The 210,670-nt window shown below is 41.7% G+C and overlaps 1 protein-coding gene and 3 pseudogenes across 3 annotated transcripts; 2 read left to right on the top strand and 2 right to left on the bottom strand.

Moving 5' to 3' along the window:
* The first annotated feature begins 1,353 nt into the window (after positions 1-1,353).
* On the top strand, positions 1,354-167,940 carry BMPR2 (bone morphogenetic protein receptor type 2). 2 transcript variants are annotated; one of them, XM_008258990.5, is made up of 13 exons: positions 1,354-1,518; positions 80,323-80,493; positions 81,536-81,706; positions 116,773-116,883; positions 119,360-119,451; positions 121,825-122,055; positions 123,406-123,520; positions 125,809-125,969; positions 129,208-129,355; positions 146,139-146,275; positions 154,815-154,987; positions 157,237-158,513; positions 160,102-167,940. In XM_008258990.5, exons 1-13 carry the CDS (start codon positions 1,443-1,445, stop codon positions 160,347-160,349), a joined length of 3,111 nt encoding a protein of 1,036 aa, XP_008257212.3. In that variant the 5' UTR covers positions 1,354-1,442; the 3' UTR covers positions 160,350-167,940. The 2 variants fall into 2 exon arrangements, with proteins under 2 accessions (XP_008257212.3, XP_008257211.3); XM_008258989.5 differs by having other exon boundaries at positions 160,099-167,940.
* Positions 86,200-87,737, bottom strand: LOC138848945 (heterogeneous nuclear ribonucleoprotein A1-like; annotated as a pseudogene).
* On the top strand, positions 107,599-108,386 carry LOC149127312 (N-alpha-acetyltransferase 20 pseudogene; annotated as a pseudogene). Its single transcript, XR_016231945.1, has one exon. The product of XR_016231945.1 is annotated as an N-alpha-acetyltransferase 20 pseudogene (transcript).
* Positions 113,849-114,560, bottom strand: LOC100351744 (small ribosomal subunit protein eS8 pseudogene; annotated as a pseudogene).
* Positions 167,941-210,670: the final 42,730 nt, after the last annotated feature.

Here is a 210,670-nt window from a genome sequence, read left to right as displayed (position 1 = left end):
TGCCAGCCCCACCCTGCGCTCGGCGGCGGACGGCAGAGACGCGCCGCGCGAGGGCCTCCGAGTCCTCCGCCAGCCCCGGGCGCGGGGCGGGGCCGGGCGGGGCGGCGAGCGCGCACGCGCAGTGTGGGCTTCGTCGCGCCGCCGCCCGCGCTGCACCACAGGCCAGAGACAGACAGGGCCGGGAAGAGACGGAGACGGAGGCGGAGGCGGAGGCGAAGGCGGCGACGGCGGCGGCGGCGGCGGCGGCGGCGGAGGCGGGGCGACTCCGGTGACCGGGAGCGCCGCAGACTGGCAGCTGCGGCGACTCCCCCCTTTGTGTCTGGTCTGCGCGGAGCCGCTGGAAGTGCTTCCCGGGAGGGGTGCAACGGGTGTCTCGCCGGCCTCGCTGCTCACCCCCCACCCCGGCCACCTACATCCGCCCTCCCGCCGCCCCCCGCCCTCGGCCCGCGACGCCCGAGCGCCTCCCGGAGCCCAGAGCTGCGGGAGAACGAGGCGGCGGCGGCGGCGGCGGCGGTGGTGGCGGCGGCGGCGGCTTCCTCGGGGGGTTGTGATTCGCTCGCAGGAGCCATTGACGGGCGAAGACGAGGCTTTCATGGTGGAATTTACCTCAGGCAAGACCGAGCGGCCGGAATAAAAGAGCGAGAAGGAGAGGCGCGCACGCAGGAGGGCTGGAAGGGGCAGCCTCCCGCACCCTCCCCTCCGCCAGCCGTCTCGGGGCGCCCGGGCCCAGCCTGCCCACCCCTGCCCTGCCCTTCCCTCCCCCGCTCCCCGCCGCCCCTCGGCCGGGCCTGCCCGACCCTCGCACGATTGTTCCGTGAAGCCTGTGGGCTTGTCCATGGAGGCAGGCACCTTTTCCCATCCAGTGGAGGAAGAGGATTTGTTGTGGAGATCGGAGTGAAGGAGGCAGCGAAGCGAAACTTTACCGGGAACCCTGCCCTCCCGGAGCCGCGGGCGATGCGACTTGGGCCGCCGGGCGCCGCCGCCCGCCGCGCTTCGCCCTTCGCGGCCGTCGGGAACGCGTTCTGATCCGCGGCGCCCCCCTCGACTCCCCGCGCTGCACCCCGCGGCACCCTGGATATGTTTTCTCCCAGACCCGGCTATTTTTTTGATATCGTGAAACTACGAGGGAAATAACTGCGGGGGTTTCTTCTCGGCTCCCTGCGTCTGCCCCCCACCCCCACGGACATGCCTTCGGTTTGGGGAGCGCACGCACCCAGTCCTCGGCAAGTGAACCCCCCCAGCCGCCAGGGAGCGAAATGAAGGGAATTTCTGCCGCGGAATGAAAGCTCTGCCACTCCGTCCTCTCCCCTGCCATTTGTCCTTTCAGACTGCCTTGTAATAGGGGCAGGATAAGTCCGACGCGAGACCAGACGAGCCCCCCGGCCGTCTACACTTTCCCCGATTGTCTTCCTTTGCCCTCCTGCTGCTCGCCTGGCCCCGGGATGACTTCCTCGGTGCGGCGGCCCCGGCGGGTGCCCTGGCTGCTGGGGGCCGTCCTCCTGGTCAGCACCGCGGCCGGTGAGTAGCCCCCCTGGCGCGTCCCGGCCACTTCCCGTGCGGGCGGCGAGGGAGGGAGCCCGCAGAGGCCGAGGCCTGCGCTCGCCCTTCGCGGCGCGTCCCCTCGGGTCGCTGCGGGCGGGTGCTGCCCCCGGCTACCTGCGCGCCTTCCTCGCTCCTGCGGGGGAAATCGCCTTGGGGGTTTCGGTGTGGTTTACACCCCACTCCCATACTGCACTCCCCCCCCCACCCCGCCCTCCGTGGGGAAAAAAAAGGACATATTGGGTGTGGTATCTTGACATTTTTAGCTGTGAGGTAATGCAAGAATTAAAAATAATGTTTTAATCAGCAGTGAACGGTGTCTGTTATGAGATCTTTGGAAACAGAGCTTGTAGTTTTTTTTTTTTTTTCTTTTAACACAAAGGAGCGGATTTGGCTTACAGTAAAAGGAACATCAACTCAGATAACCCACTCTTGACCCTTAGTTTTGGAGGTAGATCACTTTTTGGGAATCCGTGTTACTTTCATTTTTCAAAAATGTTACCGAATGCATGGAGCCAATGTTAAGGACGCCAGAACTGAGGCTCTTGATAGATTGTATAACGCTGTTTATTATTATCACTAATATTATTTTGTTGCCAAGTATTTTAATAATCACATCCGTCTGGACACTCGTATTTTATATGCTTTTGGAATTATCGTTGGGCATAGAAGTATTTTGGTAACTTTTCTGTTAGTCATCTGGCAACTGTTGGCTTTCCTGTCATTGAGACAACTTTGACCTGACGCCGGACTTCTAGGAGATTTGACACTTAAAAGTTCTTTGACATTGTGCTTAATCGTGAAGGGAAGTGGTAGTCATCCTTTCCTCTGGATGTTATCTCACTAGTTCCCCAGGCACTTTAGACAAAACCTCATAATCCATTTGCAATTATTCTTTAAGGAGTCTTTGGTGATTTGTTTTTAGAAATTTTTGGGGCTGAATTGTCCATATAATTCTTAAATGTGGTTTAGAGTGGCCAAATGGATTATACATTTAAAAACAAGGAAAGGGCAAAATGATGGCTTCTCAATGCTTTTTTCTTTTTGTAAGTGTGTAATTTTCAGATTCAGTGAGTTTCTCATTGCTGTGTTAAACACAGAATTTACTTATTTAAATTTGAAAGTCTGAACTGGGAAAATACTAAAAAAAAAAAATCAGAGGTTTTCCTTTTGAGCTTTTGGTATTATTGTCTTGTTGATTAATACCTAGTATTTTAAGGATAAATATTTAATTGTGTTAAAGTAATTTGAACTTTTGAATTGAAATGTATTTTGAAACAGGTATTTTAGCATTAGTCATTGCAATTCCTTTTGGAACAAAAACATGTTTTTTCCTGGAAGTTTGTATTATATTAACTCTTAAAATTTTCTAGCCATAGCCATGTAGTTCCTGTAAAATATAACAAATAAAAAAAGGCCTTCCTTACGCTTAAGCAGTCATTTCTTAGCAGAAATCTCAGAATGTTTTTGTTCTTTGTTTTAGAATGTATACCTTTTTAGAATGTATATTTCCAATTATAATAAAATGACATGCTCATCATTTTGTGATCAGAACTGGTAAGAGGAAAAAAAACTAATGATTTTTGAATAAATGATTTTTGCTTGATAAGTAAAATATCCTTAGAATAATGTCTCTTAAAAGGGATAGATGAAAAAAATCATTGCTTAACAATGATTTTAATCTTGTTTATTTAGTATTATTTAGCACCAGATGACAAAATTTGTGAAGTTGTATTTCAGAGTTATAACAATAATAATAGCTGGTATTTATTTGGTGTAAGCTGTGCACCACCAATAGAATATTTGGATAGCTTTCCATATATTTTCTCACTTCATCATATGACAATTCTGGACTGTAGGTTCTTATTTAACGAAGAGGGAGGGTTAAGTATGGAGAACTTAAATAACCACAGGGTAAATTTTGGAGATAGGATTTTAGTCTGTACCCTTATCTACCACATTAATGGTGACAACAGCAGTAGAGGCAGCAGCAACTTCACTTGAACTGGGAACATGAGTTAGCAGATCAGCCTTTGAAAGAAGCAGGGATACTTAGTGGATAGTGGTACAGCACTTGTTATGCAAATATCATGGTTCTGAATGTGTAAAACTTTGCTTAATGTTGGAGTGGCTAGTGCAGTTTCGTTAGGTGCTAGGTGACTAGAGAGGACTTGTGTAGAATTACGATTCATAGATGGAGTGATATGACCAGACAGGTGCAAATTGTGCAACTGAACAAGAAAAACAGTACTGGAAGACTGACTGATTGCACATCCATCTTTGGAGTCAGGGATAAATCATGTCTTTTGAATCCCTCTTTCCAATTAACTCTATCTAGCCCTTGGACTCCTCCATTCTAAGGACAGTTGATATGCAAAATGAGATGTGCTTGCTTGATTTATACATGAACTCTTAATTTTAATAAAAGAGTACAACACAAATGTTATTTAAACTTCAGCTTCTGTAATGCATTTGAAATAATTCACTTGATGGGATTTCAGTTTTACATATATCTTTAGGAGCACATTCATTATCTATAAAGTGAGATTCATCTATTAGTGTTGTTGAGCAGTTAGTGAATGTTGTTGAATAACTAGAAGTTTAGTCATCTTCACTTTAGTATTAAAGTGTGGGCATTGCAACACAATTATCTGAGGTTCTTGATAAAATGCTTATGTTTGACTACGGTTGAGATGTACTGAATGGATCTTTCCTATATATGTATTTTTAATTTAAAACTTAGTTTCGGGGTGGCTTTACCCACTCTGCTTCCTGCAGTGCCAGCGTCCCATATCGGCACCAGTTCAAGACCCAGCTGCTCTATTTCCAATCCAGCTCTCTGCTATGGCCTGGGAAAGCAGTGAAAGATGGCCCAAGTCCTTGGGCCCCTGCACCCGCTGTGGGAGACCTGGAAGAAGCTCCTGGCTCCTGGCTTCAGATCAGCGCAGTTCTGGCCGTCTGGGGAGTGAACCAGTAGATGGAAGACCTCTCTCTCTGCATCTGCCCCTGCCTCTGCTTCTCTGTAACTCTGCCTTTCAAATAAATAAATCTTAAAAACAAAACAAAACAAAAAAACCTTGAGTCTCAGCAAGATTGAAAACCACTACTTTTTTAAAAAAGATTTATTTATTTATTCGAAAGGCAGACCACAGATAGAGGGAGAGACAGAGAGAGGCGTCTTCTATCCTCTGGTTCATCCCCAAATGGCTGCAGTGGCAGAGCTGGGCCATTCTGAAGCCAGGAGCCAGGAGCTTCTTTTGGGAGACCACATGGGTTCAGGGGCCCAACACTTGAGCCATCCCTCCATTGCTTTCGCAGGCCATCAGCAGGTAGCTGGATTGGGAGTAGAGCAACAGCTAGGACTCAAATTGGCCTCCATATGGGATGCTGGAGCCACAGGAAGAGGCTTAACCTACTATGCCACAGTAATGGCCCCGAAAACCATTACTGTGTATCATCAGTCCTAATTGGGTTCCTCGAATGTGGTGATTCAGTCACCTTTTGCTGCATTAGAAGTTGGCATCTGAGGACTGGTATTGTGGCATAGTAGGTAAAACCGCTGCCTTCTATGCCGGCGTCCCATATGGGTGCCTGTTCATGTCCCAGCTGCTCTATTTCTGATCCAGCTCTCTGCTGATGGTCTGGGAAAGGCAGTGGAAGGTGGCCCAAGTGTTTGGGCCCCTGTTATCCATGTGTGAGACAACCGATGAAGCTCCTGGTTCCTGGTTTTGGCCTGGCCCAGCTCTCTGGCCATTGTGGCCATCTGGGGAGTAAACCAGTGGTTGGAAGATCTTTGTCTCTCCCCCTCTCTCTGTAACTCTGACTTTCAGAATAAATAAACCTTAAAGGTTGGCAACCATAAAATTCTAGTAGCATGCAACAATAGCATTTGTTCAGCTCCATGTGTCTCCTTCGGAGCCCAGGCTGGAGGGAGGGTTAACATGTCTGGTAGAAGCTATGTCATGGCAGTGACAAAAGTACAAGAGAGCAAACCCAACCCACCAGCACATTTCTGTGCTCTGCACTTTCAATGTCCTATTAGCTGACCAAGTCATGTGGCCAAGCCCAAAGACCAGAGGTATGGTAGCATACTTTGCCATAATGAGGCTAATATAATATGTGGACATGTAATTCAATTGCACAGGAATGAAGACTTGAAATCCTCATTCTCCCTCCTAGGGTCAGGAAGATGGTCCAAGAGTGAGGTTCTGTTACCATTTGAATGGAGACCAAGCTCTTACTTAGGCCTTTGCGTCTGGTGTCTGTAAAAGCTATTCTGGCATGTGGGATGTGGCATTGGTGTGTGTATAAAACATGGAGAGAGAGAGAGAGAGGGAGAGAGAGAGAAAGAGAGAGAGAGAGATGCCTATTCCATACAGAACACCTTTCTTTCATTAAAGATAAGCTTTCAAGCAATTTTTATTCATTTATTTATTTGAAAGGCAGAGTTGTAGAGAGGGAGAGACAGAGAGATCTTCTATCTGCTGGTTCACTCCTTAAATGGCTGCAACAATCAGGGCTGGGCCAGGCTGAAGCCAGGAGCCAGGAGCCCCAAGCCCCTTCTGGTTTCCCAGGTGGATGCAGGGACCCAACCACTTGCTGCATCCTCTACTGCTTTCCCAAGCTTTTACCAGGGAGTTGTATCAGAAGCAGAACAGCTGGGACTCGGGCACATAGGATGCCAACATTGCAGGTGGCAGCTGAACCTGCTATGCTACAACGGTGGCCCCAAACAATTTTTTAATTATGCATTTTATTTCATTATTATTTGAAAGGGAAAGATTGAAAGCAATCTCCCAACTGCTGATTTACTCCCCAAATACCCACAATGTCCAAAGGTGGACCTGGAAACTTAATATGTGCCTCTCATGAGGGTGGCAGGGACCCAACTACTTGAGTCATTGCCTCTTGCCTCCCAGGGTGCATGTTAGCAGGAAGCTGGAGCCAGGACTTGAACCCACTCTGATAATTGGATATAGGTGTCCCAAATTGTGTCTTAACCTCAAGCCCAAAGCACATGTCTAAAGACCAACATTTTAACAGTGAAAAAGAAAAAAGTTGAGTGTTGATCTCTGATGGATAAAATCTAACTTTGAAAGGCACTGAGTGAAGTCAGTTAATAATTGACCATTCCACTGATTTGGCCCCTACTCATATATAGTCTTACTATTGAATGTATTTATGTATTTGCCTACGCCTCTCAACTGATAATTTCTAGAGGATAGGGTTCATATCTTAAATTGTTTTGTAATGTATTATATTCCAATGGACATAGGTGTTTAAAAAATACTTACTAAATGAATGATAAAAAGGAGTTGGAGCCTGGAAATATTCTAGGATTACTTACTGCCTTAAATGACATACTAGTAACTTAATCTTTCCCTGTAAGTTGTATAATGAGAAGACTACTGTCCTAAGTAGTAGGACACAGGATTCTATGTGATTCTGGACAAAGAGGTTACTTAACAGTTTTCTCAGTTCTGAACTACGGGGTTGGACTAGATCATGTTTGAAATGTACATTTTTTAAATTTTTATTTATTCAAAAGGCTGAGTTACCAGAGAGGGAGAGACAGAGAGAGGGAGATTTTGCATCTGCTGGTTCACTCTCCAGATAATTGCAATGGCTGGGACTGGGTCAGGGCAAAGCCAGAGCCTGGAGCTCCATCCAAGTCTCCCATGTGGATGGCAGGGACTCCAGCACTTGGGCTATTTTCCATTACTTTCCCAGGCTCATTAGCAGAGTGTTGGATCGGAAGCACAGCAGCCAGGACTTGAACCAGTACTCTTATGTGATACCAATGTCAAGGGTTGTGGCTCAACCTGCTGTGCCACCATGCCAGCCCGGAATTGTACATGTACATTCTTGAGCACCATTCTAGATCAATTGAATCCAAATATGTGGACATTTAGCCTAGAACTATTAGTCAATAATATTTGTTGTATGCTCTTTATTTTGCACTTAATATAGTAAGTGTTTGACAAGAGTATTTTAGATTTTAAACAATTTCTACTCAAATATACATGCATGAAAGCAACTGGAAAAGCAGTGGGGACATTAAGAAGATATATAACATGCGGAAGGAGAACTGAAGTGTCCAGTTATAAACATTTATTAGTCTTTTTTTTTTTTAAGACTTATTTATCTATTTGAAAGTTAGAGTGATTGAGAGACAAGGGAGAGACAGACAGAGGACGATCTTCTATCCACTGACTGACTCCCCAAGTAGCTACAGTGGCCAGGGCTGAAGTAGGCTGAAGCCAGGAGCCAGGAACTTCATCTGGGTCTTCCACGTGGGTGGCAGAGGCACAAGCACTTGGGTAATCTGCTGCTGCTTTTCCCAGGCCATTAGCAGGGAGTTGGATATGCAGTGGAGCAGCCAGGACATGAACCAGCACCCACATGGGATGCCGGCATTGCAAGTGGTGGCTTTACCTGCTGTGCCACACTGCTGGCCCCCATTAGTACTTCTTTTGTGTTAGATTCCTTTTTAAGTGTTTGTAGGGTGATACATATAATAAATAGAATGGTTGTCCTCCCTCTACACCCCTACCCCCACTGAAGCTAGGTCTCATAATATTTGAAGCAAGGGTGAGAATTTTGCAGGCTTTTAGCATTGTTTTGTTTCTTTCTTTTGTCTACCTCAGGACAAAAAATTCTTGTAGGTATTCTGCCACGAAGGAAAATGACTATGTTCCTATGTGTCTTCTTGCTCCACCCTCCCTTCAAATGTTTCTTCCTCTTAGCTTTCTTGAAAGAATAGTAAATACTTCTTAACTTCCTTTTTTTTTTTTTTTAAGATTCTCTATTTATTTGAAAGTCAGAGTTGGGGGCGGGGAGAGAGAGAGAGATCGATCGATCTTCTATCTGCTGATTCATTCATTCCCCAGATGGCTACAGTGGCCAAGACTGAACCAGGCTGCAGGTAGGAGCCGGGAGCTTCCTCCAGGTCTCCCATGTGGGTGGCAGGGCCCCAAACACTTGGGCCATCTTCTGCTGCTTTTCCCAGGCCATTAACAGGGAGATGAATTGAAAGTGAGCAGGCAGGACACGAACCTGCACCCATATGGGAGGCTGGCATCACAGGCAGCAGCGGCTTTATCTGCTTATGACACAACCCTGGCCCCCAGACTTCCATATCTTGATTTCCTTGGTTGCTCCCCTCACACCAAAGTGTTTAGTAGGTCAGCAGTGACTTCCTTTAACTGCTAATCCAGTCGCTTTTTAATCTTTTTTCCTTTGACTTTTCTACTGAATGTGACAGTTGTAGTTGCTCTTTCTTTGAAGCTTTCCTTTTCTGACTTTAGTGACTTCAGATTTCCCTGGTTTTGAATTCCTCCATTCCTCTTCTCCCTAAATATTTTAGCTTTCGCTTTAGATCATCTTGAATACACTTTTGTTATTGTTATTATTCTCATTTGTTGATTTTCTTTTATTGCTACTCCTTTCCAGGAAATTATCCCTGAAGGTAGATACTAAATCAGATAGGCAACCAGGATTGGAAGCTAGATAATCTGAATTCCTGTTCAGTGTTACTGTTAGCTGTTTACTTTGGTCAGATCATCTGTTTTGGTCTCAGTATCCTTATTTGTAAAGTGAGGGGATTGGCCTGGATGATATTTAAGTACTTGTACTCAAATAGTATTTCTGCTTGTGATATGAGAAAAGCCAATGATATGCTTAGGTGCTAGTAAATATATATAGCTCTTTGAATGCTATACTCGGTTAGTACTTTGAAATTAGCTGAGGTTGTGAAAACTATTTGGCATTCTGAAATTGTAAAAGTGCTATTTTGAAAGAAGTGTAATTTTTTTCCAAGTATGTTTTTATCTTGATTATATTGAATTGCCAGAACAAAAATATAAAGAAAGGCTCTTTAGGTTTATGCTTTAATGAAAATATAGTAATAATGTCAACCAAATATAAATGGTGTTTTTAAAATAGTTGAAACCCTAGAATTTTAGAGTTGGCAACTTAAAAGTGGACTTTTTTTAAAATTTATTTATTTTATTTGAAAGGCAGAGTTACAGAGAGGCAGAGGGAGAGAGAGAGGGAGGGAGAGACAGGTCTTCTATCCACTGGTTTACTCCCCAGATGGCCATGACTGGGCTGTAGCTGCGCCGATCTGGAGCCAGGAGCCTCTTCTGGATTTCCTACAGGGGGCCTAGGCCTTGGGCCATCTTCCTCTGGTTTCCCAGGCCATAGCAGAGAGCTGGATTGGAAGTGGAGCAGCTGGGTCTAGAACTGGCACCCGCCCATATGAGATGCTGGCACTGCAGGCGGCAGCTTTACCCCACTATGTCACAGTGCTGGCTCCAAAAATGGACTTATTATAATTAGAGGTCTAGTTAAGGTTGGACTTCTCTACAATATTATCACTCATTCTGATTTTTTAAATTTTATCTTTAATTTTTTAAAGAATTATTTTATTTATTTGAAAGAGTTACAGAGAGGGATAGACCAGAGAGAGAGAGAGTTCAGACCAGAGAGTGAGTGAGTTCCTCCATTCCGCTGATTCACTCCCCAAATGACCACAATAGCCAGAGCTGAGCTGATCTGAAGCCAGGAGCCAGGAGTTTCTTCCAGGTCTCCCACGGCAGGTGCAGGGGCCCAGGGAGTTGGGCTATCTTGCACTGCTTTCTCAGGCCACAACAGAGAGCTGGATGGGAAGAGGAGCAAGTGGAACTTGAACTGGTGCCCATATCGGATGCTCATGGTACAGGCTGGGGCTGTAACCCACTGTGCCACAGCGCCAGCCCCTCTCATTCCAATTTTAAGATTAATAATGCCAAGATCAATTTCAGTTCAGTCTTTGACCAATTATCATACTTTTTAAATCAGTGGAATTTAATTAATGACTTTTTTTTTTTTTTTGACAGGCTGAGTGGACAGTGAGAGAGAGAGACAGAGAGAAAGGTCTTCCTTTGCCGTTGGTTCACCCTCCAATGGCCGCCGCGGCCGGTGCGCTGCGGCTGGCGCACTGCAGCCGGCGCACCGCGCTGATCTGATGGCAGGAGCCAGGTACTTATCCTGGTCTCCCATGGGGTGCAGGGTCCAAGCACTTGGGCCATCTTCCACTGCATTCCCTGGCCACAGCAGAGAGCTGGCCTGGAAGAGGGGCAACCGGGACAGAATCCGGCGCCCCGACCGGGACTAGAACCCGGGGTGCCGACGCCGCTAGGTGGAGGATTAGCCTAGTGAGCCGCGGCGCCAGCCTAATTAATGACATTTTAACTTCAGTAAAGTTTTTTTTAAAAAAACAACTTTAAGGCCGGCGCCGCGGCTCACTAGCCTAATCCTCTGCCTAGCGGCGCCGGCACACCGGGTTCTAGTCCCGGTCGGGGCGCCGGATTCTGTCCCGGTTGCCCCTCTTCCAGGCCAGCCCTCTGCTGTGGCCAGGGAGTGCAGTGGAGGATGGCCCAAGTGCTTGGGCCCTGCACCCCATGGGAGACCAGGAAAAGCACCTGGCTCCTGGCTCCTGCCATCGGATCAGCGTGGTGCGCCGGCGCTGCTGCCGGCCGCGGCAGCCATTGGAGGGTGAACCAACGGCAAAAGGAAGACCTTTCTCTCTGTCTCTCTCTCTCACTGTCCACTCTGCCTGTCAAAAAAAAAAAAAAAAAAACTTTATTGAAATAATTCATATATCATACAGTTCACTCATTCAAAGTGTACAATTCAGTGTTTTGGGTATATTATTATCTTTCATAAATTGAGATAAAATATCTATATGAAGCTTTGCCATTTTAAATATTTTGAAGTGTTCAATTCAGTGGCACTAGTTCCATTCACAGTGTGGTGCACCCATCACTGAAACCTTTCTGTCACCCCCATAGGGAAACGGTGTGACCATTAAGCAGTGACTCCCCATTCCCTCTTTCTCCTGGACATTGGTGACCTATGATCTGCTCTCTGACTTCATGCTTGCCTCCACTGAATATCTCCTGAAGTAGAATTATATGTGTCTTTGTGGTTGACTGTCATTTTGCTTAGCATAATGTTTTCAGGGTTCATCCATGTTGTAGCATATATCAGAACTTAAGTACTTTTTAAGGCTAAATACTATTCCATTATGTCTATATAGCATATTTTGTTTATCTGTTCATCTGTTGATGGACCCTTGAATTGTTAACACTTTCTGACTATTGTGAATGGTGTTGTAGTGAACACTTACATACAAGTATCTATCTGAATTACTGCTTTCTATTCCTTTGGTTATATATTAGGAATATAATTATTAGAACATATGATAATTAAATGTTTATCATGTTGAGGAACTGCCAAAATGTTGTATATAGTAACTGCACCATTTCATATTCTTATATGGGGGTTCAAATTTCTTTTTTTTTTTTTTTTTTTTTAGATTTAATTAGTTTATTTAAAGGCTGTGCTGATTCATTCCTCAAATGGATGCAACAGCCAAGACGGGGCTAGGCCACAGCCCAGGAGCCAGGAGCCAGGAACTCTATATTGGTCTCCCACATGGTGGCAGGGGGCCAAATACTTGGGCCATCTTTCGGCTGTCTTCCCAGGCACGTTAGCAGGATGCTGGATTAGAAGTAGCGTAGTGGTACAAAAGTTGCACTTTGTAAATTCACATTTATTAAATAAAAAAAAATAACTATATAACAAACAAAAAAAAGGAAAAAGAAAAAAAAGATTAATACTTTACCCTTTTAGTATTTTTTTATGTTCTACTTAAATCTATTGGTTGAACTCTGTAATTATTACACAATTACTCTTTTTTTTTTTTTTTTTTTTTTGACAGGCAGAGTGGATAGTAAGAGAGAGAGACAGAGAGAAAGGTCTTCCTTTTGCCGTTGGTTCACCCTCCAGTGGCCGCCACGGCTGGCCTGGCGCACTGCGGCCGGCGCACCACGCTGATCCTAAGGCAGGAGCCAGGTGCTTTTCCTGGTCTCCCATGGGGTGCAGGGCCCAAGCACTTGGGCCATCCTCCACTGCACTCCCGGGCCATAGCAGAGAGCTGGCCTGGAAGAGGGGCAACCGGGACAGAATCCGGCGCCCCGACCGGGACTAGAACCCGGTGTGCCGACGCCGCTAGGTGGAGGATTAGCCTAGTGAGCCGCGGTGCCGGCCTAATACACAATTACTCTTAGGTGTTTAATTAATGCTATAACTAGTACTCACTTTGTGTTTCTGTGTGGGTGCAAACTGTTGAAATCTTTACTTAATATATGTTAAATTGATCTTCTGTATATAAAGATAATTGAAAATTAATCTTGATGTGAATGGAAGGGGAGAGGGAGTGGGAGAGGGGAGTGTTGTGGGTGGGAGGGAAGTTATGGGGGGGGAGCTATTGTAATCCATAAGCTGTACTTTGGAAATTTATATTCATTAAATAAAAAAAAAAAAAAGAAGAAGTAGAGTAGTGGGAAATCAGTATGGGGTGCTTGTGTTGCAAGGAGCAGCATAATCTGCTGTACCACAGTGCTGGCACCTATCATTTTTTCGTATCATCACCAACACTTGTGATTTTTTTATTTTTGAATTTTAAAACAAGATTAATTAATTTATTTGAAAACAGAATGACAGAGGAATGGGGGGAAGAGCTAGAGAAAGAAAGAAATAGGGAAATATTTTTCATCTACTAATGTATTCCTCAGATGCTTGTAACAGCTAGGGCTAGACCAAGCCACAGTGCCGGCTTCTTCTTCTGTTTTTTTTTTTTTTTTTTTTTTTTTAAAGATTTATTTATTGGGCCTGGTGCTATGGCATAGTGGGTAAAACTGCTGCCTGCAGTGCTGGCATCCCATATGGGCACTGGTTCAAGACCTGACTGCTCCACTTCCAATCCTGCTCTCTGCTATGGCCTGGGAAAGCAGTGGAAGATGGCCCAAGTTCTTGGGCCCCTGCACCCTTGTAGGAAATCCAGAAGAGGCTCCTGGCTCGTGGCTTCGGATTGGCACAGCTCTGGCCGTTTCGGCCAATTGGGGCATGAACCAGTGGATGGAAGACTTCTCTCTGTCTGCCTCTCCTCCTCTCTCTGTGTAACTCTGACTTTCAAGTAAATAAATCTTTTAAATAAAAGACTATTTATTTGAAAGGCAGACTTAGAGAGAGAGAGGGAGAGAGAATTGATCTTCCATCATGTGGATATAGTATCCATTAAAAGCTGATATCAAATGGAAACTTAGAAACATTTTAAATACTTTGACTTTTCTTATTTCAAAACTATACATAGTGAAAAAAGTAAGTTTATAGTGCAGAAATCTGGCAGACACTGTCTTGGCCAAGTAATCAAATTAACTTTGATGATAAGTTCTGTTGCTAATACCTCACCTCCCTGAAATTCACAGTCCCAGTCTACCTGTGAGAAAAATAGCAGTCTCAAAATGGGTTGTCTACTAAAAAATACCTAATCAGTGCATTTCAAAGCAGCAAGGTGGTCAGAGATGGGAGGTCTGAGAAACTGTCAGTCCAAAGAAACTCATAAAGATTCATGATGACTAAATATTTTGTGGTATCCTAGGTGGGGTCCTGCATTATACAAAAGATAGAAGAGAACTAGTAAAATCTGAATAAAATGTGGAGTTAATAATAATGTGTCAACGTTGGTTTCTTAGTTCTAAGAAATGCCTCCTAGTACTGAAAGATGTCAGAAGGATGGGAAATCCTCTGAATTATTTTCACAACTTTTTTGTAAAAGAAAATTCTACAGTAACAATTTATGAAAAATATATATTCATTTCAGAAATACTAGAAAAATATAAGAAAGACAATTTTTAAATTCATAAAACTGGCTGTAAGGATCAATACCTTGATTTTCTTTAAAACTTCTTTCCATACCAACATTTTAAAATGATACTATATTACAATATATGTATCACTATACCATGTACAATAGATGTATCTATACTTAATGATGCATATATCTGTATGTATGTAATCTTGAAACCTGTTTTTATGTTGATATATTATAATCAGAACTACATCTTCAAATGTAAAAGATGATTTACAGCAAAATGTGACCTATACAAATGCTGTGTAAAGAAATACATAAATGTTTGATCATTAATTGAAACCCTCCAGTTCTTTGTTTCATTTAAAATTAAGACTTCTCTATCATTTTAAATCTATCTTCAGTCTTCACTTTTGTAGATAGGAGTAGTCTATGAATAAAGTTACATAATTATAATAGATGGCCCAAGCTGATTTTCTTTACAGAATGGTTCATTTTTTTAATTGAAAAGTAAAGAGAAAAATATTATTAATTCCATAGCCCCTATACTATAATTTGTTTTTGGTTTATTTCTTTCTAATTAAAAAATATATAGTATGATTGTGATCTTATATCTTTAATTATATCATTTTTGCATAGAATATCATGATCATGTTTATGCAATTTTAATAACATTTTAGTAGTTGTATAATATTCCATTGAGTGCATTTCTTACTATTTACTTAATTCTTATTGGGAGGTAGTTATATTGTTTCTGATTTTCATCACCAGTAAATAGTACTATATTGAATAATTCTGTGAATGTTTTTCGTATATTTTAGTTTGATTTCTCATCTGACCAATCAGTGGCATAAGCCCCTTTCCTTGAAATATTTTGACTTTCAAGATACTGTACTCTTTTGGGGCCCGATGCTGTGGCATTAGTGGGCTAAGCCTCTTCCTGCAGTGCTGGCATTCCATATGGGTGCCTGCTCAAGTCCCGGCTGCTCCTCTTCCAATCCAGCTCTCTGCTGTGGCCTGGGAAAGCAGTGGAAGATGGCCCAAGTGCTTGGGCCCCTGAATCCGTGTGGGAGACCTGGAGGAGGCTCGAGGCTCCTGGCTCCTGGCTTTGGATAACCTCAGCTCTGGCTGTTGCAGCCATCTGGGGAGTGAACCAGTGGCTGGAAGACCTTTCTTTCTCTCCCTCTCTCTCTGTAACTCTACCTCTCAAATAAATAAAAAATTTTTTATAAAGAGATATTGTACTCTCTTGATTGTCTCCTTACTTCTCCATCTTCTTTAGTAATTCCTGTTTATATTCCTGTCCTTCAATGTTACATTGTTTCAAGATTCAGTCCTTGGACCTTTTCTTTCTCTATACTCATTCCCTTGGTGATCTCTTAGTCTCATGGTTTAAAATAGCATCTAGAGGCTGATAACTTTAAAATTTATCTCTATCCCAGACCTCAAACCCCTCTTCTTGAAATCTAGTCTCATGCAATCAGCTGTTCTCTATTTGGATATTTCAAATTTAAGTGTTACAAACTGAACTCCTTAGTCTCCTCTGCAGTTCTGTTTCTCCCATAGGTTTAACCAATCGAGCAAATGGCCCTTCCGTTATTCTCTGTTTTTTCTTCCTATTTATGGTGGGGCAGGCTGAAATCCAGGAGCCAGGAGCTTCTTCTGGTCTCCCATGTGGGTGCCTGGGCCCAAGCATTTGGACCATCATCCACTACTTTCCTGGCATGTTAGTAGGGAGCTGGATCAGAGGTGGAGCAGCCAGGACATAGCTGGTACCTATATGGGATGCCCATGCTGCAGGCCACGGCTTAACCTGCTGTGCTGCACCCACAAAAACTCTTGGCACAAAATGTTGTATCGCGTCTGTTTCTGACCACCTGCATCACTTCTGCCTTATTCGAAAAGCCACCATCTTTTCTCACTTGTCAGGTTTCACTAGCCTCTGTTTTCTCTGTTAACATTTTTGCCTTATTACAGTCTCCTTTCACCACAGTAGCCTGCATAACCCTTTTCAAGCATAAGTTAGATGATGACATTTCTTTGCTTAAAACTCTCCAGTGCCTCCCCATCTTACTCAGAATAGTAGTCACAGTGATTTAAGATATCCCACACAATCTTGGCCGCTTATGTCCTATGTACTAATCTCTGTATGACTGTACTTATACCTTTATAAAGGAGTAAAATTCAGAAAATCAAGTAGGTTAGATTTAATATACCTTATTCTGTATTTGTCAGTAGCAACAGTTAGTAAATCTGTATATATGAGGGAAAAGGGAGGAGTCACATGACCATTTCTTGAGACTTTAGTATATCTACCAAGTATGTTATCTCATTGTTGTCTAGACATGATTACTGCTATTATTTTTCTTTGCAGATGAGTAAACTGAGTAATTGTCAGACAATTACTCAATTACAGATTTCTTTTTTTTTTTTTTTGACAGGCAGAGTGGACAGTGAGAGAGAGAGAGAGAGAGAAAGGTCTTCCTTTGCCGTTGGTTCACCCTCCAATGGCCGCCGCGGCTGGCGCGCTGCGGCCGGCGCACCGTGCTGATCCGATGGCTGGAGCCAGGAGCCAGGTGCTTTTCCTGGTCTCCCATGGGGTGCAGGGCCCAAGCACCTGGGCCATCCTTCACTGCACTCCCTGGCCACAGCAGAGAGCTGGCCTGGAAGAGGGGCAACCGGGACAGAATCCGGCGCCCCGACCGGGACTAGAACCCGGTGTGCCGGCGCCGCTAGGCGGAGGATTAGCCTAGTGAGCTGCGGCGCCGGCCTTCAATTACAGATTTCTATGACTTTAAAGAAGAGCATTTATATAACATATACAGTGTTACCTGAAGATATAGAATACTTGAAATATTTTAGATATCTGAAAATCTTACGGGTATTTTAGTCATTTAGCAATAATTGCCCAGACTGAACTGTGTCTTGGTTATAGTCTTATTTTGCTGTAAATGACAGCATATATGTTAAGTTTTGGTCTTAATGTGGTGTTTAATGTTGATGGGTAAGAACAAATTTCATTCATGATTCAAAGCTTCAGTTTTGGAAAAGAGCACAGGTTAGATTAGAAGAGTGTTGATTACATACTTAGTTGAGGATAGGTTTTTTTTTTTTAAAGATTTATTTTATTTATTTGAAAGAATTACAGAGAGAGGTAGAGACAGAGAGAGAGGTCTTCCATCCGCTGGTTCACTCCCCAATTGGCCACAATAGCTGGAGCTGTGCCGATCCGGAGCCAGGAGCCAGGAGCTTCTTCCGGGTCTCCCACACAGGTGAAGGGGCTCAAGGACTTGGGCCATCTTCTACTGTTTCCCAGGCCATAGCAGAGAGTTGGATCAGAAGAGGAGCAGCTTGGACTAGAACCGGTGCTCATATGGGATGCCGGCGCTTCAGGCCAGGGCTTTAACCCACTGCACCACAGTGCCAAGAATAGGTTTTAATGTTTCTATGTGTTGTTGATGATTAGAACCTTTAGGGGCCAATCTAGTGTGAAGAATAATTCCTTTTTTTTTTTTTAAGTTACTGTACAGTGAGCCTAATGTAGTGATAAGAAGAAAAGCCAGATTAAAAACAGATGATATCAGGAGATGAATTTATTCGTGTTACTTGTTGAAACATTTTATATGTGATATAAGTTTTTGGGATGTTTAATTATTTTTTCCTTTGGCTAAACCAGTATGTTAGCTTGATGAAATAGTATCAAGAATGTTATATATAAATTCAGTTTAGCTTTTAGCACTAATTCTCTTTTTTTTTTTCATTTATTCAGCTGTTCTCTAGGGATTATTGTTTTGTCTACTTACTTAGTTATGAGTAATTCAGTTTTACTGATTCTTTGCAGCTAAGTCTCTCTCTCTCTCTCTTTTTTTTTTTTTTTTTGTTAAAGATTCATTTATTTATTTGAAAGGCAGAGTCACAGAGAAGCAGAGGCAGAGAGAGAAAGAGAAGTCTTCTGTATGCTGGTTCACTTCCCAAATGGCTGCAGTGGCCGAATTTGTGCCAACCTGAAGCCATGAGCCAGCAACTTCTTCGAGGTCTCCCATGCGGGTGCAGGGCCCAAGGACTTGGGCCATCTTCTGCTGCTTTCCCAGGCCTTAGCAGAGAGCTGGGTCATGAGAGAAACAGCCGGTACTCAAACCGGCACTCATGTGGGGTGCCGGCACTGCAGGTGACAACTTACCTGCTACACCACAGTGCCTGCCCCTGTGTCTCTCTTCTAAAAGCAGGCATTGGGGCCTGGCATAGTGGTTACGGAGGGAGGAACTTTGTCTCTCTCACACTGTCTGTAACTCTGCCTGTCAAATAAATAAAAAAAATTTTTTTAAAAAGATGTGACTTAAAATGCTCACATGAGGGACAGACATTGTGGTACAGCAAGTTAACCTGCTATGTAGGAAACTCACATTCCATATCGGTTGTTGTGGGCATGTGGGGAGTGAATCAACAGATGGAAATCTCTCTCACTCTCACTCTGCCTTTCGAATAAATAAAAATAAAATATTCACATCTCCCATTGGAGTTGTTGGGTTCAAGTCCTGGTTCTACTGCTAATTCCAGTTTCCTGTTAATGTATACTCTGGGTAGCAGTAGATGATGGCTCAGGTAATTAGATTCCTGTCAACCACATAGAAGACCTGGATTGAGTTCTCATTCCAGTTCTCTATGGCTTCAGTCCCCTAGGAAGGGAGCCAGCACATGGGAGTATGCACACCCTCTCTCTGTTTCAAATAAACATAAAACAAAACACATTAGTCTTCAATTTGTGCTGAGATCTATCCTAAATATTCTAATAGGTTTCATATTTCTCTCTTTTTTTTTTTTTTTTTTGACAGGCAGAGTGGACAGTGAAAGAGAGAAAGGTCTTCCTTTGCCGTTGGTTCACCCTCTAATGGCTGCCGCGGCCAATGCGCTGCGGCCGGCGCACCGCGCTGATCTGATGGCAGGAGCCAGGTGCTTTTCCTGGTCTCCCATGGGGTGCAGGGCCCAAGCACTTGGGCCATCCTCCACTGCACTCCCTGGCCATAGCAGAGAGCTGGCCTGGAAGAGGGGCAACCGGGACAGAATCCAGGGCCCCAACCGGGACTAGAACCCGGTGTGCTGGCGCCGCAAGGCGGAGGATTAGCTTAGCGAGCCGCGGCGCCGTCCGGTTTCATATTTCATATCACCCTATTGAGGAAAGTAGATTGTATTCAGTAACTGAAAATAGGTTAAATTCTAATTATTTGCTGTTATAAACCAGTGTATTAAGGCCTAGTTTATGGAACTGTATCTGTTGGATACATTTCTGAAACAACAGTGGTTATTTCTTCCTCACACTATACTTATATAGCCATGACAGATTGGCAGGGGTTCTCTATTCATCATTCAAGGATCCAGGTTGATGGAAATAACACCATCTTGAAAGTTGTGGGTTCCTGTAGCAGTGGTAAAAGAGAGTATAAGTAGGCCCCCCCTTTTTTAAAGATTTATTTATTGATTTAAAGATTTATTTATTCAAAAGAGAGTTAGAGAGGCAGAGGCAGAGAGAGAGAGAGAAAGAGAGAGAGTCTCCCATCTGCTGGTACACTCCCCAGATGGCCACAACGACTAGAGCTGTGCAGATCCGAAGCCAGGAGCCAGGAGCTTCTTCTGGGTCCCCCATGCGGGTGCAGGGGCTCAAGGGGCTTGGGCCATCTTCTACTGCTTTCCCAGGCTACCGCAGAGAGCTGGATCAGAAGTGGAGCAGCTGGTACTCGAACTGGTGCCCATATGGGATGCTGGCACTGCAGGCGGTGGCTTTACCTGTTTTGCCACGGTGCCGGCCCCTTATTTATTTATTTGAAAGGCAAAGTTAGAGAGAGAGAAAAGAGATGTAGATCTTCCATCCATTGGTTCACTACTCAAACGGTGGCAACAGCTGGGACTGGGCCAGGCCAGAGCCAGGAACCAGGAGCCAGGAACTTCTTCCGGGTCTCCCACATGGGTGTCAGGGACCCAAGCACTTGGGCCATCTTCCACTGCTTTCCCAGGTGCATTAGCAGGGAGCTGGAATAGAACTGTAGCAGCTGGAACTTGAACGGATACTCAGCCTCTCATATTGGAATATCTAGGTTTTCATTCTCAGTTCCACTTCTTATTCTAGCTTCCTTTTAATGTGCACTCTCGGAGGCAGCAGATGATGGATCAAGTACTTGGGTCTTTGCCATTCACATAGAAGATTCAGTTTGAGTTTAGGGCTCCTGGTTTTTGCCTGGCCCAGGCCCTGCTGTTGTAGGTATTTGTGAACTGTCTGCCAGTTGGCCTGTGTGTCTCTGTCTGCCTTTTAAATAAAATAAAAATAAATTAATTTTTTAAAAGTAAAAAAGAATTCCTGAGCATTTAGAACCTGACATTTTGGTTCTTATGTGCCTTAATTTAATTTAAAAAATTCTGAGAATCTTGGTTGTTTGGGTTTCTAGCTTATGAAAGTTGGAAGTATAAAAAAGGTAAGTACATGACTACTATCAATGGCTTAACATTTTTGAGCATATGCATTCATTTAATGTATTCAGAACAATTTTCAGTTAGAAACTGTTCTGCGTAGTTAGTGTGTGAAAATACATAGCATAAACATCATTTTTGTCCTCCTAATACTTCACTTTATTGGTCATATTTCATCAAATGTGGTTCAGGTAAGACTAATAGTTACAATATATATAGGGACAGAATTGGGAGGAGTGTGTGAATAAGGAGGAAGAAAAAGTAATTTACTTACTAGTCTGTCGTGTTGTCCATTGATCCCTGCCTGTACTGTCCCTGTTTGGGTAGCCCTTGTTGCCTTTCTCTTTGATCTGTACTGATATAAGCTTCAAAGCAGCTTTCTATTCTTTGACTAAGTAGCTTGTTGCAGGTTTTTGGACTCAGACATTTTTAAATGGTAGTTGGGTATTAGAAAGCCTTGAGGTTATTACTTGAAAACAAAGAATTATATTTGCAAAGAGAATGCTGAATATGAAATAAGTGCAAGTATCAAAAGGAAGTTAACAGGTAGTCTAAATCTAAGTTAACAGGCGTGCTAGAATGACTAAGAGAATGTGTTCTGTGGGCTGTGTTTATCATTCTCTAACTTCTGTGAAATGATTCCTGAAATCTTTTCAGCTCATCTTACTCATTTAGGTCACTAATTATGGAACTTGTTGCTTAGAAGATGGCATCTAGTTAAGATGTTGGGGATGGGGAGAGAGATTCTTGTGAGATTCAACTGAGTCATGTCCTTAGTGATTGTCCTGAGAATTGTGTTGGTGAAGCAGCAAATTTCTGCAGCTAATGGATATTTCATTATTGGCTTAAAAGAACTTGTTATATAATATATTTACCAAAAATTACCTGATGTTAATGAAGTAATGCTTGTCTACAGAGTAGCAAATGAAATGCAATAAATACTATTTAACAATAGTAACTTCCCGCTTCCTGCCTGATTTGGGTCCAGTACACTACAGATTTTTTAAAAAATATTTTATTTATTTATTTGAGAGGTAGAGTTACAGACAATGAGAGGGAGAGACAGAGAGAAAGGCCTTCCTTCTATTGGTTCACTCCCCGGATAGCCACAACAGCCGGAGCTGCACCATTCAGAAGCCAGGAGACAGGTGCATCTTCCCTGTCTCCCATGTGGGTGCAGGAGCCCAAAGATTTGGGCCATCTTCTACTACTTTCCCAGGCCATAGCAGAGAGCTAGATTGGAAGAGGGGCAGCTGGATTAGAACTGGCGCCCATATGGAATGTTGGCCCCACAGGCAGGATTAACCTACTGCACCACAGCGCCGGCCCCAACACTGCAGAATTTTTTAAAAAAATTTTTTAAAGATTGATTTATATGTTTGAAAGTCAGAGTTACAGGGAGTGGGAGAGACAGGGAAAGATCTTCTATCTACTGGTTCACTCCTCAAATGGCAGCAATGGCTGGGACTTGGAACTTGTTGCTTAGAAGATAGCATCTAATTAAGATGTTGGGGGTGGGGAGAGAGAGATTCCTGTGAGATTCAACTGAGTCAGGCCAAGCCAGGAGTTTCATCTGGGTCTCCCACATGGGTGGCAAGTGCCTAAGATTTGGGCCATCTTCCACTGCTTTTCCCAGGCCATTAGCAGGGAGCTGGATTGGAAGTGCAGCAACTGGAACTGGAACCAGTGCTGATATGGGATGCTGGTGTGACAGGTGGTGGCTTTACTGGCTCTGCCACAATGCCAGCCCCTATTTTTTTTTTTAAAGATTTATTTATTTTGGAAGAGAGAGAGAGAGAGATCAATCGATCGATCTTCCATCTACTCCCCCAGTGGCCCAAGAGCCAGGGCAGACCCAGACTAAAACCAGGAGCCAAGAGCTTCATTAAGGTCTACCACGTGGGTGGCAGGGACCCAACCATTTGGACCATCTTCCACTATTTTCCCCAACCATTAGCAGGGGGCTGGATCAGAAGTGGAGCAGCCAGGACACAAACCTGCACCAATATGGGATCCCAGCCTTTCAGGTGGCAGCTTTACCTGCTATACTACAATGCCTGCCCCCTGCAGAATATATTTTACATATATTTTTCTCTAATCTTCAGAATACTTGAAAGGTAGGTGTTTTTCATATAGTAGAGCTAGGGAAATAGACTGATAGAGGGTAATACTTTCTTTAATGGTGAATATAAAAAACTTAAAAAAATATTTTAGGGACTAGGGAGTGGGTCAAGCCACTGCTTGTGCTGCTGGCATCCTATATTAGAGTGCCAATTTGAGTTCCAGCTGCTCCACTTCCAATCCATCTTTCTACCTTGGAAAGCAGAAGATGGCCCACATATTTGGGCCACTACCACACATGTGGAAGTCCTGCATGGAGTTGCAGGCTTCTGGTTTTGGCCTGGACCAACCCCAGCCATTGTGGCAATTTGGGGAGTTAACTAGTAGATGGAAGATCTTGCTCTCTTTGATTTTCCCCCTTTTTCTTTGTCATTCTACCTTTCAAATAAATAAGTAAATATTAAAAAAAAAATGAGTTGAAAGAGAGAGACAAAGGGAGATCTTTCATCTGCTGATCCATTTCCCAAATGCCTGCAATAGCCAGGGCTGGCCCAGGATGAAGTCAGGAACTTAAAACTCAGTCCTGGTCTCTCATGTGGTTGGCAGGGATCCAGGTGGTTAAGCCATCACCTGCCACCTCCAAAGGTGCACATTTGCAGGAAGCTGGAGTTGAAAGCAGAGCTGGGATTTGAACCCAGGCAGTGAGTGAAGTGTATGTGGTGTCTTAACTGCTCCACCAAATGCTTACTCAATTTAGCTTTGCTGAAACAAGTATTTTTTTTTCTTAGATATAGATACTAAAGCACAGAGAGGTTAAATAAATCACCCAAAGGCTGGAAAATGGCATTTAAGCCAGGATCTTCTTGTTTTCAGAAAGTCTCTTCCCTTAACCATATCTCTTCTTAAGATCTTTTCATGTTGTAAGAATTTATCACATTGAGATGCCTTTTGACTTTGAAGCTGTGAATTGTTCTCTCCCTAAATTAAGCAGTTTGGGATCAATTGTTATCTTCGTACCAATTGTGTAATAATATTAGATGCATTAGCAGGAAGTCTACTGATTGATTAGTTGTTACCAAAATAGTATACTGGTTAATTGTATTGAATATCTACATATACAGCTGTGTTAGGGCACAGAAATATGAATCATAGTCCCAATATTTGAGACACTTTCCCCATGATAAGGCAAGGATGTAAACATGATGGTTTACACTCAATTGCTAAATTGTAGGTTAAAATAATCCAAATTTGGAGTAAGATATATAGAATATATATAGCCAGTAACAACAACAACAACTAAAAGCTATTATTTGGGTATGGATAATTTACTGTGGCTGGACAGGCATGGAGAAGAACTTAAAATTCCTTGAAGCTGGATTTAGAGAATTGCCCTAATTATGGAGGTGTTCTTTGGAAGAACTGCCAGGTGGCCAAGGCACAGTGACCCAAAGTATGGCCCAACCTTAAGCAAAGATAAGGCTGAGTGACCCAGTCAAGAGGTAGACTGCTCAAGAGCAGAGAAAGGAAAAATTCATTAACTTGAGCAATCCTTTGTCATCCCTAAGGCCAGAGTTTTAGGTCTGGTTAACTGGTGTCCTATGGAAAGAGCTGGGGTTGGTGGTTAAGGTTAAGGCTGAGGTTATTTGATGTATATATTCTACCTCATTTATTATTTACTCAGCCACTGTACTCTACTTTAAAGACTTAAATACCAGAGATCTGGCTAATTGAGGATCATCTTATGTGGAATAAGGGTTATAAGGGGAATGTAGATGATTAAGGAGATAGCAATAGAAGTAGCAATACAGAAAAACACTGATGTGCATGTGAGAGTTCACTAATACTGTTTAGGGTTATTTTAACCAGTCACATCACCAGTCCTGTCACTACATTTAATCTCTCTCTCTCTCTTTTTTTTTTTTTTTTTTTTTTTGACAGGCAGAGTGGACAGTGAGAGAGAGACAGAGAGAAAGGTCTTCCTTTTGCCGTTGGTTCACCCTCCAATGGCCGCTGCGGCCGGCACGCTGTGGCTGGCGCACTGCACCGATCCGAAGGCAGGAGCCAGGTGCTTCTCCTGGTCTCCCATGGGGTGCAGGGCCCAAGCACTTGGGCCATCCTCCACTGCACTCCCTGGCCACAGCAGAGAGCTGGCCTGAAAGAGGGGCAACCGGGACAGAATCCAGTGCCCCGACCGGGACTAGAACCCAATGTGCTTGTGCCGCAAGGCAGAGGATTAGCCTAGTGAGCCGCGGCGCCGGCTACATTTAATCTTAATAGTTGGGGTTTGGGGAACATTTAGCTATATGTACTTTGGCAAAAAAAAAAGAGGGGGGGGAGGAAACACTTTAAATAAAAAGCAAAAAATAAAAGAAGGTAGAGAACATCATAAAGAGATATAGGAAAAGAAGTCTTAATTTTTTTATTAGATAGTATACAGTATATTATATATTAAGTGGTTCATCAGAGGTAATTATATGCCTGAATATTTTGTAACTTGCAGATGGAGCAATAATATGTTCCCTTAATGTAAATGTCATATAGTTTTTTGGAACAAGAAACTTTTTAGCGATATCTTAAATCTTTAATATAGTAAGGTTTGAGCAGGGTCAGTAGGTGCTCGCTTCGGCAGCACATATACTAAAATTGGAACGATACAGAGCAGGGTCAGTAGGTAAATTTTCCTCCAAAAGTTTCACCAAACTTGTACTGAAGTACATGTTTCACTGACCTAAGATACATTATGAATTTTAAGAGGCACCACTGAGAAAGAATACATAGCCAGTTAAATTATGAAACGAATGAGGCACTCCAGTGTGAATGCAAGCATCCTAAGCAGCGACACCACATGGACACCAGCATCCCACATTGCAGTGCCTGGTTTGAATCTCAGCTTCAGTGCCAGTTTAGCTTCCTGCTAATATGCACCTTGGGAATATAGCGGATGATGGCTAAAATACTTAGGTCCCCGCTACCCACGTGGGAGACCCTGATGGAGTTCTGGGCTCCTTCTGGCCTACTGCCTTCTTAGCTATTGTGGCATTTGGTTAGTGAACCAGCAAATGGAAGATCTCTGCCTTTCCAATAAAATTAACGTAAGTATTATTAAAAAACAGAAGGTTTGGGGCCGGTGCTATGGCTCACTTGGTTAATCCTCTGCCTGCGGTGGCGGCATCCTATATGGGCACTGGGTTCTAGTCCCAGTTGCTCCTCTTCCAGTCCAGCTCTCTGCTGTGGCCCGGGAGTGCAGTGGAGGATGGCCCAAGTGCTTGGGCCCTGCACCTGCATGGGAGACCAGGAGGAAGCACTTGGCTCCTGGCTTCAGGCCAGCGTAGCTCCAGCTACCAGCGGCCATTTGGTGGGGGAGTGAACCAACGGAAGGAAGACCTTTCTCTCTCTCTCCCTCTCACTGTCTAACTATCTGTCAAATAAATTAACAAACAAACAAACAAAAAAAAAAAACCAGAAGGTTTGAGTTTTATTTTGAGAAAAAGAAGCATGGTTTTGAAAGATTTAAGAAAGATAATTTCATGATCTAATTTTCATTTTCAAGGATCACTCTGGTTTGTATGTAGAGAAGGATTAGAGAGGAGTCATAGGAGAAGCAGGAGACTGGTTAAGCAGATGGATATGGGTATGGACAAGATAGACATGGGTGGTAGTAGGCAGGTATTTTCCCTCTAGTACTGTCAAATAGCATTCTGGTATCATATACCTATTTTTGTAATACAGTGTTTTGAATATAAGGACTCTTGGATTTGGAGTGTATAATTGAATTAATTTTTAAAAACCTTGTTTTAGAAGTCTGTATTATTCAGAGTTTTCAGGATGTATTACAAATATGTATGACTGTTGTCTGTACTTTTATTCATTGGAAAAATATAAACATAAGAAGTATTTTGCTTCAAGTAATAATTCAAAGAAAAGATACAGAGTCCATCTCCCTGTGTGACTGTCTATTTATTATGCAGAGATTACAGACTGCAGAATAATTCCTACTCATATGGCTCTTTGTAGATGAGGACTTTCCTGTTTGTCCTGTTCTTAAATAGCAATTATTGTAGTGTTTGAAGTCTAGAGCCATGTCTCATTGATATTCTCATTTAAGAGCATGTAATCTTTTTTTTTTTCCCTCTTAGGCATGTACTCAATGTATCACTTTGAGATTTTTTTTTGTTCTTTTTGTTGCTAGTCTTCCATTGTCTCCCCAGCCCCCATATCTCAAGTAAGTGCTTGTTCGTGCATCTATTTTAGTTCTTTGTCAGTTCAACTTTTTCTCATCGTTAGTTACTGTCAAATAATGTTGAAACTATTTGGAGATGCTATTTTCACACTTAGACTTTAGAATAAAATTATGATTGTCGAGTCTCTAATGTCTCAAAAAATTCTAACTACACCCTGAATTATGAACTGTAACAGTTTAAATCAATGAAGTTACCTTCTAGAAGAGCAAAAGCCTAAAAGGCAATAGAATAATTGGGGGGCAGAATTAAGGCAGAATATTAGAGAAATGAGGATTTTATGGCTAATTGCCAGAAGCCCCAGCTAACTGGCAGAGTCTGTTTTTCTGATACCTCCACAACAGATGTTTACACATAGTTTCCTATCTTAATTTGTAGATCTCTAAACGTTCATGAGAGCTGTAGCTTTAGATATTTTGCTTTCACCCATTATTTGAAACCACTGCATATGCAGGGCATATATTAAAGAATTTCTATCATTTTTATCTTTTAGCCTTTCAGAAGTTTTTCTAGTCTGCAGTACCACCAATATATTAAACTTTTTTCTATATTATTTTCTATGTTGCAAATTTCATATTCCTCTTTGCTTTAACTGTTATCTTGAGTTAAAAGAAATTATTTCTGAATTTGTATATATTTAACAGGGAAACATTTTCTCATTTCTTTCACCTTTAACTTATGAAAGTGCTGTTTTCCTTGTTAATGATTAAAAATTAATAAAGAAAAACAAGTAAGTCCAAAAAATGTAGGTTAGCTTTTAAGAACCAAATTTAATATGTATTTGACCTTTTAAAAATATTTATTCATTTTTAAACCTTTTTTTAAAGATTTATTTTATTATTTGAAAGAGTTACAGAGAGAGGTAGAAACAGAGAGAGAGGTCTTCCATCTGCTGGTTTACTCCCCAAATGGCCGCAACAGCCTGAGCTATGCCAATCTGAAGCCAGGAGCCAAGAGCTTCTTCTAGATCTCCCATGTGGGTGCAGGGGCCCAGGGATTTGGGCCATCTTATACTGCTCTCCCAGGCCACAGCAGAGAGCTGGATTGGAAGTGGAGCAGCCGGGACTCGAACTGGTGCCCATATGGGATGCCACTGCTGCAGGCGGCAGCTTTACCCACTATGTCACAGTGCCCGCCCCTATTCATTTTTGTTTATGTGAAAGTTCTGAGTAACAGACAGAGAGAGAGAGATCTTTGATCCACTGCTTCATTGCCTAAATGCCTTGCAATAATAGGGGCTGGGCCAGGCCAAAGCCAAGAGCAAAGAATTCCTTCAGATTTCCTGATGAGTGGTAGAGACTTAGTACTTGAGCCGTCATTTGCTATCTTTCAGGTGCATTATCAGGATAGTAGAGGTGGGGTTCGGTCCTAGGCATTCTGATAACAGATGTGAGTATTACAAGTGGTGGCTTAGCCCACTGTACCACTATGTCCATCTCCCACATTTGACTTTTTTTTTTTTTAAAGACATTTGTTTATTTATTTGAAAGAGCAGCAGGGTGAGGAGGGTGAGATTGGAAGTCGAGTAGCCAGGATTTGAACTGGTGCTCCTCCTCCTTCTCCTCCTTCTCCTCTTCCTCCTCCTTCTTTTTTTTTTTTTTTTTTTTTTTTTTTTTTTTTTTTTTTTTTTTTTTTGGCAGAGTGGACAGTGAGAGAGAGACAGAGAGAAAGATCTTCCTTTTCTGATGGTTCACCCCCTCCCCCAGTGGCCGCTGCGGCGGGTGCACCGCACTGGTCCGAAGCCAGGAGTCAGGTGCTTCTCCTGGTCTCCCATGGGGTGCAGGGCCCAAGCACTTGGGCCATCCTCCACTGCACTCCTGGGCCACAGCAGAGAGCTGGCCTGGAAGAGGGGCAACCGGGACAGAATCCGGCATCTCTGGCTTCTTTTATAAAGGCCCCTCTGTTTAATAGAGACATTGCTCTGTGACTTTGTCATCTTCCAAAGCCTCAATTCCTAATGCTATCACATTGGGAGTAAGGATTTCAGCATATGAATTTTGAGAGAGCATAAACATTGAGACTATGTCATTATGTCAAATAATTTGTTTCTAATTCATTTCCATGACAATGACTAAAAATTTTTTTAGTTCATGTATCATTTTTTGTTTGCTATAAAGAAGTGAATCTTGAATAATAGTTAACTATTTCAGAGAGAATAAGTAGGAAGTACAAAGAAAAAGATTGATGTGTTTGTTCACATTCATTTTCTTTATGCCTGTTAGTTGGTTAATGATTCCCACAAAATTGTGTGTCAGATCTCTATATTTAACATTTTTTTCTTTTTGACACTTTAACTTTCTAAAGGAAATAGTAATCTTTTTCTGCAGCTATGGCAATAGCATTACAGTAATTATCATGAAAGAAAGTCAGAAAAAATTCATTGTAGAAAAACACTTTCTTGATTTGCTTATTTCTGAAAGTGTGTACCCAAAAAGACTATTTCCATAGTTATCATTAGGTATCATTAAGTATTGTCAAGGTAGTTTGCTTGAATATAAGCTAAGTGGTCTCTGAGGCAATTTTACCCCCCTTTTTAAAAAGGTATATTTATTTATTTGTTTGTATGAAAGTCAGAGTTACACAGGAAGAGTAAGAGGGGGAGAGATATCTTCCATCCATTGGTTTATTCTGCAGATGGCAGCAACAGCCAGCACTGGACAAGGCTGAAGCCGGGAGCTCCAGGTCTTGTGTGGGAGGCACTTGGGCCTTCTTCCACTGCTTTGTCAGGCCATCAGCAGGGAGCTGGATCGGAAGCAGAGCAGCTAGGACTCAAAGTGGCATCCATATAGAATGCCTGTGTCCCAGGTGGCAGCTTTACCCATTATGCCGCCATGCCACAATGTCGGCCCCTCATTTTATTTATTTATTTAAAAATATTTATTGGCTGGCGCTGTGGCTCAATAGGCTAATCCTCCGCCTGCGGCACTGGCACACCGGGTTCTAGTCCCGGTCGGGGTGCCGGATTCTGTCCCGGTTGCCCCTCTTCCAGGCCAGCTCTCTGCTGTGGCCAGGGAGTGCAGTGGAGGATGGCCCAAGTGCTTGGGCCCTGCACCCCATGGGAGACCAGGAGAAGCACCTGGCTCCTGGCTTTGGATCAGCGCGGTGCGCCCGCTGCAGTGCACCAGCTACAGCGGCCACTGGAGGGTGAACCAACGGAAAAGGAAGACCTTTCTCTCTGTCTCTCTGTCTCTCTCTCTCACTGTCCACTCTGCCTGTCCAAAAATAAAAAAAAAATAAAAATAAAAATATTTATTTATTTATTTGAAGGGCAGAGTGACATAGAGGATGGCCGCAATGTCTGGAGCTGGGCCATTCCCAAGCCAGGAGCCAGGAACTTCTGGGTTTCCCACATGGGTGCAGGGGCCCAAATAGTTGGGCCATCCTCTGCTGCCTTCCCAGTAGCATTAGCAGGGAGCTGGATTGGAAGTGGAGCAGCCGGGTTAAGCCATAGCCTGCAATGCCAGCATCCAGTTCCCTGATTAATAAGCCTGGGAAAGAAGCTAACAATGGCCCAAGTACTTTGGCCCCTGCCACCCACGTGAAGACCCAGAATGGATTCCCAGGCTCCTGGCTTTGTCCTGACACAGCCCTGGCCATTGTGGATACTTGGGGAGTGAACCAGTAGATGAAAGCTCTCTCTCTCTCTAGCCCTACCTTTCAAATAAATAAGTAAATCTTTTTCAAAAGAGCTAGTTATTAATTTTCTTTTTATTATTATTATTTTTTTTATTTAATAAATGTGAATTTACAAAGTGCAACTTTTGTATTGTTGTGGCCCCCCCCAACCTCCCTCCCTCCCACGGCCCTCCCCTCTCACACTCCCTCTCCCATCCTGCCCTTCATCGAGTTTCATTTTCAATTACCTTCATATACAGAAGATCAACTTAGTATATACTAAGCAAGGATTTCAACAGACTGCACTCACACAATCGCACAAGGTATAGGGTATTGTTCGACTATATCCCTAATAGACAAAGCCCTGGGATCATATAACATAGAATCTAATGCCACTTGTGAAACTAAACAGTTCCATGATCTCAGGTAAGCCATTTAAATTAACTAGATCTAATTCTTTGTCAAAACAAAGGAACTGGGACCAGCATTGTGGAGTAGCGGGTAAAGCCTCTTCCTGTGATGCCAGAATCCCATATGGGTGCCAGTTCATGTTGCAGTTGCCCTACTTCCAATCCAGTTCCCTGCTAAATAGCTTGGTAAAAGTAGAAGATGGCCCCTGCCACCCACCTAGGAGACCAGATGAAGTTCCTGGCTTCAGCCTGGCCCAGCGTGGCTGGTACAGCCATCTGAGGAGTGAACCAACAGATGGAAGGTATCTCTCTCTCCCTCTCTCTCTGTAACTCTTCCTGAATAAATCAATCTAACACACACACAAAAATAAAGGAATTAAGCTAAATGATTTGTTAATTATCTTTGTTAGAATTCTTAGAAACGAATTTCACAGTTCAAGAAACAACATAAATTTCCTTTACTGTAGGAATGAAAATTTGTTTACCTTACTCTCTTTGATGTTAAGCCAAGGGATGACAGAGCTCTCCCTTTGCCTGCCTACATCCCACAAAATAAGTCACTTGATTTGGACTTTATAAAGACATCAATTTGAAATGCATTGGGAGGCCGGTGCCATGGCACAGTAGGTTAATCCTCTTCCTGCAGCCCTGGCATCCCATATGGGCACCGGTTCTAGTCCCAGCTACTCCTCTTCCAATCCAGCTCTCTGCTGTGGCCTGGGAAAGCAGTACAAGATGGCCCAAGTTGGCCCAAGTCCTTGGGCCCCTGCACCTGCATGGGAGATCAGGAAGAAGCACCTGCCTCCTGGCTTCATATCGGCGCAGCTGTAGCCATTGCAGCCATCTGGGGAGTAAACCATTGGAAGGAAGACCTTTCTCTCTGTTTCTCCCTCTCACTGTCTGTAACTCTACCTCTCAAATAAATAAATAAAATCTTAAAAAAAAATAAATCCATTAAAGAGGGAAGAGGGGGCGATATTTTTCTTTTTCCTGAGCAAGCATTTCAAATCTAAAGAGTAAAATGATGGGGAAGGGAGGGTGCCAACGGGTTGTTTGTGTGTCACAACACTGGCCTCAATAATAACTACATCTTGACTTTTAAATATTTAACAGTAAAAGCACAAATAAAAATCTTAATATTTCGCCGGCGCCGCGGCTCACTAGGCTAATCCTCCGCCTAGCGGCGCCGGCACACCGGCTTCTAGTCCCGGTCGGGGCGCCGGATTCTGTCCCGGTTGCCCCTCTTCCAGGCCAGCCCTCTGCTGTGGCCAGGGAGTGCAGTGGAGGATGGCCCAGGTGCTTGGGCCCTGCACCCCATGGGAGACCAGGAAAAGCACCTGGCTCCTGGCTCCTGCCATCGGATCAAGCGCGGTGCGCCGGCCGCAGCGCGCCGGCCGCGGCGGCCATTGGAGGGTGAACCAACGGCAAGGGAAGACCTTTCTCTCTGTCTCTCTCTCTCACTGTCCACTCTGCCTGTCAAAAAAAAAAAAAAAAAAATCTTAATATTTCAAGCGTGTCCTTAACAAATTAAATTACCTCTTCCATCCATTGATATCCAGTTGAAACAATACTTTAAAAAAATAAAAATAAAAAATAAAGGCTGGCGCCGCGGCTCGCTAGGCTAATCCTCTGCCTTGCAGCGCCAGCACCGGGTTCTAGTCCCGGCTGGGGCACCAGATTCTTTCCCGGTTGCCCCTCTTCCAGGCCAGCTCTCTGCTGTGGCCAGGGAGTGCAGTGGAGGATGGCCCAAGTGCTTGGGCCCTGCACCCCATGGGAGACCAGGATAAGTACCTGGCTCCTGCCATCGGATCAGCGTGGTGTGCCGGCTGCAGTGCGCCGGCCGCAGCGGCCATTGGAGGGTGAACCAACGGCAAAAGAAGACCTTTCTCTCTGTCTCTCTCTCTCACTGTCCACTCTGCCTGTCAAAAAAATTAAAAAAAAAAAAAAAAAGAAAGAAACAATACTTTCCCATTACTGCTGGTCCTAAATGTCCAGTGATGAGTTACCATGAACAAGTGCTGACTGATGTTGACTGGAGAGAGAATTCAGTAATGGTAGTAACTATGTTGGACCCATTTAATAATTAAAACTTGTTATAAGTTGTCGCTCCCCCTCTTCGTGGAGGAGCAACACAGAACCCTGCCTAGGCTTCATATCCGAGTCACGGCACCATTATGTCGCTCCCCCTCTTCGTGGAGGAGCAACACAGGACCCTGCGCTGTTCTTTCTGTCTGCTCGGCCCTCCCCGGGTTTGCTGCTGGTTCTTCCCGGGTTGGCTACTATCCCTTCCACCTCCGTGGAAGGGCAGTTCCCCCTGGCCGCATTCCCCACTTCCGCAGGGGAGCGGCACACCGCCGGCCGGCTCTCTCGGGGGCTGCACGGGTTCCCTTAGATGTTCCCCATAGATGTTCCTGGTGCATGCCGTCTCTCTCCTCCTTTATAGTCCTCCTCCGCCAATCCCAACTCGGCTGCCCACACGCCGAGTACGCTGCTCTCCTCCAATCAGGAGCAAGTCCTACAGTTTATTAGTTGAACTGGAGGCAGCTGTGCGGAAGCTGTTTACTTCTCTCCCAGCGCCATATTGTGGGAGAGCAGATGCATAGAATAAGTCTTAATTCGAGTAACTTAGTCTAGTCCGGATTGCTCCCCACAATAAGTAAACTTTTTATTAAGTGTACTCTTCTGAAGTATAGCATAAATATCAAAGACTATATAAATCCTAAGTTTGCAGCTCAATTTATTTTTACCAAGTGAACAAACATATCAATTAGTCATGGTTTTTACAGTAATTCTAAGAAAGTTACTAAATACTTTTTGAAATAGTCTTTGTTGACCATGAAAATAAACACATAATACTGGAATTTCTTAGTCTGATTGCCTTCTGCTTGCCACATATTCTGTAAGAGTTGGAGTTTATCAGGAGAGCACGATAGCTCCATTTAGGAACTTTGGCCTGATGACATTAACGTTTCTTCATTTGATTCAGTAACCGCTAGTGCTCAGGTGCTCCCAGACAGTTGACAAGTTTGGCTTAACTTCAGGTTTGGAGATGACATCATTGTCAGTGCATAGGTGGAGATAGCTGCAGAAACCAATATAAGATGCCCGATTCTTTCCAGGTTTTAAACAGGTTTTCATATATAATCATTGGTTGTATTCTTGTATCTTAGTCTGTTTAAGCTGCTGTAACAGACATAAACAGCAGACATTTATTTCTCACAATCCTGGAAGTTAGGAAGGCCAAGATCAAGGTAGCTACAGATTTGATGTCTGATGAGATCAACTTTCTGGTTCATACATGACTGTATTTTCACCATGTACTTATATTTCTGCCCAAAGAAAGAGCAATTCATGAAGGCTGCATACATTAATAATCTCCCAAAAGCTCCATCTTCTAATGCCTTCATGTAGAGGGCAAGGATTTTCAGCAAATGAATTTTGGTAGAACATAAACATTCAATCTATTTTACTATTTTGAATTCTGTTTTTGGCTTACTGTTTGTCCAGTTAACTTCTTTGTTTAGCAAAATATATTACATTTCCAGGCCAGCGCCGTGGCTCACTTGGCTAATCCTCCGCTTGCAGCACTGGCACCCCGGGTTCTAGTCCCAGTTAGGGTGCCGGGTACTAGTCCCAGTTGCTCCTCTTGCAGTCCAGCTCTCTGCTGTGGCCCGGGAAGGCAGTGGAGGATGGCCCAAGTGATTGGGCGCCTGCACCTGCATGGGAAACCAGGAGGAAGCACCTGGCTCCTGGCTTTGGATTGGCGTAGCGCTGGCCCTAGCAGCCATTAAGGGAGTGAACCAATGGAAGGAAGATCTTTCTGTCTCTCACTGTGTATAATTCTCTCTCTCTTTTACTGTCTAACTCTGCCTGGCAAAAAAATAAAAATAAAAATAAAAAATAAAAATACGTTTCCGATTGCCACACCTAGTCTTTTTAATTTTGTTCATAGATCTTATAATTCATGCTCTAGGGTTTGAATTTTTTGCATGAAAAAATATATATATATATATATATATATATATCTTGTGCCCACAATCCTTAACTCTTTAAGCTCCCTTATGATAACATTTTTCTTAAGTCTGTAGTGAAATATAACCCCTTAGACACTGCTGACATAGGTGTAGTCTGTCTGGTTTACTGCCTGTTAGTGTATACTGTTGCAAGGAGTTAAGCGTCTAGTTGTTAGTGATATTATTGATGATAACATTATTTTATTTTTATTTTGAAATTATTTCAGACTTATAAAAAGTTGTAATAATAGTACAAAGAATTCCTGTATGTTTTTTACCTAGTTTCCCCAAATGTCAACATTTTTACTACATTTACTTTATCATTTTATCTTTAGGTACATATTGTCATTTTTCTGAACCACTTGAGATTAAGTTACAGACCTGGTGTCCTTTCGTCCCTAAATTCTTTTTTTTTTTTTAAGAATTATTTTATTGGCTGGCGGTGTGGCTCACTTGGCTGATCCTCCGCCTACGGCACTGGCACTCCCGTTCTAGTCCCAGTTCGGGCGCCGGATTCTGTCCTGGTTGCCCCTCTTCCAGTCCAGCTCTCTGCTGTGGCCTGGGAAGGCAGTGGAGGATGGCCCAAGTGCTTGGGCCCTGCACCCGCATGGGAGACCAGGAAGAAACAGCTGGCTCCTGGCTTCGGATCAGCACAGCGCACCAGCCGTAGTGGCCATTTGGAGGGTGAACCGAAGGAAACAGGAAGACCTTTCTCTCTGTCTCTCTCTCTCACTGTCTAACTCTGCCTGTCCAAAAAAAAAAAAAAAAAAAAAAAAAAAAAAGATTTTATTTATTTGAAAGGCAGAGTTACAGAGAGAGGTCTTCCATTCCGCTGGTTCACTCCCCAAATGACTGCAATGGCAGAACAGAGCTGATCTGAAGCCAGGAGCCAGCAGCTTCTTCCAGGTCTCCCATACGGGTGCAGGAGTCCAAGGACTTGGGCCATCTTCTGCTGCTTTCCCAGGCCATAGCAGAGAGCTGGATCAGAAGAAAAACAGCCAGGACTTGAACTGGCGCTCATATGGGATGCCAGCACTGCAGACTGGGGCTTTAACCCACTGTGCCACAGTGCCGGCCCCCACCCCTAAATTCTTAAATATATTTCCTAGAAAGTGAAAGAGATTTCCATTTATTTATTTATTTATTTTGAAAGGCGGATAGAGAAAGAGACAGACACAAAGAGAGACCTCTATCTGCAGGTTTACTTCCTAAATGCCAACAGCAGCTGCAGCAGGACCAAGCTGAGGCCAGGAACTAGGAACTCAATCTGAGCCATCACCTGCTGCTTTCTGGTATGTGTATTAGTTGGAAGCTGGAGTGAGAAATGAAGCCAGGATTGAAAACCAGGCATGCACTCCAATAAATGATGTGGACATCCCAAGTGGTGTCTTAACTGCTTCACCAAATGCCCACCATTTTTTTCTATAACCACAATGCAATGATGGAAATCAAGAGATTAGCATTGATCAAAAAATTTTTCTGGGGCCAGCTTTGTGGAGTAGTATAGTATGTATAGCCTCCATATGTGATGCCAGCATCATGTATGGGCATTGGTTCATGTCCTGGCTGCTCCACTTCTGATCCAGCTTCCTGCTGATGGCCTAGGAAAAGTGGAGGAGGATCACACACTCATGTGGGAGACCCAGATAAATCTCCTGGCTCCTGGCTTCAGCCTGGCCCAATCCTGGCCACTGCGGCCATCTGGGGAGTGAACCAGGGATGGAAGATTTTCTGTCTGTCTCTCCCTCTCTCTCTGTAATTCTGACTTTCTTCTTCTTCTTTTTTTAATATTTATTTGTTTATTCATTTGAGAGTCAGAGTTACACGGAGAGAGGAGAGGCAGAGAGAGAGAGATAGAGGTCTTTCATCTGATGGTTCACTCTCCAATTGGCCGCAATAGCGATCCAAAGCCAGAAGCCAGGAGCTTCTTCTTCTGGGTCTCCCACGTGGGTGCAGGGGCCCAAGGACCTGGGCCATCCTCTGTTGCCATCCCAGGCCACAGCAGATAGCTGGAGCAGCCGGGTCTCGAACCGGCGCCCATATGGGATGCAGGTGCTTCAGGCAAGGGTGTTATCCCACTGCGCCACAGCGCCGGCCACTCTGACTTAATAAATAAATAAATCTAAAAAACCAAATACAATTTTCTTATCTAAAGGCCTTTAAATATTGTTCCTTGTTCTTATAGTGTCCTTTAAAGTAAAACACGTAAATTTTCCTGGTGCATGAGACCAGTCAGGATCTTGAATTGCGTTTAATTGTGTTCCTTTATTTTCTTTTAATGAGTGACCGTTCATCTGTCTTGTCTTTCACATCCTTGACATTTTGGAAGAGTACACATCAGTTATTTTGTAGAATGTCCCTCAATTTGAGTTTGTCTGATGTTTCCTCATGATTAGACTCAGGTTAAAGTATTTTTAACAGGAGTACAACAGAAGTGATGTTGGGTTCTCAGTGTATCACTATCAGGAATAAATGATGTCATTAAGGTGTTATCTGCTAGGTAAAGTTACTATTTTTCAAAAGTAGCTTGTAAAGAGATGTTTGAGACTATGTGGGTATTTTTTCTCACCAGTCTAGCTTCAGTGTTTATAAGTGATTTTTGCTAATGGTGGTTTTTCCAAGTCAACTATTTCATTTATATTTATTAATTGTCATTCTACTATAAGGAAAAACTTCCCCTTCTCTGCATTCATTTTATTCATTTGCTTATATCATTGTAGGCTTTTATTCAGTGGGTTTAGTTTTACCTTTAAAAATATTTATTTTTTTGAGAGGCAGAGAAGCAGAATCAGAGAGCTCCTATCAGCTGGTCCATCCTCAAATGCTCTGGGGGCTAAGCAAGGAGTTCAGTCCTGGTCTTCCATATGGGTGGTAGGAACCCAACTACTGAACCATTACCCCCGCCTCCTAGGATATGCATCAACAAGAAGTGGGAATCAGGACCCAGAGCTGGTACTTGAACCCAGGTACTCCAGTTTGGGTCAGGGTATCCCAACTGGTATTTTAACCACTCAACCTAGTTATGATTTCCTTCCCTTCCTCAACTCCCCTTCCTCCTCCTCCTCCCTATCCCCCTCCTTTTTTGTCAATATTAATTTATTTACTTGAAAAAGAGTTACAGAGAGACAGACAGGGATCTTCCACCCACTGTTTCATTCCCCAGATAGCTGCCGTGGCCATGACTGGAGCACGTTGCAGCCAGGAGCCTGGAAACTCCATTTAGGTCTCCACAAGGGTGTAGGAAACCAAGGAATTGTGCCATCTTCCACTGCTTTCTCAGATACATTAGCTGGGAGCTGGATCAGAAGCAAAGCAGCCTGGGCTTGAACTTGCAACCGTACAAGTTGCCAGGTTGAAGACAGAGGCTTAACGTGCAACACAACATCGCCACCCCCACCCCCACCCATTATACTTTCTCAAGTGAGAGAGGAGATCTGCTTTATTCATGTAACTGTTAATCCCCCAGATTTCAAAGTGTAATAATTCAATTACATATGTCAAGATGCTGGTTAAAAGCTAGTTAATATGTTTATAAATTTTTCTGAAATTTTGAAATTCAGAACTGAGTATCAAATGTTTTGTTAGCTTGCAGTATACTCTTTTTAAAAAAAGTTTTTATTTAATGAATACAAATGTCATCAGTACAACTTTAGGAATATAGTGGTTCTTTTCCTAATAGCTTCCCACCCACCACCCTTCCCATCCCACTGCCTACTCCCTCTCCCATCCCATTCTTCATTAAGGTTCATTTTTAGTTTATATACAGAAGGCCAACTCTATACTAAGGAAAGATTTCAACAGTTTGCACACACACACACACACACATACACACAACATATAAAATACAGTTTGAGAACAAGTTTTGCAGTTAGTTCTCAAAGTAAAACTCATTAAAGACAGAGGTCCTACATGGGGAGTAAGTGCACAGTGACTCCTGTTGTTAATTTAACAATTAACATTCTTATTTATGACATCAGTGATCACCTGAGGCTCTTGCCATAAGCTGCCAAGGCTATGGAAGCCTTTTGTGACCACAAACTCCATCAGTATTTGGACAGGGTCATAAGCAAAGTGGAAGTTCTCTCTGACCTTCAGAGAAAAGTATATCCTTTGATGGCCCCTTCTTTCCACTGGAGTATCACTCACAGAAATCCTTCATGTAGGATATTTTTTTGCCACAGTGACTTGGCTTTCCATGCCTGAAATGCTCTCACAGGCCTTTCAGCCAGATCAGGAAGCCTTAAGGGCTGATTCTGAGGTCAGAGTGTTGCTTAAAGTGATTGTCATTCTATGAGTCGGCTAAGTGGACTGCTTCCCACGTTGGACATTCCCTTCGTCGTCGTCTTCTTTTTTTGTTTTAAGATTTATTTATTATTTGAAAGTCAGAGTTACAAAGAGAGAGAAGGAGAGGCAGAGAGAGAGAGAGAAGTCTTCTATCCACTGATTCACACTGCGCCCCCATGCTGGCCCCAAAATTCAGAATTTAAAACACATTTGGTTAAAAGGGTTTCATATAAAGGATTGAGGACGAGGCCGGCGCCGTGGCTCACTTGGTTAATCCTCCGCCTGCGGTGCCGGCATCCCATGTGGGCTCCGGGTTCTAGTCCTGGTTGCTCCTCTTCCAGTCCAGCTCTCTGCTGTGACCCGAGAGGGCAGTGGAGGATGGCCCGAGTGTTTGGGCTTTTGCACCCGCATGGGAGACCAGGAGGAGACACCTGGCTCCTGACTTCAGATTGGCGTAGTTCCGGCCATGGTAGCCATTTGGGGAGTGAACCAACGGAAGGAAGACCTTTCTCTCTCACTGTCTAACTCTGTCAAATAAATTTTTAAAAAATTATTAAAAAAATAAAGGATTGAGGACTTTTATATTATGTATTTATGTTTTAGTTTTTATTGAGGGTATTTATAATACATCCTATGTATTTGTAAATATATTTTATAAAGTATCTATGACTAGTTGGTAAAATTGATGCTGACTTTGTTGGTAAAATTTTGACTGCCGCACGATCAAAAATAGTTTTATGAGCGTTTTCTTAAAAAGCAAAGAAGAAAGAGAAACCCTAGCACTTTCTTTGCTACCATGTAGACTTTTCTTGTGCTATTTTAAATGCAGTTATGGAGATCAAATTCCCTGGACCTTTTTCACTCTGTTACTGCTGAGTCTACTGCCGTGTGGTGTGCCCTTCTGCTCTCTGCTCACGTAGACAGGTTCAAAGGATACTTGAGAGAAGCTCTAGAATATAGAATAGCCTGTCTTTCCTTAACTGCCCAGTGGAGTTAGCTCATGTACAATGTAGTATTCTTTGATTGTGGAATTTGATTCAAACTGAATGAAGCAATGATAGATTTTGACTATGCCTTGGCCAGTGCCGCAGCTCACTAGGCTAGTCCTCCACCTGTGGCACCAGTACTCCAGGTTCTAGTCCCGGTCGGGGCGCGGGAGTCTTTCCCAGTTGCTCCTCTTCCTGTCCAGCTCTCTGCTGTGGCCTGGGAGTGCAGTGGAGGATGGCCATTTTATAACATGTTTATTATCTAAAGCCAAGCAAAAGTTGGCAGCTTTCTTCCATTGAGATGTCACACAACCTGTTGAGTATGCAAATATCTTTTGTTTGTATGCTAACCAGTTCAGCAGTAGTTAGCCAAGTAGAATTGATGAAGATTACTAATAGTACCTCACATCTCATTTCCTCTTCTATGTAATTGTTTAGTTGAATGGCATGAGGTGATAATACCCGAGAAAGGAACATGTTCCTAAGAGTGAATTAAAGTCTTTTATCAGTTACATATATTTTTTACTCCAACGAATACAGATTTTTCTGGGAGCCGATACAGACAATTACATTGTACTAAGAACTGTGCTGAAGCATTTCAAGGAGTAGATATTCTGAAGGGAGAATACATATAAATGGTTTGTTTTGCTAATGAATTTTTAGATAATCTTAAGTAAGGCCACACTTAATGAGTTTTACATGCCAACTAAAATGGTTTCATCTATACAGGTTGCTAATTCTTAATACATACTACATATATTTGCTCAGTTTTTAAATTTGGTATGTCAATAAAATGATGTCTTCATAGCATCTTAAGTTGATATAATTGAGCAGTATATTTAGGGTTTTGTTTTTAAAGCAAAAGAAGGGTAAGCCAAAATGTTAATCTTTGACAAATATAGTGAACAAAAATTTATTGAGAAAGTTCTAGATGGAGAAATCATGTAGCATCAACCTAGCAATCTCAACATATCCATTTGTTGACCCAACTTCCCAATAAATAAAAGTAATTTTTGATGTTGAATGATTTCAAGATTGTCTACATTTTCTTTTGGGGATTGTTCTGTGATTGAGATGAATTAAAATGTTGGCAATTACAGTGGTTGCTTAAAACCAACATACAGCAAAAAGGATCCTTTTCCTAAAGAGCTCTATTGTTTTGCCCATGGGACCCCTTTCGTTCAGGGGAGGGGTGTAATTCCTAAAAGATGCCAGAACCTCGTTAAACTACTGCTGGATTGTAGCCAGACATTCAGTTGGTCAGGACCCCAGACTCCTTTGAGACCCTAGAAGGAACAGTTGTGCCTGGGACTGAGGTGTGGGGGAGGGTAGAATAGGATTTTTTACACAGTTAATTGTGTATTTGTTATATAAAATGGAGCTAGTAGACTTTTGGAATTATTTTAAGCCTTAAATACTAATACTAGCATTCCTAGTATTAGTCTTACCCCTTTTTCAGTTAACAAGAAACAATGCTTATAGTAAGATTAGCATTTTTTCTTGCATAATTCTGAAGAGTAATACTTACTTCCTTTCATTTAAATTAGAAATTTGACTAGAAGTGGTTACTTCAAAAGGTTACCATTTGATTCCTTTTAAGAATGCAAAAGTATTATAACAGTGTAATCCTTTTTGTACACACTGTTTACCTTTTATAGTTTCAAAAATGTTTTAAGCTTCCTATTCATTTTATTTATTTTATACTTATGTGGACATGCACACGGTTAAGAGTGAGATGTTGGGTTTTTGCTTCCTTTTTTCTTTTTTACACTTTTGTGGCACTTAGCATTTCATTTTGCTGAATTTGTCTTATAACTCTTATAATTAGAAGCACCATTTTAAAACCTAATAAAATGACCTAATTATAGTCATTTTGGAGCTACAATTTTTTAAAAAAGATTATTTATTTAAGAGGCAGAGTTACACAGAGAGAGAGGTCTTCCATCTACTGGTTCACTCCCCAAATGGGCATAATGGCCTGAACTGAGCCCATCTGAAGCCAGGAGCCAGGAGCTTTTTCTGGGTCTCCCACATGGGTATGAGGGCTCAAGGACTTGGGCCATCTTCTGCTGCATTCCTAGGCCATAGCAGAGAGCTGGATTGAAAGTGGAGCAGCTGGGGCTCAAACTGGTACCCATTTAGGATGCTGGTGCCTCAGCCTGAAGCTTAACCTACTATGCCAGAGCACTGGCCCCTATTTTACTTCTCGATACATCCCCATTCTGTGAATATTCTACCTTTGTCTTACTGATGAATAAGGAAGGATTGAAAGGAAAAGGAGTTATGAGTTGCCCTGTTTTTACCCTTTCTTCTAGTCATCATATTCCCCTTAAGTGATTGTCTAATGTTAAGTAAGAGGAGCAAGAAAGGACATGATAGATTTCCTTGGCTGTTCGTGTTTCCTGTAACACCATTGCCTTTCTGTGTTTCAAGCAACTTGTGGTCTTTAGGGCTGTGAACAACCTTTTTTTTTTTTTTTTTTTTTAAATGAGAATTAATATAATTTTCTTTGTAACCATGGCTGGAGAAGAGACTTAATTTTCTTGCTAGAACTTTTGTAGACCCTTGTCAGAAGGAGCTCAGGTTGTAACCTGGGTTTAAGGAAATTGATTATATGCTGTTAAGCATTTGCACAGTAATAAATTGTTTAATAGGAATTTAAGAACCAGATCAGAACAGAAGTCTCACTGTTCCGTTTTCTGGGAAGAGACTGTTATTTCGTGAGTGTGGAATATTTTTAGCAAATTAAAATTGCTCTCTAGGTACAGTTAATTTATCCGTTATGACTTTACCCTGTTTTAAGGTAAAACCATACAGAGTTGAGCGTCAACGAATAAATAAACCTCTGTGCCAGAGATTGGCAGACTTTTTGGGTCGTGGTATCGTTCCAAGTTGGGGTTAGGCACACGCTGGTGGTTGTAACTTGGTAATTCAGATGTCTCACTTTATCACTGCTGTGCCCTGGCTGCTATGCGGGGATAACATGAATGATTTAATAACTTAAAATTGTGGTGATATTTTAGTTGTCTGATATTAAAGTGATTGAGACCTGAGTTAGTATACCTGAGCAGTCCCTTTCCTGCACTATTTCTTCTCCTGATGTTTGTTCTATTTGGGTCACTTTGTTAGTTATTGTAAATGTTGATGTGATCCCTCTAGTTCAGGTACTTCTCCTTAATAATGCTGTATTCACATTCTGCATAAATTATTTATTCTCAGGATAAAAAAGACAGAGGAGTTATTGAGAAAAGTCAAATATATTATATAAAACTAATGTATAGCTTTGACTATAATTGTGGCTGAGATGATGAATAAAATGTTAAAAGATCTATACCTTCTGTGAAGTGCTTTTTACCCTTGCATTTTTAGATGGCAAATAATTTCATAGTCTCCTTAAGAAACCATATGTCCTTGTTTGTTTCTTAGCTCTCACTATCAAAGATTCACCTAACTGAAAAAGTAGTTTAAATTGCTTCTCATAAAAGGTTGGCCTTTACAAATTTTGCTGTTAGCTTTTCATTATCACCAGATGTTTACTGTCTAGGGACAATGGTGTATAAAATTAAGGGAGGAAACAAATCAGTATGAACCATAGCAGAGTTAATGTGTTTTCTCCCAGAGCACTCATTTATTTACTTAGATAAATGAACATAAAGCATTTAGCACTTGCCGGTACACAGGATGCATGCAGCAAATGTTTTCAAAATAAAGAAAAATTCAGGTTCTTGTAAGCATTAGTATTAATAATCTGAGGGATTTCCAGGCACTGTAATCAGTCTTCTATCTTTGAGATATGAAAGAAGCAGGAAGTAGGGCGTAGGACCTGCAAGGAAACCGGAAGATTACCCATGTTTTCATTTCACATTCCACTTGAACTATCTTGGAAATACAGGGGAAAACATCAAACAATGGTTGTATAAGTATTTTTTTCATTTGTGTTTGTCTCTTTATCTGCTTTGTATTATATTACCATTTTAGAACACCGGGGATGGAGTGTTCTATGTCTGGATATGTCTGGAATGTCTTTAATTGATTGATTATTTTTAAAGTGGAGTTTTTTTTTTTTTTTAAGATTATTTATTTGAAAGTCAGAGTTATACAGAGAGAAGAGAGAGAGGTCTTCCATCTGATGGTTCACTCCCCAGTTGGCCACAACGGCTGGAGCTGTGCCAATACAAAGCCAGGAGCCAGGAACTTCTTCCTGGTCTCCCACGTGGGTACAGGGGCCCAAGGGCTTGGGCCATCTTCTACTGCTTTCCCAGGCCATAGCAGAGAGCTGGATCAGAAGAGGAGCAGCCAGGTCTAGAACTGGCACCCATGTTGGATGCCAGCGCTTCAGGCCAGGGCATTAACCCTCTGTGCCACAGTGCCAGCCCCTAATTGATTTATTATTAATACAAGAAACAATGTGGTTTCTTTTTAAAGCTTATTTTCCTTTTTTATTATTTGAAAGGCAGAGTAAGAGAGAGAGAGAGCATGCTCCTGCATCTGCTGGTTCCCTCTTGAAATATCCAAAATAGGGCTGAGTGATGCTGAACTCAGGAGCCAGGAACTTCATCTGGGTCTCCCTAGTGAGTGGCAAGAACCCATGTATATGACCCATCCTCTATTAGCTTTCATGGTGTGAATTAGCAGGAAACTGGAGGTGGCACTTGATCTCAGGCACTCTGACACAGGATGCAGGCATCCTAAGCAGTGGCTTAACCTGCACCATAATACCTGCCCCACAGTGTGGCGTTTTTGGTCAAGGAGATAACTGAATTTTCTTCCAATTCTCACTATTAGAAAGAGATACAAAGTAATTCTCTTAAATATTCATTAAAATAAGTCTGTGATCCCCAAAATAAATAGATCATGCAGGTCAGTCAGGTTGTGGGGAGAACCAAAAAGACATATAAACAAGAACATTGAACCTAATTGTATTATAAATGAATAAATGAATAACATAATTACACTAAAGGGGCTGGGGAAGAAAAGACTAACCTAAATTACTTTGGTAAACTAAGTCTAAATTAAAAAAAATATACACATACATTGTACTCTGGTTAGTTTCTTTCTCATGGAGGTATGGGGTAGCAATTCTGCTTTTTTTTTTAAAGATTTATTTATTGTACTTGAAAGTCAGAGTTGCGCAGAGAGAGAAGGAGAGGCAGCGAGAGAAGTCTTCCATCTGCTGGTTCACTCCCTAATTGGCTGCAACAGCCAGAGCTGTGCCGATCTGAGGCTAGGAGCCAGAAGTTTCCTCCAGATTTCCCATGTGGGTGCTGGGGCCCAAGGGCATGGGCCATCTTCCACTGCTTTCCCAGGCCATAGCAGTGAGTTGGATCAGAAGTGGGACAGCCGGGACTCGAACCTGTGCCCATATGAGATCTTGGCACTGCAGACAGTGACTTTACCTGCTATGCCACAGCGCCAGCTCCACAATGCTGCTTAAAATGTATGCTTGTGTTGAACAAATAAGTGAAAATATTGAGAATAGTGAGACCTAGATTTCTAATTCTCCTTTGTGGAGACCTAGAAATAGTGACATTACAGTAGCATTGGCAATACTACTGCCCAGATCTCGATCTCTAAGTACCATTCGCTAATAAAAGAAACTCTGGAGAAATAGGTGATTCCAAAGAAGAGGAAATAAAAATGAAGCTGGACTATTTAATTGTGCTAGAAAGTAAGGAAATATTAAAATATGATAGGTATATGTGGAAGAATATAATGAGCTTTAGGAGGTACTTCGTTGGTTCAAACTGGGATAAAATAAGTAATGACAGTACTGCATCAGAATCGGTAGAATAAGTGCCTATGAGTTCATGTTAAATAAATAAGGAAAAAAGGATGACTTTTTTCAATTAATAAACTATTTTTAGAGCAATATTAAGGAATAGTTTTTTTAAAAGCAGAACTCTAGTTAATAAGAGTAGAAAGAATGATGGAAATAGAAAGTTGTTAGGTAAGCACTACAACAGATTCTTGTTGCAGTTAGGAACTAATCACAATGAATTAGTGTGCACTTAAATTAGTGGGTGAAAGTGTTGTAAGAAACAGGGTATTTGCATAATCTCAAACTGTCTTCCCCACAAGATACTTATTCATTACAAAGAGAAACCTAAATTACAATGGCAAAACCTTGGGACTACCCTAACCATGGGATACATTGAAGTCTCTCAGGAAACGAGATTTGAAGAAATGAACATTAAAAATCTTTTTGGCTTTTATTAATGATTCATGAATTGAGCAGCATCTCATCTAAATATTTACAGAAGTGCTTTGATGTACTGAACAGAGAGGAGGTAGATTTTATAGACAGAAGAAGATGAAAGAAATCAGGAAGAATGTGGATTGGTCATTACAAAGGTTACTTTCCCTTTAGGGTTAAAATAAAGGTGACTTGTTTATTATGTCAGCTCAAGTAAACTTGGACCCTTAAAAAAAACTGACCCCTTTAAAAAATTTTATTTGTTTATTTTATTGGGGTGGTGGGACATGGAGGGAGAGATATTCCATCCACTGGCTTCACTCCCCAGATAACTGAAACAGCTGTAACAGACCAGGTCAAAGCTAAGCTGGAGGGCCAGTGCTATGGCTCAGTGAGTTAAGCCACTGTCTGCAGTGCTGGCATCCCATATGGGCGTTGGTTTGAATCCTGACTGCTCCACTTTCGTTCCAGCTCCTTGCTACTGTGCATGGGAAAGCAGTGGAAGATGGTCCAAGAGCTTGGGCCCCTGTACCCATGTGGAGACCTAGAGGAAGCTCCTCGCTCCTGGCTTTGGCCTGGCCCAGCCCTGGCCATTGTGGCCATTTGGGAAGTCAACTAGCAAATGAAGATCTCTGTCTCTCTCTCTCTGTAATTCTGACTTTCAAATAAATAATCTTTTTTTTTTTTTTTTTTTTTTTTTAAAGCTAAGCTAGAAGCTAGGATCTCAGTTCCTATCTCCCAGGTGGTAGGCAGGGACCCAACTACTTGAGCCATCACCTGCTATCTACCAGGGTCTGCATTTTATTAGCAGGAAGCTGGAATCAAGATCAGAACTTAAGACTCAAATCCAGGCACTCTGATATAGGGTGGGGACATAATAAATGGCACCTTTTTCTTTTTGAAAAAATATTTTATTTATTTAAAAGACAGAGTTAGAGAGGGAAAGAGAGAGAGGTCTTCCATCCACTGGTTCACTTCCCAAATGGCCAAAACAACCAGGGTTGAGCTAGGCTGAAACCAGGAGCCAGGAGCTTCTTCCAGGTCTCCCATGTGGATGCAGGGGTCTAAGCTCTTGGGCCATTACTGTGCCAATTGCCCACTTCCTGGAGGTTAACAAATCTTGTAGGAAAGTTGATATAATCATTAGTCATACTAATGTTCTGTGCAAACTTATTTTTCTATGTTTATATGTATGGTAGGTCCTGTGTTTTCGGTATTTATTAGTCAATTATTAGTTCTAGGATTATGTAATTAAAGAAGGAAGTGGTGAAATATTTGAATTTGTGCTGTGTGTTATGCTCTATGTGTGTGTGTGCTGTTGATTTTCATTGTTCTTCAATTCCATATTTACAAATTCATCTTGCTTACAAAATTTATTTGTAATCCCAAAATTGATACTCAAGCTACTTTTGTGGTTATTCGAGGACATGTACAGAGCTGTGAAAAATTTAAGTCAGCTGATGCAGATATTCACAGCTGAGGTTGAACAAGACAACACCTTGGCTTCTTTGTTTCAACTCTTACAGGTGTTCTTTTCACAGCCTGGTAGTGCTTTATTTTTCTCATTTTTGTGCCTTTTGCTGGTGATTTTACTCTTCAGAATGGCCCACAAATACAGTGCTGAAGTGTTATCTGATGCTTCTAAGTGCAAGAAGACTTTTCTCCATATGGAGAAAATATTTTTATTTGCATTCAAGAATGAGTTATACCTTAATTGTAGTACTGTTGGCTGTGAGTTCAGTGTTACTGAATCAACAATATAATTAAATAAGGTGCTTTTAAACAGAAATATAAATAAAACAGTGTTATATCTTGATTGTTGACTAAAGTGCTATGACCAGAAGCTCACAGGGACCTAACCCTGTATTTCTCTTAGAAGCAAGGGTTCATTGTTCATTGATTCAGTGTTTGCATTATAAATGTAGACTTTAGCCGGCGCCGCGGCTCACTAGGCTAATCCTCCGCCTTGCGGCGCCGGCACACTGGGTTCTAGTCCCGGTCGGGGCGCCGGATTCTGTCCCGGTTGCCCCTCTTCCAGGCCAGCTCTCTGCTGTGGCCAGGGAGTGCAGTGGAGGATGGCCCAAGTGCTTGGGCCCTGCACCCCATGGGAGACCAGGATAAGTACCTGGCTCCTGCCATCGGATCAGCGCGGTGTGCCGGCTGCAGCGCCCCAGCCGCGGCGGCCATTGGAGGGTGAACCAACGGCAAAGGAAGACCTTTCTCTCTGTCTCTCTCTCACTGTCCACTCTGCCTGTCCAAAAAAAAAAAAAAAAAAAAAAAAGACTTTATATGCAGAACATGTGAGGATCAATTGTGTATATGTGTATGAGATTTATATGTAATATATATAACATTATTCTATATTAAATGTCATTAATTACATTCCATATATTAGTAATATATTGCTGTTATATATTAGTAATATATCAGATATATCTCTTATCCTTTGAAAGTATTCATATCCTTATAATAGGTAAGGAAAACGAGGGTAGAAACAGTTGAGTGATTTGACAATGTTACAGCAAAAATTCAAGATTTGGGGACAGATGGTTGGCCTAGGAGTTAAGATGCTTACAACTGATACTGGAGGGCCAGAGCTCAGTACCTGTCTCTGGCTCTGGACTCCAGCTTTCTGTTAATGCAACCTTAATGCAGAGAAGCTGATGACTCAAGTGACTGGATTCCTACCACCCATGTGCCAACGAGACCTAGGTTGAGTTCCCCTCTTCCACCTCTGGCTCCTCAGGTAAATGGGGGAGTGAACCAATGAATAGAGCTCAGTCTGTATGTTTTTCTGTTTCTCTGTCTCTCAAATAAGTAAATTAAAAAATTCAAAGCCTGGCTTCAATGTATATGCTTTGCTTAAAAAATATAATGTAAAAGCACATGAAAATATACCTTGGTATTAAATTAGATTGCAGGGATAGTAAGATTTCCCTCATATTTTTCTGTTTGAAAATTAATTTATCTTCCTTTTAAAGTCAAATTCAACATTATATATATATTACTTTTGTTTGTTTAACAGTTTCTTTTTTTTGTCAGTGAATGAAAATGACATGTACTAATTAGGGTAACCTTTTTCTAGATAGTTTTTGTGGATTCTGTTTTGGGATTTTATGTTTAACTAGTCTTGGGAAACGTGAAACAGCAAAGAGTTTCATTTTCCTTAAGTAAGGTCTTCTACTTTTAGAGTGTATAATGTCTGCAGAAGAGAAGAGTATCCCATTGATTCTTTACCTTTTCATTACTGCTTTTGATCCCCTAAACAGCAATGTGAGAAATTAAGAAAAAAATATTAAAAAAATAAGCGAATGCTGTGACATGCATTTGTTCTTTATAAAAGTAATCAGATTTTCATAGTGATAGTTAATTATCCCTCCATTTGTCTCCTAGAGAAAGAATTGAATAATTAGTTGCCTCTTGCTGCTTATTGTTTATAATTAGAGGAATTAGTATGTATTTAACAGAAATGAAAATAAAATAGACCAAGAAAAAAAATTAAAAAAAAACCACTTCACTATAATCAAAATAACTGATACTAAGGTCTATTCAAAATACTCATACATTTATTCTAAAGAATGTTGAGAAACTACAAAACTAAACTAGAAGGAAATGTCTTTACTAAAGGGTACAATTAATTAAAATATGCAGGAAAACTAATTGGATTGTATTGTTTTTACTCAGACTTCTTAACATTGCTTCCAGTTAAGGCTTCTGGGTTTTAGTTGGAAGATGGGTCATGCTGACATTCCTGAATGTGCATTCATAACTCACACATCCTGCCTAGAGTATGCAAACATCTGTGGAAAGCTGAGGAGTTTTTTAAGGCACTGTTTAGTACTTGTGTGCATATGTGTGTGTGTATGTGTGTATGAAGTCCAACTTAAGAGGAAAAATTTAGCAAGCTTCAGTTAATTATATTTCTCTTTAAATCAAGCAGAGATTCTAGGAAAATCCAGGAAGTTCTTGGAAAATGCACATTATCTTTTCTGAAAAATTTATTTGGAAAGCAGAGAGAGAGAGAGGGACAAACACTAAAGAGATCTTCTATCCATTAGTTTACTCTTTAAATACCTGTCATAGACAAGCATGGACCAGGCTGAAGCCCAGAACTCATTTTGGAGCTGCCATTTGGGTGGCAAGGACCCAAGTACTTAAGCTATCACCTGCTGCCTGCTAAGGTGTATATTAGCAGGAATCTGGAACCCAGACATTGTGCTATGGGGTGCAGGAGTCCCAAACAGTGCCTTAATTGCTGTGCCAAAGCCCACCCCTTACATTATCTATTTCTTTTTTAAGATTTATTTATTTATTTGAAAGGTAGAGTTACAGAGAAGCAGAGGGAAAGAGGTCTTCCATCCACTAGTTCACTCCCCAAATGGCCACAATGGCCAGAGCTGGGCTGATCTGAAGCCAGGAGCCAGGAGCTTCTTCCAGGTCTCCCATACAGGTGCAGGAGCCCAAGGACTTGGGCCATCTTCTGCTGCATTCCAGGACATAACAGAGAACTGGGTTGGAAGTGGAGCAGCCAGGACTCAAACCAATGCCCATAGGGGATGCCGGCACTGCAGGTCGTGGCTTTATTTGCTATGTCACGGTGCTTGCAAGTCAGAGTTACACAGAGAGAGAAGAGGCAGAGAGGGAGAAAGAGAGAGGTTTTCCATCCGATGGTTCACTCCCCAATCGGCCGCAACAGCCGGAGCTGTGCCGATCCGAAGCCAGGAGCCTCCTCTGGGTCTCCACGTGGGTGCAGGACCCAAGGACTTGGGCCATCTTCTACTGCTTTCCCAGGCCATTGAAGAGAGCTGGATTGGAAGTGGAGCAGCTGGGTCTCAAACCAGCGCCCATATGGGATGCTGGCGCTTCAGGCCAGGGCATTAACCCACTATGCCACAGCACCAGCCCCACATTATCTTTTAATTCAACTTTTCTGCAAACTGTTTTTGGCAGACAAAATTTATCATCACTAAAATTTTTTTTCCCTTAAAAATCTTGTCTATAGCACTGATAATCATAGTACTTTCTATACTATTTGGAAGTAAAGCTGTCCCTTTTTAACAGTCTTGTTTGACTTAAAACTGAATGGTACTTGGAGGAGAGAAATTTTAGAAATTTGGAGTTGGGAGGTAAGTGGAATCAGAAATGAGATGCAGACAAGAAAATTCCCTTCCTGTCACCCATCTCCCAAGACAGTTCCACTGAGAAATTCCTAGTTGGGAGAGCAGACAGGTTAAGGGAGAACTGTTGGGTTTTCCTTTGGATATGGGATGGAGTGAGGAAGAGAAATTGATAAGTTGGTGTGCAGTGAATAACATGTAATGTCTTTTTAAAGTTCATTAACTTTTTCTTAAGCTCTCTTCAGTAAGCACAAGTGTATGAATGGCAACTACCATTTCTTTGATCACAACAGCTCATTGAGCGTCCTCTTTTTGTAGTTCTTTAAGTTGGCTATTTCCAGTGTCTGACCTCTAATGAAATTTGCATACTGTTATAAAATAAAAGATAAGGAGCTAGATAGTAGTAAAAAAGTAGCAACAAAGATATGAATGAGGATCAGATGATAAAATAGGGAATGTTAGTGAGAGCATCTCTAAATTCATGCTTTTGATATATGATATTGATGAATGAAATATTAAAGGAAAAGATAGCTAGACTCAAAAGACATTTAGTATCTCCTGGAAATGAAAAAGCAAAGTGTTGCATATAACCAAGCTCCGGGGCCAGAAATTGGCAGTAGTGAACAGGAATTAGGTTTCTGCAGGGTTAAAAGGATCCAAAAGTGACCATTTGAAAAAATCAGTCAGAACCAGGATCCTTGCATGTAGCCAGGAACTCCCCTTGAAAGAACACCAAAAAAGAACAGCATCTTGCTTTTTAGGGTGAAAAGCTTTTCTCTGTAAACTGCAGACCTAAGGAATAGAGGTACTCACCGTGACCAGGAACTTAGCAAAGGTACTCACATGTTCTGCAGTATCCCCAAGTGTCTTCACAGAGTTGGAGTCTGAAAATCACATTTGAAAATCTAGTTAGGAGGCGGGCACTGTGTCATAGCGGGTAAAGCCACTGCCAGCAGTGCCAGCGCTCCACTTCTGATCCAGTTCTCTGCTATGGCCTGGGAAAATAGTAGAAGATGGCCCAAGTTCTTGAGCCCCTACACTCATGTGGGAGACCTGTAAGAAGCTTCTAACTCCTGGCTTCAGATATGCACAGCTCTGGCCATTGCAACCAACTGGGGAGTGAACCAGCGGATGGAAGACCTCTCTCTCTGCCTCTCCTCCTCTCGCTGTGTGACTCTGACTTTCAAATAAATAAATAAATCTTTTTTTTTTTTTTTTGACAGGCAGAGTGGACAGTAAGAGAGAGAGACAGAGAGAAAGGTCTTCCTTTTACCGTTGGTTCACCCTCCAATGGCTGCCACAGCCGGCGTGCTGCGGCTGGCGCACCGTGCTGATCCAAAGCCAGGAGCCAGGTGCTTCTCCTGGTCTCCCATGGGGTGCAGGGCCCAAGCACTTGGGCCATCTTCCACTGCCTTCCCGGGCCACAGCAGAGAGCTGGCCTGGAAGAGGAGCAACCGGGACAGAATCTGGCGCCCTGACTGGGACTAGAACCTGGTGTGCCGGCGCCGTAGGCAGAGGATTAGCCTATTGAGCCGCAGCGCTGGCCATAAATAAATCTTAAAAAAAAAAAAAAATCTAGTTAGTTCTGGACTGAGGTAGCCTGGAAATATGCTGATGAGGTGGTAGATGGGAGTTGGAAGAAAGAAAGAAGAAAAAATTTGAGCCTATAAACTCACATTTCAAAACATCCCAAAGAAAGAAGCACCTTAGAAATGATCCAGAAGTGACACACATATGTGAAAAAAAATTTTATGTGGGTTTTCCTTAAAAGGCACAAAAAATAATAAGAGAAAAATAAATTTAATCACATTTAGAAATCCATACCACAGGAGGCATCAATAAGTGAAAAAGAAGTTAAAGATTGAGAAAAATATTTATAGCATATTAAGTAAGAATTGTCCAAAATATGAAAAAATAATTTTATGAAAGCAATAATCCAAAGGGGAAGTGAAAAAGGATTTGAATAGCTAATTCACAAAATAGAAAAGCTGGATGACTGATGATTATCTGAAAAGGTACATCCTTAATCATAGAAATGTTCAAAAGGGGACTAAAGTAAGGGTCTCACATTAGCAATTAAATGTTATGGCTGGAGGTAACACCTACTTATTGACCAGTAGGACACGGAAATAATTTTTTTTTTGACAGGCAGAGTTAGACAGTGAGAGACAGAGAGAAAGGTCTTCCTTTGGTTCACCCCCAAAATGGCCGTTACAGCCAGTGCGTCGCGCTGATCCGAAGCCAGGAGCCAGGTGCTTCTCCTGGTCTCCCATGAGGGCTCAGGGCCCAAGCACTTGGGCCATCCTCCACTGCTTTCCTGGGCCACAGCAGAGAGCTGGACTGGAAGAGAAGCAACCAGGACAGAATCCGGCGCCCCAACCGGGACTAGAACCCGGGGTTCCAGTGATGCAGGCGGAGGATTAGCCATGTGAGCCATGGCGCTGGCCAGAAATAAATCTTAAAGCCACTGAAATTTTGGGATTGTTACAGCATATAATCTAGTTTATTTTGACTGATACAGAAATTACGTAAATGTCTTGAGAACCAGAATGAAGGGGGAAGCTCTGGAGTACATGTCTTGTAATAATGTTGAGTTTTCTTACTATTAATATGTATTACTTACTTCAAGTAAAATTGCTTTGTATAGAGATAAGATTAAGAGATGTGTAAAGACCAGTAAAGAGGCTTATTAAAGTTGTTCAGGCAGTTGATGATAGTCAAGAGTAATGTGATACCTTGGATAAAGAACAGTATATATAGATGAAGTCTAGAGATATACTGAAGATAAAATTAATTGGATTTAGTGATTTATTGGATGTGTTATATATTTCTGCAGTGGAATTTTTACCGTGAACATGCAGTACTTTTGTATGCCAAAAATAATGTTAAGTAAAAAATAAAGCAGGTCTCTAACCAGATTTCATTATCCTCGGAGCCTTAAAACTTTTACATTCTTCTAAAATTTCTCTGAGCTAGTTTGATTTCTTCACTTCATTTTGTGCCTTCTCATCGTTACAACACTTCTCTACTTAAGATATTACATTATGCCTCTGCCTTTACGAAAAATATCTCTTATTGTTTCACCTTCCTCATATCTATTCTTCCATATTTTGAGCAGTCTAATCTCTCTCAGGTGTAATTGCAGTACTACTTTTTCTATGCTCATAGAAGAGCTGTAAGTCCCTCTTATCTGCAGACCAGAGTGTATAGGACAGAGTATATGAATATACTTCAAAAAGTTCATGGAAAATCAATTAAAATAAACATTTATTTTGCTACAAAAAATGTTGAGGTCCATGAATACTCATAACATTCTTTCTTACTAATGTTACTCCTCCTCTCTCATTTATACATACATATTCACTTAATCTTTGTAATTAATCAGAATTTGATGAATTATAATTCCTATTTCTGAAGTTCCTACTGTTCTTGAATGCCTTGGTACCTCTTGATACCCTTCTTGGCTTTTTAAAAAAGATTTATTTTATTTATTTGAAAGGCAGAGTTACAGAGAGGGAGGGAGAGACAGAGAGATCTTCTGTCCACTGGTTTACTCCCCAAATGCCCGTAATGGCCGGAGCTGGTCCAATCCGAAGCCAGGCGTCAGGAGCTTCTTCCAAGTCTCCCATGTGGGTGCAGGGGGCCAAGTACTCGCGCCATCTTACGCTGCTTAACAGGGAGCTGGATTGGAAGTGGAGCAGCTGGTACTGCAACCAGTGCCGTATGGGATGTCAGCACCTACCCACTATTCCACAGTGCCCCCTGCCCCAAGCTTTGTGACTTTTCAGGATCCATCACAAACTTTCCGTCTTTCCACATGCCTCTAGCTAGAAATTTTTGCACGTGTCCATAGCATTTTACTTAATTTGGTCATGGCATTTTCACTTCTAAACGGTTCTTCCTTTATTGCCTAACTATGTTATTAGCACTATTCATCTTATTTCCTAGGTCACAAATCGAAAGGTGGTCTCTAATTCTTGATTATTCCCTAAGTCTTGCACCTATCTCCACCAGAGCATCCAATAAGACACCAAAATAATCCTATCCTATTCCTTCCTTCCTTCCTTCCTTCCTTCCTTCCGAAAGGAGAGTTTTTTTTTTTTTTTTTTTTTTTGACAGGTAGGGTTATAGACAGAGAGACAGAGAGAAAGGCCTTCTTTCTATTGGTTCACTCCCCAAATGGCTGCCACGGCTGGAGCTGCTCCTTTCTGAAGTCAGGACCCAGGTGCTTCTTCCTGGTCTCCCATGGGGGCATAGCGGCCCAAGCACTTGGGCCATCCTCCACTGCTCTCCTGGGCCACAGCAGAGAGCTGGACTTTAAGAGGGGCAACTGGGACTAGAACCTGGCACCCGCATGGGATATTGGCACTGCAGGTGGAGGATTAGCCAAGTGAGCCATGGCACAGGCCCCAATCCTGTCATTTCTAATGGAATTATCTAACATTATCTAGAAGTAACTGTAACGTAAGAAATTATTTTCTTACCCCTCAATATAATTTTGAGTTTTTTTTTTTTTTTTTTTTTTACAAATGAGATGTTCAGAGAAGCTAAGTAACTTGGAGAGAGTCAGATGTTAAATTTTTTTTATGTGATTTCATGGCTTGTGCTAGCTCAGTTTGACTCCATAAATATTTCTGTCATCCATTCCCTTCTTATTTCCCTCTTTCCTGCCTTTATCAGTTCTCTCCCTGTATTATTATAATAGCCTTCTAATGCTACAATGTTCTTCAGTTTTCATACTCTGCCAGGGTACTTTTCTGAAATAAATCGATTAATTTTATTTCGCTGTTTAAAATTCTGCAGTGGTTCCCTGTGTCCTACAAAATGAAGTTCAAACTTCTTATCATGACACATCCATCATCTGGTTCCTGCTTACATTTTCAGCATCATTTCCTCCTATTCCCCTTCCCCCACTCTGCATTCCAGCAACACTGAACTATTCCTGGTTTCTGGAACTTAACACATTCTCTCCAAACTTTCACTCATGATATTCCCCTTGCTTGGAATTTCCTTCTCTCTTGGACTTCCTTGTCAATCTTCACTTGTGTATCACAATTCAGTTCAAGCTGTGTTTATGTGATATTGAAATTTCTTAATATTCTTTAATGTTTCCTGGAGAGATGGAGAAGTGTTAGGCTTGTCACAGTTCTCTTTTCTTATTTCCATTAGAGCACTTACCACGTTGTAGGTGTTTTTTTTTTTTTTTTTTTTTTTTTTTTTACAGGCAGAGTGGACAGTGAGAGAGAGAGAGACAGAGAGAAAGGTCTTCCTTTTGCCATTGGTTCACCCTCCAATGGTCGCCGTGGCCCGCACACCGTGTTGATCCGATGGCAGGAGCCGGGAGTAGAACCTGGTGTGCTGGCGCTGCCAGGTGGAGGATTAGCCTAGTGAGCCGCAGTGCCAGCCAGTAATTAATATCTAACATCAGGTTTTGATTTGTTTCTTACTGGTTATTTGAAGTTATGCTGTACCATGCTGTTTCATTCTGTTATCACAGTGGTTTTAGCCAGAGACAGTTTTATACCTAAGGATATTTGGTAATATGTGGAGACATTTTTGGTTGTGACAAGTAGAAGATTCTATTAACAATTTTTGGATGGAATATAGGGTTCTGCTACAAAATTGTACAATGCAGGATGGGTGGTATATCGAGTTAAGCTGTGTTTACAATGCCTGCATCCCATATCAGAGTGCTGAATCAAGTCCTAGCTGCTCTACTTCCTATCCAGCCTCTTGCTTATCCATCCTGGGAGGTATGATGGCTGAAGTGCTTAGGCCCTGGCTGTTAAGGGTATTTGAAGTCTGAACCAGTGGGTCAAAGATCTATCCATCTGTCTCTTTTTCTCTTTTGTCATTCTGCCTTTCAAGTAGATGAAAATGAATAAACTTTTTTAAAAAAGATTTATTTATTTGAAAGGCAGAGTTATAGAGAGAGGAAGAGACAGAGATCTTCTATCCGCTGGCTGACTCCCCAGATGGCTGCAATGACAAGAGCTGAGCCAGGCGGAAGCCAGGAACTTCAGGTCTCCCACATGGGTGTCAGGGGCCCGAGCACTTGGGTCATCTTGCGCTACTTTCCCAGGTGCATTAGCAGGGGGCTGGATCAGAAGTGGAGCAGCCAGGACTCAAACCTGCACCCACAGAGGATGCTGGCAAGGCAGGCAGCACCTTAACCTGCTGCTGCATAAGGCCAGGTCCTAAATAAACATTTTTTTTTTTTTTTAAATCTTACAATGCACAGAACAGTGCACACCACAAAGAATTACTTAGCCCAAACTGGAAGTAGTGTTAAGGTTCAAAACCTGAGTTAGCATAAATAATAATAAATTGAGTATAACTCATGACTCATCTCATGCTTTCTTTAATTATATAGTCTGTGTTGGCTCTTCATTTTATGATTTTATATTTAAATCTAAAGTGATTGGAGAATGAGATGTTGCCTAATGTATAGTGCATGGATGCATCTGTTATTTCTCAGATTTCACTGTTAAAATATTTAAAGTCTTTGTTTGATATAGTACTGCCATTTGTTTCTCAAGTTTTCTCCTCAATTGGAAATTTAACAAAAGTGGCCAAAAAAAAAAAAAAAAAAGTGGCAGAGATAGATCTGTTTTTCTTAAACTAATGATAAACTAGTTCTCAACTGATTAATCTACTCCTTTGAAGTTTGACTTGGCCGTGTTCTGTAGTCCTTTGAGGCTGAAAATCCTAGTTCCATCTGCCAGTTAGTAAGGTAGCATCTGTGTAGAATTTTCAAAAGTATTGCTTTGTCACATCTAGAGGTTAGCAAGTCCTCTGTCTAAATTTCATCTTCATTAAATCTTTGGGGTTTCTGTTAGGATTATCCGAAGAAACGGAACCAACAGGATATGTGAGGGATTTCAAAAAGCCCATGGGAAATGTGTGTTTATGAAAAGCTTATATATGGATTTCAAAATTTTTGCACCAAAGAAAAATTTTTAAAAAGACTTATTTAATTTATTTGAAATGCAGATTCACATAGAGAAAGAGAGATATCCTCCATCTGCTTGTTCACTCCCCAAATGGCCACAATGGCCTGTGGTAGACCAGACTACAGGGTTGGGAAGTTAATTTATGCTCTTATTTCATATCATAGATACAGTTAAATGAAAGATGGGATATAATGATTAACAGTTAAAAAAATGAGACAGAGAGAAAATACAGTAAAATAGAAGTGAACTTACCCAATCTCTGGAAGCAAAAAGCCTTTCTATATTTAGTCTGATGGGAAAATAAACAAAAAAGGAAATCTTATTAGACTGGCAATATAAAAGTTGAACCTTTTGCATTTAATAAAACAGAATCTCTATATTCAATTATGTCATTTGGAAGAATTGTTCTTTTGATTCCTAGCACAGTGCTTCTCCATTGCACCATGTTTTATGGAATTAATAAATGCCTTCTTCCTAATTTAATTTGTTCTGTTTTTTTTCTGGAGTGGATCATATCATAATCCCTACAAATATGAATATTTTGGTAGGAATTTATATATAAGTAAATGGCTACATATGGTAAAAATTTAGGACTTTTAATATTAGATGTCTTGGAGTATGAATGAGCATACTCAGGGTGGATATATATGCATATATATTCATACAGTGGCATTTAACAAAATTCTTATAGCGTGTGTACTTGTTATTTTTAAAAATTTTTAAACTTTTATTTAATAAATATAAATTTCAAAAGTACAACTTTTGAATTATAGTGGCTTTTCCCCCCATAACCTCCCTCCCACCTGCAACCATTCCCATCTCCCACTCCCTCTCCCATCCCATTCTTCATCAAGATTCATTTTCAATTATCTTTCTATTCAGAAGATCAGCTTGGTATATACTAAGTAAAGATTATAACAGTTTGCACCCACACAGATACACAAAGTATAAAGTACTGTTTGGTAGTAGTTTTACCATTAATTTGCATAGTACAACATATTAAGGACAGAGATCTTACATGGGGAGCAAGTGTACAGTGACTCCCATTGTTGTTGATTTAACAATTGACACTCATTTATGACGTCAGTAATCACCCAAGGCTTTTGTCATGAGTTGCCAAGGCTATGGAAGCCTCTTTTTTTTTTTTTTTTTGGACAGGCAGAGTGGATAGTAAGAGAGAGAGACAGAGAGAAAGGTCTTCCTTTGCCGTTGGTTCACCCTCCAATGGCCGCCACGGCTGGTGCGCTGCGGCCGGCGCACCGCACTGATCCGATGGCAGGAGCCAGGTGCTTCTCCTGGTCTCCCATGGGGTGCAGGGCCCAAGCACTTGGGCCATCCTCCACTGCACTCCTGGGCCACAGCAGAGAGCTGGCCTGGAAGAGGGGCAACCAGGACAGAATCCGGTGCCCCGACCGGGACTAGAACCCGGTGTGCCGGCGCCGCTAGGTGGAGGATTAGCCTATTGAGCTGCAGCGCTGGCCTGGAAGCCTCTTGAGTTTACAAACTGCGACCTTATTTAGACAAGGCCATAATCAAAGTGGAAGTTCTCTCCTCGCGTCAGAGAAAGGTACCTCCTTCTTTGATGATCCATTCTTTCTGCTGGGATCACACTCACAGAGATCTTTCATTTAGGTCTTTTTTTTTTTTGGCCACAGTGTCTTGGCTTTCCATAGCATGTATACTTTATGTAGGACTTTGCAGATGTTTTTAACGGAGTTTGTTTTGTAGGACAGGACATGGCTGGATTGTCATTTATTTTGTGGGGAGACAGCATTATTTTAGTCAATTTACATAAAATAAAATTCACTGTTTGAAACATTCAGCTTGTTAAGTTTAGGTAAAAGTATACACTTGTGTAACCACCAGCACAATCAGTAAGACTGTCACCATCATTCTCGACAGTTTTTTCTCTTGCCTGTTTGCCATTGTTCCATATCTCACTCCTCACTTCAGACAACTATCCATATGTTTTCTCTCTAGTTTTACTTTTAGTATTTCATATATAGGAATGACCACCCACTACAATGTAAGTAGAAAAACTGAGTCACCCAATGCTTTCCTTTGAAATTCTGTTAATTTATTTATGGGTTTTTGACTTGTCTATTTCCATCCCTAGATTATGAGCACCTTGATGGTAGGGTCTTGCTCTCACCAAATCACCAGATTTAGAATACTGCCTGCCCCATAACAAGCACTTAATAAATACTTACTCTAATAAATGATTGTTATGTAGGTGTCTTAGAGGCTTAGGCTGGCTTATCTCTTTTTCTGTGGTTTAACCGTTGCTCTGAATCAGGGTACAATAATACTCATGTACCTTACTGCTGTTTGAGAGAGCTTGGGATACTTGTCCTATGAGAGTATGTCAGAAAGTTGGTGGAAATGCATATTATAAAAAACTATACATGGATTTCTTTTTTCGTTTTTTAAAGATTTATTTATTGTACTTGAAAGACAGAGTTAGACAGTGAGAGGAGGAGAAGCAGAGAGAGGTCTTCCATCCGCTGGTTCACTCCCCAATTGGCCGCAATGGCCGGAGCTCTGCCGATCCAAAGCCAGGAGCCAGGAGCTTCTTCCAGGTCTCTCACGTGGATGCAGGGGCCCAAGGACTTAGGCCATATTCTACTGCTTTCCCAGGCCATAACAGAGAGCTGGATCGGAAGTGGGTATCCGGGACTCAAACCTGCTTCAGGAGGTGGCTTTACCCGCTACACCACAGGGCTGACCCCAACGTGGATTTCAAAAAAAGTTTTTGCACCAAGACATCTTTTTGAAAAACAATTTTTACGTATTTGATCGTTTATTAATTTATTTATTTATATTTGAAAAGCAGAGCAACAGAGAGGGAGAAGGAGAGGGAGAGAAAGGTATCTTCCATGTGCTGGTGTACTCCCCAATGCCCACAATAGCCAGGAGTCTGCCCAGCCAAAGCCAGCAGCAAAAACTCCAACTGTGTCTTCTATATGGATGGCAGTATGGCAAGCACTTGAGCCATCATCCACTGTCCTGAGGATGCACGTAAGGAAGTCAGATAATAAGCAGAAACAGGACCCAAAACCAGGCATTGGTGATATGGAATGTAGGCACTCCAAAAGCAGCTTAACCACTGTACCACAAAGCCTGCTCTTGTTTTTAAATGTATTTGAAAGGTAGAGAGGGGCTGGCATTGTGGTATAGCGGGTTAAGCCATTGCCTGCAATGTCAGCATTCCATATGGGTGCCAGTTCAAGACCTGGCTGCTCCACTTCTAATCTAACTCTCTGCTAATGTGCTTGGGAAAGCAGTGGAGGATGCCGCAAATGCTTGGGTCCCTGTACCCACATGGGAGTCCCAGAAGAGGCTCTGGGCTCCTGGCTTCAGCCTCGGCCATTTGGAAGGTGAACCAGCAGATGGAAGATCTCTGTCTCTCTGTCTCTGTCTCTCTCTGTAACTCTGCCTTTCTAATAAAATAATAATAAAAAAGGCAAACAGAGACTGACACAGAGAGATCTTTCATCTGCTGGCTCACTCTCCAGATAGCTGTTGGTTTACTCTGAAATAGCTGAGGTTGGGCAAGGCTAAAGCCAGGAGTCTGAAAGTCAATGCAGGTCTGCCACATAGGTGACAGGTGCCCAAGTACTTGACTGTCACTGTTGCCAGGGTGCTCATTAGCAGGAATCTGGAACAAACTTAGCTTTTCATTTCATTTTTCCTCAGATGTTTTAAAGTAGTCTCATATTTTGGTTCATTATAAAAGAAAGTGCATATGTGTTTGTGTGTTTTAATTAGCTTTGGTTGTCTTTCTCTGTAGGCAGTTATGTGCAAAAAAAGAAAAATAGTGGGCTCAAGATCGTTATTCTTAGAAAGACCTGCTTGCAAGGCTGGCCTTAATGCTGGCATTTGATAATTTTTATTTTGAGTGTTCCTACTATTACCTAATTGACAACGGTGGTTTACTGAACCTAAACTGTACAAACAATATGATTTACGTTGAACATATTCTTTTCTTCTGGGAGTCTTGAATTTTGGATCATATCAGGCAAAGAGAGGATGCTGATGTTACCAGCAACCCAATAAAACTTCTGATACTGAGTCTCTACTGAGTTTCTTAGACAACATTTCACATGTGTTGTCACAGTTCATTTGCTAGATGAATTAAATGCATCCTGTGTGACTCCCTGGGGAGAAGATTTTCAGAAGCTTGCACTTGGTTTCATTCAGACTTTGTTGTAGCTTTTGCCTTTGTTGATTTTGGTTTGTATTATTTTCCTTTAGTAAATTACATTCTTGAGTATGAGAAGACTTCGTGAGAATTTTAATCTTTTTCCCACTGTGCTCTCTTTTGATGTCAAAGGAGGGCTCAACAGAGTGACAGTGTAATATGTTGTGATCTGGATACAGAGATATCAAGGGGTAATGATTTATTTTTTAAGAGATTATTTAGGACCCAGTGTTGTGGCATAGCGAGTAAAGCTGCTACCTGCAGTGTGGCATCCCATATGGGCGCCAGTTCAAATCCCGGCTGCTGCACTTCCAATCCAGCTCTGTTATGACCTGGGGAAGCGGTAGAAGATGGCCCAAGTCTTTGGGCCCCTGCTCCTGCATCGGAGACCTGCAAAGGAGCTCCTTGCTCCTGACTTCAGATTGACGCAGCTCTGGCCATTGCTGCCACTTGAGGCGTGAACCAGCGGATAGGAGACTTTCTCTCTCTCTCTCTCTCTCACTCTCTCTCTCTCTCTCTCTGCCTCTCTGCCTCTCTGCAAATCTGCCTTTCAAATAAATAAATAAATAAATCTTTTTTTTTTAAAAGAGATTATTTATGTAAAAGGATTCACCATACCATGGGAAAAAAGAAAGAATTTCCTTACTCCATTTATTATAATTGAATTGAGAAATCTGAATTTACACAAAATTAATAGGGACATTTCTGTTTGATTAAGATACTCTCTCCTTAGTGTATTTCATAACAAAATTGTAGTGATATTCTGAACTGGGGAGTTGTGTTTGTCCTGAGAAATTTGTGTTCTGGGAAAGGGATATTGTTGCTTCAGTTATTCAGTTATTTGCCCCATTACTGCAGGGTTCCTGTTTTGTTTATTTTAGATAGTTCATTTTGACACTTAGATAAACAGAAGCCAAACACACAAGTGTACCCAGAAATAGTCCCTGAACTTCATTCCAGGGTAAAGATAAGGCATTTAGACTTCTCCAGTACAGATAAAGATATTACAACTACTGAAAAATAAGTGTTATGTGACTGTTGGATTGTTTAGATATAGAATGATAGTGAAGGTTCCAGAAAAATTCTTGCTTTTAAGAGATAAATTAGGGTTGTGATCTTGTGACAATAAAATACTTCTATAATATGAATGAAAAGTATTTAAATTTCTCTGAATTGTGGTGTCTTTTAGCTTTTTACTGTGTCTGCCCTTTTAAAAGTGGACTGAGATATAAACTGCATGTGTTTAAACTGTACAGTTTATGAGTTTTTGTAATTTTACATGTTCATGGAACTCTTGCCACAGTAGATTTTCATCATTTTCCCAAGATTCCGTGTGCCCCTCTACAGTCTGTTTCCCATCAGCTCCTACCTGTCTCCCCTACCCCTAGCAGGAGGCCACACTGATCTGCTTTAGGTTACTTTGTATTTACTAGGATTTCATGGGAATGGAATCATATTATATGTACTCATATGTGTGCCATCTTTACTCAGAACAATGATCTTGTGGCTGATCCATATTGTTGTATGTATCAGTAATCTATTCCTTTTGCTGCTTAGTATTTACTTATATGGATATATGAGGTATACTTCAAAAAGTTCATGGACAATAAATAAAAGATAAGTTTATTTTGGTGCAAAAAAATCCTGAAATCTGGGGGATGGGTGGCATTGTGCTGCAATGGGTTAATCCACTGCTTGATACAACCACATCCCATATCTCAGTGCTGTATTCAAGTCCTAGATACTCTATTTCTTTCTTTATTTTATTTTTATTTATTTTTTTATTTTTTGACAGGCAGAGTGGAAAGTGAGAGAGAGAGACAGAGAGAAAGGTCTTCCTTTTGCCGTTGGTTCACCCTCCAATGGCAGCCGCGGCTGGCACGCTGTGGCCGGCGCACCGCGCTGATCCAATGGCAGGAGCCAGGTACTTATCCTGGTCTCCCATGGGGTGCAGGGCCCAGGTACTTGGGCCATCCTCCACTGCACTCCCTGGATACTCTATTTCTAATCTAGCTTCCTGCTAATGTGCACCCAGGGAAAGCAGTGGATATTGACCCAAGAACTTGTGTCTCTGCCACCCATATGGAAGACCCAGATGAGTTTCTGGGCTCCTGGTTTTGGCCTGGTCCAGCCCTGGTTGTTGTAGTCATTTTGGGGTGTGAACCAGCAGATGGAAGATTGATCTCTCTATCTCTGTCTCTATTTCTCCCTCTTCTCTATCACCCTGCTTTTCAAATAAATAAATATTTTTAAAAGAATTATTTATTTATTTGAAAGGCAAAGAGAGAGAGAGGGGGAGAGAGAGAGAGATCTGTTCTGTCCACTGATTCACTCCCCAAATGGCACAATGACCCTGTTGGGCCAGGCAGGCTGAAGCCAGGAGCCAGAGTGTCTTCTGGATCTCCCACACGGGTGCAGAGGCCCAAGGACTTGGGCCATTTTCTGCTGTTTTCCCAGGCCAATAGCAAGGAGCTGGATCAGAAATGCAGGAGCCAGGGCTCGAACCGGCAACCATATATATGGATGCTGGTGCTGCAGGCCAGGCCATGGTTTTAACCCGCTGTGTCACAGCACCAACCCCAACAAATATATTCTTTAAAAAATTAGAAATCTGTTCATGGTTTGTTTATAGTGCATATTTTCTGTGGACTTTTTAAAACCTTGCATGTCTATAGATTTCAAAACTTTTTGTGTCAAAATAAACTTATTGTTTAATTGAATACCCTGTATCCCATTTTGTTGATTCATTCACCAGCTATGGACAACTGCACTTTTGGGCTGTTTTGTTAGTTTTTGCATGGATGTATGCTCTCAGTCTACTGATGGACTCTACCTCTTTTCATCAAAAAATTTATTTATTTAATTATTTTCATTGTATTTGAAAGACGCACACACACACACACACTCATACACAGATTTTCGTCTATTGGTTCCCTCCTCAAATACTCACAAATGCCCTAGGCCAGACTGAAGTTGTGAGCCAGGAACTCAATCTGGGACTCCTCTCGGGGTGACGGGGGCCCAAGTACTTGAGCCATCATGGTTTCCTTCCAGGAAAGTGGAATTAGAAGCAGAGACAGGAGTGGAATCCAAGTACACTGCTGTGGGATGCAGGTGTCCCAAGTAGCATCTTAACTATGAGTGTGTACGTTGACCTGTATTCTGTATTCTTCCCTGCATATGTTACTTTCGTTTTTTAAAGTGCTAAATATCAATTTGGAATTTTTAGAGAAGGATATACCTTTTCAATTCTTGTATACTAGTATTTGCCAGGCTGTCTCTTTTTCAGAATAGATTATCTATATATCTAATATGTTTTTCATCTATCTGGAGACACTAGTATTAGCATTTGCTTCAAATATTGAATGAGATTAAACTTCACGTAGTAAGATTTTGAACTAGAACAATAGCCTTATATATGTTTGGGTTTTGTATATTGTAGCTGTTACCTCCTGTGCTCGTTATTCATTGGCTCAGGATTTTGTGATGAAGTTTTGTTCCCTGCTTTAATTTCTAGTATCTCACACAATTTTTGTCACATAAAAGGAACTCTATTATTATCCGTGGGATGAACTTTGAATTCATGTTAGTTATCTTATATATACTTTTAAATCTTGCACAGGATTTAGCGTGGTACTGCATACGTACTGGAAACGGAATCAGTACTTGTTTATTAATATATGCTCACTATTTTCACTATATTTCTACTATGATGTCCACTTCAAAATGTATCCTCTGGAGACATGATTTTAGAATAGCAGAAAGTTGGGGCCTGCGCTGTGGTGCAGCGGGTTAAGCTGTGTCCTTTAGTGCTGTCATCCCATAGGGGCACCAGTTCTGGCTGCTCCACTTCTGATCCAGTTCCCTGCTAATGTGCCACAGTGCTGGCCCCAGAATCTTTGCTGTTTAAACAAGGTGAACATCCTTGTTCTGATATGAAAGATTTAAAACCAACTGAAAATTCAATCATAAAAATAATATTATTAAAGGACACAAAGAATAGACATGGTAGTATAAAATTGAATAAGAAGGCTGAAGGCCACCTCAAGAACTTTTAATAGAAGCAGAGGAAAAAATGAAAATCATAAAAGAATAATGCTGATTTTGGAATGATGAATCAATAATATAATTGCCAAGTCAGGGATGAGAAAAGGGAATGAAAACAGCTATCAGAGCTTAAATGAGTGTTATTTTCCTCATCTGTAAAAAAGATCAAACTCTTTACATTGAAGAGATTCACAAAATTTTAAAAAATAAAAAGGGAATAATATTTAGACTCCAGCTACTGTGCTTTTTGAATTAAAAAGAAAGAGGGAAGAAAACTCCATCTATAAAGCATTTATAATTAGTCTTATTTGTCTTATATTCCCAAATTGGTGAAAAAGTATTAAAATTAAAACTTGCCTCTGAAAATCTAATGCTCATAATGAGTATAATTTTAATAGAAAATTATACTTACAAATGAAGAAGAAGCAAGAAAATAAAGTTTTGAGTCAGAAACAACAGTTCATTTGAGAATAAGAACTGAGCAGATTCAGTTGTCTACCTAAAGAAAAAGAGAAGAAAAACAAAATCACATCACTTAAACTTATTTGTTTAATTTTACATTATTTTTAAATCATCACATACTTTGCTAGAAATGCAGATTGATACCTAAAAGTATTTTTTAAGGTTTTATAAATTGTATTTTATTTAAAAGGCAGAGTAACAGAGAGGGAGATTTTCCATCCACTGGTTCACTCTCCAAATGCCTCAACTCTAGGAGCCTGAAACTCCATGTGGGTGTCCGTACGGATGGCATTGTCCCAAGTAATTGAATCATCAGCTGCTGCCTCCCAAGATGTGCATTAGTAGAAAGCTAGATCGGAAGTGAAGCCAGGACTCGAACCCAAACACTCTGATATGGAATACAGATGTCTCAAGCAGCAACTTAACCACTGCACCACAATGCCTGCCCCTATTTTTATTTCTTTTACCTGGTATACCCGCCTCCTTTCCAAGAATTCTTAAGGATGTTGCTAATGGAGCCAGTGTTGTGTTGCAATAGGCTAAGTCACTGCTTCCAGTACTAGCATTCCATATCAGAGTGCTGGTTTGAGTCCCAGCTGCTCTGTTTCTGATCCAGCATTCCTGCCAATGCACCTAGGAAGGCAGTGGAAACTGGCCCAGTTACTTGGGCGCTGACACCCATGTAGAAGACCAGGATAGAGCTCCTGGCTCCTGGATTTGGCCTGGCCCAGTCTTGGCTGTTCTGGCCATTTGGGGATTGAATCAGCAGATTGCAGATCTCTGTCTCTGTCTCTCCCTCTCTGTCTTCAAATAAATAAATATTTTTTTAAAAATTGCTGACATGTAGAATATGATAATTATAATTCAGGAAGGAAAAATGCCTTTTAAAATTTTCAGGTGCATGTAATTTTTTTTTATTATCAAATGAGATTTTAAGTTCTTTGAAGTCCAGTATGAGAGTAGATGTTTAGCCAGATCAGATGCCCATATCCCGTATCAGAGTACTTGAGCTCAAAGCTGACTCTGACTCCTGATTCCAGCTTATGGCTAATGCAAACCCTAGAAGGCAGCAGGTGATGGCTCAAGTTAATGCCTGCATCTCTTTGGGAGAGTTGGCTTTGCTGAATATTTGTGGTTATAAGAAAGAAATTGATAAAGACAGATAAAGGAGACACATAGAATGCGAGGATAAAGTAAATTGTTGGATATTTTTGTCTCTTATCTGTCACTGTTTATTATAAAATTAAAGATGTAAAGTGCTTATAAATCTGCATCTAATGAATGGAATAGGCATTGAATAATGATGGCATTTGTGCTTCTGCCTATTCATAAATTGTTGGTAAACACAAAATATAGAGTTTGAATTTTCATCGTAGGAATTACTAATGCTTTTTTTGAATGGTGTGCTACAAAATAATACATACTTTCCTTCAGTAGGTTAGACCATTCTGTCATCTTCTAGAAGTTATTTGAGTGATATTGCTGCAAGAACCCTTACCTTTCCACTGACATCCTTCAAAACCATCCCTACCGAGTTACTTAAAAAAAATTTTTTTTTTAATTTATGTGAAAGGCAAAGTGGCAGATGGAGAGTAAGAGACAGAAAGGTTTTTCACCACCTGGTTCATTCCCTAAGTAGTCACACAGCTGAGGCTGAGCCAGGCTGAGGCCAGGAATCAGGAATTTCATCTCCCAGGTGGACAGCAGGAACTCAAGTATTTCCGCTGCTTTCCATGTGCATTGTCAGGAAGCTGGATCAGAAGTGGAGTGCCAGGTCTTTGATCAGGCATTCTAATATGGTTTGTGGTGTCCCTAGCAGTGGCTTAGCCCACTGTACCACAGTGTCCTTTTCTTTACCAGATTACTTTATACCTGAATTTTCTTCATCAGAGATTTCTTAATCAGATAAAGCATTGTTCTCAGAAGTCCCGCAGTCTTTATTTTCTAGAGCAGTCTTAGGTTCACAGTAAAACTGAGTAGGACGTGTGGAGAGTTTCCATATTCCCATGTATCCTCACACACAGCTTTTTCCACTATCAGTGTCCCAGCATTCCACAATTCAGTGGTATATTTGTCACACATTGAAACATTACCTACATTGAAATATCACCATCACTCAAAGTTCATAGTTCACATTTGGGTTTACTCTTGATGTTGAATGTACTATAGATTTTGATGACGGATGTACTATAATGACATTGATCTGCTATTCTAGTATCTTACCAGAATAGTTTCACCACCCTAAAAAGCCTTAGTATTCTATTTGTCTTTATCTCTCCCAACCTTTGGCAATCATTGATCCTTTTACTGTCTCTATAGTTTTGCCTTTACCAGAATGTCATATAGTTGTAATCATGTAGTAAGTAGGCTTTTAGAATTGGCTTCTTTCACTTAGTAATATGCATTTTAGCTTTCTCTTGTGTCTTTTCGTGGCTTTACAGCTCATCTGTTTTTAGTGCCGAATAATAGTCTGTTGTCAGGATGTAGCATCTTTTATCCATTCATTTACTGAAGGACTTATTAGTTGCTTCCAAGCCTTTGCAACTATGAAGCAAACTGCCACAAACATTCTGTTGGGTTTTTGTGTAGATACCAGTTTTCAGTTTATTTGTGTAAATACCAAGAAGTGTTGTTGCTGGATCATATTGTAAAGGTATGTATAGTGTTGTAGTGAACTGCTGAACATTTTTCCAAACTGACTGTACAATTTTGCACTACAGCAGTAAATTACGGGTCCTACTGTTCCACAGTCTCACTAGCATTTGTTGTCAGTGTTTTGGATTTTGGCCATTCTAATGTGTTTATAGTATTATCTCCATGTTGAAGTAATTTACAAAACTCTAATGACGTGATGTTGAATATGTGTTCATATGCTTACTTATTGACTGTATCTCTTCTTCAGTGAGGTCTCTGTTCAGATTTTTTGTTCATTTTTTAATTAAGTGGTTCATTTTCTTATTGTTGAGTTTTAAGAGTTCTTTGTATATTTTGGAAAGCAATCCCTTATCAGATAAATCTTTTCAAAATATTTTCTTCTAGTCCATGCTTGTCTTCTCACTCTCTTGTCATTATCTTTTGCCAGAAGAAAATTTTAATTTTAATGTAAGCTGTTTACCAATTATTTTCTTCATGGATCGTGCCTTTGGTGTTTTATCACCATACCCAAGATTACCTAGATTTTATCATTTAGGATTTTTATGGTTTTGCATCATTTAAATCTGTGGTCCATTTTGAGTTAATATTTCTGAAAGGTGTAAGGTCAATGTCTAGGGTTGTTGTTGTTGTTGTTGTTGTTGTTTTTGCATGTGAGTTTGTAGTTATTTTAGTACCATGTGCTGAAAATATTATCTTTTGTCCATTATATTGCTTTTTTTTCCTGTGTCAAAGATCAGTTGACGGTATTATAGAAGTTTATTTCTGGGCTGTGTGTTCTGTTCCATTGAACTGTTTCTCTACTCTTTTCACCAGTGCTATACTGTCTTGATTACTGTAACTTATAGTAAGTCTTTTAAGTCAGTTGTACCTGACCTCCAGCATTATTCTTTTTCTTCAATATTGTGTTATTCTATATCTTTTATGTTTCCATGCAAATTTTATTTTTTAAAAAGATTTGTACTTATTTTATTTATTTGAAAGGAAGATAGAGACACAGAGAGACAGACAGATATCTCTCATCTGCTGACTTACTTTTCAAATACCCGTAACAGTGGAGACTGGGCCAGGCTTAAGCTAGAAACCAGGAACTCAATTTGGGGCTCCTATGTGGGTAGTAGGGACCTAAAAACTTGAACCACCACCTGCTGCCTCCCAGGGTGACATTAGAAGGAGGCTGGAGTCAGGAGTGGAGCCAGAAGTCAAATCCAGGCACTCAGTATAGAATGTAGGCATCCCAAGTGCATGTTAACCACTGCACCAAACACCTGCTCCCATTTAAATGTTAGAATCAGTTTATCAATGTCCATGAAATAACTTACTAGAATTTTGGTTGAGATTACATTAAATCTATAGTTCAAATTAGGAAGAACTGAAATAACTGACATCTTGACAATACCTCTCTGTTTCTGTCCTCAATACCTTTCTTTAGAGATTTGTAGTTTTTCTCATAAACATGTTAAAAATATTTTGATAGTTTTATACTTATTTCATATTTTCTGAGTGTTAATGTAAGTGGTAATATGTTTTACATTTCACATTTCTCTTGTTCATTGTTACATAGCAAGGCAATTGCTTTCACATTTTGTATCCTTCAAACTTGCTGTGATTGCTTATTAGTTTCTAGTGTTTTTTGGTTAATTCTTTTTGGGTTTCTATACGGATGATCATATCTTGTGAGAAAAACACAATTTAATTACTTTCATCTCAATCAGTATACCTTTATCCTTTTTCTTGTTTTATTGCATTATCTAGGCCTTCCAGTATGATGTTGAAAGGAGTGATAAGAGGAGATAATATCCTTGCCTGATACTGATATTAGCAGGAAATCTGTTTTCTTGTCATTAAGAATGATATTAACTATTGGATTTTTTTCAATCAAGTTCAGGAAGTTTCCCTCTAGTTTGTTGAGTTTCATCATGAATGAGTGCTGGACTTTGTTCTTCTGCATCAATTAATAGGGTTATGTGATTTTTTTTTTCATTTTTCCCTTTGTGTTTTTTTTTTTTTTTAAGATTTATTTATTTGAAAGGCAAAATTACAGAGAGAGAAAGAAGGAGAGATAGAAAAGTAAATTCATCCATCTTCTGGTTCACTCCCCAGGTGCCTGCAACAGCTGGAGCTGGGCCAATCAGAAACCAAGACTTTTCTTCTGGGTCTCCCGTGTGGTGCAGGAGCCCAAGTACTTGTACTATCTTCCACTGCTTTTCCCAAGCACATTAGCAGGGAGCTGGATAGGGAAGTAGACCAGCCAGGACTGGAACTGGCACCCATGCAGGATGTCGGCACTGCAGGTGGTAGCTTTACCCACTACACCTCAGTGCTGGCCCTGATTTTTTCTTTTTAGCCTGTTTATCTTAGCCTGGTTTATTTTTAATTTTTTGACATATTATAAACATAAATTTACAGGATATAGCATGATGTTTTGGTAACCTGTTTATGTTGTATAATGACCAAATTAAAATAGCATATCTGTCACCTCAGATATTAATAATTTCTTTGTGGTGAGAATACTAAAAATAATCTACCTTTTTAAAATATAGAATATGTTCTGTTTTTAGTGTCCACACATGAGTGAGATCATGTGATGTCTGTCTTGCTGTACCTGGCTTTTTCACCTAGCATAATGTCCTCTAGGTATAGCCATGCTATCTCAAATGACATATTTCAGCTTTTTAATAACTAAATAATATTTCACCCTGCCCCCACGTTACACTTTCTTTTCCATTCATCTATTGATGGACACTTAGGTTGGTTTCATATCTTGGCTATTATAGTTAATACTGCAGTAAACATGGGAGTGCAGATCTTTCTTCAGCAGACAATTTTCATTTCCTTTGGATAATATACCAGTAGTGGGATTGCTGCATTATAGAGTAGCTCTGTACTTTTTAAAAGATGAGTTCATGAATGTGCCCCCCATTAAGGTATTAATGGCTTAAATTTTTTTAAATTTATTTTCATTTATTTGAAAGGCAGAGAGACAGAGATATTCTATCCCTGTTTCACTTAGAAATGCATTTAACAGCTGGAGGCTGAGCCAGACGAAAACAAGGAGCCTGGAAGAATTCAGTTCAGGTCTCCAATAAGGGTGACATGGGCCTCAGTTATTTGAGCCATCATATGCTGCTTTCCATGGTGAACATTAGCAGGAAGCTGGAGTCGGGAGTGCAGCTGGTACTCAAACCCAGCCACTATTTAGTTGAGGGACATTGGGTTATTTCACGTTTTGAGTAATAAAAATAGAGCCACTTGGGGACATCTCAAATGACAAATTAACCGCTAAGCCTAATGCCTGCCCTGTGTAGCTCTATTTTTTTTTTTTTTTTTGAGAATGTTAAACAATTTTATGCCAACGGTTTTGGCAACTTATATGAAATACACATATCTTTTTCAAAAACAGAAACTCAGAAAACTTAGAAAGAAAGAAAAAAATTTTAAGTAGCCATGCATATTTATGAAATCAAACTCATTTTAAGTATCTCCTCCCAGAGATAACTGAAGCCCTAAATAATCATTTAAAGAAGAATTAAAAAGCACACTAACATATTCTTTCAGAAGATACAGAAGAGGGCTGGGATGGTACAGTGGGTTAAGCAGCCACTTGTGACACCAGCATCCTATATCCTAGTGCTGGTTGAAGTGTTGGCTGTTTACTTCCAATCCAGCTCTGGACTAATGCTCCTAGGATAGCAGCAGATGATGGCCCAAGTACTTGGACCTCTGTCTCCCACATGGGAGCCTCAGATGAATTCTAGGTTCCTGCTTTCAGTCTGGCTGAACCCAAGCCACTGTAGCCATTTGGGAAGTGAACCAGACAATAGACTCTCTGTCTCCCTTTCTCTTTGTCATTTTTTTTTTTTTTTTTCAAAATAAATAAGTAAGTCTTCAAAAAAAAAAAAAAAAAAAAGAAGCAAAAGCAAAAACCTAATGAATGGGGCTGGAGCTAATGGCACATTGTGTTTATTTGCTGCCTGTAATGCTGGTATGTTGGCGCTGGTTCCAGTCCTGGCTGCTTCACTTCCAGTATCCTTCCCTCCTAATGTGCCTGGGAAAGCAGCTAAAGATGGCCCAAGTATTTGGACCCCTGCCACTTGTGTGAAGAGTTTGAGGTTCGTGGCTTTTCACCCTGGTCCAGCTCTGGCCATTACAGCCATTTGGGGCATGAACCAGCAGGTGGAAGTTCTCATTTTCTGTCTCTCCCTCATTATCTATAACTCTTTCAAATAAATAAATCTTAAAAAAAAAAACCTAATGAGTAAAAGAAAAAAATTACAGAACTATATTTCTAATTGATACAGACCAAAAAAAAAAGCCCTTTCTATATAAAATCCAAAAAAAATCTAAATCATAAAATTTTTCTTCATTGATTTCTTCTTTGTGTGTGTATGTGTGTGTGAGAGAGAGAGAGAGAAAAGTCTTCCTTCCGTTGGTTCACTCCCCTAATGGTTGCCACGGCCAGCGCTGCGCCGATCCGAAGCCAGGAGCCTGGTGCTTCCTCCCCATCTCCCATGCAGGTGTAGGGACCCAAGCACTTGGGCCATCCTCCACTGCCCTCCCAGGCCACAGCAGAGAGCTGGACTGGAAGAGGAGCAACCGGGACTAGTACCCAGCGCCCCAGCCGGGACTAGAACCTGGGGTGCTGGCGCCGCAGGCGGAGGATTAGCCTAGTAAGCCATGGTGCCAGCCATCAATAATATATTATTATAATGTTTTAAGATTTCATTTATTTATTTGAGAGGTAGAATTACAGTGAGAGGGAGAGACAAAGAGAACGGTCTTCCATTTTCTGGTTTACTCCTCAAATGGCCACAATGGCCGGAGCTGAGCCAATCCAAAAGCAGAGAGCAATCAGGACTAGAATTGGTGCCCATAGGGAATGCCGGTGCCACAGATGGAGGATTAACCTACTGCATCACAGCGCTGGCCCCTATACCTTATTATTTTTAAATGTAGTTTAAAATTTATGTTTGTAAAACCCACTCCTTTGGGAAAGCAGTTCTGTGAGTTTTGACAAATTCATAGTTATGTAACAAACACCCCAATCAAAATAAAGAATAATTCCACTACCTACAGTTCCCTTTTGCTGAATTGTAATTGGCTTTTTTCTTTCATGCCCACCAAACCCCTTGCAACCACAAGGTAGATCTGTTTACTATCCTTGTACTTTTACTTTTCAAAAAATGTTGCATAACTTTGTGACTAGCTTCTTTAATTTCATGTAACATGTTTGAGATTCATCCATGTTGTTCTACATGTCAGTAGTTCATTATTTTTATTGCTGAGTCATATTTGGTTATCCATTCCTTAGTTGAGGGACAATTGGGTTATTTCAAGTTTGAGTGATTACAGAAAGAGCCACTGTAAATATTTTTGTAAAGGTTTAGGCATGAACATAGATTATCATTACACTTGAGTCAATACCTAGATTTGGATTACTGGGTTAAATGGTAAGTATAAGAAGGGGAGAGGGAGTGGGAAAGGGGTGGGTTGCGGGTGGGAGGGATGTTATGGGGGGGAAGCCATTGTAATCCATAAGCTGTACTTTGGAAATTTATATTCATTAAATAAAAGTTAAAAAAAATTTATGAGAAACTATCAAACTTTTTCATACTGGCTGGTTACATTTTTCACCAGCAATTTTGTGTGTGTGTGTGAGTGTGTGTTTGTGTGTGTGTGTGTCAATGTCAACATCTTTCTCAGTACTTGGTATTGTTAAGGTTTTAAGAAAATTCACAATATTCATGCACAAACTTGTTTTCCAAATGCTTGATTATTTTTATTTTAGGGAAAAGGAAGTAAGAAGGAAAGATGGAAGAATCCATCTGAAACTTGGCATGTTTCTAGCACAAGCTAGCCCACAGAAAGTTCTATATTAAAGGGGCCTTGGGTATCAAGGCATCATAGGAGAAAGAGGGTGCCCTTTGCCTTTTGACCTTGTTACAGTGGCTCTAGCCTTTGTTTAAACAACTACAACAGAAACATCCCTGAACTGAAATCTCATCTCAGATGTTTAATGCCATAATTATATAGTATTATTTTGTTACATTTAACTTTCTTTTAAAAACATGTTTTTTAAAGATTTATTTTATTTATTTGAAAGAGTGACATAGAAAGAGATCTTCCATCCAGCACTCTGGAATGCTGGCGTCACAGGCAGCAGCTTAAACTGCTATGCCACAATGCTGGCCCCATATTTAACCTTCTTTCTTTCTTCTTCTTTTTAAAAAGATTTACTTATTTATTTGAAAGGCAGAGTTATACAGAGACAAGAGGCAGAGGCAGAGGCAGAAAGAGGTCTTCCATCTGCTGGTTTACTCCCCAAATAGCTGCAATGGCCAGAGCTGGGCCCATCCAAAGCCAGGAGCTTCTTCTGGGACTCCCATGTGGTGCAGGGGCCAAGGACTCGGGCCATCTTCTGATGGCCATACCAGAGAGCTGGATTGAAGTGAAGCAGCCAGTTCTCAAACTGGCCTCCACTGCAGGTGGCAGCTTTATCTGGTATGCCACAGTGCCAGCCCCATTTAACTTTCTTTACATGTAAGGAATACTATATGAATGATTCTTTAAGCCATGATTCCACAGTGCAAGTCAACTTGACTGGAAGTAGTTAGAGATTTTGAATGCTTTGGACAAATTTATATGATAGAGCACAATGTATTCTTTTGGTAGAGTTATATCAGGTTCCATTTTGCAGATACCATAATTTATTATGTTACTGTTGTTTTGCTCTAAATTACTATTAAAATTATACTTATATACAAATGTTCATAGCAGTTTTTTTTAAATATAAGACGTGAAATATAGGACATTTGCATCTTTTTAAAAGATTTGTTTATTTGAAAGCCAGACCAACAGAAAGAGGGAGAGACACAAAGAGAGATCTTCTACCCACTGGTTCACTCCCCAGATAGCCACAGCAGCCAGATCTGGGTCATGCTGAACCCAGGAGCCAGGAACTCCCATTGTGGTCTCCCACATACATGGCAGGGACCAGGTTCTTGTGATGTCATCCACTGGCTTACCAGGCGCATTAGCAGGACACTAGATTGGAAGCAGAGAAGCTAGGACTGGAACTGATACTCTGATATCGGATACTGAAGTTGCAGGTGGCAGCTTAACTTGCTGTGCCACACTGCTGGCCTCCATAGCGGCTTTCTTTCTTTGTTTTAAAAATTTATGTATTTATTTAAAGGTAGAGTTATAGACAGAGAGAAAGGTCTATCATCCTCTGGTTTGCTCCCCAAATGGCCACAACAGCTAGAGCTGGGCCTGTCCAAAGCCAGGAGCCAGGAGCTTCTTCCAGGTCTCCCACGTGAGTACAGGAGCCCAAGGACTTGAGCCTTCCTCCGCTGCTTTCCTAGGACCATTAGTGGAGAGTGAATTTGGAAGAGGAGCAGCCAGGACATGAACCAGCACCTATGTGGGATGCTGGTACCAAAGGTGGAGGCTTAGCCCACTACACCACAGTGCCAGTCCCACAGCTTTATTTCTAATGGGCAAAAAGTAGAAGCTACTTAAATGACCTTCAAAGGATAAAAAGTTAAATAGAATGTCAATAGGTAAATAAACTGGTACATCCATACCATTACAAGAAACTTGGATAAACCTCAAAAAAATTCTGAATTAAAAAGCCAGTCTCAAAAGAATATATACTGTGTGATTCTATTTTATGAAATGATTGTGAAATAATGTAATTATAGAAATAAAGAACAGATTAGTGGTTTCACAGGTTAGGAATAAGGAGTAGGGAATGGTGTGATTGTCAAGGGTTAACATGAGGTAGTCAGGGTAATGGTGAAGCCTGAATGCATGTGTAACTGGTGAAATTGGAATAAATTCTGTGGGTTGTGCTAATGTCAGTTTTGTGGTTTTGATAGCAAATAGTGACTGGGAATTGACATTGATGAGGGGTGTATGGAATTTCCCTCTGTACTTCTTTTTGGCCTCCTATGAATCTATAATTATCAAAGCATTTTTAAAAAAGATTTTATTTATTTATTTGAGAGGTAGAGTCACAGAGAGAAGGAGAGACAGAAAGGTCTTCTATCTACTGGTTCACTCCCCAGATGGCTGCAGTGAGCAGAATTGGGCCAGGCCGAAGCCAGGAACTTCTTCCGGTCTCCCACATGGGTGTAGGGGCCCAAGCACTTGGGCCATCTTCCACTGCTTTCCTAGGCCACAAGCAAGGAGATGGAGTAGAAGTGGAGCAGCTGGGATATGAACCGATGCCCACATGGGATGCCGGAACCATAGGTGGAGGCTTAGCCTACTGCTCTGCAGTGCCAGCCCCCAAAGCATTTTTCTTAATGTTACAAAATTAATTCCATTGCACTTATTTTTAAATATATAAATAATACATGGCTTTATTTCATGACAATTCAAACAATATTAAGAAATCATGACAAAGAAAGGGCAAATAGTTAATATTTTTCATAGTTGCAGTTATTAAAAATTTGTTTTTTTGAGAGAGGGAGTCAGAGAGAGACAGAGAGAGCCCAGAATTCATTCAACCCAGCTACCTGAGCCATCACCTGCATTAGAGGATGCTGAAACTGGGAGGAGAGGTGAGACTAGAACCTAGGAATTCTGATATAGGATGTAGGGATCTTAACCTCTAGGCCAAATGCCCTCCTTCATAATAGCTATTTTTTCCCCTTCTTCCCTTCCTCATAAAAGCGAAAAAAGTAGTGATTTTCAGGAAATGGGTGATGCCGCTGCTGATTTATGTCTGTAATGACAGCTCACTGATGGGGCATGATAAAACTATGCCATACCATTTCTTCTGCTTTATTGGTGGTTTTATGTGATGGAATGGGAAATGCAAGACAGCTGAGTATTCCAGACATGCTGCATCTGTTCCTGGGAATAAAATAAAGTAAATGATTAACAAGTAATGATCCAGAAAGCATATGTAAAGAGAAAATTACTATTTTATTCTTGATAATTTGTATATATGGAGAGAAATAATAAAATATTGCCTCTACATTCATACTATTTTTATAGCTTCATTATGATTGAGAAGTAGAAGTACTAGATTTTTGTTGCTTAGATTTTATCATTTTTAAGTTGGAAATGGCATTGAATACAGTTTCTATAGATGTGAAAACTTCTGCCTGTAACACTGTTGGTGGAAGGTAAAATTGAATTAAATAAACATGATCTTTCTCTAAGAAACAGTGAAATAAGCCTGCAGCTTGGTAGGGGATACAGGTATGTAAGCAGATAAAATTCTGCAATATGAAACAATGCTAGAATAGATGTGAGTTAAGAGCCTTGGAATTGCATAGCGCATGATCTATCATATAAACTTCACTGAGGAGTTGATAATAGAGCTGGGTCTTGAAGATGAATCTGAGTTGCTCAGGAAAAATGGCGTGCTGGATATTGGGAACATTATGGAAAGTTTATTATGTGTAAAGGTCATGAAAGTTCTCAGCATCTGAGTGTGGTAGGAAATAAGAATGAAGGAGTTAAGTGTATAGCAGGAGAGATGGGCTGGGTTTCAGGGCTCTGCCATTAGGCACAGGTCCTTGAGCTCACAGTTCGTGTATTTCTGGAGACCTATGAAAATGTTAAATGTTTTGTTATTTTTTTTTTTCTTTGACAGGCAGAGTGGACAGTGAGAGAGAGAGACAGAGAGAAAGGTCTTCCTTTGCCGTTGGTTCACCCTCCAATGGCTGCCGCGGCCGGCGCGCTGCGGCCGGCGCACCGCGCTGATCCGATGGCAGGAGCCAGGAGCCAGGTGCTTTTCCTGGTCTCCCATGGGGTGCAGGGCCCAAGCACCTGGGCCATCCTCCACTGCACTCCCTGGCCACAGCAGAGAGCTGGCCTGGAAGAGGGGCAACCGGGACAGAATCCGGCGCCCCGACCGGGACTAGAACCTGGTGTGCCGGCGCCGCTAGGCGGAGGATTAGCCTAGTGAGCCGCGGCGCTGGCCTGAAAATGTTAAATGTTTTAATTTCTTTTCAGTCAGAAGGAAAAATGTGAACTTTTAGGTTGAATAAATATTTTTGTACCCAATACTAATCAATTATATATAAAATTCTATTTTTATTTTATTAAAAGGCAGTGTTCAGCATACACTGGCCTTGATATTTCTTTACTTGGACACCAAAATCATTTAAGAAGAGAAAAGTGGTAAGAATAATTTGAGTAAGAAAGGATTGCTTTTGGGAAGTGAGTTTTAAAATTTGCCTTTTGCTTGAAGATTACAAATTAATGAGCAGAAAAAAGTTATTGAATAAGTGTAAAATTGCAAACTTATTCAATGATTTGAATTGGGAGAATTTAGTAGGGAAATTTTTATTGTCATTCAAATAAAAGATATTACAATATGTTTTATAAAGATTATCATAAAATTAATTCACCATTGTCTTATTTTCTTTATTTTAGCTTCCCAGAATCAAGAACGGCTATGTGCATTTAAAGATCCATATCAACAGGACCTTGGGATAGGAGAGAGTCGTATCTCACATGAAAATGGGACAATACTATGTTCAAAAGGTAGCACCTGCTATGGCCTTTGGGAGAAATCAAAAGGGGACATAAATCTTGTAAAACAAGGTAAGTAATACTTTTCTTACCTTAAATGTCTTTGTGTTTCATACAATTGAGGTTTATCTGAAAAGGACATGGAGATATGTTAAAATTCTCTTCAGAAAAACAGTAAATTTAAAAGCCTATCTTTATACACATGCACATGCACAAATCCACACATACTTGCGCATATCCCAGCTTTGTAAAGGGAAATTTATTGCTGGCTTATTTTAATGACACTTTCTTATTATAATACTAATATGTACTCATTATTTTATGAAGTTTGAAAAATACAGAAAATTATAGTAAAGAAAAACAAAATTCTTACAATTACATACATCTAAAGAAGTTTTTATTTCCTGCATTGTTTATCCCCTGCAAGGTGTGTTTTCTATGTATTTCTATGTTAATATGTGTAGGTACTTTCTTTTTCCCCCACTTTAATTATAGCATGAGCATTTCGCCTCACTTTAAATACTCTCTGAAAACATTTTTAACCTCTGCACAATATTTCATTGTATACATGTATCATAGTTTGCACATTAATCAGTTGCATGCTGTTGTTTTAGATTTTCACTTGAACATGAATTTTTAAATTATCTGATTGCTTCCTTGACATAGGTTCCTTGATACAGAATTATTAGATTATAAAACATGAATAATTTGAAGATTCTGTATAAAAATAGCCATTTATTTCCAAAAAAATTCTCCATTTACATTTCTTCCAACAATGTATGAGCGTGTTTCTGTTACCAAATCCTTGTTATGATTGTATATTGTTATTTTTTAAACCTAGAACAATTTAATTAGCATGGGCAAAATGAAACCTTACTATTTCTTTAATAATTCTTAAATTAATGATGCAATTAAATGTTTTGTTGGTGGTTTTTTGCCTAATAAATACCTGTTGTATCCTTTGCCATTTTTTCTGTTTTTTTTAATTGGTTTGCAAGAGTGTTTTATATCTTAAATGTATTCATTGCCTCACATTTATTTCAATTAGCTCTTAGTTTATTGTTTTCTTTACTATATTGTCTCCTAACTTGTTTGTATTCATACTGATTTGTAGGATGCTGGTCTCACATTGGAGACCCCCAAGAGTGTCACTTTGAAGAATGTGTAGTAACCACCACCCCTCCCTCAATTCAGAATGGAACATACCGTTTCTGCTGCTGTAGCACAGATTTATGTAATGTCAACTTTACTGAGAATTTTCCACCTCCTGATACAACACCACTCAGTAAGTAACTTTTGTAATAATTTTCTCCAAAGACTTGCAGAATCTAAAACAAACATTCAGAGTTGGCAAGAGTGAGAGAAAGAATTTCAGCATCGAAAGATTATATATGTAGTTAATTGTTGAACTCCAAAAGAGATATATCAGGATATGTAAGGTATCAGTAATTATCAAATGAGTTTGAATATAGTACTTTTTAACTTCTGTGGGAGGGAATTTGGTAATATTAAGAAAGCTACAGGGGCTAGCATTCTAGCGTAGCAGTAAAACTACCACCTGCGACACTGTCATCCTATATGGGCACCAATTCATGTCCCAGCTGCTCCACTTCTGATCCAGCTCATTGCTAACAGCCTAAGAAAAGCAATGGAAGATAGCCTAAGTGTTTCAGCCCCTGCCACCCATATGGGAGCCCCAGATGAAGCGTCTGGCTTTGGCCTGGCCCAGCCCCAGCTTTTGTGGCTCTCTGGCAAGTGAACCAGGAGATGGAAGAGCTCTGTCTCTGTCTCTCCTTCTTGCTCTATAACTCTGAATATTCAAAGTAAATAAATCTCTTTTTAAAAATTTTTATTAAATAAAGAAACAGATTTCACTTATTTCATAGGTACAGTTCTAAGAAGATAACCATACTTCCCTCTCTCTCCTGCTTCCTCTCTCAGTCCCTCTCCTTCCTTCCTACCTTCCTTTATTTTCTTTAATTTTTTTCAAAGACATAATTTCAGTCTACTCTATTAACATAGTCTCAATTCATCACTAATCATAATATTCAACAAGTAAAAAGTAGGAGGATCGTAGTTCCATAGCAACAGAGACCAAAAACAACAATCATAACACAAGATGTCCATTTCATTCCAACACATTTTTTTGTGTTCTATATTAACTGCCACATATCAGAGAAACATGGTATTTGCTTTTGGGGATGGGCTTATTTCACTAAGCATAATGGTTTCCAGTTGCATCCATTTTGTTGCAAAAGATAAGATTTCCTTCCTTTTTATGGCTGAGTAATATTTTCTTTATCCAGTCATCAGTTTATAGACATCTTTTTTTTTTTTAAGATTTTATTTATTCATTTGAGAGGTAGAGTTATAGACAGAGAGAGGGAGAGACAGAGAGGAAGGTCTTCCATCTGCTAGTTGACTCCCCAAATGGCTGAAACGGCTAGAGCTGAACTGATCCAAAGCCAGGAGCCAGGAGCTTCTTTCAGGTCTCTCACGTGGGTGCAGGGGCCTAAGCACTTGGGCCATCTTCCACTGCTTTCCCATGCCATAAGCAGAGAGCTGGATCAGAGGAGGAGAAGCTGGGACAGAAAGTGCCACCCATTTGGGATGCTGGCACTGTAGGCAGAGGCTTAGCCTATTTCACCATTGCCCAGCCCCTGAACATCTGGGTTGATTCCATATCTTAGCTATTGTGAATTGAGCTGCAGTAAACATGGGGTACAGATAATTTTCATATGTTAATTTTATTTCATTCAGACAAATTCCCAGGAGTGGTATGGCTGAGTCATACGTTTGTTCTATTTTCACATTTCTGAGGAATTTCCATATTGCCTTCCATAACATTTGTACTCATTTGCATTCCCACCAACAGTGTATTAGGGTACCTTTTCCCCCACATCCTCACCAGCATTTTTTGTTTAATTTTTGGTTGATAGCCATTCTAACTGGGGTGAGGTGAAACCTCATTATGGTTTTTATTTGCATTTCCCTGATGGCTAGTGATCCTGAGCATCTTTTCATGTGTCTGGCCATTTGAATGCCATCCTTTGAAAAATTCCTGTTTGGGGCCGGTGGAGTGGCACAGTGGGTTTAACACCCTGGCCTGAAGCACCAGCATCCCATATGGGCGCTGGTTCAAGTCCCAGTTGCTCCACTTCTGATCCAGCTCTCTGTTATGGCCTGGGAAAGCAGTAGAAGATGGCCCAAGTCCTTGGGCTCCTGCACCCACGTGGGATACCTGGAGGAAGCTCCTGGCTCCTGGCTTTGGATCAGCGCAGCTCCAGCTGTTGCAGCCAATTAGGGAACCATCGGATGGAAGACCTCTCTCTCTCTGCCTCTCCTCTCTGTGTGTAACTCTGACTTTCAAATAAATTAATTAATTAAAAAAAAAAAAAACAAGAAAAATTCCTGTTCATGTCCTTTGCCCCTTTCTTAGCTGGATTGTTTTGTTGTTGTTGAGTTTCTTGAGCCCTTTATAGATCCTGTATATTAATCCTTTATCAGTTGCATAGTTTACAAACCATTCTGTCAGTTGTCTCTTCATTTTGTTGAGTGTTTCCTTTGTAGTGCAAAAGCTTATTAGCGGGCCGGGGCTGTGGCTCAATAGGCTAATCCTCCGCCTTGCGGCGCCGGCACACCAGGTTCTAGTCCCGGTCGGGGCACCGGATTCTGTCCTGGTTGCCCCTCTTCCAGGCCAGCCCTCTGCTGTGGCCCGGGAGTGCAGTGGAGGAGGGCCCAAGTGTTTGGGCCCTGCACCCCTTGGGAGACCAGGATAAGTACCTGGCTCCTGCCATCGGATCAGCGCGGTGCGCCGGCTGCAGCGCGCCGGCCGCGGTGGCCATTGGAGGGTGAACCAACGGCAAAGGAAGACCTTTCTCTCTGTCTCTCTCTCACTGTCCACTCTGCCTGTCAAAAAACAAAAACAAAAACAAAAAAAACAAAAACTTATTAGCTTGATATAATCCCATTTGTCTGTTTTTGTCCTTATTGCCTATGTTTCTTGGATCTTTTCCAAGAAGTCTTGCCTATGCCAGTGTCTTGCAGAGTTTCCCTGACGTTTTTCTCTAGTAATTTGATGGTATCATGTTGTAGATTTAGATTCTTGATCTATTTTGGGTTGATTTTTGTATAAGGTATAGGGCAGGGGTCTTGTTTCATATTTCTGCATACGTAGATCCAATTTTTCCAGCAGCATTTGTTGAAGTGAGTGTCCTTTCTCCAGGGATTGATTTGAGCTCCTCTGTCAAAGGTTAGTTGGTTGTAGATGCATAGGTTAGTTTCTGGGGTTTCTTTTCTGTCCCATTGTTCTATATGTCTGTTTTGTGCCATGTCTGTTTTTGTACCAGGCTGTTTTGATTATAAGTGCCCTGTAGTATATCTTGAAATCTGGTATTGTGCTACTTCTGGCTTTGTTTTTATTGTTTAAGATTGCTTTATCTATTCTGTTTCTCTTGTGTTTCTGTATGAATTTTAGCATTGCTTTTTCTAGATCTGAGAAGAACGTCCTTCATATCTTAATTGTGATTGCATTGAATCTGTAAATTGGTTTGGGTAGTACAGTATTCCCATTTCTATGAATTTCTTTGGAAGGTAGATCTTTAGTAGAATGAAAACATATACATAAGAGTTCAGTGGCATGAAAATACATAGACATAGGAGTTGCAGTATTATGTGTAACCATGTAATTTTTAAAGTTTTTTAAACCAAAGTCAACATACCTTATTCTTTTTTAAAAAGTTCAGTTAGTCTTTTTAAAAGACTTATTTATTTATTTGAAAGGCAGAGTGACAGGGAGAAAGGGAGAGAGAGAGAGAGAATCTTCCATCCTCTGGTTCATTCCTCAGATGCTTGTTACAGCCATGGCTCAGCTGACAAAAGCCAGGAACCAGGAACTCCATCTGGATTTCTTACATGGTTGGCAGGAACCCAAGTACTTCAGCCATCATCTGCTGCTTCCCAGGAACATTTAGCAAGAAGCTCAATTAGAAGTGTGAAGCAGCCAAAACCTGAACCAAGCACTTTGATATTGGATGCCAGTGTCCCAAGCAGTGGCTTAACCCATTGTGCCACAATGCCCTCTTCTAAACTTATTTTTTAATTCCATTTTTTCCTCAAACCATTTGCAGTACACTCATACACTTTTGGGAAAGATAAAATGTAAAGGTAGGTGAAGAATTGTAAACAAATACCGAACTGCTTCAAATCCAGCTCCCTGCTCATGCGCCTGGAAAAGCAGTGGGGGATGGCCCAAGTGCTTGGGCCCCTGCACCCACAGGGGAGACCTGGATGAAACTCCTGGCTCCTAGCTTTGTCCTGGCCCAGACCTGACCATTGCAGCCATTTGGGGAGTCAACCAGTGGTTGGAAGAGCTCTCTCTGTCTCTCCTTTTCTCTCTCTAATTCTGTATTTCAAATAAATAAAATAAATCTTTTATAAACAAAATGGTTTATTTTTCAGTTGTGTGGGCAAAGCATTCCTGACACAATTATAGGTGTAGTGTAGGAAAAACAAAATCAGTATATGTGTTGATGTTCTTGGAAGCCAGGGTTCTTACTAAGAAAGAGGAATATATATATATATATATTTTAAAAAAGACATTTATTCAGCATCATGATCAGACTGTTACATTTAGCAATCAACAACATGGGTGCAAAAAAATAAAAAAATTACATTAAACCCTTTTGTTGGAATGCTTTACACTTTCCATAGAACAGAAACTAAAATAGCCTGTTATACAGTTAGTCACAATACTAATTTTTTTTGCCTATACACATGAGTATTGTCTAAAACATGTTGTCTTTGTATTAGCCAGGCCCTGCCACCATTGTGCTTGGCTGAGTTCACAAATCTGTTGTAACCTGTAGCTTCCCTGTCACTTCTCTGGCTTTCTTTCATGGCAGTTATTAAAACCTGCCACTGCCATAGCTATTGCTGCTGCTAGAACCTCCATAGCCACCTTGATTTTGTGGTTTGGCAAAATATTGGCTGCCGCCACCATAGGGGCCAGAGCCTCTGCCTCCAAAATTTCCTCCTTGTATGGGTCCAAAATTTGAAGATTGTTGTAATTGCCAAAATCATTGTAGCTTCCACCACCTCCAAAATTGCTTCCATCATTGCCAAATCCATTGTAACCATCCCCACTGTCACCATAACCACCACCACCACATTGGCTGCCACCAACGCCACTATGACCACTGAAGTTTCCTCCATGACCAGAGTAGTCATTGCCACCAAAACCACCTCCACAACCACCACCAAAGTTTCCAGAACCACTTCGACCTCTCGGGGTGGATGAAGCGCTGGCCATCTCCTGCTTCAACAGGGCCTTCCTTACCTCACGGTTGTGACCATTCACAGTGTGGTATTTCTGAATGACAATCTTATCCGCAGAGTCATGGTCATCAAAGGTCACAAAAGCAAAGCCCCTCTTCTTGCCACTGTCTCGGTCAGTCATGATCTCAGTCACCTCGATTTTCCCATACTGTTCAAAACAATCTTGGAAGTGATGCTCTTCAGTGTTGTGGAAAGCAGGGCCCAGCTCCCACAACATGGTGCTGAGAGGGAGTAAACAAGCTTTACACAGCGGCTTCGGCTGCTTCATCAATTTGACTAATGAGCTACAGGAGCTGTCCCAACCTCTGATTGGAAGAAAGCAGCGTGCTCAGCACGCGGGCAGCGGAGCATGGATTGCTGGAAGAGGACTATAAAAGGGGACTCAGCTGCACTTTCAGAGAACTACTGTCTCCGGGCTGGTGGAGAGTTCGGGGGGTGGCTTGGTTGGAGAGTCGGTTGGAGAGTTCGCTGGGAGGCTCGTTATTTCGTTCTTCTCTTTGCTTGTGCTTGCTTTACTGTAGAAAAAACCGACTGAAGGGGAATAACAGCGTCCAGTCCGGTGCCACTCCTCCACGAGCGGAGGAGCGACAAGTGTCTTCTTTAATGCCACCAAAAGAGATCTTTTTCACAGTTAGACGGGCACCTGGTCTTTAGAAATCTTCCCTCAAGACAGCTCTCTTTGGTTCTAAACTCTTCCAATCACTTTGTGTGGCCTTGCATTCATGACGGCCGCATCCACCTCCTCCACAGTGGCATAGGTGGCAAACCCAAAGCCACTGGAGCGCTTGGTTTTTGGGTCTGTCATTACCACACAGTCCGTGAGCATTCCCCACTGCTCAGAGTGGCTCCTCAGGCTCTCATCAGTTGTTTCAAAGCTCAGCCCTCCGATGAAGAGCTTCTGCAGCTGCTCGGGCTCCTTAGGAGACTCTGACTTAGACCCGAGGGCAGTGGGAAGAGAGAATTTAAAGATGCTTCCTTGGTGGCATCCATGGGCAGAAAGCTATCGTTATTAAATAGGGCAAGATATAAAGGAATCTTAGCTGTTGAAAAGGTTAAGATGCAAACATACCCTAATAGCAATAAACATGCATAATACCCAGGTTTTTAAAATTTATTTATTTGAGAGGTAGAGTGGGGGGGGGGTCTTCTATTCACTGTATCATAAATAGAAGTCAACTTTAAAATTAAAATTTATTTACTTAAAAATAGATTAGGGACAGACATTTGGCTTAATGATTAAGCACTGGTTGGATGCCATCATCCCATATTGGAGTTCCTGGGTTCAGATTCCAGCACCACTTCCAATTCCAGTTACGCTGGAAGGCAGCAGGTGGTGGCTCAAGTAGTTAGGTCCCTGCCACCTACATGGGAGACCTGAATTGAGTTTCTGGCTCCTAAGGCTTTGGCCTAGCCCAGCCCCAGCTATTGCAGGCATTTAGAGTGTCCCTGGATGGGAGATCTGTATCCTACCTTCCACCCCCACTGCCACTACTACTGTCTCTCTTTCAAATAAATCAAATAAATACATAACTTTTAAAAAATATTTTATTTATTTGAGATGCAGAGTTACAGACAGTGAGAGGAAGAGACAGAGAGAAAAGTTCTCCCTCTGCTGGTTCACTCCCCAAATGGCCTTTATGGCTGGAAGCCAGGAGCTTCTTCCCATGCGGGTGCAGGGGCCCAAGCACTTGGGCCATCTTCCATTACTTTCCCAAGCCATAGCAGAGAGCTGGTTCTGAAGAGGAGCAGCTGGGACTAGAATCGGTGCCCATATGGGATGCCGGCGCCGCAGACGGAGGATTAACCTATTGCATCATGGCGTCGGCCCCTACATAACACTTTTAAATATTTAAAAAAGAAAAGAAGTCTTTATTTTAAATAAAGGATTTATCTATAGTAGTACTTTAGTTTGTCTAGCTTTAATTTTTTTTCCTATCTACTTGGAATACACAGTGGCAGAAAGTGAGTTGTGAGAGAAAGATTGATCTTTCATCCACTGGTTCACTACCCAAATGTCTTCAATAGGCAGGGCCAAAGCCAGGACCTCTAAACTCCATCTGAGTCTCCCATGTTTGTGGCAGGTGACCAAGTTCTTGAGCTATCATTTGTTGCCTCCCAGAATGTATTAGCAGGAAGCTAGATCAGAAGTGGAGCAGCTGGGACTCAGATATGGGATGCGGACATCCCAAGTAGTGACTTAACCTGCTGAAAATGCTCACCCCTAATTCAAGTATTTAGGTCCCTGCCACCTACGTGGGAGACCTGAATTGAGTTTCTGGCTCCTAAGGCTTTGGCCTAGCCCAGCCCCAGCTATTGCAGGCATTTAGAGTGTCCCTGGATGGGAGATCTGTTTCCTACCTTCCGCCCACACTTTATGTCTTTATAAATTCCCAAAAGTGAAAGAAATGTATTTCCATAATTATTGCAAAGTTTGGGATGTGTCTTACAGTGGTTTTCTGGTAAGATTTCTGGAGTTGGTGTAAGTAACCTGATTATATAGCAAATAAGATAATTAAGTCAGCAAACCAGGCAAAAATCTAAGAGAGAGAGAGAGAGAAAGAATGAGAGAGAGAAGGAGAGTATCTTCTCACTGCTGGTACAACTGGCAGGGCTGGGCCAGGCCAGGCCAAAGCAAGAGCCTAGAACTCTGTACAGGTTTCCCATGTGGGTGTCAGAGCTCCAAATACTTGGGACCTACTACTCTTCTGCTTTCCCAGGCACATCAGCAGGGAGCTAGCTTGGAAGCATAGTAGCTGGGACTGAAACCATTGCTCATGCGGAATGCCAGTGTCACAGCAGCAGCTCAACTGGCCCCCCACCATTTTTTTTAAGAGTTATTTATTTATTTGAAAGGCAGAATTGCAGAGAGAAAAGGAGAGAGTGAGCAGTTTTTAATAAATAAACCTAATATTCTATTGAGTATTAGAGGTTCATAAATCAAAGTAAGTATATAAATATAGAATATTTTTCATATTAAAAAAGTATTGCTTATTTGAAACACACACACACACACACACACACGCAGATACTCCATCTGCTGGTTTATTCTGTTCTTACTTGCAGTGGTTCGGGCTAGGCCAACCTGATGCTGGGAGCAGTAACTCTGGCTGTGTCAGGGATCCAAGTACTTGAGCTATACCAGCTGCCTACTATGGAAGCTGGAATTAGAAACAGAGCCAGGATTCAATCCCAGTGATTCTGATATGGTGTCTTCATCACTATGCCAAACACCTACCCCTAGAATACTTTTATTTATTTTATTCATTAATTTAATGGTTGGGTCAAGTTGATGAGAAACAAAGATTGAATTGCATCTAAGTCTAGGTTTTAGAAGTCATTCTAATTTATTCTGTGGGGTTAAGATTAGAAATTCTAATTTCCAGTGTCTGTGAACAAATGTCTTTTTTCTCATTCCAAGCTAGAAAAGAAAGCCTACCTTCAAAGGAACTGACTTTGGCATAGGGCCACTGGTAGATTATGAATTATTGTGAATTTATAGTAATTTTTCAGTTTTTATTACTTCTGTGAGAGCATTAAAATGATTGAATAGACAGAAATATGGGTGGCCGAGTCCTTGATTATTTTGCAAGCAGAGCAAAATATGTTGTGTCTTTTGTGCTTGTTAAAAATATAAGTGCAGAAGGAGAAGAAGAGAAATAGAGGAAGGTATGTCCTTTAGAATGCTGATTCTTTAATACCCTAGTAACAAGATCCTATTTATGTAGTATTGATCATATAGTTGTCATCCTGAAATTTTGCTGGCTCTGTACTGTTGAATGCCAACCCTATATCCCGTAGCTACCTACCTACCTACCTACTGTCTTCCTGTCTCAAACCTCTCTTCTCAAAAAGCAGTTGTGTTTTGTTTTTTTTTTCCAGATTAAAAGTTTATATTGGCCAGCACCACGGCTCACTTGGCTAATCTTCCACCTGCGGCGCCGGCACACTGGGTTCTAGTCCCGGTCTGGGCGCCGGATTCTGTCCCAGTTGCCCCTCTTCCAGGCCAGCTCTCTGCTGTGACCCGCGAAGGCAGTGAAGGATGGCCCATGTGCTTGGGCCCTGCACCCCATGGGAGACCAGGAGAAACACCTGGCTCCTGGCTTCGGATCGGCACAGTGCGCCAGCCTTAGCAGCCATTTTGGGGGTGAACCAATGGAAAAAAGGAAAACCTTTCTCTCTGTCTCTCTCCCTAACTCTGCCTGTCAGGAAAAAAAAAAAAAAGTTTATATTCCTGACAGAGTAAAACCTGTGATGTAGCCTGTTTTTAGCTGACAAACTCTGGAAGTTTTTCGTCTGTAAAAACCCAGTGCCAAGTATGTATGATAGAACTGACTACTATTTCAACCTAAGTGTCTTCTGAAATATGAGGCAAAATTGGATGTAGATGCAGAAATAATTTCCATGTCTTTGTTTCTACAACTGCAACTTTTCTTACATTTCAGGATTTCCAGTTCTATCTAGTCCTCTCTTTTGGCCTTAATTATACCTCATTCCTTTGCAATATGCTGTCTCATTCCCTTGCAGTGTGCAGCATATTTTTATATAGTAAAACTAATTATCCATCTGGCAAATATTTAATGATTTCAGATGCAAGCATACTATACAAAAATAGTGTCATGTATATATAAAAATATTTTTAATACATCCCGAAACAAGTTGAAACCAGCCAAACACCCTCCCTTGTTTCATCTTCCTTTTACCAGAAACGATTAATTTTCTGCTGTTTTATTTCTTGTGTATGTGATTTTTTTATTTGAAGAAAAGATAATTATTGCATTTTCTATGAACCTACTGTTTCCTATATGTTATACGTAGTTGAAAAACAGAATATACTATTTCCTCTTTCTTTCATACCCAGAAAATCAAAGACTTGTTTATTCCTGAAACAACATACATTTTGCTTGTGATTTCCCAAGTATATGCTTTTAAAGCCATTAACAGTGAATAAGTTATAGTCTATCCTATTATTCTTGCATTTCATATTGCCCCCTCTCTTATTTGCTAAAATTTATTTATAACCCCAAAACCAGTGTGGTTATTCACAGACATGCAGAGTGACAAAAAATTTTAGTCACCTCAGGTGCACATTCCCAGCTGAGGTTGAACAAGACCAGGCCTTCTTGCTTCAATTCTTGTACTGTAAACAAGTATCTTCTTCACAGCCTACATAGAACCACTTTTTTTTGTGCACTTTTACTTTTTTTGTTGGTTTTATTATTTAAAATGGCCTGTGGTAATGTTGATGAAGTGCTTTCTAGTATTCTGAAGCGCAAGAAAGCTATGCTACACCTTAAGGAGAAGATACGTGTACTAGTTATGCTTCAGGCAGGCATGAGTTATTTTGCTATTGTTGTTGAGTTAAATGATAATAAATCAGCAATATACAGTATTTGGTTCTTCAGACTCATGCAGATATTTATACCCCAGAGTCTTTATACCCCAGAGTCTTAGATTAACAGTTAATGCATAAATGGTTGGTGGATTAAGGTGGAGGCTTGATCCAATTATGTTGTCTAACAGTGGAAACTTTAGGAGGTGATAGGACTGGACTAGGCTGCGAAGGTGGAGTCCCATGATTGATTCATGATGGCATCATAATGGGGGGCCACAAAAAAGGTAGATAGATGAAGGAGCATACTCCTGTCACTCTACTTTCTGCTTCACCATGTGATCTTTTTTTTTTTTTTTTTTTTTTTTTTTTTGACAGGCAGAGTTAGAGAGACAGACAGAGAGAAAGGTCTTCCTTCCATTGGTTCACCCCCCAAATGGCTGCCACAGCCGCTGTGCTGTGGCTGGCGTGCTGCGCTGATCCAAAGCCAGGAACCAGGTGCTTCCTCCTGGTCTCTCACACGGGTGCAGGGGCCCAAGCACTTGGGCCATCCTCCGCTGCCCTCCTGGGCCACAGCAGAGAGCTGTACTGGAAGAGGAGCAACTGGGACAGAATCCAGCACCCCAACCGGGTCTAGAACCCAGGGTGCTGGCGCTGCAGGCGGAGGATTAGCCAAGTGAGCTGCAGCGCTGGCCTGATCATTCTTCTGCACATATCCACCCTTGCCAGCTTCCATCAGACACCAGACTAACAGGGGCCACCTGATCCTAGGCTGTGAACTTTAAACCACAGTCTAAAGTAAACCTTTTCCCTTCCCTGAGTAGCCCCTCTTGGGTGTCTTTAATTAACAAAAAGCAGTCTTTAAACAACCAACTAACCAAACAAACAAAAAAAACATGTAAAAGAGGGCTATGTATTGATTAGGTGATAAAATGTGATCTGGTGCTCATAGGACCCTGTATAAGGGGGTCTACAAAAAGTTCATGGAAAATGTGTGTATCTCAAATTTTTTTGCACCAAAGCAAACTTTTTTTTTTTAAAAAAAGATTTTATTGGGGCCAGCACTGTGGTGCAGTGGATTGACGCCCTGGCCTTAAGTGTTGGCATCTCACATGGGCGCTGGTTCAAGATTCGGCTGCTCCACTTCCTGTGCATCTCTCTATTGTGGCCTGGGAAAGCAGTGGAGGATGGCCCAGGTCCTTGGGCCCCTGCACCCTCATGGGAGACCCGGAGGAAGCTCCTGACTCCTGGCTTTGGATCAGTACACCTCCGGCCACTGTGGCTAGTTGGGGAGTGAACCATCGGATGGAAGATCTCTCTCTTTCTCGCTGCCTCTCCTCTTTCTGGGTAACTGATTTTCAAATAAATAAATAAATCTTAAAAAAAGAGTTTATTGTTATTTATTTGAAAGAGCGAGAGAGAGAGAGAGAGAGGGAGATATTCCATCCACTGGTTCACTTCCGAAATGGTCTCAATGGCTGGAGTTGGGCCAAGCCAAACCTGGGATCCAGGACTACTTCCTGATCTCCCAGATGGATGCAGGGCCACACACTTGGCCTGTCCTCTGCTGCTCTCCCTGGCACATTAGCAGGGAACTGTTTTGGAAATAGTACAATATGTTCATTTTACTAAAAAAAAAAATTGATTATTTTAGTTTTTTTATCCACTTGAAAGAGCCAGAGAAAGAGAACAAACAGTATCTTCTAGCTACTGATTGATTTTTTAAATGCCCTGAACATCTAGGGCTGGGCCAGATTGAAACCAGGAACCTGGAACTTAATCTGATATCGCGCATGTATGACAGGAGCCAAGCACGTGGCCCATCATCTGCTGCCTCCCAAGATGTGTTAGCAGCTGAGTGAATTCAAGCTTCAGCTATTATTGTAGCATGTATTAGTAATTTATGCCTTTTTGGCCAAATATTCTAATTTTCAATATTATGAATATTCCTATGATTATTCATGTACAGATTTTTGTTTGAACATATTTCAGATTCTCTTCAGCATATACCTAGAAATTGAATTAACTTTTGATGAACTGCTAAATTATTTTCCACAGTAGCTGCAACATTACATTTCCACTAACAATATATGAGACTTCCCATTTATCCATATTTTTGCCAACATATTGTGCTATACATTAGCTAGTGATTATGAAGTATTATCTCATTATAGGTTTGGCTTGCATTTCCCTAATGATTAACGGTGTTGAGCATCTTTTCTGTGCTTATTGGACAATGTATATTTTCTTTGGTGAGACATTAATTCAAATTCTGCTTATTTTTCAGTTGTGCATTTGTGTTTTTATTGTTGAGTTGGAAGAGTTATTTTTGCATCTTGGATAAAAGTCTCTTATTATACATATAATTGCAATTTTCTCTTTCTTCATCTTGTCACTTCACTTTTGGTATTCCTTGAAGTACAAAGATTTTCGATTTTGATGAAGTCCAAATTATTGATTTTTTTCTTTTGTCAGTTGTGCTTTTGAAGTCCTATCTAAGAAACTATTCCCTAATAGAAAGTCAGAAAGATTTGCTGCTATGGGGCCAGCGCCATAGCTCACTTGGTTAATCCTCTGCCTGAGGCGCCAGCATCCCATATGTGCGCCGGCTTCTAGTCCCAGTTTCTCCTCTTCCAGTCCAGCTCTCTTCTGTGGCCCAGGAAGGCAGTGGAGGATGGCCCAAGTGCTTGGGCCCCTGCACCCGCGTGGGAGACCAGGAGGAAATGCCTGGCTCCTGGCTTCAGATTGGCGCAGCGCTGCCTGTGGCGGCCATTTGGGGAGTGAACCAATGGAAGGAAGACCTCTGTCTGTCTTTCTCACTGTCTAACTCTATCTGTCAAAAAAAATAAAAGAAAAGAAGGAAAAAAGGTTTGCTGCTATATTTTCTTCTTAGGGTTTTATCATTTTAGCTGTTACTTTTAGGTCTGTGAGTTAATTTTATTTTAAAGATTTGTTTATTTATTTGAAAGTCAGAGGTACACAGAGAGAGAAGGAGAGGCAGAGAGAGAGAAGTCTTCCATCCTCTAGTTCACCTCCCACTGGCTGCATCAGCCGGAGCTGCACCAATCCGAAGCCAGGAGCCAAGAGCTTCCTTCAGGTCTTCCCCACACTGGTGTGGGGGCCCAAGGACATGGGCCATCTTCTACTGCTTTCCCAGGTCATAGCAGAGAGCTAGATTGGAAGTGGAACAGCCGGGACTCAAACTGGCATCCATATGGGATGCCGGCACTGCAGGTGCCGGCTTTACCCAATACGCCACAGCGCTGGTTCCTGTGAGTTAATTTTTGTATATGATATGTGGTAACGATTCCAACTTCATTCTTTCATTTGATATCAATAATTTTTTTTAAAGATTTATTTATTTACTTGAGAGGCAAAGTTACAGAAAGAGGGAAAGATGGAGAGAGAGAGGTTTTCCATCTGGTGGTTCACTCCACAAATGGCCATAATGGCTGGAGCTGGGCCTATCTGAAGCTAGGAGCCAGGAGCTTCTTTTGGGTTTCCCACATGGGTGGAAGGGCCCAAGCATTGGCTTTCCTAGGCCATCAGCAGGGAGCTGGATTGAAAACAGAGCAGCTGGGACTCAAACCAGCACCCATACGAGTTGTCAATGCCGTAGGCAGATGCTTAACCTACTACCCCACATCTCTGGCCCCTGATACCAGTATTATATCCATTCTCTCAGTATCCTTTCTTGAAAAGACTGTTCTTTCTCTCTTTTTAAAGAAAGATACATTTTATTTATTTGAAAGGCAGAGTTACAGAGAGAGAGGAAGAGACAGAGAGAGAGAGAGGTCTTCGATCTGCTGGTTCACTCCCCAGATGGGCATGGGCCAGGGCTTGGGCTGGGCCAGGCGGAAGCCAGGAGCCAGAGAACCTCCTCTGGGTCTCCCACGTTGGTGTAGGGACCCAAATACTTGGGACATCTTCTGCTACTTTCCCAGGCACATTGTTAGCAGGGAGCTGAATTGGAAGTGGAGCAGTTGGAAGTCAACCAGCACCCATATGAGATGCCTGCACTGCAGACAGTGGCTTAACTCTCTACACCACAGTGCCAGCCCTGTTCTTTCTTTTAGCACTGCACAGCATACATGTGAAAAATCAGTTGATTATCCTTGTGAGATTTATTTCTGAACTGTCGATTTTATTTCAGTGATCAGTGTGTCAATCTTCATCTCTGGCCCATACTTCCTTGATTACTGTTGTTATTTTGAAAATAATTTAAAAAAAAATTTTTTTTTTTTGACAGGCAGAGTGGACAGTGAGAGAGAGAGACAGAGAGAAAGGTCTTCCTTTGCCATTGGTTCACCCTCCAATGGCCGCCGCGGCCGGTGCGCTGCGGCCGGCGCACCGCGCTGATCCGATGGCAGGAGCCAGGAGCCAGGTGCTTTTCCTGGTCTCCCATGGGGTGCAGGGCCCAAGCACCTGGGCCATCCTCCACTGCACTCCCTGGCCACAGCAGAGAGCTGGCCTGGAAGAGGGGCAACCGGGACAGAATCCGGCGCTCCTACCGGGACTAGAACCCGGTGTGCCGGCGCCGCTAGGCGGAGGATTAGCCTAGTGAGCCGCGGCGCCGGCCCAATTTTTTAAAATTTTTAACTGACACATAGGAATTATACATATTTAGAGTGGTCTTTAACCCTAGTAGTTAAGGGTAAGAGGTCAGAGACCTGTGTTCAAGTCCCACCTCCTGACTCCAGCTTCCTACTAATGTAGGCCATGGGAGGCAGCAATGATGGCTGAAATAGTTGGGTTCCTAGCACACATGTGGGATGACCTGGATTTCATTCCTGGCTCCTGGCTCTGGGCTTTGCGGGCATTTGAGGAGTGAACCAGTGGTTAGGGGAGTGCTTTCTCTATCTAAGTAAATAGTTTTTTAGTTGTATATGTTTATAGAGTACTGTGTGATATTTTGATACATGTATACATTAAGGGTATCTCCTCAAATGTTTATCATTTTTATGGTAAAAACATTCAAAATCCTTTTTGTTTTTCTGTTTTTTTTTTTTTAAAGAACATTCAGTACATTATTGTTATCTATATATTTTTATAAGAATATTTTTTGTATGAGAGAGAGATACTTATCTTCCTATGCTTGGCTTATTTCTGTTAACATAATGGCCTCCAGTTCCAGACATGCTGTTGGAAATGACAAGATTTCATCCACTTTTTAAAAAGTACTTAGAGGCTAGCATTGTGATATAGCGGGTTAAACTGCTTCCTGCAATGCTAGCATCCTATATGGGCCCCATTTAGTGTCTCAGCTGCTCTGCTTCTGATCCAGCTCCCTACTAATGGCCTGGAAAAGCAGTAGAAGATGGAAGTACCTGGGCCCATTCCACACATGTGGGAGACGTGAATGAAGCTCCTGGCTTTGGCCTGACCCAGACCTGGCCATTGTGGTGTGAACCAGAGGATGGAAGATTCTTTTTCTCTCTCTCTCTCCCTCTCTCTCTGTCACTCTGTCTCTGTAACTTTGCCTTTCAAATAAACAAATTTTTAAAAAATTTTAAAATTTATTTTAAAGGCAGAGTTTCACAGACAGAGGAGAGGCAGAGAGAGAGAGAGACAGAGAGACAGAGATCTTCCATCTGCTGGTTCACTCTCCAATTGGCTGCAACAGCCGGAGCTGTGCCAATTCAAAGCCAGAAGCCAGGAGCTTCTTCCGGGTCTCCCATGCGGGTGCAGGGGCCCAAGGACTTGGGGTCATCTTCTACTGCTCTCCCAGGCCATAGCAGAGAGTTGGATCGGAAGTGGAGCTGTCGGGATACGAACTGGTGCCCATACGGGATGCCAGCACTGCAGGCAGCAGCTTTACCCACTATGCCACTGTGCTGGCCCCCAAATAAACAAATCTTTAAAAAACAAAAATTATTTATTTGAGAGACACAAAGAGAGTGCTCCCATCAGCTGGTTCACTCCCCAAACGACTGCAGTGGCTGAGGCTGGATTGGAGTCAAAGCCAGGAGCTAAGAGTGCAAACCAGGTCTCCCTGTTGGGTGGCAGGAACCCAATTACTTGAGCATTTACCACAGCCTTCCAGGATCTGCACTGGCAGGAAGCTGAGGTGAGGAGCTAGAATCAGAAATCAACCTGGGCATTCTAATGTGGGTATTGTATCTACTAGGCTGGTTTGTCATTTTTTATGTCTGAACAACTGGGACAGAATCCGGCGCCCCAACTGGGACTAGAACCCAGGGTACCGGCGCCGCAGGCAGAGGATTAGCCAAGTGAGCCGCGGTGCCGGCTGACAATAGTCTTTTAATTCATGAACATAACATGTCTTTTAATTCATGAACATAACATGTCTTTCCACTTATTTAGGTTCCCTAATTTCTTTCAGCAATGTTTTATATTTTTGGTGTAGAAGTCTGATGCTTCTTTTGTTAAATTTATTCCTAATTATTTTCCAGGGTAACTTACTAACCAAAGCAGCTACATGTTGTATATACTAATTATCAGAAATAATTTTTTAAAATTTCAACTGTGGTAAAATACACATGACATAAAATTTACCATCTTAACCATTTTTCGATTCATATTGTTGTACGGTTAATATCCAGAAGTCTTTCCATCTTCAAGTACTGAAACTGTACTCATTGACCAGCAAACCATCCTTGCCCCCTTCTCCCAAGACCTGGGAATCACCCACTTACTTTTTGTCTGTATGAATTTGACTACTGTGCTTTTGTCATGTAGATGGTATCATACAATAGTTGTTTTGTGATTTGATTTATTTCACTTAGCATAATGTGTCCAAAGTTTTATCCATGTTGTAGCATGTGTGAGAATTTTCTTCCTTTTGCGGCTGGTGTTGTGGTACAGCAGGTTGAACTGCAAAGTGTAATGCTGGCATCCCTTATCGGAGTGTTGTTTCAAGTCTTGGCTATTCTGCTTTCTATCTGCTTCCTACTAATGTGCCTGCAAAGGCAGTGTAAGATGGCCCAAGTACTTGGGCCTCTGCCTGCTCATGTGGAAGTCTAGAATGGAGTTTCTGGCTCCTGGTTTCAACCTGGCTCAGTCCTGGCTATTATGGCCAATTGGGGAGTAAATCAGCAGATGGCAGATATCTCCCTCTCCCCTCTCCCTTTCTCTCTTCTTCCCCCTCATCCTCTTCCCCCTCCTCCCTATTCTCCTTTTCTCCCTCTCCCTTTGGTATTCTGCCTTTCAAGTAATGAATAAATAAATAAATCTTTTTAAAAAGAGTTTTCTTGGTGCCAGTGTTGTGGTGTAAGAGGTAAAACTGTTACCTCTGACACTGGTATCCTACATGGGTGGCAGTTAAGTCCTGGTTGCCTGGGCCTCTGCACCCATGTGGGAGACCTGGACAAAACTTTGGGCTCCTGTCTTCTGCTTGGCCCAGCCCTGGGTGTTAGGGCCATTTGGGGAAGTGAATCAGTAGATGAAAGATCTCTCTAAGAAAAAAGATAAATGCCAAAATAAAATTTATGAAGATAAATAAATCAATCTTTAAAAAATTTTTCTTTCTTTTGAAGGCTATATAATATTTCATTCCATGTGAATTTTGTTTTTCCATTTATGTTTTTCTTAGAGAGATCTTCCATCTACTGGTTCAATCCCCAATTTTCTTTTATTTATTTGAGAGGCAGAGTTACAGAGAAAGAGAAAGAGAGAGACAGAGAGAAGTTTTCCATCTGCTGGTTCACTCCCCAAATGATTGCAATGACTGGAGCTGAGCTGATCGGAAGCCATGAGCCAGGAGCTTCTTCCTGGTCTCCCATGTAGGTGCAGGGACCCAGGCACTTGTGCCATCTTCCACTGCTTTCCCAAGTGCATTAGCAGGGAGCTGAATCAGAAGTGCAGCAGCCGGGACTTGAATTGGTACCCATATGGGATGCTAGCACTGCAGTTTGGGGCTTTAACCCACTGCACCTCAGCGCTGGACCCTGAACTCATCCTTTTTAAAATCAGGATATCATTCCTGTGATAACCAACCCACCCCTGGCCTCCCAAGCGGGTGCAGGGGCCCCAGGACTTGGGCCATCTTCTACTGACTTCCCAGGCCAAAGCAGAGAGCTAGATTGGAAGTAGAGCAGTCGGGTCTCCAACTGGTGTCCATATGGGATGCCAGCACTGCAGGCTGCAGCTTTACCTGCTATGCCTCAGTGCTAGCCCTGTGAATATTTCAAATCTAAGATCCATTTTCCTCTCCAGTCCATCTATCCCATCCCCAAGAAATAACCATCATTAAAGTTTTCTTAGGAAACTTTCCAGAGATTTTCTATACATATATCATTATATTCAGAGACAACTTCTTTTTCTCTCTTCTTCTGCAGCACAAACTGAGTTATGGTATATAAATTGTTAAACAACTTGCTTTGTTTTTTACAGTATCTAAATCAGGGAGAAAATATCAGTAAGCATCCTAAATTTCTAAATTATTTTTGGGCTTATTTAATTTATGGTAACATAAAAATAATAGTTTTTTTAAAAAAAAGCTGGGTGTGCATTATATATATAATAATCCAAAGAATGTTTTCAATGTTCTTTAACCCAAAAGATGAAGCACTAAGTTTGGGAATAATGAAAGAGATAGTATTTGACCTGAGCTTTATGTGGCAGGTAAGATAAAGACAAAAGAGATTCTGGGAACTTTCCAGACAGAGAACAATCTTCATTATCATCATTGAACTATATTTCACAGGATTACATAGTTTTACTTCCTTCCTCTTTTTCAAATTCTAGTTTGTAAACTCAAAAGTTTTTGAGAAATATTTGTGACTTTCAGCTATTATAAGAACTACTTTCAATAATACCCATATTCTAATCATGTCAATCTGGTTGTTTTTAAAATAAATCTTCCCTGAGTATTTGTCTGTTGTTTAAAAAGAAAACATCATTGTTTTATGCTATTCTGTGTCAGAAATGATAACACCATTTGCGTTTTTTAATTATACAATGCTGAGATATATTTAATGGTCCTAAGTATGGCTGATTTTTCATATGACTTTTTTCTGTAGGAATATTCTGTAGGAATGTATAAATTTCCTAGGACTGCTATAACCAATGACCACAACTAAGGTAGCAAAAAATAACAGAATTGTATTGTCTCACAGTTTTAGAGGCCACAAGCCATGATGTTGGCTGGGTTGATTTCTTTTTGGAAGCTCTGAGGGACAATTTTTGCCATGTTCTAATTTCTGATGGATGCCAGCAATTAATGGTGTTTCTTGCTTCTGTCTTCACATGGCCTTCACCTCTGTGTCTGTTATCTTCCTCTGCCTTTGACTTTTAAGAACTTAGGACCCGCACTATCCAGGATATTCTCATCTCAAGATCCTTAATGGCTGGGTGAGGCTCTAGTGCCTAGGGCAATAGCAAGGGCTAAAGCGTTTTTCAGTAGGGTTGCTTCTGGTGTTTAGAGTCATATCTTAGTTGTACCAGTTAGTCTCAAGTCAATCATTGAAGGATTTTAAAGTCTGTAGTCTATACTCATTAAATGTCAGTATTCCTCCTGAAGTTAAAAAAAAATCCTCATATGTTTTCCAATGCCTCTCGTAGCAGAAGAAAGAACACTTGTCTTGAGAAAGGAAGAATATTTATAATACTTAAATTTCCCCAATTCTTCATGCTAATGGAAAGCATAATTCCATACAAATAGCTAGAAAAAGACAGACCCAGAATTTTTATGCCGTTTTAAAATTGTCTTTTATTTATAGGAGTTCTAAAATACCTGGATTACTTTAAAATATCAAAATAAAGAAACACATAAAAAGCTTATTGCTCACGTTCTCCATCTTAATCTCAATTTTACTCATCTTTAAAATGAGTTATATATATTATTCCACTTAGAGTCAAGGACTTTTAGAATTATTATGTGTTGCCATTTTTTTAAAAAAGATTTATTTATTTGAAAGGCTGAGTTATAGAGACAGAAAGAGAGAGAGATCAAGATCTTCCATCCACTGGTTCGCTCCCCGGGCTGCATTGGCCAGGGATGAGCCAGACTGAAGTCAGGAGCCAGGAGCTACATCCAGGTCTCCCATATTGGTGCAGGGGCACAAGGACTTGGGGCATCTTTTGTTGCTTTTCTAGGAGCATTAGCAGGGAGCTGGCTTGGAAGTGGAGCAGCAGGGACTCAACCAGTACCTATATGGGATGCCGGCACTGCAGGTGGCAGCTTAATCCACTGCGCTACATTGCTAGCCATATATATATATATATATACATATACATATACATATATATATATGTATATATATTTATATGTGTGTGTGTATAAGCATTTATTATTTGTTTAAAAGGCAGAGTTATAGATAGACAAGGAGAGACAAAGAGAGAGATCTTCCATCTGCTTATTCACTCCCCAAATTGCTGTAACTGCCAGAGGTAGGCCACGCTGAAGCAAAGAGCCAGGAGCTTCATCTGGGTCTCCTGTGTGGGTACAAGGGCCCAAGGACTTGTACCATCTTCAGCTTTGCCAGCACATTAACAGGGAGCGGAATTGGAAGTAAAGCAGCCAGGACTTGAACTGGTGCCTGTATGGGATACCTGCGTTGCAGGCAGCAGCTTAACCCACTACACCACAATGGCTTCTTCTGCCATTGTTTTTGTATTTTGAGAGTACATGTGTACTCTAAAAATTATAGTTATCATAATTACTTTCCCCATGTTTGCTAATAAGAAATATGCCTGCCTAATTAGAGTGTTTTTATCACTATGAGATCAAATTAATTTTAACTATGTTCTGTGATAAAATTTCACTCAAGCAAAGACACTCTGACATATGTAAGGCTATGGAGCCTTATTACATATAAGTTTGATTTTCAATAAATTTTTTTCTAATGTTGAAAATAACTTTATTTCATAATAGTCAGCTAGGAACTTAATTGCTAAAGAAGACCCGAGTTAAGAGCTTCTGATTTATTTGTATACTGAAAACTGACTATTATTTATAATCTGAGATTCATACTTTAGAGTAATACCCACAAAAATTTGAACATGATAATTTCCCTGGAATAGTCAGCAGCTCACTTTTCTATCACTAATAAATACTAATCAGGTTTCCATTAAACCTGAGTTAAAGCTCAAAAATAAGTAAAATACAGGTAAAGGATAATATCTGCGTCTGTCCCTGTATTACAAATCAACACAAAGGCCAAAATACAGTTATTGAGTCAAGTATTCTATTTCTGAAGCATTTACTTGGCCTGCATTCAACTATAATCTAATTAAAATTCCTTTTCTTTTCTGAACTAGTCAGGGTTCACTTGCCTTGAAGAAAATTCAACCTAGCTAGTTTTTGTAAGAAAGGACAGCGGGACTGGCACTGTGATATAGCAGATAAAGCCACTGTCTGTAGCGCTAGCATCCCATATGGGCGGTGGTTCTAGTCCCAGCTGCTCCGCTTCCAATCCAACTCTCTGCTATGGCCTGGGAAAGCAGTGCAGGATGGCCCACATGCTTGGACCCCTGAAACTTGCATGGGAAACCCAGAGGAGGCTCCTGGCTCCTGGCTTCTGGCTTCGGATCAGCTTAGGTCTGGCCTTTGCAGTTGTCTGGGGAATGAACCAATGCATAGGAAGATCTCTGTCTCTCTGTAATTCTGCCTTTCAAATAAGTAAATCTTAAAAGAAAAAAAAAGGAAAAGACAGCATCCTCTGGTTTACTCCCCAAATGACTATAATGGCTGCAACTGAACTGATCTAAAGCCAGGAATCAGGAGCTTTTTTCAGATCTCCCATGTGGGTGCAGGGCCCCAAGCACTTGGGATATCTTCCACTGCTTTCCCAGGCCATTAGCAGAGAACTGAAATGGAAGAAAATCAGCCAGGACACAAACCTGCACCCATATGGAATGCTGTGCTACAGGCAGACGCTTTACCTATTACACCATGGTGCTGGCCCCTGTTCACTTTTGATCCAGCTCCCTGCAGTGGAAAGCAGTGCAAGATGGCTCAAGTACTTGGGCCCCTGCACCCACATGGGAGGCCATAATGAAGTTCCTAGCTCCTGGCTTCAGTGTGGGTAAGCCCTGGCCATTGTGGCCATTTGGGAGTGAACCAGCAGATGGTCCATCAGGGTCTGTGGATCAAGGAGCAAGATCTACTCAGGGCAAGTTCCTGTTAAAGTGGATTACGTGTCCACAAGGAGTGTAAACCGACTACCCAAGCATATTTTAGATTTCTGCTCATTTTGTATTTGTCCACTTCCAGTTGGCCTGATCAAGTCACAAAACCGAGTTCAAAGTCAAGAAGCAGGGAGCTACACTCTAGGTGCCATGAGGCCTTGGGAAGAATGTGGATGTGTTTATAGAGAAGTGAGAATTTTAAGAAACAAAAGGTTGCCTTTTCAATTTCATACACATGCATGCACACATGTGTACACAATATTCAAAAAGTTCATGGAAAATGAACTGCCTGGATTTCAGAATTTTTATACACACACACAGAAAATAAATACATAGCTGCAGGTTCTAGATTATGTTTCTTTGTTGCAGCTATATATTTAGTACCACCACTTTTTTGTGTATGTTATAAATTGTTTACTCCTTTTCAAGTACATATGTATATAGATGTATGTGTACATAAAACTAGACATTCAGAATGTACCCACAATGATATAAATCAGAAATATTTCTGACTCTGCTAGCTTTTACTACAAATGTTTTAGCTATGGAATTTTTTTTTTATTGTTTTTGTTGTATTTTGTTTTCAAACCAAGATAGAGTTGAACTAAAAATAGAACTTCCTGCCTATGTCAGATTTTTTTTCCCCTGCTTCTTAGCAGGACATGTGGGTAACTGAGACAGATTTGCAAACAGGATTATACACAGGGAAAAAGAAGAAAGCAAAAGGGAAGAAACGGTAATAAGAGAGAGATTAAGGATAGCTAATTTCTGTGTTGGAGAATGATAAAGTAACAGCAAGATGATTTGAAATGTGCCTTGACCTCATCTGTACCCCAGGTATTCTTCTGTCACTTTTCTTTCTTGCCCTCATTGTCTAAGGACTGACTTGTAGGAACTGAGTAAATACTCCGGAAATTTTGGTGAAAATAATGAATGATGGGGTGGAGACACAGTTCTTTTTATCTTTTCATAGATTAGGTGTGCATTTCAGTAGAACCATTTTTTTAAAAATTAGCAAACATGTTATAATAGGTGCTTTGGAGATGAGGGAACAATGTAGGAACTGTAGAAAAGATGAATTAAGAATTTTAGAAATGGATTAAGGATGGTGTTCTGAGCAGTGAGAATTCCATAAAGCTCTGTCCAATTTATGCTCATGGCATATGTCCCTCCACCATCTCTCTTAATTCCCCAGCTTTTCTCTTCCTACCCTAGATGCGTCTCTAACCTGTGGCCTGGTAAGTGTTGCTAGCTAGTGCCTCTGCTGCCAAAAACTTAGAAACAACAAAAGAGTGTACAGCCTATTCATTTGCCTGCTTTGTTTAGTATTTTCTCTTGGCAACAGAACTGGGTATCTTTAAGTACTAAATATAACTGAAAAGCCAAGTGTATACATTTGTGGAATACAATAGAGACTACATACAGTAGTCTTTTGTCATTATAATAAATCCCCAGACTCATTACAAGGAAACCTGCTTTTGTTAAGTAGAAGGGTAACCATGAATACATTTCAGCCACAAACAACAGTGCAGTTAAATCTTCAGAACATATTACTGAACACACACACACACAAAAGCAAAACACAAAAATTCATTTATATAAAATTTAGAAAGAGGCAGAACTAAGGATATAGGGATTAAATACTGTCAAGCAAAGTTAAGGAAATGATTACCACAAAAATTAGGATAGTGGCTGTTTCTGGGGCAGACGAGGCTGCTGTCACCAGGAAGGAGCAGGTAGGAGGCTTTCTGGATCCTGCTGTTCTGTTTGTTTACCTGGGTGATAGCTACGTGAGTTCTTACTTCATAGTCATTCTCTAAATGGTATACATTTTCAGTATAAACATCTGTGTATATGTCAGTTATAGTTTTTAGTTTAAAAAAAGGTTACATATGGGAAGGCTAGAGCAAGGGAGAAAGCTAAGAAAAAACTAACAGGAATTTAATTTTTTAAAAAAACTGATAATTTTTCTCAAAACGTTCTGATTAAAGAGGGAGCAGAAGTTACTGTTATAGTTAACAGAACATGATGGGTAGATGGGAGTTATCTACACAATATGATTCATATTTTGTTGTCCAGACAGTAAATGATTAAAAGGTATGAATTTCATTTTTTTAAGATTTATTTATTTATTTGAAAGGCAGAGCTACGGAAAGTGAGAGAGAGAGAGAGAGTTTTCCATCTGTTGGTTCAATCCGCAAATGGCAAATGGCTGCAATGGCCATAGCAGGGCTGATCCGAAGCAAGGAGCCAGGGGCTTTTTCCAGGTCTCCCACACGGGTTCAGGGCCCAAAGACTTGGGCCATCTTCCACTGCTTTCCCAGGCCTTAGCAGGGAGCTGGACTGGGACTCAAACCAGCTCCCTTATGGGATGCATGCAGTGGCTTTACCCGCTATGCCACAGTGCAACTTTTATAGTTAAATTATTTCATGTTTATATTCTGAGAACAAGTCTTCATTATGAATTCTTGATTTGGAAGTATCATTTGTAGACCACTTTGGAAAATTGATTTGGGGTCTTTGAGTAATGTGTTCTTTGTTTTCATTCTATATTGTGAGTTTTATGAATTTTCTAAACTGTGAATTTTATTTTTATTTTGTTTTCAATAATGATTTTTTTTTTTTTTGACAGGCAGAGTGGATAGTGAGAGAGAGAGAGAGACAGAGAGAAAGGCCTTACTTTTGCCGTTGGTTCACCCTCCAATGGCCGCTGTGGCTGGCGCACCGCGCTGATCCGATGGCAGGAGCCAGGTACTTATCCTGGTCTCCCATGGGGTGCAGGGCCCAAGCCCGTGGGCCATCCTCCACTGCCTTCCCGGGCCACAGCAGAGAGCTGGCCTGGAAGAGGGGCAACCAGGAAAGAATCTGGCGCCCCGACCGGGACTAGAACGCGGTGTGCCAGTGCCGCTAGGTGGAGGATTAGCCTATTGAGCCGCGGCGCCTGCCCTCAATAATGAATATTACAGCAATTTGATTTCCATTTCCCTAGTGTTAACTCTAGTTCAAATTGAGTAATGTATTTTCTTAGATGTGTTTTTACACTTTTTAATATTTTATTCTAATCAAATACAAGTAACTTTTTTAATTCATTCTTTAATAAACAAAATGCTGAGATTCAATCTCTTCTAATCATACATCAGCTGTTTTAATAAATACATTCCAAAGAAATTAAAATTATAAATACTTATGAACCCAAATATTCAGAAAGAAAGATAGGCATTGAATGTTTTTTCTAACCCTTTTTAAAAATTTGTTGAACTTCAGACTTTCATTCTTTTCTGCAGTTTTCCACTCTTCCTCTTACGATTCAGCCATAAAATGCCTTGACTCAATTAGCAAAGTATGGGCTGGTTTTATTATTAAAACCTATCCCAAACGATTAATGAGACAAGTTAAGTACAAACTAGTCTTTAATATTCAATATTAAATTCTTGCTTGAGAAGGCTCAGTAGCTAGGGAAGAATGGCACGGGCACGTCACAGCTCTGTCTGTGGCCCCAGAATTTCGCCACCTTGGTCTGGCTGCTAAACTTATGGAGCTACTAGAGGAGATTTCAGAAAGAAAGGGTGGATTTTTTGTTCACTTCTTTGTGAGAGTATCTAACCAAGTTGCAGTTAACATGTATAAGCAGCTGGGCTACAGTGTCTACAGGACCATCATACAGTACTATTCAGCCAGCAATGGGGAACCTGACCAGGACGCCTACGATAAGAGGAAAGCACTTTCCAGGGACACAGAGAAGAAATCCATCATCCCATTACCTCATCCGGTGAGGCCGGAGGACATTGAATAGCCCTGGGCAGTGGTTCTTAGGCAGCTGCTCCAGGTGGTTATGGACAATGTTTTCATCGGATGATCTTGGAGCTCTAGTGGAGAAAAGTAATCACTGAGGTCTTAAAGGCATGAAGAAACTGCAAGTTATACTTTCAATAGCATTGTTTCCAGTTAGCAATATCATACCTATTAAAGCTGTTGACTGTACTGAGATCCAGTCAGAAAGGCAGCTAGGTCGAGGAAGCATTCCACTCATGTTCACTGTGTGCTAGGGAAAGACTTGCTCCAATCTCCCCAATTCAGTGCCTGAGAACCACTGCTGCATATATAAATTTTTTATTTTGTACTGAATTGTTAATCGAAGCTTTAAAAGCATATATGAAATGTGTAAATCTAAGGTGAATAATAAAATACATTGTTGATTCTATGAAAAAAATTCTTACTTAAAAAACAAAAATAAGAAATCTGACCCCTCTTAATTTGTTTTTAGGATGTTAAACATAATCTGATTATGATACTGTATAGCTGCCGTTCTAAATATATTAATTAAAATAAATCAACATTGTTTATTCCTTATGAAAATATTTATTTAAAGCATTAGGTTGAATAATATTTTTTAGTTACAAAAAACAGTTTTTAGCAATCTGGATTATTTTGCTAAGGAATTTACTTAACTCTGATAGCATTAGTTGTTTTGACTTTAAATGTTTTTCTCTGCTTTTATAAAAAGTACATTGCTTTTAAACGCACACACACAAACACACAAAACTAATCCCTAATTTGCCTTTCTAACAGAGTGGTAAAAGATTAAGGAGTTGACATAACTAGCTTTTATATTTAAGCTTCCCTTTGCTGCTTGCTGCACATGTAACAATGTTGTTCTTTCTTTGACACAGACCCAGACAAAGGCTGAGTGTAGCAAGGAAGCAGACAGCACGCCTCCAGTAGTAGCCCCCGCCTGGCTCCAGGATTTGTAAACAGAAACATCCCAGGCTCCTATGAGGCAGACAGCTTTTCCCTGTCTCTTCTGCATTCAGGATGTGCTTGCTTGTACAAGCCCAGCCATTGCACACAGGCCTCCATAATAGTGTGTTTACATTTGGCTGAGAATTTAACTGAGAAAAAAAACTAATAGGGAAGGAAAAGAGTTTATTAGAGCTAGGGGAGTTAGATATTTCAAGTATACCCAAATATAATATATATGACATTAAAAAAGAGTTTTTAAAAGAAACAATAAAAATTAGGAATTTTTTTTGGTTCAAGGTCTCTTGTATTAGCTACATATGTGAATACACATATTGAAATATTTTTCCTGGCAGTTTTTAAGGGGTCTCATATTTTTAGAACATGTGGCGTATCCTGGAAAGTTTTTAATTAATAATGTTTAATCCTAAGTATGATTTTAATGTATTAAAATATCTTAATATTTTCATCAACCCCTTTATATGACTTAATAATTCATATTTAGATTGAACTTAGTTAATATAAAAGTTGTATTGCATTTTTTGGGTAAATTTGAGAATGAAAGCAAAGAATTCTGGGCCTTCAAAAAATATAGAAGAGGGGCCAGCGCTGTGGTGCAGTGGGTTAAAGCCCTGGCCTTAAGCGCCAACATCCCATATGGGCGCTGGTTCTAGTCCTGGCTGCTCCTCTTCTAATCCAGCTCTCGGCTATGGCCTGGGAAAGCAGTAGAAGATGGCCCAAGTGCTTGGGCCCCTGCACCCACGTGGGAGACCTAGAAGAAGCTCCTGGCTCCTGACTTCGGATTGGCTCAGCTGCGGCTGTTGCAAGCCATCTGGGGAGTGAACCAGAGGAAGAAAGACTTCTCTCTCTGTCTCTACCTCTCTCTGGAACTCTATCTTTCAAATAAATAAAATAAATCTTAGAAAAAAAATAGAAGATTCATCCAAAAATTTGAAATTAGAAGAACCTTAAAAGGCATCCAGTATAACCCCCCCCCTTTTTTTTACTAGTTTAATGTATTTTAATAGCAATCATACAGGAACAGGACAGAAGATACCTGTAGGACATTCAGAAAAGCATAGTAAGTAAATAGAATTTACTGAATGCTGGCATTGTTTAGGAAAATGTAACAGATTTATTTATAGTTGTTAAATAGTTGAACTGCTGGGACTTATTCACTGGAATATTTTGATTTGTGTTAATGATGTACTTTCCTGAATTTATACTGAAAATTCATATGACAATGGAAAAACTGCTGATACCTAACTTCTGTCTGCTGTTTTTCCATCCCTAATCATACTTACATGCCTTTTGATCCAATTGGGGTAGGGAGTTAATGCTCAGAATTACTTATAATAGGACAGAAATTTTTTCAAAAAGAATGAAAAGAGAAAAAGAAAAGAAAGAAAAAAAGAATGAAATGTTTTCCAACATAGTGGATTCCTAAGCATGTTCTCTAGGAATGTATAGTATGCTAGCTGGATTTCTTTTGGCATTATTGTTTATGTTTGGCATAGATAGTACACAGCTTGCTGTCTGCAAAGAGGCCAGCCAGGTAGGCCTCCCTTGCCTCCTGCAAACACCAGTGTTGGAACTCTGGACATGCTGATCTGTTTTGAAGTTCTGGACAATTTCTCCCACCAGATGCTGAAAGGGAAGTTTGCCATTGGGTGAACTGATAATCAAGTCTGGTTTCACAAAGTACAACACTACCAGACCTATAGTGATGAAGTTTTCTTTAGCTTTCCTGTAGAGAGCCCTCTGTTATGAGTGGTTACTGCAGCCAATTGTTTATTGGGTGCTAAACCACCAAATAGTTTGCAGGCATTGTGCTTTGAACCATGGCATAGGGAACTCTTTACTGTGGCATAGCAGGTAAAGCTGCTGCCACCTGCAGTGCTGGCATCCCGCATGGGCACTGGTTCGAGTCCCAGCTCCTCCACCTCCAATCCAGCTCTCTGCTATGGCCTGGGAAGGCAGTGGAGGATGGCCCAAGTCCTTGGACCCCTGCACCTGCTTGGGAGACCCAGAAGAAGCTCTGGACTCCTGGCTTTGGATTGGCCCAGCTCCAGCCATTGTGGCCATCTGGGGAGTGAACCTGCAGATAGAAGGACCCCTCACCTTACCTCCGCCTCTGCCTCGCTGTAACTCTGCCTTTCAAATAATAAATAAATAAATCTTTAAAAAAGAAGAAGAAGAAGTGGAGCAGCCAGAATATGAACTTGTGCCCATATGGGATGCCAGCACCATAGGTGGGCAGCCTAGCCTACTATGCCATGGCGTTGGCCCCTTTAGCTTAATTTTGAAGTTAAATCATTGCCCATCATATCTCTGTTAATATGTAATATACTTCCTCAGGACAAATTTTCTTAACTTGGTGTCTTTGTCAGTCTAGGTGTCTTTAACAAAGTACTACAGACTGAGTAGCTTAGTCCTAGAGGCTCTGACATCCAAGGTCATGGTGACAGCAGATCTGGTGTCCAGTGAGGGGTCAGTTCCTGGTTTATGGGTGGCTGTCTTTTTGTATCCTCACATGGTGAGACCACACAGAGCTATCCCTTGTCTCTTCCTCTTTTTATGAGGACTTTAACCTTATTCATGTGGGCTCCTCTTGTCTGACCTGATTACCTACAAAAGACCTTCTATCCAACTGGGGATTTAGGCTTGTATGAGTTTGTGGGTGACACATTCAGTCCATAGCACTATAGGTATGAGGTAAAATAAATAAATAAACAAAGCCTCCTTTTGTGTGTGTCATTCTCCATTCCTTGTTTTCCAGAAACACAAAATTCTTTTGATTCACAAATCTGCCTCAAAATTTCTATTTCAAATGGAAACACAATTGAGGGTGACACTGAGGTTTCTAATGTAGTTGGCGATTTGGAACAGTGAAGTAATACAGTAACGGCTTACGTATACAGGGTTGTGTTGGATACATAGGGAAGAACATGAAAGCAGACTAAAAATCCTGTAAGCAGCCAACATCGATGCTACAGAATCTTGTATAAAAACTCCTACATTTTTAGGAAAGACACTTAGGCTTTTGAGTCTGTTTTCTCACAATTTACAATCATTTTTTAAAGTTTTATTTATGTGTTTTCTTGAAAGGTAGAGTGATAGGGAGAGAGAATTCATTTGCTGGTTCACTCCCCAAATGGCTACAACAGCAAGCGCTGGGCCAGGCAAAACCTAAGAGCCTGGAACTCCATCCAGGTCTCCCATGTGGGTGTCAGGGACCCAGGTGCTTGGGCCATCCTCCGCTTAGCAGGAAGCTGGATTAAAATCAGAGGTGCTTGAACTGACTTTCCAATATGAGATGGAGGTGTCCTAAGCAGCAGCTTGGCCCACTACACCACAACACCCACCCCTTTATATTTACTTATAAGTTAGGTCTATTTTTAGTGTTCATACTAGATTATAAAAAACATAAAGGGTTAGGTGTTGTGGAGCAGTGGGTTAAGCTACTGCTTGGGACTGCCACTCCCCATATTTCAGTCCCTTGTTCAAGTCCTGGCTATTCCACTTCCAGTCCACCTTCCTGCTAATGCAGTCCTAGGAGACAGCAGGTGATGTCTCAAGTGGTTGAGTCCCTACCACCCATGTGGGAGACCCAGATGGAATTCTGGCCTTCTGGCTTCCACCTGACCCAGCTCCAGCTGTAGCAGGTATTTGAAGAGTCAACCAGTGGATGAAAGATACCTCTCTGTCTTTCTCTGTCTCTCTCTCTGCCTTTGAAATAAAAATAAATAAGTAAATAAATAAACTTTTTAAAAAAACTATCAAAAAGAAATAACAGACAAGGAGTGAGATGGAATAATTGGAAATCAGAGATAATTTTCATAATATGCATTTTCTATAATTTTTGAAGATGTTTATATAGTCACCCATTGTTATCTGCAGGAGATTCATTCCAGGACTCCCACTCTGATGCTCAAGTTCCCTATATAAGTAATGTAATGTTTGCTTGTAACCTGTACACTTCCTTCCATATACTTTAAATCATCTCCAGAGTATACATGTAATACCTAATACATATAAATACTATGTAAGTCATTGTTATGCCATATTGATTAGGGAATAATGATAAGAAAGAATCTGTACTATGTTCAGTACAGCTGCAACTACCACAGGCTTAACTATATAGTGTACAAATGAGACTAGAGGTCAGCCAGGCTCAAACAAGTGCTGAAAAGGGCCTGAGGATGTGTGAAATGACTGATGGCTGCAGCAGTGTGTGCCTGCACATCACTTCATAATACATGTGGATTCAGAATGGTGCTCAGTGTGTGGCAAATTCAAATTTTGCTTTTTGAAACTTTATGGAATATAAAAGCTGAATATTTTCAATTTGTGGAACCCACAAATGCAGAACCTGTGGATATGGAGGATATGAAGAACTGACTTTATAGGTTTTGGTACTATCCATGGTGTCAGGCATCTACTGAGGATCTTGGAATCTATTCCCTGCTTGTAAGTGAGGATTACTGAATTTGACAGTAATGGTAGGGGAAGAAGATTAGCAAGCACATAAAATGTTTGTATATATCTTAAATAATCTATAAATTATTATTTAGATTTGTGTGTATGTGTGTTGAAAATGAATTTTCTTTAGGGTTTGGCAAATTATAAAATGAATTTTGTTTTTTTTTTTAAATAGAGGTAAAATGACATGGAATTAACTAGGTTAAAAATGTACCATTATTATATTCACAATATGTGCAATCTATATCTGATTCCAAAACATTTTCATCACCCCACAAGGGAAACTTCGTACCTAGTAAATAGCCTCTCCCTTTAATCCTCTTCCCCAGTCCCTGGTGGCTACTAATCTGCTTTCTGTCTCCATGGATTTGCCTATTCAGAATAGTTCACATAAATGGAATTATTGAATCTGAAGTCTTTCTTACATCCTTTGTATACCTGACTTTTGTTTATCCCTTCATCAGTTTATGAACATTTCTGTTGTTCCCTTTTGGCTATTCTGTATAGTAGACAGAGATATAGAACAGTAAAAACCTTTATTACATGAGAGAAGATTTATTTGCCTTTCCAGCCCTTGATTTTCCTTAGATATACTTCGGCTCCTTGCCCTTTAGCACATAGCCATCTGCTCGGCCACTGTGGTCAGGACTTGATGCAATGCAAGCAAAAGCTTGCCCTGCTGGAACTGCTCCTCCAAAATACTGCTGATTTTGGCATTCTGTTTCCTTTCACCATATCTATTTTGAATTTCTTTGATTGTTTCTTGTTTAAAATCTCTTCCTCCTCAGGAGTCAGCTTAGCTCCTCCACGTAGCCCAGGGGCAGTGCCTAGTGGGATTTGTACAGCTATGTGCTGTCAATAGCGTGATACAGTTCTTTATCAAGATCTTGGTGCAGACCAGCTTGTTACTGGGGATATCGTAGACAATGCTGATGATCCTTCTTTTGCAAGCATATGTTTGGAACCCCACAAGAGAGGTTCCCCATGTCCAGCCTCAGGACACGATACCTCTTGTTGCCTCCTCGAAGACAGGCTGTATGTGTGCAGCAGGGGCCAGTCTTAGTGTTGGTAGCCAGATGTCCCAGCTCATACTTCCACTTTGCTAGGGCTTTTTTTTGCCCCCACTGTTGCAGCACTTGTGCCAGTTGTCCTTAGAGATGTTCATCAGTTGTTGCTGGCTGGAAAGAGCTGATGAGGAAGTTTTTGTTTGAAAAACTATTTTGGCTGGCTCTGCGGCTCACTTGGCTAATCCTCCACCTGCGGCGCCGGCACACCGGGTTCTAGTCCCGGTCGGTCAGGGTGCCGGATTCTGTCCCAGTTGCCCCTCTTCCAGGCCAGCTCTCTGCTATGGCCCAGGAGTGCAGTGGAGGATGGCCCAAGTGCCTGGGCCCTGCACCCCATGGGAGACCAGGAGAAGCACCTGGCTCCTGGCTTCGGATCAGCGCAGTGCGCCGTCCGCGGCGGCCATTGGAGGGTGAACCAACGGCAAAAGGAGGACCTTTCTCTCTGTCTGTCTCTCTCTCTCACTGTCCACTCTGCCTGTAAAAAAAAAAAAAAAGGGCAAAACTATTTGTACTTTTTTTTGGGTGGTAGGAGGGAATGGGTATTGCCTAGGAGTGGAATTACTAGGTCTTATGTAAATCTGTGTTTAGCTTTTTGAGAAACCACCAAGTTTTTTTTTTTTTTTTTTTGCTGTAGCTGTACAATTTATATTTCCACCATCAATGAATGTACAGGGGCTCTAATTTCTCCATATCTTTGCCAACTCTTTTATTTTGTTCTTCCTTTTTTTTTTTTTTAGCTGTAACCATACTAATACATGTAGAGTGGTATCTCATTATGTTAACATTTGTTTTTTAAGATGTATTTTTGTTTGTTTAATTTCTTGAAAGGCAGAGTGACAGAGAGACAGAGATAGAATCTTCTATCTGTTTATTCATTCCCCAAATAGTTGCAATGGCCAGGGTTGGGCTGGCCTGAAGCTGAGAGCCAGGAACTTCATCTTGGTCTCCCATGTGGCTGGCATGGGCCCAAGTATTTGGGCCATCATCTGCTGCTTTTCCAGGCATATTAGCAGGGAGCTGAATTGGAAGCAAAGCAGCCATGACTTGAATTAGCACTCTGATAAGGGATGTCAGCATTGTAAGCTGTGACAACCCGCTGCGCCACCATGCCAGACACAGTAACATTAGTTTTTATATGTAAGCTTTTTGCCTATAATTTACTCTGTATATTTAAAGATAACAGTTATCAGTATGATAACATCTGTTGATATCTAATAAATGTTCTGCAAATTAATAGCATTTTAGCACTTCAGCAGAACCTTCTATAGAAATAACAGACATTTTAATATGCAACTACTCTTTACCTGACCCAGACAGATAAATTGATAAAGAACAGGAATTCCTATCAGAGAAATTGTGATATACAGGTTTCTTACTTTATCGTAGAAGCTTCTAGTGTGAATGCAACACAAAATTATAATGTCCAAAGTAAGAAAGTTTTAAAATACAGTCTGATTGATTTTTGATTGAATATGAAAAGTGATTAAATAAGGATATTAGCAGTTATCAAGTCTGGCCTCTGGTCAGTATTACCGAATGCTGACTGAGTAACTAGTAACGTAATGAACATATATATTTCAGAGTACAACTCATTCCATTTTATACAGCTCTGTTTGTAAGCCATTTGTTCTATATTCTGAACTGAAGACTGTTGTGAACATAAACACATTAAATCTTGTAATGCTCTAAATCTATTCAAAACAAGCCCACTTTCCTGTATGAAGACAGCTATCACATTCTCCCCAGCTTATTCTTTCTTCTACATAAGATATTTTGAGTCCTTTGTAGAACAATTCAGAGTTCTCTTACCTTCACTGCTTTACTTGATCTTTTCTGGATATGCTCTGGTTTATGGACTTCCATCCTAAGGGGTATTTGCTCTATGTATATTACCTACCAGGATAAAACTAACACATAAAGTGTGTTATCACGTTCATGATGGCCATGTGATTTAGATGTGTGTTTTCATTCTCCAAGTGTATGAATTTAAGCTCAGACAGGTGAAGAAATTTTCCCAAGATCATGTACATATAATAAGTGGAAGAAGTACTCATAACCATATGTTAAACATAACCATATGTTAACCATATGTTAAACACAAACATAACCTTTATGTTTAGAATATGTATAACTTAATTGCTTCTCAGCCTTTTGACTAATATCAAATGAAAGTATGTATAATTTTTTCATTTCCTTTTAGCAAAAACATTGCTGATTTATTGTATGTTGATATAGCCTTTCTAAGGGCAGTCTGTTGTTACTTGACAAAATACTAAAAAAAATGACAGGGTTTTTAAATGTGTTTTCTTTTAGGTCCACCTCATTCATTTAATCGAGATGAGACGATAATCATTGCTTTGGCATCAGTCTCTGTATTAGCTGTTTTGATAGTTGCCTTATGCTTTGGATACAGAATGTTAACAGGTAAAAAAAAATACAATTTGTGTCTTATCATTTATTAAATGTACTGTTTAATCAATTTATTTTCTTCTTTTAAAGATCACTATGCTAGTGTGAGTGTTTAGCCTAGTGGTTAAATGCCTTTGTCCCATATCAAAGTACTTTTTTTTTTTTAAGACCTATTATATTTTTTCCAAAAGGCAGGGTTACAGAGACAGAGGGAGAAACAGAGAAAGTGGGGATCTTCTGTCCACTGGTTTGCTCTTCAAACAGCCACAGTGGCTGGAGCTGAGCTGATCTGAAGCCAGGAGCCAGGAGTGTGGGTGCAGGAGCCCACGCACTTGGGCCATCCTCTGCTGCCTTTGCTGACTCATTAACAGGGAGTTGGATGGGAAGTGGAGCAGCCAAGGACATGAACCAGCAACCATATGGGTTGCCAACACTGTAGATGGCAGCTTTACCTGCCATGCCACGGTGCCAGCCCCTACTTTTGGATATATATTTATATATTTTAAAAGATTCTATTTACTTATTTATTTATTTTTAAGATTTTATTTATTTATTTGGGAGGCAGAGAAACAAAGAGAGGTAGAGGCAGGCAGAGAGGTCAGACAGGGAGAGAGGTCTTCCATATGTTTATTCACGTCTCAAGTGACCACAACAGCCATAAGCCAGGAGTTTCTTCTGGTTCTCCCACATGGGTACAGGGGCCTAAGCACTTGGGCCATCTTCCGCTGCTCTCTCAGACCGTAAGCACCAACCCCATACTTTTGGGTTTAATACCCAACTCAGGCACCTGACTTCCTGATAATGCAGACCCTGGGAGGCAGCGTTGATGGCTTAAGCAATTGGGTTCCGTCCACCTATATGGTAGACTTTGATTGTTCCTGGCTTTACCTCCCTCACCCCAAGGCATCTGGGGAGTGAATTAGTTGATACGCTATTATCTCTAACAAACTTTTTTCCAGTTTTTTTAATGAAAAAAATTTCAAAATTATGAACTTGCAACAGTTATCACATATGGGCAATATTTTTTTCATTTATAGCCTCAGTAACTATCTCCTTCTATGCCATTAAATTAATTTGAAGCAAATCACAGATACCACCTACCTATAAATAATTTACTATATTTCTGTAATATAATGGCTTACAAAATACATAATACCATTTTCATATCTGAGAAAAACAACAGTAGTCTTCAGAATCATCATGTGTCCAATTGGTCCTAATAAACTAGATTTGATGGCCCATTTAAGACCCTATAACCTGGGGCTGGCGCCATGGCGCAGTAGGTTAATCTGATGCCTGCAGCACTGGCATCCCATATGGGCACCGGTTCTAGTCCCAGCTGCTGCTGTTTCAATCCAGTTCTCTGCTGTGGCCCGGGAAGGCAGTGGAGGATGGCCCAAGTGCTTGGGCCCCTGCACCCGCTTGGGAGGCCAGGAGGAAGCTCCTGGCTCCTGGCTTCGGATCAGTGCAGCTCCGGCCGTTGCGGCCATTTGGGGAGTGAACCAACGGAAGGAAGACCTTTCTCTCTGTCTCTCCCTCTCACTGTCTTTAACTCTACCTCTCAAATAAATAAATAAATAAAATTTTTAAGAAAAGAACCTATTATCTATTTATTCATTCGAATAGCTTTAATAAAACCTTCTTTAAATGTTTTTCTAGGGACAGGCTCTTGGGCTAGTGGTTAAGACATTTGTGTCCCATGTGGGAATATCTGGGTTCAATACTCAGCTCCAGCTTCTGACTCCAGACCCTGGGAGGCAGCAGGTATACTCTTGTCGTTGGGTCCCTGCCACCCATTTGATAGACCAGGATGGAGTTCCTGGTTCCCAGATTTTGGTCCTTATGCCCAGGACCACTGTGGACATTTGGAGAGTGAACCAATGGATGAAAGTTTCTCTCTCTCTCTCTCTCTTGCTAACTCTCTCACTATCTCTGTTTCTGTCTCTTTGCCTCCCAAATTAAAAAAAGTTTTTGCAACATTTCTTAGGGTTTTAAACTTATAATAAGTTTTTTATTCACTTATTTTTTTGGGAGACAGAGACATAGAGGAAAAGTACACATGGATGAAAATGAGCTGGCTCCCATCTGCTGGTTCGTGGTTCATTTTCCAAATGCCCTCAATGACCAGGGCTGGGCCAAGGCTGGAGCTAGAAGCCAGGAACATTATCCAGGTCTCCCACATGGGTGGCAGGAACTCAGTTATTTGAACTGTCATTTGCTGCCTCCAAGGATTTGCATTAACAGAAAGCTGAAGTCAGAAGATGGAGCTCTGACTTATTAAACCTAGGTACTCTAATATCGGAGGCAGGTGTCTTAATAACTTGGATAAATGTCCAATGTGGTTTTAAACTTTTGAACTAAGGTATGGTGGAAGCAACTCTCCAATTTCCTACCTTTCATGTTATTTAGTATGTGTCTTTATTTAATTGTGAAAAATATCGTTATTTTATGAAAACCACACATTAGTTACTTCTTTTTCCCATTTCTGTAGGAGATCGAAAACAAGGTCTTCACAGTATGAACATGATGGAGGCAGCAGCATCAGAGCCTTCTCTTGACCTAGATAATCTAAAACTATTGGAGGTAAGATTGCTCTTAGAATTTAGGTGTTGCTTCTACTCTTAAAATATATTTGGGACAATGATTTCATTAACTCATTTATTTATTCTGTTCATATTTATATCAGTTTTGTTCCAAGACTTATTCTAGGCACTGGTAATATAGGCAACCACACAGATATCCCTCCTGTAGCTTATATGACAGAGATAAGCGAATGTATAATATAGTTTCAAGTAGTAGTAAGTACTATGAAGAAAATTAATGTGGAAGAAAAGATAAGAAAATGATGGAAAGGAAGTAGTTAAACAAAGTATATTTAGAAAGGGGATGACCTTTGAGTACAGAGCTAAACAAAGTATGGCAATAAAGATATGTGAAAGTCTGAGGAAAATGTGCCAGCAAGGAGTCTGTAGTAGATACCCAATAAATATTCCTTGTCTGAGCATATGCTATATATTTTTGTAGGTACATATGGCTATTACATATCCCATGTAATTCTTTTTAAAGATTTATTTATTTGAGAGGCAGAGTTAGAGAGAGAGAGGGAGAGACATAGAGAGAGAGGTCTTCCATCCGCTGGTTCACTCCTCAAATGTTTGCAACAGCCTGAGCTGGGCCGATCCAAACCAGGCGCCAGGAGCTTCCTCCAGGTCTCCTATGTGGATGCAAGGAGCCCAAGCACTTGGTCCATTTTCTACTGCTTTCCCAGGCCACTAGCGAGGAGCTGGATCAGAAGTGTAGCAGCCAGGACTCAAACCGGCACACATATGGGAAGCTAGCACCGCAGGCAGAAGCTTAACCTACTAAGCCACAGTGCTAGCCCCTGCATGTAATTTTTTTATTTGGTAACATCTCAGAAGTTATGTTGAAAGTCTTATATGATGGATGTTTCTTGTTGTTGTTTTGTTTTTAAAAAGATTTATTTATTTATTTGAAAGACAGAAATACAGAGAGAGAGAAAAAGATATCTTCCATCTTCTGGTTCACTCCCCAGATGGCCACAACTGTCAGGGCTGAAGCCAGGAGCCAGGAGCTCCATCCAGGTCTCCCAAGTGGGTGCAGGGGCCCAAGAACTAGACCATCTTTCTCTGCTCTCCCAGGCACATTAGCAGGGAGCTGGATTAGAAGTGGAGCAGCCGGGACTTGAACTGGAATCCATAGGGGGTGCCAACACTGTAGGCAGAGTCTTAACCTTCTAGAATACAGTGTCAGCCCATGAATGTTTTTACAGCTTTTTTAAAGGATGGTCTATAAGTTAAATTTTAACCTAAAAATACATCCTTAAATAAATGATGGCAAATCCCTAATCTGTTTGAATAAAAAGTAAAATTCTCAAGCCAGAAATTAAGAGAATAGGTTACATTTTTGCTGATTCTTTGTATATTGAATAATTTTTATTATTGCCTCACAAATATTACGAGTATTATGTTGTGGAATACCTAGACTCTTAGATTCTTTTAAAGTGTGCTGATTTTTATTCTTTGTTTTAGTAAACAGTTAACTTGGTTGGGCACATATTACACACTTGTCTAGAACACAAGCTCAAATCTCAGTTTATGTATTTTATCTAGAGTCTGTCTCATGCGTCCTCTGGATTTTCCTCTCTGACTTTTCTCCTTTTCAGTATCCTCCCCTTTACCTTCCAGCAGCAATGGCTACTCCAAATTATGTCCCCTGGAACCCAGGGCCAGAAAGATTATGGATTTTCTGCCACAGCTTTAGCTCTACTAGAGCTGATTTCAATGTTCCCTCAAGCTAAAAGCCATAAAAATAGATAGTTCACCCCAAGCCACTCTTCTAAGCCTTACTGCCTTTTGGAATCTGCCTTTGGGTTTCTGTATGTGCGTGCAAAATTTAAAGTTGTTATGTGCAGGGGGCTGGTAGGTCCAGTGAGTGCTTCCTTGGTCATACCAGAAATAGACTTTATTTAATAGTTGATTTGGGGCCGGCGCTGTAGCTCACTTGGTCAATCCTCCGCCTGTGGTGCCGGCATTCCATATGGGCGCTGGGTTCTAGTCCCGGTTGCTCCTCTTCCAGTCTAGCTCTCAGCTGTGGCCCGGGAGGGCAGTAGAGGATGGCCCAAGTGCTTGGGCCCCTGCACCCGCATGGGAGACCATGAAGAAGCACCTGGCTCCTGGCTCCGGATCAGCGCAGCGCTGGCCATGGCAGACATTTGGGGAGTGAACCAACAGAAGGAAGACCTTTCTCTATCTATCTCTCTCACTGTCTATGAATCTACCTGTCAAATAAATTAAAAAAAAAAAAAAAAGTTGAGTAAGCAATAAACAATAGAGAGCTGAGGCATGCTGTATGGATTTCTACTTTATTATTTAGTAAGTTTTATTGCTCACCTGTGATATGAATTAATACTTTGCTTTCTTTAAAATAAACTTACAGCTAATTGGCCGGGGTCGATATGGAGCAGTTTATAAAGGTTCCTTAGATGAGCGTCCAGTTGCCGTAAAAGTATTTTCCTTTGCAAATCGTCAGAATTTTATCAATGAGAAGAACATTTACAGAGTGCCTTTGATGGAACATGACAACATCGCTCGCTTTATAGTTGGAGATGAGAGAGTTACTGCAGATGGACGCATGGAGTATTTGCTTGTGATGGAGTATTATCCCAATGTAAGTTCTTTATAAAAATTAAACTAATATTTATATTAGCTATCAATCAGACTTCCAGGTTGACTACTATAATATAGAATATTGCTGGCTTGCAGACTTGTTATTAATGTGTCTGCAGTGAGCTAAGAATCTCATGCCAGAATGTAAATTGATTACACCACTAATTATACTAATTATACTCCTCTGTACCCACTCCCCTCTCCTTTGGTAGCAAAACTTTCTCCATAAGGAAGTAATTCTTCGATTGACATTCATAATGTTGGAAGCTCCTTATGTTATAAGAGAACAATAATAGTATGCAGATAAGCACTTTGAGTACCACAAAGGCATACAATCATTCCTTGGTATCCACAGGGATGATTGGTTTCAGGACAACCCCCACCAATCCCACAATCCACGTGTACCAAAGTCTTCTGTTAGATCGGGTAGTATTTGTTTATAACCTATGCACGTCCTTCAGTTACTTTAAATAATTTCTAGATTACTTACAGTACCTAGTAGAATGTAAATGTTTTGTAACTAGTTGTTATGTTGTATTGTTAAGGGAATAATAACAGAGAAAAAAGTCTGTACATATTCAGACACATTCAACATCAGTTCAGTTGATTGAATCCATGGGTGCAGAACTTGGAGACATAGAAGGCAAACTAGTATACACAGAAGGTATACCAGTATTTACTTAAGCCTTCTGTTTTCTACCTGTAAACATGACAATATAGTTTGTATTTGTACTTGTGAAAAGGTATAATTATTTCTATATTTTTTAAAAAGATTTATTTCAAAGGTAGTGATAGAAGGAGAGGAAGATGAGGGCCCAAGAGATAGAGAAGTCTTTCATTTGCTGGTTACTCTCCAGATGGTTGCAACAGTTAAGGCTGGGCCAGGCTAAAGCCAGGACACAGGAACTTCATCTGAGTCTCCCATGTCGGTGACAGAGACTCAAGTACTTGAGCCATCTTCTGCTGCTTCCCAGACAAATTAGCAGGAAGCTGGATTGGAAGTAGAGCAGCAGATTCTCCAGCAAGCATTCCAGTATGGGATACAGGCATCCCAAGTGGCCACAGCACCCACCCCATTGATTTAATAGATGATGAAGTGTTTAAGAGGAAATAGTCATTCATAATTTTTTATATTGGAGACATAAAAATTGATATTTAAAATCTTTACTTTCCATACTGTCCTCTCTACATATAGAAATGCCTTACTAACTCAAGATTCTGTCATATTGTAGTTCATTGGTTCTTCATGGAGTCCTAAATTATGCAAATCCTTTATAAGGCTGCTAACTTATCTCTTTATGTAAAAGTAAGTTAATTTCACTTTTGGGGGGCATTTTTTCCCTCTACATAGGGATCTCTATGCAAGTATTTGAGTCTCCATACAAGTGACTGGGTAAGCTCTTGCCGTCTGGCTCATTCTGTGACTAGAGGACTGGCTTATCTTCACACAGAATTACCACGAGGAGGTAAGACAATGAATAAAAGATGAATGACACTCCATTGGGTTCAAAATTCACAAAGAGTAGTTCTAATCATAATTTCAAAGTAAAGGTATAATTTCTGTTACAGATTTATTAATAGCCAATTGTTTGATAGATCCAGCATAATAAAAAACTACCTGAAACATAACAAGAATAATAAGAAAAAGACTTCATCTAGAGGAAGCTAAGCTGTGACTACTCTCCATCCAAAGATACATATGTGGGCAAACTTAGAAATTTTTTTTTATTCTAATGGCTCTCAGATTCTAAGAAGCCCATTTATGGACCTTAAGTTCAGAACCTCTTAGCCAGGTTATATTTTCCTTATATTTATTTTATTTAAATGAATGACAATGCATTATTACTTTTTTAGTTTTGTTATCACATCTCTATTCCATGTGATTTTTAAACTAAAACCCAAATGTATTTTTCTGTAAGTTAATTAAACAGAAATAAGCTTAGCCAAATCTGTTGGTGCAGGGAGGGGGGATGACAGTGACTTCAATTAGAAAGAAATTTTTTTCTTTTTCATGTAAGAATCTAGGGAGAGACAGTGTAGGATTGAGTTGGCAGCACTATGGTATTATGAGGACCTGAGTCTCTTGTATTTCTTCTCCACCATCCTTTATACAGCTTTCATTTGCAAAATTACCTTATCACCCATCATGCTGAATTCTAGGCAGCAGGAAAAAGGAAAGGAAGGTAAAAAGAAATGCTGCTTTGTTCCTCCAGAAGTTCCACTCTTATGCTTGTGTTTTGCTTCCCAGAACTTAGTTCACACTTAGATTCAGAAGAGGCTGGGAATAGAGGTTTTTTGGTTGAGTGCCTTCCAGCCTCCAAATAATGCTGGGTTTGGCCACTAAGCAGGAAGGGGAGAATGAATGGTGGGGAATCAGTTTTTGCCTGTGTTCAGAACTAGTTGTTACTCCTCATGGTGACTGTAGTCTTCTGATTTTCATGTGAATATTTGCTAGTTGTTCAGAGTATCTCTTTTTCATACATTTGTTTTCTCACTTTGTTTCAGTCTGTACTTCTGTATCACAGGCCACCCCTCAATTAGCTTTTCTGTGAAAATTCTGTCCCTGTACTTTCTTAAGTTTTCTCTGACCTCTTTAGTTAAGAGAACATTAATGTACAGTTTCTTAGATCTTTGTTCCACTGTGTTATAACATGGATCATCTTTTCTAGCTGATGCTTCATATATAAATAATTTCACCTGAATAATTTATCAGTTCATTTATCTTGACATCTTGCTTTTCCTGACTACAAAATTGACTTGTGTTACTGTCTATGTCAGCAACTTGGTGCACTTTCTTTAGTGTTTTGTGCATTAACAATTGGACTGTGCCCCTTTATTCCTTCCTTTAAAAAGCTGGCTTAGCCTTTTTCAAAGTTTTCATGATTCAGCAAGATTTTAAGTCAAATTTGGCTGAAAGCATGATTGCCATCACATACACACATTTCATTTAAACAGAGCTATTAACTCCTGTTTTCAAATTGTACTGCCGCTTGTTTTTTTTTTATATCAAAGGAATCACTCTATTCTGTCTAACATTAGCTAATATTATCACCAAATAGTTACCTTTTTCAAAACTGAGTTTCTAAATATCACTGCATGTAAAACATGTATAGTTGGCTGGCGCCGCAGCTCACTAGGCTAATCCTCCGCCTGCGGCGCCGGCACACCAGGTTCTAGTCCCAGTCGGGGCGCTGGATTCTGTCCTGGTTGCCCCTCTTCCAGGCCAGCTCTCTGCTATGGCCAGGGAGTGCAGTGGAGGATGGCCCAAGTGCTTGGGCCCTGCACCCCATGGGAGACCAGGAGAAGCACCTGGCTCCTGGCTTCAGATCAGCGCGGTGCTCCGGCCGCGGCGGCCATTGGAGGGTGAACCAACGGCAAAGGAAGATCTTTCTCTCTGTCTCTCTCTCTCACTGTCCACTCTGCCTGTCAAAAAAATAAATAAATAAAAATAAAAATAAAAAAAGAAAAAATAAATTTGTGTTAGAATTAGAAAAACAGTTTGTTTGCTGTTAGTTTCAGCTGAATGTTTAATCATTAATTAACTATACATGTAATGGATGTTATGTTATAAAATATATTAGAAAGTAATAAGGAGAAAGTTGAAATTTTGATTTCTCATGTCATTTTTGTTATTAGAAAATTAATGGGCAGAAAAATAACATTTCTTCTATATTTATATTTTTTACTGTTTTTTATATGTAATTCCCAATAGTTACATTTAAGCACCAATAACTATTCGAAATTTCCCAAACAGATCATTATAAACCTGCAATTTCTCATCGAGATTTAAACAGCAGAAATGTCCTGGTAAAAAATGATGGAACCTGTGTTATTAGTGACTTTGGGTTGTCCATGAGGCTGACTGGAAACAGACTTGTACGCCCAGGAGAAGAAGATAATGCAGCCATAAGTGAGGTAAGTATATGTAAGAGGTATCATACTGACATATTTTGAAATTATGTGGACTGGTGCTATGACTTAGTAGGCTAAGCCTTCGCCTGCGGGGCCGGCATTCCCTATGGGCACCAGTTTGTGTCCCGGCTGCTCCTCTTCCAATCCAGCTCTCTGCTATGGCCTAGGAAAATAGAAGATGGCCGAAGTCCTTGGGTCCCTGCAGCCATGTGGGAGACCCGTAAGAAGCTCCTGTCTCCTGGCTTTGGACAGTGCAGCTCTGGCCATTGCGGTCGCCTGGGGAGTGAACCAGCAGATGGAAGACCTCTCTCTCTGTCTCTCCCTCTCTGTAACTCTGCCTGAAATAAAAAACAAATAAATAAATAAATAACTAAAATTATGAATGAATTGCACTAAAAAAATCCACTGCTGAGGACAATTGTCCTTATATACTGCCAATTACGGAATATTGAGATTTATAAAATTTGGAAACACCAAAGACACTACATAAGAGCCTTTGTAAAGTTCATCAGTTTATTTTGGGAATCACTGACTTCTATCTCACTTTTTTTTAAGATTTACTTATTATTTTAAAGATGGAATATCCAAGAAGGAAAGGCAGGAGGTGGGGAGAGAGACATCAGTTTTTCTTGTGGTATTCACTCCCCAACTTGCCTCAATAGCCAGGTCTGGACCAAGCCAAAACCAGGAGCCAGGGCTTCAACCAGGTACTTGGGTACTTGGACCATCATCTCCTGCCTTCCCCAGCACATTAGCAGGGAGCTGAATAGGAAACAGTATAGCCAGGACTTGAACTAGCATTCCAGTATGAGATGTTGGCATCGTAAGCAGGGATTTAACCCACCATGCCTCAATCCCAGTCCCTGCTCGCTCATGTGCTCTCTCTCTCTCTCTCTCTCTCTCAAAGATTTGAAAGCCAGAGCAAGAGAGAGACAGAGAACCTTCCATCTGCTGGTTCATTCTCCAAATGGCATCCGTAGCCAGGTCTGTGCCAAGCTGAAGCCAGGAGCCAGGAACTCCCTCCTGGTCTCCCACATGGGTAGCAGGGACCAAAGTACTTGGACCATCATCCCTTGCCTTCCCTGGTACATTAGCAGGGAGATGTATTGAAAACAGAGCAGGCAGGACTCAAACTGGCATTCCAGAATGAGATGTTGGCCACCTTAAACAACTGTGTCACAGTGCCAGTCAGTGCCATCTCATTTTTCTTTTAAAGATTTATTTGAATGGCAGAGCTAGAGGGAGGGAGGGAGGGAGGCAGAGAGGAAGGGATCTTCTGTCTGCTAGTTCACTATTCAAATGGCCTCAATAGCCAGGGCAGGGCCAGGCCAAAGCCAGGAGTCAGGAACTCCATCCCAGTTTCTCACATGAGTGACAGGGACCCAGATTCTTGAACCATTTTCTGTTGCCTTCCCAGGCACGATAGCCAGAAACAAGATTGAAAGCAGAGTAGATGGGACTTGAACCGGGATAATGGTGTCATAGGCTGTAGTTTAACTTTAACTTTCTGTGCCACTATTCCAACCCCTATTTTTGTTTTGTTTTGTTTTGTTTTGCTTTTTTAAAAGATTTATTTATTTATTTGAAAGGCAGAATTACAGAGAGGCAGAGGCAGAAAGAGAGAGGGGTCTTCCATCTGCTGGTTCACTCCCCAAATGACCACAATGGCTGAAGCTGGGCCAGTCCAAAGCCAGGAGCCAGGAGCTTCCTCTAGGTCTCCCATGCAGGTGCAGTGGCCCAAGGACTTGGGCCATCTTCTACTGCTTTCCCAGGCCGTAGCAGAGAGCTGGATTGGAAATGGAGCACTTTTGGGACTCAAACTGGTGCCCATATGGAATGCCGGCCCCGCAAGCAGAGGCTTTACCTATTATGCTATGGTGCTGGCCCCCGCTAATCCTCATTTTTGAAGCAAGAGAAAAGTTCCAAGGGCTCACTTTGTGGCGCAACAGATTTAACTACCAGCTGCAATGCTGGCATCCCATGTGAGCGCTGGTTCAAGTCTCAGCGGTTCTACTTCTGATCCAGCTCACTGCTGATTCTCCTGGGAAAGCAGCAGAAGATGGCCCAAGTGCTGGGGCATCTGCCTTCCACATGGGAGCCCCAGGTGGAGTTCCCAGCTCCTGGTTTCAGCCTGGCCCATCCCTGGCCTTGGCAGCCATTTGGGGGATGAGCCAGTGAGTAGAAGATATCTCTCTTTTCACTCTCTGTCTCTTTCTCTGTAACTCTGCCTTTTAAATAAATAAATAGATCTTTAAAAAAAAAAAAAACAACAGTAAAATTACCAAGTTTGAGATAGGACAGTCCGTCTTCCACCATTAGTATCAAATCTACACTTTCCAACTTTTTTCTCTTTGGAGATAATGTGTCTATACATATATTTGTGTTTTTGTGACTTTTTAAAAATATTAATGGTTACTTATTAATTATAATTTTCTTACTGTGTCTTACAGATTTTAAAAAGTTTTCTGTTCATTTATTAGTAATACAGAAGGGGGCTGGCATTGTGGTACAGTGGATTAAGCCACAGCTTGTGATGCCAGGTCTCCTGTCGGAGTGTTCCTGCCACCCATGTGGGAGGCCAGGGTGGAGTTCCTTGCTGTTGACTTCAGCCTAGCCCATAGCTGGTTGTTGTGGCCATTTGGAGAGAGAACTAGTGAATGGAAGATTCTGTCTCTGTCTCTGTCTCTGTCTTTCTCTCCCTTTCAATCTTTCAAATGAATAAAGAGAGAGAGAAACAGACAGACATAAATAGATCACTGGTTCACTCCCCAAATCCTTGCATCAGCTGGGAACCAAATCTAAGTCTCCTACACAGGGGTGGCAGGGATCCAACCATTTGTGCCATCACCTGCTGCCTCCCATGATTAGCAGGAAACTGGAGCCAGGAGCATAGCTGGGACTTAAACCCAGGCACTTTGATACAGGATGCAGGCACTCCAAGTTTATTCTTAACTGCTGTGCCAAACACTTGCCCCTCTTACAAGTTTTATATATTGATATACATAGAAATGTCTACTTATTCATTTTGATTGATGAATAATATTCACTAAAATAGATTTGCCACAGTTTAATTATTCAAAGAGGGCATTTTATAGATAAAATTAGAATACAAAGGCTCATTTGAAATGCTTAGGGTCAGGTAATATATCACTGCCATAACTAAAATTTACATAAATCTTCTGATGTCTACCCTTTATAATATGCTGCATTATATTTCTGAAAAATATCACTAATTTATCAGGTTGGCACAATCAGATATATGGCACCAGAAGTGCTAGAAGGAGCTGTGAACCTGAGGGACTGTGAATCAGCTTTGAAACAAGTAGACATGTATGCACTTGGACTAATCTACTGGGAGATATTTATGAGATGTACAGACCTCTTCCCAGGTAAGAACTGCTGTCAAAAGTTGATATATTTTAAAGTAGAGCAACTATATCTTATTTTTCTATCTATATTAAATAACCTAGTTATTTAATCTTTGTACTTTGTACTTTGGTTTAAACTTTAGTTTATTGCCATCTAGTGTTCAGAAACATTATAAGCTGAAGGAAGTAAATCAGGAAGTTAATTTTTGAGTGCAGTGTGATTAATTGCCAGTAAGAGTTTATCTGTGTTTAGTTTGGTCTCTGATTCCTTTAGTAGTCATCATGGTTCCTTTAGCAGTCATCATTTTCTTCATATACCCCCTGAGCAATGTGACAGCTGCACTTAGGCTGTTTCCTGAGTTCACTTTGTAAGTAATTAGCAGTGAATCATTTGTGAGCACTTTGTCCTTCCTGCCTTCTTTCCTCCCTTTCTCCTTCCCTCTTTTCCTTCTTTCCTTTTTTTTGTCCCTCCCTTTTCCTCCTCTCCTTCCTTCTTTTCAAGAATATTCGTTTACTATGAAGTCTTATTTGATGCTTACTTGAAATAATCATGGATTTATAGAGGCCTTTTTTTCCCTTGTTAGGGTTATATCACTATTGTTATATGAAAGCTTTAACTTCAAGTCTGTACATTGCATATTTTTTCTAGGTGCTTTACAGAATGGTTTGACGTATGTGGTCTCTGACTTAGAGGAATAGTATCAGTCAAAGGAACCAAGCTTTGGACAGATTTATGAAATTGAGCTATTTAATAAAAGCAGATCAATGGTGGAGTTGATTGTTTTGTTTTAAAGACCTTAAACATTAGTTTATAATTCTAATTTTTAAAAAAAAATTTTTTTTAATTTTTGACAGGCAGAGTTAGACAGTGAGAGAGAGAGAGAGACAGAGAGAAAGGTCTTCCTTTACCGTTGGTTCACCCTCCAAGTGGCCGCTACAGCCAGCGCACCATGCCAATCCGAAGCCAGGAGCCAGGTGCTTCCTCCTGGTCTCCCATAAGGGTGCAGGGCCCAAGCACTTGGGCCATCCTCCACTGCCCTCCCTGGCCATAGCAGAGAGCTGGCCTGGAAGAGGAGCAACCAGGACAGAATCCGGCGCCCGATTGGGCCTAGAACCTGGGGTGCTGGCGCCGCATGCGGAGTGAGCCGCGGCGCCGGCTAGCTTATAATTCTAAACTATAATTAAATAGAATAAAGATTACTGGGGACAGCTTGTGGCATAGCCAATTAGGCTGCCACCTGTGATGCTAGCATCCCATGTGGGTAACAATTTGAGTCCTGACTTCTTTTCTGCTTCCAATCCATCTCCCCGCTGATATGCCTGGGAAGATGGCCCAAGTCCTTGGGCCCCTGCACCCGCATGCAAGACCTGGAAGAAGCTCCTGGCTCCTGGCTTCAGTTCGGCCTGCCTAGAGCCGTGTGGCCATTTGGGGAGTGAACCAGCAGATGAAAGACCTCTCTCTATCTCTCTCTGTCTGCCTTTCTGTAACTCTGCCTTCCAAATAAATAAATAAATCTTAAAGAAAAAAAAGACTTCAAAAAATCAGCAACTTTTTAAAAAATAATAATTATTGAGATTAATACAGATCAATCAATTATTATTTAGCAGGAAATGTTTTCTAGTCAATTAGAAGTACAGAGACTCCATTCAGGCATTTTTCTGAAAATAGCAATAATTACTCTGGTATCGCAAATAATCTATGATTAGAACTTTGATCAGTTTGTAGTTTATTTTTTTAAGATTTATTTTATTTATTTGAAAGACAGAGTTACAGAGAGAGAGAGAGACAGAGAGGTCTTCCATCCGTTGGTTCACTCCCCAGATGGCCGCAACAGCCGGAGCTGCGCCAATCCGAAGCCAGGAGACAGGAGCTTCTTCCAGGTCTCCCATGTGAGAACAGGGGCCCAAGGACTTGGGCCATCTTCCACTGTTTTCCCAGGCCATAGCAGAGAGCTGGATCAGAATTGGAGCAGCCAGGACTAGAACCGGCGCCCATATGGGATGCCAGTGCTTCAGGCCAGGGCCTTAACCTGCTGCGCCACAGCGCCAGCCCCTGTTGTTTTTTAATTTGAGAACCCAGGATTTTTGTTTTGTAAGCATGTCTGGCTACGGTGATTCTTTCATCAGCGTTAATACACAGCAGCATTTTTAAAAAACTCTTGAAAGAATGACTTGCTTTTAGTTTTTTTGGTTTTTGTTTTTAAATATTAAATTTTGACTTTTGATTAATTTTTAGCAGATTCAATATGATTTATAGATACAATTCTAAGAATATAATATTCCCTTCTTCACTCCCTCCCTCCTCCTCTCTCCTTCCCATCCTCTTTCCTTCTCCCTTATGTTCTGTCTGGTCTTTAAGTTTTTGAGATAACATTTTAAAATTACCTTACTGTAAAAATGCTTCACTAACTAAGACATTTAACAAACAAAAAGACCCTAGTTAATGAGAATATAGACAATGGCTATAAACAATAACTGAATGGAAAAATGACCATTTCACCTACATGCAGTAAATTTTAAAGTAATCACAGATCATTAAAACTATAGTAGTATATGGCATTCTTAACTATTGATTTGACATAGTTATAAAATGAAGTTTTACAAAACTATTTGCAGCAATACTGATACATAGACATTTCTTTCTTTTTCTTTTTTGTTTGTTTTTTAAATTTTAGCTCCCACATATAAGGGAGAACATTTGGTATTTGTCTTTCTGGGTCAAGCTTATTTCACTCAACATGATGTCTTCCAGTTGCATCCATTTTGCTGCAGATGGTAGAATTCCATTCTTTTTTATAGCTGAATGTTCAATAGTGTATATATACATTTTCTTTATCCATTCTTGTGATGATAGACACTTGGTTGGTTCCAAATTTTGGCTATTTTGAACAATGCTGCTATGAACATGGTGGTGCAGGTATCTCTTTGATACGTTATGTCCAAGTGTTTTGGGTATGCACCCAGTAGTGGGATTGCTGAATCATTTGACAATTATATTTCTAGTTTTTGTTGTTTTTATGATTTGCTGATTTTATTTGAAAGAAAGTAACAGAGAGAGAGAGGGAGAGACAGAGAGGTCTTCCATCTGTTGGTTCATTCCCCAAATGATCTGCAATGGCCAGAGCTGGACTGGTTCAAAGCCAGGAACCAGGAACTTCTTCCGAGTCTCCCACATTGGTGCAGGGGCCCAATCCTTTGGGCCATCTTCCACTGCTTTCCCAGGTGCATTAACAGGGAGCTGGATTGGAAATGGAGTAGCCAGGACTTGAACCAGTATGCATACAGGATTCTGGCACTGCATACAGTGACTTTATCCACTATGCCACAGTGCCAGCCCCATGTCTAGTTTCTTTTCTTTTCTTTTTTTTTTAAGATTTATTTATTTATTTGGATGGTGGAGTTAAAAAGAAGGAGAAGCAGAGGCAGAGAGAAAGAGACAACTTCCATCCTCTAGTTCACTCCTCAAATGGCCTCAACAGCCAGGACCATAGCATACCAAATCCAGGAGCCAGAGGTTCAACCAGGTCCCTCATGTGGGCACAGAAGCCCAAGCACTTGGGCCATCCTCCGCTGCTTTCCCAGGTGCATTAGCAGGGAGCTGGATTGGAAGTGGAGCATCCAGGACTTGTACCAGCATTCATAGGAGATGTCAGCCCCTTGTGACTGCCTAAGCCACTGCACCACAGTACTGGCCCCTATTTCTAGTTTTTTAAGAAATCTCCACACTGTTTTCTTTTTTAATTTTTTTTTTTTTTTTTTTGACAGGCAGAGTTAAACACAGAGAGAGAGAGACAGAGGGAAAGGTCTTCCTTTTTCCGTTGGTTCAACCCCCAAGTGGCCACTACGGCTGGCGCGTTGTGGCCGGTGTGCTGCGCCGATTGGAAGCCAGGAGCCAGGTGCTTCCTCCTGGTCTCCCATGCGGGTGCAGGGGCCAAGGACCTGGGCCATTCTCCACTGCACTCCCGGACCACAGCAGAGAGCTGGACTGGAAGAGGAAACTGGGACAGAATTCAGCGCCCCAACCGGGACTAGAACCCGGGGGTGCTGGCATCGCAGGTGGAGGATTAGCCTAGTGAGCCATGGTGCCAGCCATCCACACTGTTTTCCACAGTGGCTGTACTAATTTGCATTCCCACCAGCAGTATATAAGTGTTCCCCTTTTTCCACGTCTTCGCCAGCATTTATTACTCTCTGTGTTTCGGATTTTAGCCATTCTGACAGGGGTGAGGTTATACCTCATTGTGGTTTTGATTTGCTAGTGATGTTGAACCTTTTTTCATATATTTGTTGGCCATTTGTGTTTCCTCTATTGAGAACTGTCTATTGGAATCCTTTGGGGCCAGCGCCATGGCTCACTTGTTAAATCCTCCGCTCATGGCACCGGTATCCCATGTGATGCCAGGTTCTAGTCCAGGTTGCTCCTCTTCCAGTCAAGCTCTCTGCTGTGGCCCCGGAAGGCAGTGGAGGATGCTTGGGGCCCTGCACCCGCATGGAGACCAGGAGGAAGCACCTGGCTCCTGGCTTCAGATGGGCACAGCTCCGGCCGTAGCAGACATTTGGGGAGTGAACCAATGGAAGGAAGACCTTTCTCTCTGTCTCTCTCTCTCACTGTCTATCTGTCAAAAAGAGAGAAAGAGAGAAAGAGAAAGAGAAAGAGAGAGAGAGAGAGAGAGAGAGAGAGAGAGAGAGAGAGAGAGAGAAAGAAAGAAAGAAAGAAAGAAAGAAAGAAAGAAAGAAAGAAAGAAAGAAAGAAAGAAAGAAATCCTTTGCCCATTTCTCAACTAGATTGGTTGTTTTTTGTTATTGTTACTGTTTTTTTTTAAGTTGCTGATATATTTGGGATATTAATCTTGTGTCAGATATGTAGTTTGCAAATGTTTTTTTTTTTTCCCATTTTGTTGGATGTCTCTTCATTTGACTGATTGTTTCCTTTACTGGTGTGCAAGCTTCTGAGTTTAGTGTAGTCCCATTTGCTTAGTTTTGCTTTTGTTTCCTATACTTTGGGGGTCTTGTCCAAAATGTCTTCCCCTGCGCCAATGTCTTGGAGTACTCTTTCAGTAACTTCATAGTCTCAGGTCTTAAAGGTAGGTCTTTGATTCATCTGGAACTGATTTTCGTATATCGTGAGAGGTATGGATCTGATTTCATTCTTCTACATGAATACATACACTTTTCCCAGCACATTTGTTGAAGAGATTATCCTTTCTCCACTGTATGGTCTAACACTTTTATCAAAAATCAGTTGGCTGTATCTATGTAGACTAATTTCTGTCCTCTATATTCTGTTCCATTGATCTATGTATCAGTTTTTATGCCAGTACCAAGCTGTTTTAATTATTATAGCTTTGTAGTATGCTTTGAAATCAGGTATTGTGATGCCTGCAGTTTGGTTTTTCTTGCTCAGGATTCCTTTGGTTATTCAGGGTCTTCTGTGGGTCCATATGAATTTTAGGATTTTTTTTTTTTTTTTGACAGGCAGAGTGGACAGTGAGAGAGAGAGAGAGACAGAGAGAAAGGTCTTCCTTTTGCCGTTGGTTCACCCTCCAATGGCCGCCATGGCCGGCACACCGCGCTGATCTGATGGCAGGAGCCAGGTACTTCTCCTGGTCTCCCATGGGGTGCAGGGCCCAAGTACCTGGGCCATCCTCCACTGCACTCCCTGGCCACAGCAGAGAGCTGGGCTGGAAGAGGGCAACCGGGACAGCATCCGGCGCCCCGACCGGGACTAGAACCCGGTGTGCCGGCGCTGCAAGGTGGAGGATTAGCCTAGTGAGCCACGGCGCCGGCCAGGATTGTTTTTTCTAACTCTGTAAACAATGCCATTGGTATTTTGATAAGGATTGCATTGAATATATAAATTGCTTTAGGTAGTATAGACATTTTAATCACATTGATTCTTCAATCCATGAGCAAGGAATATTTTTCTTTTTGTTTTTTGTTTGTGTGTGGGGAGCAACTGAGACTAGACTAAATTACTGGAACTGCTAGGACTAATTCTGTGCATCTGATCTCCCACCATATGGCGCTGAGAGGGAATAAACAACTTCCACACAGCTGCTTCACCAATTCAACTAACAAGCTGCAGGAGCTGATCCTGCTCCTGATTGGAGGAGAGCAGCGTGCTCAGCGTGTGGGGAGAGAACATCAGCAGAGTTGGGATTGGTGGAAAAGGACTATAAAGGAGGAGAGAGACAACATGCGGAAGGAACATCTGAGGAACCCCTGAGAGAGCCGGCCGGCAGTGTGCCACTCCTCCGCGGAGGGGGGGGGGGAGCGGCAGCAAACCCGGGAAGGGCCGGGCAAAAAGAACAGCGCAGGGTCCGGTGTCGTTCCTCCGCGAGTGGGGAAGCAACATAATGGTGCTGTGACTTGGATATGAAACTTAGGAGGGAAGAAGCGGGAAAATATCGGAGAGAGACTAGGGAGAGCCTAGGGAAAAGCCAGACGGAAAAAGTGCCGGGAGAAGCTAGCGAAAGCGTAGGCATAGACTCGGATATGGACTGCGGGGAGAAGCTAGGAGAAATCTAAGATTGAAAGCGAAAGTGAAAGCTAGAAAAAACTTAGACTTGGATACGGACTCTGGGGAGAAGCTAGGAGAAATGAGAGAGAAATAATGCTGGAAGAAAGCTAGGAAAAGTACCGGGGAGAGAAAAATATAAGCTAGGGGAAAGTGAAGCTGTGGGGGTAGGCTGAAGCGGAGACATAAGCTAGGTTGGGATTCGTCAGGTTAGCCCGGGGAACAAAGACAGAAAACTTAGCTGTAGCAGAAATGTAAGCTAGGCCATGATTTGCAGAAGCCGCCAAGCGCGGAAAGCGCGGGGCGAGTGCGGAGGCTGCAGGGCAAGCGCGAAGGGTGCGGACGCGGAGCCAGGAAGCCGCGCAGATAGGAGGAATAAGAATGCCGGAAGATAGAAGTAAAATAAGAGAAATAGGAATGCCCGGAGATAGAGAGAAATAGAGAAAAATAAAAAAGGCCTCCCCACAACATAGCGATGAGAGGGCTCAGATTCGGTCTGCCTGATTAGTAAGGCGATAAGCACCTGCGGGCAACTCTAGCAGAGCAGAGCAGAGTATTCGCCGCAGGGCACCGAACACAGGCACGCATCAGCGCCTAAAAGTCTCCCCACAACATGGCAATGAGAGGACCCGGATTCGGTTTGCCTGATTGGTAGGGCGATAAGCACCTGCGGGCAACTCTAGCAGAGCAGAGCAGAGTATGTGCCGCAGGGCACCAAACACAGGCATGCATCAGCACCTAAAAGTCTCCCCATAACATGGTGATGAGAGGACTCGGATTCGGTTTGCCTGATTGGTAGGGCGATAAGCACCTGTGGGCAACTCTAGCAGAGCAGAGTGTGTGCCGCGGGGCACTGAAGACAGGCGCGTATCAACACCTTAAAGAATAAAAAGAAAGGGGGATCTGTGGGGAGCAACCAAGACTAGACTAAATTACTGGATCTGCTAGGACTAATTCTGTGCATCTGATCTCCCACCGTATGGCGCTGAGAGGGAATAAACAACTTCCACACAGCTGCCTCACCAACTCAGCTAACAAGCTACAGGAGCTGATCCTGCTCCTGATTGGAGGAGAGCAGCGTGCTCAGCGTGTGGGGAGAGAACGTCAGCAGAGTTGGGATTGGTGGAAGAGGACTATAAAGGAGGAGAGAGACAACATGCGGAAGGAACATCTGAGGAACCCCTGAGAGAGCCGGCCGGCGGTGTGCCGCCACTCCGCGGAAGCGGGGGAAGCGGCGGGGGTGCCGCCCCTCCGCGGAGGCTGAGGGGAGCGGCAGCAAACCCGGGAAGGGCTGGGCAAAAAGAACAGCGCAGGGTCCGGTGTCATCCTCTGCGAGTAGGGGAGCGACATTTGTGTTTGTGTGTGTGGCCTTGATTATTTCTTTCATCAGTGTTGGGTACTTTTCATTGTAGAGATATTTCACTTCTTTGGTTAAATTTATTCATAAATATTTGATCTTTTTGGTGTCTATTGTGAATGGGATTTCTGTCTTGATTTCTCTTTCTCTAAGTTCATCATTAATATCTAAAAAGATACTTGTTTTCTTTTGGTATTTTTTTTGTAACCTGCAACTTTACTGAATTGAGTTATCAATTCCAACAGCTTTTTGGTACTGTTTAGGTTTTTCCATGTACAACAGGTCATCCTCAAATGTGGATAAGTTGACTTTTTCTTTTCCAATTTTGATGCCCTTTCTTTTTTTAAAAAAAATTATTTATTTATTTATTTATTTGAGAGATTTACAGAAAGAAAGAGGGAGAGACAGAGAGAAAGGTCCTCCATGCACTGGCTCACTCCCCAAATGTCTGCAATGGCCAGAGCTGGGCCAATCCAAAGCCAGGAGCCAAGAGACCTCCTGGTCTCTCCCATGTGGTTGCAGGAGCCCAAGCACTCCGTCTTCAAGATGCACCATTAAATCTTTAATTTGCGATGTTTCTCTCTCTTTTTTTTTAATGAAGCACTTTACTGCTATAAATAATAATATTTTTGTATATATCTGGGTGGTCTTATGTTGGGTACATATATATTTAATATTATTATGTCTTCCTGATGAATTGAACATTTTATCAAAATGTAATGTCCTCCTTTATCTGTTTTTACAGTTTTTGATTTAAAGACTGTTTTATCTAATATCAGGATTGTTATGCTTGCTTACTTTTGGTTTCCGTTTGTCTGGTGTCTTTTTCCCACTCTTACTTTCAGTCTGTGGTATCTTTGTGAAGTGAGTTTCTTGTAGGCAGCATATAGTGGGTTCGTTTTTTTTTTTTTTAATCCATTCAGCCAATGTAAGTCTTTTGGTTGGTGAATTTAATCCATTTACATTCAAAGTTAGTATTGATAGATAAGAACTAAGACCTGTCATCTTGTTGATTGAATAATGATTCTACCTGGTCTGTTAGTTAATTTGATAGTACCCTGTGTTTTCATGAGAGAAAGACACACACACACACACACACACACACACACAGAATATCAATCTTCCATTCGCTGGTTCACTCCCCAGATGGCCGCAACATAAATGGCTGCAATAGCTGGAGTTGGGCTGTTTCAAAGCCAGGAGCCAGGAGCTTCCTCCAGGTCTCCCACATGGGTGGCAGGGGCCCAAGGACCTGAGCCATTCTTTGCTGCTTTCCCAGGCACATCAGCAGGGAGCTGGATTAGAAGTGGAGCAGCTGGGACATGAACTGGTACCTATATGTGTGCCAGCGTCACAGGCAGCAGCTTTACAACTGCTATGTCACAGTGCCGGCCCCTTGTGTGTACTTCTGATGTAGACACCCTTCAGAATTTTCTTGTAAGGCTGGTCTGGAGGTGGTAAATTCTGTTTTTGTTTATCCGAAAAATACTTTTTTTTTTATTTTTTAAGAAAACTTTTATTTAATGAATATAAATTTCAAAAGTACAATTTTTGGATTGAAAAATACTTTATTTCTCCTTCACTTTTAAAGGATAGCTTCACTGGATATAATATTCTCAGTTGGAAGTTTTTTTCTTTTAAGACCTTGAATATATCATCCCACTCTCTTCTGGCCTGTAGGGTTTCCACTGAGAAGTCTGATGTTAATCTAATTGATTTTCCTTTATATGTAACTTGACACTTTTTTCTTACTGTCTTTAGGATTGTCTCCTTGTCTTAAACTTTTGACAATTTGATGACAATATGCCTTGGAGAAGACCTTTTTTGGTTGAGTCTGCTTGGGATTCTTTAAGCCTCTTATATCTGGATGTCCATGTCTCTTTCAAGACCTGGGAAATTTTCAACTATTATTTCATTTAGCAGGTTCTCAATGCCTTTTTCCTTTTCTTTTCCTTCAGGAATACCTATTATACAAATATTTGATCATTTAATGACATCCCATATTTTGTGTAGACTTTATTCTTTTCAATTATTTTCTCTTTATTTTTTTTCTGGTTGGGTTATTTCAAAATTTTTGTTCTCAAGATCAGAAATTCTTTCCTCCATTTGGTCTATCCTGCTATTAAAGCTCTCAGTTACATTTTTTTTATTTCACTGATTGAAGATTTCAGTCTCTAAAATTTCTATTTGATTGTTCTTAACAAGTTCTATCTCCTTAGCAATATTTTCATTTATGTCACTCACTGATTTTCTCATTTATTTAATCCATCCATATTCTCTTGCATCTTGTTGAGTTTCCTTACAATCATTATTTTGAATTCTGTATCTGTTATTCATAGATCGTTCAGTTCAGGGTCTAATTCTGGAGGAGCATTATGTTCTTTTGGAGGCATCATGCTACCTTACTTCTTCAAGTCTCCTGTGTGATTATTGCTTTTGATATTATAAACAAAAAGCAATACCAGATGTTTGAATAGGAAAAGATAATTAAATCTTGTTTGCAGAGATTATTTTAGTAGATATATAGAATAAATTAAAATAGAAGGGCAAGAGGTCAGTGTTGTGTCACGGGGTTAAGCTGCTCCTTGCAACCCTAATATCCCATACCCAGTGCTGGTTCACATCATGGCCACTCTCCTTCTAGTCCATCTTCCTACGAATGCACCTGGGAAGGCAGCAGAAGTTGACCTAAGTGCTTGTACCCACATGAGAGACCAGGAAAGAATGCCTCGCTTCAGCCCAGTATAGACCTGGTTGTTTGGGAAATGAACCAGTACAAGGAAGATCCCTCTCCCTCCCCCATCTCTTTCTTTCTCTCTGTTGTTCTGCCTTTCAAATAAATAAATAAATCTTTAAGGATGATTAGGGTATGATACAATATGGGTAGAAGTTGAAAAGAATAAAAGAATCTTGTAGATGTATTACTAAACTTAAAAAAAAGATTATTTATTTGAAAAGCAGAGAGAGAGAGAGAGAGAGAGCACTTTTATCTGCTAGTTTACTCCACAAATGGCTGCAACAGCCAGCACTGGGCCAGGCTGAAGGGGAGGAGCCAGGAGCTTCATGCGAGTCTCGCATGTGGGTGCAGGTGCCCAAGTACTAAGGCCATATTCTGCAGATTTCCCAGGTATATCAGTAGGGAGCTGGATCAGAAGTGGAACAGCCAGGACTCAAAACTGGTGCCCATATGGAATGCTAATGCTGCAGGCAGTGGCTTTACCCACTGCACCACAGTGCCAGCCCCATAAATATATCTTTTTTTTTTTTTTTTGACAGGCAGAGTGGACAGTGAGAGAGAGAGAGACAGAGAGAAAGGTCTTCCTTTGCCGTTGGTTCACCCTCCAATGGCCACCGCGGCCGGCGCGCTGCGGGCGCACCACGCCTATCCGAAGGCAGGAGCCAGGTGCCTCTCCTGGTCTCCCATGTGGGTGCAGGGCCCAAGCACCTGGGCCATCCTCCACTGCACTCCCTGGCCACAGCAGAGAGCTGGCCTGGAAGAGGGGCAACCGGGACAGAATCCGGTACCCCGACCGGGACTAGAACCCGGTGTGCTGACACTGCAAGGCGGAGGATTAGCCTACTGAGCCGCGGCGCCGGCCAAATATATCTTTAATAAAAGATAAAATAGAGGGATAAGAGTTTGACGCAGCCATTATGACACTGCCTAGAACAACCTGTATCAAAGTGCCTGAGTTCAAGTCTCAGCTCCACTTTTGATTCCAGCTGCCTGCTAATACACATCCTGAGAAGCAGCAGGTGATGGGATAGCAAGTAGTAGGTTTCCTGGCACCCACATGGCAGACCCAGATAGACTTCAAGCTTCTGGCTTATCCCTAGCTGTTAGGGGGCATTTAAGGAATAAGTCAGTGAACAGGAGATATCTCTCTGATTATCTGTCTCTCTCTCTCTGTTTCTGCCTTTCTTTTTTTTTTTTGACAGGCAGAGTGGACAGTGAGAGAGAGAGACAGAGAGAAAGGTCTTCCTTTGCCGTTGGTTCACCCTCCAATGGCCGCCGCGGCCGGCGCGCTGCGGCCGGCGCACCGCGCTGATCCGATGGCAGGAGCCAGGAGCCAGGTGCTTTTCCTGGTCTCCCATGGGGTGCAGGGCCCAAGCACCTGGGCCATCCTCCACTGCACTCCCTGGCCACAGCAGAGGGCTGGCCTGGAAGAGGGGCAACCGGGACAGAATCCGGCGCCCCGACCGGGACTAGAACCCGGTGTGCCGGCGCCGCTAGGCGGAGGATTAGCCTAGTGAGCCGCGGCGCCGGCTTCTGCCTTTCAAATAAATAAATTTTAAAAATTAAAAAGGCGCTTAAAATGGGAAAAAAAAATGGACTGCTTTTGTTTGATGGTGCAGAATTTTGCTTTGGAATTTTGAAAAAAGTGCTAGAGATGAATGGTAATAACAGTTGCAGAGCAGTGTAAATATACTCAATGCCTCAGAACTGTACACTGAAAAATTATTAAGATAATTGTTATACATATTTTACCACAATAAAAAATAAGAACAAATAAATAAGAAGAGAGTTGCGTTATGATACTATATATTCTTGGAACTGGTGCTGCACCAGAATGCTGACTTCCCATATGGCCCCAGTTCATGTCCTAGTGTCTCTACTTCTGATTCTGCTCCCTGCTGGTGTGCCTGAAAAAGTGGAAGATGGCTCAAGTCCTTGGGCCCCTGCAACCATGTGGGAGACCCAGATGAAGCTCTTGGCTCGGCTTTGGCTGGTCCGGCCCCAGCCATTGCAGCCATTTGGGAAGCAACCAGTAGATGGAATATCTCTCTCGATGTCTCTTCCCCTCGCTCTGTAACTCTGCCTTTCAAATAAATCAATACATCTTTTTTTTTTTTTTTTTTGACAGGCAGAGTTAGACAGAGAGAGACAGAGAGAAAGGTCTTCCCTCCGTTGGTTCACCCCCCAAATGGCCACTATGGCTGGCGCGCTGCACCGATCCGAAGCCAGGAGCCAGGTGCTTCCTCCTGGTCTCCCATGCGGGTGCAAGGCCCAAGCACTTGGGCCATCCTCCACTGCTTTCCTGGGCCACAGCAGAGAGCTGGACTGGAAGAGGAGCAACCGGGACTAGAACCTGGGGTGCCGGCGCCAGAGGTGGAGGATTAGCCTAGTGAGCTGAGGCACTGGCCTCAATAAATCATTTAAAATAAAATACTCTATAATTTTGGATATGGAAATGGGGAAGGAGATGTACATTTGAGAGAAAATGCAGACAAGAAATCTATAGTTCCAGTTAACTGCCAGAAGAATAAAAGTTAAAGGAGCTGAGAAATTTTTAGAGGTTGAGAAACAGGGTAGCAGCCAGGAACTTGGAAGGAAATATGGGCTTGTTAGAAAAATGTGTTAATTCTGGAGACTTATTGATAACTGAAGAATTTACTTGTGGATAATTTAAAAGAACAAAGAAGATATAGAGAAAATTAAGAATGGTTATTCATGAATTGTCTGTATAAAGATGGTAAACAAAAACTTATGAGTACATGTACTCCCCTAACAACAAATAAAGAGAAAGAAAAACTAATTATTAAAGACTGAATATCTGCCAGCTAGGTTAGTTAAGAAGACAAGCTATCAGAAAAATAGTGAGAATAATGAAAATTCATGTTGTCTAAGAAGTAAGTGTTAGAAAGCTTTTAGAGCCAAATTGAGGGTAGTAGATATAATTGAAAGGTCAGCAGGAAATACAATTGAAGAATGATCTTCAAATTTGAAAAGCAGGTACCTTATATTCTTAGAGGGTTTTTTATGAATAGGAAAGACAGAAATCATATTACAGAGGTTACAGGAGGGAAAAGTATGGAGAAATACAGGTGGGTAAAGGGCTCTCAAATTTTAACGATATGGGGTAAAAGTTGAAAAGAATAAAAGAAGGCTGGCGCCGCGGCTCACTAGGCTAATCCTCCGCCTAGCGGCGCCGGCACACCGGGTTCTAGTCCCGGTCGGGGCGCCGGATTCTGTCCCGGTTGCCCCTCTTCCAGGCCAGCCCTCTGCTGTGGCCAGGGAGTGCAGTGGAGGATGGCCCAGGTGCTTGGGCCCTGCACCCCATGGGAGACCAGGAAAAGCACCTGGCTCCTGGCTCCTGCCGTCGGATCAGCGCGGTGCGCCGGCCGCAGCGCGCCGGCCGCGGCGGCCATTGGAGGGTGAACCAACGGCAAAGGAAGACCTTTCTCTCTGTCTCTCTCTCTCACTGTCCACTCTGCCTGTCAAAAAAAAAAAAAAAAGAAAAGAAAAGAAAAGAATAAAAGAATCACATAGCAGTATTACCAAACTTAGAGAATAGCGTATAGGCCGGCGCCGCGGCTCACTAGGCCAATCCTCCGCCTTGCGGCACCGGCACACCGGGTTCTAGTCCCGGTCGGGGCGCCGGATTCTGTCCCGGTTGCCCCTCTTCCAGGCCAGCCCTCTGCTGTGGCCAGGGAGTGCAGTGGAGGATGGCCCAAGTACTTGGGCCCTGCACCCCATGGGAGACCAGGATGGGTACCTGGCTCCTGCCATCGGATCAGCGCGGTGTGCTGGCCGTAGCACGCCAGCCGCGGCGGCCATTGGAGGGTGAACCAACGGCAAAGGAAGACCTTTCTCTCTGTCTCTCTCTCTCTCTCACTGTCCACTCTGCCTGTCAAAAAAAAAAAAAAAAAAAAGAGAGAGAGAGAATAGCATATAATAATCATAAAATTCTTATTCTTACAAAGCATTTTTAAAGACCCTTTTTAAAAAATTATTTGAAAGTCAGAGTTATGGGGGGAGGGGAGAAATCTATCAGTTTTCCATCTACTAGTTCATTTCCCAAATGGCCACAACGGCCAGGGCTAGGCTGATCCAAAGCCAGGAGCCAGGAGCTTCTTCCAGGTCTCCCACATGGGTTCAGGGATGCAAGGACTTGGGCCATCTTCTGCTGCTTTCCCAGGCCCATTAGCAGGGAGCTGGGTCAGAAGTGCAGCAGCCAGACACAGACCAGTGCCCATATAGGATGCCCCACTGCAAATGGTGGCTTTAGCCACTACGCCACAGTGCTGGGCCCCATCTGTAAAGTTTTAAGTCCAGTAAGTATGATATTTCCCATGATGTTTGTTATTGGCACTCATCATTGTGTCCATAAGTGCCTGATACCATTAGATTTAAACAAAGTGTCTATTGAACAATTATATATAGAACCATGAAGATTTGGTAGAATTTTGATAATTTTTTAAAAAATTTTTATAAAGATTTTTTATTTTATTTGAAAGGCAGAGTTATGGAGTGAGGAGGAAAGACAGAGAGAGATTTTTCATCTGCTGGTTCACTCCCCAAGTGGCTGGAACAGCCAGGGCTTGGTCAGGCCAAAGCCAGAAGCCAGGAGCTTCACCCAGATTTCCCACAAGGGTGCAGGGGCCCAATTTGGGTCATATTCTCCTGCTTTCCCAGGCACATTAGCAAGGAGCTGGATCAGAAGTAGAACAGCTGGGACTCAAACTGGCACCCATATGGGATGCTGGCACTGCCAATGGTGGTACAGCGCAGGCCCCAACCATTGTTTTTTTTGATTTTTTTTTTTTATCAAAGATTTATTTATTTGAAAGATAGAGTTTCAGAGGGGCAGAGGGAGAGAGAACAAGAGAGGTCTTCTGTCCACTGGTTCACTCCCCAAATGGCTGCAGTGGCCAAAGCTAGACTGATCTGAAGCCAGGAGCCTGGAGCTTCTTCCAGGTCTTCCACTCGGGTGCAGGGGCCAAGGACTTGAAACATCTTCCATTGCTTTCCTAGGCCATAGCAGAGAACTGGATCAGAAGTGGAGCAGCTGGGACTCGAACCAGCGCCCATATGGGATGCTGGCAGTACAGGTGGCGGCTTTACCCACTATGCCACAGCATCGGCCCCGGAACCAACATTTAAAAACCAATGGTCGGACTGGCACTGAGGCATATGGGTGCTGGTTCGAGTCCCAGCTGCTCTACTTCTGATCAGCTCTCTGCTAGGGCCTATAAAAGCAATGGAAGATGGTCCAAGTCCTTGGCCCCTGCACCCATGTGGAAGACCTGGAAGAAGCTCCAGGCTCCTGGCTTCAGATCAGTCTAGCTTCGGCCATTGCAGCCATTTGGGGAGTGAACCAGTGGACAGAAGACCTCTCTCTCTCTCTCTCTCTCTCTCTCTCTCTCTCTCTCTCTTTGGATCTCTGGCTTTCTCTCTCTGCCTCTCCCTCTCTCTTTGTGTAACTCTGACTTTCAAATAAATAAATAAATGTTAAAAAAAAAAAAAAAAAGTTGGTCCCAGGAGTCTTCTGTGTTGCTCAGTCTGTTTACTGACATGGTTAATTTAATCACAATTTGTGACTATCAGAAGGCTTTCATTACAAGCAGTTGATTATGTTTATTGACAGCGAAAAGGGTTACAAGGAATTTTTAAAAAATCAACATCTTGATTTTTGTCAAGTGGAATTATGAATATTTGTGACATTTGGTACAATCTGGCTGGACTATAATAGAGCCAAGGACATAATGAGACATGGTGACTATTCACCCCACCCACTTGTATTTGATTCTATGGATGTGTCTGTTATAGTAAATCTTAGATTTGCTCCTCATCTGCACCACTCTCTGTTCCTGTATGGCATCAGAGTTGATATATTTTTAAATATGAAACATACATTATAAATATAATAATCTTATTTTCCCCTAAGCTAGAAACCTTTTTAAAATGCCTATCCATCGTTGAAACTACCTTTGGATTTATCAACAAATATTTGAGATTATTCTAAATGTAGCATTTCTAATAATGTGTTAAACCCACACCAGGATCTCTTTAGGATTTCCAAATGTGCCTGAAAGGGTTTAATGTATATAATTTTTTGCTTACTTTATATCAGAAATAACCCCTTTAACTCTATTATCTGTGATAATTGGAAATTGTATTCTGTTGTTATTTTTCTACAAATATACAGGTGAATCTGTACCAGAGTACCAGATGGCTTTTCAGACAGAAGTTGGAAACCATCCCACTTTTGAAGATATGCAGGTTCTTGTGTCTAGGGAAAAACAGAGACCCAAGTTCCCGGAAGCCTGGAAAGAAAACAGCCTGGTAAGAAAATACTAAATTATTGAAAAGAGGACTTCAGGCCGGCGCCACAGCTCACTTGGCTAATCCTCCACCCGCAGTGCCGGCACCCCAGGTTCTAGTCCCGGTTGCGGTGCCGGATTCTGTCCGGGTTGCTCCTCTTCCAGTCCAGCTCTCTGCTGTGGCCTGGGAGTGCAGTGGAGGATGGCCCAAGTGCTTGGACCATGCACCCGCATGGGAGACCAGGAGGAAGCACCTGGCTCCTGGCTTTGGATTGGTGCAGCGCTGGCCGTGGCTGGGGCTTGGCCAGGACAAAACCAGGAGCCATGAGCTTCCTCTAGGTCTCCTAGATGGGTGCAGGGACCCAAGCACTAGGGCCGACCTCCACTAATTTCCCAGGTACATTAATAGGGAACTGGATTGGAAGTAGAACAGCCGGAACTTAAACCAGCTGGCCCGGAATGAATATGTTTTAATGTTGTCTGACACAAAAACAGGTTGCTAATAAAATGTCAATAGTTTTTAGAGTTGCCAAACAGAAATCCAGCTTACTAGACTTTTATGTTGAATATTTTCAGATTTTTTTAATTTAAAAGACATCTACTTTTTGATTCAGCTTCAGTTTTTTCTAACTGTCAAATACTATTTAGAGGCTAATAATATGTCTGAAGTTTGCCAGATTGGGTAACAGCTGACATAATTAACATTTTAATATTTTACACATTATTGAAATTCTATCTTGTTCTTTTCAGGATATCACTAATAATATTGTTAATCAGTGAGGAATTACATATTCAATGGCAGAAATTTAGGCTGGACCTAAAAGAAGCCAACATATAACCTAGGAATTCTTATTAAAAATGTGGTTCAGGGGCCGCAGCTGTGGCATAATAGATAAAGCTGCCGCCTGCAGCACTGGCATCCCATATGGGCAGCGGTTCAAGTCCCAGCTGCTCCACTTCAGATCCAGATCTCTGCTGTGGCCTGGGGAAACAGTAGAAGATGTCCCAAGTCTTTGGGCCCCTTCACCCACATGGAAGATCCAGAAGAAGCTTCTGGCTCCTGGCTTCAGATAGGCGCAGCTCTGGCCGTTGCGGCCAATTGGGGAGTGAACCGCAGAAGAAGACCTCTCTCTCTCTCTCTCTGCCTCTCCTCTCTCTGTGTAACTCTGACTTTAAAATAAATAAATAAATCTTTTAAAAAATGTAGTTCAAAAGAATGAAATATTTTTAAAGGCTCCTGCCATTTGAATGAATTTTTGTTAGAGCATTGAACATATCTTGTAGACATCAACACACATACACATTCATGTAATTTTTTAAAGATTTAGTATTTAGTTGAAAGAGTGACAGAGGGGATGGGAAACAGCTGTGACCTTAACCGTCACTGTAATATGGGATGCCAGCGTTGCAAGAGCTGGCTTTACCCACTGAGCCACAATGCTGCCCCAAGATTTTTAATTTTGTATATATCTTTTTTATCTCTTTTTTAATATAAAGAGAACAAATTTTATATATGCAGTTTTAAGAACATAATGATCCTTCCCACCCTACCCTCCCTCCCTCATTCCCATCCTCCCTCCTCATTCTTTATTTTTCTTTTAACTTTTACAATCACATACTTTCAATTTACTTTCTAATCACAAGCCTAACCATCCACTAAATAAAGAATTCAACATGTATTAAGTAGAGAAACCACTATTCCTCAGGAGTATAGACAAGGGCTATAAACAATGATCAAATCTCAAAATAATCAGTTTCACTCATATACGTTACATTTTTTATACTCTGTATATTAGGTACTACAAATCAGGAAAAACATGATATTTGTCTTTTTGGGATAGGCTTTTTTCACTAAGTATAATGGTCTGCAGTTGCATCCATTTTGTTGTGAAGACAAAATATCATTCATGTTTATGGCTGAGTAGTATTCCAGTGTGTATACACACCACAGTTTCTTTATCCAGTTATCAGTTGATGGATATCTGGGTTGATTCAATATCTTAGCTATTGTGGGTTGAGCTGCTGTAAACATGGGGGTACAGATAACTCATATGTTGATTTCATTTCCTTTGGATAAATTTCCAGGAGTGGAATGACTGAGTCATATGGTAGATCTGTTTTTAGATTTCTAAGAAAGTGACATACTGTGTTACATGCTGGTTATACTTGTTTACATTCTTACCAACAGTCTTATCAGGACACCTTTTCCCCACATCCTTAATTTTCTTGACAATAAAGGCGAAAGAAGTGAAAAAATTAATTTAGCAATGTAAATCATTTTACTGTATATTTTCACATTTCAATTTTAGATTGTCTTGGAAGGATTAGAGTATTTTCATCCTGGATCCTGACTTGAGTGTTATACCAGAGAGAGGCTACAGAGACATAGCCTATTTTCATACAGATTTTGATTGAATATTATCTTCATTTGCCTTCCACATTGGCTTCTGTTTCCTTTGAAGACTGAAATCATTTTAAGTAGAAGGCAATTGAAGAGCCTACTGTCAAGCACATATGGCCAAGATTGCCTCCAGACTGTGGTCTCTGCTATGGGAACTGAGGCAGATCTCTTTTTCTTTTTTTCTTTTTAAAGATTTATTTTATTTATTGGAAAGGCAGAGTTATGGAGACAGAAGGAGAGACAGAGAGAGGTCTTCCATTTGCTGGTTCACTTCCTAAATGTCCATAACAGCCAGGGCTGGGCCAGGCTGAAGCCAGGAGCCAGGAGCTTCTTCTAGGTCTCCCACATGGGTGCAAGGGCCCAACGGGCCATCCTCTGCACATTAGCAGGGAGCTGGATTAGAACTGGAGAAACAGACTTGGGATGCCAGCACTGCAGCCAGCTTAATCTGCTGTGTCACAGCACCGACTCCACAAAGGTCCCTGACAGCAGGAGAGAAGCAAAATGCTCTACCAGGATTGATCAGAGGCCTCAACCTCACAGAGGAGTGCCTCTTAACCCTACTAAAATGCTATATCAATCTCTCTTAGATTATTTTATTCCACCAGAGCAAATAGAATCTGCTCTTTTGAAATATCTCTTGGCCATCTTGCCAATGTGAGCTATGCATCATATGCATATTTGTCTGAAAAGTTCTTTATTTCCAATTTAGATTTGGTTGCTAAGTAAGGGATTTGTAGTACTTGGTTCACTTCCAAGAAATCCATTTAAACCTAATGTACTACTGTCAATAAACTGCTTTTCTCAGTGACAGCTCAGCACTAGAGTTAGGTAGCAAGGGCATAGTTTTTAAAAAGAAACAGAAATGTGCAGCTGTGTCTGAAAGAAGGTGTTTTTGCTTTCATAATTGTATTGCATTTAACTGACTTTTTTTTAGTAACCATATTTAGAATCTTCCAAACCCAAGATATTAGTGAGTATAAAAACTAGTTTTGATTTTTAAATTGTCACTGATCCAAACATAGATCAGTTTATAAAGGAAGATTAGTTTCCTGATAAAAACAAGAGTACAGAAAACTGTGTAAGGAAAATGTTATAGTTATCTCAGAATATTGGGCTCAGGAATGATTTCCTTTCCCCATACTTTTCAGAATTTGCAACAAAATGTTCTGCATTGGCAATCTCTCACATATACACAGTTTAAGGTTGTTTTATATTAAATTTTTTTAAATTAATAAACCAAAAAATTATAGGTCAAGTTTAATTTCAAAATAGCTTTTTGTCCCTCATACATAGAATGTTCTGGCATAATTTGTTCTACTACACCAAGATTCTTCATGCTTTCATTCTTTTCCAATTTTTATTGAAGATTTATTTATTTGAAAGGCAGAGTTAGAGCAAGAGAGAGAGACAGAGACAGAGAGAGATCTTCCATCCACTTGAGTTCACTCCCCAAGTGTCTGCAATGGCCAGAGCTGGGCTGATCCAAAGCCAGGAGTTTCTTTTGGGCCTCACATCTGGGTACAGGGGCCCAAGGACTTGGGCCTTCCTCCACTGCCTTCCCAGGTGCATCAGCAGGGAGCTGGATCAGAAGTGGAGCAGCCGGGACTCGAACTGGCACCCATATGGGATTCTGATGCCGCAGGCAGCAGCTTAACCTGCTGCACCACAGCACCAGCCCTAAAACTTCTTTTTCTTTCTTTTAGATGAAGGTATTTATTTGTATTCATTTGTTTGAAAAACAAAGTGACAGAGGAAGAGGGACAGGAGGATGGGGGGGGTGGAGGAGATTTCATCCACTGGGTCATTCTCCAAATGCCCACAACAGCCAGTTCTGGCAGGCCAAAGCCGGGAGCCAGGAACTCCATCTGAGTCTCCCACATGGGAGGTAGGAGCCCAAGCACTTGGGCCATCTTCTACTGCCTTCCCAGGCACATTAGCAGGAAGCTGGATCCAAAGGGGAATAGTCCTGGCACTCTGATATGGCATGCAGCGTCAGCAGCTACAGCCAAACATGCTGCACCACAACTCTGGCCCCTGCAGAACTTCTTTTAATCATTCCTTTTTAAATTCTCATCCCATTTTTATATTTTCTATCTCTTTCTTGTTATTCTCCACTTATTGAGACTTTGTTTTCCTGGTGTCCTTTAGTTCATTGTCTGGTTTCCTCACCTTTTTGAGCATATCTAATACAGTTAGCTTGAAGTCTGCCTAATAACTCCAATATAGGGGCCATTGCTGTGGCGCAGTGGGTTAACACCCTGGCCTAAAGTGCTGGCATCCCATATGGGCGCCAGTTTGAGTCCCGGCTGCTCCACTTCCGATCCAGCTCTCTGCTATGGCTGGGGAAAGTAGTAGAAGCTGGCCCAAGTCTTTGGGCCATTGCACCCGCATGGGAGACCCAGAAGAGGCTCCTGGTTCCTGGCTCCTGGCTTCAGATCTGCAGAGCTCCGGCTGTTGCGGCCAATTGGGGAGTAAACCAGTGGATAGAACACCTCTCTCTCTCTGCCTCTCCTCTCTCTATGTAACTCTTACTTTCAAATAAATAAATAAATCTTTAAAAAAATAACTCTAATAAATAAACTTCCTCAGAGATAGTATCTTTTGATTTCCTTTTTTCCTGTGAATAAGCCATATTATTTCTTTGTATGTTTTGTAATTTTTGTTTAAAACTGAACATTCTGAACATCATGATGGCCCAAAAAAAAAAATATATATATATATAAATAGAAAAGAAATGGAAATACTCTCCAGGTTGTCGCTCCCCCATTCATGGAGGAACGACACTGGACCCTGCGCTGTTCTTTCACCTGCTCGGCCCTTCCCGGGTTAGCTGCCGTTCCCTCACTCGCGGAGGAACGACGCCTCGGGTTAGCTGCCGGCCCCTCCACCTCCGTGGAGGGGCGGCACCCCCCCCCCCAGCCCGCCGCTTTCCCCGCTTCCGCGGAGGAGCGGCACACCGCCAGCCGGCTCTCTCGGGGGGCTGCTCAGATGTTCCTCAGGTGTTCCTTCAGATGTTCCTGGTGCATGTTGTCTCTCTCCTCCTTTATAGTCCTCTTCCACCAATCCCAACTCTGCTACCCACACGCTGAGCACGCTGCTCTCCTCCAATCAGGAGCAGGATTAGCTCCTGCAGCTTATCAGTCAAATTGGCGAGAGGCAGCTGCGTAGAGGTTGTTTGCTCCCTTTCAGCGCCATATTGTGGGAGAGCAGATGCATAGAATAAGTCTTAATTCCAGTAACTTAGTCTAGTCTCAGTTGCTCCCCACACAGGTCTTTGCAGAATGATTTCTGTTGGGACCCTCTTAACACTTATTCAGACCTTTCACAGTTCAGCCCTAGCCTTCACTTCCTGCTAACGCTAGCCTAAAGATCACACAGTTAGGAAAGCATGGTCTTGCCAGGCCTTTTCTGAGAAGGCATCCTGTCCTGGACATGTGCATGGTTTTTTAGGTTCCCCAGGGTATGACAAGTTTTCAAAAATACTGTTTTCCAAAGTGGACTCTGATCTAGATATGCAGTGACCATGTGTGTAGAAAGAACATTAAATGTCTTGCAGGTTCAAAGTTCAGAGTTGTTTATTGCAGAATCCAAATTATTGAGAAACATTGAAAATGTCATAAGATTGCTGAAAATGATTTTTAGCCTAAAGTGGGTTCTCAGGGAAAAAACTCAGGGCCCAGTGACGTGGCTCACTTGGCTAATCCTCCACCTGTGGCACCAGCATCCCATATGGACACTGGGTTCTAGTCCCAGATGCTCCTCTTCCAGTCCAGCTCTCTGCTGTGGCCCGGGAGTGCAGTAGAGGATGGCCCAAGTGCTTGGGACACTGTACCTGCATGGGAGACCAGGAGGAAGCACCTGGATCCTGGCTTCGGATCAGCACAGTGTCAGCCGTGGCGGCCATTTGGGGAGTGAACCAATGGAATTTGTTGTTGACCCGAAATTCAAGCTTAAATGGGTATCCTATATTTTTTTGCTGACTCTGGCAGCCCTAGCATAAAACCATCATTTTGAGGGACTGGCATTTTGTGGTGCCTAGTGTTGCCGTTGATTTCTCAACAATGTTGCAGTGGATTCCTTTCTGAGAGGAACAGCGTGGTGGGGGCAAGAGGCGCGGAGTCACCACACAGACCCCGGGAGTCGGATGAAAGCAGGCTTGAGGCAAGCAGCCGGCAGACTCGTTTATTTCAGTTGAAACTATGTCTTATATAGCCAAGACCAGCCAATCTGGTCAAGGGGCGGTCTATGCCCCATCCAATCATAGACTGCCAGGCAGTTTCCAAAGCCATCCAATCACAGCCTGTTGCCAGGCAGTTTCCAAAGCCATCCAATCACAGCCTGCCATGCAGTTTCCAAAGCCATCCAATCACAGCCTGCCAGGCAGTTTCTAAAGCCATCCAATCACAGCCTGTTGCCAGGCAGTTTCCAAAGCCATTCCTGAGTAATTAATGCTCACTTGCCAGTGGCCACCTTGGCATGGCCCTCTCATTCCACCACAGCCTAGGGTTGGGTGGCTGCCTCCAGTGCCATCATCCCATACGGCACAGGTTTGAGTCCTTGCTGCTCCACTTCAAGCCCAGTATGCTGCTAATGTGCCTGGGAGAGCAACAGAAGATGGCCCAAGTGCTTGGACCCATACCGTCCCCTAGGAAACCTGGATGAATCTTCTGGCTCCAGGCTTTGGCCTGGCCCTTGTGGCCATTTGGGGAATGAAGCAGCAGATGGAAGACCTCTGTCTGTCTCTCCTTCTCTCTCTGCATATCTCTATCTTCCAAATAAATGTTTGAAGACCTAAAAGAAAGTAACTATTTAAAGGCACAGGAAGTGTAAATATCAGAGCAGCTAAGAAGCTTGAAGCTTAATAAAAGCAAATCCAAAAACAGTCAGAAGAGATTCTGGGTCATGGGCCACTACAGTTTCCAAATGACTTAAAACCAACTCTCATTAAAAGGGAAACTATTGTTCATTGATGATATATATGGATACTGTAAAATGGGACTATTTTTGCTATTATTAATGGAACTGATGTAAAATACAGGTGCCTCTAAGTTTTGTTGTTGTTGTTGTTGTTGTTTTTTAAGATATATTTATCTATTTGAGAGGCAGAGTTACAGACAGAGACAGGGAGAGACAGAGACATCTTCCATCTGCCGTTCACTCCCTAAGTGGCCACAATAGCAGGGCTGGGCCAAGCCGTAGCTGGGAGCCGGGAATATTCTACAGGTCTCCCACATGGGTTCAGGCGCGTAAGCACTTGGGCCATCTTCCACTACTTTCCCAGGCAGGGAGCTGGATCGGAAGTGGAGCAGCTGGGACTCCAACCGGCATCCACATGGGATACCGGGAGCCACAGGCAGAGGCTTAACCTACTGTGCCCCATTTAAGGTTGAAATGAAGCACCCTTGACTAGAAATAGAAGAGAAAATGCTCTCCTGGGTATATAAGATTGCCATATGGAAAAATACCATAAAACCTAAAACTTAATTCTGGAGTAGAATTAGTGGCTATTGATTTAAATAACAGGACTGTGAATAAACAGCAATGACACAAACCGTGGCCTTGAAAACAAACTACAGCTGCTTACTCTAAGGAGATAAGTTAAAGCTTGCTTGTTTACTTGCTCCTTACCATTTGAGAATTCCTAAAAATGTTTGCCTTCTGAGAACCATCTTCTAGGGGAAAAAAAAGAGAGATTTATTTATTTATTTGAAAGAGATAGATAGAGAAAGAGAGAGATATCAAGAGATTGATCTTCCATCCACTGGTTCCCTCTAAATGGCCACAATGGCTGGGGCTGGGTCAGGCCAAAGCCAGGAGCCAGGAGCTTCATCCAGGTCTCCAACATGGGAGCAGGGACTTGGGCCATCCTCCGCTGCTTTCCCAAGCACATTACCAGGGAGCTGGGTTGGAAGTGGAGCAGCCAGGACTTGAACCAGCACCCTATGGGATGCTGGCACTGCAGGCAGAGGCTTAACCTTCTATACCACTGTGCCAGCCCTTAGAAACTCCTTTACAAATCACTAAAGTGATAATATTTTATTATATCTTTGTAAAATACTGTTTAAAATTAGATTTTTCTTTTACTTCATGTTGCAAACTAAATGCTTAATACAGATTTTTTTAAGACACATTGTTTGACATGTATTTTGTATTATAGGCAGTGAGATCACTCAAGGAGACAATCGAAGACTGTTGGGACCAGGATGCAGAGGCTCGGCTTACTGCACAGTGTGCTGAGGAGAGAATGGCTGAACTTATGATGATATGGGAAAGGAACAAATCTGTGAGCCCAACTGTCAATCCAATGTCTACTGCTATGCAGAATGAGCGGTAAGACCCTTTTGGGGTTAGCATCAGTTAGTATTGAGAACTGAGACAAACAAAAGATGGGAAATAAATATTGCCAAACCAACCCAGTATTGCAATGATTAACTCATATGATCTAACATTATAATTTTTCCTTTTAAGAAAGTGAGAATGTTTTTTAAGATTTGTTTTTTTGAAAAGCAGAGCAACAAGAAGAGAAGTGGGTAGACAATGAGAAAGAGCTCTTCTCTAAATACTGCAAGAGCCCAATCTGGGCCAGGCTGAAGCCAGGATCCACGAACTCCATCCTGGTCTCCCATGTGGTGGTAGCGGCCCACATACTTGAACCATCTTCCACTATCTTCCCAGGCACATTATTAGGGAGCTGAATTGGAAGTAGGGCAGCCAGGACTCAAACCAGCTCTCCAATATTCGATGCCAGCCTTGTAGGTGGTGGCCTAGCCTGCTGTGCCACAGCACTGACCTCTAAAGTTACCATTTTTCTTTCCACATTCTCATTCTCCTAAAAATGGTTTTTGGTATGAGTACAAGATGGAATCTGTTTTTTTGCTTTTAGAAATTTAACAAAATGTGGGCAGGCATTGGGCCTGGTAGTTAAGATGCCAGTTGGGATGCCCAAGTTCCATATTGGAGTGCCTGAATTTGATACCTGGCTCTGGTTTCCTGCCATGCAGACCTTGGGAGGCAACAAATGATGGCTCAAGTAATTGGGTCCCTACCACTGATTTGGGAGATCTGCATTGAGTTCCAGGCTCCCAGTCTCATCTTGACCTAGCTCATGCTACTGTGGGTATTTACTTAATGAACCAATGGATAGGAGCTCGCTCATTTCTCTCTATCAATTTTTTTAGTCTTTTTTTTCCTATTTCTGTTGTTTTCACTTGTAAGAGCAATTGTATTATGAGCTCTCGGCCAAAAATTAAGTTTGTTACTAGTTAATGGTTGAGGTAGTGTCAGATGTAAAGTACACCGTAACAAGTCAAAGAAGGTAGAACCTAACAAATCTAAACACAAATTTTCACACTTACAAATACTTGACAACAGTCTTCAGCTTCTCTTTCCCCGTCATCTCTCTGTTTTCCAAGTGCTCTAGTATGCTATTTATATCCCTCTCAAGAATCAGCTAGTTTGTAACCTAAAGGCTGTTGAGCGTTTCTTGAATGTGAAGAAGACTACCTTGCTGTGTCCTTTGCTTTGGCTCTTTTTCCCTCCTTTGTCATTCAGCTCCACTGTCTGCATGTTGCTTCTCCTCTCCATTCCTCAGTAAGTTTCCCCAAAATCCTAGTTCATCCCATAGTCATTCTCACTGTGTATTTTATTGTTATCGAATCTTACCCTCTAAACCTCCTTAGCTTCCTTTTCTTTTGCTGTATAACAGCTTTTTCTTCCTCTTCTTCTTGTCATTACCCTTGTAACTTCATCAGTCTTCCTTTATACCACCTTTTTTTTGGTTGCTGCTTCTCTCCAGTAGCACTTGTATCTTTTAATGTTCCCAGTGTTTATATTGTAATTGTTTTAGTTCATTTATCTGGTGTTTATTTCAGCCAGATTTTAAATAATATAAACATATTATAATGTTGTGATCAAGAACCTTCATTCCCAAGGTGTAGTGATGACTATGAAGAGCTCTTGATAACTAGAGAACAGTTCCGAATGTTTTATCTAAGTGTCACATTCTGTCATACTCAAGGCTTTAGGACTTCCATGGATATGGCTCAGACTATCCCAGAAAGATACATTGCTAGTCCATTCCTCTTAATGGAAGGACTTTGAAAGAATCTGAAATTCAAACTTTTTTACCATTTGGCCATTGATACTGAATTGGCAAGATACTCACTGAAAAGACATGAGGTATCTAGAATTAAGGGAATACAAAAGAAATAAGTGCTATGGTTCCTCTGCTCACAAAATATAATATCTGGTTATATGAGTATATGGTTCATAAAGATGTATTTGGTGGAGTTATAAAACTATAGAGGAAATTATTGAATTAATCCTTGTAAAATAAAATAATGAACAGCTACAAAAAATCATCAAGATTCATGTAGATTTTTCAGTATGCTTAAGTCTTGTATAGCTAGCATTTATCAAGGTATTGACACTTGATTGTTTTTCATCTTAAGTAACCTCTAAAATAATATGAGTTAGGAATTAAATGAAAAGCAGCTTGAACTTTAAAATCAGAAGTACTAAACTTGGAGAAAATTTGTCATAATACACATTTTCAGTGTTATACTTTTTCTTTTTTTAAGCAACCTGTCACATAATAGGCGTATGCCAAAAATTGGCCCTTATCCAGATTACTCTTCTTCCTCATACATTGAAGACTCCATCCATCATACTGACAGCATTGTGAAGAACATTTCCTCTGAGCATTCCGTGTCCAGCACACCTTTGACTACAGGGGAAAAGAACCGGAACTCAATTAATTATGAACGGCAACAAGCACAAGCTCGAATCCCCAGCCCTGAAACGAGCGTCACCAGCCTGTCCACCAATACAACAGCCACAAACACCACTGGTCTCACTCCTAGTACTGGCATGACTACTATATCTGAGGTGCCGTACCCAGATGAAACCAGTCTTCATGCTGCAAATGCTACACAGTCGATTGGGCCAACACCTGTGTGCTTACAGCTAACAGAAGAAGACTTGGCGACCAACAAGCTAGACCCAAAAGAAGTTGATAAGAACCTCAAAGAAAGCTCTGATGAGAATCTCATGGAACATTCTCTTAAACAGTTCAGTGGGCCAGACCCATTGAGCAGCACCAGTTCTAGCTTGCTTTACCCACTCATAAAGCTTGCAGTAGAAGTGACTGGACAGCAGGACTTCACACAGGCTGCAAATGGCCAAGCATGTTTAATTCCTGATGTTCCACCTACTCAGATTTATCCTCTTCCCAAACAACAGAACCTTCCTAAGAGACCTACTAGTTTGCCTTTGAACACCAAAAATTCAACAAAGGAGCCCCGGCTAAAATTTGGCAGCAAGCACAAATCAAACTTGAAACAAGTAGAAACTGGGGTTGCCAAAATGAACACAATCAATGCAGCAGAACCTCATGTGGTGACTGTTACCATGAATGGGGTGGCAGGTAGAAACCATGTTAACTCCCATGCTGCCACAACCCAGTACGCCAATGGGACAGTACCATCTGGCCAGACAGCCAACATAGGGGCACATAGGGCCCAAGAAATGCTGCAGAATCAATTTATCAGTGAGGACACCAGGCTGAATATTAATTCCAGTCCTGATGAGCATGAACCTTTACTGAGACGAGAGCAGCAGGCTGGCCGTGATGAAGGTGTTCTGGATCGTCTGGTGGACAGGAGGGAACGGCCACTAGAAGGTGGCCGAACTAATTCCAATAACAACAACAGCAATCCATGTTCAGAACAAGATGTTCTTACACAAAGTGTTCCAAGCACAGTAGCAGATCCTGGGCCATCAAAGCCCAGAAGAGCACAGAGGCCTAATTCTCTGGATCTTTCAGCCACAAATGTCCTGGATGGCAGCAGCATGCAGAGTAAGTAGAGGGTTCCTGTGTGTCTTAGAATCAGATTGTGTTTCAACTAGTGATTTTTTTTTTGACAGGCAGAGTGGACAGTGAGAGAGAGAGACAGAGAGAAAGGTCTTCCTTTGCCGTTGGTTCACCCTCCGATGGCCGCTGTGGCCGGCACGCTGCGGCCAGCGCACCGCGCTGATCCGATGGCAGGAGCCAGGTACTTATCCTGGTCTCCCATGGGGTGCAGGGCCCAAGGACTTGGGCCATCCTCCACTGCACTCCCTGGCCACAGCAGAGAGCTGGCCGGGAAGAGGGGCAACCGGGACAGAATCCGGCGCCCTGACCGGGACTAGAACCCAGTGTGCCAGCGCCGCGAGGCAGAGGATTAGCCTACAACTAGTGATTATTTACCTTTAGCATTTTTTAAAATAAAATAAACCATTTGGTTGGGTCTCAAAAGTAATTAGACTATTTTGAAGAAAAAATGCAATAGGAATTTTGTCATTGAAGAATTAACTCCGTATCTTGGTAATCAGATAATTAGCACTTTAATTTGTGCATTATATGGCTGCTGCCTTATAATACAACTGTCACACTTGGTGTGAATAGTTGAGATTAAGTACTCACCAATTCAAGATTCCGAATAGTGTTAACGCCAGTGTAACTTTTCAGACAGTTTGTTGTGAATATTAACATATATTATTATATCTGCATTTAGAGTTTATCAAACTATAATAAATCTTAGAAATCCAGAGAAATTTCAGAAAAGTCTCTTTAAAGAAACTACAAGGTTGTCTCGGTTTCTTAGTGTCATCTTTCTCCAGAGTAACACATTGGGTTTCTCACATACCTGTAGCCTTGTGCTGTGGGCCCCATAGCAACATAAACAAATAAACTGATGCTTGGTTTCTGGCCCTAAGTAAATTACAGCACAAGACAATTACGTCTACCAAAATCTATAACAGTCATCATTATATAAAATAGTTTCTGTTTTAGACTGACAGTACTCATGGGAGAAGAAGTTAGGTTTCATGGTTGTCAGGGACTACAAGATGGGCCCCTGTCCCATTGCTTGAGTGGCTTGTCTCGTGGAGCAGTGGATGTACCCCGATTGCCAGGCTTTGTTTCAGTGAAAGATCTCCTTTGATGTATGAGAAGAGGGAATAACTAGGAAATCTGTACTGTAATATTTCTGATATCCTCCTAAAGAATATTGTTTGTCAGGTAACTTTCAAGTTTGATCCACTTTAGTACTAGGTAGAATAAAGTACATTTTACCGAGTTACAGTTTCTACCAAAACCAAAGTATTTGAGAATGTTGCTGAAAACTTTGAATTTTCTTCTCTGATCTTACTTTTTGGATTTTTTTCCCTCTATTTCCTCCTTTGCCTTGTGGAGTAATTCAATCAGTTTTAAGAGACCATTTGTCTTAAAAAGTGTCAAAAATAAATTGGTTAAGCTTTGCCAAGAACACATTGCCTGTCCTCATGACTTTGGAGAAATGTCCATCAACACCTTCTGCAGACACTGATTTGCTACAATCCTAACCCTTTACTTCTCACCAGTTCTTTATGTTTAGTTCATTTTTCTGTACTTTTGTTTTCAGTAGGTGAGTCAACACAAGATGGCAAATCAGGATCAGGTGAAAAGATCAAGAAACGTGTGAAAACTCCCTATTCTCTTAAGCGGTGGCGCCCCTCCACCTGGGTCATCTCCACTGAACCACTGGACTGTGAGGTCAACAGCTATGGCAACGATAGGGCAGTTCATTCCAAATCCAGCACCGCTGTTTACCTTGCAGAAGGAGGCACTGCCACAACCATGGTGTCTAAAGATATAGGAATGAACTGTCTGTGAAATGTTCTCAAGCCTACGGAGTAAAATTATTTTTTGCATCATTTAAACATGCAGAAGATATTAAAAAAAAAAAAAAAAAAACTGCTTTATCCTCCCCGTCAGCACCCCTCCCAACCCTGCAACCAGGACTTGCTTTAAATAGATTTCAGCTATGCAGAAAAATTTAGCTTATGCTTCCATATTTTTTAATTTTGTTTTTTTTTAAGTTTTGCACTTTTGTTTAGTCTTGCTAAAGTTATATTTGTCTGTTATGACCACAGAATTATATGTGTGTGTATCAAAAGTGGTCTCAAAATATTTTTTTAAGAAAAAAGCAAAAACAATGTATTGCTGATAATCAGTTTGGACCAGTGTCTAAAGGTCATTAAAACAGAAGCAAATTAAGACAGGTTTGACTGCAGTGGTGTCTGGTATCCATGTTTTATTTCTGGGCACAAGCTAGTTTATATATTGATATACTTTCCTGAACATATTATCTGTTGGACTTTCTTTTCTCTTGTGTTTTGTTTGAATGTGCAATAGTCTATAGGCCACAAATAAGCTTTCTTGTAAGCTCTCTTCCCAATGGGGCACACATTCTTTCATAATATGAGTACTTTTCTTCCCCAACTTCCATACTTTTGTAGGTCAATTCTGTGACAGTGAATTTTGCACAGGAGAAAGCTTATTTCTTGCTTTCTCTCTCCTTAACATGGAGAATGCAGAAATATAATCTCAAAGGGCTCTAAAGAAGCAACTACAAAAATTTAATTTGAAAATGCCATTTCTTTTTACCTTCTAAATTCTAAACATTTTCTTCCAGGCATTTTACTAAACATTTGGTTCTGGTTTTAGAAGTTTGTAAGAGAGCATAGAACAAAATACAGGAACTTAACTATTAGCCTTTTCCCATTTTATTTTATTTTTATTTGTATGTTCATATTCCATATTCATTTTTATCAGAAAACTTACAAAGCTAGACTTACAGAATTTTTAAATAGGTTGATGGTTAAGACAGTATGGTGTTACAGCTTTCATTCTCTGAATAGGCCATTTTTGACTCAAATAAAATTATATTTCCTGTTTATTATAATTTCAAAAATAGTTCATAGTATTGAACCTGCAGTATCTTTTATTATGTTCCCAAGCAAAGCCTGGTGACTTTATCTGAAGATGATTCCTCTTGCCATGACCTAACACACTGTGGAGAACTCATTCAGCTGGCATGCCAAATCCCCGTGAGAGTGAGGATTGCTGCCAAACCTACCTTTATGGAGCACACTGAGACTCAACTTCTCTTTTCAAAACTGTGTGTTTCTTTGCTAATCTTGTTTTCATAATTCCTCCTTTGTGCCAGTTTTTCACATGACCTTTGATATGTGAAGAACATTTATTATTTATATTATGTTAGAGTATACTTTTTAGTGGTAACATGTCCTTGGAATCATTTTTTTTTAAAGCTTTGTTTGCTTCATTCATTACTAATCATCTTCTCTAGAACAACAACCTCAGCATGTTTTTTGTTTTTTCAACTAAAGCACTTTCTGTCAAATAAGGGACTATTTTTTTTTCCTAAACACTAAGCACAAATTATTTTCTGTCATCTCACTTGGTTTATTTTTTTCAGATTCTCAGAGTACTTACAGGATGTTTTCTAATTAAAGATTTATGTGGGAGAAAAAATGAGTACTAATAAAACACATACTCCCAGATTGCTCATTTAGATTTTTATCTCCTGGTTAGTATTTTTTCACTCGTTTTCCTCTGTCTTTATCAGTTTACTAAATTTACCACTTAGCCTAAATTTCCCAGTTTGTTGTCCAAAAGGCCTTCCTTGTTTGCCATCTTATATGATATTAGAAGTTAGTTTGCTACAGCACTTATAGTTGTGCAGCTGGATTGCTGAACACGGTTCTCAGTTATTACAATTCAGATTGTGCTAATGTCCTGGATTTCCATCTTTTATGTTTGTTGACCCTTCTTTGATTCAGACCCTCAATATGTTTTTGCCACATAATGTTTGTTTGTTTGTTTGTTTTTTTGACAGGCAGAGTTAGACAGTGAGAAAGAGAGACAGAGAGAAAGGTCTTCCTTTTCCGTTGGTTCATCCCCCAAATGGCCGCTATGGCTGGTGCACCACGCCAATCCGAAGCCAGGAGCCAGGTGCTTCCTCCTGGTCTCCCATGCAGGTGCAGGGTTCAAGGACTTGGGCCATCCTCCGCTGCCTTCCTGGGCCACAGCAGAGAGCTGGACTGGAAGAGGAGCAACCGGGACAGAACTGGCGCCCCAACCAGGACTAGAACCCGGTGTACTGGTGCTGAGGCGTAGAATTACCCTAGTGAGCCACGGCGCCAGCCAACCACATAATGTTTTTCATACAATTATTGTTCATTTATCTTGTGACAAATTATTTACATTGATAAAGAGTAAATTTTCACTTAGTTCTCTTGCTTTTAAATGTCTTTCAAGTGAATTTCAGGATATTCTTTTCAAGTATTTATAGGACAGCTTTGAAAAAAATAAATTGTTCCTTCTCATTTGAAGCATTGAGGTTCTAACTGATCTTTTTCTGCCAGAAGTGTTGTCTTAGGTTCTGTTATACTTTGATTTGAGCCAGTTGATTGCAAGTTTTCCACCATTTTTAATTGTTTCATAATATAATGCTTTAAAAATTAATATACCAGTTTATAAGAACTGTATAGTTTCCTGTTTCATGCAAACATGTTTAAAACAAATACTTTACTTTCCCCAATTTTTAAAAGTAGACTCTCAAGGAAATGGGAAGGTAAAAAAAAGTACATAATTTTAATAAATTTTAAATTACATTACACATAAGGCAAAATCACTTTAAATGAATAAGTATTTCTTAAAGTGGATATCTAACTGCTATCACAAAACTACATATAGAAGAGCATTTGGGTGTTTTTGAATAAAAGGCTATTCAATTAAAAATACTAAAATTCATTTCCCTGGATAGTAATATAACCAAACTTAAAATAGGTAATCAAGGTTTAATATTAGTTCCCTTAACAAAATCCTAATTGTATACCAGAGTTAGATCATTGAAAGAAAATAATTTGAATTATGTTTTGACAAAAATTGTTGTTATTCTTAAAAACTTTTTCTAAATGCATAATTGGGGAAAAAACACTTTTATTAGTGTAGAACGCTATAGAAAGGTACATATTGAATGCTGGGGTATACACACACTATTTCTTTTAATCTACATATCAGTCATCTGAGAGTTACAGTTAATATTCCCACTTTATAAATGCCTAAGAGAAGCTGAGTCACTTGCCTAAGGGCTGCATCTGGTAATAGACAAACCTGGAATTTTAGCCTAAGATGTCCCCTTTCCACATTTTTTATCCACATCGCACTACCTACATGCTACCTGATAGGATATGTAGTGTACTAACATTTTTGTAAGAAATTCAATCATTATATTACCACAATGTGGTTTATATGTAAGCCAACCCAGATACCTTAAAGATTTTAGAAGTTAGGCAAACATAAGATGTGTAGACACATCTATGCTTATTGTTACTTGAGAGATAATTACTAAATCAAGATGAAATTTAGTCCTGTATCTACCATGTTGAACCTTAAACTCATTTCACTTTACTCCAATAACATTTTTATATTGCAAATCTGAAGGTAAAGTAAGTGTAAAGGGAGAAGTGAAGGTAGCTTTTGGAACAATAGAAACTTTTTCCTAATTTGATTCCATACTAGATTTAGAGGAATTAATTTAATATTGATTTCAGTCTCGTAATCCTTAACTGTCTTCAACATTCTTATTGTTAGTAACTTTAGAAAATTTACTAATCCAGAGAACTAATTGATTAAGATGTGAGAAGAATATAGGGATAATGTCCATTTTATAAAGCAGTTTAGTATAGCTTCCATGTAAGTATCCACTTGTTCCAAAAAATGTACATTGGTTCTGAAAGTGAAAATAGAGAGGGAGAAACACAATAAATGTTACAGTGGAAATTGTCATGAAATTTGGCAAGTGTTTTAAAAATACATTCTAATCTGGCCCCTAAGGTCAAATGCAATACTAATAGGCTGTGGTAAATCTCTCTCCCTTGAAAGTCATTGAATACTTCAATAAACTTTTTGTTTCCATGTTTTATACTTATGGACATGAATATTTCATTGTAGGCCATTAACTCTTAGAATTTGATATTACATTTTATTTCTATCAACATTTTATAAATTTATGTTGAACTTACTAGCAGTTATTTGCAAGTTATTATGTAACTATTCACAAATTGCTTTATATAATAGTGTTCCTTACCAGCTTACTCCTTAAAGTTAGAATCTGTACACACATGTTAGTTGATAATCTAGACCAGTCATTCTAGAGATTGTGCAACATTTCCACTACACTCTAGGTGTCTCTTTCAGAATGGGATATTTCTAACTATTCATACAGTTTACTGTCAGTTTACTCTTCAACAAAGTTACATTTTAACTATGCAAATTTTACTCAAAACTACCTTTCGTTATTGATTAAGTAAATCTGGCAAATGATTGTTTGAGCTAGTTACACAAAAGTTATTATCAAAAGAAGTTTTTTTTTTACAAGTTTCAAGATTAAAAAAGAAAAGAAATTACAGGGTACTCTAATGCACCTACCCATTACTTTTCTTAAATCACCTCATGGTTTATGTCTTAACCTGTGCTTTCCTCATTTATGTGACTTGCAATCTTCTATATCAGGAAAATTTTCATATTTATTCTTCCTCCTCCCTGTTTCATTTTAAGTCTATTTATCTTATCCAGTAGGGAAAAATAACAGTTGGTCATTGTCCCTGTCATTCTTCAGGGTCCTTCAGGCTTCTCAGTTAACATCTAAGCCTCAGTTCTGCAGAGAAAATCACTTTAATCCTTTCCATTTTTTTTTCTCCCCAGTCCTATTTTAATGACTTTATTTATATTTAAGAACACATAAAATTATATTTTATGTTATATACATATTCATTTTTCCAGTTAAGTAATAGTTCAATAGTTTGATAGAATTGAGAGTTAAAATGTTATCATTTGACCTTGGATTCAACTATCAAACTACCAGCAAGCAGCACTTAATTTTTGTATACCTAACATTTTCTATTAAATTGTGGAATTTTCTGATTTCATTAGTTATCGCTAAAAAGCCATGCACACAGAATTGTACGTCATTTACCATTAGACATTTTTAACCTATATTGCAGCAGCTTAGTGTTATGATGGAGCCACCATGTTTTACATATTTCTTTGTATCAAATATTAACACTAAATGCAAGATTAACTATCAAGAGCAAACTGTATAGTAAATACTATATGAACATTTTTTTGTAGACCACTTTTGAAATACTTAATGTTTGCAACATAGCCTGGACTACAACAACTTCAATTTAAGTTTTCAGTGACTGTTTTAAGTGTGTGCATAAAGAAAAATTAGAAGTTTATCTCATGGCAGATGCATTTGAAAGTAAATATGTCGGAAGATTTATGCTGTATATTAAAATTATGCCCCAAATAAATCTATCATATTTAAAAAATTCCAATTCTGTTATTACTATGACGTTTGTAGTGTTACTGTTAAACATTGTGAACATTTACACATTCTTTTTGTTTTGTTTTGTTTTTTTGACAGGCAGCGTTAGACAGTGAGTGAGAGAGAGAGAGAGACAGAGAGAAAGGTCCTCCTTTTCCATTGGTTCACCCCCCAAATGGCTGCCACGGCCAGTGTGCTGCGCCAATCCAAAGCCAGGAGCCAGGTGCCCCCTCATAGTCTCCCAGGTGGGTGCAGAGCCCAAACACTTGGGCCACCCTCCATTGCCCTCCAGGGCCACAGCAGAGAGCTGGACTGGAAGAGGAGCAACTGGGACAGAACCGGCACCCCAACCGGGTCTAGAACCCTGGGTGCCGGCGCCTCAGGTGGAGGATTAGCCAAGTGAGCCGCAGTGCCAGCCTACACATTCATTTTTAAAATGTAATTTGAAACCCAAATTAAAATCTTAGAACTAAATCACGTCAGTAGTGCATCCAGTTTATGATATTTCAAAGCAAACTACTGAGTTGAAAACTGCAAATTGATTTTTTCTCCCAGTTTTGAAAGGCATCATAGGATTTTTTTCCATTTTATTTATACTTTTGGATTTCAGAAACATCTTAATGTTTTACATTAAATCCATAGACATATATTACTTAAAACCTCAGGGCCCCTTTCATCTCTGTGCAGTGAGAGTTCAGTTGATAACAAACAAGCAGTTCGATCCAGTTGAATATTTAAAGTGTTGGTCGCACAGTTCATTTAGTGCTTCATCTTACTATTTACTTAATTGACACAGACATAATCTCAGATTTCGTTAATCATAAAAACTTGCCCAGTTCTGTGCTTACTAAATCGAAGGAATGACTCAACTAATCAGTTACATGTTGCAGCAGATTTAGGCCTTAAAGCACTGACTTAAAACCATTTTGGTTAAATGACTATACATGATTGGACAAATCATTTCATTTTGTTTTTTAGTAAGAGAACTTAAACTAGTTCCTCTGAGATAAAATTTTTTCAAGAGGTCATTTATAAAACTTTTTTCTTAAAGTGCATTAGTAAGTTTATAGCTTCAGAAATGGCTTAGGTGGTTTTGAGAAGGTCATTTATGGTAAGGTAAGCCAAACAGTTTTTCTAAACTGGTATGCAGTATACTTAACATCCTAGCAGTGAAGATATTATTTGTAACCAGTCTGTCTCCGGCTCTCCACCAATCCTCTTAATTATATAAAAGAAACATTTTTAAAGAAGTTTATCAGTAAAAAACTAAATTACTAAGAGATGCAAGTCAAAGATAGGTCCCAGTTTAACATTGAAGTGCTTGAGTTTTGTGACTTCTTTTTCTGGTCACATTTATTTATTTAAATAATTTTTTGTATGCCTTTGTTGTTTTGTTTCTATAGAGAGTATATTGTATACGTGTTTGTATAAGCTGGAATCATCCGTAGCTTTCTGTTGATAATTTTTCAAATGAAGATACATGGATAATTGTAAAATACACTAACCTTTAGGGTGTTGTAGTAGCTGAAACATGGAATTATGTAGCTGCTTTGCTTTTTCTGAATGGACAGGAGAAACAAGCTACAGAGTATTCATTTCTGAGGATGCTTTTCTGAAGAAAGAAAGGCTGAAAAATATTGGCACTTCCTCAGAACCCTCTTTCTTGTTAACGGGTATCTTTTGTTGGTGTGTTTTGCTCTTACATTTCAGATAGATATCATATATGAATTTATGAAAAATTACTTTCAGTTATTTTGCTTTTGTATAATCCATCTGAGACCTTGCTATGCTGTATAAGTTGTGTTTGATGGATCAGTGAGTATGAAATAAATCACTTTTCTTTTGTATTATCTATGGATGCCACTATGAAAGCTGACATTAAGCCACTAAAGAGTTTTCTATGAATAAGTGTAAGTAAATGCTTTGATATATATAAACCTAAATAAAAAGATTGTATTGATACAGAGACATTGGAGGAGATTTTAAGACAGTTCTTTAGGTTTAAAAAAGGCTTGCTGTAAAATGGTGCATTATTCCATTTATTAAAGATCATATTAATGACAACAATTAATTGTATTTTTTTACTTTATGAGATAACCAGAAATTGAGTGCTAGTAGAATATTTTAAATATTTTGCTCTACAATGATAAATGTTCTATCCAATGACTTTCATAACTCAGTATAATACATAAAAAAAATCAACTAAATTAGAATAATGCTGGCTACTTCTGACCCTGCTATATACCAGGCCTTGCGTTGGTTATTTTACATGCATTGTTGATAATCCTCACATTGTTGTGAGAAACACAAAACATGTACACAAATGTAATATAATAAACAATACAAAATATGAATTGATATCCCCCTTTTAAAACTACGGAAACTGATAGTCAGGAAAATTAAATACTTTGCCTGAATTCCTAGAAGTGGTAAGTGATGAGATTCTAACACATTTTCCATTTTGCTTGAACTACAGTTTTCATTCTTTACTTGTGGCAAAGGAAACTAAAAAATAAAAATGGTTTAATAGTTAACTAGACAGCCAGAAACATACTTGAAGCATTATATTTTTTGATGAGTTACTTATTTTATTTGAAAGACAGACACAGAGAGGTTTCCCATCTACTGGTTCACTCCCCAAATGCCCTCAACAGCAAGGGCTGGGCAGGGCCAAGGGGAGGAGCCAAGAACTCAATTGTGGTCACCCACATGGGTGGCAAGGATCCAGGTAATTGAGTCATCCACCTGCTGCCTCCCAGGGTGCAAATTCAGGAAGCTGAGTGGAGGGAAAGCTGGCACTTGGACCCAGGCTTCCATATGGCCTGCAGATGTCCCTAGTCGGGGCTTAACTGCTGTGCCAAATGCCTGCCCCCGTGAAGCCATTTAAGGGTGCTAAAAAGGTGCCAAGTACAAAAATAACTATTTCTGTTTGCTTCTCGTCATCAAATAATCTTTTTGATTAAATAGATCTAAAGTGGAACATCGGTTTGTGAGGGGAATACATTTTTTGTCTTCAGATTAATTCAGCATGTTAGACAAGTGTCTTGGAGTGAGATTCTGTGACAAACAATGGAAAAATTCGTATTTAATAGAGTGCTGGGCCACTAGTAGCTAGATGCTGAGAAAACTTTGGAGGAGAGATATGGCCTATTTCCTTAGGCTCTGTTGTCACCTTAAATAATATTTATTTTAGGAATAATAGATTTGGAGTATTTTTTCCTTTTGACTCATCATGTGCCTAATCTTACAATGTATTAAAATGTTTTGGGGAGCATTGTAGTTTTCTACAGAACCTGCTATATAATACTCAAGATGATATCTAACTGTCGTGATCTAGGGAGAATTTAATAGTAACTTACCACAAGTAAAACGATCTCCATTTACCCACACCTGTCTAATCCGTCTTCCTAGTTTATGTTCTTCTCTGCAAGGGACTGACATAAGCTGGTAATTCATCCCCTTTATTCTAGAATGTTTTTTAGATTAAAAGCCAAATTGTAGTATTTGGATGGTTTTCAATTCATTGGTGTGATATATAAAAATATACTTTGGTACTTTTTCAAAATTGAATTATTATTGCTGTAGTGAGGAGACACCAGAGAGTATGATGTGATTCCAGCCCTTGATAAGATGAGCTATCTTATCAAGGAGATAAGGCCTACCCAGAAAATGGTTACATACAACCAAGATGCCATGTAAGTGCCCCAATAAATGGTAAGACATACAGTCAAATGTGTTTGAAATGCACCAATAAATGGTTAACTATATATACGTGTGTGTGTGTGTGCGTGTGTGTGTGTGTGAAGCCAAGGAAGACTTGGCTGTGGGAATGATTATTGAGGAGGATTTTGAAAGGATGGATGGAATTCAGTAAGAAAGATGAAGACAGTATTTGAAGTGAGCAGAGATAAATGGACTGGAAATAAGCAGACCACGTAGCTACCCAACAAATAGTACAACTTTTGAAAGGTGAATCCAGGCGTGTGGACCTGCTGTCAAAGACAACAGAGATACTAGAGTTTCTGAATAAGGAAACACCATGAACGAGGCATTGTGAAGTTTAGACTGATAGCTAGGTAGTACGTTTTAGGTAGGGGAGTGATTAGACTGGGGGCATGAGAGAAACTGCAACTAAAATGCAGTTTCCATTGTGACAGCTAAGTTCATTTTACAAGGGGCATCAAAAGATTTTTAACATCCAGTGTGTGGCAACCACTGCTAGAAAATAAAAGAAACAGCCTACTCACCAGTTGCTCACAGTAGATTGGGAGAGAATTACAGAACACAGTATAAATGTGTCATGAGTGAAACCCCAGGGTACTGTGGGGGTGCATGACTAGGGTAGCTAGTCAAGTCTTGTTGAATCGAAGGTAATAAACCCTTTTGAGATAACCTTCATGACTGTTGAAGTAGGAGTAGGAACTAGTTAAGAGATAAGCGAAGGTCCTCTATGCTGAGTTGCAGCATCCACAAATCCCTGTAAACCTGAGTGTGCATCTTTTTCAGGGGTTAAAGAATGTTATTAGGGGGACTGGGATGTTAACTGGAAGGAGAGAGAGCTTTCGTTTGTACTAGGAGTTTGGACCTGCCTTGGAAATCAGAGGTCAGATGTAAGCAAGGAAGTTGCAAAACAAATAATTCTGTTGGTAGTAGAATGGATTGAGAGAAAGGAAATTGAAGAAAGAAACACATAGACTAATATGGCCCTGGCAAGAGAGAATGTGAGCCTGAAGCCAAGTTGAGTAAGTGATGGTGGAGAAGAGGAGGAAGATTTGGGTAAAGAGCCTCGTTCGGACCCAGTGAGGGGCATCACATGAGCATTAGGTATGTCAAACCTTCAGGTTTTAAATTGGCAATGAAGCGACAATACCTCAGAGAGGTTCAAAAAATCTTAGAGCATGTACAGCTGACAAAGCGTCCTGCCTTTTTAGAGTTTAAAAAGAAAATCGTTTTGGCTGGTGCCGCAGCTCACTAGGCTAATCCTCCACCTTGCGGTGCCGGATTCTGTCCCGGTTGCCCCCCTTCCAGGCCAGCTCTCTGCTGTGGCCAGGGAGTGCAGTGGAGGATGGCCCAAGTGCTTGGGCCCTGCACCCCATGGGAGACCCAAAGAAGCACCTGGCTCCTGCCTTCGGATCAGCGCGGTGCGCCGGCCGCAGTGCACTGGCCGCGGCGGCCATTGGAGGGTGAACCAACGGCAAAAGGAAGACCTTTCTCTCTGTCTCTCTCTCTCTCACTGTCCACTCTGCCTGTCAAAAAAAAAAAAAAAATCATTTTGACATTCTACCCTGTTAAATACATCATGTGTTCAAATTTTTGGTTCCAAAAATATATACAAATACGTTTCATCTATTATCTCTATAGAAATACAAGAATGGAGCCTTCTGAGGGTAAGTCACTCAGAAAGTCAATTTCTTCTTTATGAATGAATGCCATATTAGATCAACTTGTTGCACATAGTGTTAGAGTAGGATTTTTTTTAAATATTTATTTATGTATTTACCATTTTTTTTTTTTTTGACAGGCAGAGTGGACAGTGAGAGAGACAGACAGAGAGAAAGGTCTTCCTTTGCCGTTGGTTCACCCTCTAATGGCCGCCGCGGCCGGCACACCGCACTGATCCGATGGCAGGAGCCAGGTACTTATCCTGGTCTCCCATGGGGTGCAGGGCCCAAGCACTTGGGCCATCCTTCACTGCACTCCCTGGCCACAGCAGAGAGCTGGCCTGGAAGAGGGGCAACCGGGACAGAATCCGGCGCCCCGACCGGGACTAGAACCCAGTGTGCTGGCGCCACAAGGTGGAGGATTAGCCTAGTGAGCCGTGGCGCTGGCCCTATGTATTTATTTTTATTTATTTATTTGAAAGTCACAGTTACGGAGAGAGGGGGAGAGACAGGGAGAGAGAGAGGCCTTCCATCCCCCAGTTCACTCCCCAAGTGGCCACAATGGCCAGGGCTGAGCCATGTCAAAGCCAGGAGCCAGGCACTTCATCCAGATCTCCCACATGGGTGCCAGGATCCCAGCCCTTGGGCCATTTTCTGCTGCTTTCCCAGGCCATTAGCAAGGAGTAAGATCAGAAGTGGAGGAGCTAGGACTCGAACCAGCCTTGCATGTGGTGGCTTTACTCACTGAGCCACATCGCTGGTCCCCAGACTAGGATATTTGGGGTGGCTCTGTACCTGTCCTATAAAAATGAGTATCAAGATTGGCTTCAAAGCTACCAGCAACAAACTGTCCTAAAATGGTGGATGGTGGAAAGATAGTGAGAAGGTTGTGTTGACTATAGATATGTGCTCTTTGAAGAGGAGGTCCCCCTCTTTGCCCCTTACTTCCTTCTCTCATCAAGTTCTCAATCAGTTTAACTTCCCAACTCTTGAGTTCTTCTATCCCTGTCCTCTTAATTCGAAAGAGGGTGGTAAACCCCAGAAATTATTTCCCATTTGAGAACACAAGCATTTGTTATGTGTATGTTGGGCGGGGAGGTGGGGGTAAATCAAACAGATAAGAGGGAAATTTTCCTTTGCTTAAAACTGTTCCAGTGCTGATTGAACTAGTCAGTCATTTATGAAAATCATTTATGGAAAATATGCTTAGATTCCTTAGAGAAAAATCTTTACAGAAACACATTATTCTCTTTAGATGTAATGCCAAATTTCAGAACCATCCATTTTGTTTAACATTTCGCTTTTTAAGTAAATAGTTTTATTAAACTGGCTATCCAATTCACAGTTCTCACTTGCAGAAAAGTTTTGTAAAATTTCATAACTAAGGCCAGTGTTGTAGTACAGTGGGCTAAGCTGCCGCCTGCATTGCCAGCATCCCATGTGGGTGCCAATTCAAGACCTGGCTGCTCTACTTCCCATCCAACTTACTGCTAATGTGCCTGAGAAAGCAACAGAAAATGGCCCAAGTACTTGGACCCCTGCCATCCACATGGGAGACCTGAGCGAAGACCCAGGCTCCTGGCTTCGACCTGGCCCAGCTGCCACTGGGGAGTGAACCAGTGGATGGAACGTCTCTCTTTGTCTCTCCCTCTCCCTCTAACTCTGCCTTTCAAATAAATAAATAAATATTTCAAAAATAAATCAAAACTACTACATCTGTTATCTCATAAATCCCACTTGTCCTTCTTAGCTGAGTGAGCTTTAAAACTCTACTGTTATACATGTTAATAGGTAATCTTCCTTTTAAAGTTTTCTACTTCAGGCTGTCTTCATCATTGATCTCACCAGGTCACCAGATTCAAGCTCCTACAGTGAAATTCCAAGTTGTCTACCATGCAGAAGCCACATTACCTCCCATCTCTACCATTTAGCACGTCTTGTTTATTCTCCTTACTAAATGTCAGCCTTTTGCGTCAGATAGTGTGACTAGTTGTTTCTGTCTTTGAAGTACCAATTTTTTTTAAGATTTATTTTATTTATTTGAAGGAGCTACAGAGAGAGGCAGAGAGGTCTTCCATCCACTGGTTCACTCCCCAAATAGCCACAACAGATGGAGCTGAGCTGAGCTGAAGCCAGGACCCAGGAGCTCCTTGGGGGTGCAGGGGCTCAAGGACTCGGGCCATCTGCTGCTGCTTTCCCAGGCCATAACAGAGAGATGGATCAGAAGTGGAGCAGCTGGGACTCAAACCAGTGCCCAGATGGGATGCTGGCACTGCAGGCGGCAGCTTTAACCTGCCACGCCACAGCACCAATCCAGCCCTGAATTACCAGTATTTAATTGACATGCTGATACCAGAACAATCTTTAAATTTTTACAGTGCATTCTCATTTAGCCTCTGTTAATCAGACTTCTTAGTCCATCTGAGTTATCTTATGTTCTGGAAAGTAATTTAACTGCAGGTCATTCAGTAAGTTATCCTGTGAGATTTGTGACGCATCTTTGGAGTTGAAATTGGGCAAAATGATGAGCACTGAAGGAGTGTGTGAATGAGCTATATTATGTATATACCAAGAACTTTAAATAAATGAGTACCAATATCACCCACAAATTACATTCAACACCATGGTTTTAGAAAGGGAGGGAATAGGGACCAGCACTGTGGTATAGAAGATGCCTGCAGTACCAGCATCACGTATGGGCACCTGTTCAAGTCTGGGGTACTCTGCTTCCAATCCAGCTCCCTGCAAATGCTCCTGGGAAAGCAGTGGAAGATGGCCCAAGTACTTGGACTCTTCCACCCATGTGGGAGACCTGGAAGAAGCTCCTGGCTTCAGCCTGGCCTAGCCCTCTATTTGGGGAGTGAAGCAATAGATCTCTCTGTCTCTCCTTCTCTCTCTGTACTTCTGCCTTTCAAATAAATAAATAGTTTTAAAAAAAGAAAAAAGAGAGGGAGTATATGAGTTTGGAAAATAGGTCCTTGAGTTAAAATGCTTTTATCTTTTTTTTTTTTTTTTTTTTTGACAGGCAGAGTGGACAGTGAGAGAGAGAGAGACAGAGAGAAAGGTCTTCCTTTGCCGTTGGTTCACCCTCCAATGGCCGCCGCGGCCAGCGCGATGTGGCCGGCGCACCGCGCTGATCCGATGGCAGGAGCCAGGAGCCAGGTGCTTTTCCTGGTCTCCCATGGGGTGCAGGGCCCAAGCACCTGGGCCATCCTCCACTGCACTCCCGGGCCACAGCAGAGGGCTGGCCTGGAAGAGGGGCAACCGGGACAGAATCCGGCGCCCCGACCGGGACTAGAACCCGGTGTGCCGGCGCCGCTAGGCGGAGGATTAGCCTAGTGAGCCGCGGCGCCGGCCCTATCTTTTTGTTTTTTAGTGATGTTTTTGCTCCTTACTTTTTCGGTAATGTTCAGTAGAACAGTAACCTCACTCCTCACTTGGCCGCCCAGCAGCAAATCTGTGTACCACTTTGGCCGCTAGGCGGCTCTCTTATTTCATGTTCTAGTAGCTGGAGGCGTCTTCATTCTTTTCTTTTTCTTTGTGTGTGTGTGTGTGTGTGTGTGATTAATTTTCTTTTTTTTTTTCTTTTTTTTTTTTTTTAAGAAAGATATTATTTAATGAATACGGATTTCATAGGTACAGCTTTAGGAATATAGCGGTTCTTCCTCCCATACCTGCCTCCCACCCCCACTCCTGTCCCTTCTTTTCAGAGACTATGTTGTCAAATTTGGTTCATAATGTTTTCTTATTGTTTATACAATTCAGCAGGACAGGTTCTGTGAGCACTATTTACCTTTAAAGCATCCAGTGCTTTCTGTTGGGTGAGAAGATTTGGGTTGGGCAGAATGCCTATAGGTTAGTCCTTTGCAGGACAATGTAAATACCAAAGCTAGGCCTTAATAAATATAACCTCATTACCCTATGACTTCACTTTAGTCTTGCAATAAAATATAATTTACAACTCTGAGACATTGGAAGCAGTGTCCAATCCAGAATTATTCATCCATTTTCATGGAACCCTAGCATTTGGCAGAATTCTAATAAAGTTCCGCAGAGTTCTATGAAGGCATTTTATTTTTTTAACCTATCTATTTTTTTTAATTTTGTTTATTTAAGAGAGAGAAGCAGGGGAAGAGAGAGAGAGAGAGGAACAGAGCTCCCATCTGCTGGTTTACTTCCCAAATGCCCACAGTGTCTGGGGCTGGGCCAGGCTGAAGCTGGGAGCCAAGAACTGAATCCAGTTCTCCCACTTGGGTAGCAAGGATCCAAGTACTTGAGCTATTATCTGCTGCCTCCCAGGGTGTGCATTAGCAGAAGCTGGAATTGGAACCCAACATCAGAGTCAGGATTCAAACCTAGGTACTTCAGTATGGGATGCAGGCACCCCAGCTGGCATCTTAACCTCTAAGCCAAACACCTGCCCCTATGAAAACATTTTAATAGTAAAGTTAAGTTTAAGATTTTTTTAAAATCCATTTATTTATTTGAAAGGGTTACACAGAGAGAAAGGTAGACACAGAGAGATAAAGAGATCTTCCATCTGCTGGCACACTCCCCAGATGACCACAATGGCCAGCACTCGGCCAGGCCAAAGCTTGGAGCCAGAAGCTTCACCTGGGTTCCCCATGTGAGTGGCAGGGGCCCAAACACTTGGGCTATCTTCTGCGGCTTTTCCCAGGCCATAGCAGAGAGCTGGATTAGAAGTGGAGCAGCCAGGATGCCAAACCATGCAAACAGGGGATGTCCGCGTCACAGGCGATGGCTTCCCCTACTATGCTGCAACACTGGCCTACCATTTCAGACTTAAAAAAAAAAAAAAAATTACTGGCTTGGCTTTCTCAATATTTAATTTTTTAGTAAGGAATTTCTGGTTACTTTCCTTACTTTCTCTTCTCTGATTACTCTTTACCTACTGATGGAAATAAACAGGCTCTGTTTAAAGGAAGGTTTACTCTGCAGAATATGACCTAGGCCTGGGAGACCAAGTCTACTTTTAATGAATCTTGAGAATTATTCCAATGTGGTAAAATTCTAGTATGTAGAATGTATGTAATCCATGATAGTAAATTTTTGGGCCAGAAAAGGAAGGCTTGGGGGGAGGGGGCACTGTGGCATAGTATGTTAAACTGCTGCCTGCAACACTAGCATTCCACGTGGGAGCTAGTTCAGTTCACACCTGCTCCCACCTGCAATCCAGCTCCCTGCTAATGTGCCCGGGAAAGCAGTGGAAGATGGCCCAAGTGCTTGGGCCCCTGTACCCATGAGGGAGACCTGAGGGAGACCTGGAAGGAGTTCCTGGCTCCTGGCTCCAGCCTGGCCTAGGCCTGGCCGTTGCACCCGTCTGGGGAATGAACCAGTGAATGGAAGATGTCTCTCTCCCTGTCTCTTTGTAACTCTGCCTTTTAAATAAAAAGTGGAGGCAAATTTGTCACAGGTTGAAGATTATTTTCTTTCAAACATGATTGGTTACAAACATCTTCAGAGGACGAGTACTGACCCAGAGAAGAGGCTACTGAAATCACCGCTAATGATTAATGTGAAGGACATGTCTGGGAGTAGAACAGGAATGCATTGGAAAAAGAACAAAAGATCCTGTAAGATTGTTCAGATGGCTGCTAGGAAACACCCTATATGTGTATCACCCAAGACAAACTGACCTGGTAGACAAGAGAAATAGCTCTATTTGGACAGTCCTTGGACAGGTATCAGTAAGTGTTTCTCTTGAATGCTTCACAGCCATTTTTAGGGGCTATGTTTTACCCCAAAACTGCATTCCTACTAATAAGCACAGTCAGTGAACAGCCTTCAGTGCGATTTTGTGGCTCATCATCATGAGGACAAAAGGTACCATTTTCCTATTAGTAAAAAGCTTTTTGTTTTTTAAGATTTATTTTATTTATATGAAAGAGTTACAGAGGGAGGCAGAGACAGAGAGGTCTTTCATCTGCTGGCTCAGTCCCCAAATGGCCACACTAGCTGAGCTAGTCCCAAGTGGGTGCAGGGGCCCAAGGACCTGGGCCGTCTTCTACTGCTTTTCCCAGGCCATAGCAGAGAGCTGGATCGGAAGAGGAGCAGCTGGGACTTGAACTGGGGCCCAAATGGGAGGCTGGCACTGCAGGCCAGGGCTTTAATTCGTTGAGCCACAGTGCCAGCCCCTAAAAAGCTTTTTTTTTTATCTCTAAGTTATTAAGATGCCTTCAGATATATACAGTGACAAGAAGTTCTCCAATTACAAAAACTTACTTGCAAGTCTTGGTGATAAAAGCAGCTACTGATACCTCATGTACTAAAGATGAAAATGGAGGGCAGCGTTGTGGTGTAGTGGGTAAAGCTGCCGCCAGCACCAGTTTTGTCCGGCTGCTCCACTTCCCATCCAGTTCCCTGCTAATGGCCTGGGAAAAGCAGCAGAAGATGGAACAAGTACTTCTTCCGAGTGGGAGACCTGGAAGAAGTGCCTGGCTCCTGGCTTCAGCCCGATCCAGAGCTGGTCACTGCAGCCATTTGGGGAGTGAACCAGCACGTGGAAGGTGATCTCTCTCTCTCTCTCTGTAACTCTGACTTTCAAATAAATAAATAAATCTTTAACAAAATGAAGATGAAAAATGAAATAGGAAAGAATGAGACATCACTGCATCTATCTAGATAAACCAAAGTACTACAAAAGATCAGAGGGTTGACCTTTCATAGGTCACATCTGAGTCAGAAATTGACCCTTTTTTTTTAAGATTTATTTATTTTATTTGAAAGTCAGTTACAGAAAGAGGGAGAAGGAGAGAGAGAGAAAGAGAGAGGTCTTCCATCCTCTGGTTCACTCCCCAAGTGGCTGCAACAGCCAGGGCTGGGTCAGACCAAAGCCAGGGGTCAGGAGCTTCTTCCAGGTCTCCCACAGGGGTACAGGGGCTCAAGGACTTGGGATTTCGTCACTGTTTTTCCAGGCCATTAGCAGGGAGCTGAATCAGAGGTGGAGCAGCCAAGACTCAAATCGGTGCCCATATGGGATCCGGGTGCTGCAGGAGGTGGCTTAACCCGCTATGCCACAATGCCGGCCCCTCCCAGCAACTGACTTTTGACCCATGGGCAGGGGTTAGGGGGAACTCCAAACTTTCAGAGAGATTTACACAGAGATAAATTCCACAGCCCAAAGTGTATTTGAAAAATTAAAATGAGATCAGAAGCAGGATTCTTCAATTCACAATTTGACTACAATTCTAAAAATAGCCTCTCCTAAGGTATGGAGAATTTCAGTCAACCATGCTTTATGTAGACCTTCCTCTCAATTACTTTGATTTTCTGTACTTTTATGTGTCTGACATACCAGAAGGAATAGTTTAGTTCCTGTTCTCTAAGAAAGAAGCCAAAACACATGAGCATAGGACTGAAGTTAGCCAGCCAGCTGTGTTTTGTTTGGTCTGCACAATATTCACAATGTATTTTTATTTGATTGCCTTTCAGGTGGAACCTAGGCTTTCCTCAAACCCAGCAACTCCCAAATGTCTTATTCCCAACAAGATTTACTTATTTATATTACCTTCCTAATCTTCATAAGCTTTTCATTTGTACCTCTTCCACAAACTTTCATTCTAGACAAAACATGAATATAAGGGCCTAAAGGAAATTCTTATCATTTTGAAATAAATTTAAGAAGAGAGCCAGCCCTGGTTAAACTTTGAAGTAAGGCAGCTTGTTTATCTGTCCAGTGGTAAGCATTTCTCTTCCCTAGGAAGTTCACTGTTATTTTATTTCTTTATTCCTCCCCACCTCCTGTTGGAACCTGAACATGAATAGGATCCAGTGCTCAGTCATGAGGTCAATGATTAAAGAGTTGTGTTATCCTGTCCCAGTATGGCTTTCCTTAAACCCAAAACAAACATTTATTATGTAAGCATCATTAAGCAAATGGGGTACTTAGAAATCTTTCTATACTCAAAGTCTACTTGGTTGTTTTTATAGATTTCTCTTTCTTAATGCATTTCTTTTTTTTTTTTTTTAAGATTTATTTATTTATTTAAAGAGTTACACAGAGAGAGGAGAGGCAGAGAAAGAGAGCGAGGTGTTCCATCTGCTGGTTCACTCCCAATTGGCCGATCTGAAGCCCGGAGCCAGGAGTTTCTTCCAGGTCTCCCGCGCAGGTGCAGGGGCCCAAGGACTTGGGCCATCTTCTACTGCTTTCCCAGGCCATAGCAGAGAGCTGGATTGGAAGTGGAGCAGCTGGCCCAGATGGGATGCTGGCACTGCAGGTGGCGGCTTTACCTGCTATGCCACAGCGCTGGCCCCAGTGCATTTCTTTAAACTTGAAGAAATAGCCGAGAAAAGTAGAAAAGTAAAGCCACTCTTTAAAAGGAAGGTGAGACAAAGGAGTTTCGATTCAGTCCTTTAGAGTGGTAGACCATTGAGAAACATTTGCTCTAAGTCAGACCCCTTGCTTCAAGGCAGGCTGAGCCATAAAGTGTGAAGCTGTGTGCCATTAGCCTAAGAAGAATTACTCTTGCAATTGAGACTTTGGGTACCATCTCTGCCTAAAATTGTTCTAGTTATCACTCTGGGTTATTTATTTTTTTGGTTGCACCTGTTAAACAAAACATCAGGTGATATACTTTTAGCTATTTAAAAAGTTAAATATAAAGTTCTCCTAAAGGTTTTTCTTCACCAAACTACAAAATCTCGTTTCTTCCTTCCCTTGAGCCTTAATCTCATGTATCTTATAACTCATATATCATATATGAAATGCTCTCTTCATTTATTCCCAAACTTTCTCTGTTTCACCTGAATTATGGGGACCCAAATTTGACTTTGTATACAATGGATATATATTCATTTATACATTGTATAAATATAAATAAATTTATAGAAATAAATTTAGTATACAAAGGATATATATTTAACTTTAGTGTATAATGGATAACTTACATTTTCATTTTTCAAAAGGTTATTGATGCCAATAATCCTGCTAGACTGGCTTTTCTAGACCAAAACATAGTGAAATTCAGGCTAGAATTCAAAAGGTATGTATTCCATTATACAGCACATGGGTGGGAGTGCCTCTTTTTAAGCAGATTTGCTTAAAACTGGGCATCACAGAATAGAAAGTGATTCTTCAAGTAAAAGGATTCATCAATACTTTTTAAATAGGCTCTCCTCCAGTACAAGTAGTCTTTTCAGTAACATTTGTTGTGCAAATCAATGTGCATTTGTATAGCTTGTGAGGGTTAGAAGAAAACTATGTGCAAATTAGAGCAACATAAGAGCTACCAATTTTATGGAAAATAATAATATGTCTTTGTGTCGTGTAATTATCCACTGTTCTTTCCCGCACCTTTCTTAGTCTCCGTCCACTTAGGCTCCTCCAGCTTAAGTGAACTCCTCCCCAGATAGAGAGGGAGGAAAGGAAATTAACTCCCCAATTTAAAAAAAAAAGGAAAAAATTGTACAAATTTATATCATTTCCTTTTTTGAGTTTCAAAATAAAATGGACTCTGAAACATTCATTTTTAAGGTTACATTTCAACTAAAATTAGTAAAGCAAGGCTTCCCTTTTGATTCAAACAGTTCCTTGAATTATTCAGATAAGCTCCACTTCAGCACTGACATCTCAAAGATGTGAGCCAACACCCAAAGCCCCTTTGTAACTAGGATTAGGGAACAGCATTCTTTCGTGTGTGTGTGTGTGTGTGTGTGTGTGTGTGTGTGTGAAGAATGGAGAGAGACAGGGACAGAAAGAGAGAGACAGAGACAGACAGACAAACCAAAACTAAGAAAACAGGAACAGTGCCTGGAATTCAAGAAGCTCAAAGCCCAGAACCCCTTTGATCTCTAGAGCAGTGGAAAATCTTACATTGTTATCCACATGTTAGAAGTGGGAAAACCTAGGGAACTTACTGTCCTAGAAACATAGCCGGCTGCTGTTGCAAGGGTAAAGGAAGTGGTGGCGTAAGTAGGCTGCTCACTCTTTTTGGCTGAAGAAAACAACAGCAGAAAATCCTCTTCCCGTCTTCTAGTGAACTACCTACCTGCAGGCGGCCTGCTGGGTGCTCTCATGACACTCAGTGGCACTATACCTGTGTCTGTTAAACTCAAGAACTTGCATTCGTAAAACGGGTGACTCACGTCACAGGATTTATGGGTCATTTTAAAATTGTTGCATTGTGACTACGGTCCAGGTCAAACATTGACTTCCTTGTCACATTCTAGATAGGCATGCTTTGCCTCTTGAAAAAAAAAATGTGATTTGACTGGCCTTGCATCTGAGTAACTAGTTTTTACCAATTAGAAATAAAAGTGTCAGTGTCTTTAGTTAGTATATAGTCTGGTTACTTTGGAAAGAGAGTAAGTCCTTACATAATAGTTTGTTCAAATCCGTTTAACACTGACTACTTCATACATTCAACAAGCACTTCCTGAGCATATACCTTTGCTATCGTATCTAACGCATGAGCATTTGAAATAGGATGGGTTTTTTGAAAATTGAAAGTCAAAGAGACAGACAGTGCTTCCATCCACAGGTTCATTCTCAAAGGCATGCATTGGCTGGGGTTGGACTGAACTGAAGCCAGAAGCTGGGAACTCATTCCAAGTCTCCCAGCTACTTGAGCCATCACTGCTACCTTTCAGGGTCTGCATTAGCAGGGGCTAGAGTCAGGAGCTGAAGCCAAGTGTCAGATCTAGGTACTTTGATGTGGGACACAGGTATCTTAATGACAACTGCTAAGTGAAACACCAGTCCCATAGAATGAATCAACTTTTACCTCTGCCCTCTATACAATTAATTGGTGTTTAATAAGCATAATGAATGAAATAAATGCTAATCTTGTCCAGAAAAAGAAACATGAGTGAAAATTTATTTTTATTTGGGCTTGTGCTGTGGCATAGCTGGTCAAGCCAGTGCCTGCTATGCTGGCATCCCACATGGGCACCAGCTTGAGTCCCAGCTGCTCCAGTTTCTATCCTGCTCCCTGCTAACGGCCTGGGAAAGGAGCAAAAGATGCCCTGAGGCCGGCGCCGCGGCTCACTAGGCTAATCCTCTGCCTAGCGGCGCCGGCACCCCGGGTTCTAGTCCTGGTCGGGGCGCCGGATTCTGTCCCGGTTGCCCCTCTTCCAGGCCAGCCCTCTGCTATGGCCAGGGAGTGCAGTGGAGGATGGCCCAGGTGCTTGGGCCCTGCACCCCATGGGAGACCAGGAAAAGCACCTGGCTCCTGGCTCCTGCCATCGGATCAGCACGGTGCGCCGGCCGTAGCGCGCCGGCCGCGGCGGCCATTGGAGGGTGAACCAACGGCAAAGGAAAACCTTTCTCTCTGTCTCTCTCTCTCACTGTCCACTCTGCCTGTCAAAAAAAAAAAAAGATGCCCTGAGTGCTTGAGCCCCTGCTGCCCGTTTGGGAGACCCAGGTGAAGCTCTTGGCTCCTGGTTTTAGGCCCACCACTGGCCATTGAGGCCATCTAGGGAGTGAACCAGCATATGGAAGATTCTCTTTTTGTCTTTCTGTCTCTTCCTTTCTCTCTGTTACTCTTTCAAAATAAATAAATAAGTCTTTTTAAATGTTTTCCCTTTTTTTGAACTTTGTATAGTAGCAATGATAGTAGTAATAATAAATATAGAACAAAAAAAAGGAAAAGTGATTTCTATTTGTCATTATATTAATATGCTTTTACATAAACAGAAATCATGTATGTCTAAATATTTGCGTGTTGCAGTGATGAATAATTATACTGTGCTTATTATATAATGAAGAATAACAATTTTAAGAAATAAATTTCAATCTTTAAGATGTTATGCAAATTCAGTAAAATATTTCCTGTGTGCACTAAAAATGCTGTAACCCATATATAAATGTTATATCTTGAGCTTGAACTCTATTTCACTGTTTTGAAATTTTGAACAGAAACGAAACTTTTAAATTATCACAGTTTAGCAGAATAGAAATCATTCTGGGATGGCGCCATGGCACAGTAGGTTAATCCTCCACCTGCGGCGCTGGCATCCCATATGGGCACCTGATTCTGTCCTGGTTGCCCCTCTTCCAGGCCAGCTCTCTGCTGTGGCCCGGGAGTGCAGTGGAGGATGGCCCAAGTGCTTGGGCCCTGCACCCCATGGGAGACCAGGAGAAGCACCTGGCTCCTGGCTTCGGATCGGCGTAGCTCCGGCCATAGCGGCCATTTGGGGAGTGAACCAACAAAAGGAAGACCTTTCTCTCTGTCTCTCTCTCTCTCACTGTCTATAACTGTCAAATAAAATTTTTTTAATTAAAAAATAAATCACTGTGTTCCTTTTTATATTTTAAGGTGTGGGGAGAGATTTTCAATTGACTGGTTCACTCTCTAAATACCCGAAACAGCCAGTGCTAGGCCAGGCTGAAGCCAGGAGCCAAGAACTCCATCCAGGTCTCCCGCGTGGGTGGCAGGAACCCAAGTACGTGGGCCATGATCTGCCTTCCCAGGTGCATCAGCAGGAAGCTGGATTGGAATCTCAGAGCAGCCAGGACTCAACCCACGTACTCCAGGATGGGTTGCAGGAGTCCCAGCCTGCCGCGTGTGGTTTATCTTCTCCTGAGAAGCTTTCGGTTCTGCTTCGTGAAACATTTTCATCTTTTTCACTATTGTGTTGAAATACACATAACAAAATTTACCATCAATCTACAGGTCAGAGGTGTTAAATACATTCATAATGTTGTGCAGCCATCACCACCATTCACCTCCAAAATGCTTTCATATTGCAAAACCAAAGCTCTACAACAGTTTTATTTTAATACAATAAAATGTGGAAATGCTTTGAATAGACTCTTTTATCCTTTTTAAAGATGAATATGAGGGTGGGTCTTTGACCTAGCAGTTAAGGGACTTGCATGCCATAGCAGGTTGCCTGGGTTTGATTCTCGGCCCTGGCTTCTGACTGCAGCTTCCTGTCCTGGGAGGCCATAGAAATGACTGGATTAACTGAGTTCCTGCCACCCAAATGGGAAAACTGCTTTGCTCCTGGCTCTAGCCCTGGCCCCCTGCCTCAACTATTGTGGGCATTTTGGGAGTGAACCAGCACGTAGGAATTCTGTCCATCTCTTAAATAAATAATTCAATATTTTTAAAATGATTATGTGCATTATTATAAAAAAACAACATGGATTCCTCATGGAAAACTTGAAAAACACATAATTAGAAAAAAAATAGGAAAAGTGCACAAAAAACTCTGGCACCAGGAAGACGAGTGGCCTTGGCAGTGTCTGGAAACCGCACCCTCAGCCTGAACAATTTGACAATACACACCAGGAGCCTAAAAAAATACTCACCCTTTGACCCAGCAATACTTGTTTAGAAACTTATTCCAAGGAAATAATTGGATATATGCCCAGAGAGTGAAATACAAAGATGTTTCTAATTGGAAAAAATTAGAAACAGCCTGTAGGGTATTATTAGTTTGCTAGGCCTGCTGCTACAAAGCACCAGAGACTGGATAACGTAAACAACAGAAATGCATTTCTCACAATTCTGGAGGATATGAATCCAAGATCAAGGTGTCAGTCAACAGAGGTTTCTTGTGAAGCCTCTCGGCTTGACTTGTATATGGCCATCTTCTGTTTCTTTACATGTCTTCCCTCTGTATGTGTCTATGTCCAAATTTCCTTTCTGTGACACCACTCATATTTGGTTAGGGCCCTCTAATGACCATTTGAACTCAGTTCTTTTTAAAAACGCTATATCCAAAATACAGTCATAATCTGAGGAACTAGGGATTAGGACATCAATTTACCAATTTAGGGGAGAGGGGGCACAATTCCGCTCATGGTGTAACCTAGTTCAAGAATTTTTATTTTTATTTTTGACAGGCAGAGTGGACAGTGAGAGAGAAAGAGACAGAGAGAAAGGTCTTCCTTTACCGTTGGTTCACCTTCCAATGGCCACCGTGGCCGGCACATCGCGTTGATCCGAAGCCAGGAGCCAGGTGCTTCTCCTGGTCTCCCATGGGGTGCAGGGCCCAAGCACTTGGGCCATCCTCCACTGCACTCCCTGGCCACAGCAGAGAGCTGGCCTGGAAGAGGGGCAACCAGGACAGAATCCGGTGCCCCGACTGGGACTAGAACCTGGGGTCCTGGCACCACAGGTGGAGGATTAGCCTATTGAGCCGCGGCACCGGCCAGTATTTTGAATTAGTTAAATAAATTATTATGTTTTCATACAATGACCCAATCATACATCGTAGTTCAACTTTGAATTTTAATATAATCATCATTCAGTACTCAAAGGTTGTAGTTTTTTTTTTTCCAGGACCCCCACGGATACCAAAGTCTTCACATATTCAAGTTGCTTATTAAAAATAGCATAGGGGGCCAGCGTTGTGGGGTATCAGATTAAGCCTCCGCCTGCAGTGCAGAAATCTCCTATGGGCACCAGTTTGAGTCCTGGCTGCTCCACTTCCAATCCAGCTCCTTGCTAATGCACCTGGGAAGGCAGCAGAAGATGGCCCAAGTGCTTGGGCCCCTGCACGCATGTGGGAGACCTGAAGGAGACTGCTGGCTTCATCCCGGCCAGCCCCAGCCATTGCTGAAATGTGTGGAGTGAACTAACAGATGGAAGATCTTGATATCTCTCTCTCTCTCTCTCTCTCTCCTCTCTCCTCTCTCTCTGTATCTCTGCCTTTCAGATTAAAAAAAAAAAATAGCTTAGGGGTGGGTTTGGCTTAATGATTAAGATGCCCACATCCCATATCCGAGTGCCTGTGTTCAAGTCCCGGCTCTGGCTCCTGATTCCAGCTTTCTGCTAATGTAGACTCTGAGAAGGAGAAGGGCGATGGATCAACTGACTGGGCCCCTGCCCCTACACAGGAGAACTGTATTGACTTTCTACTTTTGGCTTTCTTGTGACGCAGTCTTAGCTGTTGCAGGCGTTTAGGAAGCAAATCAGTGGACAGGAGCTCTCTCTGTCTCTCTGACTCTCAGTTTTTTAAAAATGGTGTAGTATTTGCATATAGCCTATGTACATCCTCTCATATACTTGAAATGATTACTAGATTACTTATAATACCTAGTGCCATGTAGATAGTTGTTATACTGTTTTGTGTAGGGAATAAGAACAAGAAAAAAAGACTCCATGTTTAGTAAAGATGCAGCTTATATATATATATATATATATATATATATATTCAATCTACAGTTGGTTGAATCTACAGAAGTACAATCCGTGGATTCAGAGGGCTAACATTAATCTGTGAAATATTTTCACGCATTCACACACAAAAGAAAAAGTGGGAAAAATTGACTCCATGTTTAAAGCATATTTTAGGGAATACTTCTCTGGTCATGTAGCTTTCCTGTAGCCATTTCTTTTTTGAAATTTTAAATTTCCTTTCATTTTATTTTTGAAAGGCAGAGAGAGCGCGTGAGTGATATCTTCCATTTGCACTATCTAGGCTGAGCCAGGCAAGCCAAGAGCCTAGAACTCCATTTGGGTCTCCCATGTGGGTGGCAGGGATTCAAGTATTTGAGCCATCGGCTTCTGCCTCCCAGGGTGTGCGTTAGCAGAAAGCTGAACTGGAAGTGGAGTAGCTGAGACCCAAACAAGACTATGATATGGGATGCGGGCAGCCCAAGCAGCAGCAACGTAACTGCTGTGCCAAATACCCACCCCCTCTTTCAGCCATATCTGCTTTCTAGCTGCTAAGGTAAGTTTCAGTGAGATAGGGAAGCTGACTTAATGTTTTTTACTGTTTCTATATGAACTGTTTCTATTTACTGGTGTGTTGGTGTTTTTTTTTTTTTTTTTTTTTGACAGGCAGAGTGGATAGTGAGAGAGAGAGAGAGAGACAGAGAGAAAGGTCTTCCTTTGCCGTTGGTTCACCCTCCAATGGCCGCTGCGGCCGGTGCACAGCGCTGATCTGAAGGCAGGAGCCAGGTGCTTTCCCTGGTCTCCCATGGGGTGCAGGGCCCAAGCACTTGGGCCATCCTCCACTGCACTCCCTGGCCACAGCAGAGAGCTGGCCTGGAAGAGGGGCAACCGGGACAGAATCCGGCACCCCGACTGGGATTAGAACCCGGGGTGCTGGTGCCGCAGGGATGCTGGTGCCGCAGGCAGAGGATTAGCCTAGTGAGCCGGGGCACCGGCCTCTATTTAGTGTTTATCCGTACTGTATAAATAACCCCAGATAGTAATGGGCTGCTCATTTAATGTGCAATGAAGTGCTCAGTATACTTTTATTTCTTTCTGGAAACTATTTGAAAAGATTTTCTCTTAATCATGGGACATGACTGAAGTTAGTGACATTATGACTGGATGTTAATCTGGGTCTAGGACTTATGATCAGACAGGCTTAGAACTTTATTTTAGAAACTTGGAGAGAAAATTAAAAAGTGGAGTTACATTCCCAAAATGAAGGGAGGGCGCCTCTGCCAGACTCCCGTGATTCCTCGCTTTCCGGGGCAGAGCGTGCCTGTTTGTGTCTCACTCACAGGGGAATTGACTGCAGATATTTCTCTTCTGAAAGCTGTTGTCTTCAGAGGCTGGGCTTACCATCTCAGTTATTTTCAGGTCGGCCTGCCCTTCCTCCACTGTTATAGTTTGGGTAATTTATGCACAAAATAGGTACTGTTTGAATAAAGGAGCAACACCTAAGACACAGGAAGGTAGTCGGTGTACGTTTCTCTGCATGTTAAGCTTCCACCTTGTGTAATAGACCCACAAGGCCACTGAAACTGTTAGTGAAGGGAAATACAGACACTCCTCTGGTTGCTACATGGAGCAACGGTGGATTTCGCTTCATTACATATTTATAAGTAAGTAATACAAAGCAATAGCCGAACTTGAAAACTTACCGTAGCGGTGGTATATTCGTGTTAAGCACTTTGCTCACATCTGTGACAAGTCTTGAAAACTCCTCTAGAACTGAGCGTTCTCTAGAGAAGCTAATGAGCTGAAGCTCTGGGAATACCAGGAGATTCCCAGGGAAGAGTGCTGAGTGTACTGAGGGCTGAGAAGAAGTTCAAGGGCAAGATCTGTGTTTAGGCACGGATGACAGGACGTGGTAGGAAAGGCAGGGAGAAAGCGAGCAAGTGACAGAATTTCCAGAAAGAACGATGGACAAAGCGGCGGGAGTCTCAGAAGTGGGGACGAGCAGGGCAGTGGGACATAGGGAACTTTTTAGAAGCTTCCTTATTTGGAAAGTGAGTTAACAGAAACCAGAACATGAGAGAAGCTTTCCGTGTGAATCAGAAAGTGAAGGAACCATCCGTGAAGTTAGTGACAGGAAGGTGAAGGAAGGCAGGAATAGCAGAACGGAACAGTTCCAGACTTTGTGTTCAGATTAAAATTTTTCTCAGTTTTCTAGTGGATTATCTTCATAAACTGATAGTTCATCCTTTCCCTTTCCTTTTTCTCAATATTATATAGCACATGTGTCATCGGCTACTTCTTCCCTTAATTTTCCAGAACAGAAATGCTTACGGCCAGCGCCACACCTCACTAGGCTAATCCTCTGCCTAGCGGTGCCAGCACACCGGGTTCTAGTCCCAGTTGGGGCGCCGGATTCTGTCCCGGTTGCCCCTCTTCCAGTCCAGCTCTCTGCTGTGGCCTGGGAAGGCAGTGGAGGATGGCCCAAGTGCTTGGGCCCTGCACCCCATGGGAGACCAGGAGAAGTACCTGGCTCCTGCCTTCGGATCAGCGCGGTGCGCCAGCCGCAGCGCGCCAGCCGCGGCGGCCATTGGAGGGTGATCCAACGGCAAAGGAAGACCTTTCTCTCTGTCTCTCTCTCACTGTCCACTCTGCCTGTCAAAAAAAAATGCTTACAAGAATTTGCCCATTTTCAAAGCAGAGCCATGAACAGCATGTTGCTTTGACGTGGTGATTTGTACCTGTGATGTACACAATCTCAGTGATCAGCATGGACATTTCAGTCCCTGATCCACCACACTGCTGCCAGTAGGCGTGACTGAGCAGTGCTCTTCAAGTGGTTCTTTTTTTTTTTTTTCTTTTCTTTTTTAACTTTTATTTAATGAATATAAATTTCCAAAGTACAGCTTATGGATTACAATGGCTTCCCCCCCATAACGTCCCTCCCACCCGCAACCCTCCCCTTTCCCACTCCCTCTCCCCTTCCATTCACATCAAGATTCATTTTTGATTCTCTTTATATACAGAAGATCAGTTTAGCATACATTAAGTAAAGATTTCAACAGTTTGCTCCCACACAGAAACATAAAGTGAAAAATAATAGATGATTTTTTAAATGATGATGAAATCAGATCAGACCTGTTGTCATGTTTAATCCCAGTGAGAGTCAAGTTGGGAATTGATAATTTCTTTCTTTCTTTCTTTTTTTTTTTTTTTACAGAGGATCAGTTTAGTATACATTAAGTAAAGATTTCAACAGTTTGCACCCCCATAGAAACACAAAGTGAAATATACTGTTTGAGTACTCGTTATAGCATTAAGTCTCAATGTACAGCACATTAAGGACAGAGATCCTACATGAGGAGTAAGTGCACAGTGACTCCTGTTGTTGACTTTACAAATTGACACTCTTGTTTATGGCATCAGTAATCTCCCTGTGCTCCAGTCATGAGTTTCCAAGGCTATGGAAGCCTTTTGAGTTCTCCGACTCTTATCTTGTTTAGACAAGGTCATAGTCAAAGTGGAGGTTCTCTCCTCCCTTCAGAGAAAGGTACCTCCTTCTTTGAAGGTGGTTCTTTTTTTTTTTAAGATTTATTTTTTAAATTTATTTGAAAGACAGAGTTACAGAGAAAGAGAGAGATCTTCCATCCATTGGTTTACTCCCCAAATGGCCTAAATGAGTCAGGCTAGGCCGGGCTGAGGCCAGGTGCTTGGAACTCCATGTAGATCTCACACGTTGGTGGCAGGGGCCAAAGCCTTTGGGCCATCTTCCTCTGCTTTCCCAGGAGCACTAGCAGGGAGCTGGATTGGAAGTAGAGCAACCGGGACTAGAAGCGGCGCTCATGTGGGATGCTGGTGTCACAAGTGGCAGCTTAATCCACTGCACCATAGCACTGACCTCTTTCAGGTGAGTTCCTGTGACAGTCACCCCTTACTACTTGTAATGCTTAGTTAGGAGTCGGTGGAGATGGAAGAAAGCGGGGGAAGAATCGGGACAGTGCCTACCAAGGTACCTCTATCGAAACCCTTCCGAACAGACTGATTCTTAGTTGATCTCTGGTGAGAGATGGATGGTTCTCCAGTGCTTATAAATCTTACAAACTTAGGTCTTTAAGCCCGCAGCTCGCAGAGAACATGGTCCATATCTTTGTTTTCAGAGTCCTAGGCCTGGCATGGAGCCGGCATCTAATAAATACTTGTTTGAATGAGTTAACAATCTACTTGCTCACCACCCTCCATGTATATATGTTACTAATCTGGAATATGATCACATTCGTTTAATGTCCTAAGGCTTAACTACTGCTCTAATATTATTCTAAAATGTTAGAGGTGAGAGAGACCTTAGAAAACAGGGGTGCGTGTTGTGACTGCAGCACTTGATACACTCTCGTCCCATATCAGTGTGGATTTGAGTCCTGGCTCCTCTGCTTCCCGTCCAGCTTCCTGCTAATGCATTCTGGAAGCAGCACAAGATGGCTCACGTACTTGGCTCCCTGCCATCCATATTGGAGACCCAGATGGAGTGCAGCTTGGCAGAGCCCTGGCTGTTGTGGGTATTAGGAAAGTGAACCAGAAGATGGGAGATCAGTCGCTGTCTTTCTCCCTCTTTCTGTCTCTGTCTCTCTGCCTCTCTGCCTTTCAAGCAAATGAAAATAAAATAAAAATTTAAAAATAATTTAAGGGGCCAGTGTTGTGGTATAGTAGGAAAAGCAACCTCCTGCGATGCCAGCATCCCAAATGGTTCTTGTTCATGTCCTGGCTGCTCCAGTTCTGATCCAGCTCCCTGCTACTGGCCTGAGAAAAATAGTAAAGATGGTCCAAGTGTTTGGGCCCCTGCCACCCACGTGGGAGACCCAGATGAAGTTCCTGGCTCCTGACTTCAGCCTGGCCCAGCCCTGGCCATTGCGGCCATCTAGGGAGTGAACCAGCAGAGGGAAGATCTCTCTCTCTCTCTCTCTCTCTCTCTCTCTCTCTTTCTCTCCCTCTCTCCATCTCTCTCTCTCTCCCTCTATCCCTCTCTCCCTCTCTCCCTCCCTCCCCCTCTCCTTCTCTAGATATAACTCTGACTTTCAAATGAATAAATAAACCTTGTAAAATAATTTAATACAGAGTGGCTTCATTTTGGAAATGGGAAAACAGGCTCAGAGTGGTGAAATGACTTTCACAGCTGATTACTGGCAGACCTAGAGCCAGGAGAGTCCAGGTCCTCCTGACTCCTAAACACCCCTGACCCTGTAGGAAGATTGCTTCTGCTTTATGTTGTAGTAAACATTTTCTCCTTTCTCTTGGCCTGGTTTTGGTTTTTGTTTGTTTGAGGTTAACATTCAAATCAGTGAACCTGGAACTCTGGGAAAACAACCTGGAATGTTGTGTTGTAGCCCAGCATGGAGAGGGTAGAGACATCGTGACTTATCTTCGTGCCCTGTCCCCTGGGCCTTAGGTGAAAGTGACAGCCTTGCCAGATAGAGGTGTCTTCGCCACTCAGCAGGTGCACTGGAAAATCAGGAACCCCGGGCTCTCTTTGGCTTTGTCGCCGCCCTTGTGGCAGAATGTGACATTCCCTCTCTGCAAGGCAGTACACTCATTTGTCATTGTAAAATACAGAATTGGATGACATGAATGCCAGAATATTTTTTGGCTCTGAAATCCTATGATTCTGCCTTCTGAATTATGATGGTTTTCAAGTTTTCCACCTTTAAATTAAAAGTCACACCTAAGGCCCAAGGAATGCCATCATCTTTGCCTTGGTATGTGAATGTTGGCAGGCCATCTCTGCTGTTTGGTACATATAGACAGAATGATTTGGTTTTCATGTCAATGGTCTCAGTCATTGTTTTCCATTTGTTGTTCTACAAAAGAAGTAATTGGCACAGTGGTTGAAGATGACCTGTGGGGCTGGCGCTGTGCCATAGCAGCTAAAGCCACCGCCTGCAAGTGCCAGCATCCCATATGGGCGTCGATTTGAGTCCCGGCTGTTCCACTTCTAATCCAGCTCTCTGCTGTGGCCTGGGAAAGCAGTGGAGGATGGCCCAAGTCCTTGGGCCCTGCACCTCGTGGGAGACCCAGAAGAAGCTCCTGGCTCCTGGCTTCAGATTGGCACAGCTCCAAAGGTTGTGGCCATCTGGGGAGTCAATCAACAGATGGACTCTGCCTCTCTGTAACTCTGCCTTACAAATAAATAAATAAATCTTTAAAAAAAAGGAGAGATGATCCGTGCCTCAGTTTGGGCTCCTTTTCAAGTGTTCATTCGAAAATCTCTGGACCTTATCCCCTTTATCACTCACCCGGAGTTGGATGGTAACGCTTTTTGCTTCTTGTGTAATTGGAGAGCGGTCATAGGAACTCCTCAGGATTAGGGATTCAAGGAGATGCCTGGAAGGGGAGAACATGTCCTGTAAGCAGAGGCAGGGCAAGCTGGCAGGTTGCTGACTCTGCTGTAGCAGATGACAAGGAATAGTTGCAACCTGACTCTTCTCCCCACTGTGGGGTTACTGGCTTTGTGCTGTCTGCACAAAGTCCCCCGGACATGTCCTGGCAGCCTCGCCCTTGCCTGCTGTCTACATGCCTGCACACCCAGGAATGGAGACTCAAGAGATCAGCTTTCTGGCTGCTGTTGAAAGGATGCCCTGTTTGTCAGAGGCAGAGACCTGCCTTAATCAGAAAATTATCCTGCAGTGCAAAGCTGCGGAACGCATACGTGTTTGTTACCTGGACTTCAAGGAACCCCAAGCCCGGTGTTCCATTACTGTGTTTGCTCCTAACGCACCTTTCTCTTGCATTGACTGCTTCGTGCCATCAGTCACTCAACAGCGTTTGTGAAGCATTTGCCTTAAGCCGAAAGGAAAGGTTGAAAAGGAAGAGAAACCATGACCTTTGGCTTTGAGAACTAAAGAGAAATTGCTGGGAGGAGAATGGAGAAATGTACAGAAACTCTAAGTACTGCACAAACAAGTAGCAATTAATATATAGGATTTTCAGAGATGTTGAGAAGTTAATTGGCATGATGAAACCTAGGTGGAGTTAATGAGAGAGGGCTTCTTAGAAGAATAGTCATTGAAAATGTAATTGAATATATAAACATGGTTACCTAGAGAACCCAGGGACAATTTTCGAAGGTTAAGTGATTAAAGAAAACTCTACTGTGTCATATTCCAGAAAACAGAAAAGATAGAAACTAAATGGTAAACAGTGTAAAAGGACTTGCACCGGGAGAGAATGAGGAAGCTACATGAGGGACTCTGTAGACACACAACTAAAGGCCAGGCTGAGGAATCTGGATCTGATAGAACTGGCCATAAAGAGCCACTTGGGGCTCTTGAGCGTGGAGATGGCTTATGAAGTTGTCTGAGGAGGATTATCTTCCTGCTGTGGGGAAGCTAATGTGGAAAAGTTGGTGGCAGAGCCCAGGTTAGAGCTACTGCTGTGGGGATGCACTGGAGGAATGAGTTGGAACTCATCAGGCCCCATGAAAGGCTTGCCCAACACTGGGACTGTAACAGCCAGTGTTCACTGAGTGCTTCCTATATGCCATTCCCAGGGCACAGGAACTAATGAGTCCAAATCTCAACAGAACTGTAAGAGGAGACGTTAAATAGCTTGCTCCTGATCTTGCAGCTGTAACTGGAATTTGAACTGGGCAATCTGGCTCCAAAGCTACTTAACTTCTATGCCACAATGCCTCTCTGAAGTCCAAGAGCAAGAGAGGAGAACTGTCCTTGTGCGGTGGTTTGGGAGGATGATATCTAGAATTGGACTCCTGCAGCTTCATCCTGCTTTTGGCATTTATTATACACTCCTGGACACTCCACTTAAAATCCTACTCCTTTTCTTTATCCATAAAGATAGAGATAATCGTTTCTGCATATGGGTTGCTACGAGGCATAAATGTGATACAGTGTGTGCAGTGCTTCTCCCACTGCCAGACATATGGTGAGCAGTCAATGGTAATTATCAATAAAATTATTTCAGCCTAAGTCTTAGAACCTGGAGTCCTGGCAGGATGATACTTTCATTGCCAGAGTAAGAAGAAAGCAGAGTTTGATTTAATGTCATTTACCAAACGTTTCCTGCTCTTGAGTTATAGAAGATTTGGGCTCAGTAGAATTACAATGAGGGAAGTGGTGAGAAACTGGGGGAAGTGCCTAAGAGAAGACATAACTGAAGACGCCAGTCTTACAGAGCCGTGAAGAAAAATCATGCTAAAAGTGAGAGAAAAGAAGGGAAGCTAAGGCTTTGGTTAGTGTAGAACTTCTTGGATTATGGACAAAGTGAGATTGTCATTTTATTAATTGCTTATATTTTAGGTGCCTATAACTTCCCTTTTGGTTTCCCCTTTTCATCCTCACTATTAATAGATTATCACATATTGAGGACTGCTCTATGCTGCACTTCTCCCTCAGAACAGTACATACTTAAAATGGACTTGGTGGAGATTTTAAAGGAACATTGCTTTTAAAAAATATAAAAATCAGGCCGGCGCCGCGGCTCAATAGGCTAATCCTCCACCTAGCGGTGCCGGCACCCCGGGTTCTAATCCCGGTCAGGGTGCCGGATTCTGTCCCGGTTGCCCCTCTTCCAGGCCAGCTCCCTGCTGTGGCCAGGGAGTGCAGTGGAGGATGGCCCAAGTGCTTGGGCCCTGCACCCCATGGGAGACCAGGAGAAGCACCTGGCTCCTGCCTTCGGATCAGCGCGGTGCGCCGGCCACAATGCGCTGGCTGCGGCGGCCATTGGAGGGTGAACCAACGGCAAAGGAAGACCTTTCTCTCTGTCTCTCTCTCTCACTGTCCACTCTGCCTGTCAAATATATATATATATGTATATATATATATATACATATATATATGTATATATATATGTATATATATATACATATATATATGTATATATGTATATGTGTATATATATATATATATATATATATATATAAATCAGCAGTAACATGGTTCCTGACTGTCATCAGAGAGCTGAGAGCCCACTGAAGCTCTTTTGTATCTAGGGAGATCTTCAAGAAGTCTTTGTGCCTCATGTGCAATGACCACTTAGGATCTGAGTCAACAAAGAACCTTATTTTGGTCTATGTTTCTACTATATGGGGACAGTCAACTCTGCTTTCACTACTTGGAAGGGGTAAATAATTGTTTATTCACATGTTAGTTGCCTAAGTCATCCCACTGAGTGCCATGGCTCAGTTAATTTTCTCGACTGACCAAGGAAGGGTCTAAGCTACATCCTATTGTGTATACCAGGAAGTTGTGATTTGGCACCCAATTCCTTGAGTTCATTCTGTATTCTGGTATGGCTAAGGTGATATTGAGAAAACATTGAACTAATCATTGGTGACATTAGTACTGAATTATTCACACATAAATATTTATTGTTGATAGACTATCTGTAAAGAACACAATATCTAGCACATAGTAGAAGCTCAAGTTTTGTTGACTAGGAATAAATATTTAGATGGTACATTGCCAATATGCAACATTCAACTGTATTCTTTAAACAAAATTCAACTGTATCTACAGGGTAAAACAATAGGAAAGAAGGAATGAATTGGGTACAGTGTAATTAGGATGTATTTTCTCTCTTCTGCACCCATGGTTAAGAAAGTCTAGCTCCAATTCAGTGGAGGTAAAGGGATTGCTATGACATAGCAATGATTAGTGTCTGTGAGCTCATGTTGAGTGGATGTTACAGAATTTGAAAGGGCAAGGCATATTTCATAGACCAGTCCTCAACCAGTTCCATGAAACTGTCTCCATAGAGACAGAAACCTTAAAGACTTCCTTACAATCATTTTGGAAAGGAAGTGTCTATTTCTGGCTGAGGCTTGCCCTTTCTGGAGTGGAGTTTATAAAGAGTTCCTTACTGATGCTATGTATTGAGGAAGTTAGGGCAAAATATGGGATGATCTTAAGGGGTAAGATGATCAACAATTTTGAAAAAGGAAACCCCTACTTAGATTATCATAGGGATAGATTCCATAGGTCACTTATGACTTGGGTATAACTTAGATCCTCTGGAAGTTACTTATTTTCATGCTCTATGGCCTGCCTTTCTGGAGTGTGATTGAATAGTTTCTCACCATATCCATTCCCATACCATATGGGGCAATCACCACTCTGAGATCAGATCTTCTGCAAACAATTAAGCCATAAACTTAAATATCAGTTGCCAAAGATCATTAGCAATTTATTTTTTTAGCTGTTACTTCCTTAGGTCCTTATAGATAAATAAGACCAAGCACCTCTTTATAGTTCTCTATTTCCCCCCTCTACTACAATATAAATCAAATGACTTCTATAGAGAATCCAATACTGTTTTCTGGAAATTTGGTTTTTCAAGTAGCCCATGGTAGCACTAATTCTGAAGCCAATTAGGACACATGCAAGGGCAGAATTTATTTCTATTTTACCTCTTTGAATTATAATTCCATAGGAAAGTATTTCATTAAATTCTGCTGACATTTAAAACTTATAAAGTGTGTTTTCTTGGTTCTTCTTAAGCATGTTAAGATTTTTTGGAGGTTGGGCCGGCGCCGTGGCTCACTAGGCTAATCCTCCACCTTGCGGCGTCGGCACACCGGGTTCTAGTCCCAGTCGGGGCGCCGGATTCTGTCCCGGTTGCCCCTCTTCCAGGCCAGCTCTCTGCTATGGCCAGGGAGTGCAGTGGAGGATGGCCCAGGTGCTTGGGCCCTGCACCCCATGGGAGACCAGGAAAAGCACCTGGATCCTGGCTCCTGCCATCAGATCAGTGCAGTGCGCCGGCTGCAGCGGCGGCCATTGGAGGGTGAACCAACAGCAAAGGAAGACCTTTCTGTCTCTCTCTCACTGTCCACTCTGCCTGTTAAAAAAAAAAAAAAAAAAAGATTTTTTGGAGGCTTCCAAAACTGTACTAGAATCTATCAAATTTTAAAATGAATACCCTTGGATATAATAATTTCATTTCAAGAAATATTCTTCCTGGGGCCGGCGCTGTGGTGTAGTGAGTAAAGCCGCAGCCTATAGTGCCAGCATCCCACATGGGCGCCAGTTCGAGTCCTGGCTGCCCCACTTCCGATCCAGCTCTCTGTTATAGCCTGGGAAAGCAGTAGAAGATGGCCCAAGTCCTTGGGCCCCTGCACCCACGTGGGAGACCCAGAAGAAGCTCCTGGCTCCTGGCTCCTGGCTCCTGCAAATGGCTTTAAGGGCACAGCTCCCAACCATTGCAGCCAATTGGGGAGTGAACCAGCAGGTGGAAGACCTCTCTCTCTCTCTCTCTGGCTCTCCTCTCTCTGTGTAACTCTGACTTTCAAATAAGTAAATAAATAAATCTTTAAAAAAATATTCTTCCAGGCTGGTGCCGTGGCTCACTTGGCTAATCCTCCACCTGCGGCACTGGCATCCCATATGGGCACTGGGTTCTAGTCACAGTTGCTCCTCTTCCAGTCCAGCTCTCTGCTGTGGCCTGGGAAGGCAGTGGAGGATGGCCCAAGTGCTTAGGCACCTGCACCCATGTGGGAAACCAGGAGGAAGCACCTGGCTCCTGGCTTCAGACCAGCGTACTGCGCTGGCCGTAGTGACCATTTGAGGGGTGAACCAATGGAAGGAAGACCTTTCTCTCTGTCTCTCTCTCTCTCTCTCTCACTGTCTAACTCTGCCTGTCAAGAAAAAAATATATATATATATTCTTCCAGAAAAAAAATATTTCCATTAAGTACAAGCCCATTATGAACTTGAGGTGCTCAGCCCAATTCCTATCCTTGGTTCCAAGAATGCTAGACAAAATATTGGCAGAATCTCATCTGGGAAAATTCAACAGCACTAGAAATGACATTTGGAGTCCTACAGTGAAGTAGGTGGGTGCCTGTTTGATGACTCCAAAGTGAAGTCCACCAGAGGATAAGTCTCATTTGAATATACAAACATATTACCTATTAAGTGAAAGTCACATGACATTTGAGGAAGCTGTCCATCATGAAACTCCACACTAAAACAGGAATTTTGGAGAATGAGCCAAAAGATGGATTCTCCCCCCCCCCCCCGCCTCTCTCTCTTTCTGTAACTCTTTCAAATAAATAAATAAATCTTGAAGGGGGCGGGGAGTTCCCATAAGAAGATTCAGAAGATGATGTATAGTTGGAAAATAGACGATAGTTAAAATATTAATCCAGGAAGCCCATTATTTCATAGAAACGATGGAGGGAGGGAGAGAGGGAAGAAAGGGTGGGAACTGGGGATGGGAAGGGGGTAGAGAGAGGGAGAAAATGTTATCAGAGTCTCAATAATAAACCTAATCCACCCCGCATAGATCAGATAAGAGTGTTTATGAAGGGACTACCAACGGAAGCGAGAGCAGAAAGGGAACAGTCAAGGGTGGTAGAGTGTCCACGGAATAGCAACAGCAAAAAGCCGGCACACTTCCAGGGCTGAGGGGCACAGGGAAGAAGCAGTGTGAGTGGTGTCCAGTGAGACCCAGGGGAAGGGCCTCCCAGTGGGAAGTGTAACTAGTGTCTGAAAACTGTGGTTCTACCGCAGGGAAACAGCAGGGAAGAAATAGGGTGTCCTTCCTGTCTTCCTCTGGGCGGATCTCATACTGGCAAGACCTAACCAGAATCTAGTTGGCAGGTAGATCGGGTGATACAGTCTGAAGTCCACAAAGTTATTCTCTCAGGGCAGGGCAGGACTAGTATGTAGAGGGAAATAAATTACTAAAGAATACAAGTGACATTTTCTCATCTGAAAAACATGATTCCGTCACAGTGAATCTGAAAAATATACAGGCTTACATAAGGCATAGCATAATGAATTTTAGAAAACCATTCAAGAGAAGATCCTTAAACTTCCAGAGAGGAATTAGAGATTATTTGTAGAGGGCAGACAATTAGGATGGTGCTGGGTTGATCAACAGCAACACTGGATGCAGGATGATCATGGAGCAATGTCTTCAACTCTCTGAGGAAACATTTCCAAGTATAAGGGTGAAATAAAAACATTTAGAAACATGCAGTGTCTCAAAAAATTTACCTTTCTTTGAGCTCTTACCTAGGAAGCTAATAAAAAAGGAAGGCTCTGTGTTGAAGGAACATGGGAAACCAAGAATTGAAGGGAAATTCTAAACTGGTAGCTGGGCAGAAGTCTGAGAACATAGCTAGTTTAGACAGAGCACGAGAAAAGAAGCCTCCAGTAGGGTAGTAATTAGTCAGCTTTTCAACACCATGACAAAATACTTGAAACAAGCTAGTTATGAAGGAAAGAGGTTTGTTTTGGCTCATGGTTTTGGAGGCTCACAGTCCAAGATTGGGCAGGCCCCCTTATTTTGGCTTCTGGTAAAGATGTCCTTGATGGCAGGGTCCTGAGGCAGCACAGGGCATCACGTGTCAAGAGGGAGTGCATGGGTCTGACCATGTAGTCTCTTATAAAATGACCAGGATGTAATCCTGGGGACTCCACCCTAGCAACCCAATCCCCTCCCAAAGCCCCACCTCCAAACACCATACTTGGGTTAAGTTTCCACCCTCGTGGTACAGTGAACATAAGACTCTGGGGCCCACACCTTTATGACATTGGCCTTTGTGAGATATCCAACATCTAAGCTAGTCCAAACTATTGCAAATGGCCTTAAGGGCAAAAACAAACCAGGTATCATTTTCAGAGAGGTTTAATAATTCTTTTGAGGGCTTGGGAAGAGCAATGAAAACGAAGCAAAGAACTACTTTTAAAAAACAAACCTTGGCAGGGGGTGGGGGATAGTAGGTTAAGCTCCTGCCTGTGATGCCAGCATCCCATATGGGCACTGGTTCCAGTCCCAGCTGCACCTCTTCTGATCCAGTTCTCTGCTATGGCCTGGGAAAGCAGTAGATGATGGCCCAAGTCCTTAGGCCCCTGTACCAAGCAGGATGACCCAGATGAAGCTCCTGGCTCCTGGCTTTGGATTGGCCTAGCTCTGGCTGTTTGAGGAATTCCATTTGAGGAATGAACAAGTGGGTAGAAGAACTCTCTCTTTCTCTGCCTCTCCCTCTCTGTCTGTTACTCTGCCTCTCAAATAAATGAATAAATCCTGTTAGAAATCTACCTTGGAATAGTACTTACTTTTAAAAAAAAGATTTATTTATTTGAAAGTTCGAGTTGTGAAGAGAGAGAAATTCCATTCTATGGCTCACTCCTCAAATAGCTGCAACTACTGGTGCTGGGCCAGACCAAAACCAGGAACCTCGAATGCTATCCAGGCTTCCCAGGTGGGTGGTAGGAGCCCAAGCACTTGGGCCATCTTCCACTGCTTTCCCAGAAGCAATAGCAGGGAGCTGGATCAGAAGTGGAGCAGTGGCACTGGAACCTGTGTTCATATGGGATGTCACCATCACAGGTGGCAGCTTAACTCTGCACCACAATGCTGGCCCCTAGTATCTGCTTTTAAAGTTGTGTTTGTATATTGCTTTTATACAACATTTATATTAATTAAGGTGGGCATTTGGCCTAGAGGTTAAGCTGCTGGTTAAGAAGCCCACATCTCATATCGAAATGCTTGGGTTTGATGCCCACTCCCAGCTCTCACTTCCAGCTTCCTGCTGATTCAGACCCCGGGAGGTAGCAGTGACAGCCCAAGCAATTAGGTTCCTGCCAGCCTTGTGAGAGACCAGGATTGAGTTCCTGGCTCCTGGTTTTGCCTCCCCCGCCCCCCAACTGTTGTGGACATTTAGGGAGTGAACCTGTGGAGGGGACCTCTCTCTCTGTGCCTGTCTTGTGCTTTGCCTTTCAAATTAATAAATTTTTCAAAAATTAATAAATTTAAAATACTATCATAAGAATGCAAAGATGTAAGTGTAAAGCTATCATTACTCCTTTGCTTATAATGTCAGAAAGTGAAAATGGCCTAAATTAGTAGGAGATTGGTTAAATTATATTACTGCATCCCTTAAAAGGAATGAGATCTTTTCACTCAGAGTGAAAAGAGGTCTTAAGATATATGGCTAAGGAAAGAGGGAAAAACAAGTTTCAAAATTACAGTGTGATCCTATCTTTTAAAGTAAAAAAAAATTCTTATAAATGTATATTACTTTATTCATAGAAAAATGAAAGATTGGGGAACTGTGGATTTTTATTGTCCAATTTAAAAAGTTTGTATTGAGGGGCCGGCATTGTGGCGGAGTTGGGCCACTGCCTGCAACACTGGCATCCCATATGGGCGCCAATTTCAGTCCTGGCTGCTCCACTTCTAACCTTGTTCCCTGCTAAATGCTTTCATTTTTCTATGTATAAAGTAATATACATTTATAAGAATTTTTTTTTTACTTTAAAAGATAGGATCACGCTGTAATTTTTGAAACTTGTTTTTCCTTCTTTCCTTAACCATATATCTTAAGACATCTTTCACTCAGGATCCATCTCATTCCTTTTAAGGGATACAGTACTATAATTTAACCAATTTCCTACTACTTTAGGTCATTTTCACTTTCTGATATTATATGCTAATGGGAGAGCACCAGAAAATGGCCCCAGCGGAATCTCTGCCCCCATGTGGTAGACCTCGATGGAGTTCCAGGCTCCTGGATTTTTTGGCCCTTGACGAATTTGGCCATTTGGGGAGTGAACCATCAGATGAAATATGTCTCTCTGTCTCTCCATTTCTCTCTATAACTCTGCCTTTCAAATACATAAATAAATCCTAAAAAAAACCTCCAAAACTGTATATTGTTTATAATGGGGATGAAGTCAGAAAAATCAGTACAGATGAATTTCTAATAAGGTTACTTCAGGGCTTAGAAATCAATTTTTCCATAGTTTCAGTTAACAGCATTCATTCATCAAACTACTCTGTTTCGTATTGGAGAGACAAAGATGCATAAAATATATTTTCTGCTTTTAATTTTATCACACTCTTGTTGGAGCAGTTTTTAAAGTGCTTTATGTTTCCTGGATGGGAAAAATGTTTGATCTGAATTTCATTTTCAAATGATATTCTAAATATTTAAAACCTAAAAATAAAAATCAATTGATTTGGGACAGGCATTTGGCACAGTGCTTCAGACGCTGGTTGGGATGCCTACATGCTCTACTAGAGTGCCTGGGTTCGAGTCTTTGCTCCCCATCTGATTCCAACTTTGTGATAAAGTGCACCCTTGGAGGCAGCAGATGGTGGCTCAAGTTTTTGGGTCTTTGCCACCCACATAGAACTGGACTGTTGCAGGCATTTGAGGAATGGAACTAGTAGATGGAAGATGTTTTTCTGTTTCTGCTTTGTGTATCTATCTACCTTTCAAATAAATGTAAACAAATAAATACATTTTTGAAATAAACTAATTTGCTATAATAAATTTTAATATATCAAGGGCACTAATTGTTAATTTCTTGTCAAGTGAACTATTTTTTTGTGGAGACCTCAGCATGAAATTTTCCTTGTCATTTCTGAGCATATATTTGAATATATTTTAAACATGCCATTACTTAGAAAGATTGTAGCTTTACATTAGTCTTTTTAAAATCCAGGTCTGTGTGTGTTTGCATAAAGAAAAATCTACAGATAATTATGCAACCACAGCTTAAATGCGTTAAGCACAAATAAATACATAGCAAGGTTTGGCTATTCAATGTACAACCTTGGCTGCAATAACATATAAATTCATAGCATGTAATCCACAGTAGATAGGGTTTTACAGGTCCTTAAATTTAGCTTTTATAAGTTTTCAGTATTTGACTTTTGTAATACAGCACGTGAGCTGTTATTGGATACATTTGTGAACTAATATTTTTCTAATATTTATTTATTTATTTGAAGTACTGTTAACATTCGCAATTACTTCTCTGTGTTAATCAGGATTTTCTGAATATTATTCAACTTAAACAAAAAACAAAAATTTCTAAGGACTGAAGCTTCATAACACTGCAACTATCATTTATAAATACTAATTTTAAACTGTGGTGTTCACCAAAATAGCTTGGTTTTCTGTGATTCATTTTTCTTAGAATTTTTAAAATGAGAGATAGGGAAAGACAGACTGAGAAAGATAGACCAAGAGGAATCCCAACAGCTGGTGGGGAAGGAGGTGCTGTTGAAGCTAGGGACCAAATACAGGTCTTCCAAGTGGGTGTCGGGGACCCAGTCACTGAGTCACCATCTGCTGTCCCCCGGGGTCTGTGTTGACAGGAAGCTGGAATTGGGACCCAGAGCCAGGAATCAAACGCAGGCGCTCTGAGAAGGGGTGTGGCATCTTAACCAGCTGCCCGACCACCAGGCCATATGCCTGCCCTACAAGATTGTTTCAAGGGCTAACACTCATCAATTCCAAATCTGAATTCTGCGCTGCTTTTCTTCTTCATCATAGTTTATCTTACTTGGCAGGTATAAAATATCTAGAGCAGAGGTTATTATGTTGAAAGTCGCTCATACTATAGTGAAAGGATGCTGGAATATGAGTTGAAAGACTTGAGTTCTAGTTTTAGGCAAGCTATTTAATGTCTTTAGTTTCCTCACTTATATCATGAGGGTACCACACTTGTCTGTAGGCTTAAAGGCTTAAAGGATGGTTTGAATTATGATTTTTTAAATATTTGTTTATTTGAAGGACAGAGTTACAGAGAGACAGGGAGACAGAGAGAGACACACAGAGAGAGAGGTCTTCCATCCGCTGGTTCATTTCCAAAATGGCCTCAACGGCCAGAGCTGTGCTGATCTGAAGCCAGGAGCCAGGAGCTTCTTCCAGGTCTCCCACATGGGTGCAGGGGCCCAAAGACTAGGGCCATCCTCCACTGCTTCCCCAGGCCATAGCAGAGAGCTGGATCGGAAGTGGAGCAACTCCAGACTTGAACTGGTGTCCCTAAGGGATGCTGCAGGTGGCGGCTTTACCCACTACGCCACAGCACTGGCCCCGGAATTATGATTTTTGACTCTGTGATGGTGCAAAAGCAATATGCATTCAGTAGAAATGGTACTTGGAGTTTGGACCTTTTCTTGAGCTGGCAGTGTATGGTGTGCTACTTCCTCAGGGCTGGGCAAGTGGCAGCAGCCACAGCTCCCATCAGTCACTCGAACCCAGAGGGGAACAACTGATCCTCTACAGTGAGCTGTGATGTTGCATGGCGTAGTAATGTTGATGTTGCATTGTAAAAATTTTCCACTTAGAATATTTTCAACTTACGATGTTATCTGTATCTTTCTTTTCTTTTTTTTTTTTTTTGTTGTTGTTGTACTTGTCTTTCTTATCAGTTTTTTTTTTTTTTTTTTTTTTGACAGGCAGAGTGGACAGTGAGAAAGAGAGACAGAGAGAAAGGTCTTCTTTTTCCGTTGTTTCACCCCCCAAGTGGCCGCTACAGGGGAGCCAGGTGCTTCTCCTGGTCTCCCATGGGGTGCAGGGCCCATGGACTTGGGCCATCCTCCACTGCATTCCAGGGCCACAGTAGAGAGCTGGACTGGAAGAGGAGCAACCGGGATAGAGCCGGCGCCCCGACCGGGACTAGAACCCAGTGTGCCGGCGCCGCAGGCGGAGGATTAGCCCAGTGAGCCGCGGCGCCGGCCTCTTATCAGGTCTTGAGATGATCTGCTGAACTAGAATACCATCCTATGATGAAAGCCAATTGTCTTTACAGTCAGAAAGCCGTAAGTTTGCAATCACTGTGTTGCTTTGCTGCTATGAATCATACAGTTGCTAAATCTTTCATTCTGTTGCTGAAAATTATCAAGTGCCTGTCATATGCCAGACCCAGTGTTAGGCCTGAAAGTACAAGGGTGAAGAAGACAAACAGGAGCTTAAACTGTAATTTTTTGAGCTTAGTGTGTGCCAGGCATTGTGCTAAGACAGGGAAGTAGTGACCAATTATATGCTGAAATGCATGCTTAGTTGGGTGAGCATCATAGAGTGTACTTACACAAACTAGGATGGCTGTGTCACTGAGCAATAAATCTTATGGGACCACTGCTATATATACACGATCCACTGTTGATACAATGTTGTTATGTAGCATGTGACTGTACATCCAAACTAAACTGATTTCTATATCAAGGCTGTTCTTTCTATTTTCTTTTTCTTTCTCTCCTCTCTCCCTCCCTTCCTTCCTTCCCCTTTCTCTCTTTCTTTCTTTTCTTTCTCTCCCTCCCTCCATCCCTTCCTTCCTTCCTTCCTTTTTATTCGAAAGGCAGAAAGTGAGACAGAGATCTTCCATCTGCTCCCTCACTCCCTAAATGGATACAAGGGACAGAGCCGGGCCAGGCTCAAGTACTTGAACCATCATCTACTGCTTCCCAGGTGCATTAGCAGGGAGTGTGTTGAAGTGGAGTAGCAGGACCTGAACCAGCACTCGGACATGGAATTCAGCTTAACCTGCTGCACCACCACAGCCATCGCTTTCCCCATTTTTGTAAACAGACCACCATCCACCAAGGTGTTCAAGCCAGAAGCCTGGAGATTTCCCTTGCCTCCTATCAACTGGAAGACAAATGAGTTTTATTTAGAAGCTAGGTCCTGAATCCACTCACTCTTCTCCTCTTTGCTCACACTTTACAACAAGGGCCTCATTATTTCCTCGCTGATTCTTGCTCCCTCTCAGAGGCATTTTCCACGGCCAGAGTGGATTCCCAGTGTGAAAGCAATAAGAAACAAGTAAAACTGAAGATCCAAGGCATCTTTCATTCCCACGCCTTTTTGGGAAGATACAGCCTCTGGCCTCTGGGGCTTCTGTTGAGCTGATCAGGATAAATTGGTAGAAATGCAAGAATGAAATCAGAAAAGGTAAAATAATATACAATTAGTTTACCAAAGGCAGGGGGGTGGGGCAAGAATGAACCCTAGATGGTGAGAGAATGAGGCCAAAGAAGGAATAGTCAGGTCCAAGTCTTTCCTATTTTGTGTGTGTGTGTGTGTGTGTGTGTGTGTGTGTGTGATATAGAGAAGAGAAATTGGACATTGATGCTGTGCTGTGAGAAATAGTCCTTGGAGAAATAGATCAAGGTTTTTTTTTTAAAGATTTATTTATGTATTTGAAAGGCAGAGTTACAGAGAGGCAGAGGCGGGGGGTGGGGGAGAGAAAGAGAGAGAGAGAGAGGTCTTCCATCCACTGGGTTACTCCCCAAATGGCCACAATGGCCAGAACTGGCCCAGGCCGAAGCCAGGAGCCAGGAGCTTCTTCCCGGCCTTCCACGTGGGTGCAGGGGCCCAGGTGATTGGGCCATCTTCCACTGCTTTCCCAGGCCATAGCAGAGAGCTGGGTTGGAAGTGGAGCAGCCAGGACTCGGACTGGCACCCATATGGGATGCTGGCACTCACTACACCATAGCGCCAGCCCCATAGATCAAGATATTTTATGTTTACTGAGACTCATGCAAAGAAATTCCCTTTTTGTGCTTAGTTCATGGATTTCAGTAAATATTAGATTGCTTTTTATTTCTATTTTTGATATCTGTTGTTTCTTTTGAATGAGACACTGTACTGATACCAGCAATGAGTGGGCTCAGCTTTATTCAAAATATACGAGTGTATTTCAACAAAAATATGATTCTCTTAACGGAGTCTAAAATCTCTACATCATCTAACCTGTACATACATCTTCCATCTTGGGTCTGAACTACTCTCACCCCACTGACACTGGCCTTTCTTTCGTTTCTTTGGTTCCTTAAGCCAGAGCTGCTTCCTGTCTTAGGTTCCACACAGCTGTACTGTATTTGAAATGTTCTTCGGACAAGCACTGTGGTGTAGCAGGTTAAGCTGCCACCTGCAATGCCAGCATCCCATATGGGTGCCGGTTCAAGTCTTGGGTGCTCCACTTCTGATCCAGCTCCCTGCTAATGCCCTAGAAAAGCAGCAGAAAATGACTCAAATGCTTGGGCCCCTGCACTCCTGTGGGAGACCCAGATGAAGCTCCAGGTTCCTGGCTTCGGCCTGGACCAGCTCTGGCTATTGTAGCCATTTGGGGAATGAATTGACTAATTGAAATCTCTCTCTCTCTCTCTAATTTTTTGTTTTGTTTTGTTTTTTGACAGGCAGAGTGGACAGTGAGAGAGAGAGACAGAGAGAAAGGTCTTCCTTTTGCCATTGGTTCACCCTCCAATGGCCGCCGCGGCCGGCGCACCGCGCTGATCCGAAGCCAGGAGCCATGTGCTTCTCCTGGTCTCCCATGGGGTGCAGGGCCCAAGCACTTGGGCCATCCTCCACTGCGCTCCTGGGCCACAGCAGAGAGCTGGCCTGGAAGAGGGACAACCGGGACAGAATCCGGCGCCCCGACCGGGACTAGAACCTGGTGTGCCGGCGCCACTAGGTGGAGGATTAGCCTAGTGAGCCGCGGCGCCGGCTCTCTCTGTAATTCTTTCAAATAAATTAAAAATAAAACCTTTTCTTTTAGGTCTCATCTTATCTCTTCAGGAAGGACTTTCAGCTAGCGTAGCTAGACCTCCATTGTCTTCCTTCAGAGCCCTCTAGTTTTTTCTTTTGTTTTGTTTTACAGAATTTTACAATAGGTACTTTACTCATATGTAGTTATTTGTGTGTACACACGTATGTTTTGTCTACTTACCCATTGTCTCCGGCAGTTGTAAGTCCATCAGGATAAAGAGTTTGTAAGAACAAACAACCTTTTGTGGAACTTTGAGAAAGAGATACAGATACTGAACACATAACTGTTGAAAACAGAGGAGCATGGTGTTACAGTGAATCTGGAGAAGCTAACTTAATGGAGAGCAAAACAAACCAGGTCTCGCCGATCTAAAAGTTGATGAGGAGCTGGCTAAGAGACAAGAGGGAGGAATGGGCCAAGCAGAGTAACTAGCAAGTGTGAAGGCCAAGAGTGACAATATGGGGCACTTGGGGTGGGGTAAAGAAGGCAGAGCAGCAAGGCTGGAGCCTGCAGGGGACGAGGTGGGCAGAGATGGACCCATGGAACGTACAGGAAGCCCTGGGTTCGAAGACTTCATCCTAACAGAAATGGAGTGCTTCACGTAGTCTGGTGAGGTGATTGTGTTGTGTTTTGAGGTGTGTGTGTAGGAGAACAGGCTACAGGTGGAGATGCTTTATCAAAGAGAGGTGCTTAGAGAAGGTTTGTGCAGATGGTAGCCATTTAGCGAGATAAGGAAAACACGTAAGAAGAGCCTGTTGGTGAGCGGATGGTGAGGACATGATGAATTCAGTGGTGAGAAGGTTTGTGGTCCCTGGGAGATCTCTAAGAGGAGATGCCAGCAGGCCACTGAATGGATGACAGTCTGATGTCAGTGGAATTCTAGACACAAATGCAGCTATCGGTCCAGGGAGCGAGTGGAGTGACAGGTGTACGTGGATCTATTTCATAGTCAGACAGAGAAGGACCCAGCAAAAGTGGCCAAGGCAAAATCTGAGAGGAAGAGGATGGTGCCGTGGAAGGCCCAAATCAAACGGTCTAAGATGAAAGTCTCAATGAGGTAGCAGTCAGATTTTAAGCATAAAATACCACTCAGCAATTTAAGCTCTCATAATTCTCCCCTTTAATTAGAAAATCCTATCAACACTTTTTTGGGAAAAAAAAATCTCCCAAAATCACATCTTAAAAATTATTATCCAATGGGCCAATGTGGCATAGCCAGTTAAGTTGCTGCCTGGGACAAAGGCATCTCATATGGGCACCAATTTGAGACCCAGCTACTCCATTTCCCATCCAGCTCCCTGCTAGTCCTGGGAAAGCAGTGGAGGATGGCCCAAGTGCTTGGGCCCCTGCACTCACATGCGAGACCCAGATGAAGTGCCTGGCTTCGGCCTGGCCCAGCTCCTACCATTGCAGCCATCTGAGGAGCAAACCAGCAGGTGCAAGATCTCTCTCTCTCTCTCTAACTCTGCCTTTCAAATAAATAAATAAATCCTTTAAAAAATGACTATTGGGGATGAGTATTTGGCACCGTGGGAAAGATGCCACTTGGAATGCTGCATCCCACATCCAGGTGCCTGGGCTCAAGCCCCCTGCTTTGCCTGAGGTTCCAGCTTCCTGATAATACATACTCTGGGAGGCAGCGGTTGATTGCTGGAGCACTTGAGTCCCTGCTATCTATGTGGGAGACCTGAATTGAATTCAAATTCTTGGTTTTGGCTTGGCCCAGAGCTGGTTTCTATGGGCATTTGCAGAGTGAACCAGTGGATGCATGAGTTTTCTGTCTCTCCCTCTATGTCTTTCAAATAAAATGGACAAAAGGTTCACAGAAATCATATATTATGAAACAATATTTTTGGCACCAAAATAAATGTATTCTTAAATTTCATTTTCCATGAACATTTAAATGTATCTTCATATTTTCATGTCAATATTTTACCCTTTAATGTCTTATAATGTATAAAATTTTTGCATTGTAACTACAACAGATGCATAATTTTGATTTTTTTCTATTATAGGGTGAAAGCGATGTAAGATTTCATTCATTATTATTTTACTGGCTGTATAAACCCATCCCCCTTTACCACAGCGGGATCAATGTAAAGAGTTAAGCAAGCACAGGGCAAATGAGCCTATCCATCATTTTGTCTTCTGGAGTTTAAGTACGGACAAACCAATTCTGAAATGTTGCTTCTTGTCTACAGCTTCCTATAGTCACATTTCAACCTTGGAGAGGAAATGGAAACTTTGAATTATATCCTAAGAAGGGCTTGGTTAAACTAGAGGGAGACATGTTTATTCTGCTCATCCTTGAAATACAAGGACTCTCTTCATAGATAAACTAGCAAACTGAAGACCAATACATCACCTTGATGCACATTGTTTGCTTTGAATCTTCAACAACAGATAATGAAGTCAAGGGCAAGAGTAAGTGATGCTTTTATTCATCGCCATTAAATCATAAAAACAGACTCAAGGGTTCTGTTGTGTCCAAGAGGTTTTTTTTTTTTTCTTTTCATTTCATACTTTCAAAGTTTTATTTACAAGTCAGCACACATATCCTTACGTACAGGGAGAATGAAATGGTTAATGCCTGTTTCAGTTGAACTACTCTCATTTGTTTCTAAACTGATGAGTGATTTCAGTTGTCAAATAAGATGAAAAGAAGCATTTTCTAGAACCGTAACATTTGAGTTTCTATTGGAAACACAACTGGAGGCAAAAGGTGAACTGCTTCCACCCGATCTCATTAGTGAACCAAGGCTATTTTAACATTTTGATGGAATAAAATTCTGATGAAAAAAAAAATCCCTTCTTCAGGTGGGAAAAGCTAAAAGCCTTTTGCCACCAACAAAGAGGGCTCTAGTTTTGTGATATCCAAGCAGTGGACCAGAGAGCCTGGGTGAATGGGGCTGCTGGGCTCCCAGTAAATACGCAATGAGCTCCTACTGTGTGCAAGACAAAGTGCCACATGCAACTTTCCTGTCCCATTGAAAGACCTCTCTGCTCTCTTACCTGTTTTAAGACCAGGTTGGCAGCCTCC

The sequence above is a fragment of the Oryctolagus cuniculus genome, chromosome 3, assembly GCF_051225735.1.
Source record: "Oryctolagus cuniculus isolate XC-2025 breed Fujian yellow rabbit chromosome 3, ASM5122573v1, whole genome shotgun sequence".
Taxonomy (NCBI): Eukaryota; Metazoa; Chordata; class Mammalia; order Lagomorpha; family Leporidae; genus Oryctolagus; species Oryctolagus cuniculus.
Note: the sequence above shows the minus strand (reverse complement) of the source record. Positions and strands in the feature narration are given on the sequence as shown.

Bases quoted from the DNA above. Each gene is read 5' to 3' on its own strand.
- BMPR2 (XM_008258989.5), top strand. From the start codon at position 1,443: ATGACTTCCTCGGTGCGGCGGCCCCGGCGGGTGCCCTGGCTGCTGGGG. The intron at 80,494-81,535 runs GTAAGTAATACT...ACTGATTTGTAG, and splicing joins CATAAATCTTGTAAAACAAG to GATGCTGGTCTCACATTGGA. The intron at 158,514-160,098 runs GTAAGTAGAGGG...TTTTGTTTTCAG, and splicing joins GGATGGCAGCAGCATGCAGA to TAGGTGAGTCAACACAAGAT.